This window comes from Eleutherodactylus coqui, chromosome 8 (assembly GCF_035609145.1).
Source record: "Eleutherodactylus coqui strain aEleCoq1 chromosome 8, aEleCoq1.hap1, whole genome shotgun sequence".
Lineage (NCBI taxonomy): Eukaryota > Metazoa > Chordata > Amphibia > Anura > Eleutherodactylidae > Eleutherodactylus > Eleutherodactylus coqui.
The window spans coordinates 28,590,326-28,849,151 of NC_089844.1; the positions used below are offsets into that span (position 1 = coordinate 28,590,326).

The 258,826-nt window shown below is 43.6% G+C and overlaps 1 protein-coding gene across 4 annotated transcripts; it reads left to right on the plus strand.

The window, feature by feature from the left end:
• The first annotated feature begins 42,786 nt into the window (after positions 1 to 42,786).
• Positions 42,787 to 242,810, plus strand: UBE2F (ubiquitin conjugating enzyme E2 F (putative)). Of its 4 annotated transcripts, none has more exons than XM_066575363.1 (10): positions 42,787 to 42,878; positions 47,621 to 47,755; positions 62,749 to 62,778; positions 66,022 to 66,087; positions 138,951 to 139,018; positions 178,830 to 178,900; positions 179,625 to 179,682; positions 217,232 to 217,264; positions 221,064 to 221,126; positions 241,723 to 242,810. In XM_066575363.1, the coding sequence occupies exons 2-10, from the start codon at positions 47,638 to 47,640 to the stop codon at positions 241,771 to 241,773; spliced, it is 558 nt and encodes a 185-aa protein (XP_066431460.1). In that variant the 5' UTR covers positions 42,787 to 42,878; positions 47,621 to 47,637; the 3' UTR covers positions 241,774 to 242,810. The 4 variants fall into 4 exon arrangements, with proteins under 4 accessions (XP_066431460.1, XP_066431459.1, XP_066431462.1 ...); XM_066575362.1 differs by having other exon boundaries at positions 42,793 to 42,894; XM_066575364.1 differs by having other exon boundaries at positions 42,797 to 42,833.
• Positions 242,811 to 258,826: the final 16,016 nt, after the last annotated feature.

The following is a 258,826-nucleotide window of genomic DNA, read 5'->3' on the forward strand; positions in this document are numbered from 1 at the left end:
TGTGCGTAGATCGAGCAGCATGTACATCCCAGGCAGTGCAACAGTCTTTAAGGGCCTGGCCAGCTTTATGGCTCCCCACCAAGACTGTGTCACCGCTCCCCAGTCACGGCTGAGTCGGCGGGAGCACTGTAAAAGGATGGTGAGGGAGTACGTAGCGGATCGCACGACCATCCTTGGTGACGCCTCTGCCCCCTACAACTACTGGGTGTCGAAGCTGGACACGTGGCCTGAACTAGCCCTGTATGCCCTTGAGGTGCTTGCTTGTCCTGCGGCTAGCGTCTTGTCGGAAAGGGTGTTTAGTGCGGCTGGGGGAATCATCACAGATAAGCGTAGCCGCTTGTCAACCGACAGTGCCGACAGGCTAACACTCATCAAGATGAACAAAGGCTGGATTTCCCCAGACTTCTGTTCTCCACCAGCGGACAGCAGCGATACGTAAGCAATACGTAGGCTGCACCCACGGATGGAAGCTACGTTCTCTCTCACCATCCAAAACGGGGACATTTCTGCTTCATCAATCTGTGTCTAATATTCCTCCTCCTCCTCCTCCTGCTCCTCCTCCTGAAACCTCACGTAATCACGCTGAACGGGCAATTTTTCTTAGGGCCACAAGGCTCACTCAAATAATTTTTCAGAACAATTTTTATAAGTTTCAATTAGCTTAAAAGCGTTGGAACTTTAACTTGAACCAATTTTTCGTTACACTGGGCTGCCTCCAGGCCTAGTTACCACTTAAGCCACATTAACCAAAGCGATTCACCTGCCATCTTGGTTGGGCATGGCCAATTTTTACTGAGGTACATTAGTACTGTTGGTACACCAATTTTTTTGGGGCCCTCACCTACAGTGTAATCATAGTAATTTCTATGTTCTTCGCCTGCACTCATGGTACAGAAAGGTGTGTGGGGTTGGCCTACACTTTAGCTACATAAATGTCACTTGTGCCTTGGCTATACTAAGGCTACTGAAATGGAACTAAGACTGCGCTCCCGCTATACTGCTGCTTCAGAATTGTTACTGGGGCCTGTCTTGAGTGCTACTATTGCTTACATGGAACGAAGACTGCGCTCCCGCTATACTGCTGCTTCAGAATTGTTACTGGGGCCTGTCTTGAGTGCTACTATTGCTTACATGGAACGAAGACTGCGCTCCCGCTATACTGCTGCTTCAGAATTGTTACTGGGGCCTGTCTTGAGTGCTACTATTGCTTACATGGAACGAAGACTGCGCTCCCGCTATACTGCTGCTTCAGAATTGTTACTGGGGCCTGTCTTGAGTGCTACTATTGCTTACATGGAACGAAGACTGCGCTCCCGCTATACTGCTGCTTCAGAATTGTTACTGGGGCCTGTCTTGAGTGCTACTATTGCTTACATGGAACGAAGACTGCGCTCCCGCTATACTGCTGCTTCAGAATTGTTACTGGGGCCTGTCTTGAGTGCTACTATTGCTGACATGGAACGGACACGTGGAGAGGACACGTAGTGCCTCAAAAACATCCCCCTCCTCCTCCAACAGGGAAAACATTGTTGGCAAATGCCTTTGCATTGGTTCGTCTGGTGGCAGTCCAAGAATTTCACCTTTACCGACACTACAAGAGAGCCCCCCCACCATCCCCCCGCCACGGCCCACTTAATCCTGGCCACATTCCGAAAACCAACAAAATACAACCGTGCTACTAGGTCCGCAGTCACCACCACATTACCACCAACGCGGTTACTGTTAAGGTGCATATAACCACGGACACGTGGAGAGGACACGTAGTGCCTCAAAAACATCCCCCTCCTCCTCCAACAGGGAAAACATTGTTGGCAAATGCCTTTGCATTGGTTCGTCTGGTGGCAGTCCAAGAATTTCACCTTTACCGACACTACAAGAGAGCCCCCCCACCATCCCCCCGCCACGGCCTACTTAATCCTGGCCACATTCCGAAAACCAACAAAATACAACCGTGCTACTAGGTCCGCAGTCACCACCACATTACCACCAACGCGGTTACTGTTAAGGTGCATATAACCACGGACACGTGGAGAGGACACGTAGTGCCTCAAAAACATCCCCCTCCTCCTCCAACAGGGAAAACATTGTTGGCAAATGCCTTTGCATTGGTTCGTCTGGTGGCAGTCCAAGAATTTCACCTTTACCGACACTACAAGAGAGCCCCCCCACCATCCCCCCGCCACGGCCTACTTAATCCTGGCCACATTCCGAAAACCAACAAAATACAACCGTGCTACTAGGTCCGCAGTCACCACCACATTACCACCAACGCGGTTACTGTTAAGGTGCATATTACCAGTCTGACTGGGGCATGCAGACACCTTGACAGAATGAATAGTGTGTGGCACATAGGTTCCCCATTGCTATGCCCAGGTGTGCAGCTCCTGATGGCGGTGGCACAGGATTATATTTCTCATTGCTTCTGTACAGCATTGTGGGCTATCGCCCCGCCCCTATTAAAGAGGGTCGCTACCTAGCCGTGCCAACCCTGTGCAGTGTGTGCCTGCGGTCCCTCGTCGTGGCAGACGCACTTCTAAATAGACATGAGGGTGGTGTGGCATGAGGGCAGCTGAAGGCTGCGCAGGGACAGTTTGGTGTGCGCTGTGGGGGGGAGGGGGTGCGGTTGGGCAGCATGTAACCCAGGAGAAGTGTCAGTGGTGTGTCATGCAGGCAGTGATTGTGCTTTGTTGGAGGTAGTGTGGTGCTTAGCAAAGGTATGCCATGCTAATGAGGGCTTTTCAGAAGTAAAAGTTGTTGGGGGGGGGGCCCACTCTTGCCGCTATTGTGGCTTAATAGTGGGACCTGTGAACTTGAGATGCAGCCCAACATGTAGCCCCTCGCCTGCCCTATCCGTCACTGTGTCATTCCCATCACTTTCCTGAATTGCCCAGATTTTCACACATGAAAACCTTAGCGAGCATCGGCGAAATACAAAAATGTTCTGGTCGCCCATTGACTTCAATGGGGTTCGTTGTTCGAAACGAACCCTCGAGCATCACGGGAAGTTCGTTCCGAATAACGAACACCCGAACATTTTGGTGTTCGCTCATCTCTAATGATTAACTTTTAAAGCAACATATATGACGAGCAAAATCATCACTACGTGAAGTATACTTTGTAGAATTCCCATAAACCAACCTCTTAAGCCAGAGAACCAATTGGCAGGGTTCAAAAACTAAATGTGTTACCCCACCAGCTATCCCTGGTTTCTGAGTTTTCATTTGTCCATGCAAGCAGTTCTTTCGACGGAACAGGAACAGCCAGGAAAGGAAGACTAGTGGCAATTACTGGTGCGTGTGTGCAAATTCAACAGTCCTTCACCTCTGAGGTGTTCAGTCCATCTACCAGTATTTGGTGGTGTCTAACAAAGTGTTCTGGGCATTGAGTCCAAGCTTAACTTCCTCATATAGGGGCAAAGCATGAAGTGATGAGTCCAAAAGTCCAACAATAAACAAAATGTCCTTCATTTTTCTTCTCATAGAAGGGCAAAGCAGGGCGTGAAAAGTCCCATTAGTCCCAAGACAAGCAACAGTTCCTTCAACTTTCACCGAAGTAGGTGTGGTCAGCAGGACTTGATAGGCCCCTCGAATCTGGGCCCTAGGGATTTCCGGACATGCCTCTTTACGACCACCCAGTCTCCAGGTTGCAGAGAGTGTGATCCCTCTAAGTTGTCTGGGTCTGGAATGGAAGAAAAGACTAGATTCTGTGTTTCTTTTAGTTGGTCACACAAGTGCTTTACATAACTGGCTACTGTGTCATAGCCCTGCTGTACGGCCTGTGGATGATACAGCCCCAATCTTGGCACAGAGCCAAACAAAACTTCTTTTAACTTAAGCGTACCATTTAGTCTTTTCACTTTGCCTGAACTCTGTGGGTGGTATGGAGTGTGAAACGCTTGTTCCACCCCAAGGGCTGACATCACCTCTCGCATCACTTCACCTGTAAAATGTGTACCTCTATCACTCTCAATTGTCTCTGGTACCCCGAATCTACATACAAGTTCTGACACAAGTTTAGTTGCTGTGCATTCTGCGGTGGCTTTGGACAGGTCCACGCACACAAGGACGTACTCATACCTGCCTGATTTGGGAAGCTGGATGTAATCGATTTGTAATCTCTGAAAAGGATACAGTGGTCTGGGTGTGCACTTCGGGGGGGTCCTTACCACTTGACCTGGATTGTGCAGGGTGCACACTTCACATGCCTTCACATATGCCTTCGCCAACCTGTCGAACCCTGGAGCATACCATACCTTGTCCACAACAGAAACCATGGCATTCCGAGAGGCATGCACTTTCCCATGAGCTAGGACGGCGAGGTGGGGGTAGGCAGCCGCTGGTAAACACACTCTGTCTCCCAATTTCCATACATCATCTACGTACCTAGCTCCTGCCTTGGTCCACTGCTCCACTTCATCCTGTAGGACACCAAATCCCACATCAACAAGAGTGGTGGGACCAAAATCCAACTTACAGCACACGGGGCTTGGGGGGTCTCGAGTCCTGTCCAGGAGAGCTGCAGCCTTGGCTGCCCTATCATTCCCCTTGATCTCCGGTGACTGCCCCTGCCTGTGTGTTTTAACCTTTATTATGGCCACCTGTTCTGGCAACATGATGGCTTGCATTAATCTACCTACTGATACACCATTCTTAATGGGCTTGCCTTGTGCCGTGAGAAAGCTCCTGGACCGCCAGATGGGTCCATAATCTTGTGCAGTACCAAAGGCGTACCTGGAATCAGTGTAGATGTTAGCAGTGGTACCTTCTGCAATCGTACAGGCGTTAGTTAGAGAACGGAGCTCAGCCTCCTGCGCTGACATGTGTGGCGGCAGTGGTTTTTGTACAAGTATCTCATTCAGTGTGACTATTTCAAAACCTGTTACAAACCTTCCTTCGTCATTCAGGTATCTGGATCCATCCACAAACAGCTCAAACTGGGGGTTCTGCAGGGGCTTGTCTGTGACATGCGCAAACCCAGCCATTTCCTGGGCCATAAGGGCCACACAGTCATGCTGGCTTTCAGTGTCAAATGCCTCCTGCTCATCAGTCAGGGAGTTGTAAAACAACTGGTCCCCTGTACTTACTCCCCCATTTGAATCTACGTCACCCAATGGAAGTAAGGTGGCTGGATTCAAGGTGGTGCACCTTTGGAATGAGATGTTCCAGGAGGAACGTACTGCGAGTTCCATTTTTATCTGTCTGGCAAGAGAAAGATGACGACGGCTTACCTGAGTCAGGATACCAGGTATGTCATGTGGGGTGTAGATCACCATGGGGTGATCTAGGACAGCATCAGAAATTTTGTCCAGTAGTGCCTGAACTGCTAGAACCGCTCGGACGCATGATAGAGACCCTCTAGCCACCGCGTCAAGATCGGCACAGTAGTATGCTACAGGTCACTTTTTGTCACTATGCATTTGTGTCAGTACAGCGGTGGCGTGTCCCGCCATCTCAGTGACGTACATTTGGAAAGGTTTGTCATAGTCTGGCAGCCCCAGTGCCGGTGCACTGGTTATCTGTACTTTCAGCTGATGGAAGGCTGACTCGGCCTGCGGGGTCAGGGCAAATGGCCGTGAACCCAAACAGTCGTACAGAGGCTGCATGGTCATGGAGGCAGAGCGTATCCATGGCCGACAGTATGAGACCAGTCCCAAGAAGGTACGCAACTGAGCATGGGAGGTGGGAAGTTGCATGTCACTTACCACCTTCGTGCGTTCCGGCGTCAGGTGTTTAGTACCTGGACCTAGGCAGTGGCCCAGGAACACTACGTGAGATTTGCAGAACTGAAGTTTCTCTTTGCTGGCTTTGCAGCCATTCTACTCTGATGGAGGAAACACAAAAGGCTTAGTGATGCATTGAGGCAACAATTTGGGTCAGGAGCACACAAAAGTAAGTCATCAACATATTACAAGAGGGCGGTGCCCTCGGGAATTGGCCAGGCATCTAATACCAGCTTCATGCATCTGGTGAACTGGTTTTGGGCTATTCTGTGCCCCTTATGGCAGCACTGTCCAACAGTACTGCTTTCCTCTGAAAATAAATGCAAACAAATACTGACAGTCTGGCTGGCCCTTTATACCCTTTTTCTTGACGGGGAACAAAAGGGGTATTGGCTGGGGAAACACATTCCTTAAGGGCTTTAAGTTGACATAAAGATGAGACAGTGTCTGCAATTGCATCTTCCTGGGCATGTGCCAGGGGGTACTGACGGACCATGGGGGCTTTTTCCCCTTCTTTTAGGTAAACCATTACCGGTGGGACTGATAGTCTGCCGAGGTCCATCTGACTGGTAGCCCAAAGGCTCGAAGGAACGACACTAAGAGCTTGTTTGTCTGCGTGCGTAAGAGTGAGGACAGGGAGAGGTGTCGCTAGGTCTGCTGCCATCCGACAGAAGGTCAGGTGACTTTCAGACCCGGGGTGTATACGAGCCTCGCCGGACGGGTGAAGTTCAATACAACATCCCAAGGGTCCCATCACATAAGTTCCCAATATGCTTTCAGGACCTTCCAGCACAAGGAAGCGCGTGAGGCATAGCGACCCTTTAAACATTACCTCAAGCGGTTCAGTTTCTGCCAGCTGAATTGGCACTCCTGAAACCCCTTGCACCGATTACTGCTAGACAATCAGGCTGGTATTCTATTTCAAATAGATCAGAACCTTGTTGCAAAAAAAAAAATTTAAAAATAGCTGACCTGCAATACCTAGATCACCTATGTCTTCTCCTCCCCCCTTTGAACTAGGATACTTAATTGGAAGAAGAGTAGCCGGGTTCAAAGTAGTAGCAACATTGAAAAGAATGAAAAGAGCACATTGTAGCTGGATTTGATGGGCCAGAAATAAGTGCTTGGGTTGCACTTGCGTGTATATGCTCCGATTGTCATGAGGGGTGAGGACCACTAGGGGGTAGTCCAATACCAACTCCGAAGATTTGTCAACCATTGCCTGTACTGCTGCCACCGCACAAACACATGAGGGAACTCCTCAAGCCACTGGATCCAGCCTCATGGAGTAGTATTCAAGTGGCCGTGGTTGTCCTCCGTGCTTTTGTGTCAATACTGTCGTCATATGGTCAGAAAAATGCAGTACAGAAAAGAATAAATGGTAAAGTGTAAAAGGGTGGAGAGCTGAGAATTGAGCTTCAGGGGTGAGAGAGAAAAGAATGATTGAAAGACAGTCATAGAGTGGTTGCATAAGAGAAGAAACAGAGTGGAACCATGGGCGGCATTATGAAACAAGGCCCAGAAAGGTGCGGAGTTTGGCAACAGGTGTAAGTACAGGTATGGCTTTTGGACAGCAGCCTTTTGTCCCTATGTCAGATGTCCAGTTCCTTGGGCTAAGAGATGACCCAGGAGAACAACCTTTGTTTTGCAGAATTGGAGTTTGTCTTGGAGGTGGCTTACTATTTGTCAGGACCTGCGGAAAGCTGAGCTTCTGCAGTAGCTGTCAAGACAAATACATGAGCCGGATCCACCAAGAGAGCAGTTAGTTTACAAAACTCTTCTGAACTATCACCTGAGGTCTCAACCCGTACCGATCCATCTGGTGAGAATTTGATGGATGCAGATAAGGCTTGTAAGATATCAGTACAAATAACAGAGACATGAATTACAGCAAGGCAGAATAATCCACAAACATCTATCCACATTGGAATATGATATTCTTTAAGCAAATTCATTATTAATCTGATCCTGCCTGCAATGTCATCAAATTTGAGAAGAAAAAAAAACTTTTCCTCACTGCCCAAGCTTCTCACCCCTCCTTTCGGAGAAGAGAGGGATGAAACATTACGTACTTTTACATCATCTAGCTCCACCCCTTTGATACTGGCCGTTTGCGTGTCTCTCCTACAGAACATTCTCTCAGAGACAGTACAGTACTAACAGCATTTAGCAGTGATACAGACATCCAACCAATCACAGAACTGACATTTACCCAAAAAGCAAAAATATACTTTAAAATCCCTATGTTCTCTATTTTTAAAACCGTATAATTCACGTAATTCATTACAAGTTTCTTATTTCATCAGCATTTGTCCTTCTTCTATGACCTTGAATTTTATCTCTCTATGAAACAGAACAATAGCTAAGATTTTAGAAAGCGTCCAGAACATTCAGACTTTAAATAACATTAATCATTAGTAATTACAAGAGGTATATTTCTCTGCATAAACTATGAAACACAGACGGCAGGGGATAGTTAAACACATAGAAAAGACAACATGCTAAGCGCTTCTAACAGCGCAGCATTTTTCTGCATTTTTAACCCTTGTATTCTTAAAAGCCCCCCCAGATGTGAGTGGGGTATAATTTTCTTACACTTGTATGAAGGAGACTAAAACGTATAACAAAGATTAGATTACATAACATCAAGACATACAAGACAAACAATAGTGGTTATTTGTCACACAATTGTCCACAGATTCTGCATGAACTTGCTTTATGTCCCAAAGGAACACAGACTAAAAGGATTCCCTTTCTCTGATAACCCATTACCGCCGTATCTACACTTGCCTCAATCGATCTGTCTAACATACTTTTATCCAACCTTTTGACTATCTCTGAATCTTTTCCAAACTTGCTGGTCTAAGACTCCCTTCTCCCAAAATTCTAAACACCTGCTTTTCTCAACAACGTACTACATTCTCTCCCCATGACTAACTTGCTTTCTCTGCCTTTTGCTATTTCTCTAGCTGTTTTCCATATACTCCTTGCCCTGTACGTTTCCCATATTGTCTGTTCTTTTTTCTAAACCGGCGTCTCTGATATCTTTTATGCTTTTTCCCGTACTATTGCCAGAACTCATAGTTAAAGGTTCCCGTCTTTTTAAGTCCTATCTGTCTATATATTTTATAGACTTGCCTACAGCTGTCTTTCCCCTCCCCTTCCCGTATTATCTCGATGGGTGTAAGATAAGTCTTAGACTGGTCGGACCCCATTTTGACTATTGGACTTACCTCTTGATTTACCACTATCACACAGTGTAAGGATGCCCACAGCTTCCTCTGGTAAATCTGGCGGTCCCACAGACCTTTTAGTCCCTTCTGCCCGGTCCGCGGCTGGAAGGACACTTATTTGCACTATGGACTTGTTCCTCTGTTTTTACCTCAATCATGCAGTATAAGGATGCCCACAGCTTCCTTCGGGTAAATCAGGCCAGTCCCTTCTGCCAGGTCCGCAGCTGGCAGGAATTCTATTTGCAAACTCTTTACTTCTTACGGGGATAGGGGGACCACGGCTTGCCTTGCTGGGCGGCTTTAGTAATTTTGTCTTTTACAAATTACAGCTAACACTATGAGTCCGGCAGTTAAAGCAAGAATAAAAGCAATAATTTCTACAGCACACAGCAGACAGCATGGCAATCTACACACAAGGGTTCTTCCGTCTAGCACAGTTACTAAGAACACCGTAAATCACAGGCAGAAGCATCCTATAAAACATGCAGCGACTCACCTCCTGTCAACATGGGACAAAAGTCAGGGGAGCCCAGAGCTGGAGTGGCAAGTCAAGGGCTTACCTTACACCAGTGTTTTGTAGATCTGGGGTCCCGTGGCCTCTGATCCGGCTGGTTAACAGGTAGGGTCGTCAGGTATCGGCTGCAGGTAAGGATTTGGCTTCTGCCCCACGTTTAGGCAGCCAAGTAATGTTAGGGGGGTCTTTGATCAGACCGTTCAGCTGATGCTGTCTGCTTCCGAATTAGTCTTAGATATGAGTACTCATAGACGACGCAAATGGACAGCCACATGCACCATGTGATGCCAAGCGAAGTGAAGTTTATTCAGCAGAGTTACAGAAATTATAGAGAAGATTTGTTTACGTAATGAGTTAGTCACTGCGCATGTCCAAGGTCGCTGGACATCTGGAGGAGACAATTAATAATACTCCTTTCAAAGACATCTCCTACAAGAACAATATATCAACATTCCGCGATAACTTTATCAAAACAAAATATATCCTTGAATAAGTTTCTCAGAAAAGTTTCTCAGAACAGGATGACATGGGAAAGTACAGATAAGACATGTGAGAAGAAGATTCAGGGTCATATAGAGAGAGAAAGTTAGATAAAGTAAAAGTTGAAAGAGAAATTAAACGTATTTTTCTTTTATTAATTTGAGACAGGAGAAAATCTAGAATTAACCCCTCACATGGCCCTCGGTGAAAATGAGTTTGACACCCCTGTACTAAGGCCTCCAGATCAGCCATGAAGCAGAGCATTGTCTGTGACATGTCCTGGCAGGGAGAAAGCAGAAGCAGTGGATATACCAGATTAATTCCATTCTGATAAAGGATGAACATAGCTAGTGTAGTTTTGCCAGGCCCAGCGCTGCCACGTCCACTGCATCCTGATTGCTTAGTTGCTTGGACCTTCACTGTACAATCTGCTATACAAGTGTGAGTACCAGAAAAAGTACACACTCGCTGTTATCCACCGGACTCTGGTGTCACAGAGACTCTCTTGCCCTAACTCTCCAGTTTCCGGAGCTAAAGGGACTGAACTGTTATATTATTACTCGGCTATTGGGATTAATAATGCAACATTTAACATACTAATTACCTCCTGTCTCTGGATGACTTGTTATTCAATACATCTAGTTTTCCCTTCTATTGCAACATGGCTGGTGATTCACTGATCCCTGCCACGGACTGCTGCAAGTTATGATGCATGGCTACAACTGCGTCCATGTACACGAAGAGCGGTCATACCACCGCTGCAAGTCTTGTTGTCTGGCCCTGAGAAGAAAGGAGGTAATACCACTGTGGAGACCCTTGCTTCAGTGAGATGGGAACTTTGCTTTGTCATGCTGCTGAAATGTGACGGAAAAAACTTCAAAACGAACAACATTATAGAAGATAAAACTTAAAGGGGTATACCAGTTACCCAAAGTTGCTGTCTAGAGATGAGCGAGCATACTCATTAAGGACAAATATTCGAGCGAGTATTGTCCTTTTCGAGTACCTGCCCGCTCGTGAGAAAAGATTCGGGTGCTGGCGGGGGTGAGCGGTGTGTTGCAGGAGTGAGCAGGAGGGAGCGGGGAGGAAAGAGAGAGAGATCTCATCCCCGTTTCCCCCTGCTCTGCCCCGCCACCCCCTGCTGGCACCCGAATCTTTTCTCACAAGCGGGCAGGTACTCGAAAAGGACAATACTCGCTCGAGTATCTGTCCTTAACGAGTATGCTCGCTCACCACTATTGCTGTCAAATGATTGATATAATCAAATGTTATTAAAGTTTGCAATGTGGTTCTGCTTTGAATTTTGTGTCAGGTTTGCTCAGTAGTAGAGATGAGCGAACGTACTCATTTAGGGCTATTTCGCGATCGAGCATCGCTTTTTTCGAGTAACTGCCTACTCGGATGAAAAGATTCGGGGGGCGCCGGGGGTGAGCGGGGGGTTGCAGAGTGGAGTGGGGGGGAGAGAGAGAGAGCTCCCCCCTGTTCCCCACTGCTACCCCCCGCTCCACCACGCCGCCCCCCGAATCTTTTCACCCGAGTAGGCAGTTACTCAAAAAAAGCAATGCTCGATTGTGAAATAGCCCTAAACGAGTACGTTCGCTCATCTCTACTCAGTAGTTACAACCAGGGATACTTTTTTTTCTCTTCAGCTCTCAGAATCGGACTGCTGACCAACCGCAGGGTAGCACTTAGTGGGGATGCACACAGAAAGGAAGAACAGAGTGGGGAATTATGTGAAATGTAGTTTCAAGCTGCATATCGGCAGTGATGTGGTGGCCATTGTGGAAAATTGTGATGCAGTTATATATCAGAAACGCAGGGCAAGATAAGAATATAATGTCTGCTTGATTTATACCCAGCAGTGAGTAAACATGATGCAAAAACCTTTCACATCTGCAATTTTTTCACCGTACAACTTGAATACTCCTTTAACTTTTAATCTTGCACTTGTTGCTGTTGGTAGCCGTTTAGTCACTCACGATCCTCGGCGAACCTAAATGCGAAATACCTTGTTTTTCGGTTTTGCACTGCTTCCTTCAGTTGTGTGATATCTTGCACTTAACCCGTTAAGGACCAGGCACTGTAAATTTATGGGGTCTTGTCCCAGGTTTAAAGCCCAGCTGTATGTAAAATTATGGTGGGGATTAAAGCCTCCTGCTGCTGTAATCAATCAGAAGCAGGATGGGTTGTCAGCTGTTAGTCACAGCTGATAACCCCGAGGAGGAGGAAGAAGTGGGGTTTAACTCTTTCTGCCTCCTACTTTGTTTAGTACACATTGATCAATGAGCGATATGTTCTAAAAAGTGAAAGTGGAAGTGTTTCTTCCACTATGGGAGCCCAGGGGTCATGTGACCACCATGATTCCCTGCTATAGCAGAGCTGGAGGGTCCCAGCACTGATCAGCTCTGCCAGTAACTATTGTCATTACAGGGGATGTTTTTCCCTGTAATGGGCTTCTATGAATGCCTCAGCTACAGTGGAAAAATGTCAAATAAAAAAAAAAAAAAAATTAATGAGGTAAATACACAAATAAACAAAATTACAGAATAAAACAACAATATATACATAAAAAAAGAAAAGAACCCAAAGCGGACGCCAACCAAAACCATTGCTTTATGCGCCCTGTAACAAAACCATACATATTATATATCAAAACGTCCACAAAAAATTGAGGAACCCGTTCCCATACTTTATTTTAGCGTAAATATACTAATGTAAAAAAATAATAATTGTAAGTGTTAAAAATCATTTTGTTTAGCTTTTTACCCCCAATAAAACAAAAAAAATGTCAAAAGTCAGCGAAAAAGATATTTAAAAAATCACCTATATATCACAAAAAAACCTACTGCAAAAATAATTTTGGTAGCTAAAGGAAAACTAGCACATGGGTAAGATCCCTAAAAAGTGTCTGGTCCTTAAGGTACAAAGCAGCCTGATCCTTAAGAGGTTAAAAACCACTAAATAGGGTCCTTATTTGTTTTTTGCCTAAAACGGGGAAACCGCCCCAAAAAGGGCTACCCCGTTCCTGTTCGTCTCCCTAGAAGACCCTACACTGATAATGTACAAAGAGTGTACTGACAAAGAGTGGGATAAAAGATGATTTTAACTAGAGAGAGGAAATGCAATCAAATATATAGAAACAACTGAGGCTGAATTCACACAGCCCAATATCATGCTTTCCAACAATGGGCGATGCATTCCAAGGCAACATGAAAAGACAGAACATGCTGCGACCTCTATCCTTGTGACATCACTGCGCAGGAAAAAAATTACTCATGTGAATAATTTAATTCAAAAGAATGGAGTTCATATTCGTGCGAGTTTTGTACATGTTGCAACGCACAAAACTCGTTTGACTATAGTCTAACTCTGAGCATAATTTGCATCAAAACTGTCTGATGTATAGATCTCAGATGGTGATAAAAATCTTTACAGATTGCTCAAAATGAGTTGTCCTAAACAGAGCAAGAGCTCTGAATCACACAGATTTCAAGATGATAAATAAGTCTAGAAAAGATGCCCAAAGCTACATAGATATTGGACCGAAATATGCGAAATAATTAATACAACATTCAGAATAACTTTGGATCTCACACCGTTTGTGTGCATTCTGGGCTACATCCACGACTTAGCATTAGATGAAAACGAAAAGCTAGCAGTAGCCAGACTGCTATATATGGCAAGAAAAACGATTGCGCAGCACTGGCTGGATGAAGACCCTCCCACAATATGTGAATTTAAAAATAAAGTTGCCCAAATACTTCCATGGGAAAAAAACATATATGTTAAAACGCAAAAATAGCCAAAAATATTATGATATATGGCTTAGATGGATACAGGCTCAAACCAGAGCAAATCTAGGACAGATAGTGGGATAGGAAGTGCACGGGCGGAGAGAGATATGGAATGCCGTGTGGGTCAGCATCTGTAACTATGACATCTAACCCGGAAGGGAAGGGGAAGTAAATAAATAAAAGGACCATAAATAAATAAATAAATGAAAAAAAACACAAAAGAGGAGAAAAAAAATAAGTCTAGAAAAAGACTGCTAATAGAGATGAACGAACGTACTCGTCCGAGCTTGATATTCGTGCGAATATTAGCGTGTTCGGGATGCTCGTTACTCGTAACGAGTACCACGCGGTGTTCCGGTTACTTTCAGTTTCCTCTCTGAGACGTTAGCGCGCTTTTCTGGCCAATTGAAAGACAGGGAAGGCATTACAACTTCCCCCTGTGACGTTCAAGCCCTATACGACCCCCCTGCTGTGAGTGGCTGGGGAGATCTGATGTCACCCGAGTATAAAAATCGGCCCCTCCCGCGGCTCGGCTCAGATGCCTTGTGAGTTACCTGAGGGACAGTGGTATCGTGCTGGAGCTGCTGTAGGGAGAGCGTTAGGAGTTAGTGTAGGCTTCAAGAACCCCAACGGTCCTTCTCAGGGCCACATCTAATAGTGTGCAGTACTGTGTTAGCACTGTATTTTTTATTTTTTTTTCAAAATTGGATCTGCAGAGCATTGCGCCCTGCAATAGGGACAGAAGTGGTGGTTAGGCAGGGAGAGTGTTAGCAGTGAGTGTAGGCTTCAAGAACCCCAACGGTCCTTTCTAGGGCCACATCTATCCGTGTGCAGTACTGTCCAGGCTGCTGTTAGCAGTGTTGCATTTTATTTTTTTTTTCTCAAAACCGGCTGTGCAGACCATTGCACCCGGCATTAATACTACAGGGATAGAATTGTGTAGGCAGGGCCAGAAGACATACATTATTCATTGAATAGACGCAGTGTGGCTTTTCCTTTGAAAAACAAGGGAAAAAATTCTATTTCGCCTGCCTCTGACAGTCCTCAGGGCTCGGGGTACGTGTGTGCTGCGTGCAGAACGTTAAAAAAAATCAGACGCAGCCAGCTACGTTTTACTGCAGGCTTGCGCCAATTTTTTTCCTGCATGGGAAATCCCTGATCTGCTGTAGCGAATAACTTTGTATCACTGCAGTTCTGTGACACATTTGCAGGGCCACAACACAGTTATTAAACTTAGTAGTATTCATTGAATACACGCAGTGTGGCTTGTCCTTTGAAAAACAAGGGAAAAAATTCTATTTTGGCTGCAGGCTTGCGCCAATTTTTTTCCTGCCTGGGAAATCAAATCACTGGTAATACACCATGCTGAGGGGTAGGGGTAGGCCTATAGGACGTGGACGCAGGCGAGGACGCGGAGGCCCAAGTCAGGGTGTGGGCACAGGCCGAGCCAGTGCGGTGGCCAGGGGTAGAGGCAGGGCCAGACCGAATAATCCACCAACTGTTTCCCAAAGCGCCCCCTCGCGCCATGCCACCCTGCACAGGTCAAGGTGCTCTACGGTGTGGCAGTTTTTCACAGAGACGCCTGACGACCGACGAACAGTGGTGTGCAACCTTTGTCGCGCCAAGATCAGCTGGGGAGGCACCACCAACAGCATGCGCAGGCATATGATGGCCAAGCACCCCACAAGGTGGGACGATGCCCGTTCACCGCCTCCGGTTTGCACCACTGCCTCTCCCCCTGTGCCCCAACCTGCCACTGAGATCCAACCCCCCTCTCAGGACACAGGCACTACCGTCTCCTGGCCTGCACCCACACCCTCACCTCCGCTGTCCTCGGCCCCATCCAGCAATGTCTCTCAGCGTAGCGTCCAGACGTCGCTAGCGCCACAGTTTGAGCGCAAGCACAAGTACGACGCCACGCACCCGCACGCTCAAGCGTTAAACGTGCACATTGCAAAATTGATCAGCCTAGAGATGCTGCCGTATAGGCTTGTGGAAACGGAGGCTTTCAAAAGCATGATGGCGGCGGCGGCCCCGCGCTACTCGGTTCCCAGTCGCCACTACTTTTCCCGATGTGCCGTCCCAGGCCTGCACGACCACGTCTCCCGCAACATTGTACGCGCCCTCACCAACGCGGTTACTGCCAAGGTCCACTTAACAACAGACACGTGGACAAGCACAGGCGGGCAGGGCCACTATACCTCCCTGACGGCACATTGGGTGAATTTAGATGAGGCTGGGACAGAGTCAGAGCCTGGGACCGCTCACGTCCTACCCACCCCCCGAATTGCGTGCCCCAGCTCGGTGGTGGTATCTGCGGGGGTGTATGCTTCCTCCACTAAACCACCCTCCTCCTCCTCCTACGCAACCTCTGTCTCGCAATCAAGATGTGTCAGCAGCAGCACGTCGCCAGCAGTCGGTGTCACGCGGCGTGGCAGCACAGCGGTGGGCAAGCGTCAGCAGGCCGTGCTGAAACTACTCAGCTTAGGAGAGAAGAGGCACACGGCCCACGAACTGCTGCAGAGTCTGACAGAGCAGACCGACCGTTGGCTTGCGCCGCTGAGCCTCCAACCGGGCATGGTTGTGTGTGACAACGGCCGTAAGCTGGTGGCGGCTCTGCAGCTCGGCAGCCTCACGCACGTGCCATGCCTGGCCCATGTGTTTAATTTGGTGGTTCAGCGCTTTCTGAAAAGCTACCCCCACTTGTCATACCTGCTCGGAAAGGTGCGCCGGATCTGCGCACATTTCCGCAAATCCCACACGCATGCTGCCACCCTGCGGACCCTGCAACATCGGTTTAATCTGCCAGTGCACCGACTGCTGTGCGACGTGCCCACACAGTGGAACTCTACGCTCCACATGTTGGCCAGACTCTATGAGCAGCGTAGAGCTATAGTGAAATACCAACTCCAACTTGCGCGGCGCAGTGGGAGTCAGCCTCCTCAATTATTTATAGAAGAGTGGGCCTGGTTGGCAGCCATCTGCCAGGTCCTTGGAAAATTTGAGGAGTCTACCCAGGTGGTGAGCGGCGATGCTGCAATCATTAGCGTCACCATTCCTCTGCTATGCATCTTGAGAAGTTCCCTGCAAAGCATAAAGGCAGACGCTTTGCGCTCGGAAACAGAGCCGGGGGAAGACAGTATGTCGCTGGATAGTCAGAGCACCCTCCTGTCTATATCTCAGCGCGCTCAGGAGGAGGAGGAGGAGCATGAGGAGGATGAGGAGGAGGGGGAAGAGACAGCTTGGCCCACTGCTGACGGTACCCATGCTGCTTGCCTGTCATCCTTTCAGCGTGTATGGCCTGAGGAGGAGGAAGAGGAGGAGGATCCTGAAAGTGATCTTCCTAGTGCGGACAGCCATGTGTTGCGTACAGGTACCCTGGCACACATGGCTGACTTCATGTTAGGATGCCTTTCTTGTGACCCTCGCGTTACACGCATTCTGGCCACTACGGATTACTGGGTGTACACACTGCTCGATCCACGGTATAAGGAGAGCCTTTGCACTCTCATTCCCGAAGAGGAAAGGGGTTCGAGAATGATGCTATACCACAGGGCGCTGGTGGACAAACTGATGGTAAACTTCCCATCCGACAGCGCTAGTGGCCGAAGGCGCAGTTCCGAGGGCCAGGTAGCAGGGGAGGCGCAGAGATCAGGCAGCATGTACAGCGCAGGCAGGGGAACATTCTCCAAGGCCTTTGCCAGCTTTATGGCTCCCCAGCAAGACTGTGTCACCGCTCCCCAGTCAAGGCTGAGTCGGCGGGAGCACTGTAAAAGGATGGAGAAGGAGTACGTAGCCGATCGCACGACCGTCCTCCGTGACGCCTCTGCCCCCTACAACTACTGGGTGTCAAAGCTGGACACGTGGCCTGAACTCGCGCTGTATGCCCTGGAGGTGCTAGCTTGTCCTGCGGCTAGCGTCTTGTCAGAGAGTGTGTTTAGTGTGGCTGGGGGAATCATCACGGATAAGCGTACCCACCTGTCAACCGACAGTGCCGACAGGCTAACACTCATCAAGATGAACAAAGCCTGGATTTCCCCAGACTTCTCTTCTCCACCAGCGGACAGCAGCGATACCTAAGCAATACGTAGGCTGCACCCGCGGATGGAAGCACCGTTCTCTCTCACCATCCAAAACGGGGACATTTCTGCTTCATCAATCTGTGTATAATATTCCTCCTCCTCCTCCTCCTCCTGCTCCTCCTCCTGAAACCTCACGTAATCACGCCGAACGGGCAATTTTTTTTAGGGCCACAAGGCTCACTCATATAATTTTTCTAAACAATTTTTATACGTTTCAATGCTCTTAAAAGCGTTGAAACTTTAACTTGAACCAATTTTTCGTTAAACTGGGCTGCCTCCAGGCCTAGTTACCACTTAAGCCACATTAACCAAAGCGATTAATGGGTTTCACCTGCCCTCTTGGTTGGCCATGGCCAATTTTTTGGATGTACATTAGTACTGTTGATACAGCAATTTTTGTGGGCCCTCGCCTACAGTGTAATCAAATGAATTTTTAGCCCACCTGCATTACAGCTGACGTTACATCCGCTGTGTTGGGCAATGAAATGGGATATATTTATGTACCGCCGGTGGCTTCCTGGCACCCACCCATGCTGTGGGTCCACAGAGAATTATAAATGCATCTGTTTCCACATCTAAAGAACCCCAGTCAGACTGGGGCATGCAGTGTGGGCCGAAGCCCACCTGCATTAAGCACGACATTACTACCTCAGCTGTGTTGGGCAATGCAATGGGATATTTTTATGTACCGCCGGTGGGTTCCTGGGACCCACCCATGCTGTGGGTCCACAGGGAATTATAAATGCATCTGTTTCCACATCTAAAGAACCCCAGTCAGACTGGGGCATGCAGTGTGGGCTGAAGCCCACCTGCATTAAGCACGACATTACTACCTCAGCTGTGTTGGGCAATGCAATGGGATATTTTTATGTACCGCCGGTGGGTTCCAGGGAGCCACCCATGCTGTCGGTCCACAGGGACTTCACAATAGGGAGTTGTACCTGCCTGTGTCTATGAATTAAAAACCACGGTCTGACTGGGGCATGCAGACACCTTGACAGAATGAATAGTGTGTGGCACATAGGTTCCCCATTGCTATGCCCACGTGTGCAGCTCCTGATGGCGGTGGCACAGGATTCTATTTCTCATTGCTTCTGTACAGCATTGTGGGCTCTCGCCCCGCCCCTTTTAAAGAGGGTCGCTGCCTAGCCGTGCCAACCCTCTGCAGTGTGTGCCTGCTTTTCCTCTGGCAGACGCACTTATAAATAGACATGAGTGTGGCGTGGCATGAGGGCAGCTGAAGGCTGGGCAGGGACAGTTTGGTGTGCGCTGTGGACACTGGGTCGTGGGGGGTTGGTTGGTCAGCATGTAACCCAGGAGAAGTGGCAGCGGAGTGTCATGCAGGCAGTGATTGTGCTTTGTTGGAGGTAGTGTGGTGCTTAGCTAAGGTATGCATTGCTAATGAGGGCTTTTCAGAAGTAAAAGTTGTTGGGGGGGGGGCCACTCTTGCCGGTATTGTGGCTTAATAGTGGGACCTGTGAACTTGAGATGCAGCCCAACATATAGCCCCTCGCCTGCCCTATCCGTTGCTGTGTCGTTCCCATCACTTTCTTGAATTGCCCAGATTTTCACACATGAAAACCTTAGCAAGCATCGGCGAAATACAAAAATGCTCGGGTCGCCCATTGACTTCAATGGGGTTCGTTACTCGAAACGAACCCTCGAGCATCGCGAAAATTTCGTCCCGAGTAACGAGCACCCGAGCATTTTGGTGCTCGCTCATCTCTAACTGCTAATGCAGCATATATGCATTTAAGGTATCAGCATTAGCAGAAATAATATAAAACTATTTTTAAAAATGGGCTTTCTGTGTTGTTTTGGCTGAGAGCGTCTGGATGTGAACAAGTTCACATGACACACTCAACCTAGCAGTTTTAGAATACATATAAAGCAGAACATCTTATTGGCAATGGAATGCCGTGATGGTCCGCTCCCATGACACCATCTATGAGTGGTTGATTTGTTTTATAATCTTCAATGGATCTAGGAAGCAGTCGATTAATTTAAAAGAGAGTAGCTTGAGCTAAATATTTCTAGAACAGAGCCATACAGAATCTCCAGCTCAGTATTTGGGAGAACTTCTTATTTTATCTGCAGATCTTTTTCTAAGGTCTGTGGCATGAGAGAGCAAAGTTTTGGTTTGTTCCAAAAACTTCAAAAACTGTTGGTGTTAGCGTCCCAGAACCAGAGTTTCTGTTAAACCCAGTACAAAGTTGTTGTGCAGTTGCACAAAACATATTTTTCACATGAATAATAATATATATTGTTTGTATCTTGCATTGCACTGCCTTATATTTACAGAACCTTCCATAAGCTCAGGCTATGCAGAGATATTAGGGTTAAATTGTACAGATGAGATGTGATTTTCGTTATCAAGCAGACCTTCAGCAGATTTAGAAGAGTTCCACAACCCCCAGGAATGTGAAAGTGACCCAACAGCAGGGAGAGTGAGTTGTCTCTAGAAGAAGGAAAAGTAACATGTGAACTCAGGACAAAGAGCACAGAAAAAGAAAGCTCCTGGAATCTTAACCCACCCTGCCATTATTAGGCAATGCTGATTTTTGCGCCACTTCACACTGTGAAGGGAATTACTGTGTCATGAGCTTTGAGGAAGAGAGCTGAAGCTAGACAGAGAGGATAAGTTGTACAAGGACCCTCTGCACACTCTGTCTTCTCCCCTCCGGTGGGAACAGTGTCAGTCAGCTACCATGCTGATGAATGGTCCCTGGATGCGTCCTTCCAGGTATTGCTTACGGAACTGAATTGTGAGTAACAAGTGGATATTGTAATGCAATTTGAGTGGAGCTCCACACCAGAGGCTAATTTCAATTTAACTGTGCATGTTAAGAATTGAATCTAACTGTTAGCAAAGATATTTCTGCTACCAACCAAGTAAGAGACATTCCAAAAGAATGTGATCGCTTCAGTAATTCTGCTAAAGCAACCACCTTTGAAGTTGTGATAACCAAATAATTATTCATCTACTACTGTTTTGTAATACCTCACATTATGCTATGATTGACTGTCATAACCTGGAATGTACATAACGAATTGAAGTAAATTGGTTATGTTCATTCACAAAATTTCAGTGTCAGAAGTCAATCCTGCACTCCATATAACTGAAGCAGCTTCCTTGACAAAGGGGTATGATGTGGAGCCCAGGACCCTCAGGTTAGTGAAGCCACTGTGCTATGTGACATAAGAACTATAGCCCCCTGCTAGCCTGTTAACCCCTGGTGCACCACATTAGTGACAGGCAGCAGGTTTCTCTATGGAGGAGGAAATAGACATAAGAACATGAGGGTGCTGATCATAAATGATGCAAAATGGAGTTGAGCTAGTAGACTGATTGATGTGGTTCTTATGGGCAAACTTGGCACAAGAGAGAAGAATGGTCCAAATGTTCTGCTCAGAGAAAGTGAAATGACAAAAATTTAGTTCCAGTGATTTGTTAATATGCTTAACCTGACCATTAGACTGTGGGTGGTAAACTGAGGAGAAATCAAATTTGACATGTAAAAGAGGAGAAAGGGCTCTCCAGAAATGCGAAGTAAACTGTACTATCTGATACAATATGTAGTGACATATGATTAAAGATTTTATAAAAATTCTTTTTAAAAAATTCTTTAACCCCTTCCCACTCTAGGACGTACCGGTATGTCATGGGAGCCTGGTACTACCCGCAAAAGGACGTACCGGTACGTCATCGGGATAGCGCACTAAGTAGATCGCGGCAGGGAAAGAGTTCACAGAGGGAGCGCGCTCCCTCTGTGTCTCCGGCCGGCTCTCGCGATGTTATCGCGAGAGCCCGGCCTGTCGCCATGGTGTCCTGTAGTGCCAATGCCTATGATCGCTGTATAAGCGATAAGGCATGGCAGGGCAGTAGCTCTGCCATGCCTTATCACAGCGATCATAGGTACAGTGCTGCAAGTCCCTCAGAGAGACTTAAATTGTGTAAAAAAAGATTTAAAAAATGTAATAAAAAGAAAAATGTTAAAAAAATGTACAAAAAAACTTTTTTGTGCTTTTTTTTAATATTAGCGGAAAAAAAATGAAAACCCCACATATTTGGTATTGACGCATCCATAGCGACGTGTACAAAAAGTTGGAAACACTGTCTTGGTGAAGTAACCTACCGATCCCCGGACTCCGGACCTGCTTCCCTGGTGCCCGCGCCGAGACTTCCGGCTGAGAGGAGCGGCGGGAACTCTGTAACTTCTGTAGCTTCCTCGCCTGAGAAGACCCAACGGGACCGCAAGACCCCCCCGGAGCTGGAGGAGACGAGAGACGCGATCCGGGATCCGGAAGGAGGCGACAGCCGGCACAGTCCCTGGTGAGGCTGCACGCCCTAAACTCAGCGATCCGGTGCCCCCCCCCTGCAGCGCCAGAGGGGAGAGAGGAGGCTGCAGCAGAGCGGATTCCCGCCAGACAGCGCCGCGCCCTGGACCCGACTCCCCTGTCCTGGTCTCACAAGAGCTCTCTCACTGCACCGGTAAGAGACACCGGGGCGCAGAGAGACAGAGAGGGGAAACCCCTGAGAGTGCCGCGGATCTCTCCCCCCAGAGACAGTATATATTATATTATAGAGGCTAATTAAACAGGCTCCCTCCTTGCCTCAGCAACTGCCTCTGGAGACAAAACCTGTGCCCTTGAGCGAGCAACACCCAGCCCACAGGCAATATCGCCCCAGGCACAGAGGAGCAGGCGATAGCCCCTACACCCGGACACTGCCTAACGTGGGCATACCCCATCTGAAGATTCAGGCGTAGCGAGGGAAGATCCCCGCCACCCAGGGGTTACCAGCTACTTCCCCTCTAATTAAAGAAGCTGTCCGGTGGCGGCCCGACATACCACCCACAGTGGCATCAGGCTCGGGACTCTCAACCCACTATACAGCCCCAGTCGCGACAAACCACAATACAGCTACCAACTGAACACCGCCAACTGTAAATACGGCCCTAACGACCCAACACAGTTTTTAACCGCGAACCTGACAGCTACAAACTGCCGGCAACTACACTCTGGTTGATGACCTGGTAAGCCTAATAACCCAGATACCTCCAAATTCCAAGACCCCTCCGACACGGAAAGTATTTATACATCTCAAACCTACATCTAAAAGAAGATCCCTGTTGATCTCCCGGTGCATAAAGACCGCAAACATACCACGGCCGCTCTCCCCCCGCAAGCAGGGCAGCCGCAGGTCCTCCAAGATGAGCCGTAGCACCCCTCCGCCGATAACAGAACGTCTCAAGGCTTTTGTGCTTGAGCCAGTGCCCGACACCGTACATCAACCACCCAGACCGGAGCTAGAAACGGGAGAAGCCTCAGGACCACCCTTATCCGCAGACACAGAGAGAGAGCCAACACTAAGACAAGTCACAGCGCAACTTCTGGAAGCCATACACTCTAGCACTACCTCCTTAACCGGGAAAATTGAAGAGGTTAAAATCGATGTGGGGCTGCTGCGGCATGACATGCATAACCTCAGAAGCAGAGTGGGAGAGGTAGAGACACGCATATCCCAACTCGAAGACACTGTGGCTCCACTACCTGACAAAATCACACAAATCGATAAGGCTGCGAGCTCCTGGGCCCAACGCGCAGACGACCTCGAAAACAGGCTGCGCAGAAACAACCTCCGAATAATAGGACTGCCAGAGCGCGCTGAAGGCCAAGACCCCTGCTCCTTCATGGAAACCTGGCTGAAGGATCTTCTGCCAGAGGCTAAGTTTACTGCAGCGTTTGCCATTGAACGCGCTCACCGAGTCCCGGGCCGTCCCTTGCCCCCAGGCGCACCCCCAAGACTGATGCTGGCAAGGCTTCTTAGCAGCAAAGATCGATACATAGCCCTACAAGCAGCCAGACGCATGCAGTCTCTCAAATATCAGAATGCTAATATCTCTCTTTTCCCAGACTTTTCAGCGGCTCTCCAGAAAACTAGAGCATCCTTTGTAGCTGTTAAGCGACACCTGAGAGAAGCCGCCATACCATATTCTATGATGTACCCAGCTCGACTCCGCATCGTCTACAACGAACGCGCCACCTTTTCCTCCACCCCGGAGGAAGCCAAGGACTGGCTCAACCGCACGCCAAGGTCACCTAGGCGCCAGTGATCTTCTGACAGGTCTGCTTTTTTGGGGGGGGGGGAGATGAAGAAACATGGACTCCTAACCACGGTCAGTCTAACACCATATATGCTATTGACATCTACACTTAATGCATATCTAATGTGCCCCCCCCCTTGGCTCTCCCCCCTTCCCCCCTCTCTCTCTTTCTTTCTTCCTCCTTCTTCCTCTGTCTTTCTCTTTTGTTGCTCCTCTGTCCCCCCTGGGATGTTTTCTAACAAGCCTTCGTAGGACCTTGCGACGTGATAGTCCCCCCTGGGGGGGAGATGGGAGTAATACATAGTGCACATAATTTCCGGTTGTGTAGTCCCCTTATTAAGCACACTTAACCTATTATTGGGCAGAAAGTACATGTACCTGTGATGATGGGGTCCCAGAGTTCTTAACAGAGTTACTCTGTCTGACTGTGCCCAGATTTATCACCATAGAGTAGGTGCACAGTCTTCGCCGTTACCACATGCACGTTTGTGTTGCGTTAATGGTTATAATGTCTACTACATTCAGACAAATTATTACTGATGTAACTCTAAATGTAACTTGTTGGACAGGTTCTTGCAGTACAGTATTCAGGACCAATTCAAGCCATGACCATAGGCCACAATCTCCGACCACTTTTTGGGAGGAGCTAGTGAGGGTTCTTGCGCAGAGTCGGCTCACCTCAATTGAAGACACTCACCCGCATATATATTGGAATAACCAAACTAAATGGCCAATTTAAACATACTGTCTTGGAATGTACGAGGGATGGGCACACCTAGGAAACGGTCCATGATTTTTTCATACATTAGAAATCACAACCCACATATAGTATGCCTCCAAGAGACACATATGCTGCCAGAAAAGGTCGGGCAACTGCAGAAACCCTGGATCCAATGGTCCTCGCACTCTACATACTCCTCATATGCTAGAGGGGTGTCAATCTTAATCCATAGGTGGCTGAGATGGGAACCGGGGCGTACGGTCAGAGACCCGGAGGGCAGGTATATTTTCGTCCAAGCATGGATAGACACTCTCCCTTATATACTTATAGGGGTATATCTCCCCCCGCCGGCCAACATAACAATCCTTCACCAGGCGGCCCAATTCGCCTCCCAATACCCCAATTCCTCTATAATATGCATAGGTGACCTGAACTTAGTACTAGATCCCCAGCTGGATAGATTTGGGGCCTCACAGACCCACTCAGCGCAGGTAGGCCCCACCCCTCTGGCGGCGTTTCTACAGGAGGTCGGCTGGAGAGATGTGTGGAGGACTAGACGGCCAACAGCCCACAAATACTCCTGCCACTCCACCGGCAGAAACACCCTCTCCCAGATGGACTATTGCCTCGGAAACGCCAGACTATGCACAGCAATAACACGCATTGAATATCTCCCTAGGGGTATATCAGATCACTCCCCGGTACTTGCCGAAATCTCTACACCAGACTCATATTCCCATAGACATAACTGCCGGGTACACCCCTTCTGGCTGAGCCTATTCGGCACAAACGACAGGATCCATAACCAACTCGCTACCTTTCTAGAACTAAACCAACCAGACACAGAACCGACGATGCTCTGGGAGACATTAATGGCCTTCCTACGAGGTGCATTAAAATCATCTATTTCATACATAAAAAAAGAATCCTCCATACTGGAACGCGAGATGGCGTGTCAATATACACGCCTAGAGGCAGCCTACGTTGCGGACCCGTCAGACGAACACCGAGAGCAATGGTTAAGACATGGGAGACAATACCTCATCCACCTACAAGAAAAGGCACGCAGAGCTTCCTTCTTCGTTAAACAACGATTCTATGAACTCGGCAACCAATCCAGTAGCCTACTAGCCCACCTGGTACACCAAAATTCAGCATCGCTGGCGATACTCCACATTGCATCTGAGACAGGCGAGGTTCTCCACGATAAGACATCGATAGGAGAGCGATTTCAACGCTTCTACAGCGAGCTATATGCTATTGGATTACAAGCCACACACCAACAACTTGAGAACTTTCTATCTAATCTCAACTTCCATACGCATACCCCCGACCAACAAACGTTAATAGATGCCCCGTTTACATTGACTGAACTCTCGGAGGCCTTAGGGGGGGTGTCTAATGGCAAAGCCCCAGGCCCAGATGGCCTACCGATTGAAGTATACAAAAGATATCAAGAGATACACCTGCCCACATTATTAAAGACCTACGACGCGGCCTTTAACAATAAATCATTGCCCCCTTCCTTCTATGAAGCCACTATCGTACTCATCCTAAAGCCGGGAAAAGATGCGCTTGACTGTGGGTCCTACAGGCCCATTTCTCTCCTCAACTCAGATTACAAACTGTTAACTAAAATGCTGGTGCGACGTCTTAATAACGTTATCCTAGACCTAATACATCCAGATCAAACTGGATTCATGCCGGGTAAATCCACAAGAGAAAACCTAAGGCGGGTCCAAGTTATAACGCAAGTAGGGTCAGAAAAGAAAGCGGATTGGGCCCTGGCCTCCCTAGACGCAGCCAAAGCCTTTGACTCCATCGAGTGGCCTTTCCTGCTTCAGGTGCTGAAGAGATTTGGGTTTGGAAATAATTTCATCCAATGGGTTTCCCTAATATACAAAACACCTGTAGCGGCAATCTCGATGAATGGCACCTGTTCTCCGTACTTCCCACTATTTAGAGGCACGAGGCAGGGGTGCCCTCTCTCCCCTCTTCTCTTCACCCTGGCCATGGAACCGCTGGCTATCATGCTCCGAACATGCCCAATTTACCGCGGGATAGTGATAGGAGATAGAGAAGATCGAGTGGCGCTGTATGCCGATGATCTCATGCTATTCATGTCTGATCCAATGACTTCCCTACCCCGCGCCATGAACATTATTAACAAATTCGGACACTACTCGGGCCTGCACATAAATTGGTCAAAATCCGCCCTGATGCCAGTTACGGCGCAGAACCCGTCATGGACCATAGACTCACTCCGGGACCTACAGGTCTCTAATAATTTTAAATATTTAGGGATCTAGATTACCAACACAACAAGCCAATTTCTAGAATTAAATATATTCCCCTTAGTCGACCTCTACAGGTCTAAATTTCAAGTCTGGGGATCTCTACCCCTATCAGTCGTAGGCCGCAATAATCTAATTAAAATGATTGTTCTACCCAAATGCCTCTACACCCTACAGAACATCTCCGTACCTGTCCCAATGAAGTTCTTCCGAATCAGGAATTCTCTCATGACTTCCTTTATATGAGGAAGCTCCCGCCCCAAACTCAAATTAACCACGCTTCAGAGACCCAAAGACAGTGCCGGATCAGCACTCCCAGACCTACTCCTATACTACGTGGCCAGCCAAATACTACACTTAAAATCCTGGTTGGGTGATGATCCTCTACCTAACTCAGAAGCCCACCTGTCCCATGTCTTGAACATCCCCTGTCTTTGGCCGTTACTGGAATTTCCTACCTCCGTGAAGGGCAAGATATTACCCATCCATAGGCTGGCCATGCGAGTCTGGCACCAGGCCAGAGAGGTGAGCGGGTTCTCTGACGTGGCCGCGGATATGCCTCTGTGGAGAAACCCGGGACTACAGGAACTACAGTCACTAGAAGGCCTTGAAACATGGGAACAATATGGGATTACCCGCCTAGGCGATCTGTACAACTCTAATATACTATTATCCTTTGAGCAACTACAGATCCAGTATCAATTACCGCGAAACCACTTTTATAAATATTTGCAGATCCGGCACACTCTCCAATCACAATTCCCACCGGCAAGTACCACCATATCCCACTATCCATTAATTGGGATATTAAAATCACAAGGCCCCCGGGGACTCATATCAACACTATACTCCCACTTAACAACCTCAAAAGCCGCACGGGAAATCCCCCCAGCCCTGGTTAGATGGAAGTCCCTAATCCCCTCATTGACAGAGGAAACATTTCAAGAACTATTGGAATCTCCACTAAGTGTCTCGCCATCAGCAAATAACAAAATGACCCAATTATATATAATCCACCAATGCTACCTTACCCAGGCGAGATTGCATAGAATGGGCAGAATCCCATCCACTGGCTGCATCAGATGTACATGCACATATGCCGACTTCTGGCACATGATCTGGGACTGCCCATCGATTAGGTCATACTGGGGGAAGGTTATGGATTTGCTATCCGCAGTGCTGGACGTCCCGGTTCCCATCACCCCGGAAATCTGTCTCTTCGGTATAATGGATGCAGAGCAATGGCAACATTATGATAGAATCTTCTTACAGGAGGTCTTATTCTTAGCTAGAAAGGTCATTGCATTGAGGTGGATGGACCAAAGGGGCCCGACCCTGGCAATGTGGAGGAAAATTACCAATTTAACCATACCCTACAATAATCTAGTATACAAAGCACGCAAATGCCCAGAGAAGTTCCAAAAAGTGTGGGGTCATTGGTGTGACTGACCATTGACCCTGTTTCCACCACAGCCTCTCACTTTGGCCATATCCACACTAAATAGATGACGCTGAGAGCCCGCAACTATTGGCCGAAATGAAGGGGGCCCGACTGCTGCGCATGGTTACCTACTTAAGACGCCGCAATAAAGAGTGCCCCGATGGCCACGTCTCCTAATATATTCCACTCCAACGGACGCACTAACACGTGAGCTACATACGTATATGTATGTATATAGCTACTCCCATGTCAGACATATGTGTCCCCCCACTACAATTTCTAATGCTACCATCCTTCATAAGCCACTACCACCTCCTACCATCTACTCCCTCCTCCCTTTCACCTCTATCTATAACAATGTAACTATTGTGGCCGCAAGGTCAATTGACCCTTAATATCCATGTATAAATCTGTACTCCCAAAGTTCCTATTGTTACTGACATGTTGTTTACTTGTCAATAAAACGAGTTTAAAAAAAAAAAAAGAGGCAAAATGCTAATTTTTAGCATTTTGCCTCCCAAAAAATGCAATAAAAGTGATCAAAAAAGCCGTACATTCCCCAAAATGGTACCGATAAAAACTACAGCTCGTCTCACAAAAAATACGCCCTCATAGAGCTCCGTACATAGAAAAATAAAAAAGTTACAGGACTTTGAATGCAGCTATAGAGAAAAAAAAAGATTTCCAAAAAAGGGGGTTTTATTGCAAAAAAGCGTAAAAACCTAAAAAAAGAATTTTGGCATTGTTGTAACCGTACCGACCCGCAGAAAAAATTTAGTGCGTCATTTATGCTGCATGATCAACGCTGTAAAAAAAAATCTATGGCAGAATTGATGCGTTTTCTTTCCCTGTTATCATAAAAAAATAATAAAAGTTTTACGATATAGTCTATGTACCCAAAAGTGGCACCGATAAAAACTACAGTTCGCCACGCAAAAAACAAGCCCTCATACGGCCGCGTCGAAGGAAAAATAAAAAAGTTATGGCTTTTGAAAAATGGAGATGGAAAAATACCAAAAATCGCTTGGTCCTCAACGCCAAAATAGGCCATGTCATTAAGGGGTTAAACATTTTTAACCAAAGTAATTACTATACTCACAGTTGTTTTCACAAATAATTGACTTGCTGATATACATAAATATAAAGTCACTTCATAAGAAGTCACAGTGGTATGAGAATCTATATATATTAATTTTAGAACCCTTCACAGATATAGATAAAATTTAATAATGTTTATTAGATACTTGTTAAAAGAACATGGGTTTACACTGACACACAAACAAAAATCAAAAAAACGAAACAGGAAAAACCAAAGGAGAAACCCTGGTTTGGAGATACATGGGGATTCAGCACTTTTGATAGTGCATAGAGGTGAGTATGTTCAACCCTTGTTGGATATATAGGGATAGCCCGGAGGAGTTTAATACAGACACCAATTCCTGAAGAATGGGTAGTAACGAACACGTTGGTTATGAATACACAATTTGTGTTCGAATCTATTCAGACAGAGTGTATGTATCCCATTGGGCAGTTAGAGACAGATCGCCAATGTCGACCTATAGTCGTATCCTAGAAACCCCAGTATACCACAATAATCATAAATTTGTTTTGACGGGGTCTGGTTTATTATCTAAATAGGTATTATCAACCAGAGCCCTCAGACGCAAGCTAATTGTGCCAGCGTAAGTCTACCAGGACAATGCCAGAGTTTGGCCCTGGCCTGCGGAAAATAAAGATCTATAAGTTCACCGCTTGTCAGCATGCCATATCTAGGGTAGACTTATATTAAAAGATAGATTTATGCTCAAAGATAGGCTCGACGCGTTTCTCTATCCGATTTTTTGGATAGTTCCTCAGGAGCAAAAGGTACGTATACCATTAGTATTTATTTAGTCCTTTTACTGTGGACCAGTCAACACCAGGGTAGGTGAAAGGAAGAGATGTCTCATTAGTAAAATGGTTTTTTGGTGGATTTACAATTTGACCACCTGTTTCATATTCGGAAAATGCCGTAAGGTACACTTCTAGATCAAGTCTCTTACTCTCAATCGGCACACTCAGTGTATTCACACTATCTATCCCACCGTCCGGTATTCAGGTATGACCGTCGGTGTTGTTGTAAGGACAGTCTTTTAGTGCGAAAAACCGAGGCCAAGTAACCTTCGGTGTATATCGGTTGCCTGACAGGAAGGTGTCTCTGTCTGGGTAAACACTGGTATACACCTGGTTTTTAAAGGGTTATTTTTAAGCTATTGCTCAATAATGCCATTAAGGCTGTAGGAGGCTGCATAAGCAGAACTACCACAGGTTAATGATTTGCACCTTTACTGACGGTGATAAGACTGTATATCAGTCTTTAAACAGCCGGAGTAGATACTCCATATATCACACGGTATTAGCTCTATGAGGTTCAAAGAAAGGAAAGAGATATTCCCAGTTAGTTTTTTCCTCAAATAGAGCAAAAGTGCAAAAGGAGCCTAGACAAAGAGAACCACACTACCCCTAAAGAGTGGTCCCATCCACAGTCAGATGGGGCTCCGGGTGTGTGGTCAAGATAGAGAGCAAGAGGTAGTGCCTGCGGCTCTAGTGGTGAGCGGCCGGCTATGAGGTATTGAGGCTAGTGACAGGGGTTTTAAAGTAGTAGCTCCTCCTTCAGAAAGGAGGGGAGAGAGCTACATGACCTATCAGGGACCTCAAAGGGCGGTCCTTTCCGCGCTGGTGTCCTCAGTTAGAATTCTTATAACGATTCCCTTACTTATAGTTTATATTTCCAGCCCTGTGATGGTGGGCAAGTTAGTAGCGAGCGGAGCTGTGAATGGCCGCAGCCGATCGCTTCTATTACTTGCCGATCGGTGTATTTCACTGCTGGTGTTTCTTACTTCCGCGTTCCAGGTTGGGGCGCTGAGCGTAGTGCGTGATTACGTCACTGCGCTAGCGAGGCACTTACATACCGCCCACCGGTGAAACGCGGTGACGTCAATGGCGTGCCGCGTCACCTTGGGCCTGATTGGACGGGGCTTTTTGTTCATGCTGCGTTCCAGGCTGGAGCGCGTCCGACGCTGTTGAAAGCGCCCTCAGGTGAAACGTGGCAACGTTTATAGCGTGCCGCGTCACTGTGGGCGTGATCAGACCGGACGTTGTGTAATGCATATGGATAACACTGTAGCGCGATCACTACAGTGCTTTAAGCTGGAACGCATTAGTGGCAGTGTCCTGGCAGCTTAGCCCCAGCCAACAGATGGTGCTATATGATGATATGTCTTATAATAAAGGGCGAAATATTAACATCGGTGAAGCAGCGCTGGGCTACCTGACTGTCCCTGCTATATTGGATGTAAGGGGATATATCTAATGAAATAAAGGTGTTTTGTATAGAATTTTTTTTCTATTGGAGAACATGTAATATTTTAGTCACTGTATGCAGGTCTTGTTTTAGTCACTATAGGAGCTCAATACCTGGCTCAGTGTAAATCCAATAAATTTACGTAAATAATATGTCAGAGGTTGCAGATAGAGGTGCCTGATGAATAGATATACACGGATAATACCGTAGGACTATGCCTTGGTGTATCATTATAAGTCCATTAAGGAAAATGACAGAAAGGAGAACTGGGTACTCAACACTTAAAGGAAACAGTTGAAATTCAGAACTGCATTTAAACCATCTGGTCTGACTGTATTTAATCTAAAGATCCAGCCTGCCTCCTTTTGCAGGAGTTTTTTGTCGATATTGCCACGTCTTGCATTGGTTCGTAGTTGCTCGATGCCTTGGAATTTAAGGTCTTTTACTTCACCATTGTGAACGTCACGAAAGTGATCTGCAAGGGGGGTCGATTCGCCACGGCAGATGTTGCCCACGTGCCCCAGGATACGACGCCGGAATTCTTGGATTGTTTTTCCGACGTAGTTCCTGGGGCATGGGCAGGAAGCCATGTAGATTATGTTTCGTGTTTTGCAATTTATAAAGCCCCTGTTTTCATAAACCTTGCCTGTGCTTGCACTCGTAAAGGTGTTACTTTTGAGAATAAAAGTGCAAGCTACACATTTGTGACAGGGGAATGTCCCAGATGGTTTCTGGCTACTCAGCCAATTCTCATTTGAATCCCTTGTAAGGTGGCTCTTGACTAAGTGATCCCTGATGTTGTGTCCTCTCCGGAATGTGATCATAGGATCAGATGGTAGGGTTTCTGTGAGATCCGGATCATTTTTAATGATACTCCAATAATGTTGGAGTATTTGTCTCACCTCATATGTCCCAGTATCAAAGGTTCCAATTATCCTTGACACTGGAATTTCATCTCTTTTTTTGTGAACAAGGAGATCCCTTCTCGGTTGTTTTTTCGCATGTTCATATGCGCTTTCAATGATTTTGCATGGGTAGTCCCTGTCCAGGAACCTTTTACGTAGACCCATACTTTTCTGTTCGAATTCGTTGTCATCAGAACAATTGCATCTGACCCTCAAGAACTGTCCTTTTGGGATGCCGCGTTTCAGGGCAAACGGATGGTGGCTATCCCATTTTAAAAGGCTATTTGTCGCTGTTTTCTTCCGGTGGAGGGTAGAGGAGATAGTTCCATCCTCGTTTTTTGATAACCACAGATCTAGAAAGGCTACCGATTTTGTATTAATCTCTGCGGTCAGTTTCAAGTTTAAATTGTTGGTATTAAGTGTATTTATGAAACTTTGCAGAGATGTTTCGGTGCCCCCCCATAGGATCAAGATGTCGTCTATAAAGCGTAGCCATAATATGATCTTGTCTGACCATTCGCTGTTGGTGTAGACGAACTTTTCCTCCCACCAGCCCAGGTAGAGATTGGCGTACGATGGGGCACATGATGTCCCCATCGCCGTCCCCCTGAGCTGGTGGAAGTACTTCGTATCGAACAGAAAGTAATTATGGGTCAATACAAATGACAAGAATTCCAGGACATAATGACTGTGTTGCGAGAACTGGAGACCCCTTTGTTCGAGGAAAAATTGGGTCGCTTGGATACCTCCTGTGTGAGGGATGGAACTATAAAGAGATTCTACGTCAAGAGTAACGAGAAAAGTTTCTGGGTCAACAGTGATTCCCTCCAACATTTTGAGGACGTCTGTAGTATCCTGTATATGGGATCTGAGTGAAGTAACAAATGGCCTCAGAATTTTGTCTATATAGACGCTTAAATTTTGCGTGAGATTATTGACCCCAGAGACTATCGGTCTTCCATGAAGGGGATTAAGCCCTTTGTGTATCTTAGGAAGGGCATAAAATGTAGCAACCGTTGGATGTTCAGGGTAAATAAAGTCCCATTCTTTTTGGTTAATGCATTTTGCTTCAAGGGCCTTAATTAGAAGATTTCTGAGTTCCATCTGATAGCGTAATGTGGGGTCAGAGGTTAATGTTTTGTATGTGGATGTATCTTTCAATATCTGTCATTTTACTAATGAGACATCTCTTCCTTTCACCTACCCTAGTGTTGACTGGTCCACAGTAAAAGGACTAAATAAATACTAATGGTATACGTACCTTTTGCTCCTGAGGAACTATCCAAAAAATCGGATAGAGAAACGCGTCGAGCCTATCTTTGAGCATAAATCTATCTTTTAATATAAGTCTACCCTAGATATGGCATGCTGACAAGCGGTGAACTTATAGATCTTTATTTTCCGCAGGCCAGGGCCAAACTCTGGCATTGTCCTGGTAGACTTACGCTGGCACAATTAGCTTGCGTCTGAGGGCTCTGGTTGATAATACCTATTTAGATAATAAACCAGACCCCGTCAAAACAAATTTATGATTATTGTGGTATACTGGGGTTTCTAGGATACGACTATAGGTCGACATTGGCGATCTGTCTCTAACTGCCCAATGGGATACATACACTCTGTCTGAATAGATTCGAACACAAATTGTGTATTCATAACCAACGTGTTCGTTACTACCCATTCTTCAGGAATTGGTGTCTGTATTAAACTCCTCCAGGCTATCCCTATATATCCAACAAGGGTTGAACATACTCACCTCTATGCACTATCAAAAGTGCTGAATCCCCATGTATCTCCAAACCAGGGTTTCTTCTTTGGTTTTTCCTGTTTCGTTTTTTTGATTTTTGTTTGTGTGTCAGTGTAAACCCATGTTCTTTTAACAAGTATCTAATAAACATTATTAAATTTTATCTATATCTGTGAAGGGTAAAGTCACTTCATAATATGGAACACGCCTTTTATCCCTAATCCTATTTTCACCTAACTTCATTGAGTAGATCTAAGTATCAGATTTTATAAATAATGTTATTTAATTACATATTTTTATTAAAACATATATATTTTTAGCAGTGTACTAATATGTATCTCTAGACGATAATATAATAATCCCTATTTCTGAATACATACGTGATTAATCGCCTCTACTCCCCTCTCCTTTCTATTTATTCTAAATAATTTGTATAAACTGTTCCTTAATTATTTATTTACTCTGCTATTTTATATAAGTTTATTATAATACTTCTAAAATGATGATACTTGCAATCATAAAAGATGGTTGAACCGCCAGTGGAATGCAGCGCGGTTACGGCACTTACCCCTGACGCTTCATTGGTGAGCCAGACCGACGTTGACGTCATGAAAAATGTGTCACAACTCTGCACATGAACGCCACTGGCTTCCACATATAAGTAAGTAGTTTTCTGCGATATAACCAGGCTTGAAAAAGGAGTCCCTATAACCCCAAAACGCATTGCCTTTTTCTGCCTTGCATGACTATATACTTTATGTGTATATAAGTACCTTGTACGACATCTACCATAAAACAACTGGATAAAGAATCCTGTGATACACAGACTTCATTGTCTATTGGCTGACCTGGATTGTGGAGAATTGGTTAATCATATATTTCTATGAAGTAAGTCTATTATTTCCTCCTTCTCCACAGGCTATAAGAAGCACAAGAGAATTTCTTTTTCATCACTTAGTGATTATTATATATGATTTAATCCCGAGGTGCATTACCCCGGATATCTCCCTATGCTGCTCTCCCTATTTTTGTACACCTAACAGGATCATACACCTGGGAGGACCTTTGAAGGCTAACGTGGATCTTGGGTGTGGAGCCCAACATATGACAGGCTCTATACCTGGTGAAAGAGAATATGGTAAAATACTGGTGGTGAAGGCGCAACACTCTAAGCTAGTTGAAAGTTAAGATCAAATCTTAGGTTAATTGTTAATTGTTGATCTGGGAATACAGGCAGGTAGGAACTATTAGGGGTTGATCCAGGGATTAGTCTGATTGCCATTGGGGAGTCTGGAAGGAAGTTTTTCCTCAAGGGGGCTGATTGGCTCCTGCCTCTTGGGGTTTTTTGCCTTCCTCTGGATCAACAGCACAGGAGGATAACAGGCTGGACTAGATGGACATTGTCTTCATTCGGCCTTACATACTATGTCACTATGTTACTAAGATGCGATAGTGAAAGCACTTCTTTTATATTTAACAACATAAAGAACCAGCAAGTGAAAACGCGTTTGGGGTTGAGCCCCTTCGTCAGTTCAGCTGGATTAAACATGACAGGATGCCTGGGGGTGACACAATTCCAAAGGTTTTTGGATGTGCTAGAAGTCCTTTATGTGGCAGGGAGACAGGGAAGAAAGAAGTGCTCCAACCTTTGGAATTGTGTCACCCCCAAGCATCCTGTTGTGTCTGCTCGGGTAACAACAGAAAGGCTTCGAACCCGCACCATACCCGTCCATCTACAGCATCCACTTGGTAGAACAACTGAGACGCTTGGATAACATTGGATCTGCTTCCAGCCAAAGGGAATAAAATGACCAGCTATGATCACAGGACGCAACGCATCAGATTATGACACACCGATGGCACGTGGAGGTAAAGATGATGTTTTAGGCATATGGAGCAGTAAGCCTGAACTATGGGTGGACCACTTTGGTGTAGATAACAGCTTATGGGCTGGAGATGTGCAAAGCTTCTTTAACCCTTTCACGACCAATGACGTACCGGTACGTCATGGAGCGTCGGGGTATGTATGAAGAGAGGTTGCGTGGCAATCTCTCTTCATACAGTGCGGGCGTTAGCTGTTTATAACAGCTGACACCCACGGGCAATAGCCGGTCGTGGCCGCACGGCCAGTCGCGACTATTAACCATTTAAATGCCGCTGTCAATACTGACAGCGGCATTTAAATCCCCCGAACGATGTTCGGGGGTCCCGCATGGCCCCCTCGCGGTGAGATTGGGGGAGCCGTGCAGGTGTCATGGCAGCCGGGGGCCTAATGAAAGGCCCCAGGGCTGCCTTAACAGACTGCCTATCAACCCATCCCCATGAGGTGGCTTGATAGACTGCCTGTCAAAAAGCAGTATGACGTAATGCTATGGCATTACGTCATACTGCAGGAGCGATCAAAGCATCGCATGTTAAAGTCCCCCAGGGGGACTTCAAAGTAATGTAAACAAAAAAATCAATAAAGTTTTTTTTAATTGAAAAAAAAGTTGTAAAAGTTTAAATCACCCCCCTTTTGCCATATCTATTATTAAAAAATCTAAATAATAAATTAAAAATATGTATTTGGTATCGCCGCGTCCGTAAAAGTCCGAACTATCAAAGTAGCGCATTATTTTTCCCGCACGGTGAACGTCTTCCGAAAAACAAAATAAAGGACGCCAGAAATGCACTTTTTTAGTTACCCTGTCTCCCAGAAAAAACGCAATAAAAAGCGATACAAAAGTCCTATGTATTCCAAATTGATAGTATCAGAAACTACAGAACATCCCGCAAAAAAATGTGCCCTTACTCAACTACGTCGACGGAAAATTAAAAAAGTTATTGCGCGCACAAAATGACGGCAGAAAATAATTGAAAAAAAATTAAATGTCTTTGAAAAAAAAAGAGGAGTATATTAAAAAACAAACTATACAAGTTTGGTATTGTAGTAATCGTACTGACCCATAGAATAAAGTTATCATGTCGTTTTTGTTGCCGTTTGTGCGCCGTAGAAACAAGACGCACTAAAAGATGGTGAAATGTCTTTTTTTTTTTATTTTACTTCACTTAGAATTTTTTACAAGTTTTTCAGTACATTATATGGTGCATTAAATAGCACCATTGAAAAATACAACTCGTACCGCAAAAAACAAGCCTTCATACAGCGACGTGGATGGATAAATAAAGGAGTTACGATTTTTTTTAAGGGGGGAGGAAAAAACGAAAATGGAAAAAGGGCCGCGTCATTAAGGGGTTAATAATATGATAATACATGAGAATAATATGTAAATGAACCCCTTATATGTGCAATCAGGCTAAGACTGGTTTCACACCATTGTAAGCATATTTGCGCGCATATTATTGGCAAGTTTTTGCAGACCGTCTGCGTGTCTGTGGGTGCATTTTGGTGTATTTTCTGTACTTTTTGCACAAAAACGTGCACCAATACTCTTGTCGTTTAAATGGCCAATTAGTTTAATGAGTTCATGATGTGTATTTTCCTACATATTTGCACATGATGCCTTTTTTTTTTTTTTTTCACGACCGAAATGCGCTGAACAATTTCACACTTGTGAGCGAACCCATTAAAATCAATGGATTCTGTGTTCTGCGTATTGCACATGCAAAATTTTCATGCGCAGATGTGCACACAAATACGGTCACGTTTTTTTACGTGTTTTAACTAGTTTACTTGATGTTTTGTTACTCACAGGCTGCTTTTGCACTAATAGAATTATTACACCATATATTACATCCTGGAATTTAAAGTGACCCTCTTGTCTTAGACAAAGACAGATGGCTGCATCGCTTCTATTGCACTATGCATTAGTATGTATCATTAGTCTGTGGCACTACATGCCGTATTGATTGGCCAGTGCCAATATATAACATTTAGATTGGCATGTCATTGTCATCATTAGCAACTTCATGGTTACCACAGATTTGTAAAATATTACTAGTAATTATTAGGACATTATAGTCCCAGTGTTTCTGGTAGCACATCACACACACACAGCAGCTTGATTACTACAAAAGACAAACCCAGCTTGGCTCCTCCCACAGCAGTGACATCACCACAACTCCTTCAGCCCACTGTATCTCTGTGGTGGTGGTGGTAGGTCAATGTGTTCTGTCAGGACTGTTGAGTTGTGTAGGAAATTATAGTCCCAGTGTTTCTGGTGGCGCAATGAACAACACAGCTCTGCTACATGGTACATGCACACACACAGCTTTACTACACCCCGCACATCACATACAGCTTGGCTCCTCCCACAGCAGTGACATCACCATAGGTCCTTTAGCCCAATGGATCTCTGTTCTGGCGGTAGGTTAGTGTCTTCTGTCAGGACTGCTGAGTTGTGTCTTCTGAGATAATACTGGCTTAGTTGTATTCTCAGTGTGTTATTTTTGTCCTCCCCTTCCAAGAGCCCTAACTGTGTTGTTTTTCTGTCAGTCAGACTCTGTGTTTTACACATGATGTGGGACCTTTGATGGCGTCACCAGGGGGTGGAGCGATTATCTTACTAGGGGTGGAGCATGAGAAGCATGCACACACATACATACAGACAAGTGGTCGTTAGCACTTTGACTAGTAATTATTAGGACATTATAGTCCCAGTGTTTTTGGTGGCACATCACACTCACAGTAGTTTGATTACCACAAAAGACAAACACAGTGTGGCTCCTCCCACAGCAGTGACATCACCACAGGTCCATCAGCCCACCGGATCTCTGTGGTAGGTCAATGTGTTCTGTCAGGACTGCTGAGTTGTGTAGGAAATTATAGTAGCAGTGTTTCTGGTGGCGCAATGCACCACACAGCTCTGCTACATGGTATATGCACACACACAGCTCTACTACACCCCACACATCACACACATCTTGGTTCCTCCCACAGCAGTGACATCACCACAGGTCTTTCAGCCCACTGGATCTCTGTGGTGGTGATAGGTTGTTGACAAACTACTAATGACAAGTGGTCATTAGTAGTTTGATATTGCAATACAACCTTATGAGGCAGAGTCGAGACCTCATTTCACCAATGCAGTTCAGACAGCGCCAGAGGATTAATGGTGGGTTACTCATCTTAGCATTTTCAAATCCTTTGCGCGTAAGGAGAGCTGCAACGACAATATAGGGGGTTCTCACAAGGAGAATGAACCCCAAAGAAAAAAGAAACAGAAGGTTTTAAATAAAAAAGTTTGCGCTCGTGGAAAATGAAAGAAGATAACCCAGAGTAAATCATCAATCTGGTGAAAAAGCAATCAGGATGGCACTTACTCCAGAGGAGGGGGGTGTATGATACAAGAAACCCCCTCCTTGAAGTGTCGACTCCTCAAAGTCCTCCCAGTCGCGAATATTACTGCAACAGGCGGATTAGATCTCCGTCTTTATTTATTGGATAATGTAGGCAACGTGTTTCGGTGTCAAAGAACACCTTTCTCAAGCCAATACAAGCCAGATAGAACACACTGGGGAGGGGGGTTACACACATATTATACGCAATGAATAAATGCCAGTGTGAGTGGAATAGTGAAAATCAATGTATTTGAATTTCTGCAATTTACTATGTAACATACGCATTTACATCACGAGCGTAAAGCACAATTCATATAGGCAATATATAGAAGGAAAAGAAAGCTTGCTCACCTTCACTCAACCCATACAGTATGGATTCATCCAAAGCAAATGATCACGGAGCGCAGGCTCGCACCAAATGATCACGGAGCGCAGGCTCGCACCAAATGATCACGGAGCGCAGGCTCGCACGGAATGATCACGGAGCGCAGGCTCGCACCAAATGATCACGGAGCGCAGGCTCGCACGGAATGATCACAGAGTGCAGGCTCACACCAAATGATCACGGAGCGCAGGCTCGCACCAAATGACCACGGAGCGCAGGCTCGCACCAAATGATCACGGAGCGCAGGATCGCACCAAATGATCACGGAGCGCAGGCTAGCACCAAATGATCACGGAGCGCAGGCTCGCACCAAATGATCACGGAGCGCAGGCTCGCACCAAATGATCACGGAGCGCAGGCTCGCACCAAATGATCACGGAGCGCAGGCTCGCACCAAATGATCACGGAGCGCAGGCTCGCACCAAATGACCACGGAGCGCAGGCTCGCACCAAATGATCACGGAGCGCAGGCTAGCACCAAATGATCACGGAGCGCAGGCTCGCACCAAATGATCACGGAGCGCAGGCTCGCACCAAATGATCACGGAGCGCAGGCTCGCACCAAATGATCACGGAGCGCAGGATCGCACCAAATGATCACGGAGCGCAGGCTCGCACCAAATGATCACGGAGCGCAGGATCGCACCAAATGATCATGGAGCGCAGGCTCGCACCAAATGATCACGGAGCGCAGGTTCGCACCAAATGATCACGGAGCGCAGGCTCGCACCAAATGATCACGGAGCGCAGGCTCGCACCAAATGATCACGGAGCGCAGGCTCGCACCAAATGATCACGGAGCGCAGGCTCGCACCAAATGATCACGGAGCGCAGGCTCGCACCAAATGATCACGGAGCGCAGGCTCGCACCAAATGATCACAGAGCGCAGGCTAGCACCGCTCAGTCCCAGCGGGTAATCAGCAAAAAGGTAGGAGAAGAAAAGCCGGCTTCACGTACAAAATGCTTTAATACAAAATAGTGCAGCACAATTCATATACACTTGTGTGAGCCCGGCAGCATTATGTAAAAAAATGTAATAAAAAACATCACAAAATTGCTCTCATGTCAAAATAGTTATCCCAATTTTAAATCTCCATAGAGAATTCAATGAGCAAAATAAAAAAACAATGCTGAAAATATTAATTCTGCATATCTTATATCATACAAAAATGGTATAAAAGTGACCAAAAAGTTGGGTGAACCAGATAACTACAGAAACTACAGCTCATCCTTCAAAAATATACTAGTAATCCTTAGGACATTATAGTCCCAGTGTTTCTGATGGCGCATCACACTCGCAGTAGCTTGATTACTACAAAACACAAACTCAGCTTGGCTCCTCCCACAGCAGTGACATCACCAGAGGTCCTTGAGCCCTGTGGTGGTGGTAGGTCAGTGAGTTCTGTCAGGACTGCTGGGTTGTGTACGAAATTATAGTAGCAGTGTTTCTGGTGGCGCAATGTGCCAAACAGCTCTGCTACACCCCACACATCCCACACACAGCTCTACTACACCCCACACATCACACACACAAACACAGCTCTGCTACATGGTGCATCCATTATGATCCCCACATATCACACACAGTTCTACTACACCCCACACATCACACACACAAGGCTCTGGTACATGGTGCACCCATTATGATCCCCACACATCATACATACAGCTTGGCTCCTCCCACAGCAGTGACATCACCACAGGTCCTTGAGCCCTGTGGTGGTAGGTCAGTGTGTTCTGTCAGGACTGCTGGGTTGTGTATGAAATTATAGTGGCAGTGTTTCTGGTGGCGCAATGTGCCAAACAGCTCTGCTACACCCCACATCACACACACAGCTCTACTACACCCCACACATCACACACACAGCTCTACTACACCCCACACATCACACACACACAGCTCTGCTACATGGTGCATCCATTATGATCCCCACACATCACACACAGCTCTACTACACCCGACACATCACACACACACAGCTCTGCTACATGGTGCACCCATTATGATCCCCACACATCATACATACAGCTTGGCTCCTCCCACAGCAGTGACATCACCACAGGTCCTTTAGCCCACTGGATCTCTGTGGTGGTGGTAGGTTGCTGTCTTCTGTCAGGACCGCTGAGTTGTGTCTTCTGAGATAATAACAGCTTAGACAAATTGTATTCTCAGTGTTTTAATTTTGTCCTCCACTTCCAAGACCCCTAACTGTGTTGTTCTTCTGTCGGTCTGTCTCTGTGTTTTATATATGTTGTAGTACCTTCGATGGCGTCACCAGGGGGTGGAGCAATGACATCAGCAGGGGCAGAGCATAAGAAGCACTCACTCACATACATACAGACAAGTGGTCCTTAGTAGTTTGATTAAAATATTATGGTTCCTAGAATGCAACAGAGCAGCAAATTAAGAAAAAGTTGATTGTTTTTAATTGCAAATGCAGTAAACAAAGCATATATAAATGTAGTTATTGAGTTATTTATACAGTATGGTGAACATCAAAAAAGCAATAGACTTTTTTTTTATCACCCCCATTTATTATTTATTCATTTATTATTATGCTATTTACCTTAAGAAATAGCTGCTGCTGTTGCTTTGTTTGGCGACAGAGGGCGCTGTTACGTAACATGTTAAAGTTGTTTGACAGAACGCCTCAACCAAGATGGTTTCTCTGGCCCTGCGTTACGTCACGTTCTACATGTGACCGGTCACGTGGTCGTGACGTCACCAAAGGTCCTTTACCCAATATCTAGTGTCTACCGAAAGAAGATGGCGTCCTTGCTGAAGAAGTGAGGAGCGGGCCGGCTTAGCAGAAACTGTGGTGGGAGCTGACGGTGCGGCTGAGGGCAGGTGACAGCGGCCAGCACGTAACATTGGCAGTCGTCAGCCTCCTCCTGTGTGGTGTCCCCCCGGTGTACAGCTAGCTGGAGTCCCTCCAGTACCCCCAGTTTGGTTGTAGGGGGCGCTGTGGGCAGTTGCTTTGAGGTTCCTCTATTGTGGTGTATGTAGTTAGATAGGGGTCACCTCTCAGGAGCCCACTTCTATGTATGACTGGGAAGCTCTGTGAGTCACATGTGATGTATATGGGGCGTCATGTGACTGCGACTTTTTATTTAGCGCTTAAACCCGCAGTGCCCTTACATGTGCCAGCGGCGGCGACCAGGACCGCCTCCAGAGGTGCTACCCTAATGCCACCCCAAACTCAAGTTTAGAGGTCACTTATTTAAGGACGCGTCAAAGCGACTTATAATGTACCCGTGTCAATGGCTTTCTGCGAAGTGCGATAACGAGGCTTCTGATACCGCACACAGAGGGTTAACGGGGACATCCAATGACGTAATCAATGGGACCTCCTAGATGACGGATTAGCAGATGTTCTGGTCTATCAGACCGGCATGGCACTGAGCTTGTATTTACATCACTGATAGCCATTCGAGACTCCCGGGCGCAACCCGTATCGCACAAAACAAGCGCCGCATCCGTGTTTTGTGCGGGACACCCAAGGACCTGCAGCGAAGGCGCCAGACGGAAAACCGCAGCAGGAGAGAAATCACCTTGTGACTAGATTCGTTGTGAATAAGGGAGGGAGGGAGGGAGGGGGGATTAAATTTATTTTATTTTTTTTACTTAAAACACAACTGGCGGGGGCGAATATCTGCAATGGAATCCACAGTCTGAGTCGGAACCGCAAATCTGCAGCAAATGCCACCCCTTACATCATATGGAGATCCGCTGCTTCCTACATGAAAGCCGTCCGCAATGAACATTGCAGACAGGTCACGGATACTGTGTCGTTGCCTAGCAACGGCACGGGGCAAAAATATGTTCTGCGACTGCGTGCCGCCTGGTCCTTCCATAGTGCAGAAAATACGTCGACAAAGCGGGTATGCGCCGTCGCTGCCAGAGCCGGATCCCACATGCGTGTGCAGGGGGCCCCGGGCTCCCACACACCTTGTTGTCTTCTGCTCCATCCTAAAAGCTGTTGATATCAATGGGACTTATTTTTTCTTTTTTGTCCTATTTATTTACTTATTTTTAAAGCAAAGGTAAAAAAATGCCCTTGCAGCCCTCCTGAGTCGCAGAATCCGGACTGATGACCCCTCCCCCCACCACCACCCGCACCTGTGTAGCCGTTCTCATGATGGATATGTCTGCTTCAGTTCGGACAGGTTTCACACCTGCATCGGGGATTCCAGTTTCCTCCTCCGTTCGGGGAGCAGATAAGGGGAATCCCTGCGGCTGAGTGGTGCCGTCCGGAGACGCTGACTATGATGGGCTCCACACGGTTTTTGAATGGGAGAAGGAAGCTTTTCCTTCCGGTACTTTTAGCTGCATCTGCGACAGAACCTTCGGCCGGAGGGTCCGCCACAGATGTGGGAGCGCCTCTTGGGGTGCCGTCCGGTGCCAGCTGTGTTCGATCCGGGGATGTATAGAACACACAAAGAAAGACAAACCCCTTCACCTGGGTGGTTTCATGCAGATGACATTAGGACATGGAATATACGCTGTCCCGTTCGTCAGACAACGCATGGATGGGCCATCCCAGCGCCTGCCGATGCAAGCCATGCCTGAGATACGCGGATACTTTTTTTTTTTCAATGGTCCCCACTAGTCTTTGTTCACCTCTTACTAGCAATGACTTCTTCGCACAGCTGAGGCCACTGATTGGCTGCTACTGTCACATGCACAAACGGCCAGGCATTGCTGCAAGACTGAGGCCTGCCTCACAGATGTTTTTCCAGCACAGCGCTAAACGCTGTCAGAGGTTCCCGTTAATTTAAACCCTCCTCATCGACGATGAGTGCTAAAAGTTGGCGTCAACTGCAGCTGAAAATTGTGGCGCTTTCAGCAATTCCTGTGAGAGGGAGGCCTTAAGGGTGGGCTGCCGGAGCACTGGAGTAATGTGTGTTGTTTTTTTTGTTCGGTTTTTTTTTTTTTCCAATTCCTGCTCTTGGCCTCTTTTTTTTATTTATTTATTTTTTTAAATCCTATATTTCCCCTTTAAAGGACTGAAAAAGCGTATTGTTCCATCCTACACGGCTGTATCCGATCGTAGAGGTACCGCGTCACGGCACTATACCTATTGGCCGAATAATAAAGAGCAACTTCAAATGATAGTCATTCAGTGTAAACATGGCCGGTGATGAGAAAGTCACTGATTGATCAAGAGTCACTTGGTGGGAAGTCAGTCGTCTGTATCTGAACGACTTGCAGGAATATCCCCTCTATGAAGGATAATTCGGGAACCACTAATGAACAATTCCTCGTTCTGTGTGAAAGTGAACACGCGACGGCCGTTCTCACGCCTCTAACCAGTAGTTGCTGTGTGTAAAAGTCCCGTAGGATTGGTGAGACGTTTGGGACGTGAAGGAGCGGCAGGTCTTAATGTTACATTGTAAGTCTCTTTAGCACTGTTCAGATTCTTACCTATCAACACAGCTTTTGGATGGAAGAAGCGCAGCGTACAACACCACTCCCGCCCCCCGGTATTTTCAGCCCCATCTGTGACGGATCCGTGGTTCCAACGCGGACGTGAAACCACCCTCACTGGTGCTGTATGACCAATGTGCCAGGTTGCTCTGAGGGGACTAGATACTCTTCATGCAGATGAGTGCTCGCTTATCTTTTTGGGAAACGATGCAATCCGTTATTTACGGCTTCTTTGCTTTTGTTCTTAGCTCACTAAAAAGTTAAAGGTGTCTTCTGAGTTATACAAAGGCCTGTCTGGGGGTCCCGCATGCTGTAAGTAAATAGGACAGCGGGGGGGACAAACTGGGAGAGGTGAGGATCGGCTAAGTTTATTGTGCTGCATTGCCAACCTGGAGATGGGCTCTTTATATAAATCGGAAAACCCCTTTCAACATACAAATGGAACCAAAGCAATGAGTTCAGCTTCACGCAGAGCACCTTGTGGCCGTCCTCAGCAGATCTAGGCGAACAGCCTCTCTGCTTTCTTCTGATGGAATAAAATACCTTTTTACCTAAAATATATGGCCTTAATAAGGAATGATTATACAGCCATCTAAATAAACCAATCATGCATGCTACGTTGTATGCTTTACTGTGTATCTGGGTGGTGGTGAGTGACTATTGGGGTACAGCTAGCTTCTAACTTTTTATTGTAATACGATTTGCTTTTCGAGGGGAGATGCATCAACCGGCCATAATACCTGGCCAACTTGTGTATTACATTTAGGGTGCAGTCACTTGGTGCCTGAGATGTAGCAGAAAAACATCCTGCGAGTGGTTTTGCCACCATTCAGTGTGGTTTATATAATTCTATTTAAAGGGGTTGTTCAAACTTAATTTTTTTTTCTATTTTGTAAATTCCTGCCCCCCACAATTCTATACCCTCCTCCTCTCCTGCTCCCCAGAGCTCAACGGCTCCGTTAACTGTGGCGGGTCTATGTTAGCGGGCTGCAGTCAGAGGTCTGTGAATGGCTGCTGCAGCCTGTAACCTCCTTTGCAATGGCTGCTGCAGCCTGTAACCTCCTTTGCAATGGCTGCTGCAGCCTGTAACCTCCTTTGCAATGGCTGCTGCAGCCTGTAACCTCCTTTGCAATGGCTGCTGCAGCCTGTAACCTCCTTTGCAATGGCTGCTGCAGCCTGTAACCTCCCTTGCACTGGCTGCTGCAGCGTGTCCACACTATCAGACGGGGAGCCCTCAGGAAGCGGCAGTGGAATTCCAGGGGGCTGGGAGAGGCGTGTATATGATTGTTTATTATGTTGGCTTTTGGGGAGCAGGAACTTAATAATAATTTGGCTAGCCTCTTTTACTGATAATTTCAATGTGTTCATCGAACAGTAAATCCGATTATTTTAATTAGGTGGCCCCAGTGCTGTGTAATGAGGATGTGTAAGGGCAAAGCTACAGACAAGCATGTTAAACCCATACATAACTAAGGTGGTGGCATATTTAATAGGCCATGTTAACGATGGAATCTGCATCGGAAAAATGTGCTGCGGCGCTGCCCTGATCTGCTGATTTGCATTTAGATCCATGTGCGGATTAGCCAATCTTTAATGGCACTAAGTCATGTGTCAATTTCCTGACTTGGAATCTGCTTTTTCATGTACTGTACAGATTCCTATTAAGATGCATAAAACAACTATTTACATGGATTTTGCAGTAGATTCAGTGCAGAATTGACTTTTTTTTTTTCTTCGTCTGTTCTGTGCCTACGGATTGCTGACTATTACCTATATTATACACAGCATGTCACCGGTTTCGGTTGATGACCTATCCCCAGTATAGGTCATCAGTAATTGGCGGGGGGGGGGGGGGTTACTGATCAGCTGCTCCCTGGACCCGCTGTCAGTGCTGGACAGCTCTCATTGAATTTAATGGCAGTTGTGCCTGCGGTACCACAGCAGGCCGTGGCAGTATGGACTGTGCTACCTGCTATGGATGACCTCTCCTGAGGGTTTTCTTCCATTTCAGATGGTTGTGCGGCTTCATTTTACAGTCCTTGCATGGCCCAGGTTATATATAATATATGAATGTTGTAAATGGGTGGTTTGGGTATTCCGCTGACTTTCAAGGAATCATATGTGATGCAACTCTCTTTAATTGCAGGTAAAAGATAAAGCGGGATGTTGACTTTGGCCAGCAAGTTAAAGCGGGATGATGGTGTGAAAGGGAGCCGGGCATCCAGCGCGGCCTCTGACTCCTCTCGCAGGATATCTGTCCGAGACAGACTACTTGTTAAAGGTAACGCTCCGTGCCTCCTCACACTGTAATGAATGTGTTCTTATGCTTCAGAAATACATCCCATCATTCTGTCACACGGGCCAATAATTAGTCATATGCGGGGTACCCAAAGAAACGGGAATCTTCCTCTGCTTGGCGGGGATTACTAGTAGAGGCTTCTGAGAAGGTGCGCCGGCCGACGTTGTTGGAAGGTTGTGTTCGGAGTATTTCTTTTTAGACGTTTGTTTCTCCCACGCTGTCACTAGGCGATGACCCAGGTACCGGCAGCCTATCCGCAATGTTAATGTTAACAGCAGAATAGAGCATGCTGCGATTTTCTTTTTTTCCCCCTCTGCTTACAAAAATCGCAATTACCATGAGTGTGAGGGGGTGGGAGGGGGATAAAATTACTGAAGTACTGAAGAGGTTGTACACTTATAGAGGCCTATGCGGCTTTTATGGTACAGTTGACACGATGCGGATTAGCTGCAGATTTTCCGCAGCAGAAAATTTGCTGTAGTGCAAATTTTAACAAAATATTTGGTGCAAATTTCACCCCCCCCCCCCCCCCCTCCTATTTGAAGTAGTGGAATCCTCTCTGATGATATGCAGCATAAACTAACATGCTGCAGATTTAAGTCCGCGCCACACGTCAATTCTGATGCAGATTTTTTCCTGCTCTGTGAGGGCTGCTCCACACTGGTGATCGCGATTCTGCTGATTTGCAATTCTGCTCATGAGATGTCTGAGCATCAGCGATGATTATCCTTGCAAAAACATTACTGCCGCTTGCAGGATTTTTTTGTTTGGTACGTTTTTCTCGCAAATGACAATAGGAGTTTCTTATGTTAAAAATGCAAGTTCGTGCGTTTCCACTTTTATGTGGGCGTACGCTAGGGGTAGAGCGGCATGCTGGGGGGCGGCGTACGCTAGGGGTAGAGCGGCATGCTGGCGGGCGGCGTACGCTAGGGGTAGAGCGGCATGCTGGGGGGGCGGCGTACGCTAGGGGTAGAGCGGCATGCTGGGGGGGCGGCGTACGCTAGGGGTAGAGCGGCATGCTGGGGGCGGCGTACGCTAGGGGTAGAGCGGCATGCTGGGGGGGGCGGCGTACGCTAGGGGTAGAGCGGCATGCTGGGGGCGGCGTACGCTAGGGGTAGAGCGGCATGCTGGGGGGGCGGCGTACGCTAGGGGTAGAGCGGCATGCTGGGGGGCGGCGTACGCTAGGGGTAGAGCGGCATGCTGGGGGGGCGGCGTACGCTAGGGGTAGAGCGGCATGCTGTATTTATGCTATGGATTCTCTGCAGCAGAATTGCGTGCAGAAAATCTGCAGTATTTGCAGTAGCAGTAAAGTGCATGTGATTTCAAGCGGATGTTCACACAGGGTGAGTTTTTCTTTGGTAGATCTCTTTGGATTTTCTGCAGCTGCAAATCTGCACTATTTTGGCACGGTTTGGCTGTCAAGTATCGGGAGCCAAGAAAAAAAAAAATACCTGCGGGTTTTGCAGAAGATCCATGGATAATCCAAGCAAAATCTGCAACAAATCTGCTTGTTATCTGTGCGGACTTTATGGTTTTACTACAGAATTGTGGCAGAATCCCATCTGGAAACGTCACGAATAGATGTATGGAGTTATCTCTGGTGACCAGCTGATTGGTGGGGTTCCCAGGGTCAGACACCCGCTGATTTGGTATTGATGACCTATTCCATGGACGGGTCATCCATATAATGCTCCACCACTTGAACCACACAATACTTGTACCCAAACTGCCCTACACTTGTGAACACGCACTGCATAAGGTTTTCAGCTGTAATGGTATGTCAGGACAATTAGAGGGTTTTTTAATGTGATAAATTTTAACCCTTGAGGGTTTATTCACACGGTGAGAATCTCGGGGAGGTTTTGTTGGTTGAGATGCACAAAACTCGCAGGAATGAGAACTCCTTTCTTTTAAATGGACTGATTTACACGAGCGATTTATAATTTTCTTTTTTTTGGGGGGATAAAATTTGCAGCACGTTCTATCTTTGGGCGTTCCCTCGGAATGCCTCGCTCATTGTTTTTAATGGGAGGCATCACACGACGTGCGATGCTACCGCCGCCCCGTTGAGAGCAATGAGCGCTGCGATGCGAGAGCACACAGAAAGATAGAAACCGCTGCGATTTGTTTGCTGCTCCGCATCCTGGTGCCATGTAGGAAAACATCGCTCATGTGTATGACCCCATTCAAAAGAATGGGATTCATATTTGTGTCTCGCAATGCACAAATCTCACGCAATTTTGACACCTGTGTGAAGGCGGCCTAAGGGGTTAATGTGTTTCCTCTTCCTAAATTAGTTAAAGGGGTTGTCCGGCCAGAAACATTGCATGTCATTACTTCTGTTTGCCCATTTCCATGCACTTTGTAATATACATTGTGCATGGAAAATGAAGCAAACAGAAGTTTTGGACTTACCTGAAGGGGTGCCCCCCTCCCCCCCTGTGTTGCTCCTCCGTTGTCCCTGGTTACGACAAGAATCTTCTTGTCGGGCTGCAGCAGCTCTTGTCGGCGCGGGAACGAGCCCCTTCTCATCCGCGCATGCTCAGTTCTTCTCTCTGCAGCCAGGACCGATATACGATCTCCTTGTGTGCGGGGGAGGGAGGATGGAAGAGCGAGGAGCAGGAACTGAGCGTGTGTGCGCGCACGGGGACCCAGCTGACAGGAGGAGGTGGAGTCGTGGTGGGGTGTGCGGTCACATAGACTTGTTGCGGTGGGGTGTGCGGTCACATAGACTTGTCGCAGTGGGGTGGTGGTCTGTCACAGAGGGGTTGGAGGGGGGTTGTGACAGTAATTTGCCGCGCTGGGGGGTTAGCGTGGGGCTGTCACAGTAATTTTTCGCACGGTATAATCTTGCCTGTGCAGGGAGGGGAGGAGGTGAGCTGTCTGTTTTGAGTGGTGGATCCTGTGTTATCTTTATATAGGTATCGCTGTACTTGTAGGGGGGAGGGGCAGGGGGTGCTGTTAGTGTACTTGTGTGTGGGCACGGTAAAGGGGAACTCTGGGGGAGGTCACGGGGGGGGGGGGGTACTGTGTAGGGACGCTGTGGATGGGAGGACTGTGGGGGGCATGTGGAGGTGGGCTACTTTGGAGTGCACTGGGGGGGACTCGGGGGGGGGGGGGGGGCATGTGTAGGGGGGATACTGTGGAGGGCACTGTGGCGGGGAATACTGGGGGGGCACTGTTGAGGGGGGACTGTGGAGAATGCTGTGGAATGAGGGGGGCATGTGGAGGGGGGCTACTTTGGAGGGCACTGTAGGGGTGACACTGGGGGGCACTGTGGGGGGGCATGTGTGGGGGGTACTGTGAAGGGCACTGTTTGTGGCTCTGTAGGGGGGGACTGTAAGGGGGGGGTCACTGTGGGAGGGGCACTATAGGGGCATGTGTGTGTGGGGAAATGTTTTACTTTACTTTAGCAGGGTGGGGGGGCAGTAGGTAGCCTTGCAGTGGGGGGCTGCAGGTGAGTTCTCTCTTGGCTCTCCCCAGCCCCTCTCCATTCACTATACATAGTGCTGCTGTTTACACTCATGCCAGGATTTTATCCTAAACCATGAGTGTATGACAGTCTCCACTGGCCACACCCCCTCTGAGTTTAGTATGCAGCAGGGGGCGGAGCCTGGGCGGGGAGAGACTGTAGATCAGTTCAATAGAGGTGGGCGTGTCATGGGCGGGGCTAGGACGTGAGCTGAGGGAGGCCATGAAATCCTGCCTTTTCATGCCTCTTACTGCCATCGGGAGCGCGCACACAGAAGAGGGAGAGCGCAGAGCATTGTGGGAAGGCAGCACAGAGGCGCCATCTTTGAAAGATGCAGTGAAGATCAGATTCTAAGGTAATAAACTGACATTGCAGCTGATCTGCCGGCCGGTTTGAGCCCCTGTATGCTGTCTGTTACTATCCTTACTGAAAGGAAAGCAGCAGCATTATTAAAAAATTTAACCCTGTGTGGCCAGACAACCCCTTTAAGTTGAAATTCTGTGGTGTCCTTCAGCTGAGCTCTCTAGTCTGAACACATTTCAAGGCTCTGTCAGCTGCTTATTTGTTATGTTACGGTTATGTACAAATAGTTGGCGTTACATTACACTCTTGTTTTAGGCCGAATGCACACGGCTGGGTGGGATTCAGACTGTAAGAGATCTCAGCGGGATCAGACCCTGTGCCCTGGGGGTCATTCACATTTTATGTCTTTTCCACTCTCTCTTCCACCGTAGCTGGGGCATCTATAGGAGCCCCAGTTCTGGGGGAAAACATTCTTGCTAGGTCTGCTAGGACCCCACAGCTCTGCTGTGACAAGGGTCACCCAGCAGTTATGTGATTGCCGGCTCACATACCAGAAGTAACAATCGAAGAAATCACAGGGGCAGAGAAATACAGGGGAAAAGAAAATTTTTTTGAAAATATTCACTGTGTGTATTCCTTAAAACGTAACTTTTAATAAACAATGCTTAAAACTCAGGTGCCTTACTGACACGACGTCACATTCACAAACGGACATACAAGACTAATATAGGCTCGACATGGAGCCAGTAGTGAAAAAATATATGAGAAAGCCCTATGGTAGGTGGTAGCCCGCAAGAAAGGCCGGTAGCGCCTTTTGTGGATGATTACCGAATGAAGCGGTGCTAGATGTTAGATGCTACTTATCATAGATAATGTCAAATGAATTAGTACCGACCGACCGTGGCTTAGGGCTAGTGACCAAAATAAGGGTCAATGACTCATAGATTTAACGAGAGTATGAGAAACAAAATTCTGGGACAATGCCAGAAACAGGTAGATGACTGATATAAGTGTTGTCCAGGAACCCGTACAACAAAAATAAATCGGTTCTCAAATGTTAGTTGGTTCAACGCGTTTCTGTCAGAAGCTGACTCATCAGGAACCTTTATAGTGAAATAGTTGTCATCCCAAAATTGGGTATAATAACCCGTACAAATATGAGTATGAGGCTGCCGTAACCTCAGGCTAGAGGGTGTGCAACAGTCCAGAAATGATGGCCCGATATTAGCCGTAAGATGGCCTATAGACTGTGCACCCTTGCTAACCCTTTCCTAAGTGGTGAGAAATCAACACCAAGACCGTACACCTGAGAGCACTGGTAGCGCAGATTAATGGTTAGCTGAACACTAGGATAGATGTTCAGCAAAGAAAAACCCCAATAGGTTGGTGTACAAAAAAAAGTCTAGGCTAGTCTATTTAGCCAGTATGGTAACGATCCTATACTGACACTAGAGGAGAATCCCCAATACAAAATAGAATAGGATAGGAGAGAGAGATGCAGCATCACCTCCAGTCCGCTTTCTCTCTTAAGGAAAGGAAAAGGCAAAAGCAGTTAAAGTGTCTTTGAAAAATAAAATAGTATAGTAAAAAAAAACATACAAGTTTGGTATTGTAGTATTCGCACTGACCCATAGAATAAAGTTATCATGTCGTTTTTGTTGCAGTTTGTGCGTCGTAGAAACAAGACGCACTGAAAAATGGCGGAATGTCGTTTTTTTTTCTATTTTACTCCACGTAGAGTTTTTTAAAAGTTTTTCAGTACATTATATGGTGCATTAAATTGCACCATTGAAAAATACAACTCGTTCCGCAAAAAACAAGCCCTCATACAGTGACGTCGATGGATAAATAAAGGAGTTACGATTTTTTTAAAGGGGGGAGGAAAAAACAAAAATGGAAAAAAAAGGGGGGCCGCGTCATTAAGGGGTTCAACGGTAACCCCTTATTTTATTTTGTTTGAATTACAAGTTCTTTCCTTGATGGACTTCATTTTTGATTTTATTCGGACTTGGCCATAGCGCAGATAGAAAAGGGATTACTAAAAACATCTGCATCTTCGTTCATTGCTGCAGCTTGCCATAGTTGTGTCACAGGTTTCTTTGGGGGGGGGGGGGTTTGTCCACCTTTACTTTCCATGTAATAGTGTTAGTAGGTCTGTGTTACAATTATTCTTGGTGCCGGTTTTCTTTGAAACCTCTTAATGAGTTATTAGTCTTTATACTAAATGTTTCAAGCTTTCCTTGTCTGCAGATGTTGTATTACTGAGGGTAAGCCGTGCCCGGATAGTGGGATGACCTCGTTGAGAAGTATCCACTTTCCATCTGTGCGATAAATAATATACACAACCCTGCACAATGCCGTGTCTTACAATGTGCCAACCGCGTCCCCAGCGTACAACTCCGTTAATATTGCATGTTTAAATTGTTCCATTCATCCTTGGTCTGTGTTTTTTCTATATTCACCTTGAATTTATAGTGCAGATTAAAAAGCGTAAGCAAGTCCTGGAGATGCACTAAATTGGAAGCCTCGGTGCACTTCTCTAGTTTTTAATATGATGTTGGAGCAGAAACAAGTCTCCGATGAATAATGAAATGCTAATGTCATAAAAATGTCTTTCTATTCATATGTTTGCTCATTAGGTCCGCTTAATGCAGATATCTAGTATTTGCATATGAAACCTAAAGTCTCCCCCACCCCTCCAACCTGCCATTCCAATTAGTGTAAACTTGGTGCGCCATCGACTCGCCCTTTTTAAACCTCTGTCACTTTAAGGACTGGGTAATATGGCCTCAAATTATAATCTTGATTTTATTTTTTCCCTCCAAATTTTTTCTCAATTTTTTAATTTCAACTTTATTTGCTAAATAAGTTAAATGCATTTATTTTTTTTTACATAGGAGAATTGTTTGCACTGCTATGCTACAAAACATCGCAATTCGCAACTGTATAGAGCACGCATGCAATTTTTTTTTCTCACGATGTAGCAGCCTACAAAACCTCGCTAATGTGAAGGAACTCATTGGAAAGCATGGGCTTCACATACATGTGATCTGTAGCGCTGTCGCATCGCGAGAAAATCGCACAATTTTGTTGCCCGTGTGAACACGCCTCAAGTGGAGAATCCACACTAAATCCTCACCAAATCTAACACTTCTGAAGACACCCTTGGGTTATATCGACATGGGTTGGAAATGCTGTGGATTTGACTGTCGTTTTGCTCCAGGAAGTGCACAGAACATGCTTTTGTAAGGAACCAATAAGTTCCTATAGAACATTCACATGAAAGATTTTTAGAAGCGCAAATTCCTCGCACTTGCCAAAGATAGGACATGTGTGGCTACAATGCCCGCGTCTAAGGTCCGTGCTACGTGAAAAGATAAAACGTGACCTATCTTTAGTGTGAGCTGCGCAGGAGTTTCCGTTAACTCCTATGGGTGGAGCAGGAGTTTATGGAAACTCCTGCGCAGGAAAAAATGATTCCCAGCCCATTACTGCAGGACATTTAAAACCTACTGCCAAGAAGCACATTTTACATGTCCCGCTGTAAATTCCTGTTAGTCCCCGCAGGGACGAGGGGACTCCCCAAAGGTTACCTTAATCCCCGTGGAGACTAGCAGGAATTTACAATGGGACATTTAAAATGTGTTTCTGGGCAGCATGTTTTAAATGTCTTGCTGTAAGCAGCAAAGTATTCCTCCAACAGCAGGGGGCCGTAGAGGACTCCCTTCACCTCTTTCCCCAAGGGATTACCCTATAACTGGGAGAGAGAGAGGGGGCAGGGTTGCAGGGCTTTCCCCTAGGCTTGCCAAAGAGCATGGGAGAAGGGTGGACTTGCCCCACCCCTCTATTTTTGCTATAACAACCCCTCTGAGATGGCACAGAGCCCCACCCACTCTCTCTGCGCTTTAGGTGGTATCCCTCAGGAATCCCCAGAAGAGAGGGTGAACGGGCTATGGGTTGATTCCCCATAGCAGGGAGAGAGAGCAGAGCCATAGGGGATTAACCCATAACAGGGAGAGACAGAGCGTGGCTATGGGTTAATCCCTCATAGCAGTGAGGGAGCACAGAGCTATGTGGGATTAACCAATAGACCCGCTCTGTCTCTCCCTGCTATTGGGGAAATCCCAGAGCCCTGCGCGGTGCTTCTTTTCTCCCTCCTCCTGGAGCAGCTTGGGTCTTCTGCACATGAAACCTTGCCCATTCACACAATCTTTACAGCTCTCTAGCCGCGGTCTTTTTGTTCTGCTAGGAGCGCAAAAACTACATTTGTCTGAACGAGCCCTAAGGCCTCATGTCCACGGGGAAAATCGGGCCCGCTACGGATTCTACATGTAGAATCTGCAGCGGGTCCCTCCTGCCCCGTGGACGTGAGCGCTGAAAATACAAATAAAAAGGAATTTACCTATCCGTAGCGGGCGGCGAAGCTCTGCTCTTCCTCACGGCCGGATCTTCTTTTTTGGCCGGCGGATGAATTCCTTACGCCGGCGGCACGTCGCCGGCACGTCGTCGACGTGCCGCGCGCATGCGCCGGGCACATCCGCCGAGCCGAAGCAAGGGAGATGCGGCCGTGAGGAAGAGAAGAGCTTCCCGGCCCGCTGCGGGTGAGTAAATCCTTGAAATTCCTATTTTAGGTCTCCCGCGGATCCGGACGGCTTCCATAGGCTTCAATAGAAGCCCGCGGGAGCCGACCCCGCGGGAGACCCGCACGAAAATGGAGCATGGTCCAGATTTTTTTCATGCTCCATTTTTTTTTAAATCCCTTTTATTGACGATCCGCGGGTATTTATCTACCCGCGGGTGGTCAATGCATCCCTATGGGATGCAGATCCGCGCGCGGGAGATCCGCTGCGGATTTTAAATTTAATTTACCCGTGGACATGAGCCCTAAGGGTGCCTGTACACACTGCGGATTACCGCTAATTGCTGGGCTGCACCTGAGCCTGCTGGTGTCTCAATTGACATGTCCAAGTGCAGCCTGGTAATTAGTGGTGATCCTCATGCACTTACCAGGGATCATCCACCGCAGGTTACAGACACCAAAATGCTTTTTTTTTGTAGTCAAGCACTGAATGAGTAGATCTGTTAATGCAATGTCGTCCCCTCACCCACTATTCTGTATGCTGTTCTCCTGCGCATTGATGAGCTGCTGAGATGCTTCCCTAGCCCGCTGGAAGCTGAAGTATTGTTCTTCCTGCAGCTTTCAGGTTACAAGGTCAAGGTAGTGGAAATTGGAAAAACCTCTTGGTGCGCTGCCCTCCAAATATTCCACTTATTAGAAACATCTTGCTGCCATTTTTCTTTTTGTAGCGAAGACCTGTCACGGTCTCAGAGTGTTAGCTACAATGTGCAGCCGGTTTGTGTCTCTTGTTGGTCCTTTAACATGTTCAGTACCCAGAACAGTGCTGACTTTGGGGCCCAAATGATGAAAGCCCGGCTGTCACTTGTCTTCCTGCTCCCGCGTCTTATCTTAAAACACAAATTCTTTGCTCCAAACGTCCCTGAAGTGCCTTGCATGTTACCCCAATTTTAAGGCAAGTTATTGACATAGATATTTTAGCATAAACATTCAAGCGTAAAGTATAAGCCTTGTGTGAGCGGCCCCATTGAAATAAATGGGAGCGTTGTACAGAGTTTAGCACAGGGCTGAAAACGCCCTGTGTGAGGGAGGCCTAAGGCTGGGTTCACACTGCGCTGATATGTCGCAGAAATACCGTCTGGAATTTCGCCACAGTAAATCTGCCTGCGGCCACTAATCCCGGGATTAGCCAGCCATGGTGACGAGATTTCTCAGAAATCTCGTCCACACGGTACAGCGAATCCGCTGCGGCAAAGCCAGCAGAAGCTGGCGCTGCGGCGCGGATTCGCCGGCCGCAGCATGTTCATTTTTTGTTTTCTTGCGCTGCGGCTGCACTCTCCTCTATGGGAGCGCTGGCCACAGCGGAAAAGCGTGCGGCCAGGCCACTTTAGAACCCGCGGCTAAGTGCCACGGGTTTTTAAGCAGCAGCTTTCTGGCGGAAATCTCGCGGTTTTTCGCTGCGGCCAAACCATGAGATTTCCGCTCAGTGTGAACCCAGTCTGAATGGGCTGACCGAGTGTGAACGAACTGGGGATGACATCACCAGCTTGTTTGCTCAGGCAAATTCGAATTCTCCCGTGTGAAAAAGCAACAGCTCAACGTATAATTATACAGTCGTTTGTTTTTGGAACGAATGAGGGTATAGAACTGGCCTGCAACTGTAAAGTGTAGTCCTAAATAGTCTGTGCAAAAATGAGACCGAAGTCTTTGAAAAAAAAATTATGAAAGTGAAATAATTGAAAGAAGGAAAAAACATTATATCCGATTTGTCCAGTTCTGTAGAAAGTCACTCGGATTTAGAAATTGATGAACTAGAGGAAAGTAGAGAAGAACTCTTAGGTAAATTGATTTTGGAAGAGGAAATAAAAATGGAAAACAACTCACAAGAGTAACGAACGGTCACCCATTTTTGGTTGACCGGGTCCCTGCAGAAACAAACCCATCACCCGTTTTCAGGTGATGCAGCACTCAAAGTGTTAAATGCAAACCTGTCAGGGCTGTGGATTCTATAAGCCAAACTTCCACCCAAAACTGCCTCTGACTCCACTGCCCTGCTGTCAATTAAAATCTTACCTACTGTCCTATCTGAGGGTCGCATGTCCTATGAGTCCTGACAGGCATATGTGAAAGGAAACTGTCAGCAGCACATGTTCTCTTTTGATTGGCTCATTTATATGGTGCCCTTTCAAAATGTCTTTTCAGTTTTGCGGCACGACACAAAGGTCTCATTGATGTGGAGGGTTTATTTGGCAGGAAATAACATTTTTTTTAATTTCTTCCTTTAGGGTTTCTGTAGAATCTGTGCTTTTTTTTTTTTTTTTTTTTTTCTTCTTCTTCTCCGATCAAGGCTCCCCTCTAACATTGCTACCTGTTAACCCCTTAGTGACGGCCCCATTTCCTTTTTACATCCTGGCTAAGTGGGCTTTAATCCTCAGGGCCGTAAAAACGTGCTCGCTCGGAGGATTAAAACCCTACTGCCTGTGGATGTGACAGCTGGATCTGACAACCTGGAGCTGCCATGGGGGGTTGAAAGTACTCGCCTCTGTCCTCTGCAGTGTCCCGCGTAGTTATTGTCCTTCCAGGACCTCACTTTGCCTACTGCGCATGCAGATGCTACAGCATTCCATCATACTGCAGGAGCGATCAAAGCAGCGCTGGTTGTGGTCCCCCCCCCCCCCCCCCCCCCCCCCCCCGGGGGCTAAAAGAGTGTAAAAATAAAAACAATAACGTTTTATTAATTATTAAAAAAAAAAAGAAAAAAGTAATAAGTTAAAAAAAATCCTTTTGCCATACTTGCAATGACTGCAATGGAAGCCGTCCGCGCGTACACCCACGGCAAATAGAGCATGCCACGGGTGAGGTCGGGTGATTTCACGGTGCGGAATTCCGCAATGGAATTCCGCACCGTGAGCATTGAGCTATTAGGTTCAATAGAACCTAATAGCTGCGGGCAACGCGGCGGAAATCCGTCCGTGCGAAGGAGCCCTGAAAGGTTACGTTTTGTTGATCTAGGCTTACAAGTCTGTTTTCATGTGGGGCAGTAAATGTAGTAATGCTGACAACAGCAATGCAGTTAGTAAGAAGAATGACTGTGAAATTGCAGTTTTAAATTGCATGTTAGTAAACATTTTTGACCACTGTTTTACTCGATGCTGCCTTTTTCATTTAACCCCTTCAGTGGCAGGTTTCTTGCCACCCTGTCAGACCCACGATGGCAGGATTTTTAAATGGTCTAATCATTCAATTTCAACAAATTTTGCATTCGCGTTCCAAGAGCCATAACTTTTTCATTTCTCCATTGACCCAGCCATTTAAGGTCTTGTTTTTTGCGGGACAAGTTGTACTTTTTGATGGCATCATTTTTGAGTATATAATGTATTGCATAACTTTTGTAAAAAAAAAATTTGTAGGGAGATTGGGGGGGGGGGGGGGCGGGAAATTCTGTCATTTGTTTTTTGGATTTCAGTTTTACGGCGTTCAGCGTGCAGAATAAATAAATATGGATTCCGGCGTTACCAAGTTTATACAGTTTTTGTTTTTTCTTTGTTTTGCTATTTTTGTACATTTAAAACATTTTTTTTTTCTTGAAGGTTTGCTTTTGTGTCGCCACATTCCAAGAGCCGTAGTAATTTTATTTTTCCATTGCCAGAGCTCTAGAAGGCCGTGTTTTTTGCAGGATGAATTCTAGTCTTCATTTATCTAATTTTTGGAACATGTAAAATTTTGATCGCTTACTGTATTTTTCGCTTTATAAGACGCACTTTTCCCCCCTCCAAAGCGGGGGGAAAAGTTGCTGGGTCTTATAGAACGAATGTGCCAAAAATTTGTTCGGATCGCCATTTTTTAGCACGAACGCGATTTATTTAGCGTGATTGCGTGTTAAACTCACAATCGCACGAACAAATGTGCGACCAGTCTCCTCCCCACTGCCGCCCATACATACCTCTGATTGGTCGTGAGCGCCGGCGGGTACTACTGTTGCTCCCCGCCTCCACCAAACAGCTTCCTTCCTCCTGCTGCTGCACATAAGCGCCGCTGTTACATGGAGTGATGGTTTTTCAGACCTCTGCTCCGTCACCCGGCACTAACCCTGCGCTGTCCCTGGGTGAGTTCAAATTTTTTTTTTCCCCTATTTTCCCGCTCTAAAACGGGGGTGAGTCCTATAGACCGGTGCATCTAATAGAACGAAAAATACGGTATTTATTTATTCCGTTTTTTTCTAGTGACAAGATAAACAAAATTTGTAATTTTGGCATGTTTTTTATTTTTATTTTTCACTGCATTCTCTGAGCAGTATAAATAACGTATTAAAGTAAATCTACAGGCCAGTACGATTATTCCCTTACCAAATTGTAATAGTTTTTTTTCTTTTTCGTGACTTTTTCACACTTTAAAAAAAGTAATAAAAGTTGTAATCACCCTCCTTTTGTCATATCTATAATAAAAAAAAATCTAAATCATAAAACAAATACATATTTGGTATTGCAGTGTCTGTAAAAGTCTGGCCTACTAAAGTAATGCATTATTTACCCCACACGATGAACGTAGTCTGAAAAAAAACTAAAGAACGCCACAAATGCACTTTTTCAGTTACCCTGTCTCCCAGAAAAAATGCAATAAAAAGCGATCAAAAAGTCTTCTGTATTCCGGATTGGTACTAACGTAAACTACAGGATATCTCGCAAAAAATGAGCCCTTGCTCAAGTACGTCGATGAAAAAGTAAAAAAGTTATTGCGCGCAGAAGATGCAGCAGAAAATAATTTTAAAAAATGTCAAGTACTACAGCAAAAAAAAAAAAACTATACAAGTTTGGTATCGTAGTAATCGTACTGTGTGCCGTAGAAAAAAGGCGCACTGAAAGATGGCGTAATGTCTTTTTTTTTTTTATTTTACTCCGCTTAGAATTTTGCAAAAGTTTTTCAGTACATTATAGGGTACTTTTAAATAGCACCATTGAAACATACAACTCGTCCTGCAAAAAACAAGCCCTCATACAGCGACGTCGATGGATAAATAAAGGAGTTATGATTTTTTTGAACAGGGGGAGGAAAAAAAAAAATGTGTGTGTGTGGGGGGGGGGGGGGAGGGAAAAAAAGGGTCCGTGTCATTGAGGGGTTAAATAATGTACTAATTTCCTTCTATGGGTCATTATGACGCACGGATACCACATATGTAATCTTATTTTTCATTTTTTACAAAGTAAAGGGAGACAAGTGTTTTTTTATTTTTACTTTTATTTATTTATTTTTGTCCCTTTAGGGGACTTCCACAGAGACCCATCAGGACCCATTCACATTCCGGGAGTCCTATGGTGACAGCCCTTTACATGCTGCAGTCGCATAGACCGGAGCATTTAAAGGGTTAACACAGCAGAGATCGGAGGTTTTCTCTGATCTCTGCTGTAAGAGCTGGTGCCTGGCTGTCCTCTGACAGCCAAGCACCAGCTCTCCCTGCCACAGAGACCATCGGTTTGCTTCTGACAAGCGGATGGTCTCTATTGTAACCTGTACACAAAGCAGTGCAGGACTTTGAATTTAGAAGCAGGAGATTGCTGGCAGATTGGCAATATCTTCCTGCTTTTGTTTTTCAAAGTCCTGCACTGTTCTGCGTGGGACTCTGCAGGCTCTCATAGTGAAACATAGCCCAGAAATCTTCCGAGCTATATCGCTATGGACAGTGGAGCTCGTCCCGAAAAATTTCCGGGCATGCCACTGAAGGGGTTAATAAATCAAAAACGCAGGACAGGAAACTACACTGCTTTATATAGACAGGACCAAAACTTATCTGCCCCTACGGTCCATTTTAACTTTTTTTTGTTTGTTTAGTATGTATGCTGGAAAAGCTCATGACATACATGCTATAAGTGTCCATAGGTCTCCATTTGTCGTACAGGTCAAGAGTGTCCTTTTGGCTTTGGCTTCGGCTTCCCTCTCGTATGTCAGTGCCCCGCAGAAGAAAAGGCAATATACTGACATGTACCATGGAGTTCTGGTTAAAAGTAGCCATTAAATGGATACCATATAATATGAGTGACTGATGCTACTGTATGGCATTCATCACATCTAATGGATGTGTCATAAGCTTTTCAATAGCTCTTCGTGATGGTTCAATTAAACACAGTATAGCCTATGCTGATTGATTTGTTAAACAGATGCCTGATACTGGTATATGTCGGCTATAATGGTGTCCATTTAATGAATCTAACATGAAAAAACTCACAAAGCATCCCATATTAGTCTATGACTGAGGTATGCTACTGTTGGGTATCGGGCACAGCCTCTGTTTAACGTATATGTCTGGAGCTTTTCCTGAAGCAAAAGCTAAACTCAAGGGAAAAAAAGAAATGTGACTGTATCCTTACATTTTTTGGCTGTGTGACAAGTTCAGTTTTGGTGAGGTTCTGTCCTAGCAGTCGAATCACATGATTACATCTTGCTGCACATCCGTGGACATTTAACAGTATTTACATTTGTGTGTTGTGTTTTTTTTGTTTGTTTGTTTGTGTTCTGTGCAAAAAAAAAAAGGAAACTTTGACATGACCTGAAACAAATGATGCTTTGCAGCTTTTACAAGTATATAGAGATCTATATGACTGCCTCACCTGCTCTTTCATTCTTTTACAGAGGTGGCAGAACTTGAAGCGAACCTGCCATGTGAGTATGCTTGTCCGTGTGGAATTCTTTTTTTTTTTCTTCTTACTCTCTCTATCTCATTGGTTGTAAAGAGTGACACAATGTGAAGTATAATGTCTGGCAAAGTACAAATCTGGGCTGCACCGCAATGGTAAGCTGTTTCTAAACGAGCCAGCATTTAGCAGACCTCACTAGAGCCTGAGGAGGTGACTAAACTACTAGCAAATACACACATTAAATGGGCAATGCCACTTCAACAAACTGTACATCATTTAATAGTACAACTGAAGTTAAAAATGCCAATTATCTCCACTTACAAGTGGAGATAATTATCAGCTACTGCCCCACCTCCTGCACCGATCATTCGCTCTCAACTTTCCCCTTTTGCTCAGAGCTAGATGGACCCCATTTTAGTCAATGGCGTCCACTCGGTGCTGTTCAGATCTGGCACTTCTTGTTTTCTGTTTGTCTCTTCAGGGTAGAGGGACAGGAAGCCGGGTCATGGTTTTTTTTGTGTGTGTCTGGGGGGTGGGGGTTTAACTCACCCACTCTCCCTAACCTGCACTGCCACTCGTTGAAGTCTGCACTCTGCACAAAAATCTGACTCTCTTCAGATTGCCCTGCATACGCTCTTCCATAGACTTCTGTGGGAGAATGAGCACACGGCAATCTGAAAAGAGACCTATTTCCATGTGGCATGCAGGCTTCAGTGGGTGACGGTGCAGAATAGGATAGCAGATCACCCAGATCCCTGTCACCTCTTGTAACAGCACCGTAACTTCCATTGTTTGTCTCCAGTTGGCTGTAATGCCTGGTCTCTGTGCCAGAACTATCAGCAATGCATTGTTGCCTTTGTGCTTACTTAGGCCGCCTGCAGACGGCCGGGTCGGATCCAGCTGCAAGAATTCTCGCAGCGGGACCCGAGCCCCAGCAGAGAGCAGCGCGGCACTCACCTGCTCCCGCGGCTCTGGATCTTTCATGTGTCTGCTGCCGGGCAGCCCGCGCATGCACAGACCGGAGCCAGCCACCGTGCACTTTTCTTTCATCAGTAATTTCTAGTAAGCTAGATATCACTGATAACTGTTATCAGTGCCGCCTGCTGAGAAAATCAGTGTGCTTTTAGCTGATATCCAGCTGGCAGTTCTCAGCGGGACACCAGCTAAAGGCTTTGAGAACAATGCAGCTGATGCATATACAAAACAGCTGCTTGGTTCTCTGAGCTATCGCAGCGGTATCCCACTCCGCCTGCATTAACTCTTTAGTAGCTAATTAGCTACTTAGAGTAATGCAAAGATGATCCTTCAAAACTGTCACTCTTTTCGTTTGAGTGATTTTATCTTTCAGTGTAAATGGGCCTTAAACGTAGCCGAGACAGGAACCGCGAGATCCGCACTGAAATGGAGCATGCTGTGATTTGTCTACCAGGTCAAAAGGTTTGGAAAACAAATCCGCATGATTTAATTCCATTGCGGACACCCATGATTCTCTATGGGCGTCGTGAACCGTGGGCCGTCCGCATGGGCACCTCTGGCGGATTTTGCAATTTAATTCCACCTGTGGACATTGGGCCTAAGGGTAATGCCCCTTAATTCTGTAGTGTGCATGGGATTTAAGATTTGGGTAATGAGAAAACCTTCTTAGAAAAAAGAGGTGAAATCCTATTGGTTTGCTGTGGAAAACCAGGACAGCTTTTCTGTTAGACCGTTGTGAGGATTATCGATCTGTGAAGGGTTAACCTATGTGCAATCATTAAAATGATATACAAAGGTACAATTCTGCTTTAAACGGATTATGGGATTATCTAACCGGTCACTTCTTACAGCCGTGTTTTCTAGGGACCCCCAACAGGTCATGTTTTCTGGATTTTCACAGTATGTCACAGGTGATGTAATTAGTGTCGGTGCCTCCGATATTGCCACAGGTGTTCTTACTATAGGAGATCCTGAAAACATGACCTGTTGGAGGTCCCTGAGGACTGGAGTTGGGAAACATGAATAGTATACATAATATTATGAGCAGGTTATAAAAATAACTTCAAGGCCTCATTTACATCATCTAAAATTCATGTTGGGAAAATACTCTGATTTGCCTTACATCAGAAATCTGAGCCTGAGTCTTGGATTTTGATTTCTGCTGTGGATTTGTATTTGATGCTGCCACAGACTTTCACCCAGATTACCCATATTCAATGGGGCAATCCTCGTGTGGATTTCGCATCAGCAATTGTCAAATCTTTTTTTTTTTTTTTTCCTACATGTGGAAAAAGTCTGTGCCATATGAACTAATTCATGGATTCCTTTTGAACTTGGGCCTCATATCCACGGGGTTAAAATCCGCAGCGTTTTTCCTGCACGCGGATCTGCGCCCCATAGGGATGCATTGGACACCCGCATATTGTTAAATACCTGCGGATGTCATTTTTTCCCTTCGGGCGCGGATCCGCGTGCAGGAAGAAAAATAAATATGCTCCATTTTAGTGCGGGTCTCCCGCGGGGACTGCTCCCGCAGGCTTCTATTAAAGCCTATGGAAGCCGTCCGGAACCGCGGAACACCTGTACCATAATTAAACTCACCTGTCCTGCACGCTGCAGGTCTCCTTTTCGTGGCGGCCGGATCTTCTCTCTTCGGCTGCCGGCGTGCTGAGCACATGCGCCGGGCCGAAAGAAAGAAGATCTGACCGCGACGGAGGGGAGGCACGCAGCGTCAAGGACAGGTGAGTTTATTCTTATTTTCAGGCCTCATGTCCCCGGAAAAAGAGGGACCCGCTGCGGATTCTGCATGGAGAATCCTCAGCGGGCCTGATTTTCCCCGTGGACATGAGGCCTTATGTGATTCCAAAATGGTTTTATGTATGGTTTATGTATGGAATCTGTGCAAAAAAAAGCATCCAAGGAGCAGACACGGCTCTGTGCACTTCAGCATCGCGGCTGCTACTCCTAATGGAAGTCGCAGTGCCAAGTTCACCCTGAATGATGCCAGCAGCGCCTCACTGACTTGCTGACTTACAGTGAGGTCATGTATTATTATAAAAGTAGCACTGATGATGATGGTGTGAACAGAGCCACATGCACTCCATCTGTTAGGTTGGTCTGTTATCTTCATACGCACATTAGTGTCTGTGGAAAATAAGTGGCAAAACTGCGGTTATTTAATTTAATCGTGCAGTTCTTGTAGTTGACTGTGTAACATCTGCACGTGTAATCTTCTCGAAGTATGATGATTGTATTACAGTTCCTTTGGTAAATTCTGTTCTTTTCTTGCTAGGCACGTGCAAAGTGAATTTTCCTGACCCCAATAAGCTGCATTACTTCCAGCTGACTGTGAGCCCAGGTAATCTGCCGACGGTGTGCGTAGTCCTCTCTGACAGGGCCGATTCTCAGGATAAATGCTTCTAGGCTTGATCACTTACGGCAGCTAATCGAATAAGAGCGCATCCTCTTGGGTGTTTTTAATGGCTTTAATTTCAGTATTTTCTGCTTAAATGTGAGCATGTAAATATATTTATCGGCTAAAAATTGCAGTAAAATAAGAAAAAAAAAACAGGCTTTTGCTTGCATTCAACTTTGTAGATAATTCTGGTGTAGAGATCCACGGGCCTCTGATGAACCCTATACCATCCATGGATGGCTGTCGGTAATCATCATAGGCTTAGAGAGTGCATGCATTAGGCACTGGTTCAGGATTGGGTGATGTTTGACAGTCTATAGCATGAATTAACCAGTGTATTGGGGACATGTCTTGGGCTTTGTTCACATCAGGGCCTCCAGCACAGATCTGTCCCAAGATCCTAGACTAAATCGCACAGCATGCCGGCGGGCAGGACACTGCTGCCCATCACCGTGTCCTAGACTGAACTGCCTGCACAAGGAATGCTATGCTGTATGAGGCTGCAGCAGGTTGTTGGCACCTGGAACTGTTACTTTTTCTGTCCTCCTATTTACAGCATTGGGTTTATCCTCTAGACTTTTCCAGCACAATCTTAAATATACGGCATATAAAAATGTGAAAACTGCTAAATATGTGAGAGCTTTCTTGACTATGATGTGTGTTTAATATTTAAACCTTGATCCCTGCAGTAACAAGACGAATGTATAAGCCATTTGGATTGTTCTCGCTTCGTTGCTTTTTGGTAGCAGTAATAGGGCACGAATGTGAGAATACCAGCAGAAATCTAAAAAATACCATTATAACTCAGCTGAGTTAAGACTATTATTTGAAAATGGACCTTTCATGGCTCTATTATGAAGTGAATTGTGATGCGACTTTAAATAGAACACAGGGGGGAGTTTATGAAGACCGGTCTCTCTCGGGGGGAGTTTATGAAGACCGGTCTCTCTCGGGGGGAGTTTATGAAGACCGATCTCTCTCGGGGGGAGTTTGTGAAGACCGGTCTCTCTCGGGGGGAGTTTGTGAAGACCGGTCTCTCTCGGGGGGAGTTTGTGAAGACCGGTCTCTCTCGGGGGGAGTTTGTGAAGACCGGTCTCTCTCGGGGGGAGTTTGTGAAGACCGGTCTCTCTCGGGGGGAGTTTGTGAAGACCGGTCTCTCGCGGGGGGAGTTTGTGAAGACCGGTCTCTCGCGGGGGGAGTTTGTGAAGACCGGTCTCTCGCGGGGGGAGTTTGTGAAGACCGGTCTCTCGCGGGGGGAGTTTGTGAAGACCGGTCTCTCGCGGGGGGGAGTTTGTGAAGACCGGTCTCTCGCGGGGGGAGTTTGTGAAGACCGGTCTCTCGCGGGGGGAGTTTGTGAAGACCGGTCTCTCGCGGGGGGAGTTTGTGAAGACCGGTCTCTCGCGGGGGGAGTTTGTGAAGACCGGTCTCTCGCGGGGGGAGTTTGTGAAGACCGGTCTCTCGCGGGGGGAGTTTGTGAAGACCGGTCTCTCGCGGGGGGAGTTTGTGAAGACCGGTCTCTCGCGGGGGGAGTTTGTGAAGACCGGTCTCTCGCGGGGGGAGTTTGTGAAGACCGGTCTCTCGCGGGGGGAGTTTGTGAAGACCGGTCTCTCGCGGGGGGAGTTTGTGAAGACCGGTCTCTCGCGGGGGGAGTTTGTGAAGACCGGTCTCTCGCGGGGGGAGTTTGTGAAGACCGGTCTCTCGCGGGGGGAGTTTGTGAAGACCGGTCTCTCGCGGGGGGAGTTTGTGAAGACCGGTCTCTCGCGGGGGGAGTTTGTGAAGACCGGTCTCTCGCGGGGGGAGTTTGTGAAGACCGGTCTCTCGCGGGGGGAGTTTGTGAAGACCGGTCTCTCGCGGGGGGAGTTTGTGAAGACCGGTCTCTCGCGGGGGGAGTTTGTGAAGACCGGTCTCTCGCGGGGGGAGTTTGTGAAGACCGGTCTCTCGCGGGGGGAGTTTGTGAAGACCGGTCTCTCGCGGGGGGAGTTTGTGAAGACCGGTCTCTCGCGGGGGGAGTTTGTGAAGACCGGTCTCTCGCGGGGGGAGTTTGTGAAGACCGGTCTCTCGCGGGGGGAGTTTGTGAAGACCGGTCTCTCGCGGGGGGAGTTTGTGAAGACCGGTCTCTCGCGGGGGGAGTTTGTGAAGACCGGTCTCTCGCGGGGGGAGTTTGTGAAGACCGGTCTCTCGCGGGGGGAGTTTGTGAAGACCGGTCTCTCGCGGGGGGAGTTTGTGAAGACCGGTCTCTCGCGGGGGGAGTTTGTGAAGACCGGTCTCTCGCGGGGGGAGTTTGTGAAGACCGGTCTCTCGCGGGGGGAGTTTGTGAAGACCGGTCTCTCGCGGGGGGAGTTTGTGAAGACCGGTCTCTCGCGGGGGGAGTTTGTGAAGACCGGTCTCTCGCGGGGGGAGTTTGTGAAGACCGGTCTCTCGCGGGGGGAGTTTGTGAAGACCGGTCTCTCGCGGGGGGAGTTTGTGAAGACCGGTCTCTCGCGGGGGGAGTTTGTGAAGACCGGTCTCTCGCGGGGGGAGTTTGTGAAGACCGGTCTCTCGCGGGGGGAGTTTGTGAAGACCGGTCTCTCGCGGGGGGAGTTTGTGAAGACCGGTCTCTCGCGGGGGGAGTTTGTGAAGACCGGTCTCTCGCGGGGGGAGTTTGTGAAGACCTGCCTCTCGCGGGGGGAGTTTGTGAAGACCTGCCTCTCGCGGGGGGAGTTTGTGAAGACCTGCCTCTCGCGGGGGGAGTTTGTGAAGACCTGCCTCTCGCGGGGGGAGTTTGTGAAGACCTGCCTCTCGCGGGGGGAGTTTGTGAAGACCTGCCTCTCGCGGGGGGAGTTTGTGAAGACCTGCCTCTCGCGGGGGGAGTTTGTGAAGACCTGCCTCTCGCGGGGGGAGTTTGTGAAGACCTGCCTCTCGCGGGGGGAGTTTGTGAAGACCTGCCTTTCCTCCCTTTGAATGGAGCTGTTGTTGAGCAAGCTTGCTGCCTCTCCATTCAGACTCTACAAGACTGCCAAAGATGGTGTAGTATAGCGCCCCACTGTATGACCAGTCCTGTGCATAAAATGACTGCCGACATAGGGGCATATGGGCAAACGAGTTACTCAGCCTCCTCCTTTTAAAGGGATATTTTCAGGATTTTTTTCATTTTTGCTATTAGTGACCAACAATAGATGATCATCGTGAATCCGAGCTGCAGGTCCCTGCCGATCAGCTGGTTCCCGGGGCTGCTTTCACTGCAGTTGGCGCAGGATGCACTGACCATGGCGCAACAACCTGGGTTGGTATTGCAGGTGTAGCTAGCATTGAATTCAAAAGTCCTCTGTATAAATGGAGTGGTGGTCTTGTGTGCGCGCACTACCAGTTACTTGACTTCAATAGGGCTACCATTCCATTCAGTCGGTTATATTTGGGACCCCTGTTCTTATAATCTGTGCGAGTCACAGTGGTCGAATAGGGGCAAACGTCTTATGTAGGACAACCCCTTTAAGGTATAGTTTGTTTTTGGTGTACCTGCACAGTGTAAGAGTTTAGGAAGGGAAGGTTTCATAGCATGGGATTGTGGAGGGAGGGGTGGGAGAGAAAGCTGTCGGCTCTGATTTTGACCAATACAACGATGAAGGGTTGTGACAATTGGTGTAGCCATGGTTTGTTATGCAGAGTATCCTTTAGTTTAGTTCTAGTTAATATGAACTTGGCATGATAAGCAATTGATAACGTCACACGTTTCTTTGAGTTTTGCTTCTACATTGGGTTTTCTATTCATTTTATGCTTTTCACAGGCAACACATTTTAGAGCTAAATTAATGAACTGGTTAAGCAGTGCGGGCGGCATGGGTGCTACTTTTATATCCTGTCTGGCAGCCAAGACGCTGATTTGCCAAAACGATACTTGAGATTACTGGAATATGTAAAGAGGTGATGAGTTTCAATATTAATATATCAGACACCTGATATTTAGTTGAGCGGGTCGCAGTTGTAATTTTTTGCTTATTTGTAATGATGTTAGCTGTCCTGTAGGAGGCATTCTAAACACAGTTTCTATATTTGAGTGATGTTGATTTTCATACAAGAAGTGGTTTATAGCAAACGGATAATTAAAAATTCAACTTTTCACACCGATTTGCATAGGAAATACATTTTATGAAGCAAATGGTTTTGTAAAGTAAAATTTGTTTATTTGGCAACCTTGAATTATTATTGCTATGGTAGTTAATGTTTTTAACCAGTGATCTTTCACACATGCATTCAGGAACGGACTATGAGCACCTCACCCAGTGTTCTGGGGACATGTATGCATAAGCACTTCTAACAGCCCACATATCCAGTGCTGCCCCCTGTAGGCTGTCTCATCAGGCAGCGATGCAGATTGTAAATGCATCAGTAAGTTGTAGCTGATGCAATCTGAACTCCAGGAACGATTTTTCAAATCATAGATTTGTCAATGGGTATTGGTGAATGCTTGCAATGGAAAACCTCCATTTTTTTTTTTGTTTTTATTTATTTTTTAATACTTCTGCATCTCTGCTCCATTAAAGCCACCCTCCGGTTCCGAGACAAAATTCTGTCTCACGACCAGAGGAGGTATAATATTTGCAGTAGTTCTTCTTTACTGTCCTTCCATTCAGCCATTTCCGTTACATCCTCCAAGATGGTTGATGTACTCTTCAGACTACCTAATCTCCACAGTGCATTGGTGATGGTAGACTACCAATGCACAAACCTGCTCACTGATTGGCCAGAGCTGCTCATGTGATCAGAGAGCAGTGCACAGTGTGCATTAGGTAGTTAGAAAATTGCTGCAGACAACTTGGATGGCCAAAAACAGGGCTTAAAACCAGTGGATGATGGGGGCAGCAGAGAACAACTAGAATTGTCCCAAAACCAGAAGGTCTGTAAAGGGAGTCTTTCAGCTGAAGCATGCTGTCCAAACTGAAGATATCATATTATAGAGCAGAAGGAGCTGAGTAGATCGATGTATAGTTTCATGGGGAAAGCTTTAGAATTTTGATTTTATTAATTTAAACCTCTGCACATTCCGAGCTGTACTAAAAGCTTAAAAGCTAAAAATATTATCAGGGTTTTTTTGGGTGGCTGTTGTTTTTTTTTGTTTTTTATACAAATGCCTAAGGTGCCCCAAAAGCTCAACTTACTGCTCCGACAATAAATGGGTTTTCCAATTTTATACATTTATTTTTTACATCGGCCAATGGTATAAAAATAAAATGTTTATATTCACCGGCCTCTGTTTACATGCTGCAGCAGTGATATTCCATATGCACATGCGACTGCAGCAGCCAATCGCCGTATGCTGCTGAAGCCTGTGATTGGCTGCAGCAATGACATGTACATATGAAATGTCACCATTCACAGATGGCTGTCAATTACTAATAGGACCACCCATTGGACTGTTCAGATCAGAATCTGCAGAGGTTTAAATGAATAAAGTTATTCTAAATCTTTCTACATAAAACTATACCTCAATCTGCTCTATAACATGGTGCCTGCAGTTGGACAGTATGTTCAAGCTGGCAGAATCCCTTTTAAAGTTAATTAGTGGAGCTGATAGTGTAACATCACATAGGGTCCATTTAAACACAGATAATCGCCCAAAGATGTCTTTTGAGCGACCATTGAGCTGTATTCAGAGAACAGACCACCCGCTGTTCTCTGAATAAATTCCCTTTGTTCTGCCACGGGGTTGAGATGAAACAGTCTTATCCGCTCTTCTACTGCTCGATGGATTTCATGCTGAACTGAAAGTCATTGTTTGGCAGACAAGTGATAGATGGCTTTTGAGCGATAATCTTTGTGTGTAAAAGTGCCTTTAGAGGCTGTGGACAGATATGGTGGTCTTTTTGGAAGAAATGACCGTTCTTTTCGTAGGCACAGATCTGCTGGTTACCAATCCTCCAATGTTCTTGCCATGACCGCTTCCTGTTCCCCATTGAGCATAGTGGGAGAGGGAGCAGAGTGCTGCAGTCAAGTTGCAGACAAACTTGAATTTTTAGGTTCAATATAAAGTAATGAAAGAGTTAAAAAAATGTTGAATTGAACATTTCATAATTCAATAGGCCTTTTGTCTGCTGTAGTTTTATTCTGCACCTTTGCTGAATGTTTTCTAGTCAGCAGAATAGTTGCTTCTCCGTGAAGTTATCTCTGCCTTCCCATGGTTTTGTAGAAAGACTCGCTGAAAGGCTGTTTTCTATTTTAGTAGTCACGCTTTTGTGACAAGTGGTGTTGATGCATTTGTGTAGCTTTTATTAGGCACATCAAAGCCATTTTCAAAACCCATTTTAAGTCTAAAATGAACTACAAATGTCAATTTAAATTAGCACCAAACAGACATTCTAATAATTACTAGGCAATTCGTAAAATGCTGCACACTAACAGTAGTATTGTAGTCGGCATCAATTGATGGCTTATTCAGTGAGTGCAGTGACCCTATAGTTCTACTGATTGTGGTGGTAAGAGGGTTGGACTACCACCAATCATATGTTGTCCTATAGCAGTGGTGGCGAACCTAGGGCACGCATGCCAGAGGCGGCACACAGAGCCCTCCCTGCTGGCGCGCCTCACCATCGGCCGCTCACCACCTTAGTGAATGCTCCTCTGTTGGCATTCACTCAGTAGCGCTGCTATCTGCGCTGATCTCAGCGCACACTGTGACGTCAGTGTGCAGCCGGGATCCTCCTTCCCTGACGTCTCCTACTTGGTTCCGCGAGAGCAGGGGGAGGAGGCGTCCTGCAGGCATATTAACTTTTTTTTCACTACTTCTGCCCTAATCAGCAACTCCAGCAACTCTGGTTGTTTGGGTTGACTGATTCATCAAACAACCAATCAGGTTGCTGCAATTGCTGTTTAGGGCAGAAGTGGGGAAGAAAAAAGTTAATATGCGTCCGGCAGCACACTGACGTCAGTGTGCACCAGCGATCAGGCAGAAAAGGAGCGGCGCTCCCATGAGGAGGAGGGGTGGAAGTGGGCGGGGGTCACTATTATACTGGGGGCCGCTGTGGAATGTCACTATTAGCGCTGGGGCCGCTGGATGGGGTCACTATTATCGCTGGGGCTGCTGGAGGGGGAGGTCACTATTACCGCTGGGGTATGTTTACAAGTGGTGGAAATTGGCAGGGCTGTTTCAAAATGGACAGCGTGCAGATTTTGACTGCTTTTTGGATGCGGAAATACTGCAGAATTTTCCACAGAAATTTCCACTGAGGACATCCTGCAGTATTTCCGCATCCAAAAAGCAGTCAAAATCTGCACGCTGTCTATTTTGAAACGGCCCTGTCCTATTTATAATGACGGGGATAAAATCATAAGTCGTGATAAGCCCCGCCCCCTAACGTGTTGGCACTTTGTGATAAATAAGTGGGTTGCAGTTTGGGCACTCGGTCTCTAAAAGGTGCACCATAACTGTCCTATAGTAATGAGAGATCATCAATTGAAACTCTTGGAGAGCCCCTTTAAAGCTCTTCTATAGGATCAACTTATGATATGTCGGTAATCAAAAAGCATAAAACAAATGTAGACTAATGCAGCATCAATTGAGGGTTTATTTTGAAATGGATCTTATCCCTCCGGATCACAGAACTCTGGGTGAATGGTGTCTTCACAGAAGATTTCCAAATTTGCAATGACCTCTGTCAAGGTTACCCCCGTCACAATTAATTTAGATAATCATCGTTGAAGCCTTCCTCTGTCACATCTTTATGAATTCTGCCATCTCTGGGGCCCCAATTCATGGTGTAGACTACAATTTGGCAGTCTGTGCTGCTATGCTGATGCTCTATTTTTCATTGCCAATCCATCAGTATCCCTACTACATCTAATAAATGATTTTCAGTCCTTTTCACGTCTTTCCAATTTAAAATTGACCTAATTTTGAGGCCCTTAAAAGCATCATACCGCCTTTTCTGGTACTCAACTTGGAGAGCTTCAGGTGTTGCTGGGCTGCTCTCTATCTAATACATTGGCTTTAATCTCCCAAGTGATCCTCAATCCACATACCAGTTGAATTTAACCCCTTACTGAAAACTGAGGAGGATTTGCTCTAGATCAGTGTTCCCCAACTCCAGTCCTCATGGACCCCAACAGGTCATGTTTTCAGGATTTCCTCAGTATTGCACAGGTGATGTAATTATTATCGGTGCCTCAGACATTGCCACAGGTGTTTCTGCTATAGGATATCCTGAAAACATGACCTGTTGGGGTCCCTGAGGACTGGAGTTGAGAAACACTGCTCTAGATGGTCTAGGTGCCCTTTTACCTCGTTTGGCTGTGAGAGATGTTCAAAATAAATATTCTACAAAAAATACTTACATTTATTTGACTTTAAAAATTCCTTTTTTATTTTTTCTATTGTCGTCATGCATAACGTCTTATTTGGACCAGAAAAACTAAATGAAATGCCTGATACTTTTACAGATCTGAGAATCATAGAGGAATAGGCCTCCCTGACTTAGAGCCCATCACCTACCAGACATTTATCTTGGATAACTGATTGTTGTCGAGACGAACTTAAACCATGGATTAAAATTGAACAACCCTTTACTTAGATATCTCTACCTCTTTGCTTTGGCAGACACCATTATCTCATGTAATCACCCCATTTAGGACCAATGATCGTCTGTAGCAGGGTCGCTTTAGTCTGTGTTTACTTTGTCCCATTGCCCTTCACCTTGTTTCCGATTCTAAGCAATCCAAACTTTTTGCTCCTTGTCTAGATGACCCTGTGTTCAGGTCTTGCATTTCTGCCACTTGCTTAGAGTGTCTCACTTTGGTGAAGGCACGAGTTGACTATTTTCGGAGGCGCTTTCATCTATTATGGAGCTGAACCCCTTGGGACTCTGAAGGGTATATGTTGAGCCATTTCTTTTGTACATTACCGCCTGAGCCTCTTTTATTCACAACAAAGTCCTCAATGAGGATCTTTGTACGGGTTCTGGCCACATTCCACCTACATTATCAACAGTTTACCTACTGCTGCCCCCTACTGATCCACCCGTTCTGTTAGGACTCCAAGCATCTTGCTCTATTTATCTCCATCTTTATTATTCTCCCTTCACTCTCCTTTCCTCCCTCTTTTCATCTCCTTTTGCCTTCTACACTTTTCTCTCACAGCTTTAGTATCTTTATTAATTTCAACCTGTTCTTCCAGAAAACCCAGAGACGGACCATGAGTATTTCATTCCCTCGCCTATAAATAGTTATTGTGTTTCTTTAGGTTTGCAATGTATTTTGGGGTTTTTTTTGGCTACCAACAAATGTTGGATATTTTAGAATGCGATAATTGTTTTTAGGACCCTGTTCCTTCTCTGTGATTCTCCTCCTTGCTGTATAAATAAATTGTGCATTACACCTGCCTTTTGAGTCTTGAGAGGCCGCCAAAAAATAGATCATGCTGTGTTTTTTGTTTTTTTTTATCCTCGTAGAATTGCTGCAAAACAAAAAAAATTACTCGTGAATAACTCCATTCCAAAGAATGAAGTTCTCGCACCACACAAAACTGAGTATTCACCCGTATGAATGTAGCCTTAAAAAGACCGTTTTTTAACCCTTTCCAATCCACTATCTGACGTCTAACGACATTATGATTTACGGCTGCACAGCTCCGATGTGGGAAGACGTCCGTCGGGGTTCTGTTACTGTATATTGCCAGCATCTCTGCTGTCGGAGCCTATCCAACATGTCACCTCATGCAGTACTGGCTTTAGCCCGCAGATGGCACCATTGTATAATGGCAGAAGAAGAGTAAGCCCCCTAGGAAAACCAGGATACAAATTGGATTGAAAAGGGTTAAGGAACAAGAATGTTTTTGAACAGAGAGCCTGGAATAGGGGTCTACAGGCTCCTCTACATGCATTAGTTCGTGAAACAGAATTATATAAGCTAAAGGCCCTTTTACATGGGACAATAATTGGGCACTAATGAGCTGGTCAACCACCTGTGTAAACGGTCACATGATCAGCAGCCGAAGGAGAAAATGCTCATTTGTTGGGTTATCGTGTCTCTTGCTCATTGATCGGCAGCACATCTCCCTGTCTTAATAGGGAGATGTGCTACCAACTAATACAATGTGTAAGGAAGTAAACAGTTGTAGCAATGATCATTCATCCCCCATACTATTGATGATCTGCCTGTGTAACCGTAATTAATTACCGTTGACCAACATGCTCAATGTCAGTTGTTGCTTGTTAACATGGGCAGATTATCTCCCCGTGTAAAACCAGGAGGCGTAAGGTAGACAGGAAGATTAGCAGGTACGCTAAGGAGTATAGGTGTACAGACCGTGAGATTACTCTACTCGCTGACCACTTGTATGTATTGCTGTTTTCAATGAGATTAAACTATAGTGGTTATTGCTATGCTTTCTGTATTGGGCTTAGATCACAGTCTGGTCCTCACTGCAAAGAACACTATATTATATTGGGTAGTAAAACCTCGCTTGCGCCATTTTTTTATTTGGGGAAACACGACATCACTGATAGGAAAGATGAAACTGTTAATGCTTGTGGATAATGAGCTAGCCGTAATAGTCGTGTTTTTATATAATGACCATCTTGATTATTCGTATGTCAGAGGGTAAGCAGTAAGGTTTGGATGTGGTGTGACTAAAGACCGGGAAGTTCAATAGGGATTCTTTTTGTAAATTGATATACCGTATATTCCGGTGTATAAGGCGACGGGGCGTATAAGACGACCCCCCAACTGTCACCTTATACGCCGGGAATACAGCGGAGAAAAAAAAAATCATTACTCACCTCCCCTGGCGTTCTGCGGCGCTGCTGCAGGATGTCGCTCCCTCCTGGTCCCCGGCAGAGCATTGCTTTCTGGACGCGGGGCTTGAAATCCCCGCGTGCAGAAAGCTAATACTGTGATTAGCTAACACTTCACAGCAGAAGTTAAAACAGGGATGAAATGTATAATTGCCCACATTCTATAGCCATACGTAAAGCTATGAGCTTTTCAGTATAACCTAACCTGCTGATTTGTGTATGTGGAGATTCCGTGTACAGAGGTGTGAAAATGTCTTCATTACTGAAAACTAAGTAAGCAGCTCAAAAAAAACCTGATGAACTGTAAATGTGTAGTTTTTTTTTTTTTTTTCTTTTTGTTTGTTTTTTTAAATTTGAATTAAAATTTAATTTTTTTTTCTATTTACAACAGTTCAGAGGTTTTATGCACCTTCTTTTCTAATTCAGTACCAAACATCAATTGCAGTACAGGGTACAACTTTTTTTTTGCACACCTCTGTATATGCGCTGTATGAAAACCACGCTGTTGTGCCGTACGGCAGTAACTCGCATGATTGAGTGCTTGTTACTGTCCACGCAGTTATTGAAGGTGAAGCTGCCATGGTTTTGGGCCGCACATTTCTTTGTGTGGATTTACCCTAGAAGAACTCTTATGTGTTGGATGGGGGTCTGTATGCGGTTAGCTGCGGAGCGTATCTGAAGTTTGGAAGATCGCGTTCTAAACTATTAAGAAAAATGAAGCAATCTTGATCCAAGAAGGTTCCGTGTTCTACCAGCCCCGGTAACTTCACACCGCACGGATCTTTTTTCAGAGTAATCACCAGATGCCGGATGCAGATACAAGTGTTAGGGCTTAAGGCACAAGCTGTGTCAGATATGTTTGTCCCGTTTGCTAATTTTATCCACAGTATCATTTATCGGATTAAATTTTGTATGCGGAGGACAGTTCTTCCTAGACTTCCATCACTAGGTTTGATTGCAAGGGAAATACAGTTTTATCTGCAGTATCATCCTTGTTGTATTCAATAACTAGAGGCATTTTGTTTCTGCAGACTGCTATAGGGATCCTTACACCGTATACTTTATCATTTACTTTACCGTATCAACGATGTGTATAAAGAACTTTCCCAGCAGTACTTTTTGGACATGGCTCCACGCTGTCCTATTGGACACAATGTGATCTCATGCGATAGGTGGGCAGAAAGTATTCAATTGGTTCTATGGGCTTATCGCTAAAATATCCTGCACTTTTTGCAATGTACCATAGCCCTATGGAATTACATTCAATGTCATGCAATCCCATAGGACTATAATGTATGCAATTGTACACGATAAAAAAAAATAAAAAAAATGGAGCCCTGATGTTTAACCCTTTTTATACGTGTCGATTTTTCTGTCTTCTGACAGATTCATGCATTGCAGTACCAACTTGCAGTATTAGGCAAAGGTTTTAGGTAGGTGTGGAAGTAATGCTGCCTGGTAAGAGTGCTTTCAAAAATAGAAGGCATCTGATGGACTCCAATTTTTTTTTCGGCAGCAAGACAACGAGCCCAAACATAAAGCCAATGGCATTAAAGAGGTTTACCAGGCAGCACCCACCGGTGGGATACACCGGGTTTGAGCGGAAGCCGCTTCTCTGACTCCTGTAGTGCCCAGCGCTTGTAATCGCAGCCATGGCTCCCATTGATTTCAAGGAGAGTTGTGCTTGCAATTACGAACACCGTCCACTACACAGGGATCGGAGCAGCTGATTCCGCTTCGACCATGGTCTATCCCAGCACGGACTGTGGGTACTGCCTGGAAAATCAATTTAAGCATTCTCCTCAGCATAAAGGAGTTCTGCTGCCGCCAGCCCCATTGAAAACAATGAGCAATATTGCAAAAAGAAAGGACATGCTATTTTTCATTTTCCCTTCATAGCTTCACAAAGCGGTGCCATGCAGGGAAACGTCATGAATGTGAATGAACCCATTTTATGTTCTCGTAGCGAACATCGCATCAATCTAGTATGTTAAATACCCATAGCCTATATCGGTGCGTATTAATAGGACATGCTGCGTGGGAGTGGTCCAATAGAAGTCAATGGGCTTTTAGCACGGTGTATCGCATACGCCCATGTGAGTGAGCCCTTACAATCTCTCTTGGTTGTCAGTCTGTTAGCGTCACTCATGTTCTTGATGAAATGCTCCGTATATCACTACTAAACTAGTTTTGTCCGATTGTTCTGCTTGATATTTATCCTCCAGTAACGGAAAGATCTAGTATCATATTGTCAGCATATGTAGGGTGAAGGCTGCCAACAATGTTTAGGAGAAATCGTGTAAATCGGTTTGATTTTTTTTTTTTTTCTTTTTTTTTTTCCCTCTTTTGTCTGTCTACATGTTCGTGTTTATTGTAGGAATTTTTATTTTATTTATTTTTTTTAGAAAATGTTCTACTGAACTATTTTAATGAGTATCACATTAGTTTCCTTGTTCTGCTTAATATTGAATCAAAGCCTAAAAATTCTGTGCATAGTAAAACAACATTATTACCCTGTAATTAAAGTATTCAGCTCTCAAGACAACTTAAAAGTATCTGTAATGGCTTAAATGTGTGCCATAGATAAAATGCTTATTTTCCCACAATTGTCAGAGCGTTCTGCCGCTTTAACTAAACTTTGTGGCGATGCGACACGTGCTGCAGTGCGGAATTATTGTTTTTTTCTTAATACACAGATGTCAAACTGATGGAGAAAATTAGTCGTTAGCGAATATTTAACTGAGGTACATTACAACTAATTTATGTCATTTACAATTATAGCTTTAGTAGATAATCTACTATCCGTGGCTGTTAAAGTCTTTTTAGCAATACAAACCCTATAGGCTATACGATGTGGCACTGCATAAGAAATAAAACTGTGCCTTTTTTATTTCCTCTCTTGGAGGTTCCCCTCTGTGAAATATAGTCTTTTAAGGCTGCCTGTCCACAGGCATTTTTGCATTGCGTTCCCCGTGACTATAATCCGGCCGCGGGCAACACAGTGCACGCTTTCCATAGCACTGCTATGGAAAGCGCAACACCCCTGTCGACAAGCGCAGAATCATAGCGATTCACCACTCGCGCCCGGCAAATCGCAGCATGCTGTGAATTGCCGCGATTCTCCGCTGTGAGCCTATCTATCAGATAGGCTCGCAGCGGAGATCTGTCCTCTGGCTCTTGCTCCCCGGCGGAGATCCACCGCAGGATACCACAACGCCCATGGAAAGACAGGCTAAGTGCTTCTCGTGCTGCATTCTAATTCGTGCTGGCCTGTCCCATAGGCGGTTCACCTCGCAATGCGAGTCGAACTCTCTCTCCTTTTTCTTTCTAGAAACGCCCCCTTCATCATCATTTTGCATCTTCATTGCTGATTGACGTCTTATGAAATGGCCACTAGAGACCTCATGCACTTCTTCTACGGTGGGCCCAATCCACACTGATGGCGTGGGTGCAATGGCTGTCACTTCCGCTCAGGCGTGCTGTACATGGGATGTAGGAAGATGCAAACAGGAGATTAAGGGAGCTTTTACGGAGGAAGAGAACCCTGACTGCAGCACAAGGAGACCTTCCCATCAGATGGTCCACAATTAACATACAGAGCCTCCGAGGGAGGAAATAAAGAGGTTTTATTCATTATGCAGTGCCACATCTTACAAACCATAGGGTTTATATTGCTAAAAAGACCTGACCAACTTTCATTACATGTGCGTACCCATAGGATAGGGGTAGGCGTCCGTGCTTGGGTGGCCACCATACCTCTGTATACCGGGCACATAGGACTCAAGTTCTCAGCCAGATCCCCACTGATGAAAGATGGACGGAACATTTCACTGATAATTTTAATTAAACGGTGTTACTAACCATCATAATGTCGCTAATAAGTGTAAGATCCATGGGGAGTCACTCTGACGCTGTCCTCAGCCATGATCCACTTTCATGTGAATGTGACAGTCTAATCACAAATATACGCAACACAGCGTAGAATTCCATGTATTTTTTATGGATATTTGTTTATGTTGTGAGTAATGTTCTTGGGAACTATTTCCACTGAATGGCTACTTCATTAGACACATCAGTCTAGGAGTGCGCTGTACCTCTTTTGGCCTTCAGAACAGTAGCCATTTATTGTGGCGTCCATCCACGGGGATCAGAGGACCAGGGGTGTTCCGAGAAAACATTCCCCACACACTTTTCAACCTCCATCAGCTGAACTGTTGATATCTGACAGGAAGGGCTCATCAGTTCATGCTGCTTACACCACATTGTGACACTCCCATCAACCTGATCCAACAGAAATATGGAATTATCTAACCAGGCAATGTTTTTCCACTGCTCAGTGATCCAATTTTTGCCTTCTTTTGTCCACTGGAATCTTGCCTTTTTGCTTTACTTAAGTTTAGTTCACACTAGCATTTATCTTTTTTGTTTCCGTCTAGCTCAGTGTTTCTCAAACTCCAGTCCTCAGGGACCCCAACAAGTCATGTTTTCAGTATACTCTATAGTAAGAACACCTGAGGCACTGACCATAATTACATCACCTGTGGCAGGTCCATGAGGACTGGCGTTTCGGAAACACTGGTCTAGCTGTTCTGTCATGGGAGCAACTAAACACAGAACTTTTTTTATTTATTTTTTTTTAATTTGTTTTTTAAGTTTGTGCCCATTGTGATACATTAAAACGGAGTCCTTGATGTTCAATTTGTTAAAGTTTTTTGTCGACATTGTTTTTCCAGTTCAAAAAATAGAGCCAAAATGGATTGTATGTTTCCTTCTTTTTTAACATTGCTATCCGTGGAAAACAGAAGCAAATATAAAGCTATCCGTTTGCTCCTGTTTTTCATTTCTGTTTTAGTGGCTCCCAAAACGGAACAGCTAGACTGAAACTAAAAAGAAAGCTAGTGCGAACTTGACGTTAGCTTGTAATGGCTCTCAAACTAGTTGTTTGCTGTTACAAACCAATCCATGCTAAGGAAAAGCAACTTATAGAATGGTAGCGTTAGAAGGGTAATCTGCTCCAACTCCCTGCTCTATGCAGGGTTCACTAAATACTCCCAGATAGATGTCTGTCTAGCCTCTGTTTTGAAGACTTCCATTGAAGGAGAACTCGCCACCTTCTGTGGCAACCTGTTCCACTCATTGATGTTCCACCCTCACTGTCAGAAAGTTTATATTAGAATATCTAGTATATCTCCTTCCTTTTCAGTTTCATCCCATTGCTTCTAGTCTTTCCTTGTGCAGATGAGAATAGGGCTGATCCCTCTGCACTGTGACAGCCCTTCAGATATTTGTAACGGCTATTAAGTCTCCTCTCAGCCTTCTTTTTTGCAAGTGAACCATTCCCAGATACTTTTAATCGTTCCTCATAGGACATGATTTGCAGACCGCTCACCATCCTGGTAGCTCTTCTCTGAACTTGTTTGTTTGTCTCACATGTGCTGCTGCTTAGCCCAATTCCTCCCATTCTATTGTGCTTTTTTAAATTCTTCTTGCCCAGATGTAGCACCTTGCGTTTGTCTTTGTTAAATACCATTCTGTTAGTTGCTGCCCGCTGTTCAAGCTGGTCTAGATCTCTTTGAATCCTCTCTCTCTCTAGTGTTGGTTATCCCTCCTAGAGTTGTGTCGGCAGCAAATTTGATCAGTTTTCCCCTCTCTCAGGATGTAAACGAACTGGACGGAGCCCACTGACCATAATGGGTCCATTCCGTCCATGCAGCACTTTATCCCCGTATTTTGAGCTGGATCTATGGCAGAACCTCCGAGGGTCCAACTCAGATATGAAACCAGCCTAAAGCACCAAATTAAAACCAAACGTTTGCTTTCAATATTGCAAAACCATTTGAAGGCGAGTTCTATATTAATCGTGTTGTTAATACGACGTTCTCCTAAGTGTCATCTGCCCCGTCTGTAGGACTTTGTGTTGTCCTCGTCTACCTTTCAGCGGATGTCACTGTTTTGTGACCTCTAAATGACTTGTTTCTTCCCTCCCATGATCGTCTCCCTAGAATTCTATGGCGCGCTACTTGTAATGTGACCGGTTATTGTACACTGGATGCTGCTTACAAATGTTTGTTTGAAAAGCCATTTCTAAGAAGCTGTCTTGCACAGAAATGTGGTTGGGTTTATGGAAGGTAAAAATAGAGATGGCAAGCGGCATGTCTGCGGAGTTATGTTACATACCCAGGGTGGGAGCTAAACTGGCACATACACTATGTGAATTAGGAATCAAGTTAAGCTACAGCTGACTCCAGAGCATATTTAGCAATGCAACTGGTATAGTCTAGTCTGTATCTGGACATTTTTGATCCAGAAATTGTTGCATGTCCTGGGAATGGGAACTTTAACATTATTATTTTTTTACAAGCCTCTGTCAAACATTCGTTCCTTCTTGGTATGAAGTTGAACTTTTGCATCTTTTCATATTTGGGAAACTAATGGAATTTGCCATGTATAACCTTGTTCCTACAGAAATATTTATAGCGCTGGCACAGAAGCTAGCTTTATTGAGTACATGCAGTGTCTGCTGTTTTATGTATAGCGCTGTATACGGCTTTCTGTGAAACTTTTATTACATCTCATTGTAAGGGCCTTGATTTGCACCTGTCATGCAGCTTTCGAAAAGCCTTTAATATAATCCTCTTCCCGCTGAAGACAGGTGCAAAATTTGTACCACTGCTGTCATATATTTAGTTTTTGTTGCAGTTTGGGGTTTAAAGGGATCATCCAGTTGTAAACTATTGATGGCCTAGTCTCAGGACAGGTAAGGTCATCAATAGTAGAAAGGCGGGGGTACACTGCTCAAGACTCCTTCTGATCAATTTTTTGCCGAGCCAATGCACAAATGCGCTGAGCTGATTTCTGTAGGAAGCAGACAGCTCCCTCTACTGTAGAGGGCAGGCTTTGTTTTGAAATGAATAGGAACTTGGCCTGCAATACCAAGCCTGGCCTCTACAGTAAGGACAGAGCTGTCTGCTTCCTGAAGCAATCGCCTCAGTGCCTGAGCTTTCTGGCTTTGGGGAGAAGCTGATCAGCAAAGGGGTCTAGGTGACCAAACCAGGCAGTCTCAGGATAGGACAGCCATAGTTTACAACTGGACTCCTGGAAACCCCATCTAATCAGTTATGCCTGGTATGGACTGAAGCGATTGTTGCAGTCACTTCAATCCGCTGATTGGTGGAGGTCTCAAACAGCAGATAACCTATCCTGAGGATTTAAATATGTGCTGTACCATATTTACCTGTATTGACCTGGTAATTTTGAATGGAATGGCTCTTCAGTATGTATTGGTCCTTCTAAGCAGATAGAGGGGGGCACCCTCTGTCCCCCGCTCACTGGTTGCCAAGCTGCAGTTTATGTAAGTCAATGACCTAATGAAGGCCTCCAGGTCTGTCATCTTACACTCACTTAATAGGATGGTGCTGACAGGCACACTACACTTTATTCAAACTATTGCAAGTTTAATTTCCCTAGTGAGACTAAAGTGTAGACAACTTGAAGCGCTTTGTTTTTGTTTGTTTGTTTGTTTTTTATGATGGGTAACTCCTAGTGATATCCCTGACCTTTTGCAGCCTGTGAAGAATCGCAGATAGAGGAAAAAAATGAAATGATACCCTTACCTATCTAATCCTCTATCATGTTTGTAAATTCCATATATGTTATAGAATTACTGATTTCTGATCTCCTCACCATGCGAAGCAAGCCGTTACACAGCTCTGAGCTCTTCTGTCTGTGAAATATGCAACGTTTGCACAGACAAACTGCTCGGATTTACTGCATTTTTGGTTTTTGTTGCTGTTTTTTTTTTTTTGTTTGTTTTTTTTTTATATATACTTTTACTCCATTTCTCACTGGCACAAAAAGGACCAATGGATTCATTCTGTGAATTCACTGCGTATTTATAATGCTGCAATAGACTTTCATTGGCAATTTTTAAGGAAAAAAGTTAAACCTATAAAAACCACACAGAAAACGGGAGATATGATCTAAAGAATTGTAAATTAAGAAAGCGCTGTTAGCGCCACTGATATAATGGTGGGAATTTTAAAAAAAATGAAAGTGAATGGATAGAACAAGATCTCCAAGGTGGATGTGGAGTCTAAAGTTGTGATGGATAATTAGAAAGGGATTCAATCCAGTAGGTTGGAAAGGTGAAATAATGGTTATTGGTAAGGTTAATAATTATTGTAAAAACTAATGGAGCTTGATTAAAAATATTAGCGGACAATAAGAGGTTTAAAGTATAAATAGAGGCGTGATCACAGAAAATGGTTCAAAGCAACACTATAAGGAATCTCAGAATAACTCTCCTGTTTTTGAACACCCACATTCAGCGGTGGTTTTGAACTCGCCCTTCATTGTGATGAGGTGCCTTTTTAAAGCACAAAAATAGAACACACAGCGCTCTAACGCTGAAAAAAGCTGGCTGTGTGAGAGCAGTCTAGGGCTGCAGGTGAAAATCCCGCAAAAATCTTGCGAAATGACCGCACGGAAATATAGTGAGATTTCCACAGCAGAAATACAGCTTCAAAACTCGCGCCATGTCAGTTTCAGCGCAGCTTGGCCGCGACTGCTTCTCCGCAGTGTGTGGACAAAATTTGCAAAAATCTTGGCACTTTGCTGCTTTATCGCACAATAAAAATTGGCAGTGGAATTTCTGTGCCGAAAGTCCACACAGGAATTCCACTCCGTGGGATCCCAGCCTAATGAATAAGGGCTAATGCCCATGGCCAGATTTCTGCAGCGGTTTACGCTGCGTTATGCCGCAGCTATTAGGTTCTATTGAACCTAATAGCTCAATGTTCACACCGCGGAATTCTGCAGCATGAAAAAAACCGTGGCATGCTCTAATTGCTGCAGGAATACGTGCAGCCGCCTTCTATTGTAGTCAGTGGAAGCCGGCCGTCACACTATACTTCCGCTGCAGTGGAAGTATTCACCACAGGCCTTGTTCTCCCGTACTGCCGGTGCATCGTGTGCCATACTGCGCATGCGCACCAGCTCGAGGGATGGTAATAACGTGGCGGATCCAGGAGGGGAGTACGAGGGTTTTGGGGGGGGGGGGGCCCTGGCGGACTCCTCTGCGATATTCCGCTAGCGGAGTCCGCCACTGCCGTGGGCATGAGGCCTGAATTCATGCTAAAAGTTCAGAAAAATAATAAATAATTGCAGGGAGTTTATTAATACAATATGAAAATAAAAAGCAGCTAACAGTACAATATATAATATATAGAGATGCGCGAGCATACTCGTCCGAGCTTGATGCTCGTTCGAGTATTAGGGTGCTCGAGATGCTCGTTACTCGAGACGAACACCACGCGGCACTCGTCTCGATTAAACGAGCACTGACCATTGAAAGCAATGGGCTGCCGGCGATCTCAGGATGAATTTTCTGGAAGGGCTTAAAAATATAAGCCCTTACCTGAAAATCATCCTAAAATGTGTAAAAATAAAAAAATGTCAGCATAAAGATCGTTCTCCTCTGCCATAGCTGTAACAGCTGTGGCAGAGAAGAACTATGTTAGCCCATTGAATTCAATGGAGCCGGCAATACAGCCGGCTCCATTGAAAGCAATGGGCTGCCGGCGAGCGCCGGATGAATTTTCGGGAAGGGCTTAAAAATATAAGCCCTTACCTGAAAATCATCCAGAAATGTGTAAAAATAAAAATGCAGGCATTCTCTTCAATGGAGCCGCTGCTGCTGCCGGCGACTCCATTGAAGACAATGGTCCGCTGGCACACCTGAATTCTTTTTCAGGGAAGGGCTTTACATATAAGCCATTCCCTGGAAATGAATTAAAAGTGATTTAAAAAACCAAAAAAATAGATACTCACCTCCCTTCTGCTGCCGGGGCACAGCCGCGTCTCCTCCTGCTGTCCCCTGCACTGTGGTGCTGAACTGCTGATCTATCACCAGCCGGGGAGCACCTCAGCCAATTACATTCAGCTCTTTCAGCAGGCGGGGATTTTAAATCCCCGGCTGGTGATAGATCAGCAGTTCAGCAACACAGTGCAGGTGACAGCAGGAGAAGACGCGGCTGTGCCCCGGCAGCTGAAGGGAGGTGAGTACCTATTTTTTTCTTTTTTTTTTACTATTTTAAAAGGCTTTTCAAGGAAGGGCTTATGAAGCCCTTCCCTGCAAAGCCACTAACAGCTGCCGGGGCTCAGCGGGGACTTCTGCCGCTGTCCCCGGCTCTGTAGCGCTGCAGCTAGGGATTTTAAATCCCCGGCTGCTGATAGCTCAGAACTACAGAGCCTGGGACAGCGCTAGAAGTCGTGGCTGAGCCCCGGCAACTGAAGGGAGGTGAGAATTGTTTTTTTTTTATTTTTTGCACTAATTTAAATGGCTTTTCAGGGAAGGGCTTATGAAGCCCTTCCCTGAAAAGCCATTGACAGGATGCCGGCAGCAGGATTCTCTACCGCAGCTGTCATGTGTGACAGCTGCGGTTGAGAACTGAAGAATTCCTTTTGCTGCATCTGCCACAGATGTGGCAGATGTAGCAGCAGGAAATTCTTTTAACTAGCAGGGGTGAAGGATACATCTGCCGCATGCGGCAGATGTGTTCTTCATGCCCACGGGGGTCACAGCAGCGGCGGAGAGGTACGTTTTTTTTTTTTATTCTTTTTTTGTTTTGCACTAAAATGTTTCTTTTTCAGGGAAGGGCATATATTTTTAAGCCCTTCCCGAAAATTCATCCCGCGCTCGCCGGCAGCCCATTGCTTTCAATGGAGCCAGCTGTATTGCCGGCTCCACTGACTTCAATGGGCTAACATCGTTCTTCTCTGCCACAGCTGTTACAGCTGTGGCAGAGGAGAATGATCTTAATGCTGACATAATTTTTTTATTTTATTTTTACACATTTTAGGATAATTTTCAGGTAAGGGCTTATATTTTTAAGCCCTTCCCGAAAATTCATCCCGCGCTCGCAGGCAGCCCATTGCTTTCAGTGGAACCTGCTGTATTGCCGGCTCCATTGAATTCAATGGCCTAACATCGTTCTTCTCTGCCACAGCTGTTACAGCTGTGGCAGAGGAGAACGATCTTTATGCTGACATTTTTTTATTTTTACACATTTTAGGATGATTTTCAGGTAAGGGCTTATATTTTTAAGCCCTTTCCAAAAATTCATCCTGAGATCGCCGGCAGCCCATTGCTTTCAATGGTCAGTGCTCGTTTAATCGAGACGAGTACCGCGTGGTGCTCGTCTCGAGTAACGAGCATCTCGAGCACCCTAATACTCGAACGAGCATCAAGCTCGAGCATTTTGGTGCTCGCTCATCTCTAATAATATAAAAAGCCATCCAGAAGTCCCCACACATTAAAAGAAGGAATTCCTTAGGTGCTTTAAAAAATTTTTTTAAAAAAAACAGAGCGAAAAAAATACATATTAAACAGTAGCAGAAAAAACATTCTGCTAAACAAATTCTGTGGTGTTTTGAGACCACCTTATACCGAATATCCAAGTGGTTCAAAACTCCACATGCTTAAAAGCATATTAGTAAGGCCCCCTGTCCACGGTCGAACCAGAATATCGCTAGCAATATTCCACCGTGGGGGAGGAGGGGGAGCGCTGACAGGTCTCCGAGATGAGCCTATCTAATAGATGGACTCATCACGGGAATCGCAGCATGCGGCGATTTAAATCCCACGAACAGAGAATCGCTATGATTCTTCGCTCATGGACGCCGGTGCTGCGCTTTCCATAGTAATCCTATGTAAAGCTTTACAGAGCGTGATCCGCGGGTGATTTATCGCAAGTGGATTATCGCCCGTGGACAGGCAGCCTAAGCAGGAGGGAGAAAGTTAAAAAATGATATCTGACCTCTCCTGCAAGGTGCTGCCTGAATGCACAGGGTGTCGATTGATTAGAGAAGTGGTGAACGGGTTGGCATCTAAGAATAGCGCTATAAATGGAAGCGCTGTCACAATTCTGCGCCGTCACAATTCCGCGCTTTTTGGGCATGCATACTGCTTGGGTGAGATGACTTCCTGTTACAAGGGTGGGAATTTCCTTTTGAGGCATGTGCATAAAGGGTGGAGAAGAGGGATGCAGGGATTGAGTGTGCAAAAGAATGGATGAAAGGACCGCCCTAATAAAACATTACTGATGTGATTTGTGTATTGCAGGGAATATAACCAATGTAGTAAAACAAGAACAGACTTCTGGGATGGGGTGTCCTGCTTTTACAGTGTGATAATTACTTATCTTAAGGGCTCCTTCCCACAAAAGGATTTCCGCCACGTAATTCGCGGCGGAAATCCGCTGCGTTGCCCGCAGCTATTAGGTTCTATTGAACCTAATAGCTCAGGGCTCACGGTGCGGAATTCCACGGTGGAATTCCGCACCGTGAAATCACCCGACCTCATCCGCGGCATGCTCTATTTGCCGCGGGTGTATGCGTGGACGGCTTCCATTGCAGTCAGTGGAAGCCTGTCTGTCACGCTGTAGCACAGCGGAAGATAGCGTGAAACCACTTCCCCGCCTACCGCCGCCGCGTCATGTGATGTGGCTGGCGTGTCACATGACGCTGCGGCGCGTCACGCCGCAGTGTCATGCGGGAGCGAGGACGCCAGATCCGCAGGTAAGTTTGGGAATCTCTGGGAGGCGCCGTTAAAAATATGGGATCCAAAGAGGTTTGGGCTTTAGAGAATTGCATCGTAAATGTTCTATTTATTATTGTGGATGTGCGTTTAGGATTATATAATTTGTATAATTCATGAAGTCTGATGTCTCCTCTCATGATGGTAAAGACCTCTTAGTACTCAGACTGTTTAGCAATGGGGGCCATATCGGGGTCCGATGTGTAATATATTGGTTGAGACTAGGAGATTTCAAAGCAACTTTCCTACAGCTCCGAATGAATTTCATCAGTTTTTGAAGCGAATGAGTTACCGTTTTGGTTTATACTTCCAGTTTAATTTTTAGAAAGCTAGTCTAAAAATCGACCATATGAGCCGGATAAATCTCTTTATTATCAGGGATATGTATTCCTTGGTCTTCTGCTTAAACAAGTGCCTTAGCAGAGCGAGCTTATAGGCCCCCTGTCCACGGGCGTTGCTGGAGCCGCCGCCCGGGAGCAGGAACCGTCAGACAGATCTCCGCTGTCAGCCTATCTGACAGACTGACCGCGGAGAATCGCGGCAATTCGCAGCATGCTACGAATTGCCGGCCGCAAACGGAGAATCGCAGTGATTCTCCGCTCGTTGATAGGGGGGAGGCACTTTTCATAGCAACACTATGGAAAGCTTCAGACGGTGTAATTCATCGGGAATTGCTGGCGAAATCACGCCCGTGGACAGGGGGCCTATGTTGAATAATAGACTGGATATACATTTACATCAATGGACTGAGCAAGTCAATGTAATTTGATTTATGTTTAGAAAAATGTCAAGGAACTTGGCCTCCTGTTGTATTCTAAGAAGTGGAAATGCAAGACCCTACCCATATGGTACGTAACTGGATTCTGTTGTTGGATTTATGCTGCCCGAACCATGGACAGCATGAGCCCGGGACAGATTTGTTCATTACCTTCATATGTTTATTTCTGAAATGCTACAGTGTTTCAGAGTAAACATATTTTGAAGTTTGACTCAGAACGGAGTTCCAAGTCACGGAGGAATGGCCGCTCTGTCGCTATACATGAAAGGGGAGAGAGCTGTCAAGTCTTCATGATGTGGGTGGGGAGAAGCCAATGTGGTCCACCTCTGACTCAAACCTCCTCTCTGAGTCAAACTTCACAGTCAGCACTAAACATTTTTTGTTTTATTCTGAACAGTGTTAGCAAGTAAAGTGTGATTGTTCCTAGTACGAGATACCAAGTAATCTTGTAGATATACCTTTTATGGCTAACAGCAGGCTTTCAAACACGTTGCACTCTCGGTCCTTCCTCGGCCCGAGGAAGGACCCTGAGAGGTTTGAAAGCTTGCTATAACGTCATGTATTTTTGTTAGCCATTATAAGGTATCATATCTACAAGATTACTCTGTTTCTCTTACTGAGAAGCGACCAACGCGAAAAGGACCACAGCACTCGCAAAAAAACCCCATAGAATAAATTCTTGTTGGAGGGGAGGAAGAAAAAAAAACAGACTTTTAACAGTCAGAATAAATGCAAAGCCACCTTTGGTGCTATGGACATAGGCCCCTTCATGAAAAATAGTGGAGAGGTGGCAGCATAGGATGATGCAAAAACTTTTTTAAAGGAACATTTTTATTGTTTCAAAGTTAAAAGTAGGCAACGTTTCGACCTCCTTGAGGTCTTTTTCAAGCCAAATAACATATGGACTCCATACCCTGTTTCCTATGTTATTTCTCTTACTAAGAAGAAATCACCCAGACATGAAATTAATGGGCATACCTGTCCTGAGTTAATCCTGCCCATGGTATGAACCTGGTGACTAGAATCTCTTTAAGAGCTCCCACCCTCTCTCTGCCTCCCCTCCGGCCCTCACCACTGGTTGCAATGGGAGGGGCGGGATGGGGCAGAGCTAAGTTTAACTCTGCCCCCGTCCCGCCTCCCCCCGCTGAGAGGGATAGCATATATCGGCTGGGCGTGAAAACCCGGCCAATATACGGACGTCTGAATAAGCCCTAAGGCTAATGATGCTTTGTTCAAATGGTGGTGTCCTGTAGTAGTTCCAGGAACTTTGCATTTGTCCGTTTTATGAACAGCAAAACACATTTACTGATGCTTGAAGCACATGTTATTCTGTACTTTACTTTATTTTAATGCTAGTGTGGTTTATCCTTAAGAGCATCTCCTACTATTGTTGGCCAGGCCCCTCCATGCATTAAGCCATTTATATGAATCCTGATAACTTTGTTTTTCCTACTGGGTATATGATGGCATAGCTGAATGTAAAATATAGAACAGGGATGGGCTGTGAAAGCACACGCATCTTTTTGGCCACTATTTGGCCGGCTTCTCATGGGCATATTTGTTTGCATATTTGCATGCACAATATACAGGGAATTGAACCCATTGGCTTCAATAGGTTAATTCACATTTCTGTATTTTATATGTGCATTTCAGTTGCACAAAAAAATAAAAATAGAACCTGCTCTATTTTTTTTTAATGTATTTGTGGACCAAAGGTCCCCATGGAAGTCAATATTGGGGGGGAAAGGTTGCACAAATGCGCATGCCGTACGCAAGGAGATGTGTAAAACTGCATAATTCCACTGGGAAAAGCACACCTGGAACTAATTAAAATGAGTCATTTCGATCGGTGCAATTTTATGTTTGCCGTGCACAAATGAACATTCCTTGCGAATGCAAAAAGCACAATAAAATAGGGAAGGTGCACGTATCCCGGCGCTGGTACCGTATCACTGGTCTCAATAGTCATCACTTACTAAGCAAACTAAATGAGATCAAGCCTTTCACTTTACAATATATAATGAAGAGCTTTTCAGATGGGAAAGTAACGGGTTCCACTATTGGTAAATGGCTGGGAGTCTTTTTTTCCAAAGTGAGAACAAATCCTCATATATACAATGCCTGGAAATGAGTTCTATTAATGCTTTAATGTGAGGATTCCAGTTATCAATGAAGTAGCTGCCGTGAATACATGACCTAATGACCGTCCGTTCTGTTAGAGCCGCAATAATTCAGCGATGGTATTGATAGGTTCTCCAGTGATCAATAACTCATCAGGTTTCTCTATCAGGGACTACATTGTCCCGGGATGAACGTCCGTGTTCTAGAGCGACCGTAAGTGGAGCACTTTATCATTTTCTGGGTAGTTTTTCACAGCAGACATTGTCATATAGAGATCTGCTTCTGCCCTTTCGAAAGTATATTTTATTTACAGAAATACTGGAAATGAATGTAACCCTCAATTTGGAAGTAATGGCTTTTCTCCTACCCGAAATGATGGATTATTGAACCAACTGGGCCTTTAAGAATTAATACTGTAAAGTCAAATTTAGTTTCAGAGTTGTCGTTGACCCTCCCCTCTATTCCGCTTATTAATAGTGTAATGAAGGCGAAGCTTAATTCTGGAGATCGTTACTGCTTTAAGTTGGGGCTCATTCGCATGGACGTCAGTAAAACGCTGCGTGGAAACCCAGCATTTTAACATTGAGGGAAGACGGTGGTGAGCCGACTGTCGCTGGGTGTGGCAGCAATGATGCACTGCGCATGAACGCATATCTAACGCACACGGTCATGCGCAGTGTAACTTGTTTTTTTACTTTTGTTTTCTAAATTCCAGCTCCATCTGAAAGCGGTGCTGTACTGCATATGGACAACATTGAATATGCTACCCATAGAAAGCAATGGGTTTGTACAAGCGTAATACACGGTGAAATAGAACATGGTATGATCTCTTTCTTACGTGTGTAGTTACAAACAATTTATGTATAGATGCTAATGTGAGTGGGTCAATGAAAAACAATGTACTTTGACTCCATTCACCGCCTACCATGTGGGCGTGCATATAGCATAGTGAAATCCCGCTCGTAAGAATGAACCCTTGGGATATGAATAAAGATTTGCAAACCCCTTTTAAGGCTTGTTTAGACACACAGATGATCGCTCAAAAGATGGCTTTTGAGTGATCATTTTGCATAATCTGCTAATTGGTACTAATGCCTATTAGTACCAATTAGCAGTGTGTGAGCCGCCAGGAGTTGAATTTATTCACAGGCCCACCTGCTCTCTGAATAAATTCCTTTTGTTCTGCTGGCGGGGCTGACAGCTGAGAACAGCTAAGAGAATGTAATCGGCTATTATCAGTGCTCCCCGGGCAGAACACAGAGTGCGGTCCTGCTTATTAGCTGTTCTGCTGTAGGACAGATTTCAAGCCGAACTGAAAACAGTCGTTCGGCAGAAAACATACAAATGGGCACGTTTAGACACGATTATCGCTCAAGATGGCTTTTGAGCGACTTTTGAGTGATAATCATTGTCTAAATGGGCCTTTTAACTAGAGATGTGAATAAACATCTATAAATCTGTTTATACACACTAAATATATATTTATGGCTACTAAGTTAGAGGCTTTTGTTCAGTTTGGTGGGTATGAAGTCAATAATTTTTTTTCTTAGGAATCTGTGCAGTCCCAGAAGTTGATTGTCGAAGGCTGTTCCAGCCTTTAGCAATAAATAAGGCTTTCCTGTATTTCCTTTAATTCTTCCTCTTTCAAGTTGTGTTCCTAGACATCCTTGTGTGTTTAATCCCATAATAACTAGGGCTCATTCACAGCTATTTTGTTTTCCAATCTATTGTGCCAGAAGAGCAGCCAAACAGAAAAACCAACTGTTCAGTTTGACTTCCCATTGATTTCAGTGGGATTTTACATCTTGTTACATCTGCTGTCCATTTTTAACCAAGATAAAAAAAGGCTCAGATCATTTTTTTTCTACAAAAGAAAAATGAAAGAACTTTTTTTTTTTCTTTAACTTCATTAGTCAGTGGTGATGGAACTCAGCGGAAAGGTTTGTTAGGTTCCAATTTTGTTGTCTAACGCAGTGTTCCCCAACTCCAGTCCTCAGGGACCGCCAACAGGTCATGTTTTCAGGATTTCCTCAGTGTTGCACAGGTGATGTAATTATTGTCGGTGCCTCAGACATTGCCACAGGGGTTCTTACCAAAGGATATCCTGAAAACATGACCTGTTGGTGGTCCCTGAGGACTGGAGTTGGGGACCCCTGGTCTAACGGATCCAGTTTTTAAATGAGCATACACAGAAGGGGGAAAAAGCAAAAGCAGGTTAAATGGATACAATCGAGTGTAAGCGAAACAAATAAGCTGATAAGAGTGCACACTTTTTTGACAGATTTGTTTAAAACAGAACTATACAGAAACCATAGTTTTTTTTCTTTTTTTTATCTATTCACTTCATTAAAAAAAGGAAAACAAAACGCCGATGTGAATGAGACCTAAGGTATTTTAAATTTTGGATTTTCTCATGAAAACACCTTTTTGAAAATGAAAGTTGGAGCTGCAGTAAGCTAATTGGCTTGGGTCTGGCTCTGCAACCCCCTGGTGAAAGCTGAATCTGGCCGGAGATTACCCCTGTCATTTTACATGGTGTCCATCCAGATTGATAGTCATCCATGTAACACATTAATAGTATTGGGTCCGGGGTATAGTTGGAGAAACGTGATGGGTTGTGTTTTATAATCTATATGCCCTTCCAGAAATTACGATAATGACATTCCTTTTTCTTTTTTTTTAAGACTGAAACAACCTGGCGATCAGTTGATCTTCCCAGGTACATTGTGGCTAACCAAAGATTTCTCTGCCACCATAGGGACAAGCCTGTAGTACTCTGCATTACATGAATAAGTCACTCTGAATACAAACCTGATCGTGCCCAGATGTAATATTGATGAGGACGCGACGCTTGCAAAAAGTCGATAAGCTGGGATCATGAGCAGAGTGCCCCATCTGATCAGATCGTCAAGGCTGGACAACCCCTTTTAAGGTTATTCTTTATGCAAAGTGATAAAAGGTTACTGTGTCCTTACAGCATTAATGCAGCCCCCAAGCCAAACTCTAATGAACTGAGCTGCATAGAAGTTGGTGTATTTGTGTACACATTGGAACCCTGGAGTGAAATGCTCCAAATTCAAGCACGCACATTTTAATTAATTTAGTGCCTTTCTGGCCATTTGTGTGCCAGACGACTCAAGTATGTACTAATGTGGCTCATGTAGATTTGTGCTATAATTTGTGGTGTTCTGGCGTAAATTATAGCAGACGGGTTAGCCCACGGGTGACCCTGCCCTTTTATGCTCCACCTAGTTTTTTTGAAGCTAGGTATTTTTCTGTTGTCTTCTATAAGAGAGATTATGGCTAAGCAATTATACGGCTGACAGACATCTTTCCAAATTCCTCATAAACACTTCATATTGACTTGCAGTACTGTGCAAAAGTTTTAGGCAGGTGTGAAAAGTAAGCATTGGTTAAAAAAAAAACAATTTTGTCTATAAAATGCAGATTGAATGATACAAACAGAAATCTAAATCTAATAACTATTCGGTGTGACCACCCTTTTGCCATCAAAACCGCATCAGTATTACCAGGTACATTTGCTCAAAGTCAGGGATTTTATAGGATTATCGTCGGCTGTATGATTAACCAATTATACTAAACAGTTGAAAACGATCATCATTTTCATATGTAGCTTGAAATACGGTCATTAACAAAAACAGCTGTGTAGGAGGCTTAAAATTGGGTGACGATGCCATCGTAGCATACTACGCCCCAAATTCAAGACAAATTAACTTCCTCACAAAATTACTTGAAACTGTAGAAGCCAATAAGAGCGGTACAGTCATCCTATGCCGAGATTCCAATTGCATCTTAGACCCGGGCCTGGACAGGAACGCCATTTCCCTTCCAACGCCCCATATACAACCACAACACTCCATTTCACATAACCTTAAAAGGCTTCTTTTACAACACCATCTTGTTGACTCCTGGAGGTAAATTAACCCCACAACCAAAGACTTCACACACTTCTCGGCCCCACATTCTCTAGACAGGAGAATAGACCATATTCTAGTACCAGCTTCATTCCTACCCCAAATTTGACAATCTAAAATTCTCTCTGTTCCTTGGTCCGACCACAGTCCAGTCACCATAACCTGCAACTCCCTAATGTCAAAACCTACTAATACCTCTTGGACCATTAATGATTCTTTATTAGCGCTTCCCGAGATAGTTGCTTCATTAACACCTAAACTGGAGGAATATTTTACCATCAATAGCCCTTCTGTCTCATCCCCTATTTCCCTCTGGGAAGCCCACAAGGTGGTACTCCGCGGTATCCTGATTTCAAATATCCTCTCGGTAGAAAAAAGAATGTTTACAAAGACAATTAGACCTTAAACAGAGAGTCCTAAAATTAGAAGAAACCGCTAAAAATGCCCATCTCGAGACAATATGAGGACCCGTTTGCAAGCTAAGACACAGCTAGATTTGTGCATCACAGAATTGGTCGAAAGAAAATTACGTTGGTCCCGTCAACGGTATTACATACTAAACAACAAACCAACGACGCCCCTAGCCCGCAGACTCCGCACCCACCTCATAGTAAACCCATTCTACAGGCTCCACACACAACATGGCGCTGTCACTGCAAACCCACTGACTATAACAGCCGAATTCAGACAGTTCTTGGCCAAACTATACTCTCAACCACAAAACACACTAACGGACCTTCAGAACACATACCTTCGAGACATCACACTCCCAGTACTTCCAGAAACACTACTAGAACTTTTGGCTGCCAAAATCACTCCAGACGAGGTCGGAGAAGCGATAAAAACACTTATAGTAAATAAACGGCCAGGGCCTGACTGCTTCTCCGCCTCTTACTATAAAAAAAAATTTCCCCATTACTTCAAACCCATCTTGCTAATTACTTTAATGCGATGCGGGACGGTCAACAAATTGGACAAGCATCCCTTATGGCAGCAATTACCATGATTCCCAAACCCGAGAGAGATCCTCTGGACAAACAGTTACCGACCTATCTCACTAATCAATATAGATATAAAACTCCTCACTAAAATTTTAGCCTCACGGTTAAATACGGCATTACCATCTATAATTGGAAGGGAGCAAGTGGGCTTCGTCCCTGGCCCCGAAGCCCCAGTTAGCATTCGCAGGATAACACACCTCACACATATCTGTCAAGGTAGGGCCATCCCTGCAATGTTGCTCTCCCTGGACGTCTATAAAGCCTTTGATACCTTAAGCTGGTTATACCTGTTCTCGGTACTAGAACATTGGAAGTTTCCCACTGAGTTCCTAACTTGGTTACGCATCCTATATAACTCCCCAAAGGCCTTCGTTCGTTACAAAGGCTTTTGTTCTGATAACTTTACAATCCAGCGGGGCACAAGGCAGGGCTGCCCACTTTCCCCGCTCCTCTTTATATTAGCACTAGAGCCTTTAGCTATAAAAATCCGTAACAATCCTGACATTAGTGGAGTTGAGATTGCTGGGGTCCATCACAAAATCAGTTTGTTCGCAGACGATATACTCGCTATATCATCCACCCACATTACAATCCCAAATCTCATGGCGTAGCTGTCCAGGTTCGGGTCAATCTCTGGTTTAAAAATCAATGAATCCAAATCAAAAGCTTTTAATCTCACCCTACCCCCCCCCCCCCCCCCTTCCCACACACACACTGTCCTTACTGCAATCCAATTTTCCATTTCAATGGTTGACGGGGTCTCTAGGCTACCTGGGGGTGAGCTTGACAAACTCCTATGATAAACTATACACACAAAATTACATACCACTCCTCCGTAATTTTCGTCTGTTTGTAAGCTGGGACCGATACCACATATCGTGGATTGGGAGAGTGAACTCCTTGAAGATGTTGTTTCTTCCCAAACTCCTTTACTTTTTCAGAGCTCTCCCAGTTCAGGTTCCTGGGCATTTCCTGAAAACACTTCAGCAGATGACTCCGTTTTATCTGGAAAAACTCTATCCCCAGAATGGCACGTCCCACTTTGTACAGACATAGACGACTAGGAGGTTTGGGACTCCCACAAATTACAAAATACTATCAGGCGGCCCAGGTGGCTCAATTGGCCTCCTTACACTCCAGCACAAACACCCCTCTCTGGCTCTCAATAGAGGCCATGGAAATCCACCCCCTCACAGTAGATGCACTATTGTGGATCCCTCCGACTCATAGGCCCAGAATATCTAACCCAATCATAAAAAATTCTCTAAGAGTCTGGGATTCTATAAAGTACTCCAGGAATCTGCTCTCCCCTCATCTGCCCCTACTGCCACTCTTACGTAATCCACTCTTCTTTCCGGGTATGACTCCCCTTCGGCCTTCCAAAACTGGACACAAAGAGGTATCACTAAGGTCCACCATTTACTCTCCCGTGCAGGAGTGACCACATTCCCCATCCTACAGAAAACTAAGGATATACCACCTTCGGAACTATTCCGTTATTTACAGTTAAAAAACTGGCTATCCTCCTTATTGAAAAATACGGAATCTCCACTCACCCTTACCCCCTTTGAATCTTTCTGCCTTAAACATCCGCAGGCAAGAGGTATTATCTCTCAAATATATTCGAATCTTGTCCACACCTCTTACCGCACACAATTACCATATGTATCGAGGTGGGAGCGGGACTTGGGGGACGTTCTAAGTGAGGAGGAGTGGTCTCAGATTTGGAGTTCTACCAATCAAGGGGCCCGCAACATATTAATGTTGGAAACCTCATACAAAATTCTACTTCGCTGGTACTTAGTCCCAACACGAATTGCACATGCGGTACCTGGTTACTCTAAAGATTGCTTCAGAGGTTGTTCTTCCCCTGGAGACTTGCTCCATATATGGTGGTCCTGCCCCAGGGTCAAAAGACTTTGGATTAGGACATACTCCCTAATTTACTCTGTAACATATCATAACCTGCGCAAAAATCCTGGGGAGGCCCTACTGAACAAAAAGATTAAGGATTTATCTCCAAACTCTAGAAAACTGATTTCTTTCTTCTTCCTAGCCACAAAACAAACTATAGCCCATTCCTGGCGTAAAGCTTCTCTAGACTTTTCCGAAGTTAAACGCCGCATGAATTGGTACCTGATAAATGAAAGGCTAACCTCGATAGCAGAAGATAAAAATGACAAATTTCTTAATATATGGACCCCATGGATAAATTATGCCCTCCCTACAGCGGGGATGAATCTACTAACCTAAACATGATTTCTTGGTACCTTTGCCCCTACGGGCGGCAGTCCTGAGAGAGAGGGATTACCCTTACCCTTACACCCCCCCCCCTCCCCCACCACCATCTCCCCCTTCCCTCCCCCTTCCCTCCCCAACATACTATTTGGCCCTGGCCAGGCCATGATTACTTAATGCATATTATTTTCTTGGAAGTCTGCATTGACAGTTGTGATTAAAACAACAATTGTTTGCTATTATCTTAGTTCACACCCATTTAGAAGATACAAGGTTTGTAATCACTTTGTTACATCAAGACTGGAAATCTTTCCATACTGCTGTACCCTTGTATGTAAGCTTTATTGAAAACTCAATAAATACTATTGTTTAAAAAAAAAAAAAAAATTGGGTGACGAACAGCCAAACTCTGCTACCAAGATGAGGTTGTGGAAGACAGTTTAATGCCACAAGTCATGCAACATGAGAAGACTGAGCACAACAACAAGACACAAGGTACTTAAACTACATCAGCAAGGTCTTTCCCAAGCAAATATTTCAAAGTAGACTTGGGTTTCAAGATGTGCTGTTCAAGTTCTTTTGAAGAAAAGCAAATAAATGGTCAGCGTCGACAAGGAAACTTTGTGTAGCAGATGAGACCCATCATGCTTGCTTGCCTTGGAAATCAGATGTGCAGTAGTGCCGTCAGCTGACTGCTGGCAGAAACCAGTGGAACCCATCTATTCGGAGAATTCTGGCCAGAAGAGGTCTTTATTGAAGAATTGCACTGAAAATGGCCAAACCTTCAGCGTATAAACAAGGCCATGTGACTCAAAACATAGGAACTGGGGTGCAGAAAAATGGCAGCAGGCGCTCAGAACTGATGAGTCAAAATGTTAAATATTTGGTTGTAACAGAAGTCAGTTTGTTTGCGGGAGGGCGATTCAATAATGAGTGTCTGCAGGCAGCAGTGAAACATGATGGAGGATCCTTAGGGCTCATGTCCACGGGCAAAATATGATTTAAGATCCGCAGCGGATCTCCCGCATGCGGATCCGCATCCCATAGGGATGCATTGACCACCCGCGGGTAGATAAATACCCGCGGATGGTCAATAAAAGGGATTTTAAAAAAAATGGAGCATGAAAAAATCTGGACCATGCTCCATTTTCGTGCGGGTCTCCCGCGGGGACGGCTCCCGCGGGCTTCTATTGAAGCCTATGGAAGCCGTCCGGATCCGCGGGAGACCTAAAATAGGAATTTAAAAGTATTTACCCATCCGGAGCGGACCGGGAAGGTCTTCTCTTCCTCACGGCCGCATCTTTCTTGCTTCGGCTCGGCGGATGTGCCCGGCGCATGCGCGCGGCACGTGACGACGTGCCGCCGGCGTGACGAATTCATCCGCCGGCCGAAAAAGAAGATCCGGCCGTGAGGAACAGCTGACCTTCCCCGCCCGCGCCGGATAGGTAAATGCTTTTAAATTCTTATTTTCAGTGCTCATGTCCGCGGGGCAGGAGGGACCCGCTGTAGATTCTACATGGAGAATCTGCAGCGGATCTTATTTTCCCCGTGGACATGAGGCCTTTAAGATTTGGGGCTGCATTTCAGCACATGGAGTTGTAGATTTGGTCAGGATTAATGGTGTCCTCAATGCTGAGAAACACAGGCAGATACTTATCCATCATGGAGCACCATCAGGGAGGCGTCTGATTGGCTCCAAATATATTCTGCAGCAGGACAACAACCGCAAACATCCAGTCAATGACATTAACAACTATCTTCAGTGTAAAGAAGAACAAGGAGTCCTGCAAGTGATGATACGGCACCACAGAGCCCCGATCGCATCGTCGACCACTCTGTCTGGGATTACATGAAGAGACAGAAGGATTTGAGCGAGCCTACATCCACAGAAGAGATATGGTCAGTTCTCCAGGAAGGTTGGAACAAAGTCTCTGTGGAGTTTCTTCAAAAACTGTGTGCAAAACTATTTAGAATTCATGCTGTTTTAAAAGCAAATGGTGGTCGCACTAAATATTGATTTCACTTAAGTTTCTCTTCATTCACTTTGCATTTTGTAATTGACCAAAATAAACTAACGTTTCTATTTTTGAAAGAATTCTTACTTTGCAGCATTTTTTCACACCTGCCTAAAACTTTTGCACAGTGCTGTATGTGATGATTTCAGCTGGAAACTGTTCTACATCTGGGGCAGAAAACATCCGCGAGTTACAATCCTACACTTTTGATTTGTCACTATTGATTATTGGCAGCTTTAATAAGTTGCCTCAAAAAGTGAAGTTCTTCCCAGATCCCCATTACAGGTCTAAGGAACGTCTTGTGTTTGTCAGTGTGGAGAGACAGACGGCTCTGGCAGGCTACGGCTGGGAAATCTGTGGCCAGCAGTAACTTGGCAAGATCACTGATTGCTTCAATTTTCAGAACCCGTGCTTGTGACGGACTGACTTCATTATAACGATGGGTTGGTTTTTTTGTTTGTTTTTTATACCCCATGTACGATGCACTCATTACCAGGTTTTACCAGTCAAATGTGCCCGCTAATTGACGGAATCAGCGTTACTTGAAGTCTTGTGAGTTGAATGTGCTTTGGTCCACACAAGGGGCATTTTAGATTGAAAACATTGTAACTTGGGCACCACCGTCTTTAGGGTTGTACTAATTTTGTGCATTGGGAATTGTTCATCAGTGGTTGCAGCTTTAAAGGGGTATTACCACCTAGAACATTTATGGCATATGCACAGGATATCCATGGAGAAAAGTCCAAGGCACCCGAGGTCCCCAAAAATAAAATGTAGTCTTTATTTATCTCCTTTTTAAAAATGCACAACAATGCACGTTTCAGCCATGAAGGGCCTTTGTCAAGCAGGCGGAAGGTAAATGTGTCCTTGTACACACCTTGTGCCTACTGGACAGACTTTAAAAAAAACTAAAATCTGTACTGCACATGTCCAACGGTGAGCCGTGCAGATCATCCACAATACAGAAGAGAACACGAAATGACAGGTATGCACGGACAGCGGCCGGAGACTGGGTCAGGTTTCACTGCGGGTTCCTGCATGCGAAATCTGAAACAGGTGCGTGCAGCCGGCCTACGGCTTATTTCAAACGGGCATTCATGATATTGGGCCATGAAAAGTGGCCCAACATCTCGCTTGGATAGATGCAATGTCCCTGCGGATGCAAGATGCTTTTTTTTGTCAAAAATGCCTGCCATCACTTCAAGTAAGTAGCTTTCAGCCGCGCTGGAGGATCGGCAAGTATTTGTCATTGTTTTCAATGGGAAATCTCGCATTGCACTCGCATGCACTTCATATGCTGTGTGATTTTGCTTTCTGGTCCCATCGAAACAATGGATGAGGCGTTCCGAGGGAGCGCCCAAAGATAGGACATGCTGCGATTTTTATTTATTTTGTATTTTTTTACCCCGGCATAGCTCATGTATAGGACCCTATTGTGTTGCGCAATGCACAAATCTAAGCCTAAGGCTTAAGGGGTTAGTACAAATGCACTTGCATTTAGTGGTTGTTGTCCATCAAGGCACAACACCTTTAGGGTATGTTCTTATGTAGTGGAAATTGTTGCAAAATGTCCGCAATGAATATTCCGTACCGTACCATACTGCTGCGGTTCCACACATATGGTATGGATATTGACCGCTTTTCTGTCGTTATGGTGCTGAATGTCAGTTGCGGATGATCACAACACTTTTCGTTTCGTGGGAACGTACCCTCAAATGGATTGTTCAGTTACAATTTGATATCTTTAAAATTGTGTCCAAATTACATAAAACAAAGGGTATTTACCTGTCCTCCGCCCCAGAAATCCACTACTGCAGCCCATTATCTTCCACATCTGTGTTGAAAGCAGAAGTCAGGTGACCACTGCCTGCCAATCAGAGGCTGCAGCGTCATCGTTCTGAACTTCCGGCATCGTGGCGCCCAGGATGTGAGCTCTGACTCAAGGAGAACGGAAGTTGATGCTGCGGCCTCTGATTGGATGGTCATCTGACTTCCACTGTCAACACAGCCTCGGAGAATCATGGAGCTGCAGCGCCGGAGCACAGGTAAGTACCCATTGTTTTAATTTAAGTTAATTGGATCTCATTTTAAAATGTCAGTTTGTAACTGGACCATTCCTTTAAGCCCTTGTCACACAGATATACGCAGCGCTACTTCCAGGGGTTGCTTTCTGGTACTTCAGGCTGGAGCTGCTTTCAGAACCGTAGAGGTGCAGAAAAGTGCAGTGGTGCACTTTTTTTTTTTTTTTCCCCAACGCTTGCCCCAAAGTTTTTCCCATACAACTTGCAAAGGAATTAATTTATGCTTCAGTGGATGCATTTTGGATACAGACCAGATCCTCCTTCAAATTATTGTACTTGAAGGATCTGGTTCGGATCTGAAATACATCTGCTTTAACACAAATACACAGTCATGTGGACATAATACATGGGCAAACAAACAGCATGATCCTGCCTGCCAGATGTCCGCTCCTGCCCACTCTAGGAGAGCGGTTGAGCTTCATACCGGTACTTCATACTGATGTCCAACAGCCCAACTAGAATACTTCATGATGTATATTTCTCATTCTCCTATAACCTGAAATCATTCTTTGACTAGTTCCCAGGTTCCCATAACGAAGTGCCTAAAAGAACAAAATTCCTGGCACGCAAAATATTTGCCGTGAATTATTAAACCCGTGAGCTTTTATCCCTTTTTTTTAGACCGGTTCATGGAGCAGGAAAATGAATGTACTTGATATTTACCTTAATCTTCCTGGAATCCTCTGTGTCCAGTCACACGGAGCTAGGCAGATGTTCTCAAGAATTACTATGATTTCTGCAATTGATTGCTTCAAGCGTAAAAGCACTAGTCATATAAATATAGACAAACAGTAATGACATCCCAACTCATGACCAGATCCTCTGGAATACTTGAGCTGTCTGTGGTAAGATACAGTTCCAAGCCATCTCTATGTCTTCCCTAATTAACAGAATAGGATACAGCTTTTCTTTCCTCTGGTCTGTTGAACTTCTTGGCCGTTCAACAAAAATTACCAGCGCCTCTAAAACCGTGAATGGATTTATAGGGTGTGTGGGAACATATTTTTTTTAATGGAATGACTTTCTAGGATAACGCAAAACACATTTTTCTGCAAGTCCAAACCTGCATCAGTTCAAAAGACGACCAAGCAAAGATAAGTGAGTAATGCAAAGGACTTCCAAAAGTTCTGTTGCTGCCTTTGCGGCTGAGGGCTTTACTTTGGACACCTGTGTCACTTTTGTGGAACCTCTGGAAGTTGCACTTGAACTTTTGGAAGCAGTAAATGAGATATAAGAACTCAAGTTGGCCTTGTACCCAAACCTCCCTCCAGCATTTGTGTGTACTCGGTGTTCCAGTGAAAATCATTGCATTGTTAGTAAATTATAGTGTGTTACAGATTGAAAGTCATCACCATGACGGCTGTTCCAAGAATCTCACCTGAAACACCTAAAGGTATTGTAGAAGTAAAGCAAATTCGACATCCTGCCTTGTGTGAGGGCCAAGTTTGGAAGGGTTCATTCAAAAACCAGATAGAAGAAACAGTGGATAGAAATATGCAATATGCTAGCGTGTTCAATCTACCAGGTCCGGGCACCTCTCTGGCACAACAGCTTTTCTGTAGCTTGTGCCCGGCAACCTGCTGGGTTCTGTACGGCACGTCCCATGATATTCGGCCACTTGTAAAGCCTCAGGAGAACAGTTGGGATGCCACATGTTGCTTCTCTGGAACGCTGATTTCCATTATCATAAATTTATGAGACAACTGTGTTGACAAATTACTTTTTCACAGGAGATATGCAGATAGAATCTCCTTCCCAACAATTGATATCTTCAGCGCTTCCTTTATAAAGTACTCAAGCCACACTTTCGCAGTGTTTCAGTTTACAGCCAGGGCTTGACAAAAGCTTTTATATACCCAGATCATAACTGCCAGCTGAATACGGTCAGTAACACATTTTGCTAAATTGGTCTTGAAATAAACTAAATGAAATCCTCGTTGTGCTGTGCCGCTAAATGGGAGCATGAGTAAAATAAGTAGAATTCACTAAATGACCATGTAATAAGAGACACCGGGCCTTTCACAATTGGAGCTTCCCTATAAGGAAATTGGACACGTTGCCACGGAGTGCAGCAAGTCAAGTCAGCAAGCTTTCCATGAATTGATTTCAGTGTGAATCCACATTATAATGGGAAAGTCGAGCAACCCTGAGCGACTTCAAATGAAGCCTGGTCATCGGTGCTATACTAGTCAGGGCCAGGATTTCAGAAATTGCCAACAGTTTGGTGTGTTCTCATGAAACGGTTACAAGAGTATACAGAAAACCTCTAGCAAAAGGGGATCCTACAAACGTAAATGACTCCGCAACGAAAAGGGGCAGAGGAGGATGTGATGAATTGTGAACAGGCGGTGCAGAGTCGTGGAAATTGCAGCCAAATATAATGCTGGCGTTCCAGTTAATGTGTCTGTATGCACAAGTCGCCGTTCCTTAGCATGGATGGGCTATAACAGGAGATGGCCAGTGCCATTGCTGTCAAAGAAAGACGGACAAAACTCCAGTAAGGGAAATGGAGGACAAAAATTTTATTATGTAAGCAAGTTGAGTCCCATAGAAAGGGATGTCTTAAACTAATGTCCGCTTTTTATCACTGCTGCCCTTAACACTCTGCACCACATGGGGCTCACATTGTTTTATAGGAAGGCTGGTTCTGTACATTGCAGTGGAATAAGGTATCTTAGCAATGAGAAATAAATAGGCCACAGATTTGTATTCTCATGAGTTTATTTTTCAATCTGATGTCAATATCTAAAGTTTGAACCTGGCCTAATGCAGTCAGTGGCAAGGAATTACATTAACCAATGATATAAAGAAGGGATTTGTTGGGGCACTACTGTATGCCATGTGCTAATACAGAGTCCAGTGGGCAGTCCTACGTATAACATCAGACATTACTACAAACTATATCTAGTATCATCACATATCATTTATAGTGTGCAGGGTAGAATATCCAAGTTGTTGGAGTCGTCCTTTGCACTTGATCATGGCTGGTGGCAACAACCTAAACTAAGTAGATACAAATATCCTTTTGTTCTCTCCTGTGTATTTATCTTGCGAAGAAGGGGCGGCTGCTTAATATTAAACAATGTGACTACTTGTCATTGGCAAGTCCTTCGCGGCTGACAGCCATGTAATGCCTTTTTCCATGGCAGTATTTCTCACGTAATGAGTGTGTCTACAGCATGTGCCGTCAGCTGTCGAGAGCTGCTTCCTTCTCTCATCTGCGTTGAGATCGCCTCTTTAATATGTTTTCTTGTACAAAGTTGAGCGACATTAAAACATACACTACCGTTCAAAAGTTTGGGGTCACCCAAACAATTTTGTGTTTTCCATGAAAAGTCACACTTATTCACCACCATGCATTGTGAAATGAATAGAAAATCGAGTCAAGACATTGACAAGGTTAGAAATAATGATTTGTATTTGAAATAACATTGTTTTTACATCAAACTTTGCTTTCGTCAAAGAATCCTCCTTTTGCAGCAATTACAGCATTGCGCACCTTTGACATTCTAGCTGTTAAATTGTTGAGGTAAGCTTGTGAAATTGCACCCCACGCTTCTAGAAGCATCTCCCACAAGTTGGATTGGTTGGATGGGCACTTCTGGCGTACCATATGGTCAAGCTGCTCCCACAACAGCTCAATGGGGTTCAGATCTGGTGACTGCGCTGGCCACTCCATTACCGATAGAATACCAGCTGCCTGCTTCTGCTGTAAATAGTTCTTGCACAATTTGGAGGTGTGTTTAGGGTCATTGTCCTGTTGTAGGATGAAATTGGTTCCAATCAAGCGCTGTCCACTGGGTATGGCATGGCGTTGCAAAATGGAGTGATAGCCTTCCTTATTCAGAATCCCTTTTACCCTGTACAAATCTCCCACCTTACCAGCACCAAAGCAACCCCAGACCATCACATTACCTCCACCATGCTTAACAGATGGCGTCAGGCATTCTTCCAGCATCTTTTCATTTGTTCTGCGTCTCACAAACGTTCTTCTTTGTGATCCAAACACCTCAAACTTGGATTCATCCGTCCACAACACTTTTTTCCAGTCTTCCTCTGTCCAATGTCTGTGTTCTTTTGCCCATCTTAATCTTTTTCTTTTATTGGCCAGTCTCAGATATGGCTTTTTCTTTGCCACTCTGCCCTGAAGCCCAAAATCCCGCAGCCGCCTCTTCACTGTAGATGTTGACACTGGTGTTTTGCGGGTACTATTTAATGAAGATGCCAGTTGGGTACCTGTGAGGCATCTGTTTCTCAAACTAGAGACTCTAATGTGCTTATCTTCTTGCTTAGTTGTGCAACGCGGCCTCCCACTTCTTTTTCTACTCTGGTTAGAGCCTGTTTGTGCTGTCCTCTGAAGGGAGTAGTACACACCGTTGTAGGAAATCTTCAATTTCTTAGCAATTTCTCGCATGGAATAGCCTTCATTTCTAAGAACAAGAATAGACTGTCGAGTTTCAGATGAAAGTTCTCTTTTTCTGGCCATTTTGAGCGTTTAATTGACCCCACAAATGTGATGCTCCAGAAACTCAATCTGCTCACAGGAAGGTCAGTTTTGTAGCTTCTGTAACAAGCTAGACTGTTTTCAGATGTGTGAACATGATTGCACAAGGGTTTTCTAATCATCAATTAGCCTTCTGAGCCAATGAGCAAACACATTGTACCATTAGAACACTGGAGTGATAGTTGCTGGAAATGGGCCTCTATTCACCTTTATAGATTTTGCACACAAAAAACAGGCATTTGCAGCTAGAATAGTCATTTACCACATTAGCAATGTATAGAGTGCATTTGTTTAAAGTTAGGACTAGTTTAAAGTTATCTTCATTGAAAAGTACAGTGCTTTTCCTTCAAAAATAAGGACATTTCAATGTGACCCCAAACTTTTGAACGGTAGTGTATATGTGGAAAGTGTAAATTGCTCTACTGTATGCAGAGTTCTAGATTTTTCTTTTCTTGAAATCCAAATTTCCTTAGTCTATTAGACTCTCAACAGTCACATAAAATTTGCAACAGCCCCCCCCCCCCCTCTGAAAATGTGGAAAAAAAAAAAAAAAAATATATATATATATATATATATATATATATATAATATAAATTTTTATTTTTTTATACTACAGATTTTGAATTTGTCTTGTATAAATATATTTATGGGTACGGGATTTAGTTGCCTTATGTGCATTTTTAACCCCTTAGTGTCATAACTAATTTTAGCCCTAAAAAACAATCATTTCCTCTTGTGTTCCAGTGGTCATTTTTTAGTTTTTCATCAACGTAGTTACCACTATGTGATGCCTTGTATTTTGCTGGACTACCGTATATACCGGCGTATAAGACGACTTTTGAACCCCGAAAAATCTGCTCTGCAGGGGGTCGTCTTATGCGCCGGTAATACAAAAAAAAAAAAGTGTAAAAAAAAAAAAATGTTATTACTCACCTCCCCCGGCGTTCTGTCGCGCTCCGGCAGGATGTCGCTCGCTCCGGCAGGCTGTCGCTCGCTCCTCGTCCCCGCCGCAGCATAGCTTTCTGAATGCGGGGCTTGAAATCCCCGCTTCCAGAAAGCTAATACACACGCCGGCAGCCATGACAGCATTGAATGGCTGTGATTGGCTAAAGCACACGTGGCTTCAGCCAATCACACTATTCAATGACATCATTGAATGGCTGTGATTGGCTGAAGGCGCACGTGTTAGCAATCACACCCATTCAATGATGTCATTGAATAGTGTGATTGGCTGAAGCCACGTGTGCTTTAGCCAATCACAGCCATTCAATGATGTCATGGCTGCCGGCATGTGTATTAGCTTTCTGGAAGCGGGGATTTCAAGCCCCACATTCAGAAAGCTATGCTGCGGCGGGGACGAGGAGCGAGCGACAGCCTGCCGGAGCGAGCGACATCCTGCCGGAGCGCGACAGAACGCCGTGGGAGGTGAGTAATAAAATTTTTTTTTTTTTTCTCCACTGAATACCGGCGTATAAGGTGACAGTTGGGGGGTCGTCTTATACGCCCCGTCGCCTTATACGCCGGTATATACGGTACTTTAGTTTTTAGTGGAACAATTATGAGGTATATACAGCGTTCATTTTTTATTCCTGGTTTGTGGAAGCAAAATTAACAGTATATTTTGGCATATTTTGTTTTAGATTTTTTTTTTTTAAATGCAGAATTAAGCATGCTGGATAATTGTCGTACTGTGCAGGTTATGGATGTAGCGATACCAATTATGTGTAGGGATTTTTGTCTTATGTTTTCAATAATTAAAGCCTTGTGTAAGGCCGGGCTCATGTATACCGCATATTGCGTAGGCTCTATATGCTTGTGATACGCGGTAACTTGCAGGCGATAAATTACAGTGATACCTTGGGTTAACTCCATCCCCATTGAAATCAGTGGGAGAGCTTCGCGATCCAGAACAAATTAATGGCTTTTCCATTCATTTTAATGGGGAAAATTGATTTGACTTACAAGTGTTTTGGACTAAAAGCTTCATCACGGAACGAATTAAACTCTTGACCCAAGGCACCACTGTACATTGCTTTGCGTAGTTCCGCTCACATTAGTGTGTCAAAATGCCTAGTACCTGAACGCATAATAGAACGCATGTTCTATTTTGCAGTGTATGTACGTGAGATAGAGCATCTTGTTCTCCATAGGTGCATATATACACATGCCCATATGCTATTACATGGCGTATGGGCAGCAGGTATACGTGTTATAGCTAAGCAATGTCGCAGGAAATATAAACAAAAAAAACCCACACTGTTCTACGCAGCAGTACACAAAGTCACGTCCGACTCCACAGCTGTAAAACACTGCGGGGACCCGTGTGAGCTTACGGCCGTGTGAGCCTGACTTTAAGGGGAAAAACTTTATTTTCCGTAAAAAACTTTTGGCTATTGTGATCAGCAATGACTGCAGCATCTGCAGAGCTAACTGGTATAGAGGAGTGATTACATAGGCAAGTCATCATTTCACAGTAAAGAAAAACCCATATGTGACAATTGGAGAGCAAATATGCTCTCTGATTGATAGAGGGTAATAACAAAAGTTCATGTCATCCTTCTCCTGAGACAGGAAGAGGTACAGAAGGATCACAGAGCTTCTCTACTACCAATCTGTTTCCCCACCTCTTCTGTCTCTGCTCTGCTGAGCCAGTGTAAACTGACAGCTATAAATTTAGTATTCCTGACTCCACTTCAAAGGGCTGTAGCTGCAGTTGTGTAAGTGATACCAACATGCTTTTGATATCATTTAAGCCAAGTAAGTATCTCCTTTAGAACCAGAGTTAGACTTTTGAAGTAGAACGAGTTTTGTTTGTCCACTCTGTAATGTTATTTTTCTGCAAAACAAACTGAACTTGCCCTAAACTGTTGGGGAGAGTTGTGAGTTAGAGGGGTTTTCTGATCAATATTTGTGGCTGAGGGGGAATCATGTGAACAAACAAAAATCTACTCTCCTGTCCAATACTAGCTTTTCTGACCTCTCTATGGGATGTCAATGGGCTGCAGGTCTGCGACAAAATCTGCAACGTGCAAACACATCCTTGTAGGGATTTCAAGCATTGAGTCATATGTGTCAGGTGCTTATTGTCCTCCCTAAATGGAGATTCTGTGGCCCCATGCTATGGCGCTATGGCACTATCACATACTGTGGTATCCTGCTACGTGTGCGTACATCACAGTAGTGCAGAGAGATTTTCCTTTTGGACTTGTGCAGGAGGTTGGTTCTGTAACATGGTATAGAAAGAACATGGCACAAAATTCAATTTTCTGTCCAGAGAAAATCCTCTATATGGCCAGACTACTTCAGCAGAAGGAAAAAAACAACTAGATAATGAACATCATGGCCATTGCCGGGGTATTCTGGTCAGGCATTAACTATATGATAGCGGTCACTGCCATTTAAACACGAGTCCACCATAGACAGTCCCCCATCGTCCATCATTCCCTATGTAATGATGGCGCTATTCCTGCATGTGGGCCTATGGTGGAGTCATGAGTTTAATTTGACTGCTGTCACAGTATTATGATATCCATCTGGCTACTTAAGGTGACATGTTCTGAGCACATTGCCCATACAAGGCAGTGTTACATATATATTATGTATTCCATATTTTTCGTCTGCAGTAGTCTGGCCTGTTTTTTGATCGATATTTACTCCTTATTCCCTGATGAACTTCTCTTTTATGAGAAACACAATATTGGTTTTGACTGAAGTTATGTGGAAGTCTTTTTCTTTTCTCTCTACCCATTTAGTGTTCTCTGAATAGTGTTCTGTATCAAAGACTGTTGTGGAGAGCCAGGTGACCGGAGTTGTCCTTAGCAGGGTGGGCACTCCGACTGTTGTGTGTACTTGGACCACAATAGGAGTGTTCTTTACTTAGTCTATCTCCTGAAGAGAATGCAGCTGGTAGTGGCGCCATTGAGTGTATCACTGTTGTTTTGGGCTGTTTGCTGGAGTGAGTGGACAGCCAACGCCTTTCCTCTGGTCAACAGAGATGGTCACTTGATTGGCCAATACCCATCTACCACAAATTCCGGAGCCACTTTTAACTGCATTGGCTTCATGGGACAGACTATTAGAAGAGTTAAGTTTTAAAGGATCTGAAACCACGGGTTTTCTTTGTTTGATTTTTATGGAGTTTGTAACAATGGAGACTTGTATTGTTGATATGCATAGTAGCTGAAAACATATTTTGTAAGTTGCTTACATTTTTATGTTGAATGCATTGAAGCAATAATGGTTGAAAAAGTGTACACGCCGTGTATTACAGCTTGCAGTGTAAAGCATTATTTGCATGGATACATTCCAGAGGAAGAGTGTTCCTTATTAACGCTCTGTGATGGAGCCTGCGGCACAGAATTGGCACAAGATTCTAGACCAAATTTTGCCGCAGATTGAGCGATTTCGTCCTGGAAAATGCCGTAGGGCGTGATGATAACCTGTCGGGCCCCATTATAGCCAGTGTGGTCTGTTTGGCACCCTTTCTGCCTTTTCATGTGCCAAATTGAGCAATTCAGTTATCTTTACTCTTTGGCTACTATGAGCTGAACAATGGAAGTGTAGATGTGAACCCAGTTGTAGTGATGGATGACAGTTATTAGCAGGCTTTTGAAATTTAATCGGCTTTATATAGGACAACTTTTTCTGAGAAGAAATCGCTAGTATTATGGTATCTTGTCATCACCGGAAGCTAGGGGTTTGACAGGGCTTGGATGGAGGAACGCCCCTGTCACACCCCTAGCTCCCGATTGGGTGACTTCTGTAAGGTCCTAGCAGGAGTGTTTGTATAGATTGTTGCCTGGGCTGCACGGTTAGGGTTAGGGTTTGTGTTCGTGTTAGGCTTACATTATTATACGTTATTACTTGCATGTTACAGGAGTAACATGGAAGCATTTAGTGTTAATAATGTAAGCTTAACATAAAAATTCACCCTTACCCTAGCCGTGCAGCCCAGATCACAATCTATACAGACGCTGCTGCTAGGAGTTTTCCCAGAGTAGCTGTTTCTCTTGCTCTCCCCTGGGCAACTTGTAGTCGGCACCTCTGCGCTACAGCAATCCTCCAGCACTGAGACAGTGACTCCGCTCCCTCACTGCTCCGGCTGTGCATGCACCGCTGCCACTGTGTATCTTGCCGGCGTCCCAGCCGCTCCGAGCCTTGCCACTGCACTTGGGCGATTACAGAGCACTGTGACTCTCTCCTGCTCGCAGGCTGTGCATCCTCTGCATCTCCTGCCGCCCCTGGTGGTCCAACTGTTGCCGCTGCCTCTGGATGTCGTGTCCCCTGCCGCCCCCGGGGGTCCAACTGTTGCCGCTGTGGTAGAACCTTAGTGCCCCGCCAGGATCTGCATGCCAGCCACCTCTGCAGCCAATCAGCTACAGGGGGGCGTAACCAGTCTGTCACTGTGGTCTTCACCAGAACTTCCTGGTGGTGACAAGATACAATAATACTGAAAAGTGGCAACAACAGTCCATGTCCAGCCCATTCTATTATTTTGTCAATGGTAGTTTACAACAAGAGAGCTGCTTTTAATTTCTAAATGATAATAAGACCACTCTGTATGTTGTATTTACACAGACGAGTGCAATATTGGTCCAAGAAAAATCGGACCAATATCAAACTCATAAACTTGTGAGTTTTTGTTTTTTTCAAAGGCTTCTGTGATTCTACGTTAATGCACGATTCGTTACTGTGTACATGGTTTTTTCCCAAAATCATGAAAAAAAAGTATCTTCAATAGCTAAAATGGAAAAACCTATCGTACTCGCATGGAAAAATCTTTAGAAAATAATGGGCAATTCTTGCAGTGGAATCACCCCAAAATAGAAAAAGCGCAGTATATCCTATCTTGCACTAGCGCTGCAAGAGAAGAATCTCCTACCCACACATTGAAAATGATGGTTCTATTCACGTGCGTCTCTGCCTCTCGCAATGCAAGAAAATCGCCCATGTAAAGACAGCCTGAGACTGTTTTGATACATTAGGCTCATTGGGTAAGCAAGTGCTATTGTCAGTGTTCTTTTTATACATCCACATTTTTCCTTTATCTACTTGTTTATATATACATACACGAGGTCTTAGAACACACATGGTGTATGGCAACAATACACAAATATTTACCGCAGATAGCAGAGGAGGCACGCAGAATTTTACCAAATATTTAAGAACAGAACAGTGAAAGAATAACAGAAGTCCTCTCGGTGCCTTGTTTGTCTTGGCTTGTCACTGAGAAGTAGCCTGTGATGTAATAAATCAGCCGTATTATCCTCCATCATCTCGTCTGTGCTTTATGTCTTTCATGCGGATAAGGAATGTTAATGAGTTATCACATTGGACCTGCTTCCAAATAACAGTTAATTGTTCCTCATTACTGAATATTAATCAAAAAAATGACTATTTGGTGGAAGGAGATTTAAGGCATAAGGATGCAGCGTACTTTACATGTATTTTTTTCTTTTATGTTATAATTCAATTTTCTAGCGAATTATTAGTCTAATAAAGTTCCAGAAATTTCCAGAGCGGATGAATCATTTGTTTACAATACAATAGTTGTTTTGTATCCCCAAAAGGACAAGCAAATGAGTAACATCCTAAGTAAATCCCTGCAAAGTAGAGTGCGTGCTTCAAGAGCGGCTCCAGTTGTAGATTATAGTAACCTCAACCATGCAAGTAAACATAAATAGTTGTAAAAATACATTTAACTAAATATTATTGTTTCTGAACTTCACGCTGATGAAAATGCTAGAAGTTGCATGAGCGCTATAGAAAGGACTATTAAGTGTCCATTGATTTGTGTGTGTGATTTCTAGCATGCTTGACTTTTCCAGCCTTTGCATTCTAAAAATTCTTTTAACTAGGCCCCCTGAACACGGGCGGAAATTCTGTGGCGGGATTTCTGCCCGTGGAAGCGGCCATAGGATTGCATTAAAAAACGCAATCCTAGGCAGACGGACGCGATTTGCCAGCGCGAAATCACACGCGGAAAACAAATCGCGGCATGTTCTATTTCTGTGCGGGTCTCGCAGAGCCCCGCACAGAAATGCCACTCCTGGGCCGCCGGCTCCGCTCTGCGCATGCGCCGGATGGCCAGCAGCCGGCACATCAGAGAGTTGGAGCCTCTAGAGAAGGTTGAGACCCACACTGGTCCCTGCAGGTCAGGTCCCTCTGCGAGAATTTTCGCAGCGGGATCCGACCTGGCCGACTGCAGGCGGCCTTAGAAGGTATTTATAATGACCCATTTAGACACAACGATTATTGCTCAAAATTCACTCAAAAGCCATCTTTTGAGTGATAATCATTTTCTAAACGGACGGCCATTGTACACTTTCCATGCACTATTTGTTCATTGCCAACTTTTAGCAAGATGACTCTTATCAGTAACGCGTGCTTAGTTCTCAGTGGGATACCGCTGATACTATTCTTTCAGCTGGTATCCCACTCGGAGCTCTCAGTGATGGTTTAGAAAACAAAGCAGCTGTCAGCGCTCCTGCTGTTCTCTGAGATATTAACTCAGCGGGATACCAGTTGATAGGGCAGAGAACAAAGCAGCTGTATGCAGATGACAGCGCTTCAACTGTCTTCTGCATACAATGGCCGCCTTCATTTACACATTAATAAACTCTTAAGTAGCTCTTTAAGCTTACGAAGCTCTATAAGTTGCTACTTATGCAAAGTGATCCCTCAAAACTGTCATTCAAACTGCCATTTGAGCAATCATCTTTCCATGTAAATGGGCCTTTAGTATAAGCCTGTATTTTTATGGCTAATAGAGTCCAGGCCGGAATTCTCGGGCGCAACTCTCCTCACCCAGAACACGGGCACTGCGTCCGTGTTCTGTGCAATGTGCGGGACAACAAACATTTGCATGTACTATTCTGGTGCGACACTTGCATGAAATGGGACATGCTGCAATTCAATTTTTCTGTCTCGCAGCATCATTGTGAGGAAAAGGTCGCCTATGTAAATAGACCATTGCAAGCAACGGGGTCTATTTTCATGCGAGTTTTGTGCATGTCGCAACACACGAAAATATAAGGGCAGCCTTATTAAAGGAGATGTCCCGCGGCAGCAAGTGGGGTTATACACTTCTGTATGGCCATAATAATGCACTTTGTAATATACATTGTGCATTAATTATGAGCCATACAGAAGTTATAAAAAGTTTTTTACTTACCTGCTCCGTTGCTAGCGTCCTGGTCTCCATGGTGCCGACTAATTTTTGGCCTCCGATGGCCAAATTAGCCGCGCTTGCGCAGTCCGGGTCTTCTGCTGTTCTCTATGGGGCTCCGTGTAGCTCCGTGTAGCTCCGCCCCGTCACGTGCCGATTCCAGCCAATCAGGAGGCTGGAATCGGCAGTGGACCGCACAGAAGAGCTGCGGTCCACGGAGGAAGAGGCCATCTTCAGCGGTGAGTAGAGAAGTCACCGGAGCGCCGGGATTCAGGTAAGCGCTGTGCGGGTGGTTTTTTTAACCCCTGCATCGGGGTTGTCTCGCGCCGAACGGGGGGGGGGTTTAAAAAAAAAAAAACCCGTTTCGGCGCGGGACATCTCCTTTAAGGATTTTCCCCAAGACTCGCACCCGTAGGTACTCAAGTGATGACACATCCTTGCAGTCTTGCACTCTGGACTCAGTGAGCACATATTTGCCTGTGGCTTGCAAAGAATATTTAGGTGCAGATGTGCCATCATGAGCGATATGGTCATGTGACACATTGATGGACTTAATACTTGACCAGCTCGTCATCATGGCAGTATGGTTTGCACCATAAAAGAGCTGCAGGCTCTACATAAAATATAGAGCTTTATCTGTGTATATAGTAGTAAGCTGGCTATACACATTAGATAGCTGTCAGCAAATGGTTGTCTCTCCTTCACAGGTTCTTTAGATGGAAAAATAAGAGCTATTGGTCACAGAATATGGCGTTGCAAAAAATTTTCCCCTAGGAAAGTGAATGATGTAATGATATAAAAAGGCAATGAGGCAGGGGAGATGCCCTAGTATAAAATAACCATCTTTATAGATAGCCGTTGAAAGATAATGGGGTCAAATTAACCCTTTCCAATCCACTGTCTGACGTCTTAAGACATTATGATTTATGGCTGTACAGCTCCAATGTTGCAAGACGTCCGTCAGGGTTCTCTTACTGTATATTGCCACTCTCTCTGCTGTCGGAGCCTATAAAACGTGTCACCTCATGCAGTACTGGCTTTAGCCACCATATAGCGCCGTTGCATAATAGCAGAAAAAGAGTAAGCCCCCTAGGAAAACCAGGATACAAATTGGATTGGAAAGTGTTAAAATCCTATATACCCTGAAAGCTAAAGTATACTGTAAATTAGGGGTAGCTATAATATGCAAAGTAGAGTACAGAGGAGTAATGTGAAGCTGCCACCAATCATGTGTCACAGTATGAAGTGTGGCTTGAAGCTGCAGTCTTGTTAACATGGTTTTAAGTGCAGTTCTGCTTCTCATTCTTTTTCACATTTTCAACTGCAATATCGCAAGCGTACTATACACATTATTTTTTTAACATTAGACTTTTATTAGAGAAAGTAATCGAGAGTACATAATATACAACATGTTGCATTGATTCTTATACAAGGATACAGATGGAGACATATCTGTACATACATTGCCTACTATTCATATCCTTTTTCTTAACAGCATCCTTCTCAATTACTCCCTCAGGTATTTTTGAGTTTCCTTATCTTAATAAACTGCCCTATCGAATTCCTCTGGTGAGAAACCATCACTTTTATTCGGGCTTCAAACTTAACTTTTATGAGTTACACTGTACAAATTTTTGATTATATATATTTCCATCTGTTTACTTTATTCTGGAAGCACATTGGAAATAGTTTGGTTTTTTTAACCATTTAGGATACGTACAAATTTAACATTGATTATTAATAGAGATGAGCGAGCGTACTCGAGTAGTGCCTTATGCGAGTACCTGCCCTCTCGTCTCAAAAGATTCGGGTGCCGGCGGGGGAGAGCGGTGAGTTGCGGGGGGAAGAGAGTGAGAGAGAGATCTCACCCCCCCCCACCCCCCCACCCGTTCCTCCCTGCCCTCCCCCGCCGGCACCCGAATCTTTTGAGACGAGCGGGCAGGTACTCGCATAAAGCACTACTCGCTCAAGTAGTTTGCCTTAGCGAGTATGCTTGCTCATCTCTAATTATTAACATTTTGAGGAACATTTTGTTTTCCTACACCAAGCCAAGATTGCAAAGGCTCATAGGTATCCGAGTATTGGCTACCCCCACAAATATGACCCCACAGTTTCTTTTCACACGTTAATGCAATTTAGAGGAGAAAAAATATAATTTCATATTTTTGCAAACATGTAGTTTTAAAGACAGGATTTCTTTTTTTAATGCACATGAAAATTAGGATTTGCACCACAAAATGGATACTCTGTTTGTCCTGTGTTCAGAAACATACCCATTGTGGCCCTAATCTTATATCTGTATGCACAACTGGGTCCAAAATGAAAGGAGCAGCCGGTGGCTTTCAGAACAGACATTTTACTTTAAGGTGTTTTGTAGAGTGAGCCGCCAAAACGATAGAGAACCCGCACAAATGACCCCATTTTGAAAACTAGACTCATTAACAATTTCATCTAGGGGTGCACTGCGTATTTTGACCCCACAGTTTTTGAATCAATCTAAACAAAGCAGAAGGAAGAAACACTTTTTGTTTTTTGGGCAATTGTGTCATTTTAAAAACAGGTTTTTTTTGTACAGCACACATAGGAATGAAAACTTTCACCCCAAAATGGTTCCCCCTGTTTGTCCTGTGTTGAGAGACATACCCGTTGGAGCCCTAATATTGTGTCTGTATGCAACAATATTGTGTTTTTTATGCCCAAACTGAAAGGAGCATTAAACTTCAACTGTTTTTAACTTTTATGTGATCACCATTATCCATTGGATAACCGCAATCAATGGACTGGGGACTGGTCACTGCTTCAGGCTCTCGGCTACCTTTTTAGTAGCCAAAAGCAAGGAGATTTTAAATTTGCCGGGCGTGTGCGCAGAAGCTGGGGTAAGGTCCTCGGATAAATCCGGGGGCCTTAGGTACGTAATTTCATCCGCGAGGGGAGATGAACCTTAAACTTTTTTCTTTGTTTTTTACTTTTTTTTTTTTTTTTTACTTTTACACAATCGTCATTATCCTTGTGTAACAGACACCTCTAACGATCAATAGCAGTCAGTCAGTAGAGTCTGTGGACTTAAGTGGAGCATCTCTGGAAGTAAACAAGGGTCTGTGAGAACTGAAACGTGTTCTCCTGCTATTGTCCTGTGAAATAAAGCAGAAATATTCATCTCAAAGCCTTCAGCTCCCAACTACTTGAATTCTTCCATTGGAATTAATGGATTATTAAATCCTAGAATGGTAGAGTTGGAAGGGACCTTCAGGGTCATTTGGTCCAACCCCCTGCTCAGTGCAGGATCACTAAATCATCCCTGACAGATATTTGTCCAGCCTTTGTTTGAACACTTCATTGAAGGAGAACTCGGCACCTCCTGTGGTAACCTGTTCCACTCAGTGATCACCCTCACTGTCAGAAAGTTTTGTTTTTTTTCCAATATCTAATCTGTGTCTCCTCCCGTTCAGTTTCATCCCATTGCTTCTAGTCTTTCCTTGTGCAAATACGAATAGGGCTGATCCTTCTGCACTGTAACAACCCTTTAAATATTTGTAGACAGCTATTAAGTCTCCTCTCTGCCTTCGTTTTTGCAAGCTAAACATTCCCAGATCCTTTAACCGTTCCTCATAGGACATGATTTGCAGAACGTTCACCATCTTGGTAACTCTTCTCTGAACTTGCTCTAGTTTGTCTGTCTTTTTTAAAGTGAAGTGCCCAGAACTTGACACAGTATTCCAGATACCTCACGTGATTTAGACCCTGTGCTTCTCTTAATACATCCCAGGATTGTGTTTGCCTTTTAAGCTGCTGCATCACGCTGTTGGATTTATGTTCAGTCTATGATCTATTAGTATACCCAAGTCTTTTTCACATCTGCTGCTTAGCCCAATTCCTCCCATTCTGTATGTGTTTTTTGTTTTGTTTTGTTTTTTTTTTTCATTTTTCTTGCCCAGATGTAGGACTTCTCCTTGTTAAATACCATTCTGTTAGTTGCCACCCAGTATTCAAGCTTTACTAGATCTTTTTAATTACTCTCTCTCTTCCCTAGTGTTAGCTATCCCTCCTAGCTTTGTGTCGTCTGCAAATTTGATCAGTTTCCCATCAATTCCCACCTCCAGATCATTTATAAAAATGTTGACCAACACTGGGCCTCGGACAGAGCCTTGTGGTACCCCACTTGATACATTCTTCCACTTGGATGTGCAGCCATTTATGACCACTTTTGTCATAAATGTGTACCTGTCCTCCATACTGCAGTGTTACTGAAGCCCCCACATTGAGGAGGAAACAGAGTGGATTGCTGGTCACAGAAGTGCATTGATGCTTCATTTACTTTCAGTGGGGCCATGGAGATGGCCAGCAAGATTTTGTTTATTTCTATTACCCCCATTGAAATGAATGGAGCATTGACCACACATGCCTGGGGTAAGAAGTGAGTGTTCACGTAGTGACCTTCAGTAGGGTACTGGGACTTCCGTTCTCGAAATTGGCAGAGCTCTGTGTGAGACCCCCACCACTAAGCAAGTTATTCCCTATCCTGTGGATAAGGGATAATTTGTAATGCTAGTACAGCCCCTTATAACAATTGCAGTCTTCTTCCTTATTGATCAGAAAGAAAACTGTGCAGCGGTTCAATTCCAGCCACACTGTTCTCTCTCTTCCTGCCGTACGCTTGTCTCTCTGGTTATAAGTGAAAGGAAGGAACAAGAAGATTAACGTGATGAATACTCAAACTTCTGTAACAGAAACCACACTGTAGCACTGAGGGGTGAGTAGCCGACTTAAAATAGTGATCATGTGTTGGCCCTAGAACACTAGACCTAACTGCATTTACCCTTTCACTTCCCTGTTCTACAATAGATGCAGACATTTACCCCTTCACTGCCCTAATCCACCAGGAGTGTATTTACCTCTTCACAGTCCTAGACTTTAAGGAATATTAACATAAACCACCCCACTACTTTAGACCACCAGGGATGTGACCATTGAACCCTTCACTGCCCTTGAGCACCATGAATGGCACAGACATGATAAAACTACCTAGAAGGTGTATAAAACAGTACCTGGACACTGTAGACCTGTGTATCTGGATTCGGTATAGCTCATTTGTACTGTAGGCAACAGCGGTTGTAGTTCCTGCAAGAGCCAATTTCTGAAAAGGCCTTTAAAAAAAAAAACTGTACAATTTTTTTGGTTTGTTAATTTCCCCATTTGCGTCCGTCTGTTAAATGGGCTTGCTAGGGATTAATAACTCTTGCTTCAGATATTTTTCATAGTATTCAAGTGGGATTTTACCTTCCCATGTGTCTGATAAATATGTTGGTTGTGATCTTGCTAAATGGCATCTGTACATTTTTCTTTGTGTATATCCCGCATATCTTCATTGTCCCTGAACATGTCTTTATTGTATTGTACATATTTAACCACGAAGGAGGAGTTTTCTGTTCTGTAAGACGGAGGCGATGAATCCTTCCCATCACGGACTGTTATTCACTGCTAGACAGCTGTTATTGTTGCAGCCTTCTGGAAGATGAAGGCCGTACAATGTATTGTGTTCAGACAATTGGGGAAGCTAGCTGTTCCTGATCGATCACATAGATAGGACTGCTGTAGGGGAAGGCATGATTCACCCTCTGCATTCCAGCTTACTATAATACGTTCAGTTGCTCACAGTGCAGGTTTGTCTCCCTTAAAAGCCGCCTCTAGAGATTAAAGCTTTGAATCAACTTGGAATTCTAGTCTTGCTGCAACTAAATTTACTTCCTCTAAAATAATCCAAACAGACCTTTTTCACAATGCTGAAATTTAATTTTTAGACTACTCTTCTAAAGGCCCATTTAGATACGATTATCGCTCAAAATTCGCTCAAAAACCATCTTTTGAGCGATAATGGTTGTGTGTACATGTGCCCAGCTTCAAGTTTTCTGCCGAATGATGGATTTCAGTTCTGCCTGAAATCCGACGTTCAGCAGAACAGCTGATAAGACAGAGCATACGCTGTGTTCTGCTCAGCGACTGCTGATAACTGCTGATTACATTGTCTCAGCTGCCAGGCCCGCAGCAGAACAGCTTGTGGTCCTCTGAATAAATTCAGCTCCCGGCGGCTCACATGCTACTAATTGGTACTAATAGGCATTAGTACCAATTAGTAGATAATGCAAAATTATCGCTCAAAGCCATCTTTTCAGCAATCATCTTTGTGTCTAAATGCACCTTAACAAAGGAATCCTGCTCCCTAGAATTATAACCCACAGTGCCACCTGTCTGGTACGGACGCCCTGATGCACTACAAAAAGTCCTGCATCAGTTGGATATGGTATGGGCAGGTTGTTGGCGTCTGGAAGTAAGGGGCTGTTCACATTAGGATTTAACCATCCTTTAAGTGTATAAGTTTAAATGCAAAAATAGTATTAAAATGTATTGCTGGACGTACCCGGCGATTAAAATTGGTGAAACATGGTGCAAAATGCATACTTTTACGCCTCCTTCACACGCGCGATTTTGTAGTGTTGCTACAATGCTACAGATCGCTTGTATTAGGCCGGCTGCACACGAGCGTGACGGGCTCCGCCGCGGAATATTCCGCGGCGAAGCCCATCACGGCGCCCCTCAGAGACCCCATACTTACCAGCGGATCGTGCGTCTTCGCTCCCGCATGACACTTCCCCGACGCCATGTCACATGACACACCCACCGCGTCACATGATGCGGCCGGCTGCGTCATGACGCGGTAGGCGGGAAAGCGTTTTCACGCTATCTTCCGCTGTGTTACAGCGAGAGATAGCGTGAACGGACGGCTTCCATTGACTGCAATGGAAGCCGTCAGCGCGTACACCCGCGGCAAATAGAGCATGCCGCGGGTGAGGATGGGAGATTTCACGGTGCGGAATTCCGCGGTGGAATTCCGAACAGTGTGCCCTGAGCTATTGGGTTCAATAGAACCTAATAGCTGCGGGCAACGCAGCGGATTTTTGCCGCGAATTACGCGGCGGAAATCCGTTCGTGGGAAGGAGGCCTTAGAAGCCCATGATTTCCTATGGGTTCCTTCACACATACGATGTTTTGTAGCATGCTACAAAACGACACAAAAACCTCACGGGTCCGGTGACTTGCCCGCGACTCATGAGGTTTTGAGCCCATATTTCCCTATGGAGCCTCCCTCTCTGTTGCATCACACAAAAACGCGGTTTTCATGCGATGCAATGCAACTTCGACAGTAACAAATGCTACTGTCAAAGCTATAATCTAAGCCCTAACTGCAGAAAAAAAAAAAATAAATGCACATACATCACCTCTACTGTGCTGTCAGCCCGGCTGTATTTTTTCTCCGGGTCCCCGATGCTGATCACCATCTTCTCTTCTGGCTGGGGATTCAAAAATCCCCGCCTCCTGGAAGCGCTGGCTGTGATTGGCTGACGCTTAGCTAATCACAGCCAGCGCTCGATGAATGGATGTGATTCGTTCAAGCCTTCCCCGGAAATCCTTGCATGTGGTGTTACAAAGTCGCTCGACTTTGTAGCACCACATGCGACTTTGTAGCGCTACAAAATTGCGGTATTGACGCGAAAAGATGCAGTGATATCGCATGGACCAGCGATGCGATATCGCTGCGATTTTCTTGTGGCAAAGCCGTGTCGCCTGTGTGAATGAGGCCTTAAGGCCGGCTTCACACAGGCAACAATATCACGTGATTTTCTGGTGATGCTATAGCACGAGAAAACGCATGTTTGTGAAGCCCACGCTTTTCAAAGGTTTCCTTCACGTTAGCTATATTTTCAGTGATTCTATGTTGAGAGAAAAAAATCGCGGCATGCTCTCTTTCTACAATGTGCTATTTTTTATCTCCCATGTTTCCCTATGGTGCCTCCTTTTTTTTTTTTTTTTTTTTATCGCATAGCGCAGCATGAACTTGCGGTTTTCGTGCAGTGTGATGCGATTTTAGCATTTGAAACTCCTATTAATTTTCTTGTGATAAAATCACAGGCAGCAGCGACGCGATGCACGATTTTTTACAAGCAAACGCTTGGCTGTTGCTCAAAAATAGCGGGAACAAAGCTGCGATATCGCCGCAATTTTCTCGCGCTGGTCTCACAGGACACACGGAACAATCAAATTTATTGAATTATGCAGTTCCAATCACATTAGCATGTGGAAAAAACAGAATCTGAAATAAAACCTACAAAAAAAGGAATAGAAATTGATCAAAATGTCGCATGGATCAACAAATGGTACCATTTTTTTTTTTAAAACACATAACTCATCCCGCAGATTAAACCCTCAACAGGTCTCTGAATGCAGTGATGAGAAAACCATTTTTTTTTTAACTGTAAAAAAGTTGCAACCCTCCCCAATATTTTTTATATAAATATAAAAGTATAAATTTGTTATTAAGACTGCTTGTCCATGGGCATTGCGAGAGCCGCCGCCCAGGGGCAGGAGCCAGCAGTCGGATCTCCGCTGTGAGCCTATCTGACAGATAGGCGCACCGTGGAGAATCGCTATGCTTCACCACTCGTGGGCAGGGGGGCAGCGCTTTCAATAGCAACTCTATGGAAAGCGTGCACTGCGTTCCCCGCGGCCGGATTATAGCCGCAGGGAGCGCAATGCAAAAACGCCCGTGGACAGGCAGCCTTAATCAAATTGGCTTGCAGAAGTAATTTAACACATTACGTATACTGCATAGGGAACGCCTATAAAAAAATTTAAAAACCTCTCAGAATTGCAGATTTTGTTAGTGTGGCCTCTAGAAAAAAAGTTATATGTTCCCAAAAATTGGATAACTGAAGACTAGAGTTAATCCTGCAAAAAACAAGCCCTCATAGTGCTCCATTGATGGGGGAAAAAAAAGTGTTATGGCGCTTGGAATGTGGAAAAAGGAAATCAAATCTTTAAAAAAACAATTTTTTTAAGTGCACAAAAATAGCGAACCATGAAAACTTGTTCCACAAAAAAAAAAAGCCTGGAATTTTAGGGCTCCTGGAATGCAGCGATAAGAAAAAAGAATAAAAAAAGGTTTAAATGGCTTATGTTTCTACACACTTTTTTCATGCACTTATAATATACTAGCTAATATACCCGGCTTTGCCCAAGTTAATTCAGTATAGCTGTTTACTTATTTTATTGTTCGCTTGGAAAATTTCCATCAAGTCATGGTTGCTTCAGAGGAACCGAGGAATAAAATATGTATACACATAGAGAAGCATTAGATTCTACTCAGACTGGGGTGTAATCAAGGATTTTAAGAAAACTTTCATATCCACAAGACCCCTCACAGCCTTTGAGAGGGCGGTAGGGGCAAGCAGTCCGTCCGCCGGAAGAATCGCGTGCCTTCGCAAGCTTTGCTTCCCGCCATCCCCAATTTTTAAGCCCGCGTTCCTCTCCTCATGGGAGAAGGAGCTAAATATAACTCTGTCCTCTTCAGATACCCAACTAATCTTAAAGCTCGCATATGGACTATCCTCGTGCATCATTAATCAAGAAGCTCACTATAAGCTACTAATCCGTTGGTATAGGACTCCGCAGTGGTTGGTCGACCACAAGCTAGTGACCTCCAGCAAATGCTGGAGATGTGAGAATGGCACAGGTTCATACCTCCATATTTGGTGGACCTGCCCACTCCTGTCTACCTTCTGGCAAAAGATAGCTGATTCGCTAAAAAGAATTCTACCCAACTTTACACTAACACCAGAGGTGATGGTTTTGTGGAAGCTCTCGGGGGACTTTAGCCCTTTGAGGCATAGACTATTGGCACACGCAATCGACGGGGCCAAGGCACTTATATCCCCCCTGTGGTTGCATAAGTCCCCCCCCCCCCCCCCTCTTCTCTCAGTGGAGGGATAGAATGGACCGGACCTACAATTTGGAGGAACTCTCCAGCTGGTCAAAAGGCTCACATGAGAAATTCCTTGAAACTTGGGGCCCATGGCGTAGAATACGCTCGGAGCTCCCTCACTAGCCCCCCGTGGGAGGAAAGACGGAGGTCGAAGTCTCGGTTTAGGTCTATCTTGAGAGGTCCCCCCATAGAGGGAGAATGCCTGCACAGGTTACCCTTAAACCCCCCCCCCCCCCTTAATCTTCCCGGACCCTCCTCTCCCCCCTCCCCCTCTTACGTAAGTCATTGTCTGTCTATTCGTTTGTCTAGACATGGTCATACATATGCATAAAGAACAGAACAGATCCATCGCTATATGCCGCGAACCCTGTCTGTTGTTTAGCCAGGGGTCTTGTAATTCTGACCTGTCTGATTGTACTCAATATGTACGTTATGTCAAAACTCAATAAAACTTTGGATTTAAAAAAAAAAAGATTCTCCTCAGACTGTATGTATATATACACAAAGAGGAGCATTAGATTCTCCTCAGACTGCATGTACGGATGTCCCTCTACAGAATGTGCCACCCCCTCCCACACTTCACTTTTTACCCTTAAACGTAATACCCCTTTTATTCCAATTTAACCTCAGAGTGGCATGCTCCATCCCTGCAGTCTATGGCTGCTTCCTTGTGTACTTTACAGCCTTTCAGTATATGCACACAGAGGTCAGATAGATTGTTCTCAGTATATACACATAGAGGTGACGTAGATTCTCCTCAGTATATACACACAGAGGTCCGTTAGATTGCTGTGCCAAATTCCACGCTTTTACGACATCGGGAAGTTACATTACATAGGAGTGCACTTACTTTTGCAATTGACATTGAATATTTGAGTTGCGACCTCTTTACTTTTTCTACTTAGGACCTAAAGAATGCTCCTGCCAAAATTCACGCTTGTACGACCCCGGGAAATTAGATAATTAGATTAGATACATTACACAGGGGTGCCAATTCTTTTGCACTTAGCATTGAATAATCAAGTTGTGACCCCTATACTTTTCCTATTTAGGAACTAAAGAATGCTCCTGCCAAATTTCATGTGTGTACGACTCCGGAAAGTCAGAGAATCAGTAGTCAGTCAGTGAGGGTGTGTATGTGTGTGTGTATGTGTGTATATATATATATGTATGTATGTATGTAAGTATATATGTGTGTATATATATATGTGTGTATATATATGTGTGTGTGTGTGTGTGTGTATATATATATATATATATATATATATATATATATATATATACACACACTACCGTTCAAAAGTTTGGGGTCACATTGAAATGTCCTTATTTTTGAAGGAGAAGCACTGTACTTTTCAATGAAGATAACTTTAAACTAGTCCTAACTTTAAACAAATGCACTCTATACATTGCTAATGTGGTAAATGACTATTCTAGCTGCAAATGTCTGGTTTTTTGTGCAATATCTACAAAGGTGTATAGAGGCCCATTTCCAGCAACTATCACTCCAGTGTTCTAATGGTACAATGTGTTTGCTCATTGGCTCAGAAGGCTAATTGATGATTAGAAAACCCTTGTGCAATCATGTTCACACATCTGAAAACAGTCTAGCTCGTTACAGAAGCTACAAAACGGACCTTCCTGTGAGCAGATTGAGTTTCTGGAGCATCACATTTGTGGGGTCAATTAAACGCTCAAAATGGCCAGAAAAAGAGAACTTTCATCAGAAACTCGACAGTCTATTCTTGTTCTTAGAAATGAAGGCTATTCCATGCGAGAAATTGCTAAGAAATTGAAGATTTCCTACAACGGTGTGTACTACTCCCTTCAGAGGACAGCACAAACAGGCTCTAACCAGAGTAGAAAAAGAAGTGGGAGGCTGCGTTGCACAACTAAGCAAGAAGATAAGCACATTAGAGTCTCTAGTTTGAGAAACAGACGCCTCACAGGTACCCAACTGGCATCTTCATTAAATAGTACCCGCAAAACACCAGTGTCAACATCTACAGTGAAGAGGCGGCTGCGGGATTTTGGGCTTCAGGGCAGAGTGGCAAAGAAAAAGCCATATCAGAGACTGGCCAATAAAAGAAAAAGATTAAGATGGGCAAAAGAACACAGACATTGGACCGAGGAAGACTGGAAAAAAGTGTTGTGGACGGATGAATCCAAGTTTGAGGTGTTTGGATCACAAAGAAGAACGTTTGTGAGACGCAGAACAAATGAAAAGATGCTGGAAGAATGCCTGACGCCATCTGTTAAGCATGGTGGAGGTAATGTGATGGTCTGGGGTTGCTTTGGTGCTGGTAAGGTGGGAGATTTGTACAGGGTAAAAGGGATTCTGAATAAGGAAGGCTATCACTCCATTTTGCAACGCCATGCCATACCCAGTGGACAGCGCTTGATTGGAACCAATTTCATCCTACAACAGGACAATGACCCTAAACACACCTCCAGATTGTGCAAGAACTATTTACAGCAGAAGCAGGCAGCTGGTATTCTATCGGTAATGGAGTGGCCAGCGCAGTCACCAGATCTGAACCCCATTGAGCTGTTGTGGGAGCAGCTTGACCGTATGGTACGCCAGAAGTGCCCATCCAACCAATCCAACTTGTGGGAGATGCTTCTAGAAGCGTGGGGTGCAATTTCTCAAGCTTACCTCAACAAATTAACAGCTAGAATGTCAAAGGTGTGCAATGCTGTAATTGCTGCAAAAGGAGGATTCTTTGACGAAAGCAAAGTTTGATGTAAAAACAATGTTATTTCAAATACAAATCATTATTTCTAACCTTGTCAATGTCTTGACTCTATTTTCTATTCATTTCACAACGCATGGTGGTGAATAAGTGTGACTTTTCATGGAAAACACAAAATTGTTTGGGTGACCCCAAACTTTTGAACGGTAGTGTGTGTGTGTGTGTGTATATATGTGTATGTATATGTATCTGTGTGTGTGTGTGTATATATATATATATATATATATATATATATATATATATATATATATATATATATATATATATATATATATATATATATATTCAAAGCATACATGAAAATCCTAATGTGAACAGCTCCTACATGACTAGGGAGAGTTATTAGAAGTTATGCAAAGGAAAAGTGAAGAAGTGGTCTATAGCAATTAGATTTTGGCTTTCACTATGAAGGGTCTCTGGAAGATGAGAGTTGGAATCCAATTGGTTGCTTTTTGGCAACTACACTATTTTCTAGTAAGGATTATTTTGATAAATCTCTCCTGTTTATATTTAAAAACTACAAGCGGTGAAAATGAGGAAGTGAAATTCAGTAAGATTACCAGATTAGAGCAGTTCTGGATTTTTCATTATATCCGGATTAAAGGTGTTTCTGAGTTGTAGTAAAGATGCTGTAGGATTTAACATCTAAACAATAAGCTTTGTAATATTCTCCCCGTATTGAGTCTGCGGTGTCCCACGCAGCTGCTCCTTGCAGACTTCTGGTCCCCCTTTCCTTTATAGCAATGTATGATTTGCTATCGGCATGGACAGAACATTATTGTGGCCGGCAGGGCTGGCCCTCACAGTTGTCTTGTGAGGCTAAATGCTCCTTAAAACACTTTGTGTATCCGTTTCCTGCATTCATGTTTAGTGAAAATAAAAGCTGCTACTGATCCAGTCTGGTGTGGATGTGTTTCTTTGTGTTTTTTGGTTTTGGATTAGTCTAGTCTTTACATTCTAGGGAAATGTCATGGATTTACTATTGAAGAGAAATAGAAATAGAACATTTCTACCTTTTCAGATTACAGGACTTTTCTTTTGAACATTTGGCTTACATGCTGGTTCCCCACACTTGGATGTGAGAAGTGTACAATGGTTTAGTGTTTAGCTAGTGGCTCCATGCCATCTCTCTACATGCTTGGCACACTCTGTGTAGTATGTATAGACATTTGCATAAAAGCTTTATTGCTAGATCTATATAGACCTCAAAGGATGGCTGTAATGTTTGACTTCTGCAATAACATTAGCTGCTCGAAGTGGTCAACAGGTCACCATTAAACCTTACCAATCAGCAATCCAATTTTGGATTCAGGGTTTCCTAGGGGGCTTTCTCTTTCTGCCATTATACAATGGCGCCATCTGCTGACTAGAGCCAGTACTGCGGTATGGGACATGCTGGACAGGCCCACGACAACAGAGTGGCTTGTAATATACAGTAAGAATACCCTGCCGGACGTCTTCCGACATCGAAGCTATACAGCCTTCAATCAGAATGTCTTTAGACATCAGACAGTGGATTGGAAAGGGTTAACATCCAAACATTGTCCAATACGACTTCAAAACAGTCTTGCGTTGCTGAAGAAGTCAAGTGTGCCTCCGTCGTCTTCACTCTTCTGACGGCCTAGAATGTACGACTACTAACATCTTTAATACCCAATTATGTACTTCCCCAATATTACACCTCTGCTTCTAGTGTTTGTCTGCTGTTTCTAACACTGTCATCTCTCTATCTAAAACTTAACTTCGTGTGTTTCTGCCACCCCCCCGACCGACCGAAATCTCTTGGCTCAATGATATTCTGGTATATTATGGTACTATCCTCAGCAACTGCTGTTTTGGGGTCATATTTGATTCTGACCTTTTCTTCATTCCCCGTATTCAGTCACTTGCTTACTCGCGGCACCTGAAACTCCAAAACATCTCCCGAATCTGCCCTTTCCTCACTGTGGAAACCGCAAAAATTCTTAGGGCACATTTACACAGGCATATGGGGGCTGCGTATTACATGTCTATTTTTCATGCGTGTAATAAGCAGTACACAGTTTAATACACATGTAGCATGTGTATTTACTGCAGAGTTTAGCCCCCTTCCTCTATAGCCTATAATGGGCATTTTACACATGCCTGTGTGAGTGAGCCCTTTTCCACCCTGTGCTTGGTTACTGTAACTTGCTACTGATCTGTCATCCCTCCTCTTAACTCTCTCCAAACCACTCTAAATTCAGCAGCCAGGCTCATCGTTTTGTCAAGCTGCTGCACTGATGCCTCCTCCCTGTGCCAGTCGCTGCACTGATGCCTCCTCCCTGTGCCAGCCTCCTCCCAGTGCCAGCCGCTGCACGGATGCCTCCTCCCAGTGCCAGCCGCTGCACGGATGCCTCCTCCCAGTGCCAGCCGCTGCACGGATGCCTCCTCCCAGTGCCAGCCGCTGCACGGATGCCTCCTCCCAGTGCCAGCCGCTGCACGGATGCCTCCTCCCAGTGCCAGCCGCTGCACGGATGCCTCCTCCCAGTGCCAGCCGCTGCACGGATGCCTCCTCCCAGTGCCAGCCGCTGCACGGATGCCTCCTCCCTGTGCCAGCCGCTGCACGGATGCCTCCTCCCTGTGCCAGCCGCTGCACGGATGCCTCCTCCCTGTGCCAGCCGCTGCACCAGTTCTTTGGAACATGCTACCCCAGACAGTCAGGTTAATTCCCAATACCTATAGGTTTAAAAACCTCTTTTTAGGAAGGCCTACCATATTCCCTAATCTAAACTCTTCTCAATCTACTCAGGTCTCTACACACTCCTTTAGAAACCGGCCCGCCTTCTTCCCACTGCATCCTTCACACACCCCATTGCACCTGTTAGGCTGCCTTCACATGGGCAGATTCCAATTGCAGAATCCACAATCGTAATCTGCACTGAGGATCTGCGGCAAAACACAAGCATCGAAAAGCATGTTAAATCGCGTTTTCGCTCTCGCTCACGGATATGAATCGCGTATTCCACGAGCGGAAGAAATATTGCAACATGCTCTGTTTTGCTGCAGATTCCACATGGATGGCCACCGTTGAAGTCAACGGAGGCCTTCCGACCTGCAGCCCATATGCAATGAACATTACGGATCAGCAGCGGGTACCCGTGTATTTGCTAAGCGCTGGTGTGGGGAATACAAGCAGTTAAAAAAACTGTACTGCACATGACCAACAGCGAGCCGCAGAGGTCATATGCAATACAAAAAATTCAGGTATGCGGGGTTGCCACTCGCACAGCTTTATGTGTCTATAGATGTAGAAGATCCTATGTGTATACTTTCTTATAGTCTGCAAGCTCTTGCGAGAGCAGTGACTTCAGCCCTACTGTTCAACATATGCATTGGTTTATTACTGGATGTTATCACCTATTTTTTGTATGCGTTACCCAATTTGTAAAGTACTGCAGAATATATTGGTGCTATAAGTTTATTATACTACATATTGCCATAATTCAATTTGGATTTTTTTAAAATGGGATAGATAGATAACCACTATTGAAGTGTATATACATTTTTTGGGACACCCTTGTATTTTTTTGTTAATACCAGTAATATAAAATCCGCTTATCTCCCTGTAGTTACTGTATTTATTGCATAGCTGCATGACTTAACCTCAATGGACTTTACCCCTCATTTCAACATAGAAATATGTCAAATCTTCATATTACTAGTATTTTCCTGCTTTGTAATGACTCTATAATGTAATGAGATTATATATAATATATACACACACACAAAAACCCCTGACAGCAAGAGTAACAGAGGTCCTGAATCATATAAGTCCCTATATATCACTGGAGAGGAAGATGGCCGGACTCAGACTCGCATATTTGGCCATGTAATGTGAGCAGAGTCACTAGAAAAATCTATAATGCTTGGACGGGTCAGTGGCAAAAGAAGACCTGGCTGCCAAAGGACACGATGGCCGATACTGTCACAGCTGATACTGGCATGGATATCCCACAACTGAGAGAAGCAGTGCAAAACCGAAAAACATGGAGGGAACTCGCTTTTAGGGTCACCGAGGGTTGTGAACGACTAAACGGCTAACAACATATTTACTATTGCAAAAGAACCCCAGATTTCTGTTCTAAATCTGATGATTGACTTGGATCCCAGGGGATATCTGTTTTTCGATGCTTTTTATGTAATAAGCTGCTCTCTTAGATGGAGATTGTGTAGCTATCAATATGAGGGAAGAAAAGTTACCTGTTCTCTTGCTGTTCTTTCTATGATTGGTGATCTTGTGAAGGTCTCTTAGAATTCTTGTTCTGTAAGTGTGTTACTTTATAAATAATGGAAATTATAACTTGCATTGTACAATGTATTCAAAGTTGCCAAAAGAAAAACAGACTGCAGGATGTTGAGAACATTTCGTTTTCACTAAAGAAAAATAAATTGCACCATCTGTATTTCTTTTGTTCGCGCTGTCACTAACCAGTTTGTAATGGTACTTAGATGTGATTGCGCATGACCAACTGGGAACAGGCAGGTAGTTTGGCCCGCTGTCAAAAGAATACTATTCAAGTTGTTTCCATAGACTTTCATGGGCTAATTTGGTCCATGAATACAGACATTATTGATCACTGGGATATACTGCGATTATGGGAATGGCGCACCCCGTCTGAACGAAGTGACCACCGCTCTATTCACTGTCTATGAAGATAGCCAAGTGCAGCGCTCTGCCATATATGTCAGCCTCATAGAAAGGAATAGAGCAGTGGTCAAGCATGCACACCCCCACTCCATTTACTGGAGGGACTCGAGGGAGTTCTTGTGGTCCCAGGGGTTAGGCTCAATGCTGGAAGCTCCTCAGCAATCAATCACTTATCACTATCCTATGATTGGCTAATAAATGATTTGGGATAACTCCTCTAAAAAGGGGTTGTCTGTGTTCTACAATGCCCTGATAAGCTGATCACAAAGTGCCCAATTTCTGGGGCTACTAGTAATCGCCAATAATCTGCACTACCACGGGGGGATTACATAGTGCGAAGTGGAATACGAAGTCTGTGTCATGGATGTGTATCAATTACAGGCTTCCTAAATAACTGCACCCTTTGGGCTTTTGAATATAATTTATAAATGTATCCAAATGTAGCAATCTTGTATTATCAGCTTCATTATGACTCACAGCATCGCTGTCCTCTTTACTATGGTACAATGTGTCCTGTCTGACTATGGAATGCCTTGCCCATAACTTTATTTTCTGGGACATCAATCGGCTGTAAGCGGGGAACAGAGCTTGTCATCTGTTTTCCATGTGAGCCTTTTGTTGGTTTTGTCTTCCGCCCGGCTGCATGATTCTTCCCTCCGTCGTGTCCTGGAGATGCTCAGCTGGCTGTGAATGATGTGTCCCAGCACAGCGCCAGCGAGCATGTTAATGAGCTGATCGCTTTATTGAGAACATGCTGTTGCACATTTCCATATCATTGTTGGTATATTAACTTCTTCTACTGTTCTCCACAAAGAAGGGGCTTAGCTGACAAGAGCGGGATCTCCTTTCGTCCAGAGTTCTCTCACATTGACCCTGCTGTTTGCTTATTTATATCACTGTGTTAAATCTTAATGAGGTCGCGGAAGCTGCTGTGTGGTTGTGGATAGTCAGACGAGCTTCTATGGCACAAGCCGCTCTTACCGCTGGATTACACAAATACATAGGTTTTTATGCATCTTGATGCCCGAGTTATTTCGCCGATGGCTTCGGAGCTCTCCTTTTCGGATTGTAGTAAAACAAATGTTCTTACATGAGAATTGCAATCTGTTCCTGATATTTTATGCAGATGTGCTCCTTTGTATTACATAGTTTTATACAATTATATGTGTGCGCACAAGTATGTAGTGGTTCGTTGGGGAGCGCTGGACCATGGCTTCACATCCTGTCAGAACCACCATCTGTTTATTTTCCTTGCGATTGCATGGATTTCCTCTAAGCATTCTGGTTTTCTTGGTCATTTTCATATACGAATAACCATTTATCCCAACATTAGCTCAATTAGTCTGAATGGTAACGCTTATTCTTACATGTACATTTCCATTACCCACTCATCCTTGGCAAAGCTTGTTTTGACTATTTTTTTTTTTTACCATAGCAGTCCAATTGTCTTCTATATTACTTTGTCCTTCATTCTGTTTATCAAAGATATTGTATTAAAATTTTTCACTATAGAAACTGCTGGCAGGTTGCTAGGATATGACAGCACTTCCTAATCAGTAGAGCTACGACTGCAGGGGCCCCTATTAATCCTTTTTAACCCTTTTAGTGGCACGCCCGGAAAATCTCCGGGGCTTGCTGCATTGACCATGCAGTTAAACCCCGGAAGATTTCCATGGACAGCTCTAGTGCTGAAATGCTGGCCAAGACCCACAGTTATTGTGCCACTGAACACGTTTGCCACTTCAGATTACCTCAGGAAAATCTCCGGGGCTTGCTGCACTGACATGGTAATAAACCCGCCACTAAAGGGGTTAATAGAGGGGCCACGGCATTGGTTAAAGTGGTTGTCCCTTAATTGCAAGTTTTCCCCTATGTACAAGCTAGTGGATAACTTTGCTGATCGGTGGGGGTCTTACCACCAAGACACCCACTGATCCTGAGAGCGGAGGTTCCATGTCCCCCATTCTTCTCACCCCCTGCAGTGAGGAAGACATTGAATGGAGTGATGGTCGTCCATGCATGCTGTTGCTCCATTCCTTTTCAATGTGAATGCTGGAGATAGCTCAGTGGCAAGCGCTTGGGTATTGTCATCAGCCACATTAAAATTAAAGGCGCACTAATCGCATGTGTTCGGCCAGCGCTCCATCCAGTGTGACATCGCTGTGGATTAAAGAGATATTTCTGCAGTGATGAGACCTGGGGGACAATGAACTCCTCTCTTCAGGATCAGTGGGGATCCCCACCAATCACCAATTTATCCCCTTTGCTGTGGATAAGTATAACTTGTAATTCTGGTACAACCCCTTGAAAGGCTTCAGCTCATTCACAATATGACTTTGCCCTATGGAGAACTGCAGCACAGCTCTATCCACTTGAATGAAGGGCCATTCAGTACCCTATATGGGGTCGCGAAATGTCGGACCCACTGCCATCATGGTTTTGTATAATGTAGCAATATGAAATATTTTAAGATGGGAAAACCTGTTCTACTAGACTGCTGGGCTAGTGTTGTAGTCAAGGCAGTACTAAAGAGAGGGGGCAGGAGAAACCTCTAAGTAGAAACAGGCAGTATATGTGTATAATATATATATAATCTCACCGCCTGCTTCTACCTGTAGGTATATATCTCTAAAGTATGTCTTTCCCCAGAGGGGTTAAGAATACTTCTTTACTGGTGCAGCTAACCCAAATATCGTTTCAATCCATGAGGATGACGAGTCTACAATTTGAACAGTTGGTGATTTAAAAAATAAGCATAGGTGCAACCTTTTTAAGAGAAGCACAATACATCAGGGTATTCGCTTAATCTCTCTGTCTTATTAAAACCAGCATGAATACACCCGTTTTGTGGCTGTGGCGCCCCTTCCTCACTACTTGCTGGGGATACTATACTAGGATATGTGACATAACAAGGGGGTAGGGGTACGTGATCAGCTCCCCCCAAGCTCCTCACGCTGTAACTGCTATGGCTTCTTGTACTTTGCTGTTATCTTCATGATCCCATCTGTTTTTGCATGTGTGATCATCTCCATTGTGGAAGACTGTGCATGACGGCATGCGTGAGATGCGCTGTCATATGTAGCGAGAGGCCAGCTCACACAGCAATAAAATACTGCATTATATACACAGCGTTTTACCACACTCCCGTGTAAGCCCGGCCTTATTTTATGTAACATTGTACTCTTATATACGTACTTGTATAACTCCTTCCTATTTTATGTCATATGTTCTGGTATAGTCCAAAACAAGCAAAATCCCACGGCACTCACTTCAAATGCAGATAATTAGCAGAGGTAACCAGGCATGCCGAGCCACAAAGGGGACCATGGAACTCCAGTACCCTCAATTGTTAAGAGTTTGCAAAGAGTGGCACCATCAGTGGTGCGTTCAATAAAAATCAGCTTTTATTGCTCCATGCTCATAAAAAATACTGGCAACGTTGCAACTAAATTAGTCTTTTTCAAGCCTGACCACACATCATGTTAACACAGTATAAATAACACATGAGATTCCACCAATCATAGACCTGTGACTGCCCCCACATTATTAATATAAAATGTACTACACCTGGAACATACTTGACAAAAAAAGGGAAAGGTGTAATCCACTGCTCATTAGTTACCTCCATGCCAAAATGGACTCAAACAGCATCTCAATGTGGCACTACACATGCGCCGATCACATGATCAAAACTGTACATCCGAAGGCTAAAAGATCCAAAAAGCAGATCGCGCATGCACAGCCGACGCAAAGACACATGAGAAGAAATATTCATGCCCGGGATCACCACCAATCAAAACATGACGCCGGCCAACCACAGGTATGTTATGGTATAGTGACCCCAACGAGTACTGAGGAAGGGGCGCCCGGCCCCAAAATGCATCTATTCATTCTGGTTTTAATAAAATAGAGAAGTTGAGCTAAGACCCCGATGTCTTGTGCTTTTCGAAAGGTAGCATTAAAGGGAACCTATCATCAAATATACTGTCCCTAAACCGTCGCCATCGTGTTATATAGGACTGGAATGGCTTTTTAAAGATGGGACTGATGGTCCTGAAAGCATACAGGGGGGAAATTTTATTAAGTATCGCACCATCTGTGAAGTGATTGGAGCGGTATCGGTCTCCTTTGGAGACACCCCATTCTGGCATTAGAAGCCAGTGGCAGGCAAGCAGTACAAATCCATTGGGCAGTTGAAGTCACAGCCAGTCCACCTAGAGCTGGCTTATACCAGGACTGTACAAGGCTTCATGCACATAGTGATGAGGTTGCTGCCTTCCCTCCTGGGGTTCTATCTGAAATGCAGGCTTTGGTTTCTCTATCAACAGGTCTGCATTCGCTTCCAGCATTTGAGCCGGACAGAATAGCTTAGTTGACTACACTGCTCTGTCCAGCTAAAACACTAGATGGGAACCTGCTGAAACAGAAGAGACCCGAGTCTGGAGCTTTGGGGCCTGTTTCAGTAACAACCACCTATGGAGCCATCTGAATGCCATTTTCAGCATTTCAGATGGAACTTCTAGACGGCGACCCAAACCCTATGTGAATGAATCTTAGCTTAGCAGTGATGGCGGTAAGTACAGCACATGACCCCGAGGACACGGGTGACAGCAGTCGCTGCACTGTTTAACACTTGCAACTACCGAACAACCTGTTCTTCTCATCCGGCTCACTGCACATGGCACCCTTGTACACTGTGCAGATCTCCGATACTTCTGCATAGCCAAGTTTGGCTTCCTGCCATATCTGCTCTGTACGCCAGGTGTACTGATAAAGAGGTTTTGTACTTCAGAATACATTTACATAATGAGAAATTGGTGATTCTGTTGCCTTGCGGCTTCTAATTTACACTTTGGAAGGTTGCACCATTCTACCAGTTATTTTTCGGGATCCACTTCTGTAGTACATCATGCCTGCATCCAGCAAGGCGTTCTTCTGATTGAGCACTAACTCTGTCGCCTTTACTAAAGGAATTCATGCAGTCATATTATCACATAGGTGCTAGATCACTTTTGTGGATCTGCTCCACTTGCTTTCTAGTAATAGTCATTTTGTGATAAAATTGTACATGTGCTTAGCTGAGTGAATGATGGAAATCTATAGAATTCTAAAATCCAATATTTTTGCCGCATGGATACACTCATTCATCGATACAGTAGTGATGTTTGTCGCTTGAGAACGGAATGCCGCTCACTGGTTAATTAGTTATAAGTAGAACAAAAGGCTGCATGATGTGATCTGCTGCTTGCGCATATACATTAGAGAATTGCTCATATTAGACAGTGTTATATGGGTGAATGCTCTGTTTCTGACAGACTTACAATTAGCGGCAGAGCTCGGCACATCCATTAAACTCTGCTTATTCTGCTTTACAGATGAGAGCTATTACCAAGGTGGGAAGTTCCAGTTTGAGATTGAGGTTCCGGAAGCGTACAACATGGTGGTAAGTTAGTCCACGTCTAGCATCGTATACCAGAAGAGACCATTCTGCTCTCTGCCATGTGACGCCAACTCGCCTCTGTTCCCACAGTGTTCCTATTAGTGCTGTTGCCCATCCACTGCTCAACCTTGTGTGCACTGGAAAGGTTAGAGAAACAAATCACAAATAGCAAAGTCCATGCAACACTACATGTCGATGATAACTTGGGAATTAGATCATCAGTGCTATTTGTAGACCACAAAGTCCTCCAGAGTAAAACTGTTTCACCACCGAAAACTTTTTATTATATTTTTATTTTATTTTTTAATATCATAGTTGTTTTCTTGTCTACTAAACATGCACTTTACCTTACTACATATTACAATCATTGCCAATGCAAATTGTTAAGGAAATGCTTCCTTGTTTCCACCCAAAACAAATCCTTATCTGTGGGCAAAATGGACTTCAATGCTTATTGAGAACATCTGTTTTGATACAAGTTACCAGTAGTGGATACGGAAGAGAGGGGGCCCTAGAAAAGAGAAAATGGGCCACCTTTTAAGGGTTATTACATCCAGGACAGAAGGATCTGGTGTTTATTTTCCCCTTCTTTCCCTTTCCATGATTCTTTAAACATTTCCAACCCCCTTCTTTTCGAGCAATTCATTTCCTCTGGAGAGGAGAGTCTTGCATTGGTTCCAGCCACCTAGTAGAAAAGAGGGGATACAAACCTCACTAGACCCACTCTCTCCATAGGCCCCATAGCAGCTGAAAGGTTTGCCTCTTGGATACATATGCCCTTGTCAGTTAGGGTCTGTTCTCGAGGAAGTCTCTTGCTGTGGATTTGGAGTTGGAACTTGCATTAAGTCCATGGCAAAGTCCCAACTTTTAAGTGCCCAGTTCTTGCAAAAGGGAAATATTCCTTGTCATATATGGCGCAGATTTAAATTTGTGCACGAGGAAAAAAAGTGACCTCACTACTTCATGTGGAATCTATGTCAGGATTTGAAAAGAGCCAAATCCACTTGCAGATCCATAAGCACAGAAGTGCACAGCCGCGGCAGAAATTCGAGATTCCACTGTGGATCCCTGCCACAGTTTTAAGGCAGAATCTGCACAGAAAAATCCAATTCCGCCCGTATGAACGTACCTTTTACACCTGCTGCACCACAACTCTTCCTCATAAGAACACTCTTGTTCGGAATGTGGTAACGTTTGTTTTACTTCTCCTCAGGTGTGTAATGTCTGTAGAGAATAATTTGCTTTTAGGCAGTAAAATTGTGCGTTGTAGTGTTGTTTGTTTTTTTTTAATACCATTACAGAAGGAAGGAAAAGTTGCTAAGTAATGTAACAATACTGTAGAGAGGGACTTCAATGGTGCTTGTTTTATTTTTTCAAAATAAGGTATAAAACTATTTGGCAGCTAAGAAAATATGTGCAGCACATATAATACAATGCCACCACAGGTGGAGCGGAACAAATTGGCCAGTAGTGCAAAATCCAGCTTTTTAAGTCAAGTGCGGTAGTAAAAGGCTGGGGTCTCGAGGCCAGCTGCCGTCACAAGTATTATAGCCGAGGAGGCGCGCCTTCTCCAATAGTTCTGCAAAGTTCTACTCCAATGTCTGCTGAGAAGTTGTGGCATCCGAACTCCTGTTGATAAGTGATGGCTGCTGTATATCAGTGTGTTTAACCCCTTCATGACCAATGACGTACCGGTACGTCATGGAGCGTCGGGGTATGTATGAAGAGAGGTTGCGTGGTCCCGCACGCCCCCCCACCCACCCCCCGCGGTGAGATCGAGGGAGCCATGCAGGTGTCATTGCAGCCGGGGGCCTAATGAAAGGCCCCAGGGCTGCCTTAACAGACTGCCTATCTAGCCATCCCCATGAGGTGGCTTGATAGACTGCCTGTCAAAAAGCAGTATGACGTAATGCTATAGCATTACGTCATATTGCAGGAGCGATCAAAGTATCGCATGTTAAAGTTCCCCAGGGGGGCTTCAAAGTAATGTAAAAAAAAAAATCAAAGGTTTTTTTAATTGAAAAAAAAAAAAGTTGTAAAAGTTTAAATCACCCCCTTTTTGCCATATCTATTATTAAAAAATCTAAATAATAAATTAAAAATATGTATTTGGTATCGCCACGTCCGTAAAAGTCCGAACTATCAAAGTAGTGCATTATTTTTCCCCGCACGGTGAACGTCGTCCGAAAAAACAAAAAGAAAGAACGCCAGAAATGCACTTTTTTAGTTACCCTGTCTCCCAGAAAAAACACAATAGAAAACGATCAAAAAGTCGTATGTTTTCCAAATTGGTACTATCAGAAACTACAGAACATCCCGCAAAAAATGAGTCCTTGCTAAACTACGTCGACGGAAAAATAAAAGTTATCGCGCGCACAAAATTACGGCAGAAAATAATTGAAAAAAATTAAATGTCTTTGAAAAAAAGGAGTATAGTATAAAAAAAACTATACAAGTTTGGTATCGTAGTAATCGTACCGACCCATAGAATAAAGTTATCATGTCGTTTTTGTTGCCGTTTGTGCGCCGTAGAAACAGGACGCACTGAAAGATGGTGGAATGTCGTGGGTTTTTCTTCATTTTACTCCACTTAGAATTTTTTAAGAGTTTTTCAGTACATTATATGGTACTTTAAATTGCACCATTGAAAAATACAACTCGTCCCGCAAAAAACAAGCCCTCATACAGCGACGTCGATGGATAAATAAAGGAGTTACGATTTTTTTTTAAGGGGGGTGGAAAAAACGAAAATGGAAAAAGAAAAGGGGTTAATGACTGACTTCTTTTCTACTCTTAACTCCAGTCTAATAAGGTTGATCTTTTGGGGCAAGACCAAATGCCTAGTTCTGGAGCCCTTTTGTCTGCAGTTCTCAATCCCCTGGTAAAACCATTAGGCTGTGTTCACACCTCCACGTTGACTCGATCATAGAGGTGGAACAGCATAAATCACAGAAGTACATGATCTGACACAAATGGCCACTTACAATGGGGTCTGTTAGGATTTTGTCATGATGCCTCACATTTTGCCATAAAAAATAGCACAACACGCAGGATCAGAATATATATATGTTTTTTAAACTGTATTTTGGACCCAACGCAATTTCCAATGCAGATGTGCCCAGAGCTAAGAGGGCTTGTCCAGTTACTGCTTCAATAGGGCTGCCTGTATTAAAATAAACTACCTACGCTGCCACCAATGAGAGGCTGCAGATTCATGTTCCCCAACTCCTGGCATCATGGGGCTGAGGAGTGCCAATGCCAGTTCTACAAGTGGCGATGTTGCAGCCTCTCACCTGCAGTAATCACCTGATTTCCTGTGATATCAATCACAACAATCACCATAACCATGACGGAGCTGCAGCACTTGATCCCAGTAGCTGCAGAGGGGTAAGTATACCTCAGTTTATTATGTTGATACAGGCAGCCCTTTTGAAGTTTGGTTATTGGGTAGCTGGACATCTCCTTTAAAAAAAGTCACATTCGGTTTGATGGTTTGTTTCGAAATGTAAAATAATGCATTCAGAGTTAAAGAATCAGTTTCTAAAAATTGTTGGGTCTTGCACAGACCGAGCTCTTTGATTGATTAGTCCCAGATTTGGACTATTCCAACGGCAGGCTCGACCACAGTTCACTCATAAAGGACGTGGCAGATGGAGGAATCCAGGACAGATTTAAGCAGAGTATACAGGGAGTCATCAAACAGGGCCTGCCATAGTCACATAATCAAGCAGATCTGGATGAGAGCGTCTGATCATGAGCTAAGGAATTATCAAAACTACGTAACTTCATGTATTGCCAGAAGTATGAATCGTAGATGGAGAATTACTTCATTGTTGGAAAATCTAAAAATTAACGGCTTAGCGTGTTGAACTGAAAGAATCAGACCCTCCACCCTGGCGGAAAATGCCTAAAAAAGGGCTTCCAGGGGACTGGGAGACAATCTCGCGGTTCATACACCTGCAATTATTGCTTGGTAGTAAATGTGAAGCTTAAAGGGTTTTGTCATTAAAGAAAGAAAGAAAAAAAATTCTAAACTTGCCTATTTACTGTCAGTCTCCTTACAACATCTTCTCCTTGTTGAGCTTCTGCAGTGCCCCCGGGTTCACCTCACCCGCATGCTTGTTATGAAGGCTGCGTTTCTCGCATTCTGTTCCAGCTGGGTCAGTGAAAGTCATGTCCCTGTGCTGTAGAGTTCACTGCCTAGGAAGGAATTCTGATCTATTGCCGAGACAGCTCACATGAGCAGGCTCTGCACTAGATCGCCACTCCCCCTGCTGGACTGTGAACTGTAATGTAACCTACATTGGCTGGCAGGATGAAGACTGCCTGTGAATGTACGTAACCTCAGAAGAAGCAGAAAAATCAGCCAGCTGGAGATGAGGTGACCCTTCCCCAGACTGCAGGGGACAGGAGAAGATGGGTGAGGTGAAGATCTGGTAAGTAAAGAATTGTTTTTTTTAATGACAGAACCCCTTTAAGTATAAGCTGCCATGGTGGTATGTAGGAAAAAGTAAATCAAACTGTATGTTGCCCAAACAGGAACTGTTGTCCAATGTTGACGAAGCTAGAAGGGGACGCAGACTTGGCACCTCCGACCACCCACATAAGCTAAACTAATGAGTGAATGTTTTGAAATACGCTAATTTCAAATATGTACTTTTTATGTTCATACTCTTATTCCTCCGCCGTGGGCCCATAAACCGTCCATTGGCTGCAAAGGGGGCTAGTCCTCCTTTATATCAGCATACAGTGAAAAGCTGGTTTGTGGGCTTATGGCAGGACTATAAAGATAACAAGTACATATCTGACATTGGTGTCATTTATAACATTCTTTCAATTTGTGGGGGTGGTGAGAGTTGACACTTTAAGAATCGAGCTTGATAGGGGCAGCACTAGAGATTTTCTTAGTAGATCACATCAGGAAGGGTATAGTTTCTTGGTTTCTTCTTAGGGAGAACACCTAGTAGGTGGAGGGAGACTTATAAGGCCATACATGCTCCTTTACAAAATATGCAAATAGAAAACGGAACAATGCCTCTACAGCGCCACCTATTAGAAGGTAGCATTCCTGCAAGTCAGTGTCAGCCAATCACAGCCAGCACTTCCAGGAGGCGGGGATTTTTGAATCCCCGGCCAGAAGAGAAGATCAGTGCCGGGACCTGGGGAGAAGCTGCGGCTGGACTGACAGCTCGTCAAAGGTGAGGTATGTGTGGGTTTTTTTTTCCTTGCAGTTAGGGCTTAGATTATAGGTTTGACAGTAGCATTTGCTACTGTCAAACTTGCATCGCATCGCATGCAAACCGCATTTTCATGCGATGCAACAGAGCGGAAGGCTCCATAGGCTAACATGGGCTACAAAACCTCGCGTGTCGCGGGCATATCGCCGGACCTGCGAGGTTTGTGTGACGTCTTGTAGCATGCTACAAAACATCTCATGTGTGAAAGAGCCCATAGGAAAGCATGGGCTTCTCATACATGCGATTTGTAGCATTGTAGCAACGCTACAAAATCGCGCGACTTTGTCGCCCGTGTGAAGGAGGCCCAAGAACTTTATTTTTTCGTCGACATATGAGGGCTTGTTTTGATGCGAGGCAAGCTGTATGTGTCTTATTGGCACCACTTTGGGATACATAAAATGTGTTTGGAAACTTAAAAAAAAATTATTTTTTTTTAGGGTGGAATGTAAAAAAAAAAAGTCTCCATTGTGATTTGCGTTTGTTTTATTGGCGTACATCGTGCAGTAAAGAATAAGACGGTTTTCGTATAGTTTGTTTGTTTTTTGTTTTTTTTAATGTGGTACTGCTTTTGCAGACTAAACAATGTTTTTCAGTTGTTGCATTTCAAGACCCATAACACATTTAAAAAAAAATAATAATAATCGAAAGCGCTGTACAAGGACTTATTTTTTTCAGTACAGCCTGTATATTTTGGAGGCTACAGATGACTTTTTGATCACTTTTTATTCAGCTTTTTGGGAGGTAGGAGTAGCAAAAAGATAACCATTCTAAAGTTTTTTTTCAAATTGGTGTTCACCCTGCAGCATAAATATTTCCCCTGCAGCCTGCATTCTGTGGGCCAATACAATTACAGCTATACCAAGTTTATGGAGTTTTTTTTAAATTATTTGTTTTACTACTCTTATACAAGAAAAATGCTTTTATTTCTATTGAAAAAAAAAAACTGAATTTGCATTTCTGTACTGCAAGACCCATAACTTTTTTTTTTTTTTTTTCCCCCACCTACTCAGCGAACTAAGGTCTTGCTTTTTTGCAGAGAAAGTTGTAATTTTCATTGATAATGTTTTAGGGTACATACAACTTTTGATTGCCATTAATTGCCTTTTTATGTGGGGTGAACAGACAAAAAAAAATAGCATTTAAAAAAAAATTTCTATGATTATCACAGTGTAGGATAAATTACCTGACTATTTTAATTCTTAGCTTCTGACACTTCACTTAGTGATCCAGCAGGCTAACAGCCAAGTGCTGAGCGCCTTCGGGTGTGAGCGGAGTACAGCCTCATACATTTTATTAAATTTTTTTTACTGAGCCCATACAGTGATCTAAGGTGAGATAAATAAAACGATTTGACGAGCACAGATCAGGTTGGCATTTCTGCCCCTTCATTTTAGCAGGGATCACAGCACCCAAGCTGCCACCAATGAGAGCTTCTAATATTTCACTATGACATGTCTGAAACCCGGACTGATATCACGGTTGCCAACGTGTATTTCACACGCAAATGCGAGTTTTGTTTGTTTTTTACATTCCAAAACTCTTTGTGCGACTTCTGCGCAGTCACAATCCTCAGATGTGTGTTTCACGCGCGTCAAAGGAGCGCAAGTGTTTCCCATTAATTTCAATTGGAAACGTAACATTGCACCGCATGTGTGATGTCTTTAAAGGTCCTATTGAAAACAATAGGCGAGACGTTCCAAGAGCACCAAAAAATAGGAGATGTAGCGATCTTTAACCTCGCAGCATGGGAGGAAAAACCTTGTTCATGTGAATAACTCTATTCAGAAGAATAGAGTTGATCTTCATGCTGGTGTGCCTATAGTGTCACGGTTGGGTTTCTGGTGTCTGAACTACAGTATAATGAATACTCAGAACTACAAAAAGTTCTGTCAGACTGGAACAATAAGGATTTAAGTTGAAATTCGAGCTTTTGGTAAAAAGTGAAAATCTCAGTACAAGAATGTACTTGTATAAAAACAGCAGCTTCCCTCAAAATGTGGCTCTCCGTAACGACCGTATGTACATGAAAGCTAAAGAGGAATGAGTTTCTTTAGAAAATCTGCATTCTTCCTAAATAATTTACCGTATATGAACTTCTATCACTCCACCCAGAATTATATTTTTGTCTAGCCATGTCATTCCTCTCCAACATTTCTCTCTGAATATGAAGAAGAAAAATTAATGGATGTGGGGAAATAAAAAGCCTGGGGACGTAGCGGGGCATATGAATGGTTGTCCGTTTCGGCCAGGAGTAGGTTTGAAGACTGATCTTTATTAACCTCCTTTATCATGTGTCTGCTTTCATTCAGCACCTGCTCTCTAATGGTTAAATTGCGCTTACTGTGCCCGCATTGGATTCATGTTACTTACTGTAAGATTTAAGTCCCTTTTCCAGCATTAAGGGGGAAAGAAATCTAGGCTTTTACCAGCCTTGTTGAGATTAAGTCTAACCAAACTCTTACTAGTGGCATATTGAAGGTAATCGGTCATGGGCTATAAGCGCCGTGAACTAAGTTATGGTGCTAATAGATTAGCTGACGGGGAGTCTGGGAAGCCATGTATCGTACTCCCATGATTCCCTGTTCTTGCACTATAACTTGGTAAAACGAGATGACTTTGGCGGGGAACACCACAAGAACAGTGGACTGTGGGAGTACGAGACACAGATCCCCAGACTCCCCGTCATATAAACACCATAACTCAAGTCCCTCTTGCACGAGCCGACTGTCGTTTGGATGACTGCGCAAGTGCTGAAGTCACCACTAAGGTCGTCGGCGCTCGTGCAGAGCATTCAAACTGCAAGTTCTGCTGGTTTCTTGTGTTACCAGGCCTATAACACTGGGCTCACACAGGGCATAAATCTCGTGGACTGTGCGCAGCGCGACTGCACAGAACTTCCGCAAGACTTCCGCAACTAACGTCCCATGGGTTTTAAAAAGCGGCTTACCTTGCTGCGGCCATTTCTCCCTTAGAGAGGAGAGCCCGCAGCAGAAGCGGAGATAGAATTGACATGCCGCAGCTTTGAATTGCACGCGGCATGCTAGTTTAAGCATGGCTTGGCCGCAATGTACTGCCTTTGGCATGCAGACGAGATTTTTGCAAATCTCATCCACTTTGCTGCTAAGTCTTGGGTTTAAGATTGCAGGCGGAATTTCTGCCGCAATTCCTCCCTGTATGAACCCAGCCTAAATATATATTTTTATAGCTATATTTTTTGGGTTTTTTTATTCATTTTTTTTTTATTTAAATCATCGAAAAGGTACGTGCACAACTGAAGTATTTCATAATTTGTTGGGGGGATTTTGTCATATTTTCTGTTGTACCCAGAGCTCATTTAGCAGCCCCCAGTCATAGTGGGGAAGAAAAGCTCTGCACAGTGATATTTGTGATGTGTCCCTTCTGGTCAGTTGACTGCTCTAATGATCCCTTGATTGCTTAGACCAGTAGAAAAAGGAGCGCTCAAACACAGCAGCTTAGGCAAATTGTATAGCCATATGTTGAGAGAGATGAGGAATGAGCATTAGATGTCAACTGCCCCATCCTTTTGTTCTGAGGGAGATAAGCTACTGCCAGGGAGTAAGCATCAGTTTTCTCCTCTTTCTACATCAGAACACGTAGACACTTGGCTGAGTATGCATGTATATTAGGATGTCTGGTAAGTTAGTGGAAGGAGCATTGGGCAGACAGCTGTCTAATACATATTGCTGACCTTAAAGGATTATGCCCAAGTCAGAAAGTTAGGGGATAACTTGCTGATCTGTGGGGGTTGCACCTCTGAGATCTCCACCCATTCTGAGGCATCAGCCTCAAAGCGTCCCAAAGTGTAAGCATAGGCGGGCACTTGTATACGCATTCACTTCAATGGGACCTTCAGGTATAGGGAAGTTCAGGTGCTCAGCTATCTCTGGTCTTCCCATTGAAGTGAATGGAGTGGGAGGCGCACATCATCTCTAAGTAATGACAAACGTGATTATTAGTCATCTTCTCTCACGTCATATTTACTTATACAGTTTTATGACCATTTTTACATTTTGGGTGCAAATCTTTTTCCCAGTATATGGGTGTCGGTGTGCCTAGATAAATCACCCTTTTTCCAGATCAGTGGAATGCACTGATGCAAGGGTCTCAGCCCATCAATCATATTGTTGGCCTATCCTAACAGGGTCATCACTACATATCTAATGTTGCTTCTGCTTGTATAGAAAAATACTCCCTGTGTTGGATCATGATTTATTTACCAGAGGAGCAGGGTAGTGGAACCTGAAGGCTTTATGATCCATAGGCCTGTTTTAGATGAGCATATTATAGGTGCATTTATGTGCCTGTAATCTAGACAAGTGTCCGGCCTAACTTTGGGTCTACTGACCTAAACTCAGAACATCGCAGGAACCTATGGAACGCCTTCTTTATGGCTTTGTGACCCCCTTCCTGGCGTGCCTTGTACATGTACAGTACACTTCAGTTATTGTTTGGAGTGGGCTCAGAAGCGGAGCCTGCTCAATACACAGTGGGTGTCAACCATTTTCACAACTGATACCTGTCCACAACAGCTACGATCAGCGATAATGCCGATCATCGCTGTTAACCTTTTAAATGCTGCTGTCAATCCTGACAAACATTTTAATGTCCCGATCGTAACTGTTTTCCAGCTTTCCTTTTTAGATCTTATTTATTTATCTTTCGCTTTCCTTCTTCTAATTTTCTCCAGACGTAACTTCTCCTTTCCTTCTCACTGCACTATTTCTTACTTACAAATAACTGCTTCTAACTGATGCTTTACCTTCCATGTGGGACGTTCCCTTTGCTGTCGCTCCTCCAATTATGGGCTCCCCCTTACAGTCACCCCAATATCTCTCAGCCAACCCTTGCGTTGTTCTCATCAAGCAGACTAGCCAATGAGTAAGAATTGCCGGAGGCCAATGGGAAAGAAGCTGGTCGATGGGCAGATTAAACTTAACCCTGTTAGTGGGCAGATTAACCTATAGTTAAAGGGGTTGTCCCGCGAAACAAAGTTGGGGTATACACTTCTGTATGGCCTTATTAATGCCCTTTGTAATGTACATTGTGCATTAATTATGAGCCATACAGAAGTTATTCACTTACCTGTTCCGTTGCTAGCGTCCCCGTCTCCATGGTGCCGTCTAATTTTCAGCGTCTAATCGCTCGATTAGACACGCTTGCGCAGTCCGGTCTTCTCCGTGTTGAATGGGGCTGCTCGTGCTGGAGAGCGCTCCTCGTAGCTCCGCCACGTCATGTGTGCCGATTCCAGCCAATCAGGAGGCTGGAATCGGCAATGGACCGCACAGAAGACCTGCGGTCCACCGAGGGTGAAGATCCCGGCGGCCATCTTCACAAGGTAAGTAAAAAGTCACCGGAGCGCGGGGATTCGGGTAAGTACTATCCGTTTTTTTTTTTTTCAACACCTGCATCGGGTTTGTCTCGCCTCAATGCAGCGACATCGCCGTGCAGAATGACAGAACTTTTTAGAATCTGGGTGGAATTCTCTATAGACTCTAGGTCTTCCCAAGAGCTCAGGGGGACCAGTCTATCCTCTAATTGGAAGTTGTTGTTCCACCGATCACCAATTTTTTTTTTAAAGCTAGCGTAACTTTAAGTGACATACATACATTTAAATTATATACATTCTTCTGGTAGTGACAAGTTTGGGTTACTACATAAAGGGGTTGCCAAGGTTTAGAAAAAGGTGTCTGCTTCTCACACCAGTAGCGCCACATCTTTGCATGAGACGTATCTAGTATTGTAGCTCAGCTCCATTGAAGTAGATGGGAATGAGCTGTGATAGTTTCACCCAATCTGTGGAAAGCAGTGGAGTTGTTCTAGCTAGAAAGTAGTCATACTTTTCCTATTCTGTACAACCCCTTTATCACTGATGGTTAATGGCTGCTCAGTTTGTGGGTAAAACTCATGTTTATATGCAAGATAGTGCGGTCACTTAGCAATCTTTATGCAGCAATGAGGAAGTCTTGTCCCATGTGATCTTACTTTAAAACTTCTGTATTACTGGTAAAATCGTCTGGCCAAGTAGCATTTGTCTGTGCTGTTCCAGCTGCGTACAGCTACCGCTACGCGGGGCTGAACCCTCGTCAGCCTAGTTTGCCTGCAAGAAATGGTGGGTGAGGATTTTTTGTGCATCAGTCAAGTATTTAGTGCCGCTCAAAAGCTTGTTTTGTGCGCATTGAAGCTTGTTATTTTTAGTTCTATTATGTTGCATCTCATTGCAATAAACGTAGCATATATCATGCCAGCTTGTGTTCTGCGCAGCCAAATGCGTCTGCCAACTCAGAGGGGGGTGGAATTCACGCTTATTATGTTATGTCGAAATCAATTAGTATACTTACTAAAATTATGTATTTAAATGTCTCCTGGACTTCGTTTCACACTCGAAGTAGGTTGAAGTGTACAGTAAAACACTAATTCTTTGTTCATAATTATGCAGAATTATACCTACTGATTCTGGAGGGTGAAGGTTGTGCAACCAAGTCTTGCTCATTTATTCTTGTCTCGATAGGAAAAATAATAATAATACATAGTTTATTGCAATATGTAATTGGAGATTCTACCTATATGCAGTATTTGGCAAATGACTGCATTTTACTACTTTGTCGTCTGACACTTTAAAGCCAGGCTGCTCACCTCAACATAAAGCTGGTGTGAGCGTTGTCACCTTGAATGTAAGTTCTTTCTCTTACACTCAGTTTATTTTCTATAGGTTTACTAGGAATGATAAAACATATTCTACAGGTTGCAGTACCTTTATATACTGCGCTAGCTGATATACCCGGCTTCACCCGAGTTAATTTGGTACTGGTGTTTATCGGGTGTTCACACAGAAAATCTTATGAAGTCGTAGTTACGTTAGAGATGCCGAGGAAAAAAATATGTTCACCATTTTGCATGGTTCTTTGCGTTACCCAGGAAACACCACGTGGAGGTAACCATGCGACGTTTCCTTTATATAAAATGACATCAGGAAGTGAGAGAATTAGATTACGTACGTACAATTTGTACGCTAGTTCTTTTGCACTTAGAATTGAATAATCGAGTTGGGACCCATTAACGTTTCCTATTTATTACACAATCAATGCCCGTGCCAAATTTCAAGTTTCTATGACATCGGAAAGTGAGAGAATTAGATTCCGTACGTAAAATTTGGACGCTAGTTCTTTTGCGCTAGAATTGAATAATCGCGTTGGGACCCATTAACTTTTCCTATTTTGGACATAATCTATGCTCGTGCCAAATTTCATGTTTCTACGACATCGGGAAGTGGGAGAATTAGTGGCGAGTCAGCGAGGGCTTTTGTCTAATATATATAAATTTATTTATTTATTTTTATAATGTCCATTGCTCATGGTTAAGGAAAATTAGGAGAAAGGTAAACTTGGAAAAAAAGCACTTGAGTAAATGATTCTTGTGGAGCGATGCAAAGACTCGACTATCCTAACCTTTGTTTTTGATTAATATTTTTAAAAATTTTATATATTTTTCAAACAATACGTTATGAGGTCCATTTGTTTTAGTGGGGCTTCCGTTATGATTAAGTCACCATTTTGTTTCCATCAGTAACAGACGGTCTGATTTTTCTGTATTGTTGAAAAAAGAAGTGTGACGGATCGTTTTTATTTATTCTTTTTACAATACAAGTCTCTGGCAGGAAGAAGCTACAGGACAAAGCTTCTTGTGATAGTCATTTAGGGGGTTTTTTTGGTAAAGAATAGATGCAATTTTAAAAGAACACCACCTTTTTAGGCTGTGTTTGTATATTTGCATCGTAGAGTCCAGACAAAAGGCTCAGCATGTTGCACTATTTTGTCTAGTAAAATGCCGGGCAGTATCATGGGAACCTGACAAACCCCATTATAGTCCATGTGGGCTTGTCCCGTGCAGTTCTTTTCCATCATGTCATAGAACTATGTATAGCTGGTGTTTCAGTCTTCTATTCCTAGAACAGAACAGGAAAATAGAATGTCTGATGCAATATGAACAAAGCCTTAACCCCTTTAGTGGCACGCCTGGAAAATCTCCAGGGCTTGCTGTAGTGACTATACAGTTAAACTCCGGAAGATTTCCGTGGGCAGCTCTAGTGCTGAAATGCTGGCTAGTGCTCACAGTTGTGCCACTGTACGCGTTTGCCACTTCAAATTGCCTCAGCAAAATCTCCGGGGCTTGCTGCACTGACACGGTAATAATAAACCTGCCACTGAAGGGGTTTTGGGGGGGTCACAGCTGAATCTGCCAAAAGGGCTTATATATGCCCAGTATATGTCAATAACCTCACCCATTACCTTCTTTCAATGAATCACACTTTCTTCCGCTGCACCCGCCACTTGGGCTCAGTCACCTCTGCAGTAAACAGTGCCACTACATTTCACCTGCAACTACTAAGTGCACCAGAGAACCACTCGTGGCATTTGCAACAGTGAAAGAGCATGTGCAGTTGCCATTTAGGATTCTGTAGTTGTGCATACTTAGGAGCGACTGCTGAACTGAATCTGCCCTCGCCCGCCCATCGGCAGTCAGGGCCAGATGTCGGAATAGATAGACAAGGCCAGAAGGCTCCCTGCAATAGACATGACACGAATGGAAAGCTCTGAAAGTTTGTGGGTATGGAGTCACGTGACGAACCTATGGAAAAGGCATAGAGCATCGGAGGAAGTAAAAAGAAAAACCTCATGTAATCTTGGTTAAGGCATTGTTTTTTAAATTGTCTACTACTAACGCAACAGAAAAAAACTAGGCTGTTTGGACCTGATTCAAACCTGGTGTATTTGCCATAGATGCGTAGAATGAGCAACCCTGCTCTTAATGTGATCACCAGCATTTACCGTAAATGTCTGAATTATATGCAGCTCTCCTCGTGGCTTTGCTCATTTTTCATTAATTGAACGAGCAGAGATGCTAATCTAGTCGACGGGCACTTATTGATCATGGCAATTTATTTTTCCCCATCGTCTTTGACTTCCTAGAAGGCTTCTGCTGCATTGTTTTACTCTTCCATCAAGCAATTGTCCTAGATAAAGAAAGATTGCATTTTATGAGACAAACAAGTCGAAGTTATCTTATTTTCCAGACACTCTCTTATAAGATGCATCAAGAATTCACCTGTAACCTGCAAATTTGCTGAATAATCTATGAAGACTTATTTGTATACATTTATTCAGCCCTTCCAAATAAATAGCTGCTGCTTCCAACCACAAACAACCCACTATTCTATTTATAAACACTGTATTAAATGACCCCCATCACAGCAGAGCTCACTTCATGCGGTGTACCGATGAGCATATGTAGATGGAGCAGACTCCTTCATGGCGGTCCCGAGAGCCTCAGCCTGTAGGGCAGTGGTGGCGAACTTATGGCACGCGTGCCAGAGGCGGCACTCAGAGCCTTCTCAGCTGGCACTCGCCGCCGTCAGCCGCTCACCATATTAGTAAATACTGGCAGGGGTGCCGCAGCTCCCCTGCTGGTATTCACTCAGCAGCGCTGCTAGAAGCGCTGATCCTGGTGCACACTGTGATGTCAGTGTGCAGCTGGGATCCTCCTCCCCCTCCTCTGACGTCTCCTACTTGGTTCTGCAAGAGCAGGGGAGGGGAGGAGGTGTCCGGCAGCACGTCACAATGTGCTCCTGGGATCAGTGGCAGAAACGGCGCCAAGCAGAGAAGCTGGGGGGGGGGGGGGGGATTTGGGTCTCAGAGGGTGGGGGGGTGCTATTGCTACCGGGACCACTTTGGGATGTCGCTATTACTACTGGGGGCCACTGTGGGATGTCACTATTACTACTGGCTACTGTGGGATGTCACTATTACTACTGGGGACGCTGTGAAGTGTCACTATTACTACTGGGGACGCTGTGAAGTGTCACTATTACTACTGGGGACGCTGTGAAGTGTCACTATTACTACTGGGGACGCTGTGAAGTGTAACTATTACTACTGGGGACCACTGTGGGATGTCACTATTACTACTGGGGACGCTGTGAAGTGTCACTATTACTACTGGGGACCACTGTGGGATGTCACTATTACTACTGGGGACGTTGTGAAGTGTAACTATTACCGCTGGGGCCGCTGTGGGATGTCACTATTACTGCTGGGGGCTGCTGGGGGATGTCACTATTGCCGCTGTGGGATGTCACTATTACCGCTGGGGCCGCTGTGGGATGTCACTATTACCGCTGGGGCCGCTGTGGGATGTCACTATTACCGCTGGGGCCGCTGTGGGATGTCACTATTACTGCTGGGAGTAAAAGAAATGAAAAAGGAGGGTGGAGCAAGACCCAGTGAGGGTAGTGGAATATTTATGGAGTACACAGAGTTTTCAATGATTGAGTATTTTGAATGGTGGAGGTGCTGCCAACCAGATGACGCTCCACCAGTGTGGGCGTAAGTGTAGCAAAAAGGATGTGAAAAGAACTGGTATGGAGGCGCAACACTCTAAGCTACTAGAAGATGTAGATCAAAGTCCAATGTGTGATGGTGAAAGCACTTCTTTTTTATTATTTTTTCAGAAATTAAAAACCAGCAATGGAATACGCGTTTCGGGGAAGAACCCCTTCGTCAGTTCGGCTGGATAGGATTGTGTGATAAGTACAAATAGATAATGGAGGAGTGATTAACAAAGAAAGGGGAGGAGAGGGGAGAGGAAAAAAAAAAACAAAAATTCATATACATAATGAAGTCTCACAAATGTGTCAATAAGAACAATAAATATATGATGAAAACATCGATCTGAACAGTGATAAAATATATATGAGACAAAAAACATAAAAGAATAGGAGCATCCGTACATGTAAATTAACATGAAATTTATACAAAACAAATATCTGTTAAAATAGGATGAAGACAATCCTGAGTAAAATACCAATCTTAAAAGTACCAATATGAGAGCGGATGGACTCAAAATCGTGTGGTTGCTTTCAGCTGAACGGAATGACTACAGAATAAAAATGCATGTACAGCCTATTGGGAAATATGATATGATTGCTACACCCGAGGGGGTGCATAAATAAATGTGTATATGTATGTAAAAATGAGAAAAGAAGAAAAAAAATTAATAAATAAAAATAAATATTTATTTCTATTTTTTATTAGTTTTTTCTTCTTTTCTCATTTTTACGTACATATACACATTTATTTATGCACCCCCTCGGGTGTAGCAATCATATCATATTTCCCAATAGGCTGTACATGCATTTTAATTCTGTAGTCATTCCATTCAGCTGAAAGCAACCACACGATTTTGAGTCCATCCGCTCTCATATTGGTACTTTTAAGATTGGTATTTTACTCAGGATTGTCTTCATCCTATTTTAACAGATATTTGTTTTGTATAAATTTCATGTTAATTTACATGTACGGATGCTCATATTCTTATGTTTTTTGTCTCATATATATTTTATCACTGTTCAGATCGATGTTTTCATCATATATTTATTGTTCTTATTGACACATTTGTGAGACTTCATTATGTATATGAATTTTTTTTTTTTTCCTCTCCCCTCTCCTCCCCTTTCTTTGTTAATCACTCCTCCATTATCTATTTGTACTTATCACACAGTCCTATCCAGCCGAACTGACGAAGGGGTTCTTCCCCGAAACGCGTATTCCATTGCTGGTTTTTAATTTCTGAAAAAATAATTTAAAAAAAGTGCTTTCACCATCACACATTGGACTTTGATCTACATCTTCTAGTAGCTTAGAGTGTTGCGCCTCCATACCAGTTCTTTTCACATCCTTTTTACTATTACTGCTGGGGCCGCTGTGGGATGTCACTATTACTGCTGGGGCCGCTGTGGGATGTCACTATTACTGCTGGGGCCGCTGTGGGATGTCACTATTACTACTGGGGCCACTGTGGGATGTCACTATTACCACTGAGACCACTGTCTGGTGTGTCACTATTACTACTGGGGGCCACTGTGGGATGTCACTATTACGACTGGGGCCACGGTGCAATGTCAATATCACCGCTGGGGCCGCTGTGCGGGCTCACTATAACCACCAAAACCGCTCTGGGGGGTTATTATTAGTGCTGGGGCTGCTCTCCAGGGGTCACCCTTACTGCTGGGGCTGCTCTGGGGGGGGGGGGTCAATATCACTGCTGGGATATGTTTACATGAAGTGGAAATGCTGCAGAATGTCCTCAGCGGAAATTTCCGTGGCAAATTCCACAGCAATTCCGCATCCAAAAGAAGTCAAAATCTGCACCCAGTCTATTTTGAAACAGCCTTATCCTTTTAAGAACGACGGAGGTAAAAATCATACGTCGTGATAAGCCCCGCCCCCTGACATGTTGGCACTTTACAATAAATAAGTAGGTTTTGAGTTGCAGTTTGGGCACTCGGTCTCTAAAAGGTTCGCCATTTCTGCTGTAGGGAGACAGTCTCTCAAATGGGCTCCTCTGGGAGCCGCAGGCAAATCAAATAGGTCACTAGTTTCTGCCCTTCAGTGGTTAAAGGGGTTGTACACAGATGGCATCCCTACTTAAGTTGCCCTGTTACGGCGAATGAGTATCGTAGAGCAGGTTCTTCCACTTGGGACCCCAAGAATGGACAGCACATCTGAAAGAGTGGCTCCCCCTCTGGTGGACCCTCTGCTGGCCTGTTACAGGACTGCCATTCATGTGAGGGGAAAATATAAGGCTGGCCACTTCCCCACCACCACCACCACCACCAGCTGTTGACAGTGGGTGCCTTGTCCTAAGCTCCACATTCTCAAAGGGGTTGTGCATCGTGTCATAACTCCATTGTAGTGTACCTACCAGCTCTACTTACATATTATCTGTTTTAGTAAACACTTGTATTCATAAAATGACAATGTTAAAGCACTCTTTAAACTTCTTTGTGACCTGTCATACGTATATTTGCATTTGTCATGAAAGGGCCTTTGGCCGGCACAGGGTCCAGTACTGGGGAGAGCTAGGACTCCAATGGGCTCCTGCTCAAATGACTGAGAGCTGAGAAACTTTTAATCATGGCCTTACATGTCACTGTCAACAAATGCATCGTGTCCTTTATTCCATATGAAGCGATGTAAAAAGAAAATGTTAAAAATGTCAGAATTGCTGTTTTTCGTTCATCTGCTGCCTCCTAAGTTTAAAAAAAAAAACACAGTATGAAGCAATCAAAAATCACATGTACACCAAAATGATACCGATGGAAACTGCAACATAATCCACACAAAATATAACTTTGCATATCTCTGTTAGCGGAAAACTAAAATTATGGTCCATTGAATGCGACAATGCAATTACAATTTTTCTTAAAAGAATTTTATTGTGCAAAAGTAATTAAAAATTAAATAGATAAATTTGGTATTGCCATAATCGTATGGACCCAAAGAATAGATTTAACATATTCAAACAAAATACCTTAAAAATAAATATAAAAACTAAAGAAAAAATCCTGAGTTGCTACTTTTCTTTCATCACAGAAACTGCAATAAAAAAATGTTTAAAAAGCCACATGCACTCACGAGTGGTACCAATGAAACTACAAGTCCTACCGCAAAAAAACAAGATCTTAGACAGCTCTGTCAGTGGAAAAATAAAAATGTTATGGGTCTTAAAATGTGGTGATGCAAATTAAATTTTTTTATTGTGCAAATGCAGTAACACAATTACAGCGATGCCAAATTTATATAGTTTTTAATGTGCTAACAAGCAAAATAGTTACCATTTATACTGTATAGTGCTCACAGAAAAGAAAACAAATAAAAGGTAGTTTGTGTCCTCTGCCCCAAAAAATAAACAATACATTATATGTGACCAATAAAGTTCACGAACTAAGTAATAATGTCTGCGGGAAATTACAACATAGTGGGAATAACGGAGACCTGGTTGGGTGAAAGATGTGACTGGGCGGTGAACTTACAAGGTTACAGTCTGTTCGGAAGGGATCTTAAAAAAAACGAAAGGGGCAGGGGTTTGTCTTTATGTAAAATCCTGTTTAAAGTGCACACTACAGGAAGATATATGTGAGAGAAATGAACACGTGGAGTCTCCATGGGTAGAAATATATGGAGGGAAAAGCAATAATAAAACCCTCATAGGGGTTCTCTATAGGCCACCAAATATAACAGAAGCCACTGAAAGTATATTACTGAGACATATAGATGAAGCAGCAAATCACGATGAGGTAATTATTATGGGAGACTTTAACTATCTAGATATAAACTGGGAAGCTGAAACCTGCAGATGTCATAAAGGTTACAAGTTACCATCAATAACTAGTGCTTTACTCAGCTTGTACCAAGAACCAACTAAAAGGACGGCCATTTTGGACTTAATATTAACCAACTGACCTGACAGAATAACAGGGGTGCAGGTTGAGGAACACCTGGGAAATGGTGACCATAATATAATAAATTCACACTTGTCTTTGAAAAGGGAGTTCTATCAGGAAGCTACAAAAATACTAAACTTTTTGAAGGCTAGGTTCAATCAGCTCAGGGATGCTCTCAACCTTATTGACTGGGACAATAAATGGGAAGTGTATAAAAACATCATCTATACTTACTGTGAGCTGTTTTTAAAACCTACAGGAATAAAATGGTTAGGAATGGGTTCAATAAAGAAGAAGAAAGGAAAGCAGTAAACAACAAAAATAAAGCATTTAAACTACTAAAAGAAAAAAAGCAGCGAGGAAGCACTAAAAACCTATAAGGGAAAAAAAAAATAGATTATGTAATAAGCAGATAAAAGCAGCAAAGGTTGGGACCGAGAGACTCAAAAAAGTAAAACTAATTCTAAATTATTGCTCAATTATATAAATAGTAAAAATAATACTGAAAGTGTTGGCCCTTTAATAAATAGTTTAGGAAAAATTGTAAAGTGTGTGGAGAAAAGAAATCTTTTAAATAGTTTTTTTTTTTCATCAGTGTATTCAGAGGAAAATGAGCTGTAGTGTGATGATGTAAACTCTCCACTAAATGTTGCCAGTGTAAAGTCCCACTTAGACTGGACGACCGTCATCTAAACGTCTGCACGTCTGACCTCCTATCCTTCCTACAGGAGGGTTTGGATATGGGCTTGAGCTTTAGTTCCCTAAAACATCAGACATCCGCACTATTCCTACTTTTCCAACACCCACTGCCTCAGTCAGCCACCCGTACTTTTCTACAAGGGATCGCTCACACCACCCCTGCATACCGCTCTCCTGTCCCACTTTTGGACCTTAATCCAGTCCGGGATTCTCTGCAGTTGCATCCCTTCGAGCCATTTAGTGAGGTTACATCTCATTTTTTTAACCTGGAATGTGACCTTCTCAGTAGTGGTCACTTCCATTTTCTGGGCTTTTGAGCTTGCATTGTGTCTCCCCAATGAATAAGATGAGAAAGTGATTTTATGGTTGGCGCAAAAGGTTTTTCTGACATTGGTGGCAGTGGGGCGACTAAAATAAACACACATACATACTCGCCTCTTGCTGTGCGCTGCTTTCTGCCGCTCTGGTCTCTGTTAACAGTGTCTGCAATGTTTACCTACGTAACCGCTGCAGCCAATTGGAGGCTGACAGGGATGTCCTCAAGTGACCTTCTGTAAACCTGCTCTGGGCTTCTGGGCAGGTGATGGCCGCTGCAGTGCTGGAGCACAGAAAGGATGGTGCAAGGCTACGGGTGAGTATTTTTCTTTTGTATAGTTTTGGGCATGGGAGCTGAGATTTGTATAAGAAAAAATAACTCTGAAAACCCCCTTAGATTGCACTTTGTATTTTCTTTGTCAGAGCTGTAGGAGTTATACATATCTAAAAACAAAAAAAAAAATTAAACTACATCATTTTTTTATTTAATGGAAATACTTTGCAAGCCTCACTCGGAGATTACATCTGTCTTAGGCCAAAGATCATATCTAAGAAGTTCTATTTTAGCATGATTCAACAAGCCACATTCTTATCTCCAATACTTGTTATCATCTTAAAAATAAGTGTGCTACATGTAATGAAATTAAATAATAGCATAAATATCCTCCGCCACAGCTGCCAACTAGCCCAGCACTGCCTGCTGTGAAAAGAGTAGCATACCTTATATGTATAGTACCTTATGTAATTATCCCAGGAATAACGCTAACTCCCCATTGTTTTCCTGAGGAACAAGTGGGGAATTAAAACATTGAGCTCATTTTTCTTATGGTTTTAGGGAAAACCACAATACAATTTTAAAAGTAATGGGTGAGTGGATAGTATCATCTTATGATCTTTGAACCACCTCTTTCAAGTTAAGAGGCACAGGGAATCTGCTGCGCTTATAAACTGCTTTGCTCTGAGTTCTAGAAGTACATTTCTTACCTTCTTTAATTGCATATAGGTAGAGTACTACACTATCGGGCACCAGATTCTCTTCTTTTTGTCCAAATAATGACACTCTGGATTGTACGTACATTTTAAAAAGTTTCCAATTATGAGCCTGTCATTTTTTACCTTAATTACTTACGAGTTAATATTTATTTTCAACGATGTAATTAAATATAGAGTGGGATTTCCAATGCTTAAAACAGATGCACATTTAGCACCTGCATATTGAATAGAGTAACATTGGCTAAGGCGCTGAAGAAGCAGCACTTGTCCTACCCAACTTTTATAGTGCAACTACAAAGTGGAGAGTGGCTGCTAACCAGGTCTTCATGTATAATGAATACTTGGCATCAGTTGGTGACCTACTGTGGAGTTGCATGTTACAGGGCTGACATTCCTCTAGATGGCCTCCATACAAATGAATTTACTGTATGCATAAGGTATTACGGGCTAGGTTTAGTTTTGTTTGTGGCAAAAGATAAGTGAACATAAGTAGAAACTTCTTGTTTATATTTTATGTACACTGTGTCAAGAAAAAATTCAAGCCCCTAGATGAAGTTGTCGTTTTGCTACGAAACTCGGCATGCAGTTACATCTCAAGCAGCTATGCAAACGATTAGAGTTGTGGCATTAGATGAACAGTCTTGCCACCTGAGACTCTGAAAGTAGTTGTACCAATGGCAAATAAAAAGGCTTTCAGATGCTACTTGGGTGTAGTGGACTTTTCCTTCTGCTTGTGTAGAGCTTGTTGACCACTAGACATGTTCTGCAACACAACTGAAGAGATTTTACCCAGTAAACAGAATTTGAGAGGAGGCGCATTATTGAAATGCAAGAAGCTGGATGGTCGCGTTAATGAATAGCCCGTCATCTGGGCCGTTCCTACTGGACTGTTAGGTGTTGGGAGCAGTGGATGAGTGACGGCACGCAAACAAAGGCGACCGGGTTCATGACGCTCTCAACAGACCACCAGTAGAGCAGATCGCTGATCGTCTGATAAGCACAAGCAGCTCCAACTGTTGTGTTGTCTGCTATCTAGAGACAGGTGGCACCACCATTACAAGCTGCTGTCTGTCAGAACCATTTCCATGCTCTTTGCTGAAAGACTCACAGCTCCGATTACAAGTACTGCCACCCACCATCCCCTCCATTTGCAGTGGTGGTGTAAAAGCCGAAACTGAACTGCTGTGGAGTGGAACCGCATTGTCGGTATTAGTGTATCTTGACACCATCAGGAAGCTACGGGTTTGACGGGGAACGCCCCTCTCACACCCCCAGCTTCCCATTGGGTGACGTCAGAAAGGTCCTACCAGCACAGTGTATATTGATTGCTGGCTGCCGTGGACGGTTAGGGTTAGGAATGATGTTCCTGTTAAGCTTACATTATAACTTGTAAATAATTGCATGTTACAAGATGGAAATATTAACAAGTAATAATGTAAGGCTTAAAGGAACATCATCCCTAACCCTAACAGTCCACGGCAGGCAGCAATCAATATACAGCATGCCACTGCTGTGGAGATGCAGCTGCCGGTGTGCAGGACATTACACAGGTCCCGCTGCGTAGAGGAAGCGCCACCGGAGCTCTGAAGTCGTCTGTCAGGGTGGAGATGGAACCTCAGCCTGGACCAGCCAGTGAGTGAAAGTGCAGCAGCGGGGAGCGCAGCCTCACCGAAGAGCGAGCAGCATGTGGGAGCTCAGCGCCGGAGACCAAACTGCTGAAGCGGGGATTACACGGGCGGGCACCAAAGTGCAGCTGCGGAGAGGTGTTTAAGGAGCCGGAACTGCATATGCTGCATGGGGGAACAGTATTCACAGGCAAAACCAGGACCACTATTGACACCAGGGGAGCCATCATTTAACTCAGCTGTCAGGACCTGATGCCGAGCCTTCTCTGCAGCGAATCAGCTTGTGGGGGTGTTACTACACAGTGTGTCTTGTCTCCACCAGGACATCCTGGTGGCGTCAAGATACACGAATACCCGGATTGTCTTCAGCGACTAATCCAGAATTTGTTTGGGCACAGATGATGGCTGTGTTAGTGATTGGAGACCTAGGGGTTAGCGCCACAATCCTTCCTTTGGTGTGGAGTGGCATACTGCCCCCACTGCTGGTGTGATTGGTCCAGGAGGCCAATGCATTCGACATTTGGTCACCTCTAGTAGTGGTAAGAAGGACAATGATAGCTCAGCTCAGTGATATGTTCAGGACATCTTGCAGCCTCATGTGTTTCCTCTCATGGTAGGGCTTCCAAGAGGCATTTTCGAGCAGGATATTGCTCATCCAGACACAGCAAGGGTGTCACAGGAATGCCTCCAAAATTGTCACACTTCCTTGGCTGCCTGGTCGCCAGATTTATCACCAATAGAACATCTATGGGACTATGTGGGATGCACGATCTAGAGGCTCAGTTACAGCAAATGTAAACTGACACGTCACAGAATACCATACAGAACCTGTTTGTCTCCATGCCCGCCTGTATCACATCTTGTATCCAAGCTAGAGGCGGTACAACAGGGTACTAGAACCTCCATGCCCGCCTGTATCACATCTTGTATTCAAGCTAGAGGCGGTACAACAGGGTACTAGAACCTCCATGCCTGCTTGTATCGCATCTTGTATCCAAGCTAGAGGCGGTACAACAGGGTACTAGAGCCTCCATGCCCGCCCGTATCACATCTTGCATCCAAGCTACAGGCGGTACAACAGGGTATTAGAGCCTCCATGCCTACCCGTATCACATCTTGTATCCAAGCTACAGGCGGTACAACAGGGTACTAGATCCTCCTTTCAGCTGTTGAGTTTTCTGCAATAAATTATCCTTTTGCTGATATTGTAATCACTCACTTATATCAATGTTCCAAACACATATAGAAAGTTTTATTCGATTCTGACAACTAGTTCCAGGTGATGGATTTTTTTTAATGGTCATACCTACACACAATTTATTACATATTTTTCTGATGGGAAGATGAAGAACTAGTGAAGAAACTTTGTAGCCAGCAGATATTGTATTTTACTTTGCTTTGACTGTTAACGCATGTGAAGCAATACCTAATGTATTATCAAGAGCTTTGTCTTATCTCCCTTAAATGATGGGAAGCAGACAGTGCCACTTCTGATGCTAGATAATTAGGAAATCAGGTTGGCAAGTCAAGAAATTGGATTCATTAACTTGCACATTCACTCAAATCTTGTCAAGGAAGGACAAGATTATCTAATACTGGAAAGAGCACTCTGCAGTTCTGTACAGTTGTGTGCTGTCAAAACTTTCTGCTGCATTGGATACACAGGTCAACAGTCTAAATATGTAGCAGCTTAAATACGAGCTCTGAAAAGTAATTCTGCTAGAACAGTTGACTGAAAAAGTTGTTGTTTGATCTCCAGCAATAATTCTTCAGCCTTTGCAGTTTTGAGACATATCCCATCCACTGCCTTGACAGACATCAACCAAAGTATAGAAAACGAACTGTAAATTGTCTAAAACGTCTTGGCTTTTATTTTTTCCCAGGTATAATAATGACAACAAGACATTTCAGTTTCAGAAAGGCTGTATTTTAAAAAATGTCCTTTTTTGAGGTAGACGTGTATTGTTGCTTTTAATCCTGGCCAAAAATAAAAGCTAAGTTTAGGGGGGGGGGGTGTTTGTTTTTTTGGGTTTTTTTTTTTTACACTGGGTTGTCATGGGGTGGAATTTCTGTGCGGACTTTCTGCACGGCAATTCCACCCGCTGCTTTTTAACCCGGGATAGCCAGCAAAGTAGATGACATTTGCAAAACTCTCGTCCATACGTTGCAGGCAAGCCGCACGAAACTGACATGCAGCGCGAAATTCAAAGCTGTGGCATGTCAATTCTTACCTAGTTTCTGCAGCGGCCTCTCTATGGGGAGAGAAAGCTGCAGTGGAATGCCGACACCAAAACCCCTACAAAACCCGCAGAAAAAGGCCGCAGGTTTTGAAGCTGTGCTTATCCCGCGGAAATCTCGCGGTTTTTCGTTATGGTCATTCTGCAAAGTTTCCATGGGATCTCCATCCCTTGTGAACCCTGCCTTAAGAGATTCCTGATGCCTTGGTTACTCTTAATTTTTGCAGTTAGCTGAAAACACCATCACACCCTTTTTATGTAGTAATTTAATATCTGTACTTTGCCATTTTCAAACTCGCTGTATTTCTTTGCACAACATATTAAATTATTCTTTTTAGTGTGTATGTAAATAACAAGAACTGCTTGCAACCTTCTGGTTATTTAATGGGTACCATTTTTTTTTAACCTTTGTGGATCTCTTACGTATTTTCGTATCTATTTGGATACAGTTGCAACAAACTTGTGAAATCCGCTAGTGACCTGTTAGCAGGAGTACACATATGAATACTAATTAGCTAAGATGTAGTTTCTCTGCCACCTTCCAGTCCCCCTTTCCCTTCTACCGTATTTTTTTTTTCTCCTTTTCCTTTTACAGTCAATGAGAAGTTGACTCTTCTATAGTCGGTTTCCTGTTCCACAATTTATCGTTTACGGCTTATTACCTGGGCGCCTTCAATTGCAACTTAATATTTTGTATACTTGTGTGGTATGCTTCGTCAGTTTATTATAAGTAACTGAACTGTACTTGCTTGTGTTTTTTAATCCAGTTTCTTATTTCTCAGTGTGATTTTAGTTGTGCACGTTTTAAACATCCCTATGTTATACCTATGCTATGGCTAGGATCAGTGTAAGGCATGGCGCTTGAATGGTGGTCCATATTCCTGCACTGTATTATGGATTTTAATATTGCCTAATAGGTGATTTTTTTTTTTTCTCATTCATTACATGGCATGGTGGCTTAATGGTGGTCATTGTTGTCTTGTAGCTCTAGGTTCGAATCTGGTCAGGGACTGCAACTGTGAGGAGTTTGTATGTTCTTCTCATGCACGCATCAGTTTTCTCCGGGTAATCAGGGTTCCTCTCGCGCACTAAGAATATATGAAGTTGTTAATTAGCTGCTTATGAAATTAGCGCTACTTTGTTTTGAAGATTGAGCGACAATACGGCAGCCACTAACTTCCCTCCACAACTCCCCACATAACGGTAACTGGCGTTTCCAAGCTGTGCTTTGAGCTGCTTGCATGAGAAAAGTGCATTACAAATGTTTTCTGTTGTAAGGGGATGCTGGAATCTCCGATATCTGAATAATTTAGGACCCCTCCAGATCAGGTGAACGCAATCTGCTTCACTTTGTGAACACCTAGGAGCACAAGACATTTTCTCTCCATCTCATTTTTGTTCTAAATTTTCAGCGAATAATAGAGCCTGGGAGTAAACCTAGAATGTGAAAAGCGATGTGCATAATTTAATGACACCCGAGCAGTGGATCTATAAATACTCGGCCATTGTAACGGAGAGTTTTTCTATTTCATTTTTCCACGGTTGTGAGAAAATTGGTTTATGTGAAAGGGTGAAAGTCCCTAATAAATTCTAAAGATGAAAAACAGCCCCTTCCTATTGCTTTGTTCTGATAAGAAACTATAGGCCACCTGGACAAGCAGAAGATATGGAGGGACTCTTTCTACATCAGATGGCTAGGCGCTCAAAGAAGCATGACATAGTGATCATGGGAGATTTTAACTATCCAGACAATTGTTGGGAATCTCTCTCAGGTAAAAGTAATGGGTCCAACAAATTCTTATCCGCTCTTGCTGACAACTTTATCTTCCAAAAGGTAGAAGAGAAAACAAGGGGATCTGCTATCTTGGGCCTAATTCTTACCAACAGGGAGGAAATGGTTGAGGAAGTAAAGGTGGCTGGGACCTTAGGAGGCAGTCATCATGCTGTCCTTGAATTTTGGATAACAAGGGGAGGCAGACCTGAGAAAACTCAGACCTCAAGATGGGAATTCAGAAAGGCAGATTTTAATAAACTCAAAGAGGATAGAAAGAATCCAATGACTGAATGTTTTTAAGGACAGAAATGTCCAAGAAGGTCAGGAAATATTGCGAAATGAGATTCTCAAAGCACAATCGTTAACAATCCCTAAAAGAAGTGTAACGACTGTGGATGTGGAACCACTGTATCAACCTACCAAGTAGGTGATGGTCCAGTACGGTTGACAGCCGACCCCAGCGTGGGAGCTAAAATACCGGATGTACGAACCCTGTATGCAGATCTAAACTAGGGAGAGGATCTTGCCCTGAACTAATAACCAGGAGAGGGAAACCCCTGCCTATGAGTGGAGCACTCGTCCCAATAAGGACGACCCCACGGTCGTCTTCTAAATGCTGACTGACCCTGACAGGACAGAACACCTATAAAACAGAACAATACAGGGGTGTACATGAACAAAGGAGGTGCAGGCTAACAAGGATAAACAGAGAAATACAGTCACACAGCAGCACTCACTTGTCTGGCTCCCGTCAAACCGCGGTTTGAGCAAAAGGGATGTCGCATCTCATCTCGGGTCGGATCCAAACCCACTCCAGTATATCCAAACAATAGTTAAATTAGAGGCAGCATCCACAGCAATAAAGTATTAGTTTAAAAGGACACTTTATTGCAACATGGTCCCAAGGAAAAGCGACTTTTCGATCCAATAATGGATCTTTATCAAGCCGGACGCAGTGATACCAAATATGTATTTTTGCTTTATTATTTAGATTCTTTTATTGCCAATATGGCAAAAGGGGTGTTTTGTTTTTTTTTTTATTTTTTATTTAATTATTAAAACTTTTTTTTTTTTTTTAAACGCTATTTATCAAACTTCTGGAAGTGGGTTACATACAAGAGATAATCAGTGATGGATAAAAAAAAACTGATAAAATAGGACAGTGATTTCATTTTGACACAAGACAAAAATGAAAACAAAAACAAAGCAAAAAAAATAATTGTTTCGTCCTAATCGGATTTTATAATTATAGATAACATATTTCATAAAGCTATCTGGCACCATTATAGCCCCTCTTACCTTTAGTGTCACTAGTATGGCAGCAACCCCTTGGCTTTATTATAAATGCACGTATAGGTTGTTCCTAAATCGCCATGCACAGAAGCTCTGCCCAACGCACCTTTTCTTTTGAGTTTTTTTTTTTTAAATGGGGTCATCTTCAGGATACAGCTCCTTTTTAGGGTTTGCAAATGTAATTTCAATTGTAAGCTTTAATGTGCAGGGTTCTCCCTTCTTGTCTTGATGATCACCTCTTCTCATTACTTGTCAAATTTTTTATTTGTTGCTTCCACACATAAAATGTAACCGTATATAATTATTGTTGGGGTTTTATAGCTACTTTATATAAAATATTAGTAAAGGAATCCTGAGTTTGTTGCACCTGCTCGCCACACAATTATAGTGAGGAAAAGTTTGAAGGGAGCGCCGGTCGAACATGTGCAATGCCACTCTATTCAAAGTTTATGGGGCTGATGAAAACAGCCAAGTGCTGTGCATGACAGTTCTATCAATTTATAGCCCTATAAATTTTGAATGGAGCAGCAACTCGTATGCTAACCTGCTGCTCTATTCAAAGTAGTCTTCACTGATTCTACTGGACCCCCCCCCCCCCCCTTCCCCAGGTACTAGTGATTAATTAGCGGTAGTCCCAGAAGTAGGGCCTCCAGTGATTTGTAACATTTATCACATATGTATATAGGCAATAAATATCATTTATGGGAAACCCCTTTTTAAACATGTTGTCCCTTCCCCCCCCCCCCCCCCGACAAAAATGCAGTTACTCGAGAAGAGTGAGGTTGACTTATCCGAGCACGCGTGCTCATCTCTAATCAGCAGTGCTTTTTTGTTGTTTTTTTTTGCTTTCTTAATTTCCACCTATTAAAAAAAATATATATATTCTTTATATGGCCAAGCCTTGTAAGCAATTCTCTACTATATTGTCCAATCCAGGCATCAATTTTTAGATCTGCACGGTTGCCCTGAACTCCCAGCAAGTAGTTTAGAATATGTCTGAGATACAGTAAGTATAAAGAGAGGCTAAGATGCATTACCATACACAGCCATGGACAGGAGTGATGGCGTGTCTAGAAAACCAGCCTTTCTCTAATCGCAGATCACCCTTTAAGTCTGCAAATGCAGTATCTATATCTGCCCTGCTCTGTTTTGGGATTCTATTAACATTCGTACATTTGGGAATGTTCCCCCACATTTTGTGTTAAAGTACCTCTATAAAGCCCTTCACTGTAATAGATGTCATCTGAACAGCTCAACAAGTGCTGACCCGACATCTGGACACCACGCAGAATTTTTCAGACTCCGTTTTGCTTTTCGAAATATAATAATGCTCCTTGAAAAGATTAATTTCCTAACTTTCATATGACAACATTCATAAGATTATTCTGTCGTTAAGATTCATGATCATATAAAGGCTTTGAACTAGCTGTGTTCCACTTATCCGACTCTTTGTAAGTCTGTTAAATGACGACTTCTCTTCATCTTCCCCTGACATCTAATTCCATTAGCTCATGTGTGCATGGATGCTCTTACTCCACAGAGATTACTATCCAATGCATCCATCTCTCCTCCATAGCCCTGTCATAGAATTAAACAAGCGGTTGGTGGGCAGAGTGCTAATGGAGCAGATTGCAGAAAGCTCTTATGTCTGCATGGTGGTAGTGCTGGTGTGGAAGTTTGATTCCATCTCGAGTAAGGAGCTGTCTGAGTCGAATTAATAAACTTTCTATGTGTGGTTGTAATGCTGATATAAGTAAGTGATTACAATTTCAGAGAAAAAGGATAATTTACCGTGGAAAACTGAACACTTAAAGGGGAGGCTCTAGTACCCTATTGGGCCGCCTCTAGCTTGGATACAAGATGTGATACAAGCAACGATGGAAGCATATAGGTTCTGTATGGCATCCTGCAGAATATCATTCCACATGTGCTGTCATGCAAACTCGTAGGCTGTAGAAGTTGGCATCCTGGGTGGTCCCATACATGTTCTATTGGTGAAAAATTTGATGACTGGGTAGGCAATGGACGTGTGGCAATGTTGTGGACGTATTCCTGTGGCACCTTTACTGTAAAATGCCTCTTGGAAGCCCTGCTGTATGAGAAGCAACATCTGTGGCTGCTATCACTGAGCGGTCATTGGCCCTCGTACTACTACTAGGGGTAAACGACTGTCAAATGCGATGACCCCCCCCCCCCCAACCCATCACACCAGCAGAGAGTACAGTGTGCCGCTCCACACCCCCGCTCCCCCATCCCCTGATCCGCAAGTTATCACCTATCCTGTGGATGGAGGATAAGTTGTAATTCTGCAACCATCCGTTTAAAGAAGAATTGCCCCTTTTATCGAACGTCACCAGAAAGTATCAGTTCTCATATGTATATTGCTGTACTACAGCTCCGTGTTGTATAGAGCTGTAATGGGGGACCCAAAGATATGCATCGGGCAGAACTATACCAAATTGTGTTAAAGCCTGATGGACTTTAAATAGTGCACTGTGCTCCATTGTGTGCAGTACTGTAGGGGTATTCTTTCCTCAAGGCATTACTTCTGTGGGAGAATATCTCCAACACATGGCCTCATTTGGTGGCACTTAGGGACCCGGGGATGCGATGTGCTGCTGTTCATTCTCTTACATGCAGCATCAGTCACAGAATAGTCCTCTTGTTCTGTGCAGCAGGTAATGTGGCCTCTGTTACAGCTGCCGTAAAAGTTTGTACTAGAGTTTACCTTTCTATGAAACTTTTCCCAGAGCAGGGGGTGTATTGATGTAGAACAAGACTGTTTTACCATTCTTCTTCGCCCAGATTAGATGGAATCTCTAACTGTGACAGCATTATTTCATGCACCGCTTTCGACACCCATATCTAACTGAAGAAATAATTACACATTTACCTTTTTTTAAATAATTTTTATAAAAAGAAACTATATAAAATTTAATGAAAACCTACTGAACTAATGAGTAGATATAAAGCGTAGACCGCAGGAAGCAATGAGTTGTTCGTGTTCCCATAAGCTGCTCTTTTTTAATGAGTCATTTTTTTTGCTTTTAAATTTGTTTATAGATGAACTTTCGGTTTGTTAAAGAGAAGTTTGACTAATTTGCTTGAGCTTTCAGAAAGTATGAAATGCCTGGCTGTGCCTGTGATTTCACATTTTTTCCTGGCCTCTGCCAATTTTACAGAAGCGACTGTAGTAATTCCCTTGTTACCTATGAAGATAAGGCTGGTCACTGCTCCTCACAGGAAATAAATGAGCCGTCTGTTCTCCTTTGTGGTTCTGTGATATGCACCGCGAAGGTCTTTTTCATTTCCTACTGACTTACGGTTCAGAGTGGTGTCATTGCATTTCCTGCTATATTATCAGGAATGAGGGCATCTCATTTAGCTGCATGATGAGAAAGCATTAGGACACGTGTTAATGACTTCACCTCCCAACTCCATTAGCCTTTAGTGTATAACGGACGGTAACTTACTCCAGGTTCTTGGGTTCCGTATTCTCGCTTATTGGAACATATCTAAATATTTTAAAATGAAACACGGGATCTCATTAATATACAAATTGTTGATAACCCGCGGGACAGAGGACAGCCTCCCCGGCTACATGGGACACTGGGAACGCGAACTGGGGGTGGAATGTACCAGCCAAGACTGGAAGAGGGCCTTCTGCTTGTGCCACAAGAGTACCAAATTCAGTAGAATCCAGGAACAGAACTTCAAAATCTTGTCACGCTGGTATAGGACACTGTCGAGGCTGCATCAAATGGACACCCAGGTCTCACCTTTGTGCTGGAGGTGTCGGAGCAGTCCGGGGACAATGCTCCACATTTGGTGGGACTGTCCCCCAGTTAGAGACTTGTGGAAAAATGTAGAACTTCTCTATAACATGACCAGATCGGTGTCCCTGACAGCCAAGATGGCTCTCTTACTTATGCTACCAGGGTCTATGCAAAGATCAAGTCAGAACTGCTGAGATTGGTTCTCTTGGCGGTTAGGATCTCTATCCCTGGTTTGTGGCACTCCTGATCCTCCCCCACAAGGATTACATGGACAGAAAAACTCAACACACTCATGAGATACAAAGTGGAGGGGTCAGTGGAGGAGAGTGAGCAAGCCAGGTCCTACGAACTTTGGAGACCGTGGATTGCCATGAGAGCCTCAGCTGCCTTTGAGAATTGGTTGAACACAGGCCGTCTGGACCCCTAGAGGTCCGTTGAATCGAGAAGGCAAGGGCTTCCCCCTCCCTCCCTTACTTTCCCTTACCTCCTATCCCCCTCCCCGTTTTCCCCTCAGTTAGGTGTTCTTCCTTTTTTGTTTTCTTTACCTTTTTTATGAAAATTTAGTATAATCTGCTATAATCATAACACATGCAGAGATGTGTTCTGGTCATGTATTGACTGAAAAAAACTCTGGCAGATCAATATTGTGAAATACTGCTCTGTACTAATTGAAAATGTTTAATAAAATTTGATTAAAAATAAATATTTTAAGATGATAATTCAGGTGAAGTCTATGTACTCAGTTATTGTACATGGCTACCACTCTTGCATACAATATGTATATCTAGATGGCTATGGGTCCACAAGTTCAGTTGACCCCAAAATCTGGCCCTGTTTTTCTGTCCGTTACATATGGGGAACATTTTTGTCTCCATTAGGATCAGATATGTTTCTGTATGGTCACTACAGCCATCACTGTTATGTTGAGCTCATGCTGTACCTGCATGATTTTAACCATTTTGCTTTCTCTGTGCCATTTTCAATAGAATTCAAGTGGTGAGTTTTGACCTGAGGCACTAAGCGCATACTCTCTGTATAGCCATTTACTAGAAACTCGCATATATGAACACATTGGGCCTCCTTTGACCTTCAAAGAAGCAGCAATTCATTGTGCAATAGATTCCACTAAGTCAGAGGTGTCAAACGTCTTTTCACTGAGGGCTACATCAGCCTTGGGGTGAACACCCACTAGCGATCCGTTATCCTTGCGATGCGAGAGTGAGTGAAAACACATGATGATGAAACCAATGCTTTTCAATGGTTTCATTCTCATTAGCGATGTTTTCACTGTAATCTCGCATCACATAGTAGAATCTGCGATATCGCCCATTGTTTTCAATGGGGATAGCAGGGCTAACCCCATTGAAAACATTGGGAGAACATTGCACTCCCCTGACACAGCTGTGACAGCTATGGCAGGGGATTCCTTCATCCCCGTGGGGATGAAGGAATGCCCTGTCAAAGCTGTGGCAGAGGTCTGCCATGCTATCCCATTTCTGTCAATGGGTCCGGCGCTGCTGCAGCCCCATTGAAAGGACTGGAATAAAGGCTAGCACCGTGGCAATGATTTTCAGGGAAGGGCTTGAAATATAAGCCCTTTCCTGAAAATCATGGCTAGCTGTATAAAAAAAAAAAAAAAAAAAAAAATTTACTCACCTGGAAGCTCCGTTGTGCTCTTCTCTTCAGCCCCAGCAGTCGTATTCTCTGTTCTGGAGGCCAGGGATTGAAAAATCCCTACCTCCAGAAAGTGCTGTCTCTGATTGGCTGAGCGCTGTGGCCAATCAGAGGCAGTGCCCAGCTGTTCTTGAATGCGCAATGTTGCAATGAGCGCAATGTTCTCCCTATGTTTTCAGTGGGTTAGTGCTGCTGCCGCTAGCCCCATTGAGAACAATGGGCGATATTGCAGATTCTGCTTTGCGATGCAAGGTTACAGTGAAAACATCGCAAATGAGAAGGAAACTATTGAAAATTTTTGGTTTCATTTTCACGCGTTTTCACTTACTCTCGCATCGCAAGGATAACCGATCGCCAGTGGGTGTTCACCCTTATGGTTGCCTTCAAAGGGCTAATTGTAGTTCTAAGACTGTATAGTCCTAGTGACTGCAGTAGTAATAATTCCCTCATAGTGGCACCAGTGGTAAGTGTCTCCCCGTAGGAGGTTCCAATGGAGATGTGAAATCTGCCTTCCAAGGAGTTCTGAAACTCCATCCAGTAGAACCGTGTCTTCAGATATTTATCATGGGTACCTTTAACGTCAGCTCTAAGATGCCACTATTGTTAGTCGTTCATCTCTTCTACAGTCAAATCAAAAGCATTTTCTTACTATACTTGGTCAACTGTGGGAGAGACCAGGACCGATGTGACAATATCCACCATCTCTGTATACCCCTGTGGAATATTGTAGCACTATATGAGTAGCAGGAAATAGATTGCAAAAAAAACCTGTAATTATTGAACTGCGCAGTAAAATAACTGCCAATAGCTTCATCCATTCTATATAAATCTTGTGGTCGTCTCTTACAAACACCAAGAACATATTTGTAATAAAATATCCAATCTCTCATTGTCAGTACTTTGACAAGTAGAGTCCTCGCACATCACAATTACAATCCAAACCTCGTCTCCTGCTCATTAAGCAGTCAGAAAAGAGGAACAAATCTCACACACAGGACAGATGCCAACTGACTGTCCATAGTCCAGGCCAAAGTTATGTTGTGTATATAGATATACTTCCTCAGGGAAATCGCATTTCCACTTGTTATAAAAATGGGTATGATTTCATTGACTTTGGTTGTGTTAGTATCAGATGTATCAGTGTTTTGCCATTCTTGTAGTCACCACAGATCCTGCTGTTCCATGGCTATCAGTAGATATGAGTGTGCTTCAGACACTGACACAGTACACGCACAGAGATTATTAAACAGCTTTCTATACACTGCAATGTCTGAGGATGGTAAATACAAAAATGAACCCTCAAGCAGCTTAGCAGTGGGAAAAAACAGTTTTTTTAATGTTGATGCAGGAAAAAAAAAGTATGAAAAATACTTTTTTGTGCAAAATTAGTAAAAAAAAAGTGTGTGTGTGTATATATAATACATTTTTTTTTTTTTATATATATATATAATGTATATTTGTATTGCTGCAACCGTACTGACCTTCAGAATAAATATAGCATCACTTATACCGCATGGTGAACGCATTAAAAGATAACCACATAATGTCTGAAAACGTCGGCTTATCCCTCAGAAAACCAGACCACACACAGTGTCGTAGATGCAGAAATAAAAAAAAAACTTAAGGTTCTTTGAATGTGTCAATGAAAAATTGTCCCAATTAAAAGGAGGCACCAATATCCACAAGGTACTCTTATTTCTGAGGCCTGTGAATCATGTTACGCAATAGAGCCACATTTGGAATACTTATAAAGTCTGCAGATTTTTGGTAATAAATATTGAGTTTTATCTGATTAACTTCTGTTTACAGAAAAAAAAATTATTCAGATTAAAAATCTGCAAGAAAAATTAAATTTTCTAATGTAGTTCCTGTGAAATGTCTGAAGAGGTAACAATTTGTAAATGCCAGTTTGAAAACTTTAACGGGTGCACTTTTTAACCCCTTGAGTGGCACGCCCGGAAATTTTCTGGGACGAGCTCCACTGCTCATAGCAACATAGCCGGGAAGATTTCCGGGCTATGTATCACTATGGGAGCTGCAGAGCACAATGCCACAAGCTGTGACAGTGTGCTCTGCCTGCACAGACCCACAGAGAACAAAGCAAGGGCTTTGAAAAACCAGCAGAAGATATTGCCGATCTGCCGGCAATCTCCTGCTTCTAAGTCTCCTGCTTTGTTTACAGGTTGCCATAGAGACCATCGGCTTGTCAGAAGCAAGCCGATGGTCTCTGTGGCAGGGAGAGCTTGGAGCTTGGCTGTCAGAGGACAGCTAGGTACTAGCTCTTACAGCAGAGATCAGAGAAAACCTCCGATCTCTGCTGTGTTAACCCTTTACATGTGGCAGTCTATGTGACTGCAGCATGTAAAGGGCTGTCACCATCGGACCCCCGGAATGTGATCAGGGGGTCCTGATGGGTCCCTGTGGAAGTCCCCTAAAGGGACAAAAAAAAATTAAATAAAAATAAAAAAAAAAAATTATAAAAACACTTGTCTTCCTTTACTTTGTAAAAAATCATAAATACAATCACACATGTGGTATTCATGCATCGTCATGACCCAGAGAAGGAAGATAATTAGAGATGAGCGAACACGTTCGGCCCCGCCCCTTTTTCGCCCGAACACCGAACTTTGCGAACACCTCGGTGTTCGGGCGAAAAAGTTCGGGGGCCGCCGTGGCAGCGCGGGGGGGTGCGGCGGGGAGTGGGGGGGAGAGGGAGAGAGAGAGGGCTCCCCCCTGTTCCCCGCTACTGCCGCCCGCGCCGCCGCGCATCTCCCCGCCCCCCGGCGGCACCCGGACACTTACGCGCGAACACTGCAGTGTTCGCTAAAGCCGGTGTCCGGGTGCGGATGTGTCCGTAACGGACACGTTCGCTCATCTCTAAAGATAATACATTATTTAACCCCTTAATGACATGGCCCTTTTTTTTCTTTTTTCCCCATTTCTTTTTTTCCTCCCCCCTGTTTAAAAAAATCACAACTTGTCCCGCAAAAAACAAGCCCTCATATGGCTATTTCAATGGAAAAATGAAAAAGTTATGGCTCTTGAGACGCAACTGCAAAATTAGTTGGAATCCAATGATTAGACCATTTTAAAAAACCTGCCCTGGTGGGTACGACAGGGTGGCAGGAAACCTGCCACTCAAGGGGTTAAAAGGAGGTCATTAATGGGGATTTCTAATTGTATAGGCACCTCACAGTCCCTTCAGAACTGAATTAGTCCATTGAAAAATAGATTTGAGATATTTTCATCAAAATTACAAAGCTTGCCCTTTACTTAACTGCTTTCTGAAGTCCAAAATAAATAAGAGGATGCTTTCAGAATGGTACCGACATACAGTGCACATATGGTAAATGTTACTGATTTAGATTTTTATCATGGTATCTGTCTTACAAGCAGGAAAAATTTGAAAATTGCTAATTCTTCAAAAAGTTCCGTAAGTTTTTAGGATATTTTTATTAAACGCAAAATGGAAATTCACGACTAAGCTAAAGTACAATGTGTCATGAAAACAGAAAACATATCACTTTCATAAGTAAAGGCATTCCAAAATGATTACCACTTAAAGTGACATGTCAGATTTTAAAAAATGGAGCCTGGTCAAGAAGCCAAATGTTTGTCCTCACCTGTGAATGTCATGGTACCAAAATTGCTGTGTTGTTTTTTTTTTTTTTGGGGTACATGGCCTCCCAAGAAGAAATGGAATAAAAAGTGATCAAAACTTGTATTTACAGTACTCCAAAATGGGACTAGCAAAAATGAGAGCTTGCCCCACAGAACACAAGCCTTCACACAGCCCTATAGACTTAAAAATAAGTTTTGAGTCTCAGAATATGGCAACACACAGCAACTTTTTTTTTAACAAACAAAACTGTGTAAATTTGGTATCCTCTTAAAAATAAATGCAACTCCTAATACAATAAAAGCCTTCACGCCCCGAGCTGCAGCCGGAAGGGGTTAAAGTCTTATGTTGCTCAAAAATTTGTTTGGCAAACCTATAGACATAAAATTCAAGCAATCAGAGTGAAGTGTTACAGTCAAGCCTATTTGTACACGCACAGAGTTGGAGGGGACACCATCACAAAGTAGTTACATCTACCTACGGTATATCCCATCCCTTAACCCCTTGAGTGGCGGGTTTCCTACCACCCTGTCGTACCCACCAGGGCAGGTTTTTTAAAATGGTCTAATAATTGAATTTCAACTAATTTTGCAGTTGTGTCTCAAGAGCCATAACTTTTTCATTTTTCCATTGACATGGCCATATAAGGGCTTGTTTTTTGCGGGACAAGTTGTGATTTTTTAAACGGGGAGGAAAAAAAGAAATGGGGAAAAAAGAAAAAAAGGGGCCATGTCATTAAGGGGTTAAATAATGTAATAACTTCCTTCTCTGGGTCATTACGACGCACACGGATACCACATGTGTGATTGTATTTTTGATTTTTTTACAAAGTAAAGGGAGACAAGTGTTTTTTTAATTTTTTTACTTTTTTTTTTTTTTTTTTTTTTATTTTTTTTGTCCCTTTAGGGGACTTCCACAGGGACCCATCAGGACCCCTGATCACATTCCGGGGGTCCGATGGTGACAGCCCTTTACATGCTGCAGTGACAACCCTTTACATGCTGCAGTCACATAGACTGCAGCACGTAAAGGGTTAACACAGCCGAGATCGGAGGTTTTCTCTGATCTCTGCTGTAAGAGCAGGTACCTAGCTGTCCTCTGACAGCTAACAACCAGCTCTCCCTGCCACAGAGACCATGGGCTTGCTTCTGACAAGCCGATGGTCTCTATGGCAACTTGTAAACAAAGCAGGACATTGCCGACATGTCGGCAATATCTTCTGCTGGTTTTTCAAAGCCCTTGCTTTGTTCTCTGTGGGTCTGTGCAGGCAGAGCACACTGTCACAGCTTGTGGCATTGTGCTCTGCAGCTCCCATAGTGATACATAGCCCGGAAATCTTCCGGGCTATGTTGCTATGAGCAGTGGAGCTCGTCCCCGGAAATTTTCTGGGCGTGCCACTCAAGGGGTTAAAGGGGTTGTCTCGCGGCAAGCATCAAAATTTTAAATTACCCCATTCCCCCTGTCACCCCCCCTGGCATAAAATAGCAAATTAAAGTGGTTTTTAAACCGCTTGCTACTCACCGATCCGACGAAATAAGGAGTTTAAAAAAATCTTCTCCCTAAGAAGGCCGCCGGTCCTTTCCCAGGGATGCACTGCGGTTTTCTCCCATGGTGCACCGCGGGTCTTCTCCCATGGTGCACCATGGGCTCTGTGCGTTCCATTGCCAATTCCAGCCTCCTGATTGGCTGGAATCGGCACACGTGACGGGGTGGAGCTACGATGACACGGTGACCAGCTCTCCGGCACGAGCTGCCCCATTCACCAGGCAGAAGACCGCACAGAGCAAGCGCGTCTAAAAAAGCAAGAAGCCAGCGAAATTAGACGGAGCCATGGAGATGAGGACGCTAGCAACGGAGCAGGTAAGTGAATAACTTCTGTATGGCTCATATTTAATGCACGATGTATATTACAAAGTGCATTAATATGGCCATACAGAAGTGTATAACCCCACTTGCTGCCGCTAGACAACCCCTTTAAATTGATATCGTGTGTGAAATCCGCAAAGGACTTGTATAGTTTATTGGCAGGAAATGTGACTTTCACGCACCATATCTCACCTACAATTCTGTAATCTCCTGGCATTTACCAGGTATCATCCATAAAACCATTACCAATAAACTTGGGGATAAGCTCATAAAATGTCTGAAGCCATTTTTTACAGGTTATTGGCACTAAAGAGAAACTAAAGCTGGTTGCTGCTGCATGCCGAGAAGCTGATGCGTGTGAAGTCCTAACATTGTGAGATTTATTGCTCTGTCCTTTTTGTCTGCAGCCTCCAAAAGTGAAGTGCTTAACACGGATCTGGCATCCGAACATCACAGAGACGGGGGAAATCTGTTTAAGGTGAGAACGGCCTTCCTGAAGGTTGTCCTTCATTTATGCTGTCTTTAAGCTGACTCAGGGTTTGATGCTCATATCATATTGAACAAGCAGAGGTTATAACCTATTGATCGCCCATAATGCCCTTTCTTTTATGTCTCTAGCAATTGGGAATTACCACTAAGATTTGTGCAAATATAATTGTATTGCCAAAACTGATGTAGCAGTTAACTAGGAATTATAGTATAATGTATTGTGGATGCAATGTCTTTAGACCGGACGGAGATGAAGTTTGGAGTTTAGTTATTTTGTCATATCAGCTGTAATATGGTGCACTCCTTATGGGGGTACTCATATATGGATCTTTGTGTACTGTGTATGTATAATAAATATACACATAGTGGATAGCAAAAGTCTACACACCCCTGTTAAAATGCCATTCACACTAAGCACGGCTATTGCCGGGGGATGTCAACTGGGAGATACATCCAGCACCCGCATTATATGGAGCGGCAGCCTGTAGTTTCCTGGTTCATTTTTAGACCCCTTTTTGAATATTGGCACCACATTTGCTATATGCCAATCCCTTAGAACAGACCCCATCACAAAGTCCTTAAATGTAAGAAATAGTGACTCGTCTGGCACATTACTTAATTCCTTGAAACCCAGTGGCTCTCTACTTGAGTCAGCATCTCTACTTCCAGAGTCAGCATCTGGACCAATGATGTTTCTTTGCTTTGTTTTTCAGTTTACTGAGAGAGCACTCAATAGACGGGACGGGCTGGGCCCCAACTCGAACCTTAAAGGTGAGAAAAAGTAAATTTTCCCAACTAGCATTTTTTTCCACAAATTTTATTACCAAGGTGGGTTGTGGCCTCATTGAAAGCCGCGCCAGAAGATCCTTGCATCCCCGAAGTGACGCGAGGCTGTTTTCATATGAAAACACCTCACATCCCCGGCGAATTCACATAGTATGAAGCGCGATATGGGAGAGGAATTCATGGCCCCATATTGTGCTCGCCTTATTCAGATGATCATGTGATCTCCTTTCTGACCAGCTTAGATCTAATTGGGTTTGTGTGTTCAGTTTCTAGTCTGTTCTCCAGTCTGTGTGATGCCAATACATGAAGTTTACCACAGAAACTGCCTAGAGTGGGACACACAAATTCCTATCACAGTTACTGATAACACTGCTCCTGTCACACTGTTATAATAGAGATCATCACAGCTCATCCTCCTGACTGAATACTTATGGTCTGTAGCTTATGTAGGTGAATATAGAAGGCACATGGTAATGGCAGTGTTGCAGAGATGGTACAGGTTGCAGCTGATTATGTGATACTGTGCTGATGTATCATGGGATTGATGTGAAAGTGAAAGCAATTTTAACCCCTTCAGTGGCAGGTTTATTATTACCCTGTCATGCCTCACATGGCAGGTTTTTTAAAAAAGAGTTAACAATGCAGTTTAATCTCACAAGTATTTATTAAGGAATGCAAAAATCACATTGAAACATTGTTTTGTAATGAAAGAATACATTATAACAATTTTGAAAAACTTCCAAATTTTGGAGGAAGGAGATTTTTCAGGCGTGCCACTTAAAGGGGTTAAAGGGCTTTTCCAGGGAAAATACTATTGATGACTTATCCTCAGATTAGGTCATTCATAGTTGATCGGCTGCTGCCCAGTACCCTGACCAATCAACAGGTTTATGCATTCGCTTCAAAGCCACAAAGACATAGTGGTCGGAATGGAAGCAGATACTTCGACCCCTGTGCTGTGGCCGGCGCTTGCAATTGCAAGCGTAGCTCTCATTAAAATCAATGGGAGACATTCCTACAGTTACAAGCACCGGTCACTATACAGAGGTCAGAGCAGCGTCTTCTGTTCTGACCCTTTGTGTATTTGTCTGTCAGCGGGCGCATAATCAGCTGATTGGTCAGAGTCGTGAGCGATGGACCCTGGACGATCAATCGTATTTTCCACAGAAAACCCTTTTAAGATGGTGTCTGATGAGCATCAGACAGGAGACTGCACTGTATGAAAGTGACTGCGATATAGAAAGGTGACTTCAAGTGTGTGACGGTCAATCAGGTGAGGGGAGCAGAAATTGAAAAATGTGCTTTCGCCGGAGTGGTCCTTTAAAGCTGCCTCTAGCAAATATAGGAACACCACTGTTAGTTTTGTACACATACCATAGTTACATGCTGAATATCTACCTGACTTTCTGTTCTCTTTAACCACTGAGCAAACAAACCAAAGAGTTTTTAAAAGATGTTCTCCGAGCATTCTGTTACTAATCTGAGAACATCGTATAGAAGGTTTCTGTGACCCATACTTGCTATATAATGTGTTATATTCCTATTATGCAGTAGTGTTGGCATGACAACTATCACACATCATCCACGTTGACATTCACAGTAACCTGAGATAGCACATGTGCTGTTACATTTCTCATTGCCATTCATACAGGCTGCATGTATGTGACCTATCCGCATGATGATGGATGTACTTCAGTCTCTTCACACATTATAAGACAATACTTTTATCTTTTTTATATTCTAATGAGCTAACTACCAAGTCGTGGAGGCATTCGGGAAGCTTTTTCCATTTGTGCAAAATGCAATTAAATGATTGGCGTCACCTGGGAATAGTAGCTAGAGTCGAGCGCGGTAATCCTTCTTTTCTTTTTTGTTGCCATTTCTTGAGATTATCCTTGTTGATTTTTAATGCAGATCACCAAATGAAAATGTTCACGAACCTGCCCTACGTTAAATGCCCCCCCGCCCACCTCCACGCTTCTGAGATAGTTTTTGTTTAATCTCCATCTTTCTGGAGAACCGACACGCAGAGTCTGAGGGGGGAAAAAAAGTTGCATAACTGGGAATGGATTTCAGATGACTTTGCCAGAGTCCTTCCCATAGATTCCCCTGACAGCTCTTGTTGTAGTAGATGTGGCCGTTTTGATCTGCAGCTTGCCTTCAGTTTTTCTTGCTCTTTTTAATTCCGGTCAAGGTTTTTAGTATTTGTTTAGTGTTACTGACTTTCTCTGTTCCCTCTTAAACAATGTTTAAACAGTGTGATTAGAGTTATTACACAAGCGCTAGCTGCTGCGGGTATACATGTCTTACTGCTACACTTGCATTTGTAACTGCTTCAGGTTGCAAGTCTAGGTTCAGGCCGGGAAATGGCAGTAAACTGTAAGCTTTAACCCTTTCCAATCCAATGTCGGGCCTGCCCCGACATCATCATTTTCCTCCACAGCTCCAATGTCGGGGCAGGCCCGACACTGCAGTGCAGGAGTGCATCTGCACCTGATCGTCAGACACATCGGGTGCAGATACACTTGTGCACTGGTCCTCATCAAGGATGCCTGAGGAGAAGGCAGAAAGGGTTTTTAACCCTTTCTGCCTTCTTCTTTACACATTACATAGCGCTATGTAATGCATACAGATTCTGGCCGGCGATCATGTGACCGCCGGTGTTACCTGACCCCCGGCGGTCACATGAACGCCGAGCCGGGAGCCTGCACCATAGGGGGGGGGGGCCTGCTTACCTGTCCGGCGTCTTTCGCATTCTCCTTCTGTCTCCCGGCCCGGCGATCATGTGACCGCCAGGTGCCACCTGACCCCAGCGGTCACATGATCGCCGAGCCGGGAGGCAGAAGGAGAATGAGGAAGACGCCGGACAGGTAAGCAGGTCCCTCCCTGCACCCTCCTGAACTCTGTCAGATCAGGAGGGTGCAGGGAAAATTTATTTTTTCTCACCCATTCTTTCCAGCTCCAATTTATTTGGAGCTGGGGAGAATGGGTGAGAAAAAATAAATGGATTGGAAAGGGTTAATGACCGCAACTAAATCTCATGTACAAGTACTCTCTCAGGTCTGTCCTGCAGCGTCCGAGGAGCAGGCGCTTAGCCAAGGAGACAGCAGGGTAGAGAAATAACCTTGTCACGGGGCTCTACCATCTCCTCACTATGGGTGGCTAAGAACCCAACCCCACCCCTGTTACTGACTAGGGAAGGTTACAATGAGTAACCTGAGTTACCTTTTAGTCCTTTTTGTCACCGTGATGGCAAGGTTCCTTCTTTTGTGACGGATCACCCAACTTGAATAAAGTAATCTGCACACAGAGGGTATTTTCTAAACGAGAACAGGGAACGTTCAGTCCTGTCCGTTGACTCAAACTCGTGATGAAGTAACAATAAAACAGTTCTTGTACAGTGTAGAAGCAGTAAGGATTCCCAGGACATTATGCATCCACAGTCCTAGTTATCTGTAGGATTTTCCTCCCAGACCAACTCTCTCTACTGCCAGGCACTCACTTTCAACGAAATCACAGTGGTATAGAAATCTATATGATTTTTTAGAGACCCTTCACAGATATAGATATTTAAAATTTAATGACTTTTATTAATAAATACTAAAAAACATGGGCTCACAGATAACACTTATAGACAATACGCAAAAGAACAAGTAACACACATAGGAAAGGGATCAGCCCTCATTAGGGATCGTGTGGGGTAATGTGTCTCCCAGGTGTAGTAGGAGAAGTGAGTACCGCTCATAAATATAGAGACCGGATAAGGGTTCTGGTAGTTGACAAAGATTTTTTTGCCCCCCTTTCTGTGTCGAGACTGGAGGATAGATGTTTGAAAGCTGATGCGGTACACAAATTGATACCCACTTAAACCACGATATTGTTTAGCATTGTTTAGCTCCATTGGAGCTTCTTCTGTTCAGCATTGCTGATGTACAATGAGTCCAGGCTTCTAGCACATATTTATACGTCAACAATAATGTGCTGGAACTGAGCACTCATGGAAAACTATTTTAAGCATCATCAACATGCTAAACAATATCGTGGTTTAAGTGGGTATCAATTTGTGTACCGCATCAGCTTTCAAACATCTATCCTCCAGTCTCGACACAGAAAGGGGGGCAAAAAAATCTTTGTCAACTACCAGAACCCTTATCCGCTCTCTATATTTATGAGCGGTACTCACTTCTCCTACTACACCTGGGAGACACATTACCCCACACGATCCCTAATGAGGGCTGATCCCTTTCCTATGTGTGTTACTTGTTCTTTTGCGTATTGTCTATAAGTGTTATCTGTGAGCCCATGTTTTTTAGTATTTATTAATAAAAGTCATTCAATTTTAAATATCTATATCTGTGAACAGGCACTCACTTTCCTTGCACATTTTGTGGTTTCCTTCTCTCCAGTTACATGCCGTTTTTGCGCTAGACTCCCATGCGTTTCAGTCATGGCTGGCCTTCCAAGCCTGTAAAGGCAACCTAGGAGGAGGATTTCTGGCATGACTACACTCTGGCAGGAGCAGCAAACCACACCTCTCGTCTTTCTCCATTGCTCCCCACTGACTCTCTCCTCAAGACCACTCTCACTCTTCACATCACGTGCACGTAAACTCAGACACATGACTAGACAAACGAATACGGTTTCCAGACATTAACCCTTTAATGCCTGCAGATGCCAGTACACATAAACCTGATGCATTCCACATTCAGCTCGGCTCGGTAGCAGCGGTGTTTTGGCTCCGCCCCCTTGTACGCGTCATCGCGTAGCTCTGCCCCGTCACACGTGCCGATTCCAGCCTCCTGATTGACTGGAATCGGCACGTGTGACGGGGGCGGAGCTACGCGATGACGCGTACAAGGGGCGGAGCCAAAACGCCGCTGCTACCGAGCCGAAGGGAGAAGACCCATCTGCGCAAGCACGTCTAAAAAAGCAAGAAGACACCGAAATTAGACGGAGCCATGGAGACGGGGACGCCAGCAACGGAGCAGGTAAGTGAATAACTTCTGTATGGCTCATATTTAATGCACGATGTATATTACAAAGTGCATTAATATGGCCATACAGAAGTCCTTAACCCCACTTGCTTTCGCGAGACAACCACTTTAAGATAATACAAGACAAACAAACATGTATTCTGAGGTGCTGCAGGAGACCCCAAAACTCTGGGCCACTACAGTCCTATATAGATGTTTATACTACGAGGTTAGAAGAAAGGCATTTAACACTGGGTAAAGGCCTGTGTGACCTGGTGCTTACTGTTTTATTTTTTTTCTTGACCGCTATGTTAACCCCTTAGTGGCCATTTTACGTCTTAATGACCAACTAGTTTTTCAGTTTTTTTTTTACCATGGTCTCCTTCCTAGAGCCGTAACTTTTTAATTTTTCTGTTAACATAGCTGTATGAGAACTTGTTTGGGGGCCAATTATATGTTTTTAAATAGCATCATTTTTGCGTACATATTGTATAACTTTTATCACATTTTTTTCCGTGGGTGGGGCATTTGGCAGAAAAATTACTTTTTTTTCCCCACTTTTTTTTTATGTTCTTTTTTGTATCATCGCATTCAAATACCTGTATTGTGGCTTTTTTTCTCCTGTCAGCAGTGCCATGTGAGTGGTTTGTTTTTTTGCAGGATAAGTTGTAATTTTTATGGTACTATTTGATGATCCATATGACTTTCTACCCTATTTTTTGTGAGGAGAGACTAACTATCTTTGCCAGGCTTATTTTTTTTTTCGCGACTTGCTCCATGCAGGCTACATAATGCACAAACTTTTTCCAATTTATGAAGATTATATATATATTTTTTTTTTTAGCTTGTTAAGCGTGAACACCCACTTGCTTTTTTTCTTTAACGCTGCGATATCACTGCGTTTTTTTTTTTACGTGATTGTCAATGAGACTTTCTAATGTTAAAAACGCATCGCACAAAAATTGCAAAGCACAAACTTGCGATGCATTTTTAACATTAGAAAGTCCCATTGACAATTGCGTAAAAAAAAAAACACAAGTGGGTGTTCCACCTAAAGGGGGGAAAGATGGGGTTTTCACTTCTGGATTTTCTTTTTTTTTTTTTTGGCTTTTCAATTTTTTGATGTTTGTCACCTTTTACATTTTTACACTTTTTTTTCCTTTAAAAATCAATATGTATTTGAAACTCTAGACTTTTTGTAATTGGTTTTTTTTTCTAAAAATGTCTGTTTGGTTTCTATACTTGTTTTGTTTTCCCAGACACTGCAGACTGGAGGAATGAAATGTTAGCAAATTCTGTTAGCCATATTAAACTTGGGGTTTGTTTCTCAGCTCCTCCCCTAGTCTGCTCCTCTGTTGTAAGCCTGCATTCATTGCCTTTCCACTGAGCTATTACAAAGGGCTGTATGACAGTGCTGGGAGCTGTTGAAGGAGATCTGGAGGACAGAGAGCAGAGAAAGCTACTATTACAGAGGGCTGTAATTCACTCCAGGTTAATCTTCTCTTTTATAAACCGTGATAGGGAACAACCTGCAGCTACTCAAAGGATGAGATAGATGGAGAGATTTTGTGTAGTATTGAGTGGACATGGTTATGCTACACAGCCTATGGGAGGGGGAGCTGAGATGTGTGCGTTCATGAGAGAGACCAGCTGATCAGTGCTTGGGAACGTCTCCTGAACTAAAAATTAAAACGAAATATGAGGCTTTCTAAATGTATGACAAGGGAATCTCAATGAAAAAAATCTTAAAAGTGCATAATTTCATAAGGACTTTATAAGATGTGTGTAATTGAATTTTTGCGCACAATGGTTTCCACAGCCATTAAATATTTGGACTGTTCTTGTACCTGAAAACCAAATCTATGGCATAGGTTTTCACTATAATTTGATAGTTTGATGCCAACTTTTGTAAAGGGGTTCAGGCTGATTGTGGATGATATCAAAGAGTCACACATTTTTATACTAGAGACGTGCACCAAAATGAGCTTTTTTGGGGGGGTTTGGAAAAACGTGTGAAAATCTGTTAATAAAAGTACCTATTATGAGTTTTACCAGCAAAGTATGTATGAGAGCAGCACTCCAGGGGTTAAATAAAAGAATAAATCTTTATTGTGTGGGCACAATAAAGATTTATTCTTTTACTTAACCCCTGGAGTGCTGCTCTCATACATACTTTGCTGCTGAAATTGTGATCCAGGATCCAGGATCTTTGATGAGCGTGCACCAGCTGGTGAGGACTGTCTTCCCTGCATATTTGAAGGTGAAGTGTGTGCTGTGATCAGTATTACATATTATGAGTTTTACAATATGGAAGACAAAATTAGATCTGAATAAGAAAATTCTCTGTACAACATTGTAGAATACATGTCACTGTTATATAGAGTGGATAGCAGATAACTTTTACACTTTGCTAGATGACAATCTTCTTGATCTTTAGAGGATTATCATCATGATGAGGCATTTTTATAAGCTGTTCGGTTGTCTGATGATAGGGCTTTGTGTGAAATCGGTAAGGTTGGTTAGGTATGTTAAGATAACTTTTAGTATAGATGTAGATTTTTTTGAACTTGCAATAGATGTGCTCCAAACAAGAAATAGTAGTACAGATTGCATACCTTAATTTACCCCAACAGATGTATGTATCTTGGCATTTGCCGTATGGACATTACCTCAGGTAATATTGTGCTGCTTAAATAGACAGATTTGACGAATGCACGGAAGGAATTAATCAGGTTGAAAAAGAGCTATAGTGACAGCGGCATTGGAGTGATAAACTGGGGTCAGCCATTCTTTCGGTTACCAAACCTTATGATATGCGGAATTGATATTCAGATGTCTGAGGCTGGGTTCACACGGGGCGGATTCCCGTCGGAAATCTCGCGGTTTGGCCTCCCCATAGAGGAGAGCACGGCCGCGACAAAAATAAACAAAAAAAAAAAGTAAATAGACATGCTGCATCTTCTGAAATCACAGCGGCCGCAGCCGCGGTTTCAGCCGGATTTACCGCAGCGGATTGGCCGTCCCGTGTGGACGAAGTTTCTGAGAAATCTCGTCCACATGGCTGGCTAATCCCGAGATTAGCGGCCGCGGGCGGATTTGCCGCGGCAAATCCGCCCTGTGTGAACCCAGCCTTAAACACAAGGGTAGGTTTTACACAGGATGGAAAAAACAAAACCTATTGTATAGCAATTGAAAGGGTAAACAAACTGTAGCAAAGAAGGTTATAACATGCTAAAGTGACACTTCAGTCGTGAACAAAGATGGCCAAACGGTTTCTCTCACTACGTGATGCACATAGTGCATTGGTTTGCATCATTAGCCTAAGACGCTATATGTGCTTTTATTGGCCTGAGCTCTGTCATTTGCTGCATCGTCTGTGATGTCTGATAAACGGGGTGGGGAACCCTGGTACTGATTTCCAAGAGGAGACCTGGAGCAGCTCCGCAGGACACTGCTAGAGTGAGGATAGGCGAGTAGAAGCCTATTTGTTGCTTTACTGCCTGCAGAAAGGGTTTTTATTATCAACTAGATTTACCGCCCATTTTATCACCCACAGGGAATATCGTCTGTGTATTGCCAAGTTTTGTTTTGAAGGTTCTGATACCCCTTTAAAGAAGGGCAAGGACTTAAATCCAATGTAATTTTACTAATAGAATGAGCTGTAATACAGTTGGATACAGTATATGGTACCACGTACACTTTTGCAATAATTTCTAGCACCGGTTAAGTACTTATTTACGCATTCCCAAGGATTGTTACAAGCATCGTGTGTCTGGTCATCAGCTGAGGAAGAGCTAGTGAAGACAGAGAACTCTTGGGAAATTACCACCGGGCGGACGTCTCCAGCCATGGGTACAGAGCTTCAGTTGGCGCTCCCTAGCTTATTTTACACTCAAACCAAGTGCTTACGTATCATTGCTGACGTATTTACCAAAACCATCGCACCTGGTAGTGGCCAATTACCAGTTGCAAAGGGGTCAACATCACAAAACTTAAGCCTCAGACAAGAATGGCACGAAGCCCGGATGATTTCAAGGTCCTAGGAAATCTACAACAAGCTACCTAAAAAGCATAATTTATAGAAGTTATATTCATGGCTGAAACTTAATGGAGGCTACAAATAGCCATCTTGACCACTATTATCACAGCCTGTTCCTAAGTCGATGACAGACTGCCTCACATTCATCTATATAGTCATTTGTTTTGGAACAATTTCTACAAGACCTGAGTAACTTACCCACCGGAATAGCTCTTATAGTATGAATGGGATGATTTCTGTTTGCCCTTAATATACTGTTCTTATCCGTGGACTTACAAAATATGGAGGTGTGAATATGGTTGTCAGAAACCCCCATTAGATTTAAATGTAAGAAAAACAGTATTGAAATGGGATGTAACCTGTAAATTAACTTAATTGTGGATGATACTCGTATATTCCAAAAACTCCTGTATTAGTTAGGTACATGACCCCTCAAAATTAAGAGGAGGTAATCAATGTACCTGCCATACCAATACATTGGGAAAAATGATTATCAGGGGAAAAAATGTAAAATTCCTCCCGAAAAGTTATTACTACATTTGCTTTTAGGAATGCATCACCTCCATAAACACTCCTTTAGTCTGAAGGTAATAAATACCATCAAAAAGGGAAAAAATGAGTTAGAAGGTATTGAGCAATAGACATAATAAGGTTTTGTAGATCCAACGAATACTAGTTATTGTAAGGTCGTGCTACAGAGCCGTTAAGGCCACAGAATGAGATATACATCTGTATAGTGAGATGACATCACAAGAAAGCCAAGTATAATCAGATCTGCAGGCTATAAAGGAAAAATCTTTTTGGAATCCCTAAAGTAACCTGGAACATCACGGGTTAGAGTGTTTAACAGCTAGTCAAGCCATTCACATAACCTGTCATTAAGTGACCGTATGCCTGCAACAATGGATCTCATTGGTGGAGAAGATAAACCTTACAGTCTACTTGAATGGCGCTTAGTTGTAATACCACATACATCCCATGCACAGACGTGTAGCATGTCTCCACATTCGGAGAACACATTTTGCTGTAATGTAATATGTCTCCACATCCTAAAGTTGTGCCTCTACTATATTAATATGCTGCTACTTCAAAAAAAAAAAAAGGGCCATCTCCTAGCAATTCAGCAATATTGTTAAACAGCGTTTCTTAATGCTGCAGGTTCCATCAGTATTTATGTGAATGTCTTCGTAACAAATTTGTTGAAGTGCCACAAATGTTCATAAAATATCTTGACGTGACCCTAGTTTGTTTCTATTTTCTGGGTATTCATGCCAATTAAGGGATTGATGAAATTTTGTTGATGGTTTACGGTACCATTGGTGTACTGAAAACCGGGCTATTTCTGATTATTGGCTTTCAGATTTGGTTAGATGAATGGGTGGTTTAAGTTAAGAGGAGCCACATGACCGTGAATAATGACGGCCCGGAGAGTCGGTTTACTTTGGCATAGAAGTGAAACATTCTCAATTCTTGTGTGTCATTTGGACGATTTCAAACCACGGCAAACATCCAAGGGCCAGCTACTGTTGTACACGTCATGTAGAGACGCACATAACTACTTTCTGTGGAGCTGTACTGGGAAAATGAACAGACCCTTTCTAAACTCAGACGGAAATAAGTACCTACATAGTAACAATGCATAGGGGAAAATTGTGTTATAAAATAGTAGGAGCCACTTAGTGTTTGTGACAGAATAGTCACTAAACTCCAAAGTGACTTCTAATTGTCTTGAAGGGGTTATCCAGTTGTAAACTATTGATGGCCTATGATAGGGACAAGTCAACAACAGAAGGGGCCTGCCGATCAGCTCTTTTCTAAACCAGTTCTCTGAGCTACAGTGGCCTGCAATACCAAGCTGACCCACTTCAGTTGAAACGGAGCTCTCTGCTTTCTGCAGAAATCTGCTCGCTGCACATGTGTATCAAACCAGAGAACAGCTGGTGTTTCAGGCAACAGACCCCCACTGATCTACTATTGATGACCTATCATGAGAATAGGCAATTAATACTGTAATTTACAGCTGGACCACCCTGTTACTGTAAAGTATTTCTATACAATACAAACTACAGCTTCATATTCACCATTGATTGTATAATATGAGGGCATTTCATTTTATACAGTCTCTGAGGTGTGCATTATTATCTTCAGCTGCTGGGACATAGAACCATATAATAGTGCAGTTACTGAATAAGAGCTCCTAACCGAGAGGAGTGAGCACTCAACATGACAGATCACCTCTGCAAAAAGAAAGAGATAAGCAGTGCCTGTGGAGTGCCTCTCTTCTCTGAATGGTTGTCGGGTTCTGACACCTCACCCACCAATTTGAATTACTTTGCTATGACTTTTACCTCTTTGTTTTATATTTTACAGGAAATGTCACTATTTTTCTACTGGTCATTATGCAACCTGTATCTTATTTCTGTCCCCAAGTGAACGTTTTCCTAACACTTAAGACTTGAAACCTAAGAAATCTGTGGGCAGTATTCCTCAGTAACATCAAGGTAAACTAGAAATTCTTCATTGCCCTATCAGAATGAGGCCTTGTCCCGACACTGACACATGGCAGCTGCACAGAGTAACTCTACCCCGCAAAGTCGGATAGTTTGGAAAGTATTTGCCGGCTTCTGAGGCCCCAGTGCAAGGGTGTGAAGAACACAAGTCTGGCTTTCCATTACATTCACTTTTGTTGGAGACGAGAGAGGCAAACTACTTTAACCTCTGGAGCTCAGGAGGGTGTTACGTGGAGCATTACAATCGCAGATCCTCCTAGCAATGTAGTTTTGGCTAGTCACTCATCATAAAAAATTTATCATTTGTCTTGTTCTCCACTAAGTGTAAATCTAGACATAAATTCCTCTGACGTGTTGTAATGACTGGATGGAACACCCAAAGTAATTCATCTTTCTCAAAACTTGGGGTCATTCTTCGTTCACTCTGTGTCTTTAGTTCAGCACTGACCCATCCTGGAACTTTTCCTTGCATTCTCTTCTCTTCTGTTACTCTCAGTGCCCCGTCTACGTTTTTAGTATTCGTACCCGATCCTGCTCGTGTTATGTTGGGTCACATCCGGACTATGTCAGATCAAACGGGCACAATTTCTGTCCTTGGCTAGCACCTTATTTTTTTTTTATAGTCCTTCATTTGTTGGCTTAGGGCACATCTGTCACTTACAACTGAGCAAACTGATCACACTCTAAATGGCTGGCAACCCGAGCGCAGTTTGTAATTTAAGGTCCAGTAAATATTGCATCAGTGCCTCCAACCATGGCATTTAAAGGAGCCGTCTGACTGTTATCGTATACCGCAGCCCATAGCGGAGATCACAACATATTCTTTGTTACAGCATCGTCCTGATTTTTATTTTTGCAGTGTGTAAGAGGGAGATTTGTGTCACAAATGGACATTTCTGTCAGATAAGGTCAGCTTCCCTCACACTGTCCTTGTTGCCATTATATATTAGATGATGTGTTTGATAATCAAATGACAGCACAATAGGATGTGCAGAAAGCTAATTACCTGTTGCTGCTTTTCATCTCACTGTCATGGAGCATTGTGTCAAAAAAAAATTAGCCTATACTTTACTTTGATAATATTGTATTTGCCCTTTGGAAAATCAGAGCTACTGAGTCAGTTTGTTATTCATTGGAATAGCTTTGATAATATCAACCGTATTTTATGGCAAAATCACAGTTGTACTTCAGCAGCTTGCTAATGAGTTAAGCCCCATTTACACGCAAAGATGATCACTCAAAATCCGTTCAAAAGATAGGATGATTGACAGTCTGAGCGATCGTTTTGCATAAACTGCTAATGCTCACTAATGCCCATTCGTGGCTTTTTGGCTTCATTTGCATGTAAATAAGCCTCCCCGCACTGTATGCAGATAACAGCAGGAAGTCTGTTACCTGCATTCTGATCTTTTGTTCTCCAGCGGGACTGCAGCTGAATACAATGCTGTCAGTACTCCCGTGGAGAAACACAGCATGCGGTCCCTGCTATCAGCTCTCCGTCCGAATGATGGATTTTAAGCTGAACTAAAAATTATTGTTCAGCGGATAAGCAAACGATGGTAGCATTTACAGACAGTTATCGCTCAATACAGCACTTAAGCGATAATTGTTCCGTGTAAATGGGGCTATAAGCTATTAATTACCTACCTGTTATTGTTACCCTATTTGAAAGTGTGAAGCTGCAGCAGCAGATCATGGGAAAGACCCAAAATATGCAGCTTAGCCTTCTTTTACATAACGTTTTTCCATGTGCCTTGTTCCCTATGTCAGGCATTGAGATGGAACGTTTTGCCTTTCACATGTCAAGTAGAGACCTCTTTGGTCTCCATTTCAAAAGGTTTCCATCACTTTCTATCTCAAAGTGTGGACTACTTTTCTATTCTGAAAATACCTAATGGAACGGAAGCCTCATGAAACCGAGACCAAAATGTTCTCGCACATTAAAACCCAATGTTCTGTCCTCCTACACCTTTTGAGGAGGTGTTTGACTAAAGGCAGGTTGTATCCAGGGGTGTAGCTAAAGGCCCTTTGGCCTGGGTGCAAAATGTTCAGCTTGGGCTCTGCCCCTCTTCATGATGTCAATGGCCCACTCAGAACCTTCTAGTGCAGTGTCTCAAATACCTGCACTATTTTCCGCTACTTGTACACATGAACACAGAGACATATAAACAAATGGGCATGTATATACAGTGCACACTTGGACATATATACACGGGAGAATATACAGTATATAGTAACACTCTCTTCCATCCATCATTGCCGCAAAAGCTTGTGGGTGGAGCTTCCATGGATCTGCTTTCCCCTGCTTATGTTACTCCTGCACTCGGCTCAAACCCCTCACCTCACCCCGCCAACTTACACACGTTCAGTCCATCAGAAGCCACTGGTCCTTCTTCAGTTAAGGCTGTCATGAAGCGGCTTCCTGCCAGTCAGGCTATGCGGCTTCCTGTACAGCATAGGCAGACTCCTTTCTTCCTCTAATCATGCTTTAAGCAACGGAGGCAGAGGAGGAGTTGGGCTATGCTGTGCAGGAAGTCACATAGCCCATCAGGCTGCCAGTTGCATCAGGACAGATTTAGTGACACTGGCTTCCGCTGAACTAAATGTGTGGAGATGCCAGGGATGAGGAAAGGCGGTGGGAGGCTGCAGAGGAACAACTTCTATGTATAGGAGAGGCTGATCGGCGCTGAAGTGCCAGTGCGCTTCTGCCACTGCAGGAAAAGTAACATGGAAAGGGGGGCCTCTGCGCCCCCCTGACACGTAATGATCACTTTATTAGACATACCCATCTAGTAGCATGTTGGACCTCTTTTGGTCTTTGAGACCATTGTAATTCATTATAGCATAGATTGGATTAGGTGTTGAAATCATTCTACAGGAATTTTGAGTGTTGCAGACTGGAGAGCTTCTTATGGTTGGATCAGATTAGATGGAGGTACTAACATGCTCTGCAGAGCTAACAGGAAGGGTTCATCGATTTATGTTGCATATGCCATAATATGACCCTCCCATCAGCATGATACAACAGAAATATGAATTCATCTTACCAGGTGCTTTTCCATTGTACAGTTATCCAACTTTGCCCACTGGAGTCTTATCTTTCTGTTTCTGTTAGGAATGGCACTTGAATCGTCTGTCTGCCCATCTGTGCTAAGGAATGATGAGTTGTTTTGGATACGTTAGCTGCAGCCACAGCATTGTATTCGACTGCAGTGTGCCTAACTCTGCACCGCCTGTTCATCAATTCTTGACATCCTAATCTGACCTTTTCGTCAACGAGAAGTTTATGTTCACAGAATCCCTTTTAAATGTGGGTTTCCTCGATTGCACCATTCTAGGAAACTCTTGAAACTGCTGCTTGAGAAAATCCCACAAGTTTGGCAGTTTTTCAAATACTGGCCACGATGTAAAAGGCCTCGATCAAAGTCACTCAGATCACTCAATTTTCTGGTTCTGATCTAGATTCATTCTGAAACTGATCCACAGAAAACTTGATTTTATACTGCACTCCGGGGTCAGGGGTCTAAATTCCATTCAGGGAATCTAAAATCCTAAAAAGGCCTGTGTCTCCAATCAAGTAGCAGTTCAGCGTGTTGCTGGTGTTAAGAGGATGTGGTCTTTTTCCTTCTGATTGAAGAATGTTGAGACAAAGCAGAAATGTGAATAGCTTCAAAAAAGATGAGGAGTAGAGATGAGCGAGTATACTCACTAAGGCTAACTACTCGAGCAAGTAGTACCTTAGCCGAGTATCCTCCCGCTCATCTCTAAAGATTCGGGGGGGGGGGGGGGGGATCGGGGAGCGGCTGAGGAGAGCGGGGAGTAACGGAGGGGAGATCTTTCTCTCCCTCCCCCCCCTCCCCCCCCCTCCCCCCCGCGCTCACCGCCGCAACTCACCTGTCACCCGCGCCGGCAGCCAAATCTTTACAGACGAGCGGGAGGATACTCGGCTAAGGCACTACTCGCTCGAGTAGTTAGCCTTAGCGAGTATACTCGTTCATCTCTAATGAGGATGTGTATCTCACATGTATCTATGATTAAACAGCGGCAGAAAGCAAGCTATTCACAAACTGAAGAAAAGCTGCACATAACTGAATCCTGCTAGTGATAATGAGGGCTGCTTACGTAACATTCAATGACTCCTAAGGGACAAGCAACTACAGAAAACCAAGCACTCCCTATCGTGACACGACCCTGTCTCTTGCCTAATTAAAGTGCCACATTGGATTTTGACACGCACTTTAAGTCTTTGAAAGCAACTTTGTAGATGGATAATTATAGTGCTGTTTGGCAAGATTTCACACAAGTTAACATAGTAACATAGTAACATAGTATGTAAGGCCGAATGAAGACATTGTCCATCTAGTCCAGCCTGTCTATCCTACTGTGTTGATCCAGAGGAAGGCAAAAAACCCCAAGGCCAGAAGTCAATTAGCCCTTTTGGGGAAAAAATTCCTTCCCGACTCCCTAATGGCAATCAGACTGTTCCCTGGATCAACCCCTAATAGTTCCTACCTGCCTATATACCAGGATTGACGCTTAACCTAATATTTATATCCTGTAATATCCTTCTTCTCCAGAAAGACATCAAGTCCCCTTTTAAACTCCTCTATGGATTTTGCCATCACCACTTCCTCCGGTAGAGAGTTCCACAGTCTAACTGCTCTTACAGTAAAGAACCCCTTTCTGTGTTGGTGATGAAACCTACTTTCCTCTAATCGTAGCGGATGTCCTCTTGTTACCGTCGTGGTCCTGGGTGTAAACAGATCGCGGGAGAGATCCATGTGTTGTCCCCTCATGTACTTATACATGGTTATTTGGTCGCCTCTTAACCTTCTTTTTTCTAGAGTAAATAGTCCCAATTTTGATAGCCTCTCTGGGTATTCCAGTCCCGTCATTCCATGTATTAGTTTAGTCGCTCTTCTTTGAACCCCCTCAAGCACTGTGACATCTTTCCTGAGCACCGGTGTCCAGAATTGTACGCAGTATTCCATGTGAGGTCTGACAAGTGCCTTATATAGTGGGAGGATGATGTTCTCGTCCTTCGCCCCTATTCCTCTTTTGATGCACCCCAAGACTTTATTTGCCTTTGCAGCGGCTGACTGGCATTGGTTACTCCAGTTTAGTCTATTATCCACTAATACCCCCAGATCCTTTTCCATATCACTTTTCCCTAGTGGTACCCCATTAAGTGAATATTTGTGACATCCGTTCCTCTTGCCCATGTGCATAGTCTTACATTTTTCAACATTGAACTTCATTTGCCATTTTTCTGCCCAAGCCCCCAGCTTATCCAGGTCCGTTTGTTTCCACATATTGTCGTCCGTTGCATTAATTACATTGTATAATTTTGTGTCATCTGCAAATATTGATATTTTGCTGTGCAGCCCCTCTATCAGGTCATTAATAAATATGTTGAACAGAGTGGGGCCTAATACTGAACCCTGTGGCACCCCGCTAGCGACTGTGGTCCAATCAGAGTACGAACCATTTATTACCACCCTCTGCTTTCTATCGTTGAGCCAATTTTTTAGCCACTTACACACGTTTTCGCCCAGTCCGAGCTGCCTCATTTTGTATATTAGCCTATTATGTGGCACGGTGTCAAAGGCTTTAGAGAAGTCCAGATATACAAGATCAATAGATTCTCCCTGGTCCAGCTTAGAGCTTACTTCATCGTAGAAACTGATCAGATTTGTCTGACATGAGCGACCCTTCATGAATCCATGCTGGTGAGGAGTTATTCCCTTAATCTCCTTGAGGTACTCATCGATGGCGTCTCTCAGAATCCCCTCGAAAATGCGAGCATGGCATGGTTTCCATTATAAGGGCTCATGTCCATGTTTCCATCCCAAATTACACATGCGTTGCACTGCTGCCTGATACGAGGTGAATGGAGTCCATGAAAGTCCGTGGACTTTCATTGATCCATGCCCATGAGCGTGTAGACACTGCGTGCCGGTACACACGAGATATAGATTGTAGCATGCTCTATTTCTCTGAGTACCACGCAGCATGAGCATTTGTTGTATAGGCAGCATCCATACGCAACACATTGCTTTTGGGCAGCATTTTCATGCGCAACTCTATGAAATGGGAAAGTTTAAAAAAAGAAAACTGCGTTTCACAAGCAAAAGGCACAATTCTTTTTTGCTTTTCGCCCCACCTAAAAATGTGTAAAAGTTTTTTTCAGTACTTTTGTATGGCATATTAAATGCTGGCAGTAAAAACTACAACTCCTCCTACAAAAATACAAGAACTCTCACAGCTATGTTGGCGGGGAAAAAAGGTTCTGGCTCTTGGAATGCAGGGAGGAAAAGAAGAAAAATGAAAAGCTGAAGAATCTATCTTAAAGGGGTTAATTGAAAGTTCGATTCCCACATGCCCTGGTATTGGAGGCATAGCATAGGATCAAAGACAAATGCGTCTTTCAGTGGAGTGTCTCCTCTTGCAGTAACAGTAACACAATTTAGAAGTCCTATATTCAGTCTTGGCTTTGTTCTGGCATTTGTAGTGTTAAACCCAGTTTGAGGAACCCATGTAGTCCTGATACAATTATCTGATACAAATGATTGGTTATAGGCTCTTTGACATAGGTTGGCTTTTGGTTTCTTAAGGCCTCATGTCCACGGGGAAAATCAGGGCCGCTACGCATTTTCCATGGAGAATCCATAGCGGGTCCCTCCTGCCCTACGGACATGAGGGCTGAAAATAAGAATTACTCACCTCTCCGGATGCTCCGGATCTTCCCTTCTTCGCGGCCTGATCTTCACTTCATCGCGGCCAGATCTTCTGTCTTCGGCCCGGCGTATGTGCTCGACACGTCGGCTGCGTGCCGCGTATATGCGCCGGGCCGAAGAAAGAAGATCCGTCCGCGAAGAAGGGAAGATCCGTACCATCCGGAGCAGGTGAGTTTAATTCAGGCGCCGGTCTCCCGCGGATCCGGATGGCTTCCATAGGCTTCAATAGGAGCCGTCCCCGCGGGAGACCCGCACGAAAATGAAGCATAGCCGGATTTTTTCCTGCACGCGGGACCCGCGCCTGAAGGGAAAAATGACATCTGCAGGTATTTAACTACCTGCGGGTGTCTAATGCATCCCTATGGGGCGCGGATCCACGTGCAGGAAAAACGCTCCAGATTTTAATTCTTATTTTGCCCGTGGACATGAGGCCTAAAACAGTTTTTGACACATCTGAAGGAATGTCATGCCTTCTCAAGAGGATGTGGGCTAGTAAAATATCTTCGAGCTTTGTGGTTGCAGCGTTACTTTTGTGCATATAACAAAGGGGCTGTGTGCTTTACTTACGTTGCCATTGTGCATCTTCTCTTTGTAGTTCCCTGCAGGCTTTTCTCATCTCTTCACATAATTGTTACATAGTTGATTTACACATTTGGTGCTCAAACACTTGACTTTGAGCTTCCTAAACAGAATTGTTTTGCTGCCTTCTCCCACTGGGGTAGAGTCTTGGCTCCTGCAGGGTTTTCTGCGGTCAAAAGAATTTAACTCCTCTGAGCAGAAAGTCGAGCAATTTAAATAATTTTTATATTAAAATAAATGACTTTTTCCCACAAGCGGCACTGAGGGAACTGGCTTTGTTTTTGAGGACAGAAGCACAGTGCAATTTCAATAGTAGAGAAAAGTTAGTTTGTCTCGCATCCCTCAGCCTGGCACCAGATTGCCATTTCAGTCCAATAGGGTCCTGCAGCTGGAAGCAGATGTTTAAGAAAGAAAAAAACAAGGGCCGACTCAGACCTCCATTAGGGCTTTCTGTCTATCTGTTCCATTTTTGGCACAAAGAAACTGAATTTAAAACAGAAGTAAACAAATGTTGGGGGGGGGGGGGTCACATGGATTGCAATGGGTTTTACATAAAGAAAAGCTAACAGTTTGATTCTGTTCTATTTGATTTCCCCATTCACTTATTATAGGATTGGTCTTTTATTTAACTGACCAACTATAATGCTATATTCCCCTTGCAATGACTGCTGCGGAATGAAATGCCTAGTCAGTTATGTCTGCTCCAGCAGACTCCCCACCCACCCTCCTTCCGAACTACAGCTGATTGCCTGGGATTAGAATATTTTGCTTCAGTTTAGCACAAGTTTGCTTTATTTTGCTTGCATTTCTGTTCCTTGAAAGTACTCTGAATATGGGGAAAGACAACAAAATGTTACCATGTCACTGACAATGGATACTCGTAACTTAAGTAGTATTGTAATTAAAAGTCTGTCCAAAAATAAAGAGGTCATAAAACATATTTCATCGCCACACTTTTTAGCATTTCTATGTAAAGTATAGCTAGTCATGGAACCCATTGCATTACGAAATTATTTGGATATGGCTGAATTTATGCAAATAAGTATTTTTTTTTTTACTTTGAAGACCGTCTAATTCCCACAATACCATACATGGTTAGAGAAATGTTGTTTAACTCTCCCCAACATTCTTATTGATATCATTAATTTATTACCGGTTTCTAATGTTAGTCATATCGTACAAGTTCTGCTGCTATAAATAAGGAGTTCGTAGTGAACGGAATTCATGCTAACTTTTGAATAATCTGCATATACCCCAGAGATTGACTTAAGGCTCCAGGGTTCTTTTGCTCTGTGTTAAAGAAACACATTATGTAACTGCTGATAATACAGTTTCCTAGTCGTAATGAAAGAACTTACAGTAGACTCTACAAGTACTGATTAGCCAAATAAAAGAAGGGTTGGGAATAAATGTTCCTGTAGATTTGCTCTAAGATTACATCCAGTTTTTATATTTTCGTACTGGTTATTGGGCACAGTGTTGAGCAGAGAAATAATTTAACATTTTATGTATAAAGCTCCCAATCGACATCGTATTTCAGAACACTGATCTAGATGTTTGGGGTTTTTTTGCGAGCGAGTAGTGCTGTGAATGTACTGTACAATCGTTACTTCTCTGACATGTTATTTTGGAAAGAGTTGTATTTTTCATATAATGAATTGATGAATTCAAAAACTTTAAAGAAATGTCTAAGTGGGGGGTGAAGAGAAAATATTTTATAACACAGTTGGAACCCTGTACCATCGAGTGAGAATCTCAGAACTGGGTTTTTGGTATTTCGAACACATGGAGTGAATTAATTAAATTGGTGCTGTGCCTGCAGCACCAAATCGGGCCGCTAACATGTCGTCTGACATATTAAAATTCAAGACCTACGACTGATTGTAATTTTAACCCTTTGCAATCCAATTTTGGATTCAGGGTTTTCTTGGGGGCTTTCTTTTTCTGCCGTTATACAATGGCGCCATCTGCTGGTTAGTCTGTACTGTGGTATGAGACATGCTGGAGAGGCCCCCGACAAGAGAGCGTCCAGTAATATAGAATAAGAATACCCTGCCGGACGTCTTCTGACATCGGAGCTATACAGCCTTTGATCAGAATGTCTTCAGACGTCAGACAGTGGATTGGAAAGGGTTAAAACTGAAGACCTGGAAGTATTCCTTTTATGACCCTCATAAGATTAAGGACGGAGACTCTGGGATTAGTAATAAAAAATAGAAGATCGTTGGTCTATCCCACCATTTTATTTCCTTTAGCCTTTAAGCCTGAATTATCTGAGTTAGATCTGATTACACAGAGGAGGGGTTCTAAAGGAAGGATAGATTCCAGGGGTAGCGAGGTAGCCTTGCCTGGTTCTATCTTCAAGAGAGTACCATTTAATTTTGATGTAGGCCCAAGGGTGAGGAGTACAGGGCAATCCAGGTCAGCATGTGAAGAGGCCAAACTGGCTTGTCACAAAACCATCTCCATAAAGCACCAACCAACACTGTCAAATGCTTTTTCAGCATCAGTTGACAGGACAATCAGGAGTGGGTTTTTGTTTTTTTTTCAGCTTTCACCTTCCTCGGCAAATAGAGGGCTCTATTGGTAATGTTGCTTCTGTGCATAAAGCCAACCCAATTTATAGAGCCTGAAGAGGCCAAATGTAATGAGTAAAGGGAATTGTAATTTCAAAAAAGCATGCCGTTTCTATAGGTCTATGGATTTTACTCCCCAGGATGGACAATAAAATGGACATATGTCGAGGCTTGTTTCCTTGGGGCATTAATCAGGGACCAGCTGCATTTATTACTGTACTGATAAATGTCATCCTACATTTCAAGAATGTCACCTTGGCTTTATCCCAGAGCTCTCGTACAGAATTTCTACATCAGGGCTTTCAATGAACTCAATGCTATCTGTTGGTGTTTATGTAGATCGTTTAAGGTTGTGACACATTTTTGAAGCTGTATTAAATATTGTTCTTTCATTTGTAACTCGGGCCCCCAATTGTATGCATTTACCTCTGATACAACAGTTGTGAATCTTCCAGATAATGGTCAGGCTAACCTCTGAAGTGCAGTTTCTATCAAAATATTCGATCATCTCCCCCAAATTTTCTCCCCTTTGTCACCACATTTTGACACCCATCTCTTTTTTTTTTCCATGGCAGTACATTAAGCCTTGTTTCACAGGGCAAGCTATAGTTCTCATTGATATCTTTTCTTTTCATTTCCCATGATGCAAATTCCCATTGAACATAAGCTACCACAATCAAGTAGATTTTTGAGCATTGATTTCAACGCAGAATCTGCACCCACAAAACTCCACGTGAGCGGTGCATGAGGTGGAACACACCTTCCTGTTCTCAATTGTAGTTAGAATTCCTCTCCGTACTTTTGTCTCATAAGTCATTTTGGACTTTCAGACTCTCCATTAGTGCTTGTGCTTCCAAATGTAATCAAGATATTATATGAATTGCAGTATAGATTTTAGTCCCCAAAACTCTCTAATGAGAAAAACCTTTAGATGCTACTGATTTTCAGAGGTCAGAAACTCTTTGATTCAGTCCATGCTCCTTAGAAATATTTTTTTTGTAGCGACTGTAGCCCAAGTCATGATTTGCAAAAAAAAAAAAAAAATCTTTTGATTAGCATGTTTGCAGTCTTTAGTTTTCTTAAATTCTTTTAGGTATGTCTGCTTGTTACACTGTATGCTAGCTGCCTTTATTACATCTTTTTATTTGCTTCACTTTAGGGAACTAGGAAGTATTTTTTTCTGATTCTGCTATAGCCAGCTTTATCCCCTTCAGTGGCAGGTTTATTATTACCATTTTATGGCAGGGAAATCTCCGGAGCTTGCTGCGCTGATTATGCAGTAAAAACTCCAGAATATTTCAGATGACAGCTCAGTGCTCTGCACATTTCAGCACTAGAGCAGTCCACGGAAATCTTCCAGGGTTTAACTGCATGGTCAGTGCAGTAAGCCTCGGAGATTTTCCAGGCGTGCCACTAAAGGGGTTAAAAGGACTCTTGTGCCATATTTTTGCAGCCCTTGCTGAGAGCACCTTATAGTAGTGCCTGCCACCCTGATTACAGTGGTAATCTGGGTTTTGGAGAAATTAGCATTTAATTAGCAGCATCCAGAAAGTACTATTTATGAGTTGCAGACTAGCCACATCTACCCCGCCCCCAGCCAATGATTGGCAGCTTACTCCATTCACAGTTATGGGCTGACAGCTGTCAATCAGTGACTGGAGGGTGAAGTGGGAGGTACTAGCTGTAGCTCATGAATATCCAGGACTACTATAAGTAGTCTTCTATGCATGTGCTGCTCCTTTTACAATGTAATTTTCTCTAAAACTACTGCACAGATCCATACATCAGACATATCCCTGCAACGTGTATTGCCCTCAAAGGTGCAAAAAGATGGTGCCAGAATTTCTTTGAGTCCTGGTTGCAGAGCTAACCTTTTAGTTGCTCAATAAACAATGCTGACAATTATTTTCTGGTTGTCAGTAATTGAGAGAGTCTTTGAGACAAGGTTGTAATTACAGGCTTATAGTGGCTTCTGTACAAGTCATTTCTGCTAGAAGCACCAAGAAAGGTTGAAGTAATATTTTTCAAGATTTAGTTATATTCTTTCTTCTGCCCTCTTTAGATCTGTAAATATAATAGGGCAATATATATATATTCATCTTTCGTATCCTTTGAGATAATTGGCAGTCTCTCAGAAAAACAATAAGTAGTGATTTTTGTAGCACAAATTGCCCAGAAAAAAGGGATAATTGAGGTTTTTTGAGCTTAACCTATGTTTGTATTTCTACTCCTTGGCACCTTGTACATTGTAAATGATTTTACAGTTCTAATGAGCGATTCCTAATTTAAAAAAAAAAACAAAAAACAGCCAAACAATAATGGTCCTTGACTTGTAGGTTCCTGACGGGTTGTTATAATCTGTTTCCATCATTTTTGAAGGCTGGTTTATATCACTGTAGGCTGATGCTTGCTGTTTTGCAGAAATTGCCTTTCAGCTTGTGTTGTGTACAGTGGGAGTCAGCAGTCATATTATCATCATAAGGCACGATTACAATGAAATATGTGATGGGGACAGCTCAACTCCAAGCTCAGCCAGCACAAAGGGTCATTGCTGGTATTAATATTTCACTGGCCATATTAATTGGCATTGCAGTTATTTATTTTCTTCCATTGCAGCTGCAGCCTCAGTCCCCTGTAGTTGTCTGCAAAGTCTCCTTTATCTCTCCTGCCAGCCTCCTGCTGTAGTTCTTCCTCCTCCCTGGTTGGCAGTTTATCTTGTATAAGGCAGTGTGCTTTGCCTGCAGAGAAAAGATGGCCACTCTCAGTGTATCGTGAAGTCCATCGCCAGCACTGACAAGCTGAGGGATCCTGGACAACTTTCCTCTGTTCCCCACAGTTCTATTGGTATTAGGCCGGCTGCACACGGGCGGATTTGCATTGCAGAATCCGAAGCGGACGTCAGCCTCCAGGTTCTGCATCAAATACTGTCCATAGCATGCTATGGAAAAGTAATTCTTCCTGCAACGAGCGTATGAAAAATCGCAGCATGCTCTATTTTTGAGCGGATTCTGCGTGGACCGCTTCCATTGAAGTCAATGGAAGCCGTCCGACCCCCGGCCCTTCCGCAATTAACAGGAGACAAACCGTATTGGCCAACTTCCTGTTGTCATTTGAAGAATAAAAGCCCACCAGAACAATGTTCAATATTGGATTTAGATTTTTGGAGTTTTTTTTTTTTTAGGGTTTTTGTTCATATAGTAAATGCTTGGAAATTCACTCACTGTGAGGACACAGGAAATTGTAAGCTTTAACTGTTATTGAATTTTTCTGTTCATTCGTATGGGTATCATTCACTAGGTAACCCCGACTATCACTAATAGCCAGAACTCTGTTGGTAATGTAGATTTCCATGCCATATCATTGGCGGTAGAGGACCACCATAGGCAGCACTGCTGTGACCGACAAATAATGGCTCCTATTAAGAAACAGGTAATCTGAATCTGCTGAGTAGAATATTGCGGCACTAGATAAGTCAGCTGTTTTCCCTTATCCACCATTGTGCAGGAAATGGCAGAATATAAAAGTGCGGTAATGCATGTTATTATAATGGTAATTTCTGAGGACTGCTTGCCTTTGGACTTTTGCTTTTATTATTGTTATAGATTTAGTTGTGATGATAAACTTCATCATCTCTGAAGCAACAAAACATCATTTTCTAAAATGCCAATCCAACGTTTAGCAATCAGTGAAACGGCACACAGCAATCCCTTGGTTTAATTCATCTCTATGCAACTAAGCTGTATAATATTGTTTGGCAAAAGTAATACTGCACTTTTCAGATTAAAAAATGCACCAGACTAACAAGAATAAGGATACAAACCATTTCATGTTAATTAAAACTTATCCGGTGTTCTACTGAAGTGTTGGAGTTACAACCACTCATTTTGATTTATTTCAATGTAGTAGTAATACTTCCTAAGGTTATACATTGAAGGTGCACTATAGAGAGATGCTGTACAAAGGGAAACAGAGTATGATAGTAGTCTAGAATACTCCTATCAGCATAGCAGTCACTGGAAAAATACAGGATTTAAAACCTAATTATTATTGTACTATCCTTAAAGAGCAAACGATGCAAAAAAAATGCAAGAAGCTCCCAGTTGCAAAAGTTTTTGTGGGAGGTAACGCAACCTAATATCACCCTACACAACTCTGCTTGGGAAATAAGACAACATCTGGGGAATATACCCCATAATAGGGATGCACCCCCATTTTCAGCTTGACTACTTTCCACTGTGCCATTGCTGTCATATTGTGCATCCTCTTTGGTTTTCTGTTCAGTGTGTCCAGCAGCCTCAGCCTCCTCCCCTTCCTCAAAGTCAACCCCTAAGGAGAAGTCCTAGTGTGCACTGCTCGAGAACCACTTGCTTTATGTCAGGGGAAAGACCTCAGGCTTACTGGCCAGAGTAGACGTATTAGTCTGAAAAAATGTCAAGCCGAAAAAAGCTCAGTGAAGGCTTACCTCATTGCAGTAAGCTCATCGGCAAGCCAGGCACCTGGGCTAATAAAATAGCGGGATGGGAACATAGTATGTTAGGCTGAAAGAAGACAATGTCCATTCAGTTCAGCCTGTTTCTACCCCACCTTGTTGTTGCAGAAGGCAAAAAAAGAAAAAAAACAATGAGGCAGGCTTTATTCACACGAGCATATATCGGCCGCAGTTTTCATGGTCGGCCAATATACGCTACCATCTGATGCAATGGATTTCAATGCATCAGATCAGATGGGCATATTTCCTCAACGAAAAACAGCGACCGGCCAATATAGCGCCTGGCGCTTTTACGCCGGCCAGGAAAGGAAACTATCTTTCTTGCCGGAACACGTCGGCTGCTGCATAGGCTCCTATGGGACAACTGCCGGAGAAGGGAGGTGGAGGGGAGTTAAGCAGCCTGATTGCTAAACTCCCTCCCCCTTCTCTCCGCCTTTCTGCCCCTTGCCAGCTGTTTGCAATGAAAGGCGGAGGGGGGCAGAGCTAGTTACTAAACTCCCATCCCCTCCCATTGCTGACTAACAACAAGGGGTGGAGAGAGGGCGGGAGCTTAGCATACTAGGGTACATGCGCCAGGCTTGGGCCATCTGAACGGGCACACATAAAACACCACTGCCTGTGTAAATAAGCCCTCGGGCAGGCATTTCCACAGTCTCGCTGCTTTTACATTAAAGAACCCTTTTGAGTTGATGAAACCTTCTTTCCTCTAGACGTAGAGGATGCCCTCTTGTTACCGTGAGCTGCAGTGCCAGCCTGCTTCTGCCGTAGAATGAGTTAGATAAAAGCTAACGGTAGACCAGTCATTAAAGGGGTTGTCCCGCGCCGTTCTCCCCCCCCCCCCCCCCCCCCCCCGTTCGGCGCGAGACAAACCCGATGCAGGGACCTAAAGAAAAATCCGCACAGCGCTTACCTGAATCCCCGCGCTTCGGTGACTTCTTACTTACCGGCTGAAGATGGCCGCCGGCATCTTCTCCCTCAGTGGACCGCAGGGCTTCTGTGCGGTCCATTGCCGATTCCAGCCTCCTGATTGGCTGGAATCGGCACGTGACGGGGCGTAGCTACACGGAGCCCCATTGAGAAGATAAGAAGACCCGGACTGCGCAAGCGCGTCTAATTTGGCCATTAGACGGCGAAAATTAGACGGCAACCATGGAGACGAGGACGCCAGCAACGGAGCAGGTAAGTGAATAACTTTTGATAACTTCTGTATGGCTCATAATTAATGCACAATGTACATTACAAAGTGCATTAATATGGCCATACAGAAGTGTATAGACCCACTTGCTGCCGCGGGACAACCCCTTTAAGGAAATGGTCAAGGGTCTGGTGCTGCTTGGCCCCTACTGTAAAGACGCATGGACTTTTTTAAAATGTATATGTAGCGAAAACATTTTTTTTTCATCAGTTTACCCTTTATTGAATAATATATGCTGGCCATTCATACCTTACAGCAATGGATGGTTTTTTAAATGATTTTTATTCTTGTTTATCGTAGCAGGTCATCAATGAGAGAAGAATACAACCAGAAAATTGCATGTATGTTTGCTGGATGCATCTCCATCATTGCCAGTTTACAATCAAAACTGTCTGTGCCCTTCATCATCTTTTATTTTCTTTGATTTATCATTTATATTTGGTTGATCCTGATGAATCTCTTTCAAGGGGAAACGCGTTGATCAGGGCTTTAGCTGAGTGTGGAAGAGTTTAGTTTAGAGGAGGTTATTTATGAGCTTTGTTTAAGTCTAGCAGTTATCTATGAGCTGAGTTTATAGTCTGCTAGCCCTCGCCAGTTACGTTGATTGGCATGGAGATCTCTGAAAGGTTATTCTGCTAATAGCCATATTTTCTCAGGGACTTCATTATCCCTGTTTATTAGGCATTTTTTTCCACATAGAGGTCTATTGGATGCATATGGGTCATTGGAGCAAACTATCATTATTCCCTTTTATATGCTCTATTACTTTTTTGTGTTTTAACGCCTCTTGTTATTGGATTCTGTGTGCGTGAATGGTATGTTCCATTGCTCCATTCAAACTAATTTGACTCCATTTGTTACCACTTGCATTTTTCCCTTTCACCTCAGTCTCATCTTAGTGTTTCTGGGCACATTTTGTTTATCCAAAGAGGGCAATAAACCTCATGCTGCTCTCTGCCAAAATCCCCACCACCCAATCATACCAAACCACCCTACTAGCCCATCCAATAGTGCTACCCTCCCCCCACCTCATTCTGCAACAAACTCCCACCTATCCACAACCTCTTCTCCACCAATCACCTTAACCTGCCTCCTCTCACCGAAACGTGGCTCCCCCACTTCCTATCCTTTGAAATCCCAACCCTCATCTTTGGCAATTTCAATATCCCCACTAATTATCCCAGCTCCTCATCTGCCTCCCAGCTTTTAACGCTCGCCTCCTCCCTTGGCCTAACACAACTCTCAGATTCCTCCACTCACAGAGACAGCAACCCTCCAGTTTAATTTTCCTCCGCCTCTACTATGCCACTCACTCTAATAACTCTCCCTTTCCACTCTCAGATCACAACTTCCTCTCTTTCACCATCAGGCACCCTAGCACCTCCCCAGACCCTCGACCTATCCCAACTCTAGGAACCTTCAGACCGTCTGCACCCATTATTTCGCCGAGACCATCCAGTCTTCCCTGTCCCCCTCTTTTTCTACTCTGCTGCCCTAATCTGGCTGCCGAACACTACCACATCACCCTCTGGTGCGTCTTGGATGAAGTGGCACCCCCGTGAGCGGAGTCGTCCGCCGCACACCACAGCAACCCAGGCTCACGTCACAAACGCTCTTCATCCGGCGGTGCTCTAGGTGCACTGAACGGCTGTGGAGAAAATCAAAGCAGCCCGTAGACCTTCTTAACTTCAAATTCATGCTTAAAACTTATAACCCCTCCCTCCACCATGCCAAACAAGTTTTTCACCTTCCTCGTCTCCTCCCCATCACACAACCCCAAACGACTTTTCAAAACCTTCCACTCCCTGAGCCCCAAAGAACAGGCCCTTGTGATGAATCTTAGTGCTGAGAACTATTTCAAAGAAAAAAGTCGACAACATCCGAAAAGAAATCTCTGAAAACTGCACGGCTGGTCCCAATCCTGGTTTCTTCAGCACTGTATCCATCACCCAATCACTTTCTAAATTAGATCCAACGGCAGAGGAAAAAGTCTCCAGACTGCTTTCTGATGCTCGCCCCACCACCTGTGCTAGCCGCCCTCTTCCCTCTCACCTCCTCCGGTTCCTTTCCCTGGCTGTCATTACCCACCTCACCACCATTTTCCCCTCCCCATTCAAACACTCCATTAAATCCCCTCTGCTAAAGAAACCAACCCTCGACCCAACAGATACTGCCAACTACCGACCCATCTCAAACCTCCCCTTCATTTCCAAATTATTAGAACGCCTGGTCTATTCCCACCTCACACGCTTTCTCTCTGACAACTCTATCCTCAGCACCCTCCAGTCCGCCCCATATACTCGCCCAAAACCTCCCTCACAAAAATATCAAATGACCTGATGATGGCAAATCAGAGAGGCGACTTCTCCCTACTAATCCTCTTCACTGTATTTGACACTGTTGACAATGGGGTCATTCCATGTCAACTGGACCAGGGGTCCCCACTCGACCATCTCCAATTTTGCTGAAAATTTACATGGATGTACATATATGTTTGAAACGAGGTTCTGTAAAGTTTTAGATATAGGATATCTGGAGCACCACAGCCCATTGCGTGGAGGTCCCACCAACCACACAGTGTCAACAGCAAAGATTTTGCAAAGTTTGACATGTGGCCATTGCAGAACCATGGTAGCTGTGATTCTGAAATTCAACATACTAGCTCAGCTTGTACCTGTAAACACGAACAAGGCATCGTTTGCCTGACATTCGTCCCGTCTAAATGGGGCTTTAGACCAGTATCCCATACAAGCCAGTAGATCCCTTCCTGTTCATTATGTGAATGTCCCATGAAACAACTGAAAATCTTAAGGCTCTGTTCACATCCACATTGTTTCCTGTTCTAAACTTCCACATAATAGGGCTTATACACTTATTATAAAAGTTAGTTTTCAGGCAAACTTGCTACGTATCCCCAGCGATGCCTTGAATGCTCAGCCTGCTGTCAGTGCAACGGGCTGGATATCAAGCTGTCTTCACACATTGAAATCAGTGGGAGCTGAAGCTGGCTATTGTACTTTTGACATTTCAGCTTCGGACATTGGTGTAATTGCCGCTTCAGCTCCTACTGATTTGAATGGGCGTGAAGCCAGCTATGGCCCTTCCGCTGCTGTCTCTGATGACCATGTCGGGCCCTGCTGCACTGACAGCAGAACAAGCAATCGGCTGATCGCTGGCGACACTAGACGTTGGGTCCATGATGATTATTGATAAGGATAGGTTATCGATGGTTTTTACCCTGAAAACCTTTTTTAATGTTTTGATTATACAGTGGATTCACAGTTAGTTGCAACTGAGTGGTGGCGTTAAAGGTAATCCGTCACCACCTTTTTGATAGCCTCTTGAAGGCAGCATAAGGGAGTGACGGGCACACTGATTTTTGATATATCCGTTTTATGTGTCTGAAGTAATTTGTCAGAAGCTTACATTTTATTAGTAGCAGCGCTCACATCGCACCAAAAGTGCTCCGTGATATTTATGAGCTGCACACAGTAATAAGGCTGGCTTCACACGGACGAGATTTGTATGTTGCAAGATGCGTAAATCTGGCATGACTATGAACCCCATTCTTTTGAATGGATCCATATACTTGAGCAATTTTCTTTCTTCCTGCAGCAACGCGGGGGGAAAAATTGTGACACGTTCTATTTTTGGGCCCTCATCACATTTTCCATTGTTTTCAATGGGGCCGGCGGCAGCATTGTATCATGTGCTTGGGTGCTTGTGATGTGGTGCAAGGTTTCCCCACTGAAAATAATGGGAGGAATTCCATAATCCTCCACCAGCTGTCAGGATTGTACTTCTCTGAAGTGATGCAAGATGTTTTTGATACAAAGATGCCTACCATCCGTGGGAAATTGCATGTTGGCAAGTACAATATCAGGCCGTGACTCACAGCCTGATATCGCACTCGCCCGTGTGAAGTTAGCCTACGGAAATTGCTATCAATCGGTGATGGATGGGCAGCTCTAGCTCTGAGAACTAAAAGAAAGCATGTTGGAATCGGACTGCTCGATCCTTTTCTCTCCCAACATCTACTTTTGAGTGAGAGTTGGGGGGCCCCTATACACCATTATATGGTCAGCTCAAATGGGCGGATTTGGCTGGAATTACTCTCATGCAGTGCTCCTCAACTAGTCACTTGTGAACCCATGCTATGTGGCCCTCCCTATGAGTTCAGAGTTCTAACCAAATGCACTGACTACATTCTTACTGACATGTCCAAAACATTTTTGATGGTATAATATAAGTGACAGATTTTGAGCAGCAAATGTTCTGAAACTCACAATTCCTTGTTTCTTCACAATTACTATGGCTTTCCTCTACTTTTTAATTGAATATGGCTCCTATCGCTCAAAAGTTGGATGTGGCTCACAAGGTACAAAGGTTGGAGACCTGCTCGAACGTGTGTGGTCAATCTGAAGCCTTGTTTTGCCAACTGGCAAACAACAAATTCGGATACGGCTTTAAAGAAGGACAAGTGGGCTGATACTACACAATTTATTAACCCTTTTCAATCCAATTTGTATCCTGGTTTTCCTAGGGGGCTTACTCTTTTTCTGCGATTATACAACGGCGCTATCTGCTGGCTAAAGCGAGTACTGCATGAGGTGACTCATTGGATAGTCTCTGACAGCAGAGAGGCTGGCAATATACAGTAACAGAACCCCGACGGATGTCTTCCAACATCCGAGCTGTACAGCCTTAGATCATAATGTCTTTAGACGTCAGACAGTGGATTGGAAAGGGTTAATACAAATGAATAAATGCTAAAAATAAAACAAAGTTACATAAGAATAGGTGATATTGTGTAAATGTTTACAATGATTCTCTACAGGTTAAATACATATGGCAAATGATAAGACATAAACACACTTTACAATAAAAGACTTACAACGACATACTTAGAACATACAAACTGCATCCGTTAAAGGGGTTCTGACACAAATAATGTTTTTATGCTTTAGCAGCCACTGTTCCCTGGTGTGCCTAATGGACCCAGGGAACCCATGGTTTAATGGCTGCTAAAGCATAAAAAGATAATGCTTACCTGTTCTTCTGTTGTTGTTGACATCGGGGGGGTCATCTCCCAGCAGGCGCTGTTCCTCCTCTTCTGTCTGCACGAGCCGCGCCACTCCGGGATCACGCGCATGCGCAGTGGAGAGGTGCCCTCTGACAGGAGTCAGGACGGGCTGCGTCTCCACTGCGCATGCGCAGCACTCCGGAGTTCAGCAGGACGAACGGGCCGCCCACAGCAAGCACTGCTTGTGACGTGCTTGCTGTGGGCGGTCCGTCCGTTCACCTCGGAAGTGCCTGACGGACGGACCAGAACAGGACGCCGTCTTTTTGACCGCTCCTGCTCTGCTTTAAAGGCACAGAAGAAGATGCCGGCTGGAGGGGACATGCCTGGCGATCGGGCCAGGCAAGGTGAGTACAATTTTTTTTTTTTGATGTCAGAACCCCTTTAATAAGTAAGAGCTTTCCTTTAACACTTCTGCCTGGAGTTCATCTTTTCACTGGAGAAGCCACAGTGCAGAGCAGACCAGTTTCATGGAGAGATTATCTTCTCCCGCAGGTACAAGATGCTTCTGATGCATTACAATTTGTCTCCTATTTTATACACTATAACTGCTTAGTCATTGGCCATATGCTCCAAGCTTTGCATCAATTATGTTATCAAACTCTAGAATCGACCAGTTTCTATAGTGATAAGATCTAGTCAGACAAGGTCTACCTCCTGGACAATAGATAGATATATATGGCAGTCTCCTACAAAGACAGACAGATTGGTATCATTTGTGGTTACAACAAACATTCTCTTACTTACACATGAGAAACATGTAAAACAGGTCTGGGGTTAGTTCCTTAGAATGTGGGGCCTAGTTTATTTATTAAACCCTGTTCATATATAATCAAGGATTAATGGCTACAAAATGGCTATAAAAAATATTTCCATTACAAGCCTGTAATTGATCGTCAGCTAGTTTGCTAAAGCTCTTGATGTTGGGATTATCATTTGGTGGAGGTACAAGCCTACTCTTTAGGTTTTCGAGTGGTAAACTGTCACTTCTCTATCTTTATTTCCCTCATCAAGGAGTTCTCTCATGGTTCTTACAGCTGGTAAATCATTTAGGGCGCCTGCACACGAGCGGAAATTCCGCGGGATTTCTGCCGCTGGAAGCCTGCATAGGATTGCGTTAACAAACGCAATCCTAGGCAGACGGCAAACAAACCGTGGCGTGTCCTATTTCTGTGTCAATCACCCACGGCCGGCTCCGGTCAGCGCATGCGCCGGCTGCCGGCACATGAAAGAGCCGGAGCTGCGGGCCGCGGGTGAGTACGCGCTGCTCTCTGCAGGCGCTCAGGGCGGGTCCCGCGGCGAGAATCCTCGCCGCCGGATCCGACCCACCCGTCTGCAGGCGGTTTTCCTAGGGGGCTTACTTTTTTTCTGCTGTTATACAACAGCGCTATAGGCTGGCTAAAGCCAGTACTGCATGAGGTGACACATTGAATAGGCTTCGACAGCAGAGAGGCTGGCAATATACAGTAAGAGAACCCTGATGGACGTCTTCCAACATCGGAGCCGTACAGCCTTAAATCATAATGTCTTCAGACGTCAGACAGTGGATTGGAGAGGGGTTAAGTGCTATTCACATCTCAATTTTATAGCAAGATACCCTAAATATTCTTCAAAGCTTAGATGTGACCCTAACCTCTTACTACTCAAATGCATCTATTTGTAACACTAACTCAATGTATGAACATGCAGTTGTTTATTTTTGGAAGAAAAGGCTGTATAGAACGAGTCTGCAGCTGTAAAGTGTCATCCTATATAGTTAAAGTGAAGCAGAAGTCTTTGAAAAAAGTAGTCATGAAAGTGAGAATGAATTATATCAGATTCAGTCAGTTCTGTAGAAAGTGACTGATTTAGAAATTGATGAACCAGAAGAAGGTATAGAAGGACTCTTAGGGGAAAAAAAAGAAGAAAAAAACTGGAAAATGACAAGCAAGAGTAAATTAAAGTGGAACCCATTTTTCAGATGACCCTGTAGGTGGATGAAGCTGTATGCAAGTTGTGCCCAAGATTCTCAAGTGCAACTAGCATCAGAGAGCACATCATAGACGCTTGTCAGTGTCCGGTCCGAGTGACTGGGCAGCGGACATTGCTTGTCCTACTCGCATTCATGATATGGGCCAGAACAAAAATTTTTTTTTTCTTTTTTTCATGGACCGGTCACGCAAAAAAGTGCTCGTGTGACTAACCGACTTGACTATAATGGGTCTATGTGCTGGCCTTAAAATAATACATAGGAACACAGAGTAAAAACCATTTGTGTTTTATGAGGAGTGTTTCAAGGGGCTGTCCAAGTTATTTTATTCTATTTTCTTATTTCCTGTTCCCCATAGTCAGTAAAAGATGCAATGCTCTCCTTTCTTCGTTCCTTCTATGTCCAGCTCTGTACAGAAGGAGCTGCAGTAAGCCTGTATATGGGATGTTACACACTGCTGCAGATCTCAGGGCTCGAACCACCATTTAATTATTTGTTTTCATTTTTGTTTTATCCTCTCAGCTTTGAAAAAAAATCATAACTTTTTAATTTTTCCGTTGACATAGCATACTAGGGCTTGTTTTTTGTGAGACTAGTTGCATTTTTCCGTGGCGCAGTTTAATGCACCATATAGTGTACTGGAAAATATTAATATAAAAAAGCAATTGCAAGGTTTTTTTGGGGGGGGGGAGGGGTTTCTTATCGTGTACATGGTGCAACAAAAATAACATGTGTTGCTTTATTCTGTGCTTCAGAATTATTATGATGCTACCAAATTTATAAAGTTTTTTTTTTTTTTTTTGTTGTACTACTTTTAAGAAATATCTTAAAAGAAAAGAAACTGTCGCTATTTTTTCACCACAATTACTTTCTATTTTTCTGTCAGTAGGGTTGTGTGAAGGCTCGCTTTTTGCCAGATAACCTATAATTTCTATTAATACCATTATGGGCACACAACTTTTGGGTACATATGACTTTTTAATTTACTTTTTTTTTTCTATGAGGAAAAAAACGATTTGCTTGAAGATGGGGGTGACAAAAAAAAAGCATACTTTGGGTTGCATATGGGTTGCAATGATCACTCCAGTTGTCTCCAGTTCAGGCTGAGGGCTCAGTGACATGGGCGCATCCAGGCGCGATGCGCCCGTGTTACTGCACGAAGAAGACAGCCGCACTGCATGTGCAGACGACACTCCGCTCCGTCGGAAGAAAGAACACATGACCGGCAATGGAGCTGGTCATGTGTTCTTTCTTCCGGTGGTGTGGAGAGTTGTCCGTACCTGCAGTGCGGCCGTCTTATCCTGCAGTACCATGGGCACTTCGGCGCCCAGATGCGCCCGTGTGACTGAGCCCTGAGATATTTTTTTATGCTGTACATGATTTCTTTCTTACATTTCGAACCACCACTCTTGGAAGGTTCTAAGCTGTTCCAAGAGTAGCAAACTTCTTGAGAACATTTCAAACCGTTGAAGCCAGGAAGCCAAGGTATTTGGAAATAGTCTTGCACTCTTTAAACAACTTGGCGATTAGCACATTTCTGGCTTGGTCAGACAGTGCTCTGGTCTTTGTCATTATAAACAGGGAATAAAACTGGCCTTTTTAAGCATCAAAGCCACCATTCATAGGCTAATTAAAGTCATGTGAGCACCAACAAGTAGTCTGAATTTGTGCTTTGTTTTCAATTTTGTATCTTTTTTTTTTTTTTTTACTGCAGTGTTTTTATTTTGTTTTAATTTTGTTTATATCCAAGCAGTTTTCATTAACCATGGTATTTCTGTAAACATTTTACACGGTGTACGTACTATTCAGTGTGCCAATAATTTTGACCACTACTGTATGTGGCAGATCCATATTTGTTCTTGGTGAATAGATAGATTTTGTTCTTGGTGAATAGATGTCCACGGGGAAATTAAGAATTAAAATCCAGAGCGTTTCTCCTGCACGCGGATCCGCGCCCAATAGGGATGCATTAGACACCCGCAGGTAGTTAAATACCTGCAGATGTCATTTTTCCCGTCAGGCGCGGGTCCCGCGTGCAGGAAAAAATCCGGAAATGCTCCATTTTAGTGTGGGTCTCCCCCGGGGACGGCTCCCGCAGGCTTCTATTGAAGCCTATGGAAGCCGTCTGGATCCACGGGAGACCCGCGCCTGAATTACTCACCTGCTCCGGACGGTACGGGTCTTCCCTTCTTCGCGGCCTGATCTTCCTTCTTCGCGGCCGGATTTTCTTTCTCCGGCGCATGCACGCAGCCGGCGTGCCGAGCACATCCGCCGGGCTGAAGAAAGAAGATCCGTCCGCGAAGAAGGGAAGACCTGCACCGTCCGCAGCAGGTGAGTTTATTCTTATTTTTTAGCCTCATGTCCGCGGGGCAGGAGGGACCCGCTACGGATTCTCCATGGAGCCTGATTTTCCCCGTGGACATGAGGCCATAGGGTGTTAATGTGAAATATAGGTGGTAATTAGAGTTGAGCAAACATGCTTGTCCGAGCTTGATGCTCGTTCAAGTATTGCATACTCTATGATGCTCGTTACGAGGGAGACAGGGAGAGAGAGGGAGACAAGCTCGGCACCCGGCGGGTCAAATGCAAAAATGCTCGAGTTCCCAGTTGACTTCAATGGGGTTTGTTACTCGAATAGAGCTCTCGAATATTACGGAAAGCTCCACTCGAATAACGAGGACCCGAGCATTTTGATATTCGCTCATCTCTAGTGGTAATAGTCCCCCTCCAGCTTCATTTTTGACATGACAGGTAATTTTTTGCACGTTCACAATGGTGCTCAACAGATTTGTTCAGACTACACTGTGATTATAACACTACTTAGATCCATAATAATCAGCTTCTGCTCTTTCATCTGATGCCATTTTGCTCATCTGTTACAATTGTTGACAACACCATTTCAATAATAGAAAGCGTAAAAAAGCGTATTCAGGCGATGTCGTACTTAACTTTTTGCAGTGCACTTTTCAAAGTGTGTCTTGTTTATCCCCCAGCCGGTTAACAAGCCGCAGACTAAAGCAGCCGTCTCATTTTGTCGCTGCAGCCAGAATCCTATCTGTTATTGCTTGTCTTTAATTCTCAGATGCCCCTTGTGATCATCGCCAGTTTTTTTCTGTACGCCATGACTGTAAAATCCGATAATAATCTGTTATTCCCTGCAGTCTCTCTACAGAGGCTTTAATTTGTATTCCATTTAAACACAGCTTTTTCCATTGCCCGATGCTGAGCAGCACGTGATGCTCTCTGCCACTACTTCAGACACATTTCTATGTCCTGGGGCTCTGCGACTGATAAGTAAATCGTGTTACCAGCAAATAAATGACTTGACCAGCTTTTGATAACATCTTTCTGGTGTTTTATGCTCTGTTTTTCTTACTTTATTTGCAGGATGTTGTATGGGGATTGAACTCATTGTTTACAGTAAGTACTGATATATTGTGATAAATGTCTAGCGCTTCTCATTTCTATATTAATAGAGAGCAGGAACTTCTATATCCGCGTACCTGTCCCCGTGGGTCTGCTGATAAGGTTTCTGGCCGGAAAGAGAAATGTACTGAAGCAATACTATGAAGACAATATTAGCCAAGAAGTCTGTGTGCTCTGTATGTAATGTTTTATAGGCATGTATGGATTAGGACTGTGATATTCAAGTAGCTACAGAAGGGCACCAGAAGTCTATGGAGTAACAGCCCTGCTAAAATTCAACTTTGCTGTATTTTGGAACTGTCCAGGTTGGTTTCACATCTGTATCCGGCCGGAGGTTCCGCCGTAGATTCGGCTCAAAATACGGGAAGCAAAAGTGCTGCGCGCAGACGGTGGTTTTCTGTACAAAAGCCGGGTAGCTAGATGGAAAGCGAAAGGACCCTATTATAGTCAATGAGATCCACCCGTCGCTGTTCGGTTACGGCAGGAGACTGAGCCATTCAGCTATGGCAATTCCGCCTTCCTGCTTCCCAAATGGAGCCCGAAAACCTTGAGTCCAGATGTGAATCCACCCTGATAGTCATCTGTGAACTGTAGACTGATGTTACGGATCGGCCTTTGTTGTGGTCAGGGTGAGGCAACAGCCATTTGTATAGGATCATTACTGTCATGTAATTCTGTTAATGATAGTGTACCATTCTTAAGGCTGATCCATAAGTAAACTATGTTGTATACTATCACTGACTGAGATAGAGTAAGCCCATAGCAAGCGTAAGACTATGTCAGGTTATGCATTTGTGTAACACAAAATGCATGCAATTACTAATTTATGTGCTTGAGACTCTAGGACCTTGTATGATATGTTGCCTTTAAAGGGAACCTGTCAGCTTGAACTTGCTGTCCAAACTGCAGGCAACATGTTATAGAGCAGAGCATGACATTTTTTAAAAAATCTCATATATTTGGTGACGTCGCGTTCGTAACGACACGTACAATAAGGTGAACATGCGTTTTATCTTGCATGGCAAAAAGCGTTTTTAAAAAATGCAATAAAAATGATCCAAAAAGCCATATGTACCCCAAAATGGTACCAATAAAAACTACAGCTTGTCTCGCAAAAAATAAACCCTAATAAAGATTTCCAAAAAAAGGATTTTCATTGCAGAAAAGTGGAAAAACCTACCAAAAAAAAAAAGAAAGGTTGGTATCCTTGTAATCGTACCAGCCCACAGAAAAAAATGATTGTGCCATTTATGCTGCATAATTAAAACTTTAAGAAAATTTTTAAAAATCTATGGCAGAATTGATGTGTTTTCTCTCCATGCGATCAAAAAAAAAATAATGAAAGTTTTTTACAATATAGTCTGTATATCCAAAAATGGCATCGATAAAAACTACAGTTCACCACGCAAAAAACAAGCCCTGATATGACGGAAAAATAAAAAATTTATGGCTTTTGTAAAATGGAGATTAAAATCCACCAAAAATCATTGCGTCCTAAAGCCCAAAATAGGCTGTGTCCTTAAGGGGTTAATCAGGAAAGATAGGGCTTCAATATAACATGTTTTTATTTAATTAAATCTCTGCTCATTCTGGGCTTAGGAGTCTAGTGGGTGGTCCTAACAGTAACTGCATGCGCAGACATATATAGCTGTCAGTCACTGATAGCTCCGCCCATTGGACTCCTAAGCTCAGAATAAGCAGAGATTTAAATGAATAAAAAATGTATACTGAATCTTGTCTCAAAAAAAACTATATCAATCAGCTCAGCTCCCCCTGCCATATAACCTGATGCCTGCAATTGGATAGCGTGTTCAAGCTGACAGGTTCCCTTTAAGTAAATTTGGTGTGTGTGTGTGTGTGTGTGTGTGTGTCCGTGTCCGTGTCCACTTAGTTATTTCCTCTATGTTAGGTCTTCAGGCATCTGCATTGTAAGGTTTTCCACAATACTTTTGAAGCGTGTTTGTGTTTTTTTTCGCTTGTTCTCAGGACCCCAGACAGCCACGTTGTTACACTTTACTGTTACTTCATACCATAGATTTCATTTAATAATTCGATTAAGATATATAAACCGTCTCATTCCACATGCCTTGATAAAATCGATAGGACACACACATTTTTTATTTACCAGGCAAGTTCTACCATGCATGCTAGCCTTACTTATGGTAGGGTAAGTAAATTCTGTCCTACCCTGAAAGATAGTAAGGGTATATACATAGCATTAACCCTTTCCAATCCAATTTGTATCCTGGTTTTCCTAGAGGGCTTACTCTTTTTCTGCTGTTATACAACAGCGCTATATGCTGGCTAAAGCCAGTACTGCACGAGGTGACACGTTGGATAGGCTCCGACAGCAGAGAGGCTGGCAATATACAGTAAGAGAACCCCGATGGATGTCTTCCAACAGTGGCGCTATACAGCCTTAAATCATAATGTCTTCAGAGGTCAGACGGTGGATTGGAAAGGCTTAAAGGGATTGCCTGACCCCAAATCAGTTTTTATACTACTGTTTTTAGTGTACTTACTGTAGCAAGAATGTCCCATTTGATTGAGACTACCGTTACACAATCCCGCTCTGAAATTGAAGGAAGTTTCTTGGACGTCATTTGTACAAAACCCCATCAGCCTTTCCAGCTCTGTGTACATCAGCAGCTGTGTCATTTGTGTGGGTCATCCACTGACTGGCATGTGCCAATAATCTTCATTCTACATTAGTGCTTGCAAGTGAAAGGACTGCCCCTCCCCCCAAAAAGACTCATGTAGTTGCTGAAGTACACATATACCGAGCTGCAAAGGCGGGGGTCATGAGTGAGTTCAGCAAGACTGCCTCGAATTTCAGAGCAGGATCACATGACTATAGACCTGATTGGGAAAATAGGGCTTTTTTTGCTGCAGTGAGTAGGTTACAAATTTTGTCCAGGGTTATATAAAAAGAATAGAAGTCAGTTTTGGGTCTTGGACAAATTCCCCTATAAACTATAGTAGATAACCATCAAAGCTATTCCAAACTGAGAGGAACGTAATACTAGTCAACTGAAGTATCACTGGTGAACTTATGGAGGAAATGGGATCGTCATTTGTTGTTACTGGTAGAATCCCAAGAAACCTATTTCCATGTTGGTATTGCATTGAAGAACTTGAAAAGACTTTCCCAACTTCTTAAAATGACTTTCGAATGGGGAACATAATCCTCACCGGTCGCACACCATAGCTTATTCCCGCAGCTTATGACCTTAATGGTTATGACGTAACCATGAACAGAAATGTGTTCAAAGGCCTTTCTGTTTACAGAATATGAAATGTATGGTGTTGCCATTATTTTTTAAGTCATTATGCCTAAAAACTGGGGGAAATTGCATATATAATGCTGCCCATGCATACGCTTTCCTGTATGGATCCTGTCCTTGCACCTCTATCAGTAATACTCAACCTGGAAACGGAGGACTCTGGATGTGATCTCTCTGCTGCTTGGCATATGTGTATAATAACTAGAGCTCGTATGCCTTCATTTCATAAAGTGCAGTTGTCTGTTTAGACAATGTGCAATTATATTGTTCCATGGAGCAACAGGTTGTTATGATCTCATGACAGAATTGAGTGGTAATGGGCATCTCTGCAGAACCATCTTCAGGCAAGTTTACAGAAAGCACAATTTGTAAGGAAAAGCCCGGGCCTTGATTGAAAGTGAAGTTGAAGCGTTTGCCAAAACTGGAAAATGTGTCCATGGCCGAGAAGTTACAATCCTATTTTGTATGAAATCTCTTCCTCTTTGTGAAATATTTCTTTGTTCCTGTAGGATCTATTAAATTTTGATGATCCTTTGAACATTGAAGCGGCAGAACACCATTTGAGAGATAAGGTAAGGGTTCGGGCTCCTGCTCTAGTGCGCTCTCCCCGTCTCCCTGATCTCCTCGTTATATTAACCCTCCTTATACTGTATTGTATCAAATGAAATGTAACACATGAGGTTAAAGGAGATTGCCCTATATTTATGTCTGCGGCTAAAAGTCTTGAAGCGCCTGTGGAAATAGCCTTGCTTTTGAAGATCTAATATCCTCCTATCTTGCTCTCTGCAGAAGGTATGATGTAATGGAGTACATGTCCGGCACAATAGGCCGTGCAAAATATAATGCTGAACTGAAGTATACGGTTTTATTTTGGGGCAGCTAAAATTTGATATTTTCACTTGTAATATGTCCATTTGTACCAGTGATTTGAGATCGTTTTCCACCCTGCAACCACATCAGGAACTCTCTGCTTGAGGACATGGTGATCGCAAAATCGATAGAGGAGTTTAAGAGGGGACTAGACATCTTTTTAAAGCCGTACAACATTACAGGATATAGACATTAAATATCCAGTAGGGTTGTTAATCCAGGTATCTTCCAATTTATGATCTTGCAGTCTAGTAGGACATTTTCCCTAAGGCCGTCTCCCGTAGCAGTCCGTAGCTCTGTGGGACTGCTGAGTGCAGCGCTCTTATCTCCTGCAGCACATGCTCACCTACCGCTCCATTCAAGTTCTTCCTCACTTTACACCATCTTTCTTGTGATCAGATGGGCCCTCCCAGATCAGACCTTACCCATTCTGTGGTGATATCCATTCAATGGTATTTGTATTCAGCGAAAACAGATCAGTTTTTGCAGAACAGAAAAGTAATCCCAGTGATTGCAAATCCAAAAGCAGCCTTATATGCTTGTCTGAAAGCAGCCTCGGGGTAAGACCACACATGTTGCATCCACTGCCAATTAGCCACAAGTTTTACCTTTTGCTTTGAAAAATGTGAAATTTGTGCTGAAAATCCGCAGCATAAATTGACATGCTATGGATTTAAAATCTGCTGCACATTTTAAGGAGAATTTGTGTGTTTACCATGGAGAAGACAAGCGGATCTCGTGTAGGAAGACTGGGCCCATAGGAGAAATACAAATCAAATGATTTCTAATTTATTCAAAGTTGCATGGGGTTTATATACCATAAATGACATCACAGGAAAAGTATATACCTCCAAGAATAATAAGGATACATGATAGGCTAAAACTAAAATGTTTAACATAACTTACACCTTCTAAGGTGTAACTATAATATACAAAGAAACCGTTATGATTTCAGTGAGAAGGTATGCAAGGGAGGCGGTCTGGGAGGCTGTCTTATATTCTGTCTGTCTCTATCTGGTACCACTCACTGGTATATAGAAAAGGTTTTGTTTAACCCCTTCACTACTTATACTAGCAGCATGCTATATTGTAGGAAGTCTACAATCTAATAGCAAAAACAATTAACTGATACATTGATCTACAATTTTCTTCACATATGTCCATTCCACGTGGCTTTTTTTCTGCACCATGGCTTGTGCTGTAAGCAGAGAAAAACGCACTGGAAGCAACGACTATTTAATTGAATAGGACTAAAGCAAATACTGCTCACATGAAGAGGACAAGTTGCGGATGTTCTGCTGTAAGGCTGCCTGTCCATGGCGATGATCCGCTTGCGATAAATAGATTTTAAATAGAGATGTAAATAGAGATGAGCGAGCATACTCGCTAAGGACAATTGCTCGATCGAGCATTGTCCGTAGCGAGTATCTCCCTGTTCGGGAGCAAAGGTTCGGGTGCCGGCACGGGTGACAGGTGAGTTGCGGCCATGAGTGGGGGGGGGGGGGAGATATCCCCCCTGCTCTTTCCCGCCGCCAGCAGTCAAATCTTTGCTCCCGAGCGGGCAGGTACTCGCTAAGGGCAATGCTCGATCATCTCTACCTGTAAAGCTTTCCATAGGATTACTATGGAAAGTGCAGCACTGGCATCCTCGAGCCATCCTCAGGATTTAAATCGCGGCATGTGAATGTAGCCTAAGTGTATTATAATCCTAACCTGCAGTTTTGCTGCGGCAATTCCAGAACAAATCCACGGCATTTCTGCAACGTGTGAACACATCTTAATAGTTACAGTGCAAACTTAGACTACGAAGTCTTAAAATGTGTCAGGTTTATCACAGTAGCTTTGTTGAATGATGAATCAGTCTTTAAGACTTTCTAGTCTAAATCTAGACCCTGTAATGGTGCATCACAGAAGGGGAAATATAAAAAATTAAAACCAATCACAGAAACGGCCATTACTTACTGAGTAAGGAGTGCATATAGATGCATCCTCTCACCATGCAGGTAGCTGACTACCAAATGAGGGAGTGAATTACACCTGTGTAGGACATTGATGAGACAGCCACTCACACTGCCTCTTGATATAGAGGGGTTGGCTGCTTGGCGTATACTCCCACACATACTGGATACAGGGTGCCAGACCATTCTGATATATGTAGTTCGCCATGCAGACCAGCAACCTATTAATGACGCCATGATAATTCAGCGGGTTGCCCTGCATTTCCATCAGTGAACCACATTGGTACTGCCACCCTGGGCTCCCCCTGGAGTCTTAATGCCACGCTGCATGTGAATGATAGATAATAAATGCAATAATTCCATAGTTAATGTAGGGACAAAGCATGTTAGACAGTTTCCTGGCATAATATGCACAAAAAACTGTTGCATTTTGAATAGTAAAAAAAGCCCCAGTGTTTTCTTGTTACAAAGCCAGTATTTTTGTGTTAGGCCCAATGTCCACAGGCAGGTTTGACTTGCGGAATCCGCACAGGAGATCCACGAATCAAGCCGCCCATAGGGAAACATGAGCACCTGCAAATGCATTAAAGCATACGGATTTGTTTTGCGGGCCTTTTGGTCTGGAAGACAAATTGCAGCATGCTCAATTTCACTGCAAATCCCGCACGGACGGCTTCCATTGAAGTTAATGGAAGCCATCCGATCCGCGGCCTGTCCATAATTTAATTGCAGACTGCCAAGGATACCGCGGGGAAGCAGGAGTTTTAAAAAAAAGTACTGCGCACAGCGCGCCACTTGGCACTATCTCTCGCATCAGCAGTGAAGAAGAAAGCAGATCCAGACAGGACATAAAAGACCTGCAAGGTAAAATAGTGTCCTCTGCCATGGGCAGGGTGGGAGACCCGTCCGTGGACATGAGACCTTAGATTTACATGCAGATTTTGGCCCAAAGCCACAAGTGAAGTCAAAACAAATGGGAAATATAAAGGAAGGACTTCAGTTTCCCGCTGGATCCACTTCTGGCGTTGGCTTAAAACTGCAGTTGTATTTTTCAAAATAAATCCCTGTACCTGATACGAGCCTCATGGTTGTGAAAATATATCAGGATGAACTCGCTAAAGCAACACGCCAAAATGACTGGTTGCAGGTTGTATATATGGCAAGTAACCATTGTATTGTTTTTATTGGCTCTGACGTTTAAGCCAAATCCCATAAGCCAGAGCTCACGTTACATTCTGGATGCAAGATGTCTTGTGATTTATGGCATTTGGCAATAATTAGATTATTAGGTTTTTTTCTTGCTCTTTTGGTGTCATTAAAAAGTCTGCATGTTGTATTGTCTTTCATGCACATATGATATGACTCATGATTGTAGACCTGTAACATTTACGGATATACAAGGAACCGTATTCTGCCCGCGGTTTCCCTGCTATAAATTATTTTGCTGCGCTCTGCTCCACACATTTTACTGTTTTGGTAATTATTCGTTGAAAGCCATGAATGAGGAATTGAAAAAGTGTAATCTGTTTTTGACATTTGCAGAACCAATTTCTGTACTCCATACAGCTTTGGATCAGATTAAAGGGCTTACAGCGGAATATAAAGCAATATGGTGCATGTCCTATTGTCACTTTTGTAGGAATTGTAGCAGCAAGAAAATAAGAGCAAATGGCATTGTTTCCTGTTGCTTTTCTAGGTCCAGTATAATTCCCTTGCTGTACATGCATAGTCACCATTCTCATCTGACGCTCTACGCAAAGAGCCTCATAATCTCCCTATCTCAGACATATCTGGCCAGTGTCATACGTGAATACGCTTCCCCGACCACCACCGGCGCGTCATGTGGGACTCGCTTCCCCGACCACCACCGGCGCGTCATGTGGGACTCGCACAGTGGATCCGGAGGGGAGTATGGGGTCTTTGGGGGGGGGAGGAGCCGTGACTGACTCCGCTGCGGTATTCCGCTGGTGTAGTCCGTCACGGCCGTGGGCATGAGCCCTTGGGGGAAAGATTTACTAGAGCTTGTTTTTATTCATTTATATCACTGCACATTCTGAGCTGAACAGTCCAATGGGCGGTCCTGTCAGTGATTGACAATGATCTGTATATGGCTATGTACATAGAAATATCGGTCAGTTGTGGATTAGACTGGCCATTGGCAGTATGAGCAAAAGTCTAAATGACTAGAACACAAGCTTTATTGAATCTTCCCCCATAAAACGATATATCAATCTGCTCAGCTCCTTCTGCTCTTTAACATGTTGACTGCAGTGCGGACAACATGTTCAAGCTGACAGACTCCCTTTAGGTAATAAAATTTGACCACTTCTCTAATTTCTGAAATGTTAATGTATGCCTGTATAGATTAGATATGTCCTAGTCAGATCATTGGGAATCTTACCTCCCTCCCGTGGTGCACAAGACTGTGCATAGGCTGTTCACTCCATATTAAAGCAATTAGAGATACTGAAACAGTCAATCTTTTATGACCTGTAACTTGACTACTTCTATCGTAAAATAAATGGAAGATGTGGAGCAGATTTTAAATATTTTATAGACCCAGAATCAGCATTGCCATGTTTCAGTTCTTCAGCTTTAAGTACACATGACTCTTCTCTATTTTTTTAAAGGAATATTCCTATTTTGACAGTCCCTATCCATTTGCCCCTGAAAGATAAGCTGAGGAAATACACTGCAATCATTGGGTTGCTTTTGTAATGCACAGATGAGCTGCGTCCTCCAGAGGCAGAGCTGATATTTTAAAGGGAACTTATCATGTACTTCATACTGCTGTCACTTGGGGGCAGCATAAAGTAGTGACAGACACACTTATATCACTGATGTGTTACTTGTGGGCTAAAGTTCAGTAGTTTTTAAGAGCTTACAACTTTTCTGCAGTTCCAAGGAGAGAAGAATCATACTTCATGAGGTGCTAATCTCGCCCATCTGTTGTGATTGACTGTGTTCTAGCTATTACATTGTATACTGAGAAAACTCAATCACAGACGTTGGATGGGGCCACATGCACGGAGTGGTAGTCAAGCAAGTGCACTGATGCTCCATTCATTTAAATTTTGACTGCCTGAGACAACCAAGGACATGAATTAACCCTTTCCAATCCACTCCGACGTCTGAAGACATTCTGATTAAAGCCTGTGCAGCTTCGATGTCGGAAGACGTCTGGCGGGGTATTCTTACTGTATATTACTGGCTGCTCTGTTGTCGGGGGGCCTCTCCAGCATGTCCCATACCGCAGTACTGGCTCTAGCCAGCAGATGGCAGCATTGTATCATGGCGGAAAGAGAAAACCCTTTAGGAAACCCTGAATCCAAAATTGGGTTGCAGAGGGTTAAACTATCTTTGGCAGTTCAATTGAAATCAATCGAGTGGTAGTGTGCAGGCTTGGCCGTCATTCGATTCATGCTGGGCCTTTTGAGAACCTTGTTCTGGGGATCAGTGGGGTTCCCAGCTGTTGAACACCCACAGAGCAGAAGCTATCTCCTTTTCTGTGGATAGGCGGTACCCCAATCCTGGCACAACCTCTTTAAACGGTTCCACATTGCTTGCTAGATAGTTGCTTTCTGCAGTTTACTTTTGTCATTTGGTTAGTGGTTTCTACTCTGTCTTGTCTTCATTTAACCTTTTGTGTCTTTTACAATTTTTTAGATCGCATTCTATGTGACTCATTTAAAGAAATACAATCTTGAATTGAAGATTTATTTGCACTTTATAGTTTCTATGATTTTTTTTTCTTCTTTCTTTTTCCCCAAACCAATAGTCAAGGTCATTATGCAAGAGGAAGTTCCCCAATAATCTCTTATACCCTCTATTTATAGTTTAATGATTGAGAAAAGAATAATGCAATTTAGAAATGGAACTACAGTGACTCAGTAACCTCAAAATTGAAGTATTTTAAATGCCCACGTTGCCCTCCTTACATGGACTAAATAACAAGTTAATTGTATGACTCCCTGTTATAAAGCCCATTATATAAGTACAGACCAGTGTGAAAAGTCAAGAGCCGAGATTTCCAACATGCAGCTACACTTCTTAATCAAGTAGTTTTATTACATCCAGATCAAAAAAGTCCAATTTAATAATTTGTTTGATTTGTTCATGTTGTGAAGCTCTGAAGTAGGTCTTGATTTAATCTGACATGGCAGTGTGTAAAGGGAATGGGCCATTAGAAAATGACTCCTTGTTTAACCCTTTGCAATCCAATTTTGGATTCAGGGTTTCCTAGGGGGCTTTCTCTTTCTGCCATTTTACAATGTCGCCATCTGTTGGCTAGAGCCAGTACTGCAGTATGTGACATGCTGGAGAGGCCCCCAACCATAGAGTGGCCATTAATGTACAGTAAGAATACCCTGCCGGATGTCTTCCATCATCAGACCTGTACAGGCTTCAATCAGAATGTCTTTAGACGTCAGACAGTGGATTGGAAAGGGTTAAATCAAGTTTTTATGTTAAACTTATTTAAGAATGTTTTCCATCTCATTTGAAAAAAAAAAAATCCTGAACTCTTGCAAGTTTTCTCTCCTACGACCAAACCTCACTTTTTCAATAGAATATGAATGGTACTAGCCGGTGTAGGAAGTCTTACAGATAATGCTTCCTGGGAAAAACTACAATATGCAGAATAGTTCTACGTTCCTTTTGCTAAGAGGGTACAGAATGAAGCACAGCTGTATAAATCCCAAATGTACGATTTTTGAAGCTGGATTGTGGTGACTAAACATTCATTTCTTTTAAACAGACATGATTATTCTTTATTTTTTCTAAATCTGTGAAAATCCTTCAATTTTGCTTTCTAGAATCCAGAAAGACTGATAATCCAACACAGAGCTGCATTGCATTCTGGAGCAGCATCCTCCTACTTGTGTTTCTTCAGCAGTTCCAAAGCTAGAATTCCCAAGCATTTCCTTTTTGACAGTCTGTGGCTGTCACAGAGTGATTGGTAATTAAAGTTTTGCAACAACTAAAGAGCTATAGGTTTGGGAGCACTGATTTACAGTAAAAAGTTTGACAAAACCTGAAAAAAAAGTCTGCGCGCAGATAATGAGCTAGAAACTTTCTCTGTTTTCATTTTGGGCATTACTGAAAGTTCCTCACCTTTTTGTATATAGTTTTCTGTGACTGTACCGTCTTCCAGAATATTGGCTAACCCGCAAGCTATCAGGTCTTATTGATGCCATATTAATGGAGATTTTCTTAATTCTTTCTTCTTTATAATGAGATTAAGCCATGAACCTTCTGCCATGACCCACGAAAATAATGTTGCATCAACAAATGCAAGCGACATAAACAGGCATTGATAAGATGTTTAATACCGTAGCAGGGCTAATTAATGTCAACTTTCATAATTACGATCATTGACCTCCTTCAGAGCTTGGAGATTTTCCATTAAGACTTAGGTCAAACTGCTATGTGAGGAACAGATTTAATAACTGTAGCAAAGCAGAACGAAGCAAAAACATTTGTTAACTGCCCCTCGTTTCCTTTTTGTTTTTACCGTAAATTCGAGATGTAAATCCTATGCAGACTGTAGAAAGCAAACCTTAGAGACCTTAGATGTCGCTATGCGTAAATCTTGAAGTCTGGGATCTGCACATATGAATACTCTGTAATCTCGCCCTGCAGCATGACTCACTAAGGCCAGTCTCGCATGACCGGATTTGAATTGCAGATTCCGCGACTGACGTCTGCGCAAAGTATGTGCGGTAAAACACAGGCATTGAAAGGCATGCACTTTCAAATTTTCCTTCACACTCACGGGTACAAATAGAATATTCCACGAGTGGAAGAAAAATCGCAGCTTGCTCTATTTCATGCGGAATCTGCGCAGGTGGCTTCTATTGATGTCAATGGAGGCGTGCAACCTGCAGCATATACAGAATTAACATTGTGAATGGGCTGCGGGTACTCATCGCTAAGCGACGGCATGGGAAATACAAAGAAACAAAAAAGAAAAATCTGTACTGCGCATGGCTGCCTGCGTGCCGCTGTGGTTATTCGCATTGCAGTTAAGTGCCACAGGGTCAACGGCTGAGCTCACAGACGGAATCCGCTGCAGGCATCCTGAATGCAGAACCTAACCCACTCGTGTGATCAAGGGCGTAGCTAAAGGCTCATGGGCCTGAGTGCAAAAGTTTATCTTGGGGCCTGCCAACTTCTCTTAACCCCTTAACGCAGAGGCGTAACTTGAAGCTCCTGGGCTCCAATGCAAAACCTGTAACAGACCCCAACTATAATGCTTTATTCATAGTACTGGGCTTCCTATATGGAGAAGAGAGGCCTTATGGGCCCCTAAGGCTCTTGGGCCCGGGTGCAACCGCGCCCCTTATAGTTATGCCAGTGCGTGTGAGCCCAGGTTAATGAAGGTAGCACTTTTAGTCCCTTTTTGCTGGCCCAGCACTACTATTTATATTTGTTTTATAAGATCATGTAGAACTCAAATGAAGTCTTGCATTTTTAGTATTGGGTTTGTATTGAGTTTCAGGTTACTATCTGTAGCACTTATCTCTTGTAAGGCTGGCTGTCCGCGGGCGAGGTGTCATTGTGAGATCCGCGGCGATAAATCACTTGCGGAGCTCACATGACACACTTTCCATAGGAGAACTATTGGAAGCGCAGCCTACTATTCACGAGCGGAGAATCATAGCGATTTTCCGCTCGCGTGATTAACTGTGGTGAGCCTATCATTGATATAGGTTAATTGCGGAGACCTTGTAGTGCTCCCCCCTCCTCCCCTGAGGCGGAATCTTGCTAGTGATATTCCGTCTCAGCCATGGACAGGCGGCCTTATGCAGACTGATGAGCTGCAGTGACTTTTTCAATCGGTGAGAATGTGAGTTGACAATTGTCCTCAATTGAGGAAAAGAAAAGGAAATCTATATACATAGTTAAAATATCATTCAGTAACACTTACCAGTCAGGGGAGGCCATTATTGTAGTCTCACATAAATGGAGACTAAAGGCCCATTTACACGGAGCAATGATCGCTCAAATGACAGTTTGAGTGACAGCTTTGAGCGATCATTTTGCATAAAGTAATAAGAAGCTACTCAGCTACTTAAAGGGGTTGTCTCGCGGCAGCAAGTGGGGTTATACACTTCTGTATGGCCATATTAATGCACTTTGTAATGTACATCGTGCATTAAATATGAGCCATACAGAAGTTATTCACTTACCTGCTCCGTTGCTAGCGTCCTCGTCTCCATGGCTCCGTCTAATTTCGCTGTCTGCTTGCTTTTTTAGACGCGCTTGCGCAGAAGGGTGGTCTACTTCTGGTTCGTCCGAGCACGAGCAGCGTTCTGGCCCCGCCCCCTTCTACGCATCATCGCGTAGCTCCGCCCCGTCACGTGTGCCGATTCCAGCCAATCAGGAGGCTGGAATCGGCAATGGAACGCACAGAGACCATGGTGCACCATGGGAGAAGACCCGCGGTGCACCATGGGAAAAACCCGCAGTGCATCCTTGGGAAAAGAACCGGCGGCCATCTTTGGAAGAAGTTTTATAAGTTGCTGAAACACCAGAACTGTGAGTAGAAACCTGCTTTAAAAGCCGTTTACACTGCTGCATAGTAATGTATGCTTAAGAAGGGGGACTGGGCAATAAAAAAAAATCACTGTGGCCTTGAGACAACCCCTTTAAGTACCAATTAGGTGTGCAAATGAAGCCTTAGCTGAAAGCAGTTAACAGCAGAAGGGCGCTTATCTGCACTCAGATCCTTTGTTCTCCAGTGGAAAAACTGCTATCAGCACTCCCCGTAGAGAACTTCTGATAAGACTGAATCACGATTTTTAGGTTGGCTTGAATGTAACGAACAGCTAGCAGTGCCCGAAAAGCGCACGATGGGCGCACATTTACACGCACCGATTATTGCTAAAACGATCGCCGATTAGCGTGTTTTTTGTTATTTTTTTTAGCGATCATCGACTTGTGTACATGGGCCTTAAAACACTCATTATACTTTTGTTAAGTGTTACTGATTACAACTGAAGGGGGCATTCTGACCATGGACATTTTTGGGATATCCATAGAATAGGGGGGCCCACCTCCTAGACCCCTATCCTTTGGGGGAGTGGAAGTGATTAGGATTTAAAGACAAAGGCTTTTAGCACATTTTTAAAGGAATATAAATTGTATTTACTAAAGGTATGTCCATAAACAATGGAATTTCCCATAGCGAATCTGCATCTGTAATGTGGGTTTTAGTGTGGTTCACCACGGATTTCACTCTGGTACACTGAAAGGGGGAAATCTACAATGAAGATCCGCATCAGAAATTACATGCAGTGTATTTAAAGATCCACACTACAGGTCATTTGCGTAAAAAGTGACATGGCATGTGGACAATAATTGTTCGAATCTCATCCATATACCTGATACTGTAATCCAATGTGGATTTACCGGCCTGTGGATTTACCCTTAGGAGTTTTTCCATTGTGAACCATTTTTGCAGATTTTTGAATGCAGCCAGCTATGTAATAACTAGATGTTTTTTTTCTGTTTGCCATGACTATGTGCTGGGAAGTGTATCCTGTAGCATGGTTGTGCTTGGATCTGCCTGCATATGTCATTGCAGTATAGGGATTTCTTTGACACTTATGCCTTGAGGCAAATATGAGTTTGTTTTTCTTTTTCAATGTTATAAAGAATTTTAAAAACATATTTGTATATCTCCTTTTATGTATACCCAAGGCCACCCCTAACACCTTCCAACTGTTGGGATTTACAGTTTTACCATAATTGCAGTACAGATAGTAAACTGTGGGCATGGCTAGCGGCCACTTCTGAGTAAGGACTCTTTTTCAGATGAGCGTATTTCAAATCCTCATTTAATCCGTGAAAATCTATAGGGCTGTTCACATATGCGTTTTATTATTCACGATCATATTTACAATACACAGCACGCTCTACTTTTGTCTTTTTCCTGATGTAAAAGTGTTTCATCTGTATTCGCATCCATATTTGCATTCACTGTTTTCGATTGGCTAAAAAAAGGATTAATATTTATCCAATAGAAAATGAAACCAATCACAGGGCACAAGGAGGCGAATGCAGATGACACAGTGATGCAGCTTCATCTGTAATGTGTCCGTATATAGGACCTATATAGATATGCTTATGTGAAAATAGAATTATCGTAACTTCTCTGGCCAGATGCTGCTTGACAAACCTAGAAGTTGTCAAAAACACTAATACATAAACCCATAAGTGTCAGTCTGCTGAAGTGAGCGTGTTGGTCACTGTTATACGCTGCCCTCAGTGGGGACAGTGTAATGATGAAAGGTTCACTTTACGGTTGAAGTGGATGTCCACTTCTATTTACATGTTCTCTTTCGATGTGTCAATGTGACGGCAGCATCCTGGTTATTAAGCTTCTCTTGCTTTTTTCCCCTCTCTGAAAAAAACGAAACATGAGCACTAAAAGGTAAAGAGTAGCAAAAACTTCCTGTCCTGACAATTGTGTTTGTCTAAGGGTCTATTGACACTGCATTGCAGATCTCTCAACATATACCTTTTAATGAATGCTTCCAACATATGCCACTTACTAACCATAGGCTGCCATCTTATAAAAAAAAAAAAGGTATACTCCTTGTTGTTCTTGTCTTGTTGGTTGTGTCTTCAAGATCTTAATTGCAAATAAATTACATTTTACATTTATTAAGAATTACATTTTTTCTGTGTGTGTGTATGTGTGTGTATATATATATATATATATATATATATATATATATATATATATATATACACACACACATTATATATATATATATATATATATATATATATATATATATATATAATGTGTGTCTGTGTGTGTGTGTGTACGTACATACATACAATTCAGATTATTCATAGACCTGTGGTCATATTAACATAGTATGTAAGGCCGGGAAAAGACACATGTTCATCCAGGTCAGTTTATTACAGTTGATCCAGAAGAAAGCAAAAAAAACCCAATGAGGTAGAAGCCAATTTTCCCCATTCCCGGGACCAACATCCATTTTGAAGTTATCAATGATAACATACAATATTGTATCGATCAAGAAAAATGTCCAGACCCCTCTTGAACTCTTTTACTGAATTTGCCATCACAAAGTCCACAGGCAGAGTTCCATGATCTCACTGCTCTTACAGTAAGGAACCCACTTCTATGTTGGTGTAGGAACCTTCTTTGCTTTTGACGCAGAGGATGTCCCCTTATTACTGTCACAGTCCTGCGTATAAATTGATCATAGCCGTTGAACTAAGTTTTTTTTGTTTGGAACAGCCTAGACAAAGTTTAGTTGAAGTTTGCTGATTTACTATCTGTCATATAGATAATTTGAATAAGTGGAGCTTGACGACTCCATGATATTTTATAGGTCTCTGCAGGTATGTATGCTTTCCTTTGGAAAATAACAGAGTTTTACTCTTATTTTCTTGATCTCATCATTGTGCTTGTTTGGATCTCAAATTGTTAACATTGATAAATAGTTAAAAAAAATGTATGTAGGTGAGAATGGCTCTATATAGAATACTGCTGAGGACTGCACTACTCCAACCAGTTGGGAAAGAGGTATACTGAGGCCGGTTTCCCATCTGCATTGGAACCTCCAGTCAGAGGTTTCGCCACAGATCTGGCTCAAAATGCCAGAAGAAAAAGCGCTGCATGCATGTAGCACTTTTTCATCTGTCCCAAAGTCCGGCAGCTGAGTGGAAACTGTACAGACCCCATTATAGTCAATGGAGTCCGCCCGACGCTGTTCAGGTTCAAGATGAGATGGAGCCATTAGGCTGCAGGGATTCCCCTTTCCTGCTCCCCAAAAGGAGCAGGAAAGCAGAACCCCCCAACTCGGATATTAAACCACCCTTACATACACTAGCCCACAGAGGCGAAAAGGACACAGCAGTGAATGGGAGCCCGGGGATATGTTTGACGTTTGCACCAGGAGCTTTCCTGGCACATATGCCAAATTGACATTTCAAACAGAGTGAATTTAGTCAAAGAAGCATGCTTTTACAAGAATATAGACCTAATGGCAAACACAATATACCTGGGTTTTGGAATGTATGATTTGCATGATGAATGGTAGAGTTAGAAGGGACCTCTAGGGCAGTGTTCCCCAACTCCAGTCCTCAGGGACCACCAACAGGTCATGTTTTCAGGATTTCCCCAGTGTTGCACAGATAATATAATTATTGTTGGTGCCTCAGAGATTGCCACAGGTGTTCGTTCCATAGGATATCCTGAAAACATGACCTGTTCGTGGTCCCTGAGGACTGGAGTTGGGGACCCCTGCTCTAGGGTCATCAGGTCCAACCCCCTGCTCAATGCAGGAACACTAAATCATCCCAGACGGATGTCTGTCTAGCCTCTGTTTGAAGACTTCCATTGAAGGAGAAGTCACCATCTCCCGTGGAATGATGTTTTACTTACATTTTTCATTTTCCATTTTATATCCCTTTTCAACTGAAGGGTCCATTTTGCTCGTTGTAAAGCAGTTTCAGCACACTCACAAGGCCGATACCGCTTGCAGTACTATTCTGTACGAGGCCCTACCCTCTACTATTCCTGTGGTGCTTCTTCCAAAATGATCTTTAATAGACCAAAGAAAAACGCATGTAAAAGCAGTAATTGCGACCTCTTAAATCAGTTCTGTCACCTTTCATTTTTTCATAATCCTTTGTGCTGGATAGATTCAAATATGCATTGTGGTTTGTGCAGTGGGTGCTACTGTACAGTATTTAGTCGCATTTGGGTTTCTTGATTCTTTCTGTAATTGTACCTCGAGTCAGTAAAGTAAGGAAGATAACACATAGTAGACAAAATCTCATTGAAAATCTTCATAGAAATATAAAGATCAAGGGCTAATGGGCTGTGGACCATGTCTCTTGTGTCTGATAGACCCAACCATTTATGTTAAAATATAAAGATTTATGTAAATACTTGGCTTTGCAAAATGTCTTTAAAAAAAAGCTTCACTAGAATATGAAAGTCATCAAGTCCTAAGAAAGAAGTGTGACAGGTTCCTTTTTAACATAGTAGCTATCATTAATTTTTACCCTAGTAAACTAAACCAGTGCTGGAATTATTACTAACAGCTGTTTACAAAGCTTACTTTCCCATGGCTCATTTTACGATTCCTCAAGAATGCAAATACAAAATTCCCGCGCCTCCTGGTGGGTGGGCCGCCTGACTCACTAGTCTTCAGACCCCCCCCCCCCCCTTCTCTTCTTCTCCGATACTACATCAGCCACACGGTACTTGAAAATGTCGCAGCAGGTATGCATCAATGAGCAAAGTGATTCTGCCCACAAGAGTGTGCTCATCAGTACGTGCTACGGGGGACGATTCTGAACCGCAGCATAATGACGTATCACAGGAAAAGAGCGGGGCAGACTAGGTAGCTAGTCCAGCCTGCGCACCAAACTGGTCTGCATGATTTACATACGGTGAAGGAACTTTTTAAACAAAGATTCCTCAAGAAGGCACATATAAGGAGGCATGTAGGTTTTGTCAACAGGTGTAGGTAATTATTCTACCACCGAGCTTCATTTACTATAGTAGAAAGTGATAACCGGTTCCCTTTAATATGCTGCACAGAGAAAGAAGATTGCTAAAATGTGATAATCAGAAGGCAGCTGGCTTGGTTCTGTTAGAAGAGATTGCTTTAACTTGACAAGCTACTTATTCAGTCTTCATTATGACTATACTTGTTTTAGAAATCCTCTGCTCGTTAGAGGCCTTCCGTGACTTTTATTTATTTATTTTTAGCTACTTTTTGCCTCATCGCCTAACTACTATACCCCAGATTTAGGGCGCCTGCACTCAAGCGGAAATTCCGCGGCGGGATTACCCGTGGGATTTCCACTGCTGGAAGCCTGCATAGGATTGCATTAACAAACGCAATCCTATGCAGACGGCCACGGTTTGGCCGCGTGAAATCTCGTGCGGCAAACAAACCGTGCCATGTCCTATTTCTGTGCGGGGCTTAAGCCTCATGTCCACGGGGAAAAGAAGAATTAAAATCCACAGCGGATCACCCGCATGCGGATCCGTGCACCATTGGAATGCATTGACCACCGGATGGTCAATAAAAGTAAATTTAAAAAATTCTGGAACATGAAAAAAAATGGACATGCTCCATTTAGGTGCGGGTCTCCCGCGGGGACGGCTCCCGCAGGCTTCTATTGAAGGAGACCCACGCCTGAATTAAACTCACCTGCTCTGGGCGATTTAGATCTTCCTTCCTTTGCGGCAGGATCTTCTTTCTTCGGCCCGGCGCATACGGCGCGGCACGCAGCCGGTGTACCGAGCACATCCGCTGGGCCGAAGAAAGAAGATCTGGCCGCAAAGGAAGGAAGACACGCACGGCCCACAGCAGGTGAGTTTATTCTGATTTAATGCCTCATGTCCACGGGGCAGGAGGGTCCCGCTATGGATTCTCCATGGAGGCCTTAAGCTGTAACCACACAATATTTGGCATAATTTATCTCCAGGGTGATTTTTATCAGGAAGCGTGAAAACAACTGCAAACTTATTGTTCTCAGTCTCTCTTTTTAGTCCAATCAAACCTCTAGTGAGAGCATGTTCAGAAAAATGGTCTCTAGTAGTCACGCTTTGCACTCCATTGACAACTACATTCAGTGGTATACATCAGATCACGCTACCGGCCTTTCATTCCAGATGAAAAGAAGCAGTAAATAATGTGTCACAAGGATTTCCGAAAGGGACTGCTACCTCTTTGTTCCTTTTATTAATTGGGAACGTGAAGGTTTTATTTGGGATGCTTTTTGAAAGTGCGCAGCAGAGCTTGGGTAGAAAATTGGGACTTGACTGCCAAACGTATTGCCTTTTAAGTATCTTGACTAGTTTCATCCTGTGATCAAGCGATGACACAACTTAATTCTATTGCATTGTAATGGTTCCAACAATATATGCAAGTCGTGCATCTCTGATGTGCATTTTACAAGCACTATATCCTGAGGTTTAGCAGATGGAAGATTTTTAACCTGAAAATGTGTTGAATAAGTAATGGAGTACCTTTTGTCAGAACTTCTTTAATTCAACCCATTGAAATGTACTTCGACTCACCGGGAGATGCAGGCTTAAAAATCGCAAAACAATGCACTCCCTCATAAGAGTTTTAATTCCAAAATACTCCATTCTCTGGAAATGGCAGATATTGATCTCTCTGTCCCCCTGTTTACTGTTTGTTGCCATTTCAATGGATCACTTGTTCAATTGAAAGAAAGAGCTGAGCGCACTACAGTACTTTCACTTAAATCTGACCGCCAGGTTCCCAGGACCGCATGCGCACTAGCTTTCTGCCCAGCCACCAGTCATCAATAGCTGCAATATCAGGAGAATAGAGCATGTTAGAAATAAATCTCTCATGGTGAAAGCATTGTTTTTGTGATTTCGAATAAATTGAAATGGGATTCCCGAGAGGACAATACTTTAAAGAGGTTCGCCCGCAGTCCTAGAGTAATCTTAGTTATATAGAGAATGTACATTTTTAGCGTTTCTTAATGGGAATTAAATTTCAGTGGTCTCTGATTTACTAGCGTACTTTTTCTTTCTGTTGCCCTTGGATCCAACTGTGCCGCCTCCTTCTATCTATGGTCACACATGTATACAGTTAGGGCCAGAAATATTTGGACAGTGACACAAGTTTTGTTATGTTAGCTGTTTACAAAAACAAGTTCAGAAATACAATTATATATATAATATGGGCTGAAAGTGCACACTCCCAGCTGCAATATGAGAGTTTCCACATCCAAATCGGAGAAAGGGTTTAGGAATCATAGCTCTGTAATGCATAGCCTCCTCTTTTTCAAGGGACCAAAAGTAATTGGACAATGGACTCTAAGGGCTGCAATTAACTCAGAAGGCGTCTCCCTCGTTAACCTGTAATCAATTAAGTAGTTAAAAGGTCTGGGGTTGATTCCAGGTGTGTGGTTTTGGATTTGGAAGCTGTTGCTGTGACCAGACAACATGCGGTCAAAGGAACTCTCAATTGAGGTGAAGCAGAACATCCTGAGGCTGAAAAAAAAGAAAAAATCCATCAGAGAGATAGCAGACATGCTTGGAGTAGCAAAATCAACAGTCGGGTACATTCTGAGAAAAAAGGAATTCACTGGTGAGCTTGGGAACTCAAAAAGGCCTGGGCGTCCACGGAAGACAACGGTGGTGGATGATCGCCGCATACTTTCTTTGGTGAAGAAGAACCCGTTCACAACATCAACTGAAGTCCAGAACACTCTCATGGAAGTAGGTGTATCTGTCTCTAAGTCAACAGTAAAGAGAAGACTCCATGAAAGTAAATACAAAGGGTTCACATCTAGATGCAAACCATTCATCAATTCCAAAAATAGACAGGCCAGAGTTAAATTTGCCGAAAAACACCTCAAGAAGCCAGTCCAGTTCTGGAAAAGTATTCTATGGACAGATGAGACAAAGATCAACCTGTACCAGAATGATGGGAAGAAAAAAGTTTGGAGAAGAAAGGGAACGGCACATGATCCAAGGCACACCACATCCTCTGTAAAACATGGTGGAGGCAACGTGATGGCATGGGCATGCATGGCTTTCAATGGCACTGGGTCACTTGTGTTTATTGATGACATAACAGCAGACAAGAGTAGCCGGATGAATTCTGAAGTGTACCGGGATATACTTTCAGCTCAGATTCAGCCAAATGCTGCAAAGTTGATCGGACGGCGCTTCACAGTACAGATGGACAATGACCCCAAGCATACAGCCAAAGCTACCCAGGAGTTCATGAGTGCAAAAAAGTGGAACATTCTGCAATGGCCAAGTCAATCACCAGATCTTAACCCAATTGAGCATGCATTTCACTTGCTCAAATCCAGACTTCAGACGGAAAGACCCACAAACAAGCAAGACCTGAAGGCTGCGGCTGTAAAGGCCTGGCAAAGCATTAAGAAGGAGGAAACCCAGCGTTTGGTGATGTCCATGGGTTCCAGACTTAAGGCAGTGATTGCCTCCAAAGGATTCGCAACAAAATATTGAAAAAAAAATATTTTGTTTGGGTTATGTTTATTTGTCCAATTACTTTTGAGCTCCTAAAATGTGGAGTGTTTGTAAAGAAATGTGTACAATTCCTACATTTTCTATCAGATATTTTTGTTCAACCCTTTAAATTAAACGTTACAATCTGCACTTGAATTCTGTTGTAGAGGCTTCATTTGAAATCCAATGCGGTGGCATGCAGAGCCCAACTCGCGAAAATTGTGTTACTGTCCAAATATTTCTGGCCCTAACTGTAGGTGCTTACTATTAGTTCTGTTAGTGATTTGCCTTTCCCCTATCCTGAACACGCTGCTAGTTTAACTTTCCCAATTATACCTAAAGCTCATGTACCATACCATGTCATTCTGGGGGAGAAGACTTGACACACCACATACACATTTTAGTCACGTTAATCCCATTATGTCAATTGATGTCTTGCTGTTTTTTAGAGTTACTTGTGAAACTAATAAAACAAACTTGGCACAACTTTCACAAACCCACTGCTTTTTGCAGTGCTTCTGCAAAAATTGCCACAAAACCGCAGCATGTAAAATCTTAGAGCAGTGTGTAAAAGAAAGTTCTACGCCTGGTTGAAACCACCAAATCCCCCATAGTTGTCAATAGTTAGAATTGTCTGAGACTGTCCTAATTTTTAAGGACAAATATTTGTCATGGGCATTAATTTTTAATTGCTCACCTTTCCTTGTTCCCAACATCTCCTCTGCAGACCCATCTCTGGGCACTGCCATACATGACATCTTGAGGCTGGCCAGGATCAAGACATTGTGTGTAACAGTTCCTGATACTGAAGAGTAGCCTAGAGTGAGGAGAGGCGAGTACTTAAAAGGGTCTGAATTTTGAGATCGAGTCTGAATTATGGGATTGGGTATGTTTTGGGGTCCACATAAAAGGAGTTATCTAGGCTTCATAAAAACTGTAACATTAACAGCAAATGGCATCTGAGATCACTGTTGCAGGCAATCCCCTCCTATATTGTCCTTATTGCGAGGACGATATAGAGGGAGTATTTGGGGAAAAAAATGTGTTTTATGAAAACCCACCCCATAGTGATTCACGCGTCAGTATTTTTTTTAAACCCCTTCTATTGAGAATGACAAAACATATCAAATTATATTTCTCCGTGTAAACCTGAGTGTAACATGGTTCAAGTCTACTAATCAGTTACAATTACTTGAAACAATATATCGTATCTACTTGAGTATTAGCCAACCCGAGTATAAGCCAAGTAAATAAGTTTTACCACAAAAAGTTGGTAAACCTTATTGATTTGAGTATAAGCCTGGCTATACTCAAGTATATACTAGGTTATAAAAAAAAAAGAAGCAATACTCCCCTATCAGCCGGCGTCTGTGTTTCCGGCGCGATACTGTCCCCGGAGGTGCAGCCAGCTGCTGCAGTCTTCTCCCCGCTTGCTTTTGAAATCCCCGACGTCAGCGCTGTGATTGGATAGAGCGCCGGCTGTGACATCACTGAATGGCTGTGATTGGTTTATCGAACGCCAGCTGTGATTGGCCGGTGCTCGATCCAATCACAGCGCTGACGGCGGGGATTTCAAAAGCAAGCCAGGGAGAAGACTGTAGCAGCTGGCCGCAGTGCCGGGGACACAGACGCCAGCTGATAGGTGAGTATTGAAGTTTTTTGGGGGTTTTTTTTAGCTCACTCGAGTATAAGCCGAGTGGGGCTTTCACAGCACATTTTTTTGTGCTGAAAAACTCAGCTTATACTTGAGTATACATGGTAAACTATATAACATAGTGTATTTGAAAATATAGTTTGCAGAGTTCAGGATATTATCATCATACCTGTGAAGGGCTAAATGGCACCTGGATGGGTTGAAAACCTCATTCGGTCCACCAACTGCTGAAATGCGTTTTGCGTGTGGGTTGTGGTTGATGAGCCACACCACATTCCCCAGATTTTATAGAATTTATCTGGGCACTTTCTATTTTTGTATACTCTTTTTTTTTTTTTTCATATTGAAGAATAGAATTGACTAGATTACGCCATTGGGAGAGTGTCGGGGGTCTCCTATACATCCAATGCAATGCTGCAGCCTTACGGGCCAGAAACAGCATCGTACATCAGTATTAATAACGAACATAACTTTAAATCTTTCCTCCATGTATTTCAGGCTGTCTTATTATAATGAGCTAGAAGTGATGAACAAGGTTTTTTGTTTAGTTTTTTTTTTAAAGGAGCTGTAATAGTATTTATCATGACTGACGTTTCAGTAATTGTTTAATAGCACACTGATTGTTGTATTATAACTGTTTTTTAAATTTTTTTTTGTAGGAGGAATATCGTAGTAAAGTGGAAGATTACATCAAGCGTTATGCCAGATGATGCCAATTTTTTGGTCTCTGATCGCCTTGTTTGAGAGAAGTGGCCACCTTCTATAGGGTCTCCAGAGCCATAAAGGGGAGGAATCTGGAAACTATTTGACAGGTTTTATGCTCTCTCCCTGCCAGACTGATACAAAAGTTTACCTCCAGCCCCTACGATATTATGTCATCCCAGCATCCAGCCAGCAGGAGCCTCAAAACTACTTCTCCCACTTTTTTTTGACGTGTGAACTTTTTTTTTTTTTTTTTTTTCTTTTGAGTGGGGCAATTGTTTTCACTTCTTTTTTTTTTTCTATATTTCAGAATATCTCTTAACAATATATGCAATGCAGTATGAAATCTTACCTAAAAAAGTGTTCATGTTTATTATAATCGGGCACTCACTAAACAAAGTTGGATTGGTAGTCCTAAATTAACCACGTTTTTTTAAGACTTGAAATGTAATCTGGAAGATGACCACATCTGTAGATCTTCTGGGGTCTATAACCATGATAATACATAGTCCTATGTGTTATCAGATGCCATGTCTTTGAGTTTGATGGTTAACATGGCAGCTTACTAAATTTTATTTTAAGTTGTGAGATGTTAATTCTAACAAGATGCAATACTGTACCACAAAATAAATTGTAAACTTGGTAAGTATACTTCTAGCTCCTGTGTAACAGACACGAAGTTTACACCAATTAATGGAGTTTAAGACCACAAAGAGGCTGGAACTAAACACCAAATCCATGTTGCAAGACTCGCTAATAGATAGGCTTGTGTGGCATCATCCTGAAATACATTATTTTAAAGTAATGTTCTTACCTGTGTGCTGGCAGCAATCTGGAATGCAGAAATATCCAGATTCTCTGGTGATGAAAGCATTACTAGTGCACAGGGATTCACAGAACATTGGTGATAGATACTTTTTACTGTGATAATGCAACTTTAAATTATTATCTTTGTTTAAAGGAGCTTGAAAACTCTGTATTCACACCCTGAAAATGTACACAGGGTTATATAAATACACGGATATGCACTTTCTTTGCGCAATCATGGATGTGTGTTGTGTGGTTCTTTTTTTTTTTCTTTTTTTTTAAGTGGACATTTTAAGTAACTTGGCGTAGATTTTAGCAGTATTAATACCATGGCAAAGTTAACAGGTTTATAGTTTGTGGGGTATTTGTTTTAACCAATGACTAGCTTACTAGATTTATGCTAATATATTTCCCAATTTTGGAGTAATACTAATCACAGATAGCAGCATATGTATCCTACTTTTTGGTCAGAAATGCTATCTTTTCTCCTTAGGGAGAGCACCTTAACGGTGAGTGAGGAGACTCAAATGGCCATGCACGCTCCTCTGGGTAATATGCAAATAAGGGACATGGAATAATACCTCCACAGTGCCACCTATTGAAAGGCAGCATTTCTTCAAGCCAAAGTTAGACTCTTTATACAAGCCTTGTAACAATGACTGGGAATTAAAAGCAAAGCCAGACTCCATGTACAGACAGCTGTTTCAGGGTGTTTGCCCTTCATCAGTGTACAGTAGGAGTCTGGCTTTGCTAGTGAGAGACCTGGGACAGGGGTCAGAAACGCTATCTTTTCTCCTGAAGGAGAGCACCTAGACGGTGAATGAGGAACTCAAATGGCCATGCACGCTCCTCTGGGTAATATGCAAATAAGCGAGATGGAATAATACATCCACAGTGCCACCTATTGGAAGGCAGCATTCCTTCAAGCCAAAGTTAGACTCTTTATACAAGCCTTGTAACAATGACTAGGAATTAAAAGCAAGGCCAGACTCCATATACAGACAGCTATGTCAGGGTGTTTGCCTTTAATCAGTGTACATGAGGAGTCTGGCTTTGCTATAGAGAGGCCTGGGACGGGGGTTAGAAACGCTATCTTTTCTCCTTAGGGAGAGCAACTATACTATAAACTAAGTGAGGAGACTCAAATGGCCACACACGCTCCTCTAGGTAATATGCAAATAAGGGAGATGGAATAACCTACTTTTTGGTAAAACCGCTTTTAGCTTCTCATTTTATAGAGTGTTATAGTAGTTATCACAACAGTACAAGGTCTCGTGCCACTCACTGTCTACTCAGTTTTTTGCAATGAGGTTCGCGCTGATTCACTTGGGAGAACCAAATAAGGTATTTGAGATCAGAAAAGAAAATTCTATAAGCTCCCAAAAGCTGATAGAAAAGGTGTTCTAAAGGAAATCTCTGATTCCCTTATTAGTATTAATACCTAAACCAGGCCACATTCTTGCTACACACTGCAATACTTTAATTGGGCTGTTGTAGCTAAGCTTCATTGGTAACCACACCATTACATATGTAGTTATCTCAGCAAGCATCAAGAGGCTTTCATTGCTTAGGTTAGAAGATACTCATTTGTCTAATGATATTGAGATCTTTTGACTGATAGTGAGTTGAAAGTAGTTCCTCCAAGTTTAGTCACCAAGTGGCCAGACTGAACCATTATACGTTGCTATCTGATGTTAAAACAGCATAGAGAATAGTGTGGGTTGGAAAAATGTTTTAATGTTTTTAGCACTCTTTATAATAAAACCTATGCAGCATTTTCCCATTCTGAAATATTTTGTTGTAATTTACAAGAAGGTATAAACTTTCATCACTGATCTGTGAAAAATGCCCATAAACAAAATCACAGCTCATAAGCACTTGATCCACCAATGTATCATCTCTGGTAAATCAAAGAACTGACATGCCAAAACTCATGGGATATGAATTAAGATTGTATAGGACCCCCTTTAGGCCAGCGAAGTGCAGCAACTCGATATGGCATAGATTCTACAAGTGGGAGGAAAACTTCTGGAGAGTTGTTAAGCTATACCATTTGGATAGCCACGTACAGCTCCATGGTATTTGTAGGTGTAGGATCTCAGGTGTGAATGGACCTCTCCACCACATCCCATAAATGCTCAGTTGGGTGAATTTATAGGAACTCTTCAGAATGCTTCTTCAATCATTTCTGGAAAACTTTGGCCCAATGACATGGTGCATTATGGAATATCCCATCATTGTGGGATCAAAAAAAGGAGAGCGGCTTGGTAAATGCGAAAACACGTTCTAATGTGTACATAAAGCTAGACTCCCAAAAAAGGGGGGCGATCCAACCAGAAATACATGAAAGGTCGTCACCAATGGGTCAGGACTAGAAAGACAATTGTCTTTTATTTTAATCTGTTATCTTAAATCCACTGAATGGTGGAGAGCAGCAGATCCAGTGGGAAAACCGGAAAATGCAAAGTGATCCGGGTAACTGTGAGTGAATAGGCAAATCGCTAGGATCAGCGCTACTTCAATAGAAGAATAGTGTTCATTCTCTCAGAATTGCAGCAGGTTAAATAATTGGTCCACAGCAAATATGAAGGCTTTTCCAAGTAAGTCTTTGTGTATTACACTTACTATTAAAGTAACGCTGATCCTAGGGATTTTCCCATTCACTCACACCATCATTGTGGGGCTACATTAAGTCTCATGAAGGGCTGCAAATGGTCACAAACCAGTGAAGTATGGCAAACGTCTGTTAGTGATGTGTTTAGGCAGACGAGTGGACTCAACCCATGCTATGAGAACATGCCACACGCCAGAATGGAACCACCACCAGTCTGCACAGCAAAACTGGGATCCATGGCTTCATTGGATCTGTGCCACACAGGAACCCTACACAGATGCATTTCTGTCAAAAGGTATTGCTGGCTAGCCAGTCAATCATACATATATTTTTACAACACAACTGTATACAATATGAATTTTACTCAAATATGCTGCCAAAATATTGGCTGCAATAGTTTATGCTTTCATCAACATTACACTGACAGACAAGCTTTAGATTGAGGGATAAAGAACATGTCTACCTAGAAGTAAGAGTGATATAGCTCATTATCTAAAATGTGCCCAACTTGTCATGTTGAATTTCTTTTGCATATTACACTATGCAGGGTAATCAAGATCTAAATCAAAATACTAATGACCACCTGACTGTGTGAGTTACATGTGATGATGTCACCATGTGATCAGTCACTGGGGTTCTGAGCTCTGCTCCGATCACATGATCGTGACATCAGCACAGGTCCTAAAACATGCTTACAGCACCTGTGATGATGTCACTGTCATGTGATCAGGGCCAGAGCTTAGAGCCCAGTGACAGTATCACAAGTCATGTAAGCACACGGCTACTATTTTGGCTCTGCTTGTTTAATACCTGTGACCAACTCCAATCCCTTTCACTATATTATATTAGTAAGTGGTGCATTGCGCCACCAGAAACACTAGTGCTAGTAAGGCTGTATTTACAAAAATGTCCTCAGATTTGACAAAAACAATGCTGCTGCATACATTGGGCTTCCCGTCGAAAGAATGGTAACCAGAACAAAACTGCCAAACCCTGTTGTTATCCCTTTGGGCACTGGTGGTATCTCCATACAATCAATCCTGGAGAGTGTTGTGATTTCTGTTATAGAACAAAAGCCATAATGATAGCCTGAACGCAGCCTAAGATGATCAGAAATAACACACTGAAAGTATAAGCTTATATATAAGTAGCCATTTGTCATTCTTCGGGTATGCAATGAATTAAAAGTGTTACTATAATTGAATAACTGCATTCCTCCCACACAATATCACATCCCCAAATAGTCTTTTCCATGAGTCCTATTAATTAGAATTAGTGTACAAATCTCTTCTGGCATTGTAATCTACGGTACAGCACTCCATTATCAGTGGGCTGAAAAACCACTCCAAATATCTAATAAACTGGCCCATCGGAGCAATGATGGGGTAGTCCTTCTCCCTGGCAGACGACATTGTTGTCTAATAAAAGCGCTCCTGTGATCTACGCCCTTAGCAGGCATATGCATTGTAAATGTTGGCATGAGAAGAATTTACAATGGGAATTTTCATGCCTGCACAATTGCTCTTGATCAACAATAAAGAATAATTTTATCATGGATCTTTGTGTGCATTTACTCTGGACAGTTATGGTTATAGACAGAATGGATTATAGTGATAATTGCCCCATGTCAGCGAGTCCATAGATACTCATTTAAGCGTTTTACCTTCTACAAATTGAGCTCTAGTGATTTTTGAGAGCCATTCAAAGAGTTCTATTGTGCTATTCAATCCGGCTGATCTCGGTGAATGGGGAATTATATTACGGAGTTATTATTTAATCACCACTTCAAATAGAACCTTTTTAGTATCCCTGCAGATGTGCACCATTTAGTTTCCCTTTCATTCACATGGATGTTCTCAGGTTCCCAAAAGCTCAGTTTACCAGTGCAGGAATGGGTTAAATAGAAAAAATTTACTTTTGTTCCCTGTGCTGAGACAGTGGATATTCTTCCTTTAGATCGATCAGTAGGTCCTCAAGATTTCAAGACTGACTTCCATCTAAGAGTTGGGTCATCTTTATAATGGGATGGTTGAGCCCAGTCTTTCAAATGTCGTTTTTTTTCTCTTTCAGACCGTGTTGTGTCGTCATAAGAAGTCTGCATGTGAACTCAAGATTGGAAACGAGTGAAAAGGAGTTGCGTGTGATAGGAAGCCGTACAAATCTCAGTTAGACTTCTAGCATCAAGCCTTATTTGTGAGAAACGATGGGGTATTGATTTAGTGCAACGTGATCTTCCTCTGTTCAGCTCTCAAGCTTGGCTGGCACCAATCCTGGATTTGTTTGCTAGTGCTATTTGTGCTGGTTCCAGGTAACCAAGTGTAATGCCAGCAGTCAGTGTAGCTGTCCAAATTAAATAGCTCGCTCTTGCACTTATTTTCCAGGCAGCAATTCCCCTAGCTTAAAAAGAGTCACAGCGCTAGCGTGCAGGCATTCAGTAGTTCCTTATACTCAATTCATCCCTCATCTTGTGTCATAGCTAATGTAAGTTAAATAGAAACTCGGAGGCAAGAAATACCAATAATAGAATTGTCATCAGTCCGTTCCTTTTTTAGTCTCTGCTTTAGTACAGTAAAATTCCTTCAGTCCAGCAATAAGACCTGAAAGCTACCGAATTCCCAAAAGCTTCTGAATTATCAAATGGTCATAAAAAATTATATAAAGAGGAAAGAAGGTGCAGAAAGAAAACACAATCTGTTCCCGTAACAATTGGGCCAAGAATCCATAATGACATGGTATATGATGTAGCATGGCTGTCCTCAATTTTCAGAACTTTTGGCAAGGCTGTTAAATTTCCTGCTATAAATGCAAGAAATTTAGGACTGTGGGATTTTTTTTTTTGGGTTGCAGCCTCATCACATCCTATATTCACATGCAGGGTTGCAGAGTTACATTATAAATGATATTGCAATAACATTTTCCAGACATGCACGATCATCACATGCATTAAAATGCCATGGGGCCCTGGCCTTAGAGGGGCGTTCTAGTTGATTACTGGATCTCAGTTTTTCATTTCCGGTCTTGTGAAGTTCTACATTATATCACAGTTCTATAGGGTGGAAAGATGTTTGATTCAGACTTCATCAATTGTCAAATTAAGAGTATGATCACTGGTGGATTTGCCGCTAATTATTTCCATTGCAGAAAATCTATAACAAATCCACTATGTGTGAGCTTACCCCAAAGCAAGTAGACAATTTTATTTTAATAATTTCCTGCAGGAATATTCTGGAAAAAAATATCTACGTTTTGATGGAATTTTTAAAAATTCTTTGTAACGTCCCCATTTTTAATAAATTAACAGCACACTTTGGTTGTAGTCCATTGACTTCATCAAGTCGCATATACGGGTAATCTGCATTCTGCAGTATCTTCATGGCCAGGGCAATTTATATGCAGAGATTGCTGGTATTTGTACGGTTCCGTATTCTGTTTAAGATGTCTTCAAGTATTTAGCTTCTAGTGATTAATACTATTAACGCCTTAGCAAATATTTGAATTAGAATATGCAAAGTTTCTTGGGAAGGGAACATCATGCATTAAGATTCAGGTATTTGTTGAGTAGGGCAAGTTGTACATACTATTTATATTTATGTGGATGATCAAAGGTCACACATTAGGATACGTACACTGGAAGAATTTAGTTCATTCTGAAATGGTTGCTATCTCTATGGTGCTCGTTAACAGGTGTTTTGAATGAAAGCGAAGTTTTTGAAATAGGGAGAAGAAAGGTAACGGACTACAATCCCGCTGGTTAGTCTGATCCTGTAGTCATTTGTCGCTCTTCTTTTCCTTAAATTTCCTGCTACCTTTTTTAACAATGGGTGCATTATGAGAGCCTATTTAGGTATATACAGCAGTAGCTTGTATTTCTCACCTGTCCATTTTGTAACCTTAGAGCACATGTTGGTTTCTTCAGCATGGTTTATTATTGCAAAAACAGTCCCAATTACTGTATACAAAGTGAGGATGTTGTACGAGTTGCGCAACCTTCACAACTTGTCTGTCTTCAGTACATCGCTGTGTTTGCTCCTTTCTGTATAGGCCATTTTTTTTATGCTTTGTGGTCAACAATTCGTCTGCCAGACACAGAAAATAAATTGCACTAGAACAATGGAGCCTGGTTACTTTTTTGTTTTGCCACTTACATAACCTTACGTAATAGAAATGTCAAATAACTAACTTTTTGCCTGTGAACCAGATTACCTAGCCAGTAAAATTACTGAAGTATTACTGGTGTCATAGCTTGGCATTTCTGGTGCAAAGTTTCCATTTACTGTGCTGGTCCTGTTTTTTTTAAATACCCCGACCAAGCAGAATAACTTGTTGGTACCCCCGTGACACATGCCCCAACATCCTTCTCTAGGTACACCCGTTAGTATTACATAAAGGGAACCTGTTAGGTCCCCAAACCAACAGCAATCTGTTATCCAGAACAGTGACAAGTTCCTTCTATATTCTAGGAGATTTTGCATAATGCAAAATAAAAACCTTGGAATGTTCTATTCAAGTGACCTGTAAGGATTCCTGGAAGTGGAGCCACTCTTCAGAAGAGTCATGCTGGTCAGTCCCAATTCTGGCTTGGTCAGCATCCCACAGGTGAGATGCCTCAGGACAAGTCCCCTCCAGCCACATTTGGCATATGCACGGTGCACGGATGAAGCCGAAGTCCGAACACCTCAGTTCACGGCACATGCGCTGTAGAGAATCACATCTACCAGCACAGAGCAGCCAAAAGATTGTAAAGTTGTCTGAGAATTAAAATTAGCATTTTGCATATTTGTGAATTTGCATTTTTTTTATTCCTTATTTATTTTAAATTCAGTGCCATTCAGAGATTAATATTTTCTGTCATTTAATAAGCCCTTAAAATAGGATAAAACGCTAGCAATTAAAGTCAGATTGAGGCAAGCCGGGCATAAAATCCATTTTCTGATACAAGCTTGAATGTTCAAGCATCTTTTACTGCTAGACCTATAATAGAAGTGGCCTAGATCCAGACCTGAGCGTTGACCATTCCCCGGAGCACAATGCTTTTGTGGTAGTAAACACAGGGTAGAGGACTTTTTACAACATGTAATGAAGCTAAGGGGAAGGTTTTCAACAATGAATAAACTGCTTGTTTACTAACAAGCTTTACTCATCCCCATCTCTGATGTTTGACCCAAGAGCGCAGTTGTCCACTTTTCATCATGTTGTTTATTAACATACAATACAAAGCAAGATGTTTGATTTGTTCCTGATCTGCAATAGAGAATCCTCAGTGACCTTCTGCAAACTTTCATCATCAATGAGAAAAAAAGAATGCAGTGTGAGGTTCCAGTATTCGTCTGTGATTCACCAAGGTCATGTATCTAAATATAGGAAGCTAAATGTGTTGACTTACACCATTGGAAATGAGGTTTTCCCACCACAAGTTATGATCTGTGATAGTTAAGGCAACTTTAACAGAAGGTCTGAACTTTTGTGCAGAAAAAATGTTAAGAACTATATGGGAGGAAGTACCAGCACCCGGTCCTTTTGGTGCTGGCAGCTGCTGGGCTAGGAATAGCTCAGAGCTAATGGGCAGAAAGGGGGGTTCTGTGACCGCTGACTTATTAAGGACTGCTGTTCTGAGCTCCTGAGGCAACGACACGGTGCTGCTGACGAAGATTCGTCTCTCAGGGACAATGCATGGCATATTTTCCACTTCCCTTTAAATGCTTCCTTATTTGAGCATCTGCTCAAACACTAGTGTGCTCTTGTTGGTAATAGATCTGTGCCTGGGAAAAGGTAAACCTAGGTGAAATTAAGAATAAGGTGACCGTTAAATGATAGTAAGTAAACAAGGAACTGACGGAAGCTGCAGATTGAATTAAAATAGTCTAAAGTCGGATTGGTTTGTACAAATCCCGGTATTAAAAGTTTCTGACATGTAAAACTGCAGAGATTTGTTAACATTAAAGGAGATGTCCCGCGCCGAAACGGGTTTTTTTTTTTTTTAAACCCCCCCCCCCCCCCCCCCGTTCGGCGCGAGTCAACCCCGATGCAGGGGTTAAAAAAACCACCCGCACAGCGCTTACCTGAATCCCGGCGGTCCGGCGTCTTCATACTCACCTGCTGAAGATGGCCGCCGGGATCCTCTGTCTTCATGGACCGCAGGGCTTCTGTGCGGTCCATTGCCGATTCCAGCCTCCTGATTGGCTGGAATCGGCACGTGACGGGGCGGAGCTACACGGAGCCCCATTCAGAAAAGAAGAAGACCCGGACTGCGCAAGCGCGGCTAATTTGGCCATCGGAGGGCGAAAATTAGTCGGCACCATGGAGACGAGGACGCCAGCAACGGAGCAGGTAAGTATAAAACTTTTTATAACTTCTGTATGGCTCATAATTAATGCACAATGTACATTACAAAGTGCATTATTATGGCCATGCAGAAGTGTATAGACCCACTTGCTGCCTCGGGACAACCCCTTGAACGCGACCCTCCGATTTCAGAACAAAATTCTGTCCTGGGAGCAGATGGTTTGGGGGGGTGTTACCTGCACTTATTGTTTTTGACATCTGTCCGAACTGCTGTTTCTGGTTACGGTTTTTGGCCCTCCAAGGTGGCTGCTGCAGTTTTCTACCTAGCTAATTAAATACCCTGCACTGCTCTCTGTCAATTATGTGAGCAGCACTGGCCTATCAGACTGCAGATATACTGCATTAGTAGTTTAACACTGCCAATGCACTATGGTGATCATGTAGTCTGAAAATTGCATCAGCTGCCTTGGACAGCCACAAATGGGACGTAAATCCAGCAGATCAGAGGGACAGCAGAGATGAACAGGTAATATACCACCCACCTCTCAGGGCGCTGGGATAGAAATTTGTTTCAAAACTGCAGAGTCGTTTTAACAAGGAAGGAAGTTTTCTTAAAGCAATGCGGTCATGAAGCAGGCATTAACTAGGACAGCTACAATAGGTCTGGTGGGTCCAGAGTTTAACATATGTAGGAACCAGGGTCAGAGGTTGGAGAAAGCTGTGTCTGAAATCTAGCTAAAAAGGACATTTAGGAGGATTGTCTGCAGTGCTGTCAGCAATGCTCCTCCCGAATGTTCTTTTGAGCGAATTACAAAAAAGAAAAAAAGGAGGGCAGCATCCATACTGCGGTTTTTCAAGAGTGAAGTTCTATTTATTTTACCGATACGGCTTTTTCGTTTAACATAGAGTATAAGGCACCACAGCAACGAGTAGGAAAAGGGAGGATTTTTAAACTTGTTTTTATTTATCATTAAATCTTCATTTTACTGATTCTTTTTTTTTTTTTGTCATAAAAGACTGGAACTTACGATCGTTTGCTTATTTATACTGTATAATGCAATACTATAGTATTGCATTATACTGTATATTTTATATTTTACTAAAGGGGTTTTCTAAGTAATTTTTTAATACAGCTTTGGGGCTCCCTTGCCTCGTTTCAGTGGTCCGTTGCCACAGCATCTGACAGGTGACATCACCAGACCAGAAGACCCAGTGACATCCCATAAACCTGTCAGATGAGCTTCTAATGTTGAAGCCCCCTAGTAGGGTTTTTTGTATATATTACTTATCCCTCCACTGCCAGTAATGATTTACAAGCCAGACAACCCCTTTAATTCTCAGAAAGAACTATGGCCATTCAAACCAGAGGCATTAAATTCCCTTAAATAAAGAAAACTAGGATGTGCAGCCACCTAACTGATTTAGCTAAGAAACACATAGCCCAATAAAGTATTGCAAATGCCATCCAGCCTTGTGCATTCCTTACAAAAGCGCTGATCTTCTCCCTCTCTTGTTCCTACTAATAATGTATTATATTACAGCACACCCAAATAAACCCATTAGGATACCTTTAATTTACCCAGAATATCTTTTAGGCATTCTATCAAGTACTGTTCTGTGAGGGTGAAAGATGTCTAAGTATTATACTGCATTTTAACAGGCAGCTTATTAAGATATGCCACAGGCATACGGTCATGGCAGCCCTGGGGGCTGTGACAGTGGCCTTTACAATGTTATAGCTTCAATTGGAGTTATTTCTGATTTCCATTGTTGCGGGCAGGTGTTGGCTGTCAGACGCCCACCGTGTATGTAGCAGGCTCAGGTTATACCGCAGACATTTATATACGTCCTAACTCCATAGGACAGTGGTGGCACGCAGAGCTCTCCCTGCTGGCACGCACCGCCGTTAGGCGCGCACCACGATAGTGATTACCGGCTGGGGTGCCTGTCGGTGTGCACCCGGGATGCTCCTTCCCTGAGTCACTCCTCCTTAGTTCCACAGAGGAACAAGGGAGAACATTCCGGACTCCCACACTGAGTCACTCCTGAGTCACTCCTCCTTAGTTCCACAGAGAGAACAAGGGAGAACATTCCGGACTCCCACACTGAGTCACTCCTGAGTCACTCCTCCTTAGTTCCACAGAGAGAACAAGGGAGAACATTCCGGACTCCCACACTGACGTCAGTGTGCACCTGGGATCAGCGCCAAGAAGAGAAGGAGTGGCACTGACTACAAGGAATAGGTAAGTATATGGGTTGGTGGGGACTATTACTACTGGGGCTACTGAAGGTGTTATTACTACTACTGGGGCTACTGAGAGGGCTTAATATTGCCTGGGCTACTGAAAGGATAATACTGGGGCTGCTGAGGGGGTTACGGTTACTGGGGCCACTGTGGGGTTAATATTACTAGTGAGGGGGTTATTACTGTGGCTACTGTGGAGGTCACTATTGTTACTGAGGCCTCTGTGTGGGGTCAGTGCTACTATTGGGACTGATATAGGGAAAACTATTACTACTGAGGCCACTGTGGGGTCACTATTACTACTGGGGCTGATATGGGGGACACTTACTACTGAGGCCACTCCACGTGGCAGCATACCTCAAGCTGACTCAGGGTATGTTTACACATGGTGGAAATGCTGCAGAATGTCCATGGCAATTTCTGCAAAAAAAAGTCGAAATCCGCACTATTGCTATGGATTTTAACAAGAAATCAGTTGCGTATCTACAGCTGATTTTATACTATGCAGTGCTCCCCCTCACCTCTGAAGGCTTCCCACTGTCAGCGCTCCCTGGCTTCCGGTTCCCCGTGGCTTGGTCAGGTGAGGCCACTACAAGCCGCTGGCAACCGGAAGTCGGGGAGCGCTGACAGCGGGAAGCCTAAGGAGGAGCTGAGAGGAAGCGTCACATAGTATTAAATCAGCTGCGGGTACGCAACTGTTTTCCAGTCAAGATCCGCACCAATAGTACTCGAGGGCTCCAGCTAGGGAAAAAAAACTGGTCGTTCCATCCTGTATATTTTGAAACAGCCCTGTCGTTTTTATAATGATGGAGGTAAAAAAATCATATGTCACGATAAGCCCCGCCCCTGACACGTTGGCACTTTGCTATAAATAAGTGGGGTTTGGGTGGCAGTTCGGGCACTCAGTCTCTAAAAGATTTGCCATCACTGCCATATTACATAGGCAGTTAGGATGTACATAACCATACATGTGTGCCAAAAAAGGATTAAATGGCTTTTAAACTTACAGTACGCACTGAGTGTTCAATTATTAAGCACCAAAGTATTTAGTCTGCGCATGCATGGTGTGCTGTAGAGCATTATAAATGACTGACCGTCTCTACCCCCATGATTATGAGAATGGGGGGTCTTGTCTGTCCTGCTTGATGGAGGCAGCAACGTAGTGTGTGCTACTGCTCCATTCAACTATATGGGACTGCTCTAGATAGCAGTCAACTCTCTTCAGTGGGTTTATGGATTAAAAAAATGGTTAAAAAATATTCTTGATAAACAGCCCTTCTAAATTTTGTTAAAACTCCATTTCCATGTCCATTATCGATCATCAACCTAATTCAAACATAAACTCTAACATGAACTCTAACATTAGAGAGGTTGGCTCATTAATTGTTTCTCTGTACTACTCCCTGTCTTAAAGTATCCTTATAGCTTCTTCATGGTAATCAGTAGTGTTCGTTACTACAATCACACCCCGCGCCCCCCCCAATCTGCTGTCTTTGCAGTGATCTCTCAAGTTAGACTATAAATTTGAAACTATTCTAACTTGACACAATAACGGAATGAAAACCAGTAGTTGGTTCCAAAGCCATCAGAATGCCATTCCAAAATCAGAAAAATTAAGATTTAGGCCTCATGTCCGCTAGAAAATTTGGGCCCGTGCGGATTCTCCATACAGAATCCCGCAGCAGGTCCCTTCTTTCCCGCGGACCAGAGAGCAGAAATTCAGCTGCAGGTGTGCCGCGGATATGGACGGCTTCCATAGGCTTCAGGAGACAGGAGACCCGCAGAAAATGGAGCATGCTGCGGGTGATTTCCCACATGTGCAATCCGCGCGGCAGGGAAAAAGGACATCGGCAAGTATTTACTTACCTGCGGGTGTCCAATGTATCCCTATGGCCGCGGAAAATGCGTGCGGGACACCCGCGCAGATTTTTTAATTATAATTGTCCAGTGGACATGGGGCCTAAAAAGAAAAATAGACGGATAACTACTGCAGAGAAAAAAGCAAATGTATAAGCCCTTTCCGCCTCGAACTCCACCATCTCTTGGATATGATCTTTCCCTTAACCCAAGTCAACAAAAATGCTAGTGCAAGCCCTCATCATCTCTTCTCCCATCCAATACTCTTGTACTACTTCAATCCATCCTCAACTCTGCTGCCCAGTTTCTCCACCTCTGTCCACGTTGTTCCCCTGCCTCTTCTCTCTGCCAATCCCCTCATTAGTTGCCTATTGCCTACAGAATCTAGTTCAAGATGATATCAATGACATACAAGACCATCTACAACCTGTGCCCTTCCTGCTTCTCTGAGCTAATATCCTGATACCTCCCCACCTCCGGTCCTCTGCTGTCCACTATTGTGCTCACTTAATCATCTCCAAGAATTCTCCCATGTATAACCTATATCTTGGAACTTCCTACCTCAATATTTCAGACTCTCCACTACCAGGAAAAGCTTCAGAAGGAACCTGAGAACGCACTTCTTGTATATATGTAATGTACTGATATATGTAGTGGTATGCGTAGTTTAGATGTTGTTAAACCCCTGTTTTTCATTTGTACAGTGGTCTGGAATTAATAGTGCTTAAAAATAAGCAATAATGTACAGTGTAGTGTCAGAAATAACAAGAGAGAAGCCATCTCCTTAAAAATACTTTTTTTCCCCCCAACTCCATGAACTTACAAATGGTAAGTACCGTGTAACTCCATGTCAATGCCTAGACGCTTTTCGCAAGACACTTCTTTCTTGATCAAAAAAGAGGTGTCATTTGAAACACATCTGGGATATACGGGGTGTTATACAGTACTTACCATTTGTAATTTTATAGTTTTTCTTGGAACAAAAGAAGTGTTTTTAATGAGACAGCTTTTCTTCTTTGTTGCCATCTAAGCCATTTGACTCAAGGTCAGCCTGAGCACCTGAAAACCTTTAAGCTAAACTGGGGTAAATACTACCTACTAACCAGATTAAGATAATGCTGTGTTATGTATTTTGGAATTTAATGTCAGAAATAGCTGGAAGCTGTAATTTGTTTCTATGTTGAGGACAGGAGCATCTTCAGGGTCCTGTAGAGTATACACAGGAGGGGATTTATTAAGTCTGGCATTTCATACACCTTGAACTCTTTGTTCTATTCCTCAAACCATTCCTGAACTTTTTGCAGTGTGGTAGAGGACATTAGCCTGCTGAAAAAGGTCACTTAGTGATTATTACACCTATCCCCTGCAATCAAATCATGGCATATAATAATCTGCAGTCAGAAAGTGAAACGTGCAACCTAGTCTTGGTCCCATGAATGATTTCTACTTGATTCCATATCGACATGTTTTGGGGCGTTCCATTAACTTTCTCTCTTCATTAAGTGCATACCAAACCAATGCAACTCTCACCTTCTATACCTATTGTCTAGTAGTTCTTACTTGTTTTATGCTACATTCCCCTTCTGGTTATAATTCCAAACAGTAACTCAGTATGTGCTGAAAGCTCCAGGACCAGAAGGACCTGATGAATTGTTAAGCAATATATTTTCTAAAAAACTGAAGGACGTGCAATACATTTTAAATTATTGCCATGTTTAATAGAAGTAGACTACATTTCTCAGGCTATCATTTTGAAACCATCTGATGATGTAAAATTGAGTTATTAAAAATAACCCTTATTAGATTTTAATGGGAAACAGTATCCATCTATATCACTGATTCATCTGGGACCTCATTATTTTGTAGATCCACATCTTTCATTTTTGGTCATGTCCCACAGGGATATTATTTGTTTGGAATATTTCGTATACAGCTAGTGGTAAAGAGTGTTCCTCGGTTACGTAAGGACAGATATTTTAAGAGCACTGCATACATTTCCAGAGAGAACCCATTATAATGCGATGGGGTCCCAACATTTTACATTGATTGCACTCTATAGAAATACCACGTACAGTTTCAGTACCCCATCACAATAACCTAGTTGGACACATAATAGTGAGTTGGCTATATTTGAGACCATTCTACTTTTGTTATATAGGACTTATAGTGAAGGTAAACCCGCTTCTTTAGTGTTCAGTAGAGCACGGCCTACCGTGTATTGATAAATTGGTATAATCACTAGATCTATTGATAAATAATTTGTACATGTTAATAATACAGTATTTTCATGGTCTCAAACTTTTTGAGTTTGGAATAAGTATCCCCGTTACGGGAATAGAGAAAGCTATATCGTTTAAGCTAATATGCTTCCTACAAAATTTATGAAGAGGGGATTCAGTTAGAGATAAAATATATCTTTATAGTTTATTCTTCACCAGAGAACAGGCACACATGAGTGTTTAAAGAGGCCCATAGGCATAAAGATCGTCCGACAACAATCTAGCTTCTAGGATCACATTTAAGCAAGACTTGGTGAACTGTGACCAACTTTAAAATGTAACCACTTTATTCTCTTGGCATCTTTTTACTTTAACCCTTTGCAATCCAATTTTAGATTCAGGGTTTCCTAGGTGGTTTTCTCTTTCTGCCATTATACAATGGCACCATCTGCTGGCTAGAGCCAGTACTGCGGTATGAGACATGCTGGAGAGGCCCCCGACAACAGAGAGGCCAGTAATCTACACTAAGAATATCCTGCTAGACGTCTTCCGACATCAGAGCTGTACAGCCTTCAATCAGAATGTCTTTAGAAGTCAGACAGTGGATTGGAAAGGGTTAATGGCAGATGTTGGGGTATAGCACGCTGACCGAGAACCGAACACTGTATAAACCTGATCTTGGTATTTTTGTGTGTTCCCTTTTGTAGTTTTTGTCCCCATTGGTATGTCCCCACCTTTTGCTCCTGTGGGGTTGTCCCTTCTTGTCATTTCATGCCTGTCTTGCCCTTTCTGTTATTTAGTGGCTCCGGTATCGCTGGTTATTGGGAAAAATCTACTGATGTGATAAGTAACCAAAAGCTCAGTGAAGGTAAACAATTAAAAAGTATGGATTGTGTTTAGCCTTGGAATCGTAATACAGAGAACAAACGTAAACTTTTTCAGGGTTTACTCTAGAAAACCTGACCTTGTGCTAGTCCAGGGGTAATGCTGGCAGTATGGGATCTGTCTCCTACTACTCAGAACACTCCATTTTATGT

Bases quoted from the DNA above. Each gene is read 5' to 3' on its own strand.
- UBE2F (XM_066575363.1), top strand. From the start codon at position 47,638: ATGTTGACTTTGGCCAGCAAGTTAAAGCGGGATGATGGTGTGAAAGGG. The intron at 139,019-178,829 runs GTAAGTTAGTCC...TTTTGTCTGCAG, and splicing joins CGGAAGCGTACAACATGGTG to CCTCCAAAAGTGAAGTGCTT. The intron at 178,901-179,624 runs GTGAGAACGGCC...TTTGTTTTTCAG, and splicing joins ACGGGGGAAATCTGTTTAAG to TTTACTGAGAGAGCACTCAA.